At 44.3% G+C, this 268075-nt stretch overlaps 5 protein-coding genes across 15 annotated transcripts in view; 3 read left to right on the forward strand and 2 right to left on the reverse strand.

Moving 5' to 3' along the window:
• LOC120764849 (P2R1A-PPP2R2A-interacting phosphatase regulator 1-like) overlaps positions 1–18862 on the forward strand; it is a 113507-nt gene extending 94645 nt beyond the window's left edge. Inside the window, exon 11 of the mRNA XM_058423892.1 lies at positions 18538–18862. The gene's annotated coding sequence lies outside the window, so the exon portion shown is untranslated. The remainder of the gene's footprint in view (positions 1–18537) is intronic.
• Positions 18863–64069: 45207 nt separating this feature from the next.
• On the reverse strand, positions 64070–80583 carry LOC120764839 (motile sperm domain-containing protein 1-like). 3 transcript variants are annotated; one of them, XM_040088920.2, is made up of 7 exons: positions 80480–80583; positions 74120–74376; positions 73861–73936; positions 69070–69296; positions 66983–67144; positions 66296–66399; positions 64070–64614 (listed from the first exon to the last, which is right to left on the reverse strand). In XM_040088920.2, exons 2-6 carry the CDS (start codon positions 74346–74348, stop codon positions 66320–66322), a joined length of 774 nt encoding a protein of 257 aa, XP_039944854.1. In that variant the 5' UTR covers positions 74349–74376; positions 80480–80583; the 3' UTR covers positions 64070–64614; positions 66296–66319. The 3 variants fall into 3 exon arrangements, with proteins under 3 accessions (XP_039944854.1, XP_039944856.1, XP_058279932.1); XM_058423949.1 differs by lacking the exon at positions 64070–64614 and adding an exon at positions 64779–65108; XM_040088922.2 differs by lacking the exon at positions 66296–66399.
• A 48826-nt stretch (positions 80584–129409) lies between these two features.
• On the forward strand, positions 129410–184686 carry INTS6L (integrator complex subunit 6 like). 7 transcript variants are annotated; one of them, XR_005704305.2, is made up of 19 exons: positions 129416–129628; positions 129712–129789; positions 162070–162219; positions 162637–162726; positions 163038–163221; positions 164041–164169; positions 165983–166146; positions 167221–167373; positions 168952–169084; positions 175571–175665; positions 176429–176539; positions 178217–178432; positions 178911–179034; positions 179592–179734; positions 180077–180308; positions 180925–181317; positions 183163–183256; positions 183677–184050; positions 184412–184686. XR_005704305.2 is itself a non-coding variant. In XM_040088923.2 (18 exons), the coding sequence occupies exons 1-18, from the start codon at positions 129518–129520 to the stop codon at positions 183774–183776; spliced, it is 2700 nt and encodes an 899-aa protein (XP_039944857.1). In that variant the 5' UTR covers positions 129410–129517; the 3' UTR covers positions 183777–184686. The 7 variants fall into 7 exon arrangements, 5 of the variants coding, with proteins under 5 accessions (XP_039944857.1, XP_039944858.1, XP_039944859.1 ...); XR_005704306.2 differs by having other exon boundaries at positions 183677–183975; XM_040088923.2 differs by having other exon boundaries at positions 129410–129628; positions 183677–184686.
• Positions 184687–202686: 18000 nt separating this feature from the next.
• LOC120764850 (ER membrane protein complex subunit 5-like) lies at positions 202687–208260 on the reverse strand. 2 transcript variants are annotated; one of them, XM_040088965.2, is made up of 4 exons: positions 207869–208260; positions 206732–206784; positions 205772–205875; positions 202687–204756 (listed from the first exon to the last, which is right to left on the reverse strand). In XM_040088965.2, exons 1-4 carry the CDS (start codon positions 207975–207977, stop codon positions 204594–204596), a joined length of 429 nt encoding a protein of 142 aa, XP_039944899.1. In that variant the 5' UTR covers positions 207978–208260; the 3' UTR covers positions 202687–204593. The 2 variants fall into 2 exon arrangements, with proteins under 2 accessions (XP_039944899.1, XP_039944900.1); XM_040088966.1 differs by lacking the exon at positions 207869–208260 and adding an exon at positions 207175–207278.
• Positions 208261–208394: 134 nt separating this feature from the next.
• Positions 208395–236137, forward strand: LOC120764852 (sodium/hydrogen exchanger 6-like). 2 transcript variants are annotated; one of them, XM_040088967.2, is made up of 16 exons: positions 208395–208671; positions 214936–215135; positions 215506–215583; positions 216224–216300; positions 217220–217332; positions 219568–219673; positions 222254–222395; positions 222622–222727; positions 222954–223042; positions 223260–223373; positions 224947–225058; positions 225429–225582; positions 225738–225768; positions 226939–227018; positions 227625–227730; positions 232800–236137. In XM_040088967.2, exons 1-16 carry the CDS (start codon positions 208410–208412, stop codon positions 233073–233075), a joined length of 2046 nt encoding a protein of 681 aa, XP_039944901.1. In that variant the 5' UTR covers positions 208395–208409; the 3' UTR covers positions 233076–236137. The 2 variants fall into 2 exon arrangements, with proteins under 2 accessions (XP_039944901.1, XP_058279889.1); XM_058423906.1 differs by lacking the exon at positions 208395–208671 and adding an exon at positions 214498–214852.
• The last annotated feature ends 31938 nt before the right edge of the window (positions 236138–268075 follow it).

Here is a 268075-nt window from a genome sequence, read left to right on the forward strand (position 1 = left end):
GAGAAGATGAATAGAGAAATAAAGAAACACCTTTTGAAGCTAGTAATAGAAACTAAGATGCCATGGGTACGGCTCTTGCCACTAGCTTTAGCAAGGATAGGGCTAGACCCAGGGGAGATATTCAATTATCTCCCTTTGAACTGGTGTTTGGAATTCCTTACCCTTACAATTCCCAGCCTAGTGGGGGGGTAGAGATAAGTGATGTATATTTAAAACAATATGTGGCCAGGATACTGTCTCTTGTGAAATCTCTTTGACAGGAAGCTCAGCTGGCACAGACCCTGCCTTTGGACTTTGCTGTTCACAACATCCAACCGGGAGATTGGGTCCTAGTTAAGGAGTGGAAAGAAGCACCACTAGTGGCTAAGTGGCATGGACCTTTCCAAGTGTTGCTGACCACAGAAACAGCCATCAAGACAGCAGAACACGGGTGGACCCACCACACTCAGGTCAAAGTCTCTGAGGCCCCAGAGATTTGGACATCTCAGCTGGAAGAAAAGGATGGGAAGCCGCAACTGACACTCTGCAGGAGTGGACTAGAGCAGTAGCCAGTGCATCGACATCAGGGGAAGCCTCGTGTGCCTACCCACAGACTGCTTGCTGAAATAGTTTGTGTGGGCATCCCTCCTCTCGGATCTTCAGTCACTGAGGGCCAATCCTCGCTGTCACTGTTTTCTTTATGTTAAGCTGTTTCTGTGCCTTTGCTCGCCACAGGTGGTGTGGAGGACAATGTGAAAGTGAAAATTAGGTTAGGAGATTAGATTACACCATTAGAATGTTTCTCTTAATAATCTTACCTTTATATTGCCAGTTAGGTTAAAACCAAAAGTGGGAAAATAATTTTTTAACCTTAGGAGAAGAAGTAGCAAAAACCTTTAACCTTAGCAATTGTTGGGTCTGCAGAGGGTCAGGGGGATCTGAAGACTGGCCATGGGTGGCCAGCCCAGTTGAACCTAAATGGTGGGTTAGCAGCCTGAGTGAGGTCCATAATGGAACAGGATTTTGGGATGAGGAAGGAAGTCCATGGTGGCTTCATTCCTCTGAAAGAGGCATTTATTGTCTAAATAGAGCAGGAGGCATATATGTGAGAAAAAGTGTCTGCGACTGGACTTTATCTTTGGGTTTAGATTGTTGGACCCCCAACTGCCCTCCTTATGATTGTTCCAGATATTAAGGCAGATAGAATCAAACACATGTTAAGCTCACTAATGGTAGCTGGGTAAGGTGTTCCTTCCATAATCACCAAAAGGATTTTGAAGGCTGTAAAGCAGTGGGGAAGGATAGGTTTTTTGACCCTTTATTTTTAAGCTGCCCCTGAGATAATTCCACAAGTAGGACACCTGTTGTTCATGATTATCAGTGGAAGTGGCAGCACCGGAATGGATCTCAGACCCTTTTTAATAGGCTCTGGTCCGGATCCAATAAAACAGATCTGGGATGTAACTGCAAGTGGAAACCTCATGTGAGAGCTTGGAAGTGCAAATATTGTGGTACTTATGGCCGGGCAACTATTGTTGGGGGACCACTAGGCCCAAGAAGCAAGCTTTACTTTGACCCACCAATTGATGACAAAAATTGGAAAGGTCTGTTTGCCAATGGGACCTGGGCTTTAAGAGGGCATTACTGGATTTGTGGCCAATATGCTTACCACAGGTTACCCCCAGACTAGTAAGGGATATGTTATGTGGGGTATATTAGACCATTTTTCTTTCTACTACCACAAGTTCAGGAAAATCAATTAGGAATCAAAGTTTATGATGATCTAATTAGAGAAAAGCGGTCAATTGATACATCACTGGTAGGAGGGAGCACCCAAAAGTGGGGAAAGGATGAATGGCCACCTGAACGAATCATACAACACTATGGACCAGCCACATGGAATCCTAATGAATTAATATCAGGTGCCAGAGAACCCACTTATAATTAAAATCAGATAATTAGGTTACAAGCTGTCTTTGAAGTAATAATGAACCAGACAGCTACAGCTCTTGACCTTCTTGCTGATCAATCTACTCAGATGAGAAATGCAATATTCCAACATCGGATGGTATTAGATTATTTATTAGCAGAAGAAGGAGGAGTGTGTGGCAAATTAAATGACTCAAACTGCTGTTTGCAAATAGATGACAATGGAAAAGTGGTGAAACAATTAACAAAAGAAATAAGAAAGTTAGCTCATGTACTGGTCCAAACATGGAAAGGATGGGAATAGGACATGTTTTTGTGGTTACCTGGTGGACTATGGGTTAAACAAATGCTTTTCTTCCTCTTATGTGTGGTAGCAACTCTTATCTTTTTACCATGCATGATCCCTTGCTTAGTACAACTTATTCAACATGTGATCAAAGGGATGCAGGTAGTAGCCATGCCTACTGATCCAGAGATGGCAACAAAAGGACAGAAATTGATGTCACTGCAAATAATTGCAAAACCAAAAAAGACCCAAGAACAAAAAATTAAGTCAATGATAACTAAAGTTTGTAAAGACAATTATTAAAAATAAAAGAGGAAGGATTGAGAGGAATGACAAGATTTGTCATTACAAACAAGCCCTGAGTCTGCTAGTAGATAAAACTAGCACTGAGAGATAAGAGAAACAATGGGAAGGATTCTATTGATTGATGAATGGAAAAGAAGATACTTGCCTTTACAAACAAACTGTAGGTTTGTTTGTAAATGAAATTGAATATTGAAAGATGAAAGCAACAATGGGGAAAACTTATAAATCCCATAAAAATTAAAAATTAGGGGGGTTATACATTAAAAGGGGAATCTTAGGCATTTCAGGAAGTCTGTACCTCTCAAGTACCTCAGCCAATGGGGAAAGAGAGAGGGAAATGCGGCCGGGAAATTAGGATAAAAAGGAGGCTGCATCCTCCAAAAAACTGAGAGACCCCAGGGGAAATGCCCCATGGCCTCTCCCTTTATTCGAATAAAGTAAAAGGTCTCCTCTGTCTCCTTTTTGGACATAAACCTCTGGTGTTCGTGGATTAATTTTCCTAACAATTGGAAGCCTGGAATCTGGTAATCTGAGATGCTTGAAAAGTCAGTGTGTTGAGGCATCCTGATCTCAACTCTGAAATTCCCCAACGAGGAGGAAGAACTTGCAGACCCCCCTATGGGCAGCTGTCTGGGATTTTGCAGTGACACCCTCATTGGGGTTGTGCAGCTGAACTCCCCCTGCTGAGTCCCTCTTTGTATGCCTGTGCATCTGTGCTATGTGGTTTTAAACGTTCTCACCAGAGAGGTTAAGAATGAAGCAAAATGTTTTATTTTTAAATGCTAAATCTTTGTAGTGTGTCATAAAAGTATGGAAACTTCCTCAAGTAGGAGAAAAACATGCCCTGAACTCTGCTGTGAAAGATTCACATGGATGAAGCTTTGACTGACAGCAGCCATCAAAATGAGAAAGGGATGACTTGGAGTGCAAAGACCTGGTGACCTGAGGCCCGGTGACCCATTTCTGTGTGTCCTTATTGTAGAGAGAAAATAGAATGTATTTAGTAATCTGACTCTGTTCTAGTTAAGATATGACATGGTTTACTTCTGGTGTCATTCCTCTTGAATTATTGTAATAATCATCCTGCTGGTTGCAGTCCCTCCCCAAGTCCAGCTGCCCTTCGTCCCCGAGCAGATGCACACAGGAGTGCCAGGCTTTGTTTGCTCTCTCAGCTGAGGCAAAGTTTGGCTTTGCAGTTTCAGGTTTGTGCGAAAGAGTCGCTGTGCATTCACTCTTCTGTGGTGAGGGCAAGACTTTTTTTAAAAAATCTTGCTTATTTCTTAAGAATGAACCTCCTGGTGTTTCTTCCAGTCTTTGTTAGAAGACACATCAGTATAGGGGGGTTTAATAGCTGAGTGTGGGTCAGCTTGTCTGTTTTCTGTTGAATATTTATGCTATTTTTCAAAAAAGTGCCAATAAATGGAAAAATAAATGTGTTTTGCTGCCCTTTTTTAGATAATCATATTCTTATTTCCTTCTGAGATTAAATGCTTTCTTTTAAAATCAGAATATCTATTTTAATTTACTTCCACCCAGTCTAGTTAGCAAGTAAGTTTTAAAATCTGCAGCAGACTTACCTTGTTCTCCTTGTGCAATGCTGTCTTGCAGGTCTGTGACAACTCAAGGAATAAAAAAGAATAAATCAAAACATTTTTGAATACAAGTTACATGTGTCCCTAGTTTATACCTAGAGGAAGTTGTAGTAAAATAGTTTGGAAGACAGAAGCTTCTGCTGGCTGGTGGGAAGTACTGAAGGTCTTAACTCTTGGGAAGAAGTGGGGAGTCTTTGTGGTTTGCTTTAATAGGGCAGTTAATCATAGAGTCATGGAATGGGTTGGAAGGGACCTTAAAAACCATCTCTTTTCACCCCCTGCCATGGGCAGGGACACCTTCCACCAGACCAGGTGGCTCCAAGCCCCATCCAACCCAGCCTTGAACAGTTCCAGGGATGGGGAGTCCACAACCTCTTTGGGTCAATTAATGCTGTTGGAGGAGAGTGAAATAGTTCTTTATCTGTATCTGTTCCTTTCCCTGCTTTTGCAAAACAGAAGTTGCATTGCAATTGTGGGAAAGCATCTCAGTATTTTATCTCCATGTCACCAAGAAGCTGCAGTTTTGCTCCCTGGAGTCTGGTGACATATATAGGGTTTTTTTCCACTGAAATGAAAAGTTTTGGAACCAATTATGCTCCAGAATATGTATCTGGATGCAGGGAATCAGGATGTTATACAATGCTGTCTTGGTTTTGAAAAGACAGGTGTCTGCTATGGAGAGGCAGGCCTCTCTAGGAAATGAGGAATTTGAATCCTTCCCTCCGTGTTATTATAATTTGGAAGATTAAAAAATAAAACTTTTCAGTCAGAGCTATGGGGAAAAAGAATAACAGTCCTTTACTAGTAAATATAACAGGACAGACAAAAAACAACAGCAATTATAACAATAGTAGAACAGAACCAAGAACCCCGAGGGCAAACGGTGGAAGCTCCGGCGCTGATGGCTGGAAGCCGGGCACGGTGGACTGTCCTCCGCAGGCAGGGGGTGTCCTCGGCAGGCAGAGGTGGCAGTGCCAGAGAAGCCGCAGCGGCGGGACTCGGGCTCACCCAAAATCCAGCAGGACAGTGAAGAAAACTCCGAATTCCTGGATACTCCAACAGATGGTAGAATTCCCAGGACCAGACTCCTTCGTTAACCGTGGACTCCAGCAGCCAGCCGTAGCCCGATCGGTGCTCCCCGCCGGAAGAAGAAAAAAAAAACCACGAGATCCCCCCACCCTCAGCTCTCTCCGGGAGCTTTTTTCCCTCCCCCAAAACTAAGTTATCAGTTCTTTTGTCCAGGTTAAGTACTCAGCACTTAGTCTCCTAGCAACTTGGGAGGGGGAAAAAATTCTACAGGAGACTTAACCCTCAACATTATCCACCCCGAATTTTTTCCCACACCAACATATTATATTGAATTTAAACCTTTAAATAATATACATATATATACATGTGAATATAAATACAGACACAGTCACAGTGTTCACCGAAAAACAAGGTCCCCTTGAGGTATGCAGCGGGTCTCTCCATCCTTTTGCATCACCCACCATGTGCAGCCAGGTCCCTGAGCAAAAACAACCCCAGGAGTGGGACTGTCTTTGCTGGAGGCAGAATTTATCCAAACAGTTTTTCCTAGCATTCCTCTCATGTGTACTACCGGACCTTTATCTCCATCTCTTGTTCCCAGGGGCTCAGATTGGGCGGGGCCTGCTCTGTTGGTGGAACCTCGAGTGTTCACTAACCAGGTGGCCTTTGCTAAATTATTCTCCCAGTTCTTAAAAGTCCCCCCACCTAGTGCCTTCAAAGTGGTTTTAAGCAGGCCATTGCATCGTTCAACCTTCCCGGCTGCTGGCGCATGATAAGGAATATGGTACACCCACTCAATGCTATGTTCTCTAGCCCAGGTGTTTATAAGGCTGTTCTTGAAATGAGTCCCGTTGTCAGACTCAATCCTCTCAGGGGTACCATGTCTCCACAGGATTTGCTTTTCAAGGCCCAGGATGGTGTTCCGGGCAGTAGCATGGGGCACAGGGTAGGTCTCCAGCCATCCAGTGGTGGCTTCCACCATGGTCAGCACATAGCGCTTGCCTTGGCGGGTTTGGGGAAGGGTGATGTAGTCAATCTGCCAGGCTTCCCCACACTTATACTTGGACCATCGTCCGCCATACCACAGGGGCTTCACCCGCTTGGCCTGCTTGATGGCAGCACACGTCTCACAGTCATGGATAACCTGAGAAATACTGTCCATGGTTAGATCCACCCCTCGGTCTTGTGCCCACTTATAGGTGGCATCTCTACCCTGGTGACCTGAGGCATCATGGGCCCATCGAGCTAGGAACAACTCTCCCTTGTGTTGCCAATCTAAGTCTATCTTTGACACCTCTATCTTTGCAGCTTGATCTACCTGCTCGTTGTTTTGGTGCTCTTCATTAGCCCGACTCTTGGGGACATGGGCATCTACATGGCGGACTTTGACAGGTAGCTTCTCTACCCGAGTGGCAATGTCCTTCCACTCATCTGCAGCCCAGATTGGCTTTCCCCTACGCTGCCAATTGGCCTTTTTCCACCTGTCCAGCCAACCCCACAGAGCATTGGCCACCATCCACGAATCAGTGTAGAGGTAGAGCTTTGGCCACTTCTTTCTTTCAGCAATGTCCAGGGCCAGTTGAACAGCTTTGAGTTCAGCAAGTTGGCTTGACCCACCTTCTCCTTCAGTGGCTTGTGCAACCTGTCGTGTGGGGCTCCATACAGCTGCTTTCCACTTCCGGTTCATCCCTACGACGCGGCAGGAACCGTCAGTGAAAAGAGCATAGCGTGTTTCTTCTGCTGGCAGTTGGTTGTATGGTGGACCCTCTTCGGCACGTGTCACTTGTTCCTGCTCCTCTTCATCTGTGAGACCAAAGTTCTCACCCTCCGGCCAGTTTTTAATTATCTCCAAAATCCCAGGGCGATTTGGGTTTCCAATGCGGGCGCGCTGAGTGATGAGGGCAATCCATTTGCTCCACGTGGCGTCGGTGGCATGATGGGTGGAGGGAACCTTTCCTTTAAACATCCACCCCAGCACCGGTAGTCGGGGTGCCAGGAGGAGTTGTGCTTCTGTGCCAATCACCTCTGAGGCAGCTTGAACTCCTTCATAGGCGGCTAAGATTTCCTTCTCTGTGGGAGTGTAGTTGGCTTCGGACCCTCTGTAGCTTCGGCTCCAGAATCCCAGTGGTCGGCCTCGAGTCTCCCCAGGCACCTTCTGCCAAAGGCTCCAGGACAGGCCATTGTTCCCGGCTGCTGAGTAGAGCACGTTCTTCACCTCTGGTCTCGTCCTCACTGGGCCAAGGGCTACTGCATGAGCGATCTCCTGCTTGATCTGGGCAAAGGCTTGTTGCTGTTCAGGGCCCCAGTGGAAATCGTTTTTCTTGCGGGTGACCAGGTAGAGAGGGCTCGCGATCTGGCTGTACTCAGGAATGTGCATCCTCCAGAATCCTATAGTGCCTAGGAAAGCTTGTGTCTCCTTTTTGCTGGTTGGTGGGGACATTGCAGTGATCTTATTGATGACCTCAGTGGGAATCTGCCGCTGTCCATCTTGCCACTTTACTCCCCTTATCTCTAAATGCTAAACAGAACAGGCATACCAGCAACACCAGCCACTGTATGATGTCATTAACATTCAGAGATTTGAACCCTTCAAAGACTGGTGGGGTAGGCCCAAAGAGCTGGGTGAAGGGTTGTGAAAAAATTTCCCCTGGTGTCATTTCTTCACAGTAGGTACCGTTGTTAAACTCCAGAAACACACAGTTAGTGTATGATAGCCCTGAATCCATGTGCCTGCCTTCCAGAGGAAATTAAAAATCCACGATTTCCTCACTTCGTTAACCCATATAGCAAAATGGATGACAGCCACAGTAACCTTAGTTACAGGGCCCATGTTTAGAAAAGGGCCTGCAAATGGGAGAAATACGGCCACCACCACATGCCACCCAAACCAGGTTAAGCCAGACCACATGATATCCAGTACACAGCAATGTAGGCACTTAAGAACTGTTATTCCTTTTCCTCTCAATGCCCCACGATATGGGCGCCAAATTCTGTCTTGGTTTTGAAAAGACAGGTGTCTGCTATGGAGAGGCAGGCCTCTCTAGGAAAGGGGTATTTGAATCCTTCCCTCCGTGTTATTATAATTTGGAAGATTAAAAATAAAACTTTTCAGTCAGAGCTATGGGGAAGAAGAATAACAGTCCTTTACTAGTAAATATAACAGGACAGACAAAAAACAACAGCAATTATAACGATAGTAGAACAGAACCAAGAACCCCGAGGGCAAACGGTGGAAACTCCGGCGCTGATGGCTGGAAGCCGGGCACGGTGGACTGTCCTCCGCAGGCAGGGGGTGTCCTCAGCAGGCAGAGGTGGCAGTGCCAGAGAAGTCGCAGCGGCGGGACTCGGGCTCACCCAAAATCCAGCAGGACAGCGAAGAAAACTCCGAATTCCTGGATACTCCAACAGATGGTAGAATTCCCAGGACCAGACTCCTTCGTTAACCGTGGACTCCAGCAGCCAGCTGTGGCCCGATCGGTGCTCCCCCCCGGAAGAAGAAAAAAAAAAAACCGCGAGATTCCCCCCACCCTCAGCTCTCTCCGGGAGCTTTTTTCCCTCCCCCAAAACTAAGTTATCAGTTCTTTTGTCCAGGTTTAGCACTCAGCACTTAGTCTCTTAGCAACTTGGGAGGGGGAAAAAATTCTACAGGAGACTTAACCCTCAACAAATGCACATAATCAACCCTGTACTTGTCTAGGAGCTCATTCTTTTAATATTGCCTCTGCTCTCTGGGATTCTGCTACAAATGGCACCTTCCAAAAACCACACTTGGGTTTGGCACTTGCTTGGTCTGGTTGAAAATTATCCTGCAGGATTTGTTGGCAGTTAAATCAGATCTTGGGCCACTGTGTCTTCCTTGACAAGTGATGGGGGTTTTTCTTCCTTCCACCTTCTCCAGAGTGACACAGTTGCTGAGGGAACATCAGTAACTGTGCCAGTGCTCAGGGGGCTGTATTTTTGGAATGAACCCTTCAGTGGTTGCTGCATTTAGCAGAGGGATAGATACTTCCCTCTGGAAGAGAGGTACAAATACCAGGAAAAATGAGCCTCTGCCTCAGCTAGATTGACTTGCAGGATCTTCTGTGTTGCCAGCGAGGCAGGTGACCTCAATGCTCAGCTGAGCAACTGCCCAAGGTCCTCCTGAGATCAGTGTAAGAACTTAATCCTAAATTCTTACTTCTCACCTTTTTTCAGAAAACTTGAATGTAAATGATCACCAACCCATAGAAACAAAACAAGTCTCCAAAGTTTGGTGAGACTGAGATATTTCCATTTATAGATGTGTGCTGTGGCTCCAGTATCAGTGCTGTTTGTGAGTCCAGCCCTGCTGTTGTGCAATGATTTGCCAGTGGAGTGACTGGAGGGAGGGACCTCCAGCACTCCATGAGCTTGAGAACAGCTTGTGCCTCCCTTAGCAGTCGTCATTTCAGAAATGGTCACTTTATGCTGTTGTATTCTTGTATATGCTGGAGTCGTAACTCATTTACTTAAAATAGAGAGCTTCAGGAGTCAAACTGTGTGAGCTCTTCCTATCCTGTTTTAAGCAACCTTTCTCATCACCAACAGGCAGATGGAGTTTAAGTTGATCCCTCTTCTCCTGGAAGCAACAAGTTAAAATGTTTGTAAATGTAACTGAATGTTTACAGCTATGGTACAGTAACTAAAACCTTACTGACACAGAGAGGAGTGCTTGGCAAGAATCCTTTTCAGTAACTGGGTGTAAAAATTGTTACCTCAGGTTCCTTTTCTAGGGGTGATTGTTTTACCTGCATCAGTGGAGCCTTCCCATTTCTGCATATCTGATGGGAGCATCCTTGTTTGATAAACTTGAGAGCAGTTGCCAGCCAGCCCAGGCCTTGCTCAGGAGATTCTTTTCTTCTGGCATGGAGCACTTGAGGCAGACACCCTACATCCCAAAGACCCAGACCACACACACACGCTGAGACTGTTTCCACCACTGGGGCTTTGTGGTAGAAGCACAGAGAGAGGAGGCAAAAAAAATAAGCCACTGAAAGAGAATAACCTTGCTTGACTTTCAGTAGCTGGCTCAGGAGCAGAAATTTCAGAAGGGGGGAGGAGTCGGATGCATTCAAACCAAAACCAAACAGCTTCCACACACCTTCATGCTGGCTCCTCTGTGTCTCTCAAGGAACTGGTGAGACATCCCCAGTGTCATAAAGATTCCTCAGACAAATCTGGCATTTATAAAATTTAAAATTCTTCCATTAGTTTGGTTTCTTATTCTTTTATTTGCTTCATAAGAACCTTGGAAAATGCTTGCTATTTTAAGACTTCCTGCCATGACAAATAATTGTATTTAATATTTAGAATTTTGCTGGATGTTGACCCAGGTAGGAAGAGCTGCTCAAGAGGAAGCAGGTTTTGCTGCAGGGACTAATCTTTGGAAATGTAGTTCTTGAGACGTTAATTTTGAGAAACTAAGGATTTTTTTGGAAAGTTAAGATAATAAGTTGCTGAACTAGCTGAAGTAGATAGGTAATCTTTGTTCGCAGTTAACAGAAGCGGATCCTAGATAAGCTACCCTGGATCTTGTAACTTATTTCTTGTCAGGTTTATGTTTATGTAGTTGTCCTTGTCATGAAAAACAGAATGTGGTAAATAAGACATAAGATAGCTGCAGATTTCCTGCTTAAAGGATCCGTTGAACACAGGAAACTGTAAGTTCTACCAAGGAATCATTTGTCACGAATGCATTGAAAAGGTAGAAAGGTCAGGACGAGGAAGACTCATCTTACTTCCTCATTTTAGGTGACCCCTCCCCAAAATAGACCCCCGACTCATTTTAAGAAACAAAGTACGCATGCTTAATAGCCTTCTTGCCAATTAGCATACGAAGCGAGGAATGGGAGGTGACAGGGGTATGAATATGCATTTGTATTTTGGATATTCAACACTTTTGTAAATAAAAGGCTTTGTAGTTACCTGTGAATTTCACAGTGTGAATTAGGGAAATATCCCGCCGTGCTGCCCAGCCATAATAAACATACACTTTCTAACTTTAAACTGTTAGAGAGTTTTTGTCCGTCACAGTTGGGTATCGATACTAGATCAATACCCATATTTCTTTAATAAGTCATTTTGGCGAGCCAGGCAGGAGACTGCTCTCTCTGGCCGTGGGGCCAGCGGGGTCCAGGACCCCTCTGGGCGCCCACCCGGAATTTTCTGGGCAGAGGGCTCCTGCGGTCCTGCTGACCACCCGGGGAAAGACCAGAACCTGCTGGAACTACGGATAAAAGGTATGTTTATATTTGAAAAGAGGTACCTTGGTGTAGGCAGTTGGTAAGACACTGAGAGACGTCTCGTGCACAACATACGCCTCTTGGGTTTGTTTGTAACAGTTGTGACAGCTCTGCGGAGCCTGGTATCAGTGGTTTGGTAGTCCGTGTCCTGTAGTGGGGACAGCAGCAACCTGTCTTTGTTGTGTCATCTTGCAGTTTAAAGGTGCCTTGGTAGTCCGTGTCCCGTGAGGGGGCAGCGGCGGCGGCAGTAAAATAACCGGTGTTGTTGTTGTGTATTAGGAGCAGCGGTGGCTCCAGTTACAGTCTGTGGTTTAAAGGTACCTTGACAATCCATAATCCGTGTGGCGAGCCCGTTCTGGGACGCGAAGGGTCCCGTTGTGGGTCCCGGAAAATCCCGATTGCGGCCCCGAGTGCACTGGGTGTGTGTGGTGTGAACAGATCTGTGTTTTGTGGTCTCGTGGTTTTGTGTGTTTGTGTCTTCAGGTGTGGAAGAATTACTGGTGCACCGTATGTATCGTGGTCTGTGGGCGTTTGTGTAAGCGTTTTGATTTGTGTGATTTTGGAGTGTGTTAGTAACCTGTGTAAATGTTTTTAGGAGTTTTGCAAGCTTGAAGTTGTAAAAGCCTTTTGAATTCCCCGCCTGATCAGCGGAAGGATCCCTCTGTTTGAGAGATTGGAAGGATTTAAAGTGTTTGTATTGTATCCAGATTGTGTGCTGGAGGGGAATTAGACTGTGTGTGAGCTTGAACAGCGTGTGCTTTTGGCAGCAAGATTTTGCTGACGTTTTGTTAGGTGAAAAAAAGCATTTGTCTAAGTTTGAATTGTTTATTTTTTTGAGCTAAAAGGAGCAAGTGGCATAAGGAGGTTTGAAACCTGAGCCAGCCCCAGCAATTGGGAGGGGGTGATTTGTTTCCCAGGTAACCGCGGGGGAATCCAGGCTCTGCAGCCTCGGGCCGCATCTCTAAACTCCCTGTAAAACCCTAAGAAGTTCTTTTGGCGAGTGAGTGTTTTAGTTAAAGGGGGAAAAAGTTTTTTGCTTGTTTGTGAGGCTTGCAGTTGCTAGAGTGTGTGGTAATATTTTAAAGTCCTGGTGGTGTAGTCCCTAACCACAGAGGAGTGGAGAGGCAGCGTGGGATCAGGGTTACCCCCCCACCTCCTTCTCACGGAGGGATTTGTGTGTGGTGTCCCGGCCGAAATCCGTAGGATTTTTCGGCGAGACCTTGTTGAAACATCTGGTGGAGTGTGTTTGGGGTCGTGAGGGACCCCTGGCTATTTTCTTTGCGAACCTAAAACGGTTGGTGTTTGGAGTTGGGTCTCTCTAAGAAAAGGCTTTGATTGTGTCCAGAAAGCAGAGAGCCCAGAACTTATGCCCAGAGCTAGCAGAAATAGCCGAGAAATTTTTGGTGCTGAGATACGCAAATTGAAGTAGTCTACTTTGTGTTTTGTAACATCTTGGACCAAAAGGGATTCTAAACATGGGGGCAAATGAGAGCAAAGAGATTCCCAGAGGAAGCCCTTTAGGGTGTATCTTAACACACTGGAAAGAACTGGTGGGCTGTGGTGGTACCGAAACTAAGAGGGAGCTTGCTAAGCTTTGTACACAATGGTGGCCATTATATAAACTTGATGAAGGTGTGAAGTGGCCAGTAAACGGTACACTGGACTATGAGACATTATTACAATTGATGCTTTTCCTTCGGCGTGAACAAAAGTGGCAAGAAGTAGCTTATGCTGATATGTTTTTCACTCTCAGGAATCATCCCGAGTGGCAAAGGGATTGTGGAATGAGGTCACCATCTGATCCTTTAGTATTAGCCCTTGAAAAGGATAATAAAGCTACTAAAGGGAAGCCCAAACGGTGTTGTAGTACCTGCTCGATGAATCAGAGGTGCACCCATCCTGACAAAGTATACCAAGCAGAGGCTTTGGAACAAGAGACAGAAGACATACTTAAGCCACCCCCTAGGAGGCAGGAAAGGAGGAGGGTGGTGGGGGACACAAATTCAGAACTATCATTGACTCCAACCTCCCCCACTTCATCTTTAGCTTCATCTTCCTTTGGGAGGACAGCAATTGAGGTAGGGGTTTCTCCACCCACTCCTAAACCCTGGGAACCACCCAAATTTTATCCACTACTGCCTAGCAGTGACAGTGAGTGGGATGAACCTGAACCCCTCCCACCAGGTCCTAAGATTCCCTCACAAGGACCTATAGCATCAAGGACCCGAAAACAAACCAGAGAGGTCATACAAGCACCTCTAAGACAAGCAATAACCTCTGATGGGGAAACAAAACTGATTAAAGTTCCCTTTTCCTCAATTGATTTAGAAATTTGGGAAAGGATTGCTAAGGGCTATCAAAGTGATCCAATAGGGGTTGCTAAGACAATGAAGTTTATGATTAAGCAGCATTCACCTGATTGGGCAGATCTGCAACTGCTACTTGATGCCTTAACAGAAACTGAGAAACAATTAGTTTTGAAAGTAGCTGGGGATCTGGCTGAGGATGATTGTAGGACAGCACAGGAGGATGTTAAAGCTGTATTTCCCCTTCAAGACCCAGGTTGGGATCCTAATGATGATGAGGGGTTAGGACGGTTAAAGAGATACCAAGAACTGATAGTAAAAGGGTTAGAAAGAGCAATCCCCAAAACCATAAACTGGTCAGCCTTATATGCTATCAAACAGGGCCCCTCTCAAACACCTTCTGAATTTCTAGATCATCTGCGAGACGCAATGCGCCGACACACCACCCTGGATCCTGGATCTGATGAAGGAACGCAGCAATTAATAAATTTATTTTTAGGGCAATCCACAGGAGATATCAGGTGGAAACTCCAGAAGATCCGGGGTCCAAACAGCTGGAATTTAGAAACTTTATTAGATGAGGCCTGGAGAGTTTTTAGTAACCGGGAAGAAGGGTATAAACAAGGGATGAAGAAAGTAGTAGCAGTAGTAAAAGAAGGAGAAAAAGGAAGACATGGACAAGGTCCACCAAAACAAGGACCACCCTGACTAGGAAAAGATCAATGTGCATTTTGTAAGAAATTTGGTCACTGGAAAAACCAGTGCCCAGAATTAAGAAAGGGTAATGAACATAGAAAAGGTGATCAGAAAAAGGACAAAGTAGTTGCTCATGTAAAGGAGGACTGAAGGGGACCGGAGGGCCCTACCCTAGGGGACCCTCTGGTTATAGTTAAACTGGGGAACAAAGAAAAAGAAGTGAAATTTTTGATAGACACAGGGGCAACATTTTCAGTGTTGAATAAGGCCCTAATACCTGTAACCAATGACTATGTTATGGTAAAGGGGGCAACTGGCCAATCTGAAAGAGCTTATTTTTGCAAACCATTGAAGTATAAATTGGGAAAACAGTGGGGCATCCACCGATTTTTATACATGCCTAATGCTCCATCTGCACTTTTGGGCAGAGATCTGCTGGAGCAGCTGGAAGCAAGAATAATATTCAAAAATGGGGAAATTAGTTTGGAGGTAAAGGATCAACAATATGTAGAACTGTTATGCTTAATGCTAATAACCAAAGAAATTGAAGTGGCAAGTGAAAAGGAAACATTTAGGAAAATAATGGATCAAGTATTTCCAGGAGTGTGGGCCTCCAATATACCAGGAAGAGCAAAGAATGCACTCCCAGTGCAAATCAGGCTTAAAGAAGGAGGACAGCCAGTAAGGGTTAAACAATACCCCCTAAAGAAAGAAGATATAGAAGGGGTTAGCCCAATTATTGAGAACTTTCTGCAGCTAGGACTACTGAGAGAGTGTCAATCTGATTTTAATACTCCTATTCTGCCAGTAAAGAAACCTGATGGGTCATACAGATTAGTACAAGATTTAAGGGCTGTTAACAAGGTAACTGAAGACTTGTATCCAGTGGTTGCCAATCCCTACACCTTGTTAACCTGTTTAACACCTGAACTAACTTGGTTTACTGTTCTAGATCTAAAGGATGCTTTCTTTTGCCTCCCTCTCCATGAAGCCAGCCAGAAAATGTTTGCATTCGAGTGGGAAAGCCCTAAAACTGGAAGAAAAACTCAGCTCACATGGTGTGTGTTACCGCAGGGGTACAAGAACTCCCCCACTATATTTGGGGAACAGCTTGCCAAGGATTTAGAGTCCTGAGAACCTCCACCAGGAGAGGGACAGTTACTCCAGTATGTGGATGATCTCTTAATAGGCACCTGGACCCAGGAGACATGCGTGGACTGGACGGTAAGCCTCCTGAACTTTCTAGGCCTGCAAGGGTATCGAGTATCCCAGAAGAAAGCCCAAATGGTGAGGCAAAGAGTCATTTACCTGGGTTATGAAGTGAGTGCTGGACAAAGGACTCTGGGGCAGGATCGCAAGGAAGCAATATGCCAGACCCCAAAACCTCAGACAGTGAAAGAACTAAGAACCTTTTTAGGCATGACAGGGTGGTGCAGACTGTGGATTTATAACTATGAGTTGCTTGTTAAACCTCTGTATGCCTTGGTCACAGAAGGGAGCAGAGATCTTCAGCGGACAAAAGAGGCTGTCGGGGGCTTTCCCCGTTTTTCAGGTGGTTTCAGAGTCTTTTGCTCCCCTGCACAGCTCTGAGCCAAACCGAAGGAATAGACAGAGTTCTCAGGTTTAGATTTTTCAAGGTTGCATATTTAGTTTATTGTTTCTTATCTTGCAATTCTCTTAGAGTCCAACAAGATGTTCGCAGCTGCATGGACTTCTCACATCTCCCCCTGAGCTGGGCTGTCCTTATCTTTTATACTAATTGCTACATATTTCTTATTTACTACTTCTTACCAATGTCTATCACTGTTACTAAAAAGGTCATCTCTACTCTGACCCAATCCTCAGTAGCTACTTTGTGCCAATGTCACTGCAGAAATGGAGTGAGGGAAGGAGAATGAAGAAGAAGGAAACAACGCCCCAAATTCTCCATCTTGCCCCCATTCACTTCAATGTTAGGAATCTAAAATTACTGGTTTTTCACTCTCTGATAAGCTAAACTACTATTTTTCACACTCTTCTGGCCTGTAAACCCTCTCTCAGTGTAGGAAGTTTTTCCCATGGACTGAGATCAAAGCCAGTGTCTCTCTGAGCTCTGGGCTGGGGTCCCAGACCCCCCTGCCCAGGTCCCTGACCCTCCGGGGGAACCAAAGGAATGCCCTGGACTCCAACAAGATGCAACCTTCGACCAACTAAAGAAAGCCCTTATGTCAGCTCCAGCCCTGGGACTTCCAAACGTGAGTAAACCATTTTTCCTGTTTTCTCATGAGAAGCAGGGGATTGCCTTGGGAATATTAGCGCAGAACTTAGGCCCGTACTGGAGGGCAGTGGCCTATCTTTCCAAACAACTGGACACAGCAGCTAAAGGATGGCCAGGGTGCCTCAGAGCAGTTGCAGCAGTAGCAATAAACATCCAAGAAGCACGCAAATTCACCCTAGGCCAGAAGATGACTGTGCTAGTATCTCACACAATGTCTGCAGTCCTTGAGGCAAAAGGGGGACATTGGCTCTCCCCACAGAGATTTCTGAAGTACCAAGCCATACTGGTAGAACAAGATGATGTTGAAATTGTGGTAACTAACATTGTGAACCCAGCTTCCTTCCTCAGCGGGAGTATGGGAGAACCAGTGATCCACGATTGCCTGGAGACCATTGAAGCCACCTACTCGAGCCGCCCAGAGCTGAAGGACACCCCGCTTGAGGATGCTGAGACCTGGTTTACTGATGGAAGCAGCTATGTCGTCAGTGGAAGAAGGCATGCTGGGTATGCAGTTACCACAAGCAAAGAGGTAATAGAGTCTGGACCATTACCAACTAATACACCTGCACAGAAGGCTGAAATAATTGGCTTAATCTGAGCCCTAGAGCTGGCAAAAGGAAAAGAGATCAACATCTACACGGACTCAAGGTATGCATTCGGAGTAGTTCATGCTCACGGAGCCATCTGGAAGGAAAGAGGACTGCTGAATTCACAAGGCAAGAGTATTAAACACGCACAAGAGATACTGAGGCTATTAGATGCCATACAACTACCTGAGAAAGTAGCCATAATGCACATCAAGGCACACCAAAAAGTGAGCTCTGAATTGGAAGAAGGGAATATGCTGGTGGACAGAGAGGCAAAAGAAGCAGCAAAAGGTGAGGTACCTGATAAGACTGTTGAGGCAGCATTGATTCCAGATGGGAAAGTTTCTATTGAAGGTAAGCCAGTGTACAACAAGAAAGATAAGAAACTTAGCAAGGTAGAAAAGGCAAGCTAGAACCAGGAAGGATGGGCTGTAACAGAAGAAGGGAAACTTGTAGTACCCTCTTACTTGTTGTGGTCATTAGTACAGAGGGAACATGAGAAAACACACTGGGGAATAGATGCCCTGTATAACCATTTGAAAGAAAGAATCATGGCCAGGAAATTGCAGGGCACAGTGATACAAGTAACTCGTCAGTGTAGTCTTTGCCTCCGAGCTAACCCTAAAACTACCCCAAAGCCTAAAGTGGGACAAATTGGGAAAGGTTGTGGACCTGGGCAACAATGGCAAATTGATTTTACAGAAGTGCCCAGGAAGGGAGGGTATCGTTACCTATTGGTGTTAACGGATACCTTTTCAGGATGGCCAGAAGCCTTTCCTGCCAGGACAGCTAAGGCCCGAGAGGTGACCAAAGCGCTGTTGCAAGAAATAATACCACAATTTGGAGTTGCAGCCACCATATCCTCAGATAGGGGACCACACTTTATTTCGAAAATTGTGCAGCAAATAAGTCACCACCTGGGAACAGACTGGGAATTGCACACCCCATACCACCCTCAATCTAGTGGCCAGGTGGAAAAGATGAACCATTTGATTAAACAACAAATTGTGAGATTGGGGTAAGAAGCAAATTTGCCCTGGCCTCAGGCTCTCCTGTTGGCCTTGTTGCGAATTCGGACAAAACCAAGAGCAAAAGAGAAACGAAGCCCTTTTGAAATATTGTATGGAAGGCCATATGCAGTTCAAGGGGGAACAGCATCCATTCAAGTAGGGGAAGAAAGCCTACATGGATATATTGTAGCCCTAAATAAACAACTTAGAGAAATTGAGAAATATGTGGCTGGAACTCAAAACAGAGAACTAGATGGGCCAGTACATGATGTACAACCTGGGGATTATGTGTCTGTTAAGTCTTTTGCAGAAAAAACCTTAGAACCACAGTGGGAAGGGCCATTCCAGGTGCTTCTCACTACCTTCACTGCAATCAAGATCAAAGAACAAAAGGCCTGGATCCATCACTCCCGAGTGAAGAAAGCCCCAGAGGGAATTTGGAAGGCCACACCAGGCGATAACGAACTGAAGCTGAAGCTCACTCGGAACAACGAATAAATGGTCTAGGAGTTATTTTGGACATTATGTGGAAAGTTGTAACTATTGTAGTAATTACCTTAACCATAACAGGAGTCAACACAATACCACGAAGGTATAATGTGACTAGGATATACCAGTGCCAAGGAAGAGCTTATGATCCTTACTCTCGTAAGGCTTTAAACAAGATACTAAAAGTCACAAATGCAGGCTTGTGGGAGGGAAGAAATGTTTGGGGATGTAAGTATGCATTTGTACAGGATGGGTTCCACGAAGCTTACCATCCACCCATGAAACTCATCAGGGTCAGTCCTGAATGCTGTGATAAATGCTTGAGTAAATGTCTGGAGTTTAGACTCAAAATAGAGGGGTGTGCGATAAGGGGGTACGACATTGACTTGAACATCACCCAGGTATGTACTGAGTACCATAAGAACGAGACCAAGATTACTCCACCAGTGCCAAGAAAGGCTGTGATCACCAAGATGCCAGCTATTCCAGAAGTGGAGGAACAAATAACTCCTGTAGTTACCAAAATTGGGCCATATGCTATTAAGAAGACAGGAGTTCAGAAGCTGATAGTTAACCCAAAGTGGTCTTTAAAACGAGTAGAAATGGGAGTACAGGTAAATGCTTCACACGTTCGGCCAGAATGTGCCCCATTTCTCAGGAACTCCTTTATGGACTGGACTACTTGGCTTCAAAAAAGTATGCCTCCCAATTTTAGGAACAAGAGAGATCTCACTGGATTGCTAGGAACAGGACTGGGAGTGCTGAACACAGTAGATTCAGAAGTGTTACTGAATAAATTAACCACAATAGGGAGCGATTTAGTCAAACTACAACAACCTTTGCAATCCTCTCTACGAGCACTAGGTAACAATCACTGGAAATTGACCAAGATATTACCAGAATGGGAAGACACAGAGGAGCGAGATCATGAAGTAATAATTAACGCACTAGGCACAGCTAGTGAAAACATCTCGTTGGCCCTAGGGTGTACTCAGGCACAACTGTGGATGCAATCAGCGGCTGCCGCAGTTATCAGGGAAGGTGGAGAAGGAATATTCCCTGCTGAAATTCGCAAAATTGTCTGGGATAATGCCTCTGATATGGAGAGGGAACTTCAGTCCTGGTGGGTGTTGGTCAATTTCACCTAGAACCCTGTGACTAGTGTAGTGACAGCCTTTGTTTTAACTATACACGATGCCTCAGTGGACTTAATACACCCAATAGTCCCCTTAGGATAAACCATGAGGGAACTGTATTGTACCCTTCTGAACACAGAATGTGGGCACGAGAAATTAAAGGAAAGTGGCAAACTATTAATCTAGAGCCCTGTACTGTGAGGAGACAATTAGGATACATATGTGAAGGGACATTAGAGGGTGACAAAGACACTTGTTTAGACACAGACCAAAGTATTTGTCACTTTGAAACACATCCAGGCAAACAGACAACTTCACTTGTGTATATAGGACAAGGTTGTGTCTGTCTTAGGACAGCGTGCCCCATCGTAAAGATAGACAACCAAATTGTGAATGAGACTCAATTCAATTTGTGTGTTTGTAATTTTGTTAGAATTAAGGGATGTGATTTTTCCTATCAGGTACCTGTAATATCACATCAATATATAAAGGCCGACATAGCCACTGTGCAGAAGATACTGCCTGTGCCCATAGGAATGAATTTGACTTTAGTTGCTGAATTGTTGAAACATCATGAATTGAGAGAAGTCTTAAAAGAAATTAGAGATGAAGGGAAAAAGACATTAATTACTATACACCATGACACAGAGACCATCAAAGGGTTTTTAAAAGGCTTGAGGAACATTTGTCTCATCATTGGTGGGATGTGCCTTTTGGGTGGTCACCAACAGCAACCGGAATATTGAATACCTTAATCCACCTTATAGTTGTGTTGCTTATTTTGGTCAGCATAAGTTTAGTGTTATCCATTGTAATACTTGTTTGGAATTAGAGGATGCTACGACGAGTGGCAGCTTTAAACTCACTGTCAAAGGCGTATGCCTTAGTTTTGAGAGACACTAGCTGTACAGCTTGGATAGATGAAGAAGACTGTATACTGAGTAAAAGAATTTACTCATTTCAAAGAAGAAGAGGGGAATGAGACGTTAATTTTGAGGAAGTAAGGATTTTTAGGAAAGTTAAGATAATAAGTTGCTGAACTAGCTGAAGTAGATAGGTAATCGTTGTTCGCAGTTAACGGAAGCCGGATCTTAGATAAGCTACCCCGGATCTTGTAACTCATTGCTTGTCAGGTTTATGTTTATGTAGCTGTGCTTGTAATGAAAAACAAAATGTGGTAAATAGGACATAAGATAGCTGCAGATTTCCTGCTTCAAGGACCCATTGAACACAGGAAACTGTAAGTTCTACCAAGGATTCATTTGTCATGAAAGCATTGAAAAGGTAGAAAGGTCAGGATGAGGAAGACTCAACTTACTTGCTCATTTTGGGTGACCCCTCCCCAGAAGAGACCCCTGACTCATTTTAGGAAACAAAGTACGCATGCTTAATAGCCTTTTTGCCAAGTAGCATACAAAGTGGGGAATGGGAGGTGACAGGGGTATGAATATGCATTTGTATTTTGGGTATTCAACACTTTTGTAAATAAAAGGCTTTGTAATTACCTGTGAATTTCGCCGTGTGAGTTAGGGAAATATCCCGCCGTGCTGCCCGGCTGTAATAAACAGACACTTTCTAAGTTTAAAATGTTAGAGAGTTTTTGTCCGTCACAGTTGGGTATCGATACTAGATCAGTACCCACATTTCTTTAATAAGTCATTCTCCTGGTTACTTTTTGTCCTTGTGTGGAGAAAAATCAAACCCATGATGTGCATTGCACATGTCAGGTTTTGCGGCACAGAAATCAGGTACTGTGTTGTCTTTTAAGCCAGTTTAAATGCAGCTGGCACTGAAATCACTGCAAGAAGCTTCCTGCTAAAAATACATCAACATCCTTTCATTTTAAGTGCATTCACTTCAGCAGTTGGTTTGGATTGTGGAGATTCCTGGCAGATTCCTGAGGGAAAGGTGCTAATGGGTTTGGTGATGTTGATGGAACATGGGTTTCCAGAGAGCTACTGCAGTTTTGTCTCTTGATGGTGGTTTTTTTTGTTTGTCAAAGCAAATGTTCATCTAATGCCATCATGTTCATACCTCAAACCACTAAGTGTGCCGTTTTCTAGAGAAGAACAGTCTCATTTTGTCACTGTAAATCACATTTGGCTATTGAAAATTTTAGGGCTAATTATTTCTTTTTTTAAACTGGAAAGATGGATTTAAGTCCCATTACAGGGCGCCTGTTACTCAGGTAGACCTTCTTACCAGCCTTTTTCCTCACAGTGAGGAGACACCCATAGCTGTAATTGTGGTTGTACTCTTGCTTAAATTATTTCTTTGCAATCTCTGCTGTTTTGAAGACCAGTGTGGTCGCTTTACCTGCATGTAATTCCACATTATATTGTCAGCGAGGTCACACAGCTTTGCAGATTTCCTAGAGCTGATGTGCATTAGCAACATATCATTATCCAAAGTAAACAGCTCATTAGTGTTCAGTGGAGAGCTTCTAAAGAAGCCAAAAATACACACAAAAGTGAGTGAGTGCATAGCTGTGATGCTTCGAGTGTGGTCTGCCTGTGTTCATTCCTCTAGCGCTCCTTTTGGGAGGATGCACTTGTTCTCCAGGCTCCTTTCACTGAGGTCCTTATCTGTAAATGGCTCTTGCTGACTTCCTGGGGATGGTTTCCCAATCCTCACCAGCTTCGGTGAGGCAGTAACAAGTGAGTGATGGGCTGCTGGCAGCAGTGAACTTCACTCTCCTTCAATGGCTTCAGTATTAATTTCTTCAGGCAGCACATTATGCCTGCAGGAAAGAGACTCCAGCACTATTAACTTTGATTGTTTCTCCTCCAGCTCTAGTGAGAGATGGTGCCTTCCCTACACTGCAGCAAGCAGGTGAGTGCCCTGTTTCCCAGGGACACAGGAGGGAACCTGTTTTCCACGGCCACTCAGCCGATCTGCACACAGCTGGCAGGAGGGTCAATACCAGGATTGCTCAGCCCTGCATGCTTTGCAGGGCCATGTGTTCCCTTCTTTTCTCTGCCCAGAGGGGCTCATGTAAGGTCAGAGGGTAAAACACCTGAGGTGCTTGTTGCGGATTAAGTTTTCCTATAGAATTTTTCCCCCCATAAGTTTCTAAGAGACTAAATACTGATGCTTAAAGGGTACTTGACTCACACAAAAGGTAGTAGATCACTTAGTTTGAGGGGGAGGAAAAGGCTCAGGGGCTCCGGGAGCTGAGGGTGGTCTCTTCTGCCTGCGGTCTCGGAGAGGACGGTCGGGCGACTGCTGGCTGCGTGAGGAGTCCACTGTTAATGGAGGGTCCGGTCCTGGGAATTCTGTCATCTGCCAGAACGCCCAGGAATTCGGAGCCCCTCGCCTGCCCTGCTGGAGCTGGGTCAGCCCCGTCCAGCCGTCGTGGCTTCTTCAGCACTGCTCACCTTGCCTGCCAGGACACCCCGCCCCCGCCTGCCGGGACAACCCACCGTTTCCAGTCATCAGCCCTGGAGTTTTTCCATCGTTTCGGCTTGGTGCTCTCGGGGTCCCGAGGGATCAGACTGCCCGGGACTTGTCAGACAAAGCCCCTCGGGGTTCTTGGTTCTGTTTATTATTATTATTATTATTATTATTATTGCTGTTGTTGTTTGTTTGTCCTGTTATATTTACTAGTAAAGGACTGTTATTCCTTTCCCCATAGCACTGACTGAAAAGTTTTTTTTTTTAATCTTCTAAATTATAATAACTTGGAGGGAAGGGATTGGAATTCCCCGTTCCTAGAGTGATGTGCGGAGAGAAGACTCTATAACTCACAGAGTGGTTATGAGAGTAGGTATGAATTTATTCAGCGCTGAGGTGCATGGGGATAACTCCTCAAAGACATGCACACCTGGGAGCTTTGTTTCTCCCTTTTTATCTCTACAAACTAGGGTTAGACGATACGCCTAATACATATTTATTTCCTAACCCCGCCTGTCCCCGCTTCGTATTAAAATTAGTTCCACGCCTATTTGAGGCTGCGCACTGCTCCTTATTGATCACTCCAGTGGTCGTCGGGGGTCTTTGGGGATGAAGCACATAGTTGTTGGGAAGGATGAAGCCAGAAAGCCCTATAAATATGATTGCTTAGATTCTGAGAATGTGAAACCTGTAACTGAGATAGAATTGAAAGTAAGTTTTGATGTTTGAGATGTATTAGATACTGGATCTCTGGGAAAACAGTTATGTGACCATCTGAAAGTTACCTGCAGCCAGACCCAGAGGTCAAATGGAATGTTCTGTCTCACCCCTCAATGTATGGTTCATCCCACACCTGTACCCCTCCCCTGAAGTATCAGGTATCTATAACCCCATTGGCCCAAGTCCTGTTCCAGCCCACCTTGAAGACCCCTGATAAGGGGTCCCAGGGGGGCTGGACGGTCTTTTTGCTTGCACCCTTCCCTGAGGACTTTCCTCTCTTGGAATTTCCTCTCCCTACTTCTCCCTTCCCCCACCTTCCTAGGCCTTGCCACGAGCTGCAGCCTGGCAGCTCAGAGCAAGGCCTCCACATCCCTTACAATAAACCTCATCTTCTAAAACCCAACTTCAGAGATCTCTCGTCTACATTCATCTACACCGTCCTGGAGTCCTCAGCAGCAAGAGGCATATTTCTACACATAGTCATCCTCTGAGTTGAACTTTTCAACTTGTCTCCTTGCGCATGCTCTGTTGTTCCTTTGGCCATCTCCTATATCATGTTTCCCCATTTGGGGCCCAAAGAACGAGTAGATAATTAGTACCAGGTGGACATAACAGTGACCAGAGCCCTAAAGGAGGAATTTAGAAGTCCCACTGGGGCCAGAGAGAGAAGATTGATCTGCTGGGGGGACTTGAAACTAATATGTGACAGACTGGTGCTTTTAAAGAAGAGTTCTCTGTTAATATAGTGTGCTCTTGCCAGGCACCTGTCAGGGTCGGGTTACCGGAGCCGCGGGAGAAATGCCTCATGCTGTCATGGTCAGCAGATCTCACTTTATTAAGGTTGCTTTACATTTTTATACTTTTCATAATTAGCTCATACATATTGCAAAAGCCAAGCTCATCATTGGACATAACTAATTAACGCAAGCATTACTTAGCATCGACCTCAATAATTGCAAAACAGTTAAAGTCAGTACATCATATCTTTAGTTTCCCCATATTTGACTAATTTCACATCCGGCTTACATCCTGTTCTTCACATAAGCCTTCCTTCAAGGATAGCATATCCTTGAGGCCTAAATTCTTACTAGTTTAATCATGTCATGTCCCTTTTCTGCGAGCCACTGCTCTGATAAGCTCTCAACACTTCCCCCGTTTTCTTTTATGGCAAACATTGACATTTTTACATTCTCTACCATTGACATCATCATGCGTTCTATACATTGGAAAATGCATGGTCCTAAAAGTAAACAAGCATTTAAAGCTGGAAGAAGTCCAAACTGCACGTCCTCTCCAGAGTTAATCACGAACTGAGTCCCAGTCAGTCCCGGCAGGCTGTCAGCCTGTATCAGCAGTGGTTGGAGCGTCTTTCTTAAGCGATGAAGCCTCCTCCCTTCGGGGCTGTTCATTTATTGCAGCTCGCGTCCATCTAGCAGGAATCCAGGCGGGACCTGTTGGGGACGAAACACAAACATATCCTCGGCCCCAGTAAAGCACTTGTGCAGGGCCTTGCCATATTCCTGTTTTTGGGTCCCTATACTGGACAAAAATAGGCGGTGAGGGAGGGGACGCTGTCTGGAAGTGGGTAATAACAGGAGGGACTGTCCTATCTCCAAAAAGACACAAATGGTTTAACACAAATAAGCATCTCAATAACTTCTCTTTCGGCTCTGTAATGTCTGAGAATTTGAGCAAATAGCGTTTCAAGGTCCCGTTAGCCCTCTCTACTACGGCCTGTCCCGTGGATACATGCGGGATTCCCCGTGTGTGCTTAATATTCCAAAACTGCATGTATTGTTGTATGCGCTGGCTACAGTATGCCGACCCATTATCTGTTTTAATGTTCTGAGGTACACCCATTACTGCAATACAGCTGTTAAGGTGCTTTTCAACATGTTTGGCTTGTTCCCCTGTTTGTGCTGTAGCCCACAAATAGTGACTAAATGTATCGATGGTGACATGCACATACTTAAGCCTCCCAAAAGCAGGAACATGCGTGACATCCATTTGCCATAGTTCATTTGGAGACAATCCTTTCGGATTTACCCCTAATCCTAATCCCACCCCTCCATTATGATGGCTGCACACAGAACATGTTCTAATAATTGCCCTTGCTTCATTAACTGAAATATTGAATTCTCGTGCTAGCCCTTTTGCATTCTGATGAAAAATATTATGGCTCTCTTTGGCTTGTAAATAAGTCTATAACGGGAAGAGTAATGGCTCCTGAGGAGCCAAGGCATCCGGTACCGCGTGGCTCCTTGGATCGTGGCAAAATGTTCGCAGTCAATTGTGGCAGAGGTACAAATTGAGCAATCCTCTGACCCTTTAGAATTTTCACTGGTGGATGAGGAGTACTGGCAATAACAAAAATTTCTCCTTCGGAGTCAGCGTCTACAACTCCTGGTTCAATAAACAGGCCTAGCACCGATCCCGATGAGCGACCTAAAATAAGTCCTCCTGTAGGCTGTCCATTAACAATAATGGGGCCAAAAACTCCGGTAGAAATGACATGCGGGCTGTTGTTAAACAAGGTAACAGTTACTGCTGCTGCCAGGTCCAATCCGAGGCTGCCGGAGGTTGCTGGCACAAGCTGGTTGTCGGCAGAGCAGCTGGAGCTACTTGTGTCTTGGCGCGGCCCAACTTCGCGCTGGTTTTGCAGTTTCCCGATCCGGACCGGGCACAGGCGACGCTGTTATGGGTGTTAGAGCGGCATTTCTCGCACCAGATACCGGTAGCGTTGCACTCACGACGGATATGCCCCAATTTTCCGCAGCGAAAACATTTCATTCTTCCTCCTGTATTAGAGCGCTGATGTGCCGTTGCCGCTTGGAGGGGTGCGAGGGCAGCTAAAACCTGAGTATGTGCTGAGGCGGTTTGCTCCCTAAAAGCCTGCGCTTGTTGCTGCAGTCCCTCCCCTATTTTCTGAAGAGCTTCTACCATAAAAACTTGAGTGCCTGAAGGCATGGATTCAGCTTTGTCTAACAAATCCTGCACATTCCAATGACCTGGGGCTGCAGCTATAAGGGAACGGGTATTAGCATTCCCATTTTGTAAAATACATTGCTTAACTAAAGCATCCTGCATGTGATCAGCAATACCTGCCTTGCTTAATGCTTCAATTATTTTATCAACAAAAGATCCTAGGGGTTCATCTCTACCTTGTTTGATTCCCATATATATGGGGGTACCGCCTGGAGCTCTGATTTTGCCCATCGCTCTTCTTGCTACTGCCATAGCCTCTCTTAACTTCTCCTGTCCTAAAGCTACCTGTGCCTCGATTCGATGAAATGGTCCTTGCCCCATAAGTTCATTCATTGTAAGTCCTGTCAAGGGATCACCCTGAGGTCGCGGCAAGGCAGCACTCACGGCTGCCTCTTCTCGCCAGCGAGCCTCAAATAGTAGCCGCTGATGTGGCGTATAAATAAGTTTAGAGATCCCTCTAATGTCCGATGGCAAAAGGAGGTTGGCATTAAACAAAAACTCTAACATTTGTTTAGCAGGCTCACTCGTGACTCCGTAGCTGGCTACAGTAGCTCTAAGCTGAGAAAGCAGCTTCCAGTCAAGATTTACAAGCTCAGCTCTTTGGCCCCCTTGCGGATTAGGTTGAAAAATAACAGGAAAAGCGCAAGTATCAATCTGTTCTTGGGCAGCCGCCGCAAGCTCAGGGTCTTCCCTTTGCCACCCCTGTTGCGCCAGAGCCGCCCATGTCTCTCTCCTGCCCTGTGCCATAGCCTCCGCGAGGTCCGAAAGGGCTCCGGGGAACGGCTCCGTGGCGGGGGGGTCAGGAGGCGTGGGAGACAGGGGGTCGGCATTAGAGGGCAGTGGCGGGGCCGTCGGCGGCGGCTGCGGTGGGGGCAAGTCAACAAAAGCCACCCCCGGGGGATTAGGATCAGAAGGGTGACCATAATAAATCTTATTTTTCCCCTGTGCTTCCTTAGCAGCTACAACCGCCTGCTTCTCAGCCTCACATTTAAGCAGTTCATTCTGTACAATCTTCCAAAACTTGCTCATTTTCTTAGCAGATTTATCATCATCTAAAACTAATTCCCACAACTTGTCCTCATATTTACGCCATTCTGCTAATTCATGCACAGCATGAGGGTTAGCAAAGAACCCATAAGAGGCAGCATGCCTCAGGAGAGAAGGAAGATCCTTATCTAAATCAAGACCCTTCACACCCCGCCTTTTTAAAAGGGAAGCGAAGAGATCATACGCTGCTTGCCTGTCCATGCTTACCGGTACCGTCGCAACCCTCCAGGCGTCGGCAGCGCGTGTCGGCAGGGCACACCTTTATGTTCACCCCGGGTGAAAATCTCACCGTCGCAGAGGACCCGAGCCCAACGCAGCTCTGAGGAGGGAGGGGGAGAAGCCTGTTCGGGCGCCAGATGTCAGGGTCGGGTTACCGGAGCCGCGGGAGAAATGCCTCATGCTGTCATGGTCAGCAGATCTCACTTTATTAAGGTTGCTTTACATTTTTATACTTTTCATAATTAGCTCATACATATTGCAAAAGCCAAGCTCATCATTGGACATAACTAATTAACGCAAGCATTACTTAGCATCGACCTCAATAATTGCAAAACAGTTAAAGTCAGTACATCATATCTTTAGTTTCCCCATACTTGACTAATTTCACATCCGGCTTACATCCTGTTCTTCACATAAGCCTTCCTTCAAGGATAGCATATCCTTGAGGCCTAAATTCTTACTAGTTTAATCATGTCATGTCCCTTTTCTGCGAGCCACTGCTCTGATAAGCTCTCAACAGGCACCCTTGCTTAATTTTCTCTGTCTCAGTCCCCCCTTTTCTAGAAAATCAATAAATTCTTTTACTTAGCAATACTGATGCTTTTTCCTTTCCCAATCCACCTCCGCAGCCCGCCCATCTCGATATGTATCCCTCATTGCATTACCATAGGCTGCTGCTAGGGAAGTCAGTGCCGCTATCCGTTTTAACATTCTCCAATTCCAAACAAGCATTGCAATTGATAGCACCAGGCTTATACCTCCTAATGTCAGTATGACAATGATGGGGTGGCAAAGTGTGTTCAAAATCCCAGTTGCAGTCGGTGACCATCCAAAGAGTGCATCCCACCAGTGGTGATTTGTGTCTTGGTTTACCCTTTGTAATACTTTGCTTATCTCTTTTACATCATGATAGACAGTAACCAGAGTCTTTTGCTCCTTTTCTTGAATCTCTTTCAGGATTTCTGTCAGGTCTTGGTGGTTCATTAGTTGTCTTACTAATGTAAGTTTCATTCCAATGGGTGCTGGTGATAACTGATGGTACATTGTGTAATTGGATCTTATCAACTGGTGGGATGTAACCGGTGCTAAATATGAAAAATCACACCCTACAATCTTAACAAAATTACAAATACAAAAATTAGAATAGTTCCTAGTAGTCAAGGTTACATTGTCATCATCTATTTCTACAGAAACACATGCAGTTCTTAAACATACACAGCCTAGGCCAATATATACAAGCATAGTCTTTTCACTAGTATCTGGATGAATCTCAAAGTGGCAATTGTTTTGCTCAGTGTCTAGGCATATATCTTGTGCATCAATCATGTTAGTGTCACAGATGAACCCTTGTTGTTCCCGGGTAACACACGACTCCAAATTCACAGTTTGCCACTTTTCATTCATTATCCGGGCCCATGCTCTATGTTCTGAGGGGTAGAGCACTGTTTTTTCATGATTTAATCCTAATGCAATAATAGGGTGGATATTATAAATTGTGGCATTGCGTATAGTCAGTACAAAAGTAGTAGCTATTTCGGTGGTAGGGTCATAGGTAAAATTTACCAGAGTCCACCAAGACTGAAGTTTTCTTTCTAGGTTGTTTGCATTGTCCCAGACAATTTTCCGAATTTCAATTGGAAAAGTACCTTCATTTCCCTCTCTTACTACTAGAGCAACAATTGATTGTATCCATAATTGTGCCTGTATGCAGCTGAGGGCTAACGACACATTGTTTTGGGCTATATTTAGTGCGCTTATTATTAGCTTATGGTCCTGGTCCTCAGCTTCTTTCCACTTTGGTAGTATTTTGGAAATTTCCCATTGGTTAGTTCCTAGTGCTAATAAAGAGGATTGTAGGGGTTGTCTTAGCTTTATCAAATCATTTGTGGCAGTGGCTAATTTGTTCATTAATATTTCTGAGTCGATTCCATTTAAGATCCCCAATCCTGTTCCTAATATTCCGGTTAAATCTCTTCTCATTCTGCCCCTGAAGTGCACTTGCTTTTGTAACCATGTTGTCCAGCCCTCGGATGATGTCCTTAGAAAAGAGGAACAGGCTGGCTGAATCTCAGAAATGTTTGTTTGCATTAGTACTTCAATACGCTTAAGAGACCACTCTGGATTAAATAACAGTTGTTGTTGCCCCGTATTCCTTATTACATATGGGCCAATTTCATAAATTTTGTGTTCAATTTTAGGTGGTGTGGTCTGAGCTTGGGTTACAGTTGATTTGGTTGTTGCAATAGGTATAGTTGTTATTTTAAATTTAAATGAGAGCCCTTTATTACCACGACCCCAAAGGCAGAACACATTCACCGTCTGTACTAATGTAAAATTATACCAACAATCCAATTTACTTAGACGATCACAAATTTCCCGGTGATAATCTGTAGGAGAAGTTGAGACACTAATTTGAATTGCCTTTTCATAGTTAGTCCCGTTAATCATTCGGCATCCCACTCTGACTACCTCCCCTATAGTCCCTTGAAGAGTCCACAACTTTTGTTTCTGCCATTCTTGCTTTTCATATATCTGGTTTTCATGCATAACCATGGTTGATAGGTTTAAATCCTTTATATCAGAATGATTTCCCATGGATCCAGTATACTGAATGAAAGCTTGGGACCAAGGCCATTCAGCATTTTTCTGGTTAGAGACGCTTTCCAACTCTTGGGTTACACTTATAGCTACAGGCAAAACAAACAAAACAATTCTACTGATTGAATTCCTGTATGCTAAATTATGGAATATTCTCAACCACAGTGTATTCATTATGCTCGAGTGAGTTTTAATTTCAGTTCATTGTCACCCGGGATTACTTTCCAAGGAGTTTCCGGAGCCTTCTTCACTCGAGAATGGTGAATCCAGGCACTCTGTTCCTTGATTTTAACTGCAGTGAAGGTGGTGAGAAGCACCTGTGTCTTGGTTTGAAAAGACAGGTGTCTGCTAAGGAGAGGCAGGCCTCTCCAGGAAATGAGGAATTTAAATCCTTCTCTCCATGTTATTATATTTTGGAAGATTAAAAAAAAAAAAAAACAAAAAAAAAAACTTTTCAGTCAGAGCTATGGGGAAAAGGAATAACAGTCTTTTACTAGTAAATATAACAGGACAGACAAAAAAACCAACAGCAATTATAACAATAGTAGAACAGAACCAAGAACCCCGAGGGCAAACGGTGGAAGCTCCGGCGCTGATGGCTGGAAGCTGGGCGTGGCGGACTGTCCTCCGCAGGCGGGGGGGTGTCCTCGGCAGGCAGAGTTGGCAGTGCCGGATAAGCCGCAGCGGCTGGACCCGGGCTCACCCAAAATCCAGCAGGACAGCGAAGAAAACTCCGAATTCCTGGGTGCTCCAACAGATGGTAGAATTCCCAGGGCCAGACCCCTCCGTTACCTGTGGACTCCAGCAGCCAGCAATGGCCCGATCGGTGCTCCCCCTGGAAGAAGAGAGCCACGAGATCCCCCCACCCTCGGCTCTCTCCGGGAGCTTTTCTCCCTCCCCCAAAACTAAGTTATCAGTTCTTTTGTCCAGGTTAAGCACTCAGCACTTAGTCTCCTAGCAACTTGGGAGGGGGAAAAAATTCTACAGTAAACTTAACCCTCAACAACCTGGAATGGTCCTTCCCACTGTGGCTCCAAAGTTTTTTCTGTAAGAGACTTAACATACACATAATCTCCAGGCTGTATGTCATGCACTGGCCCATCCAGCCCTCTGCTCCGAGTTCCAGCCACATGCTTCTCAATTGCTTTGAGCTGTTTGCTTAAGGCTATCATATAGGCAGTCAGCCTCTCCTCCCCTACCTGGGTGGACAATCCCTTTTGCACGCCATATGGTCTCCCGTAAAGCATTTCAAAGGGACTTAATTTTTCCTTAGCTCTAGGCTTGGTTCGGATCCGCAGCAATGCCAGTGGGAAAGATTGAGGCCAGGGTAAATTAGCTTCTTGTCCCAGCCTAACAATTTGCTGTTTTATTAAATGGTTCATTTTTTCCACTTGGCCACTTGATTGGGGGCGATAAGGGGTATGGAGCTCCCAGTCTATGCCCAGGTGACCACTGATTTGCTGTACTATTTTTGAAATAAAGTGTGGCCCCCTATCTGAAGATATTGTGGCTGGAACTCCAAAGCGTGGTATTACCTCTTGTAGTAATACTTTGGTTACCTCCCGGGCTTTGGCAGTTCTGGTGGGAAAAGCCTCTGGCCACCCTGAAAAGGTATCTGTTAAAACCAGCAAGTATCGATACCCCCCTTTTCTTGGGAGTTCTGAAAAGTCAATTTGCCACTGTTGTCCAGGCCCGTGGCCTTTCCCAATTTGACCTAGTTTTGGTTTGGGAGTATTTTTGGGTTTGGTCTGGAGGCAAATATCACACTGCCGGGTTACCTGAATGACAGTAGAATATAAATTCCTGGCAGTAATCTTTTCAATTAGATAGTTATACAGGGCTTCTATTCCCCAGTGTGTTTTCTGATGCTCTTCTCTTACTAGAGACCATAACAAATGAGAAGGGATGACTATTGTCCCACCTGCAGTAATAGCCCATCCCTCTTGGTTATATTTTCCTCCTTGATCCTGAATTAATTTTCTATCTTTTCTGGTATATACTGGCTTACCTTCCAGGGAGACCTGTCCATCAGGAATTAAGGCTCCCTCGATCGTTATCTCACCTTTTGCTGCTTCTTTTGCCTCTCTGTCCGCCAGCTCTTTCCTTCCTCCAATTCAGAGCTCACCTTCTGGTGTGCCTTGATGTGCATAATTGCTACCTGCTCAGGTAGCTGGACTGCTTCCAGTAGCTGCAATATTTCCTGAGAATGTTTGATGTTTTTCCCTTGTGAGTTTAACAGTCCCCTTTCTTTCCAGATGGCTCCATGTGCGTGTTCAACCCCAAATGCATATCTCGAGTCTGTATAAATGTTTACTTTCTTTCCTTTCGCGATCTCTAGAGCACGGGTTAGAGCGATTATCTCAGCCTTTTGTGCAGAGGTATCTGTTGGCAAGGGTCCAGATTCTATTACCTTTCTGCAGGTGGTAACTGCATACCCAGCATGTCGCTTTCCACTGATGACGTAGCTGCTCCCATCAGTGAACCAGGTTTCTGCATCATCCAAAGGGGCGTCCTTCAGATCCGGGCGGCTGGAGTAGGAGGCTTCGATGGTCTCCAAGCAGTCGTGGTGTACTGGCTCCCCTTGATTCCCACTGAGGAAAGAAGCTGGGTTGATGTTAGTTACAACTATCTCTACATCGTCTTGTTCTACCATGATGGCTTGATATTTCAGGAACCTTTGTGGGGAAAGCCAGTGCCCGCCCTTTACTTCCAGGACTGCAGACACTGTGTGAGACACAAATACAGTCATTTTCTGGCCCAGAGTGAATTTGCATGCCTCTTGAATATTCAGCACCACAGCTGCAACAGCTCTGAGGCATCCCGGCCATCCCTTGGCTGTTGTGTCTAGTTGCTTGGAGAAGTAAGCAACTGCTCTCCGGTATGGACCCAGGTCCTGGGCCAGTATCCCCAGGGCGATTCCCTGCTTTTCATGGGAGAACAGGAAAAACGGTTTACTTACATTCGGGAGTCCAAGAGCCGGGGCTGACATTAGAGCATTCTTCAGTTGATGAAAGGCTTGCGTGGCCTCTTTTGTCCACTGGAGGTTTCTGTTCCCATTTGTAATGAGTGCATACAGAGGTTTCACGAGCAACCCGTAGCTGTGTATCCAGAGCCTACACCATCCTGTCATTCCTAAGAATGTTTGCAGTTCTTTTACCGTTTGAGGCCTCGGGGTTTGGCATATCGCTTCTTTGCGATCTTGCCCTAGGGTCCGCTGTCCTGCACTGATTTCATAACCCAGGTAGATTACCTTTTGCTTCACAACCTGGGCCTTTTTCTTTGATACCCTGTACCCCTGTAGTCCCAGGAAATTTAGAAGACTTACTGTCCAGGCTACACATGCCTCTTTTGTCCGGGTAGCTATGAGGATATCGTCCACGTACTTCAGTAGCTTTCCCTCTTCTGGGGGAGCCTCCCAGGATTCCAGGTCTTTGGCAAGTTGCTCCCCAAACAGAGTGGGAGAGTTCTTGAAACCTTGAGGTAGAACTGACCATGTGAGCTGGGATTTGCGCCCACTTTTGGGGTTTTCCCATTCAAATGCAAAAATTTTCTGGCTGTCCTCATGGATAGGGAGGCAAAAGAAGGCATCTTTCAAGTCTAAAACAGTAAACCAAGTTAACTCAGGTGTTAGGCATGTTAACAGAGTGTACGGATTTGCTACCACAGGATAGAGGTCCTCAGTTACTTTGTTAACAGCCCTTAAATCTTGTACTATCCGGTATGATCCATCATGTTTTCGGACTGGCAAAATGGGAGTGTTGAACTCAGACAGGCACTCTTTTAACAACCCTAATTGCAAAAAGTTTTCAATTATGGGACTAATTCCTTCCCTATCTTCCTTTTTCAGGGGGTACTGTTTAATTCTAATGGGTTGTTTCCCTTCCTTAAGTTTGATTAATATTGGAAGTGCATTTTTCGCTCTCCCTGGTACATTGGAGGCCCATACTCCAGGAAACACTTGATTTATTATTTCTTCGCTAATTTCCCCCTCTGTTTGAACGGTTGTCAACATTAAACTTAATGCCTCTATATATTGTTCATCATTTACCTCCAGAATGTCCTCCCCATTTTTAAATTTAATGGTTACTTGTAATTGTTCTAGCAAGTCTCTCCCCAAAAGGTGTCTCGGGGAGCTGGGCAGATATAGGAATTTATGAATGCCCCATTGCTTTCCAAGCTTATACTTTAATGGTTTACAAAAATATGCTTTTTCAGGTTGGCCAGTTGCTCCTATCACTGTAACATAATTCTTCCCCACAGGTGCCAAAGTCTTATTTAAGGCTGAATATGTTGCTCCTGTGTCAACCAGGAATTCTACTTCTTTCCCTTTTTCCCCCACTTCCAATTTTATAACCAGTGGATCTTCTGGGGTGAGATCTACCGGTCCTCTTCAGTCTTCTTCCACATATGCAGTCACCTTTCCTTTCTCTCAGTTTCCCTTGTCCTGAAAGCCACCCCGTCTTTATTCTGGGCATTGATTTTTCCAGTGACCATATTTCTTACAGATCGCACACTGGTCTCTGCCCAGCCGGGACGGGCCTTGCCTAGGTGGTCTCTGCCCACGTTTTCCCTTCTCTCTCTCACTTACAACAGCTACAAGCTTCCTCATTCCTTGTTTATATCCTTCTTCCTGGTTACTAAAGACTCTCCACGCCTCATCTAACAAAGTCTCTAAGTTCCTCCCATCTGTTCCTCGAAGCTTTTGAAGTTTACGCCTTATGTCACCTGTAGACTGCCCTAGGAATAAATTAACTAGCTGCTATATCCCTACTTCAGACCCAGGGTCCAGTGATGTGTGACGACGCATAGCATCTCTTAATTTCTCAAGGAATTCAGATGGCGACTCAGAGGGCCCCTGTTTGATTACATATAAGGCTGACCAATTTATTGTTTTGGGAATGGCTCTTTCCATCCCCTTTGCGATCCACTCCTGATAGCTTTCCAATTTTTTCAATTCTGCTGTTCTGTTTGGATCCCACTGTGGGTTTTGGAGTGGGAAATAATCTTTCACATCCAGCTGTTGGGTTTTATAATAATCCTCTGCCAGATCCCCTGCTGTTTTTATGATTAATTGTTTTTCTGTCTCAGTCAGTGCATCCAATAATAATTGCATATCGCTCCAATCTGGATTGTGTTGTTTTATTATATATCGCAGATGTTTGGCTGTGTTAACTGGATCACTGCGATAGTTTTTAGCGACCTTTTCCCATGCTTCCAAATCAATCGTGGAGAAGGGAACTTTAACTAATACCACTCCTCCCTCTGATCCCACTGCCTCACGCAGAGGTGCCTGTAATATGTGTGTCTGTTGTCTAGTCCGGTGTGCAATCGGGAAAGTGTCTGCACCCTCTGAGTCTACATCCTCCTCCTCATCCCTTTCTTGTCTTATGTGGGGAGGCTTAAGCAGATCATCTACCAGGTCTTGTTCCTGGGCCACAGTTTGGTAAACCTTATCTGATTTTGTACATCTTTGCCCTATGCTACATGCTGAACAACACCGTTTAAACCCTCCTCTCTTAGTCTTATTCTCTTTCTCCAGGGCTAACACCAGAGGGTCAGATGGAGCCCTGATCCCACAATCCCTCTGCCATTCGGGGTGATTTCGAAGGGAGAAAAACATATCGGCATATGACACCTCCGTCCACTTGCCTTCTCTCCTGAGAAATAGCATGAGTTGCAATAGCGTGTTATAATCCAAAGTTCCGCTAGGCGGCCACCTCGCTCCATCATCCAATTTATAGAGTGGCCACCAATCTCTGCAAAATCTAATAAGATCTCTCTTGTTCTCAGTTCCCCCACGTCCAGCAATATTTTTCCAATGTGCAATAATACAACCTAGCGGACTCGCTTTGGGGATCTCTTTGCTTTGTTCAATACCCATTATCTCCTCCTCCTTGTTCCGTCCTGTTTTCGCCCAAACTTTTCCTCGCACAATTTCAGAGTCACTTCCCAATTATCTTCACACACACAGCCCCAATCTGCAGGCACACAATGTGACTTTGTATATACAACCTCCAGAGTTTTAGGTTCAACATCAACCTGATTAAGATAATATTTCAGTTTACACAGGGGGCATATGCCCTGCTGGTTATTAGAGTAACAATACCAACATTTTTCACAATCTCTACACTGCAATAATACCCGTGCCAGATGCCAATGTCTTGATTCTCTGACAGATCTAAGTCTCCCACAAGAACAGGCTATCCCATTCACCTCCCCTGGAATACTTAGGGTCTGTACTGCAGGTTATTCCCAGTCCAAGGCCACCAATCTCCCTGCAGAAGTTCTGTATATTCTTTCTAGATAGACCTGTTCATTCCCTCTCTCTAGCCAATAATTCACTGGATCAATCGATTCCCAGGGATCAAGCCCAAACCACTGCTGAGGAGAGACTCCGTCAATTTGTCTATGCACGGTTGGAACAAATGTTAACCACTTCACACTCAAACATAACACCCCTCGTTCACATCGGGTTTGCCCCACACTGACTCCAGTCGCTTTGCCTTTCTCCGGCCGCCTCAGTCGCCCGAGGTCGGAAACGCGGATAGAGCTCCACAATCGCTCCACACCTCTGGTGCGTCTCACTCACTCACTCACTCACTCACTCACTGAACTTACTCAATGACTCAACGTGTCCGGACTTAGCATTCACACAAAATAGCAGCAAAACAAGGGTTCACTCGACTCACCCCCAGAGTCGCTAGCGGGCTGCTCTATCAGCTCAGTGAGACCCCTTCTCATCGGCCGCGCTATCGGCCGGGGATCGATCCCTCCCCCTCTGTGTCCGGCTTCTCCTTGGCCGGCTGCTTGCAAGCCCACCGGGACTGTGCTGCACGTCAGACGTCTCTGCACGACTTATCAGCTGCCCCTTTCCTGATATTTAATTCATACCTTTATCCGCAAGGCCAGCAGGTCGTTGTCTGTCCCCGCGGTGAGCGAGCCGAGGTCCGGGGTCCCTCCCGGGAAGGTCCTGGGGGCACGCCAGGGAATCCGCTCCTCGGCCGCTCCCACAGCCGGACAGAGATTCTCCTGGCTGGCTCGCCAAAATGATGTGCGGAGAGAAGACTCTATCACTCACAGAGTGGTTATGAGAGTAGGTATGAATTTATTCAGTGCTGAGGTGCATGGGGATAACTCCTCAAAGACATGCACACCTTGGAGCTTTGTTTCTCCCTTTTTATCTCTACAAACTAGGGTTAGACGATACGCCTAATACATATTTATTTCCTAACCCCGCCTGTCCCCGCTTCGTATTAAAATTAGTTCCACGCCTATTTGAGGCTGCGCACTGCTCCTTATTGATCACTCCAGTGGTCATCGGGGGTCTTTGGGGATGAAGCACATAGTCATCCTCTGAGTTGAACTTTTCAACTTGTCTCCTTGCGCATGCTCTGTTGTTCCTTTGGCCATCTCCTATATCATGTTTCCCCGTTTGGGGCCCAAAGAATGAGTAGATAATTAGTACCAGGTGGGCATAGCGGTGACCAGAGCCCTAAAGGAGGAATTTAGAAGTCCCACTGGGGCCAGAGAGAGAAGATTGATCTGCTGGGGGGACTTGAAACTAATATGTGACAGACTGGTGCTTTTAAAGAAGAGTTCTCTGTTAATATAGTGTGCTCTTGCCAGGCACCCTTGCTTTATTTTCTCTGTCTCAAGAGAGGCCCCGCCTTTCCCTAGCAGATACCTGTCTTTTCAAACCGAGATAGTGCTCCAACCCAACAACTCAAAACCCACCTGGCAGAGAAGATGATTCAAGGTTTGGGAGGCTTTTAAGGCCCCCTGTACAAGAGTTTTTTTAAGACTTGAACCTTAAATTTGATGTTGCCCTGAGTGGAAGTTTGAAGTGTGAGATTCACAGTCCTGACAAAGGAAAGGGGCAATGGAACTTGGCATTTATACAGAAAGCTGTTATAAGGAAAGCGAGATATCTTAAATGTACATTGACAAATGAGGACTAAAATACAGTGATTTATTGCCAAACCTATTTGACAGCCTCTTTCCAGTTTAGGCTTGTTGGTTATCAGATACTTGTATATATGAGCATAAGATGAAATAACATATGATTGGCTTTGACAGTTCTTAATTAGCTGATTTCAGGATTTCTCTGCTTTTTTTGTTGAAGGCACGGCTCTGTGCATGGGCTCCTCTTGGAGCTGCTGCAAACATCGCTGTGGAGCAGTTCCAAGAGGAGCAGTGACTGTTCCCATCTGACAGCAACGCTCCATTGTCTTCCTGGGGCATGTCTTGAGACATAGCAGCAGCAGCAGCTCAGCTTTTCCCTTCGCAGGGGCTGATTTGTTTCTAGGTGGTGGCTCGGCTCCCTGGGGCTCCATAATCAGCTGCAATTCCTGGTGCAATTAACTGATTCCCTGGCAGCCCTTTCTGTCCCTGGAGCTCTGCAACAGTGCACTGGGTCTCCTGAAGTTTCAAGCACTCTGTGATTCACTCCTCTAGAGAAACATGATCACCTCAGGATTTTCTGATCCAGATAAGTGCAAACACCTAGAGAAGATCGTGTACCAAGCGACTGGGAGTGATGCTCCCCAAAGTGATCTCAGCAGTGTTCTCACTTCCTGCTGCCAACACGGCTCATCTGAGTTATCGGTGCCATAGCAAGTGCTGGGTAAACACCAGGATTGTTTCTGCTGGATGATCTCAAAGCCCTCCCAACTGTCTGCTGAAAATACTTGCCCACTGCAAGGAAATGACTGTTTGTTTGTGTTAGGAGTCAGGAAATGGGAAATGACGTGAACACTTAACTGTTTTTCCTGATGTTTCTAAGAGGTATATTCAGTGTCTTGGGTCTTATTTCCAAAGGCGTTCAGTGTTTTCTGAAACTCTAGTATGTAAATACTAGAGGTGTTATAAATTGCACGACTCAAGATTTAGTCCCAATTAGAATTTTATTAATTACAGCAAGCGGGGCATAAGCAAATGCAGCGCTGGGCGACAGGAGAGTCTGCACTCCGCCCACTGCCGCACGGTTATGGTCTTCCAGTTCCATTTTATACAGTTCTTTTCTTCTGTTATCATGTCGGTGTTATCTTGTTGCTAGGAGACCATCTTCTATCTTCCGAAAACAGCCACAGTTCCCCTTCCTGGAGCTCAAAAGCCTTGTTAAGCAAAAGCATATGTGTCAAAAAAATCATGAGTCATCCTCTGTTTGCAAGTTCAAAGGTTCTCTTAAAAGTCACGAGTCATCCCGTGTTTGCAAGTTTAAAGGCTCTCTTAAAAATCATGAGTCATCCTGTGTTTGCAAGTTCAATGAACAAAGCATTAACCTGTTACAATCCCCCCTTTTTCTTTCAGCCTAAATTTGTTCATTGAATCTTTTTAATTCCTGTCTGGCCCATTCTAATTTCTCATCTTCTGAGTCTTTAGGTAGCGATTCATATTTTGCTCTAATAAGCATTAAATGTGCTGCTTCTAAGCATCCCTTCACAATTGTTACAATTTATTAAAAATACATGGTCCAAAGGTTAATCCAAGTATCAATAAAATCAGTGGTCCCGCAATCGTGGATAGCAGGGTAGTCAGCCAAGGGGAATAATCAAACCAAGATTCATACCAGTTTTGGTTTGCCTCTCTTTCTCGCTTCCTTTGCTCTAGTCGGTTTCTTAATTCTGTCATGGTATCTATTACTACTCCCGTGTGGTCAGCATATGCGCAACATTCTTCTTTTAGGGCTACACACAGGCTACCTTGTTGCAAGAACAAAAGATCTAGACCCCTGCGATTTTGTAACACTACTTCAGATAAAGATCTTACTGACTTTACTAACCCATCGATGGCTTGCTCGATTCTTAGCGGCATGGTTCTGGAGCGTGGTCTGTCTGGTAATTTCCTCATCTTCTAGGAGAGAGCTGATGGCGGTGGACGTTAAATTTGCCTGTTTGACTACCCAGCACTCTAGATGGCCCAATTCACCTAAAGCTTTGGCTGCTGCAACCCACAGAAGGAACAGGGACACAGCGACTCTTTTTGACTTGGCCCAATGAAAAATTTCTGAATTACAATTTGGATCCAATTGGTCAGCACTTCTCTTTTGAATTTTGTTTGCCAATTTGTTTTTTTTTTTTTTTTTGTGAGTCCATTCACCAATTAAAGTTTGGTTGGGTGTCAATACGGACAACCGCCCTATGGTACATGGCCCCCCTAAAAGCCGAGACGGAATTCCTGCCTAAAATGGAATTCCTACCAGACAGGTGGACATAGGATTCTCTGTTGATGCAGTGGACAAACATATGTTTTCCTGCGGAAGTGTCTGTGCCAGGGTCACCCAGACGTTTTGATGCAGCTGAGGGATGATCCATGCAGCTGCCAGACTGTTCAGCAACAATAAGATGACAACTTGTATGGGGTTCATCACAGGGTTGAGTGTGAGGTAGGCTTTCTCTAAAAAGAAAAACAAACATTTTTAAAACATGTTAAAAGTTTCTGTTTCTGCCGGTGAGATGTTAATTTTGAGGAACTAAGGATTTTTTAGGAAAGTTAAGATAATAAGTTGCTGAATTAGCTGAAGTAGATAGGTAATCTTTGTTCGCAGTTAACAGAAGCCGGATCTTAGATAAGCTACCCCGGATCTTGTAACTCATTTCTTGTCAGGTTTATGTTTATGTAGTTGTCCTTGTAATGAAAAACAAAATGTGGTAAATAGGACATAAGATAGCTGCAGATTTCCTGCTTAAAGGACCCATTGAACACAGGAAACTGTAAGTTCTACCAAGGAATCATTTGTCATGAATGCATTGAAGAGGTAGAAAGGTCAGGACGAGGAAGACTCATCTTACTTCCTCATTTTGGGTGACCCCTCCCCCAAATAGACCCCCCCGACTCATTTTAAGAAACAAAGTACGCATGCTTAATAGCCTTTTTGCCAATTAGCATATGAAGCGAGGAATGGGAGGTGACAGGGGTATGAATATGCATTTGTATTTTGGATATTCAACACTTTTGTAAATAAAAGACTTTGTAATTACCTGTGAATTTCGCAGTGCGAATTAGGGAACTATCCCGCGTGCTGCCCGGCCGTAATAAACATACACTTTCTAACTTTAAACTGTTAGAGAGTTTTTGTCTGTCACAGTTGGGTATCGATACTAGATCAATACCCATATTTCTTTAATAAGTCATTTTGGCGAGCCAGCCAGGAGACTGCTCTCTCTGGCCGTGGGGCCAGCGGGGTCCAGGACCCCTCTGGGCACCCACCCAGAATTTTCTGGGAAGAGGGCTCCTGCGGTCCCACTGACCACCCGGGGAAAGACCAGAAACTGCTGGAACTACGGACAAAAGGTATGTTTATATTTGAAAATAGGTACCTTGGTATAGGCGGTTGGTAAGACACTGAGAGACGTCTCGTGCACAACATACGCCTCTTGGGTTTGTTTGTAAAAGTTGTGACAGCTCTGCGGAGCTTGGTATCAGTGGTTTGGTACCCCGTGTCCCGTAGTGGGGACAGCGGCAACCTGTCTTTGTTGTGTCATCTTGCAGTTTAAAGGTGCCTTGGTAGTCCGTGTCCCGTAGTGGGGACAGCGGTAACTGGTTTTTTGTTATGTCATCTTGCAATTTAAAGATGACTTGGTAGTCTGTGTCCCGTGATGGGGCAGCGGCGGCAGTAAAATAACCGGTGTTGTTGTTGTGTATTAGGAGCAGCGGTGGCTCCGGTTACAGTTTGTGGTTCAAAGGTACCTTGACAATCCGTAATCCGTGTGGCGAGCCCGTGCTGGGACGCGAAGGGTCCCGTTGTGGGTCGCGGAAAATCCCGATTGCGGCCCCGAGTGCACGGAGTGTGTGTGGTGTGAACGGATCCGTGTTTTGTGGTCTCGTGGTTTTGTGTGTTTGTGTCTTCAGGTGTGGAAGAATTATTGGTGCACCGTATGTATCGTGGTCTGTGGGAGTTTGTGTAAGCGTTTTGATTTGTGTGATTTTGGAGTGTGTTAGTAACCTGTGTAAATGGTTTTAGGAGTTTTGCAAGCTTGAAGTTGTAAAAGCCTTTTCAATTCCCCGCCTGATCAGTGGAGGGATACCTCTGTTTGCAGGACGGAGGGATTTAAAGTGTTTGTGTTGTATCCAGATTGTGTGCTGGAGGGGAATTAGACTGTGTGTGAGCTTGAACAGCGTGTGCTTTTGGCAACAAGATTTTGCTGACGTTTTGTTAGGTGAGGAAAAAAAAAAAAAAAAAAAAAGCATTTGTGTTAGTTTAAATTGTTTGTTTTTGAACTAAAAGGAGCAAGCTGCGTAAAGAGGTTTGAAACCTGAGCCAGCCCCAGGAATTGGGAGGGGGTGATTTGTTTCCCTGGTAACCGCGGGGGAATCCAGGCTCTGCAGCTTCGGGCCGCGTCTCTAAACTCCCTGTAAAACCCTAAGAAGTTCTTTTGGCGAGTGAGTGTTTTAGTTAAAGGGAAAAAGGTTTTGCTTGTTTGTGAGGCTTGCAGTTGCTAGAGTGTGTGGCAATATTTTAAAGTCCTGGTGGTGTAGTCCTTAACCACAGAGTGGAGAGGCAGCGTGGGATCAGGGTTACCCCCCCACCTGCTTCTCATGGAGGGATTTGTGTGTGGTGTCCCGGCCGAAATCGGTAGGATTTTTCGGCGAGACCTTGTTGAAACTTCTGGTGGAGTGTGTTTGGGGTCGTGAGGGACCCCTGGCTATTTTCTTTGCGAGCCTAAATCGGTTGGTGTTTGGAGTTGGGTCTCTCTAAGAAAAGGCTTTGATTGTGTGCAGAAAGCAGAGAGCCCAGAACTTATGCCCAGAGCTAGCAGAAATAGCCGAGAAATTTTTGGTGCTGAGAAGCGCAACTGAAGTAGTCTACTTTGTGTTTTGTAACATCTCGGACCAAAAGGGATTCTAAACATGGGGGCAAATGAGAGCAAAGAGATTCCCAGAGGAAGCCCTTCAGGGTGTATCTTAACACACTGGAAAGAACTGGTGGGCTGTGGTGGTACTGAAACTAAGAGGGAGCTTGCTAAGCTTTGTACACAATGGTGGCCATTATATAAACTTGATGAAGGTGTGAAGTGGCCAGTAAACGGTACACTGGACTATGAGACATTATTACAATTGATGCTTTTCCTTCGGCGTGAACAAAAGTGGCAAGAAGTAGCTTATGCTGATATGTTTTTCACTCTCAGGAATCATCCCGAGTGGCAAAGGGATTGTGGAATGAGGTCACCATCTGATCCTTTAGTATTAGCCCTTGAAAAGGATAATAAAGCTACTAAAGGGAAGCCCAAACGGTGTTGTAGTACCTGCTCGATAAATCAGAGGTGCACACATCCTGACAAAGTATACCAAGCAGAGGCTTTGGAACAAGAGACAGAAGACATACTTAAGCCAGCCCCTAGGAGGCAGGAAAGGAGGAGGGTGGTGGGGGACGCAAATTCAGAACCATCATTGACTCCAACCCCCCCCACTTCATCTTTAGCTTCATCTTCCTTTGGGAGGACAGCAACTGAGGTAGGGGTTTCTCCACCCACTCCTAAACCCCGGGATCCACCACTGCCTAGCAGTGACAGTGAGTGGGATGAACCTGAACCCCTCCCACCAGGTCCTAATGTGATAAACATTAACTATTTTTTGTTCACTGGAGATCAAATAACTCAAGATAACAGGAAGTTACTATGTTACTATCTAAGCTTATAGGCAAACAGACCCTTGCCCAAGCCCAATTTCTTTTCTCTCTCTCTACTTGCTTAATCAGCTTTAAGTTTCAGGAATTCCAGCTTAGTTACCATATAAGGAAGAGGACAACTACAGCCTTCATCTCTGCGACCACCGAGGGACAGAAAGAGACCCTCCCAGCAACACGTCACACATACATCATCGGAGGAAAGAAGCAAGATAAAAGCAAGACTGAAAAACCTGCCAATTCATGGCAGTTGGTGGAGCGAGACTCCCCCTGCCGTCCAGCGCTGTATTTGCCTTTGCTTTGCCTGCTGCAATGTAATAAATTCCTATTGGAACTTTTCTTCGTGTTCATAGTCTATTGCAATTTGGTGCCGTGACTCGGATCCACCTGCAAGATAGGATTTTTGGTTCTGCCTGGGGGGCGCCCCGCCGATCAGTCGGCGGCCCTGGTAGACCCGATTCCTGTCTCGGTTGGACCGACGAACCTAAATTCAAGGCATTAGGCAAAGGAAGCCGGCAGACCCTATAAACTTTGTGCACAAAGGTCCGGACGAAGACGCAAGACGCGTGAGTATCTGTGTGGAAGATTCCGTTCGGTCTGGGTCGGATATCCTGGAGTGCTGCGAGTGTGTGTGTGTGTGAGAGGAGAACCGGCAGCTCGGATTCTCCAAGCGATTGCGGACCCTCAGTAGTGCGGTTCTCATTGTCCGAGAGGGCGTGAGCCACGAACAAGGGGAAGCGAGTGATTTCTGCACCACACTTGTGTGAGGGCACTCCAGAAGATGGGACAGGGGAAGAGCAGGCCCTCTACTCCCATAAAACTCCCCCCGGTGCCTAGAGATAGCCCACTGGGGTTCATATTAGACAATTGGAAACATTACCCTAACACAGGGGGCAAAGATAAAGCTAAAATGATCCATTATTGTGTGGTAGTATGGGGTGGAAAGGAGATTTCCCGGAATATTTTTTGGCCTATTTTTGGATCATCAGAAGATTGGGTGAGGCAAAAACTCAACTTGTGGGTAAACACTAAAATTCCTGTTAGTCAGGAAGAAAGTGAATATGCTAATGTATGGGTTACAAGACCTGGGGGTGAAGTGCTCCTGTTTCCCCTCAAAGAGGGAGGACGAAAGAAAGACAGGAGTAAAGAGGAAGAAGCCTTACTAATCCCACCTCCTTACATACCCCCTCAGAACCCCCAGATTCCGGATGCACCTCCAATGGAGCCTCAGGAAGCAGGAAGTAATCCTGAGCCCCCCGAGGAAGTGCAGGGACCCATAACCCGAGGTCGGGCTAGACAGCATAACCTATATCCCCTAAGAGAAATGCCTGGGGGGGGAGGGCCAGGGACCTCACCCAGCGATAGGGTTTGTTTCAGTACCTTTGAGTTCTGGGGATGTTCGGGAATTTAAGAGGGAGATGGGGAGCCTCCTGGAAGATCCTTTGGGGGTGGCCGAGAGACTGGACCAATTTTTGGGACCCAGTATTTATACTTGGGGCGAGTTGCAAGCCATATTGAATATTCTCTTCACGGCCAAGGAAAGAAATATGATTAGACGAGCGGGGATGCGGATATGGGATTCACAACATGCACAAGGACCTTTAGCAGACACCAAGTGGCCTTTGCAGGATCCCAATTGGAATCATCAGCAGCAGGATCACAGAATCAATATGGAGGATCTGAGGGGGATAATAGTGCAGGGGATCCGGGAAGCGGTGCCTAGGGGGCAGAACATCAACAAAGCATTTAATGAGAGACAGAAAAAGGAGGAGACACCTACGGATTGGCTAGAACGCTTGAGAAAAAACCTGCAGATGTACTCGGGCTTAGATCCTGAGGCACCGTTAGGGCAAGCACTACTAAAAACACAATTTGTGGCTAAATCGTGGGAAGATATCAGAAAGAAGTTAGAAAAAATTAGATAATTGGCAAGATAGAGACCTGGATGAGCTATTGAGGGAAGCACAGAAGGTATGTGTGAGAAGAGATGAAGAGAGTCACAAGAGACAAGTAAGAATGATGGTGGCAGCAGTAAGGGAAACTAGGAGAATTGATGCCCCTCCCAAAACAAGTCAAGTGGCCCAGAGAAATGGGGGAGGGGTTCCCCGGGTAGAGAAAAAGGATGGAGGCGTATGTTTCTACTGTGGAAATAAAGGACACTTTCGGAGAAACTGCAGGAAGCGGCTGAAGGATGAGAGAGTCTTCAAAGAGGACTGAAGGAGTCAGGGGCTTCATTTGCTGGGGACACGGAAACATCCGGAGCCCTTGATAAAATTAAAAGTAGGTCCTCAGCAGCAGGAATTTGAGTTTTTAGTAGATACTGGAGCTGAGCGATCGACAGTCCAGGTACTACCGGAGGGATGTAAGATATCAAAGGAAACTGCTCAAGTGGTAGGGGCGAAGGGGGAGCCCTTTGAAGTCCCTGTTATTAAGAATGTACTGGTGGAATCGAGGTCCAAAATGGGAATAGGGAACCTTCTGCTGGTACCAGAAGCAGATTATAATTTGTTAGGGAGAGACTTAATTATAGAAATGGGTATTAATATAGAAGTAGTAAATGAGGAAATCAAAATAAAACTCTGTCCCTTGAGGGTAGAGGATGAGGAAAAAATTAACTCAGAAGTATGGTACACTCCTGATAGTGTAGGAAGGTTGAAATATACCCCCCTTCTCGGTAATCATTAAAGATCCAGAGACACCGATAAGGGTTAAACAGTACCCCATCTCCCCAGAGGGAAAGAATGGGTTGAAGCCCGAGATTGAGAGGCTACTAAGCAAAGGACTCTTAGAATCTTGCATGTCTCCTTTTAATACCCCCATTTTGCCAATAAAAAAGGCAGATGGATCATACCGGTTAGTGCATGACCTAAGAGAAATAAACAAAAGGACAGTAGCTCGTTTTCCGGTGGTAGCCAACCCTTACACCCAGCTAAGCAGACTTGGTCCCGAAAAACAATATTATAGTGTAATTGACCTTAAAGATGCATTCTGGGCATGTCCTCTAGACGAGAAGAGTAGGGATTACTTTGCATTTGAATGGGAAGACCCAGTCACTCATAGGAGACAGCAGCTAAGGTGGACCATGCTCCCCCAGGGGTTTACGGAATCTCCTAATTTGTTTGGACAAGCTTTAGAACAGATTTTGCAAGAATATCAGACTGGGGAAGGAGTGACCCTTATCCAATATGTAGATGACCTCCTGATTGCTGGGGAAGCAGAGGACAAAGTACGGGCAGAAAGCATTAGATTACTCAACTTCCTGAGTGCTAAGGGGCTCAAAGTATCTAAGGCACCCATGCTAGCAGAATTAAAGGGCCAGTGAGCAAACCGACTCCTGAGTGGCAGGTGACAAGCAATCCTGGAGACCTGAAGTTACGGATCCAGAGGAGAGATCATCAATGAATGGACACCGTGTAGAATATGCACCAGAACCACACTACACGGAGGAAAGATTAATTTGTAACTCTGATGTTAAGATAAGGTGTAGAGACCCAGAGTGCAATTGTTATCCTTTTGTTTGTTATATTTGTAAAATCTGCGGGGACAGGTGGTGGAGTCATTGTAGGCGAGGAACCCCCCCTAGAGGAATTTGCAGCCCCTGTTGGGTACTGCAGCGGAACATAACTGATTGGATTCTAGAATATAAAGTTAAATATGAGGGATTAGTAGAAGAATCAGAAGAGTGGTGGAGGATTTTTGCATTAGGGATTGAACCAAAATATTATTGTTATCACCCTAATGAACCCATCCCGTTCATAGCTGAAATTGTTGACTGCACCTGCCGCACACGCCTAAAGGGAATCCGGTGTGATACACCCCCGGTTAAGTATCGGAACTGGGATTCCTATGTCAAGAGGCAACAGAGTCGCCCCCGGGGACCTCCTGAAGAATATCCCTGCTGCCGAGAAGATGGTACCCCCCGTGGCTCGAGGCAACCAAGTCGATGGGAAAGGCAGAGGGGTAAAAAGCTGTGGAGGAAAGAAACCCCAGGGTGGGACAACAAAACAATATTTGAGGAATTGCCTCAGGAATGGGAATAAGAGCAAGGACCCTGGGCAGAGAGACAGGTTGCAGTCTATGAAATGGAACAATCCTCAGATATACTCCCATTCCTATGCCCCCAATGATGCTCACCACGTGACCCAGCCGATTACTTTTCTTTTGCTGATGTTATACTTGAGAGGGATTAATGCCTTAGACAATCTACCACACCAACCCTTTAAATGGTCACTATGGCGATGGGATGACAATGAGATTTTGCAAACTGTAACTACTGTAGGAGCACCCAGTTTCAGAGTAGGATTGTGTGATCTGACCAACATAGATCATTGTGGAAAAGTACTGAACCTAACGGGATTTTACATGTGCCCAAGCTCAAATCACGGTAAAGGATATTGTAATTATCCTGGGGAATATTTTTGTGGATATTGGGGCTGTGAAACAATCGCCTCTGACTGGACACCCAGGGGAGGGCATGATAAATATTTGCAAGCAGACTTTGGACCAGCAGGATGCACAAAGCCATGGAGGGGTCCTTCAGGAGAAATGACCTATATAGGGGACTGCTCGTTTGTTTATCTCAATGTCACCCAACCAGAGAAACAAGAATGGCTATTAGGTAAAAATTGGGGAGTTAGACATTGGGAACCCGGGAGAGATAGGGGGAATATAATCCAAATAAAGAAGGAACCCGCTCCCCATTCGCCAGAGATGGGGGGGGGGGGGTGTAGGACCAAACCCAGTACTGGTAGTAAGGCAGAGCAGGACAAACACTACAAATAGCAGGGGATCGGGAGAATTAACAGTGCCTCAGGCTGATGCCCCTGAAGAAGCCTCTAAATATGGTACTCTGTGGAAAATAATGCAAGCTAGTTATGGCATTCTAAATAGAACAAACCCTGATTTAACAAGAGAATGCTGGCTTTGCTATAACATCCGACCTCCTTTTTATGAAGCCATTGGGGTAACGGCTAAAGCAAGAAGAATAAATGGGACTAATCCAAAAGAATGCCTTTGGAAAAAGACTAAAGAAAGTACTCAAGGAGTAACGCTCTCTCAGGCAACCGGACAGGGACGGTGTGTGGGTACTGTTCCCCCTAATAGAGAACATTTGTGTAACATCACTGTGAAAAACCCAAAGCAAAAACAAAAAGCAGATTGGTTGCTCCCAGCTCCCAATACTCGATGGGTTTGCCAGAGTATAGGAATTACTCCTTGTTTATCTTTAAAAATTTTCAATCACACCCATGACTATTGTATTCAAGTAACTATTATACCGAAAATTACTTATCATCCAAAAGATTATGTCCTTGAACAGCACACAACCCCAGAACATCACCTCATGAGAAGAGAACCTTTCACCGCCCTGACTATAGCAACTCTTCTAACTGCAGGAGGAGTAGGAGCTGGAACAGGGATAACCTCATTAGTCAACCAACAGAAAGAATTTAGAGCACTAAGAATCTCTGTAGATGAAGATTTAAGTAAAATAGAAAAAGCAATTGATGGGTTAGTAAAATCAGTGAGATCACTGTCAGAAGTAGTATTACAAAATCGAAGGGGTTTAGATCTGCTGTTTTTACAACAAGGGGGCCTTTGTGTAGCGCTAAAAGAAGAATGCTGTTTGTATGCAGATCACACAGGAGTAGTAATCAATACTATGAATGAACTAAGGAAGCAGATAGAACAGCAGAAAAGAGAAAATGAAGCCCATCAAAATTGGTATGAAAATTGGTTCAACCACTCCCCTTGGTTAACCACACTGCTTTCTACTATTGCGGGGCCAGTAATTCTAGTGGCACTCGGGCTTACCTTTGGACCATGTATATTTAATAAACTGATTACTATAGTGAAAAGCCGGCTGGAAGCGGCACATCTTATGCTTCTTAGGACTAAGTATGATCAGATACCTGAAGAAGAAAATTTAGAAACTTTAGAGTTAGCTAGACAAGAACTGCAAAGATACAGTGAACAAAAATAAGTAAGAACAAGAGAAATGGGGGAATTGTGATAAACATTAACTATTTTTTGTTCACTGGAGATCAAATAACTCAAGATAACAGGAAGTTACTATGTTACTATCTAAGCTTATAGGCAAACAGACCCTTGCCCATTCCTTCTCTACTTGCTTAATCAGCTTTAAGTTTCAGGAATTCCAGCTTAGTTATCATATAAGGAAGAGGACAACTACAGCCTTCATCTCTGCGACCACCGAGGGACAGAAAGAGACCCTCCCAGCAACACGTCACACATACATCATCGGAGGAAAGAAGCAAGATAAAAGCAAGACTGGAAAACCTGCCAATTCACGGCAGTTGGTGGAGCGAGACTCCCCTGCCGTCCAGCGCTGTATTTGCATTTGCGTTGCTTGCTGCAATGTAATAAATTCCTATTGGAACTTTTCTTCGTGTTCATAGTCTATTACAGCCCTCTCCGTTCCCGCTCCCGCTTTCGCCGTTCGCGGCCGAGCCCCCTGTCCCAGGTCCCGCTTCAGCCCCGCCCGCCCTCAGCTCGGGCTCACAGCCTCCGGCAGCCCCGCCTGCCCCGCTTCCCGTCCCGAGCGCCAGTTCGCAGCCCGCGGCAGCTGCGCCGGTCCCCGCATACACCCCAGCCCCGGCCCCGCCGGTGAATTTGTCTGCCCCAGCCGCCTAGTCTGCAGCCGCCTTGGGGGCCGTGCCGGGGGTCCCTCCTAACGCGTAGTCTAGGGCTGCAGCCCCGACCGTGCCGGGGGTCCCGTCAGTCCCAGCCGTCCTATCTCCAATCGCTTCCCCCACTGCCCGATCCCCGGCTGCCCTGCCTGAGCCGGCTGCGCTGGGCGCTGCCGCCGCTCCTTTGTCTCTGCCGGGAGTCGTTGACTCAACTGCCACCAGCCCCATGCAAGCTAGCCACGCTCCCCTCTGGCATCCCCCGGAACTGCCCCCTCCTCCTGTCCCGGCAGCAAACCTCGCCTACGCTCCGCCCTTGGAGGACCAAGCCTCGGCGCTTATGCCCTTCCCTTCCCCCCTTGCAGCCCCGAGCTCCGTTCCCTTCGTAACCACAGCAACTGCTCAGGTAGACGAAAATACCGCAGGAGTTCACGGAATCTCCAAACTTATTTGAGCAAGCTTTAGAAAAAAAAAAAAAAAAATACTGCAAGCCTTCTCCACTCCTCCTAGAATACAAATTATCCAATATGTAGATGATCTTCTACTATCTGGGGAAGTTAAAGTTAAAGTTAGAGAAGCTACAATAAAGCTTTTAAATTTTCTGGGAGATAAAGGATTAAGAGTATCAAAAGAGAAACTGCAATTTGTAGAACTAGAAGTAAAATATCTTGGACACTTGATAAGTAAGGGTAGTCGAAAGCTCACTCCAGAAAGAATTGCAGGAATTCTATCCCTTCCACCTCCCTCTTCAAAGAGGGAAATCAGAAAACTACTCGGATTGTTGGGATATTGTAGATTATGGATTGAGGGGTACACACAGGCAGTAAAATTTTTGTATGAAAAATTGACAGAGGGAGATAATATAAAATGGACCAAGGAAGATGATGATAAATTAGAAAAATTGAAGTTAAAATTAGCCTCAATACCAGCTTTAAGCTTACCTTCACTAGAAAAACCCTTTCATCTGTATGTGAATGTAGAAAAGGGGGTAGCTCATGGAGTTCTAGTCCAAGTGTGGGGAGGAGTAAAGAGACCAGTAGCTTATTTATCAAAGATGTTGGACCCAGTGAGCCACGGCTGGCCAGTATGTATTCAAGCTATAGCCGCTACTGCAATCTTAGTAGAAGAAAGTTGTAAACTTACTTTTGGAGGTAAACTAATTGTGTGCACACCTCATGCGGTTTGAAATGTGTTAAATCAGAAAGCAGAAAAATGGTTGACAGACTCTAGAATGTTAAAATATGAAGCAATCTTGATAGACAGTGATGATCTGACATTAGAAGTAAACAGAAGTTTAAATCCAGCTCAATTCTTATATGGAGAACCAGCAGATAAGCTAATACATAACTGTTTAGAAATTATCCAATACCAAACAAAAGTTTGAGGAGATCTTGAAGAACAAGCCCTTTCAGAAGGGGAAATAATCTATGTGGATGGTTCCTCCAGATGTCTACAAAGAAAAAGGATGTCAGGTTATGCAGTAGTTGATGGAAAAAACATGCAAACTATTGAAAAAGGAAAATTACCCTCAAACTGGTCAGCTCAAACTTGTGAATTATATGCTCTAAAAAAGGCACTGGAATATTTAGCACACAAGAAAGGAACTATATATACTGATTCGAGGTATGCTTTTGGAGTAGTACATACTTTTGGAAAAATTTGGGAAGAAAGAGGACTACTTAACTCAAGAGGAAAAGGATTAGTACATGAAGGACTCATTTTAGAGATTTTAGAGGCATTAAAACAGCCTGAAGAAATAGCTATAGTACACATTAAGGGACACCAAAAAGGAGTAACCCCAGAAATAAGAGGAAATAATTTAGCAGATCAGGAAGCTAAGGATGCAGCAGAAAATGGAGCTGAAAGAGTCATGTTAATATTAACTTCAAATGAGGAAAAATTGGAAATCCCAAAGTTTAGTGAAGCAGAGAAAAAAAGAATTAAACAAGATAGGAGGAGAACAGGCTGAATCAGGGAAATGGAAACTTCCTGATGGAAGACAATTTCTTAATAAAATACTGGCAAGAAAAATATTAGAAGACATGCATCAGAAAACCCATTGGGGTACTCAGGCCTTGTGTGATCATTTTTTAAGGAACTATGGATGCATTGGGATTTATGGAGTAGCAAAGCAAGTAACTGAAAAATGTATAACTTGCCAAAGGATAAACAAGAAGGTAATGAGAAAAACAACATTAGGAGGTCGTGAGTTAGCTCTTCGACCATTTCAAAGTATCCAAGTAAATTTTACTGAAACTCCTCAAGTACAAAAATGGAAGTATTTATTAGTAATAACAGACCATTTAACCCATCAGGTAGAAGCAGTTCCCACTACCAAGGCCTCAGCCAACATGGTAAGTAAGACCCTTTTAGAACAAATTATTCCCAGATACGGAATGGTTAATAGAATAAACTCAGACAGAGGAACGCATTTTACGTCAAAAGTGTTACAACAGATAATTCAGTCTTTAGGGATAAAATGGGAGCTCCATACCCCATGGCATCCACAGAGTTCTGGTCGTGTAGAAAGGATAAACCAGACTTTAAAGAGAACTTTGACCAAATTAATAGTTGAAACCCAAATGTCATGGGTACAATGCCTACCTTTGGCCTTATTGAGGATCCGAACACAACCCAGGTCAGACCTGGGATTGTCACCCTAAGAAATGATGTTTGGGTTACCCTTTTTAACCACCCAACATGAAAATGCTACCTATGAGGTAGGGGAAATGAGCGTTAAAAGATACGTTAACACCATCGCAAAAACTCTTGAAAACTTATGGTAGAAAGGAATAATCCCGCAAACCACACCTTTAGACTTTAAAATCCATAATGTTCATCCAGGGGAATGGGTGCTAGTAAAAACCTGGAAAGAACAATCTTTAACTCCTCAATGGGAAGGTCCTTTTCAGGTATTGCTGACGACCGAGGCCGCGATCCGGACCAAGGAACGAGGGTGGATCCACGCCAGCAGAATCAAAGGACCTGTGGATGAACCTAAGGAGTGGACGATAACATCTGAACCGGGTGATACAAAACTGACTCTTAAACGGGGACTGGGTGGTAATGAACTGGGAACACCCAAATGGTCCAAGAAGCATACCCAAGATCACACCTAATTGGGAGATAAGGCCAAGCTTATATCAGTGGTTTCAAGTACCGCCTAGACAAGTTTTGAGACGCCTCAGATACCCTCCTTGGGGAGGAATACTTCCACTCCAAACAGGAGGATCAGGACTGTTTCGGACAGAGAACTCTTGTATTCACGCCTTAGCCTGTGATTTATACAAGGAGGAAGAGGAGTTGCAACTTCCATCAGTGCCAGACCAAATACCCTGTTTGATCCACCCAAATACCAGACATGCTAGCTGAGTTAAATGTAAATGTTTAGATTGTGGGAAGAATTGGTATTGTAGTTCACACAAGCGACGTTCTCGTTGCAGGAAGTGTCAAGGACCAAATCGATCTCCCATCCAAATAGAATTCCAAGAAACTGAAATAATAACTTTGTTTTGTGGATGGGAATTATTAGTGCCTGTTGAATGGGAGATACCTGAAGAACAGTGGGAAATGACAGTTAAAGAGTGTCAAAAACGATTTGTCTGGAAATTAGCTAAGAGGAAGTGACAAGGAAATAGAGGGCAAGACCAGATTGGCCTCTGTGTTCGCCACCAAGAAGATCAAATACACCTGCTGTGGGTTGCAACCCCATAGGCATGGGAGGTGGGAGTATAAGCCATACTGGACCTCTGTTACTCCTTTTTCTGTCACTCAATTTTTGTCTTCTCCCTTTTGGGATATTGACAAGGCCATGTTACAGATGTTACCAAAAGCTGTACATGGAAAGACACCGAGGTTCTTTGTTCATTTCTCACACTCATGTCAACAGTCACTGTTATAACCCATCCAAATTAGGCAATTGCATACATAAAGAGAAAAAGTACTGGATTGCAGAGAACTTAGGAACAAGTAGTAGCAGGATGGGAAGTCAGTGCCCAAAAGAGGAGAGATGGATTTGTTTTACCTACATTACAGGGAAAAAAGCACCAGATTTAGTAAAAAAGCAGTTGATAAGCAAAAAGGCTAAGTCAGTACAACCACCTAAGCCTGTGCCAATTCCCATCAATGATTTGTATACAAAACTTGAACAGCAATTAGAGAAAGAAATAGATATCTCAAGGATGGGTAAAAATCAGTTTGTAGAATTAGGAGAAAGAATAAGTAAGGAACTTAACATAACCAATTGTTGGGTCTGTGGAGGGGCTTTGATGTCAGAAGAATGGCCATGGAAAGGCAGCAGCTTAGGCCCAATTGAGCTTCTAAAATGGAACCAAGCAAGTACAAGTGGAGAAAACAGACCAGAAGGGTGGATTTTAAGCTCAACAGTGATAGGGGAAGAATGTCTCTGGCACACTGGGAAAAGCTTCCTCTATGAAGTAGGAAAAACACCCTGTAAAAGATATAAGGTTAGTAATGGAACTTCTGTATGGTGGGTCCCAGAAGCACCAACCGTGTATTGGACCCAAGAAAAAGCAAAAAAAGTGAATTGTAAGTATGATAACAAAACAAACCTTTTTCAATGTAATGATACAAGTAAAAATCCTTACTATGGCATCCCAGAAGTTTCCAAATTTTGGGAGAATATAGATCAACAAAAATTTAACTATTGGAAAGCTCCAGACGGCTTATTTTGGATATGTGGAAAAGAGCATACCCAAAACTCCCCTCCCAGTGGAAAGGGAGCTGTACTCTAGGAATTATAGAGCCAGGATTTTTTCTTTTACCAGGACCTGATGGAGATCAATTAGGGATACCAGTTTATGAGGATCTAAAGAGAAACAAAAGAGAATTGATTGGAGGATTCCAAAAATGGGGAGATGAAGAATGGCCCCCTGAACGCATACTAGAAACATATGGGCCAGCCACCTGGGCACAAGATGGGAGTTGGGGATATCAAACCCCAATTTATATGCTAAATCGTATTATAAGACTTCAGGCTGCTGTAGAGATAATAACGAACAAAACTGGTCAGGCAATGGAATTAATATCAAGGCAACAAACCCAAACAAGACTGGCTGTGTATCAGAATAGGTTAGCTTTAGACTATTTGTTAGCTGAAGAAGGGGGTGTTTGTGGAAAGTTCAATACATCAGATTGTTGTTTAAAAATAGATGACAATGGAGATGCCGTCCTGGACATAGTCAATGATATCAGAAAAATTGCCCACGTACCAGTTCAAAAGTGGGAATCAATGCTAAATACTAGCTGGTGGGATAATGTGTTAGGAGCAGAATGGTAGAAAAAGTTAGGCTTCTTCCTTTTATGCACTACAGCTAGTTTAATATTTCTCCCTTGTTTGATTCCCTGTTTCATTCGGCTCATCACCAGTGTGGTACAAGGCATGCAATTAGTGAACATGGACCAAAAGTTGCCTACAACAACACCACCACAAAGGATTATGGTGTTAAAGAAACAAAATAATATAGAAGACCCCTTCAAAGAAGCGAGCTTGATTTGTGAAAAAAATGAGCGAATAATGAAAGCTAGAAAACAATGAATATTGCTCGAGCCAAATTAATTATAAAAAGAAAGAGGGAAGATTGTGAAAAGTGCATATTATATGGCTCTACGCAAGATATTTACTATATGTGTTATGTTGTGCTAATTGTTAATGTGGTATTAATATTTTGATAGTATGGTAAATGTAGTTTTGTAGTTAAAATGTAGTTTTTATGTACCAACCACAGGAAAATGTAAATCTTTCAAAGAAGAAAGAATTTACTACTTTCTTATCAGAAGAGACCAGCTCCTCCTGCTTCTCTCAGCCTGGTGGACGCCATAGAGATTAAAGGAAAAAAGTGATACTAACCAGAGACAATTCTTAGTTAGAATAGAATTTATGTATTATATATGAATTGTATGAATATTCTACAGGCTATTGCTTTTAAGAGATAGTCCTTTGTTAACAGGGGTCCTTCTTCAGAGCTTGTGGCTCGGGAGAGGCACCCAGACGTCTGTAACTTTGTTTTTATTGTCTTGTATTGTCCTAACTCTAAAACTGTTAAATTTTTTACTCTAATTCTATTTTTATAACCATCTTATTTACTATTAAACTTTTAAAATTTTAAAACAAGTGATTGGTGTTTATCACAAATAGGATTGGAGAAGTGGACATTTTTAACTGGACTTCTCTGAGGTAAACTATGGAGAAATGGACTGTTCTTTGTAGCATTTTGGTGTTGTTGAGGAGAATGCTAATTCTGATCAAAATTAAGGACTGATGTGATTGAGATTTAATTGAGAACTTTAAAGGCCCCGCTCCTGGGTTAAAAGGAGGTCTCAGCCTTTGAGACGAAGATGATTTTAGACTAGAAGTATTTGTAAACAGTACCCCAGATACACTGAAAGGCCTTGCTGATAGAACATCACAGTCTGCAAAAACTCCAGGTGGTTGTTAATGTGTGCCATTGGGAGCCACTGGACTATTTTGTCTTGTGGCAAACATCTCCATAAAAACCCTAGAGAGACTACTCCTAAAGTAATGAATGATTATGTTTAAATAGTGAAACTGACTGAAAATCACAAGTTGTGTCTTTCTATGTTTTATAAGAAAGTTAATAGTTTGTAAAAGGAGGGAAGAGGGTTTTGAAGTTTCATTCTGTTTTGGTTTAGGTTTTCTTTTTCCCAACTTTTTTTTATTATTATTATTATTCTTTTAGTGTGTGTTAATAAAACTATTTTGTTCATTTTTAAGTTTAAGCCTGCTTTGCTTTTTCTCCTAATCTCTCTCCCACAGAAAAAAGAATAAACAGTAAATTTAGCAGAAGTAAAACCACTACAGTTCTCCCTCAGTGCTGAACTGAAACAGTCCTCAGGTCTTGTTTTCCCAACTGGGATAAATCTGTGATTTTGCAGTGTGCTGCAACCTCCCTGAAGGAGAAAGAAGTCAGAATTCACACTTGTCATCCTTATTTCACCCAAGCACCATTTTTATGTGCATCTGCTGAGTTACTCTGTGCATTTAATATTTTTTTTCCTGTGTATTGCTCCTCTGTTGCCTTGACAAAGAAGTGGCCCAATGTTTTTAGTTATTTTTGTTGATGATAACTTTTTGTTCCTGATTTCTTTGGTCAAGGTGTTTTTCTAAACCAATAATTTCTTTTCAGATTCCTTGAAAATGACTGCTGGCATCTGTGTCCTGTGATCTCCCTTCTCCATGCATGTGCTGTTCTGCAGGACTGAGGCAGATGCAGGTGTCAGACCTCGTTACAGTCACTCAGTGACTCTGAGTTCCAACAGGTGAAACTGTCACATCTGCACTTCTGCAACTGCCTGGCAAAACATGATCACAGTCCATGACCAGATATAGGGGAAAAAAAAAGGTTTGTGTTGGGCTTTTATAATCAGCTTGGGCACAACAAAATGTTTAGCCTGGCTGTTGGGTGATAAGTTACCACATGGCACTTTTATCTCCCCAACTTCTGCTCCATTCCCTCGCCTTTCCCCAGGCAGCAGCAGGTGAAACCACCTGGTGAAAATCAGAGTTCACAGTGTAGGTACTGAGGAACAGTGAAGCTACATGAACAGAGCCCTGCAGTGGCAGGAAAACACTGACCCAGCCAGGAGCTCAGTGCTAGAGGGCAGTGCTGTGCCTGCAGCAGGCTCTGGCATACGGCCTACTAAACCAGCTGAGAACTGTCGCTGTAGGACACAAAAAGAACAACACTCACGCAGTCAGGTTGTCAGAGCAAAAAAGGGCACGTTTATTTCTTGACCTCGATTTATATAGATTCTGGACAATGACCAGGGATTGGAGAATGAGGTTGCCACCTCTCCAACCCCACTGGTCAAACTAGAAGTCCATCAATTGTCCCTCCTCCAGAGAGGAATGCAAAAACAATCACTTTGTTTATGTTACAATCTGTGAGAAACTCCACTACAAAAATGCAAAACATAAGAAGACTGAAAAAGATTAGGGCAACAGGGAACTTGTTTTTTCTTAGTGAATGTTAATATTTGACTTTATCATCTGATGCTGATCGATGAATGATACAATCCCAGTTTTTCTGAGAATCAAACTGAAGTACCATTATATAAGAAAAAATGTAGTGGTTAACAACTTTTTTCAACTTTTCTTTCTCCTTTTTTCTTATTTTATTTAAAGAAACACTTTTTTGCATGGTTTCTTTGTATTTCCATGCACAAGCAGAAAAGTGACCTGTAACATGCAGGGGGAAAGAAGGTTTGATTTTCAAATTTTATTATTCATATCAGAGCATACTCTACAGACTTCTTACAAACAAAGATTTGTCTGTATGAATCCAAGGCAGTAATAGCTGCCCTTTTAGAATTAACAACTCGACAATGAAAGTCAAATGAAGGGAAATACTTGTATGAAACAAGATTAATGTTCACCTCAAATATGAAACTGGCATTTAAGCAGGAGTTTCTGATAGAAAAGTCTCTGTGGTAGCTGTGGGGGAAGGGATATAGAGAAATGCTTTTGCTATTTCACTTAGTTTGGTCTCTAAAATAGAAAAATTGTGTATTTTGTATTAGTACGAGTTCAGCTTCCGTTAATGCCACTTCCATGCATCCATAAGAAATTAAGGGATCTGATTACAGAACTTGTTTTTATTGTCTAATAACTGTGGTACAAAATGGCTGTTTGTCTTGGTTTGAAAAGACAGGTGTCTGCTAAGGAGAGGCAGGCCTCTCTAGGAAATGAGGAATTCAAATCCTTCCCTCCGTGTTATTATAATTTGGAAGATTAAAAAAAAAACTTTTCAGTCAGAGCTATGGGGAAAAGGAATAACAGTCCTTTACTAGTAAATATAACAGGACAGACAAAAAACCCAACAGCAATTATAATAATAGTAAAACAGAACCAAGAACCCCGAGGGCAAACGGTGGAAGCTCCGGCGCTGATGGCTGGAAGCCGGGCGCGGTGGACTGTCCTCCACAGGCAGGGGGGTGTCCTGGCAGGCAAAGTTGGCAGTGCCGGAGAAGCCGCAGCGCCTGGACCCGGGCTGACCCAAAATCCAGCAGGACAGCGAAGAAAACTCCGAATTCCTGGGCACTCCAACAGATGGTAGAATTCCCAGGACCAGACTCCTCTGTTAACCGTGGACTCCAGGCAGCCAGCAGCCGCCCGATCCGTGCTCCCCGGAAGACGAGAGCCGTGAGACCACCACCCTCAGCTCTCTCCGGGAGCTTTTCTCCCTCCCCCAAACTAAGTGATCAACTCCCTTTTGTCCAGGTTAAGCACTCAGCATTTAGTCTCCTAGCAACTTGGGGGAGGGAAAATTCTACAGGTAACTTAACCCTCAACATTATCCACCCCGAATTTTCTCCCATACCAACATATTATATTGAATTTAAACCTTTAAATAATGTACATATATATACATGTGAATATAAATACAGACACAGTCACAGTGTTCACCGAAAAACAAGGTCCCCTTGAGGTATGCAGCGGGTCTCTCCATCCTTTTGCATCACCCACCATGTGCAGCCAGGTCCCTGAGCAAAAACAACCCCAGGAACGGGATTGTCTTTGCTGGAGGCAGAATTAATCCAAACAGTTTTTCCTAGCATTCCTCTCATGTGTACTACCGGAACTTCATCTCTTGTTCCCAGGGGCTCAGATTGGGCGGGGCCTGCTCGGTTGGTAGAACCTCGAGTGTTCACTAACCAGGTGGCCTTTGCTAAATTATTCTCCCAGTTCTTGAAAGTCCCCCTACCCAGTGCCTTCAAAGTGGTTTTAAGCAGGCCATTGCATTGTTCAACCTTCCCGGCTGCTGGCGCATGATAAGGAATATGGCACACCCACTCAATGCCATGTTCTCTAGCCCAGGTGTTTATAAGGCTGTTCTTGAAATGAGTCCCGTTGTCAGACTCAATCCTCTCAGGGGTACCATGTCTCCACAGGATTTGCTTTTCAAGGCTCAGGATGGTGTTCCGGGCAGTAGCATGGGGCACAGGGTAGGTCTCCAACCATCCAGTGGTGGCTTCCACCATGGTCAGCACATAGCGCTTGCCTTGGCGGGTTTGGGGAAGGGTGATGTAGTCAACCTGCCAGGCTTCCCCAGTCAGGCTAACCTCGGCTTCTAACAGAGTCAATTCCTGTGATCCCCCCGTCACCCCGGCAATGGAAATAGGTTCTGTCCCCACATATTCCGATGGTATCAGTGTACACTGTGAACCAGTGTCAACTAAAGCTTCATATTTCTGTGGCTCTGATGTGCCAGGCCATTGGATCCACACCGTCCAATAGACCCGGTTTTCCCGTGCCTCTCCCTGGCTAGAGGCAGGGCCCCTCTAGCACTGGTCATTATTCCCTTCCTGGGCATACATGGTAGAGGTTCCTTCACAGGGATCTGACATATCCTCACTTCTATAATACCTGGCAGCCTGGTCATGTGATGTCGAGGCTACCTTCATCTTAGTGGAACTCCCTCGGTTAGTGTTTCTCTCCTTGAGCTCACGTAACCATGCTGCCAGGGCCGAAGTGGGTTTCCCATCCCACCTTCCCATGTCTTCCCCACAGTCACGCAGAAAGTACCACAGGTCAGCTCGTGGGGTGTACCCTCTCTCTCTAGCTGGGGGCCGTTGAGCTCTGACTCTGGGGCCTGTAACTCGCACCGGTGCCACATGGGAACTGTTCTTCCTCATCTCCTCCCTCACCTCCCTTATCTCCTCTGTCACCTCCTCCATCTTCTCCTTGAGTTCTTTAGCCATGGCAGAGACCTGAGCCTGCATTGGGCCACTGATGATACTCTCGTAATTTCTAAGCTTGTTGGCTACAGAACCCACTGTCTCTCGGTTGTTATCAGGATGAATTGTTGCAATGAATGTGGCATATCGAGATGGTCCTAGAGTTGCCAGATTCCACAGCATTTGCCCTGTGCACCTGACTTTGTCGGGGTCATTATCATGCTGTCCACCCCTCCCAAAGAGTACCTCCAATACTGCCACTTCTCTCAGCTGTTGGATCCCTTCCTCAAGGGTCTTCCAGCGCATTCTATGATGGTGCTCCTGCATTCTGTCTCTGTGGACAAACCTCTCCCATACACTCATTAAAAGCCGCTCCCAAAGGGAAAGGGGCCCTGGCTCCCTTATGAATACCTGATTCACACCTGAGTCCTGGGTCAAGGGTCACAAATTCCTTGCCTCACCACTATCTAGTTGCACACCTATACCTATAAGGTCCCAGACCCGAAGTAACCAGGCTGTATAAGCCTCACGTCCCCGTCGTGCAAGATCTTTTTGCAGATTACGGAGACTTTCATATGTCAGGGACTCAGTGATGATCTCAACCTCTGACTCCTCCCCGGGTTGTGAGGGCCCTCCTTTCTTATCCTTGTTGCCTGGGTGCTCTGATTTCACCTTATACTTCTTTGTTTCCACAGGGGGCACTGCTGCTGGCTGTGGCTGCCCCTGTGGTTCAGCTGGAACCTGGACGGTTGTAACGTCTGTGGGTTCTGCTGCTGCACCATCGGACTCTCCTTAGTCAGGGCAGGGGGAGGGTTTCCCAGCAGCTGGGGCTAATGAGGCTACTACAGGGGAAAGGTACTCCCTCAGCATCTCACCTATCTCCTTCACACAATCTGGGTGGTTTATTCCTGAGGCAGGCTGTGGGGCAGGGTCAGGCTGTGGGACGGGCTCAGGCTGTGGGGCAGTATCCTTATTCTCTAGGGTAGGTATCAGGGTGGTTATCCAGGTCAGTCTCCCCTTATCTCTAAATGCTAAACAGAACAGGCATACCAGCAACACCAGCCACTGTATGATGTCATTAACATTTAGAGATTTGAACCCTTCAAAGACTGGTGGGGTAGGCCCAAAGAGCTGGGTGAAGGGTTGTGAAAAAATTTCCCCTGGTGTCATTTCTTCACAGTAGGTACCATTGTTAAAGTAACCCCAGAAACACACCGTTAGTGTATGATAGCCCTGAATCCATGTGCCTGCCTTCCAGAGGAAATTAAAAATCCACGATTTCCTCACTTCATTAACCCATATAGCAAACTGGATGACAGCCACAGTAACCTTAGTTACAGGGCCCATGTTTAGAAAAGGGCCTGCAAATGGGAGAAATATGGTCACCACCACATGGCACTCGAACCAGGTTAAGCCAGACCACATGATATCCAGTACACAACAATGTAGGCACTTAAGAACTGTTATTCCTTTTTCTCTCAATGCTCTCGTGCCCCATGTTGGGCACCAAATTCTGTCTGGGTTTGAAAAGACAGGTGTCTGCTAAGGAGAGGCAGGCCTCTCTAGGAAATGAGGAATTCAAATCCTTCCCTCCGTGTTATTATAATTTGGAAGATTAAAAAAACTTTTCAGTCAGAGCTATGGGGAAAAGGAATAACAGTCCTTTACTAGTAAATATAACAGGACAGACAAAAAAACCAACAGCAATTATAATAATAGTAAAACAGAACCAAGAACCCCGAGGGCAAACGGTGGAAGCTCCGGCGCTGATGGCTGGAAGCTGGGCGCGGTGGACTGTCCTCCGCAGGCAGGGGGGTGTCCTGGCAGGCAAAGTTGGCAGTGCCGGAGAAGCCGCAGCGCCTGGACCCGGGCTGACCCAAAATCCAGCAGGACAGCAAAGAAAACTCTGAATTCCTGGGCACTCCAACAGATGGTAGAATTCCCAGGACCAGACTCCTCTGTTAACCGTGGACTCCAGGCAGCCAGCAGCCACCCGATCCGTGCTCCCCGGAAGACGAGAGCCGTGAGACCACCACCCTCAGCTCTCTCCGGGAGCTTTTCTCCCTCCCCCAAACTAAGTGATCAACTCCCTTTTGTCCAGGTTAAGCACTCAGCATTTAGTCTCCTAGCAACTTGGGGGGGGGGAAAATTCTATGGGAAACTTAACCCTCAACACTGTTGCAAGAAATTATTTCCCCAGGTAAGAAAATGAGCACTCAACGATATATTGGTAATGATAAAATAAGAAATTTGAGAATTACTTCTTCACCTAAAATTCATGGTTTATTTCATAGTTCCACTGATGGAATTTTTTATTTTCTTCAATGATCAGTTATGACTCTCACCCCTCTGGGTATGTATATACAGAAGTGTTATGTGCCAGCCTCGGCAGGTACAACCACAAACCAAATGAGCGTTTTTACAGAAGACAGTTTGCTTTTATAGTGATCACACACTGATGTGAACATAGACTAAAAATAACAAATGTTGTTTTAATAAGGATTTTTTACAGTAGGCATAGATATAAAAGTTTTTTTCAAATTATTTTCACAGGTATCACTGAACATTTCATAGCTGTCTGTTACAGAAGCACCACAAAGTGCTTTGAGTCTTTCATTTATTATACACAGTTAAAATATATTACACTTCTGAAGGTATCTTAAATCACTGAACTGTTTTGCTAGCATCTTAATGAGCCAAATGGGAGTAAAAGGCAGTCCACATTCATGATGTGAATATACAGTAAGGTGTTTTACATCCTATGAACTCACTGCTCATGTTCTCAAAATAACCATGGTGATGAGACCTGAAAGACAAGAATTAAGAACTAAACACTTCTATTTCACTTGAAATAAACATTTAAAATAATTTACCCTGTCACAGGCCAGAAAATATGGTAAAAGTGCATAAATACATGCAGAATGCATTTATATACACACTTAAATATTAGAAGTATTGCTCCAAATTTTGATATAGTCAAAAATCAACACTGATGTGCAGTGCATGCAATAACTGAACATCAAAGAAGATAGAAATACTCCAAAACATTACTGATCTCTCTACTGGAAAATCTTAACATTGAACTTTTGACTTGGGTAAGTGTAACACTAGCACCCAAACCCCATTTCTCACGGGGGCCAGTTTTGGGCAGTGTCATTTGAATGCTGAATCATCAGTAAGGCAGATCAGTTGAAGGCTACAAGGCTTTTTTTCTGCTCTGTGAATAATAACTGATCGAAGACCAGTTAAGCTTCCTTGTCAGTCTGCAGATGGAGCTTTCAACAGACTCTTTGTTGTGACCTTTAAAGAGGGAAGAAAAAAAGGACTGCTCTGATAGAGGTTAAAAACAATTAAAACCAGATGAAAACAGGAAATAGGGGCTAATAAACCTACTCATGACACACTGAAAAGATCATTTTAATTATGTGCTGATACAGGAAAAAGTACAAATCTGCAGTTCTTAGCCATGGGTTATATTTCACAAGGTAAGGGAGGTAGATGGAAGAACATAGAGGCTCCCTGAATTCCAGCCTTATGTAACATCAAAATTACAATTTATCAGTTCTTGGGCAATCTCACTTTCTTGTAGGCTCAGATGATGTCACTGTAACAGCCTTTCACTGCAGAAAGCTCAGCTAAAGCCTACAGATCTCACTATGGATAAAGACATTTCTGAGACTATTTTATCTCCTGCCACTCCATACTGATGGAACATGGCTACTTTATGAAGATGGTGAAGGCAGAGGCACAACAGAACAGAGCTGCAACACTGCCTTCCATTAGATCAGCAATTTAGCCCTTAAAGAGGAACTACAGCTCAGCTCTTTATTAAGGTCTGTATTGGTTCAGACAATCAGTGCTCCCACAGCTGCTGGATCCTTAGCTTGGATAAATTCCATCATCGCAGAGGAACAGCAGAGGCTTCTGGAGAACAGCCTGTACCACTTGCACAGGGACTTCCAGACAATAAAGGGTTTAACTCATTTCTGTAAATCAAATACTTCTCAAATATCATATAGTCCTGTTGGTGTGGTATAACAACCCTTTCCATTAAATGCTCCATAATCCAGTAGTACTTCCTTATGAAACAGTGGTTTCAACTTCTCAAGAGCAATTGACTTTCTACATGAGTGAGAGTTGCACACAAAAGAATCTGTCCATGAACACTAAAAACGCTGCCAGCAAGGAAGTCAGAACCTGTCAAAACTTCATAGGGAATCTAGAAACAGATTCAGTTGTTGCAAATGTATAAAGTCAAAAGGCTTAGAACTCTAGCTGGCACCAGCAGAACCTGGGGTAATTTTCAAAAGCAGAGATAAAAACAAAGTGAGGATTACTGCAAAGTCCTGAACTGAGAATCCATCAGCATCAGCTTGGGCAAAGAGCCACAAGTGAGATTTCAAACCACTTCAGCAGATGGGACCTTTGTGAATCAGCAGTGTGCACAAACCATCAAGAACTCGCACCTTTCCCCATCACTACCTCACCTCTAGCTATCCGTTTGGAGCTGCCTAGCTCTTTTCCTTTAAATCCTCATTTCTGCCAGGTAGTGGGACAGGAGAATTGAGTTTAGTGTGACTGTTCTTCAAATCTGAAATAGTTATAGAGAAATAGTCATAACAAATGAAATGTTGAACTCATCTATGCTAGCTACTGCAGGAGCAAGTTACAAATCAGGAAGAACTGTGGATGGTAGTGGTCTCAGACAGGGTTTACAACAACTTACTGCTACACGTATCAACTGCTTATTAAACAGGTACAGAGAATAAAGGGTTAGAAAACAGCTCACAGGGTTTGGAGGGAGAAACACAATAATACATTCTACATCCTGCAATAGAGTAACTATTGCAATGCAAGAGTAAGAAACAGCACATTCCATTTAGGTGTGTTGGCAGATGACTGTTGTTGGCCCATCATCAAATAAAGCTGAAATTAGCATGCAGGGGCCTGTGTGCAATAGGTATCAACTCAAATCTGGTCTAAAAGACTTACAATACCTAATTTACCCTGCTGTCACCATGGCTACAAATTAAGAGCTAAGCTGAAATGCAAAACAAAATGTAACATGGTGCTTTGTCTCCATCCAATTTCCTGAGGCTGCTGGCAAAGACAGGTAAAATTTTCCAAACTCATACATGTTGCAGGAAAATATTTATAAAATCCAAAGTACTTACCTAAAACATAAGCAGCTACTAACTTTTGATTCACACTTAAGTGGAGGTAGAGAGGCACCAGGGATTCCATTTCCCCCAATGTAGGTAGCATTAGTGCTGCAACACACACCACCCCAAGGAAGACTGTGAGTAAACTAGGTCCTGACGAGGCAGTTCTGTTTTCTGAAAAAGCAAGACAGCACCAATTGTAAGGAAGATCTAAATAATATAAACATTAAATATTCTGCAAAAATGTCTGCAGTACATGGGAGCTGAAATATCCTCAGATTTTCCTTTTTGCTCTGGAGTTTACAGGGAGTGGAAGACAACTCTTAAACCCACCCTTCTGCATTCTACAGTGGAGGAGGCTGCTCCCTGTTCTGATGCTGGAACTTGTTTTCACATGACTTCCCAAACCTCTCCCTTCTGGAGGAACAGAACCTGCCAGGCCCAGTTGCTATATATACACACTCAGGACAGCTGGATGTCTCAGCAATGCTTGAGGTTTCCCTGTGCATCCTGACTCCATTCCTTGATATGTTCCTTCAGTGACCAATAATCAATCAGTTAAGAGCATCCAAAAGACCTGCACAGGCAGGTAACTGCTCACACCTCCTGAACAAAACCTGCCTGCAGCAGGAGCACAGGTTCTTGGGCCAGATGAGTTCCCCTTCATTCTTTACAGGATTCAAGGGCTACACCTGAGCCAGTCAGTGTAGATTAGTAAAATTTGAATCTTACTTTAAAAACTGAGAGAGTGAACCACTCTGACAGTCCAGTACTACCAGAATAAGGAAATGCAAATCACAAACAATAAAGAGTCCTTCACAGTCTTTATTGCCCTGCACTTTAACAGCTGGAACCTACTCAAAGGCCCACTGTCATCTTTGAAAAGAGCTGTTAACATGTCAGCTGAATACCTCTAACCAAATCCTTAAGATCCATTGGAAAATAGCCAATGTTTTTATCAACTTCTCCTATCCTCAGTGACTAGCAATATGTGCTCTATTTTAATTCCATAAATCTTATTTCCAGGTTGCAGGTTACATGCAAAACTGCAGTTTCTTTGTTTACTGCTTTTCTGTAAGTAAGCAATATAACATAGTCAACAAGGTTTTTAAGCAGAGAAACAGCATTTGGAATAAGACCAGTATCAGACTGTTCAGGATGGCTCAGGCCCTCTGTCCTGGAGCAACTATCACAGGAACATTTTGTTCTGTGAGCCCAGAGACCTTTGTAGGTTTGTCTTAACTGTGTATCCTACTAATATCTAATTATGAGGGGTTTTTTTAATAAAAAGTGTTTCACCAGCCAACAAACTCAGGATAAATAGTGAAACAGATTAATTTTAACAATATGAACACTCTCAAGGAGATTCATCTATTTTCTGGAATTGATTTTTGTTGTCCTGAAAAATATAACAGTGACAAAAACATTTCAGTATAAATCTGTAAAAGTAAGAAGAATGTAGACCATCAATAATCAGTTTAGATTCATTTCAGGTACAACTTGACACTTTATATTCTACCCCTTCAATTTAACTGCCTGGCCTAGGTTTTCAAGACTGTTGATTCACTTCCTCATTGTGTATGAAACACACAGAGTTTTCAGCCACCAACTGTGCTCTTCTGTTCTTGTGGGACAGACAAAGGACAAGGCACAAAACAAGGAGCACTTTAAATGTTCTGGCAATATTTCCTGCTCATCAGGAAATGGGGAATTAACAGTTTGGAACAAACTCAGAAGGGGCATATGTTTTGAAAGAGCCCAAGGGAAAAAATAACTACCATTCTTTCACAGATAAATTCTCATTGTCTGTATGAGAACTCCTGCTCCAGAGGAACAGTGGATGCACTCTCCAAGGTATGACATGCAAACACAGGGCAGCAAAGGGTCTTGATCGATCAAGACAGCATAAACAGAATAGGCACAGTTTGGGTTCTTGTATACTGCCATCCTCAAGTGATAAAGACAGCAGTCTTACAGGTAAGTAAAATGAATTATTTTAAATTTTATTTCTGTTTATATTTTAAAAATGTTTTAAGTCTAGTCACTTGAGCTACTCAAAACTGATTCAGAACATAGGAGGGGTAAAAGATTTCAGCTACCTGGTTGACACAAAGTCTGCTCAAAAAAGACACTTTCAGTCAGGTGTTCTTTTATTCGTTTTTCCTCCTCTTCCTTTTGTTGTTGCTGTTCCTTTGCAGATGGAAGCAGAGTAGCAATAATCTCCTTTTTCCCTAATGCTTTCCTCTGGCTCTGCTCAGACACTTGGAGACGGAATTTATCTATGACACCATAGTAAGAAGCCCGAACGTCTCTGTGACGAATCACACTGCAGAGAAAAACATTTTCAAACAGATGAACTACTAAGAATGTCTGTTGTGGAATTACATCCTATATCACAAAGTTTGCCCTCTGTCGCCCCTCCTCCAGATAAAGTGGAATAATCCAGACCTCCATTACCTCCTTCATCACTCAACATTCTTGAAGACTTGATCTTACCTCCTCTCTCCCCTTCTTATGTTTGCTTTAATTCCCAAATATAAATGCTCCTGGCCAAACAGGACAGTTAAGTCTTTATCTCAAGCCCATCTTTGCCTCAGTCTGAGGCCCAGCTGCCAATTGATGAAACATCAGTTATCTGAAAGATGCCTCCTCCTCATGTATCAAAGTTGTTTGATGCTGGCTAATGATTTTAAGAGGTATTGAGGGGACTGAAGTGGACAGGGAAGGAAAGGAGTTGGACAGGTGTTTGACAAGCAATAGTCCAGCTTCTTGAGGAAACCAGGCTCAAAGCTTTACAATTCTACTTTCTCAGAAGCAAAACTCATTCCCTCTATAGACAAGAGTCAGCTAGGGATTTTCAAAATCAGAAACCCACCACTGAGAGCATGTTTGGAACCTATAAAAAGCACAGCTTTAAAATAGCACTGATCAACAGCAAAACAGACCTCTGAGCAGTGCTGTGCTCAACTGCCTCCTCTCTGCATTTGTGATTTATCATGAGAATACATATCTAGCATTGAAAAGCTACAACATTTAGGTTTTGAAGTGGTATCAGCTCTTAGGGTATATAAGGATTTCAACTACTTTTCCAGATGGTTTTTGTGAAAGGCTGTTCTAAGTTTTCAAGATAACAGCAGCTAATCTGAAGAACATACGTACAAAGAAGAAGGTTGCCATCTCATGAGGGGAAAAGAAACGACTGTACCCTTAGTAACACAGAATAGTAGTCTTAAAACTGCTTCAAGAAACCAATCTTTGTGATACTATATACATTAAAATGCTGCAAGAAATGGATTTTTGTTTTTCAGTCTTCATTTAAAGGAACTATATCACATCAAGACATCTACAAGCATTAGCACATAGCCAGTGCTTGCAACTGGTATATAGTTTGAATAGACTAATCAACACAAAAACAGAGACCAAGTCATCCCCTCAGCAAGAGGCTGCAGTGATGTTTTAAGTCACTTCAGAGGCAGTGTGCCTATGACAGGCTTTCAGCAAGTGGAGTGTTGGCTGGGCAACTGCCTTCACTAAAACAAAAGGCTTTTTCCCCCCACAACCCTAATTCATACAGCTCTCAGCATATCAGCACAGCAGATCAACTCTGATTTCTTCCTTTAACACTTCCTTTTGAATTGGTGTCCCCACTCCTAGTACCATGATACTAACTACCAAACTAAACAGAATCTTTATATAACACTGTGCTAAGGAGAACATGTATCTGCTGCCAAGCAAGGAGAGATTTTCTGCAGACCCTTATAAACAGACACATTCTTCTGTTTCTTTTTAGAGATCATTGCATAATTGGAAGCTCTGTAGAATATCTATTTATCTGGCAAATGGCCACACTTGCATAGTACTGCTCATATCCTAGCAGTAAACACTGTCCTTAGACAGCAACCACTGGAATGGGATGGGGGGTTTTGCTGCACAAAAAAATCCCCTTGGAACATGTGTATGTCTTATTTTCCTTTATTTAATAAAACCCATTTGTTTAACCAAATGTAATCATGCTTGTGTAAATGTCTGCTAAAGAATGGAATAGCTCACTGGTACACTGGTATATTCTGACCTGTTTAGTTCCATTTTTAGCACTGTTGCCCCTGCTTACTGAAACCTTCTAGTTCCATATTCTAAACTTCCTTTCTATTTGGTGAGTCCTTGGAATTTTCAAATTGCACCTAAGGAAAACAGTCTATAGGAATAAAGAGCCATTCCCCAAGAACAGTTATTATTTATCTGACAAAAGATTTCTGTATATGGCCATTTGTTAGCCAGAGATTCCAGGTGGTGTTTTACAGTTTGGAAAATGTCTATTCAAAAAGTTCAGTCTGCTCTTTTAGGTACTTCAGATTTTCTTCAGCTGTATCTGTACATCAGCACAGAAATAATGTGGCAAATAGAAGATAAAAAGAGTTGGTCTATTTTAGCTTATACACCTACTCTGCTTCAGCAGCCTATAGACCCTGTACATTACTGTGGTCACTTAAGCAGCCTCCTCCTGTTCTGAGTTATTGGGTTGACACCTGACAGCAGAGACAAAGGGGAGATGTTGCTAGAGGACACAAAAAGAATGATACTCACACAGTAAGTCGTCAGGGCAAAAAGAAGGGAAGTCTATTTACTTGACTTCGCTTATATAGATTCTGGACAGTGACCAGGGATTAGAGGATAAGGTTTCCACCTCTCCAACCCCACTGGCCAGACTAGAAGTCCATCAATTGTCCCTCCTCAGAGAGGAATGCAAAAACAATCACTTTGTTTATTGTTACAACCTGTGAGAAGACTCCACTACAAAAATGTAAACAATCAGAAGGCTAAAACTCAGGGCAACAGGGAGACACAGAGATCTGAGACTGAGATGGGTGGTGTCATGGGTTAATACAGTTTGGTTTTTTAGTTGTAGAAGAATGTAGAATGTAGAATAATTCTCCAGGTCAGGACCTGGGAATTGCTTTGGAAGAGACAGAGACCTATCAGAGAGTTAGTTGGAATATTGGCATCTGTTCTAACCACTGAAAATTACTAGCTGCGACTTTGGGAAGTACCATATAAAACCCTGTGAATTTCCTGTAGGTGGGTCCTTTTTCTTCTTTCCTTTGGCTAGAGAGAGACAGGTAACATCGAGCTGGGCCTGCTGCTCCCCCCTTTTGGGGGGGGGAGCTGCCCTGAGGCCTGGATGGATTCCATCGGCTCCCGGGTGAAGGGGGGGGAAGGAGAGGTTGCTGTTTTGCAACAGCTACTTTCTTTAAACTTCCCTGGAACAGGGAGAGATCTCTGCTGGGCCCCTGATAAGAGCTATGGGCACCATTTGGGCCGAAGCCACCCCGATTTACACAGAGGGGTGGGCTGAGAAGGCATTTATGATCCTGCCTGTTTTTTTGTGATTTCGGACTGCCCGAGTGCTCTGATCTCTGATGTTTCTGTGAGTTCTTCCTCCCTCACCAGCATAGCCTTGAACATCTAACACCACAAGCTGCAGAGAGAGAGACAAAGACTCCGAGCAGATTTAACTCTTTCTTAGCAACATGAAGCTTCCAGAGCTTAGCCCTTCTCTGAGAGTAAGAAAAGACAGAGTAAACATAAAGAACAACAGCATGAAGTCAGTAGAGCAAGAGTGAAAAGACTATTGAGACATAGGGTTGAAGAGTTGGTTGTTCTATTCTTACTTGAGCCATGGAAATGAACTCTATATTTAGATCATTCCTTTAAATCATGGGAAAGATACGCATTTGGGGAGATGATTGTTTTAATTTGTGTGTGGATTTGAGCAAAGGTGTTTGTGAAGGACTAAGTAATATTAATCCTATAAGATGCTTGAACAGAGATAAAGATGAGAAGCCCCCTGCGCCAGTTAAGAAGTGAGAAGATATCCCCGTACCTTGAGGTGAAGAATCCTTTGCTTTAGAGTTATACATCTTTAAACGGTGACACCCCAGTATGCAAAAGTCTAAGACCCATGACCCATAAGCAGCTTAGGAAACTGCTCCTGGGAGAGGTCACAAAGGCAGGTTTCTCCGGGCGGTTGTTTTTGTGACAGTTTAAAACCCACAAGAGAACTGTTCTAAGTTGTCAGTAGGATCCATGACTCTAAAAGATACTCTTCCCCTAATGAATTGATGAAAGACTACTGTCAGATAGTGAAACTGACTGAAAATTACAAGTTTTGTCTCTTTATGTTGTTTTGTAAGAAAGTGAACAGTTTGAAAGAGAGGGAAGTGTGTTTTTGAAGTTTCATTCCATTTTAGGGGTTTTTTTCCCAACTTTCTTTTTTTCTATTCTTTTAGTTTATGTTAATAAAACTATTTGTTATTTTTAAAGTTGAGCCTGCTTTGTTTTTCTCCTAGTCTCTCTCCCACAGAAAGAGTAAGTACCAAGACCAAAATTTAGTGAACGTGAAACCACTACAGATGGTCAGGGTGAAAGGTAGGCAAAACTACCATTATTAACATGGCCCAGGAAAATGTGCTCAGTAGAACTGCATACATTTTCATTTTGCCAATATGCAAACAAGTATTTCTCACAAACAAATCTCAATACTGGGGGTTTTGCTTTTCTTGCTATTTCTAACAAAAAGGTGCTCAAAGGAGGCTCATATTACTCTCGCTCTTGGTTTACAAACTACATTACAAGATGCATTTACTGGCATTTTATTTATGCCCAAAGGCAAAATTAAAGAAGGACATATCTCCAATATTATAATACCTCTGCTCTAGAGGGAAAGAACATCAAAAATCAGAGCCACAAGTATACATGAGATTAGGAAAACATATCTTTATCCAACTTATATATTATAACATGCATGCTGTCATTTACAACCTCTTAAATAATAAAAGAAATTAAGGTAATAAAATGTATATTAGAAAAAAACCAACCCAACTTCTACTTACATATCAACACAGCACTGAGGCTTCACTGCACCAGTAGCATCCACCACCGCATATTTATTTGGAGTTGTACAAAAAACTGCAAGGAAAAGGACAGGAGTGGAAACAAATCATGACCTAATATATCACCAGCTTCATCAACAGATACACGTAGAGACAAAAGTTTGGTTTTGTCACAGATACGATTTGTTACATGAATTATAATTGGACTGGTCAAGATCATCAACTAACCCTTAAATAGAACTTAAACTAAGAAACCCACCTTTGAATTTTAAGGCAAACTCATAGGGGTTATATAGAGTCAACACCTGCTTGTGTGTTGACTGGTCATCTGCATAAAATATAAGTTCCGTAGGAAAAACAAAAACAGGAAGATTTCCTTCCACTAACTCTGGCTGTCTTTTTTGTTGCTGCATTGGCATTGAATCCTCCTTGCTGCTTCTTCTGTTCTTATGACTTTGTATCCTCAGAGACTTCAGTTTTTGAATCATTTAAGAATTCCAAAGCATTTTGGCAATTCTAAAGGAAAAAATGGAAAAAAAAAAAAAAAAAAAAAAAAGAGAAAAGGCAAGATTATTTCCATAAGTCTATACTAAACTGAGGCAGTTAACAAAGGTGCAAAAATATAAAACATGATGCTTGATTATGAATCTACCTTTACTTATGTTCCTTCAAAAATACTGAAGTAGAAAAAATATTTGCACTGGGCTTCCATCTATTTAACAAACTGCTACAAAATAAATGGATAAGCACCTCTCCAGTGTATCATGGCAGCATTTGTGGGCCCAGTCCATGACTAAGGCTGCTTATGCTGGGTCTTTGCAACACAAACCAAACAATGACAGCAAAAAGAAATCCCATCCTTGCCTCAGGACAGCAACACCTGAGAAACATGAGGGCAGACATGAGGAAATGCAACAACACTGAGGCAGCAGGAGTCACTGTTAGGAAGGAACCTTTCTGTGGGGATGACCTCCCCGGATGAGGTATAACAAGTTAGGAACCTCCTCACCTAGGCACCCAGCTGTGTAAAATCCCAGGGATTCAGAACAAAGGAATGGGGAACACCTTCATGTCTTGTTCAAATCAAATTCCCTGTTCCAACTGCGTAGTTACAGGCAATGAATGGAAAAATGACTGGGATGAGTAGCACCAAACAGATTTGGGATTTACTATTTTATTAAGAGATGACAGGTTTTCTACCACCACTACCTCTAATCGAAGTACGATCATCACAATTCTCCCTCTGCCACCCCCCACAGTTCTATTTTGAGTGACATTCCAGAACTAAAACCAGAACCCATGACTCAACCAAGAAACAATCCCAAATGTAATTCATAAAATAAAATTAAGGCCCAACTCCTCAGCACACATACCATTGACTTAACACATGACAGAGAACAGTCTTCTCCTCCCCCCAAGAATGTCATATTTTACTGCAGCTTCCATAGATTAATTATCAAACTGAAGGTGTCTTTTGAGGTCAAACTTTATAGCAAAAAAATATTAAAACAAGAAAAAGTTCCTACTGACTCATTAGATGTCATTTCTACTTCCCATAAAGCTTTTTAAAATAAGGTACATTTTACCTGTTCTCCAGCTCAATACACTGGATAGTTGCACCTTAAAGAATTTAGCTTCTGAAATTTCTAGCAGCAAATAGCCAAACATTATGGATAATCAAAACCAAATGCTTGTTTCTGCATTCTAAACATCATGATGATCACAGTTCCAAGCACCAGATACGTATTCTGTACTTAAAACATGACACACATTCAAGTGTTTACTAAAGATTTACAGGTTCTGATTCTTATTCACAAACTAAGCTTTTAATTTTATTTATTTAGTTATTAAAATAGCAAATTATACCTGAGAGGAATGACAAGATTTGTCTTTACAAACAAACCCTGGGTCTGCTGGTAGATAAAACTAGCACTGAGAGATAAGCAAAACAATGGGAAGGATTCTACTGATTGATGAATGGAAAAGAAGATACTTGCCTTTACAAACAAACCATAGGTTTGTTTATAAATGAAATTGAATATTGAAAGATGAAAGCAACAATGGGGAAAAACCCATAAATCCCATAAAAATTAAAAATTAGGGGGATTATACATTAAAAGGGGAATCTTAGGCATTTCGGGAAGTCTGTACCTCTCAAGTACCTCAGCCAACGGGGAAAGAGAGAGGGAAATGCGGCCGGGAAATTAGGATAAAAAGGAGGCCGCTTCCTCTGAAAAACTGAGAGACCCCAGGGCAAATGCCCCATGGCCTCTCCCTTTATTCGAATAAAGTAAAAGGACTCCTCTGTCTCCTTTTTGGACATAAACCTCTGGTGTTTGTGGATTAATTTTCCTAACATACCTCTAGAATTCAAATTCATGGATCTCACTGGAATGTCTTTCTTAATGATCCAGTTCCTTTTCAGAGCACAGGTTTGTTTCCACTTCACTGAAATGCTACTAATAATATTCTGAAAACAAATCCCCAATGACAGTGTTCCAAGCTGATGTTCTGCTACCTTATTAAGAAGAGTCTAGAAAAAGAAATGGCTCTCTAAGTGGCAATTTGGGTTCTGAGTACTTCTTGGAATTACAGTGAATCCCTATTGTTTCAGAAGAATCAACTAACTCTGGAATGACTTTGTACAGCAAGTGCAAGTATTAATTTGCAGTGGTCTGTGGACCATCTACAGAGGACAACTTGGAGAGTGTACAGCCCCTAGGCTGTCTCTGTAAGCAGTGATTTCCCTTTTGGGAAGTCCCCTTGAAAGATTTCCTTATAGCTCAGGGTGAGCAAAAGTGCTTCAACCCATGTGCAGCCCCTAGGCTGCCTCAGTTTGCAGGGACTCTCCTTTGGGAAGTCCCTTTGAGAGTTTTTCTTGTGGCTCAAGGTAAGAAAAAATACTTCAACTCATGAGCCTTTGCAGTTCTATGTTAATATTTCATACCCCATTGGTTATTCCCCTTGTTCCTGGTTTGTACCCCTCCTGATGGGTTCTTTTTGGATCCTTCCCCTGATTGGCCAAGTTGTAAAACCCCGCCCATGGCTACCCTATATAATCCATCTCCCCCGGGAGTACGTGGCTCTTTCCTATTGGACTTTGGGGAATAAAAAAGTGATCGGAAAGACCCCATCTCGCTGCTTTTACTCCTGCATCACCCGGGGTGGCAAATGCAGCTCTGCTGCTCAGGCGGCCACACAAAGAGCAAATCACTCTGCACTTGACAGTGCACCTAAGAGCCGATTACTTTGCACCTGAGAGTGCACAAAGAGCTAAATCACTCTCCGCCTGAGAGTGCCTGTGCCTCCATCGATCTAGGTGTTTTTTTAAAGACGCTTCTAGCAAGGAAGGTCATGGCACCTTCAACACTGGACCAGACTGCGACATTAATTCTTGAACAACTTCATGAACTATTACAAAGTGAGTTTCATTATTCCATTCAAACATATTAAGACTATATTAAAAGCTAATGTGGAAAAACTGCCAGCACGTAGGAATACAAAATACCTTTTGATGTTTGTCTTAGGCAGAAGACTTAGAATTATTTAAATTTATTTTAACAAAGTTAGCTCAATGCAGTATGCAGTAAGAATATGTTGGAATCTTTGGTTCTCATATCTATCTACACTCTGCACATCATGTGTAACAGAAATACAGGCAAATTTTGACATTAACAAAAGGGATTTTTTTCAAATAAATGTTTTAAGCTACCATAAAACCAACAGCAAGCTACTGCTATACAACTTGACTATGTTTAATAAAATTTTCAAGTATTATTTATAATAATCAGTATTATTTTGATGCTTTCATTTTTTATTTAAACACTGCACATTTCATTCCAATTCCTGGCTTCATCCCACATCTCCAGTTTCTTCAGCTCAGTCCGTGGCAAGTGTTCAGTGTCCAAAACCCCACAATTCTCAGTATCAGTGGAGGTATGGATCACTATGCCTATCAACAGGCTCATTTTTGTTACACATCTGTGGAAAACAGTGTGCAAACCTCCCAGGATTCCACAACCTGCATGTGGAAAGTCACCAATCTTTAAAAAGTATATCCCATTATTGCTTCCTTTTCCTATTTAACTTGGCTAGATGAGGAGCTACCACCCAAACTTGCAAAAGTAACGTCTGGCAAGCCTATAGTAGACACATTTGCTGACACAGCAGTGTCATTCAGGGTACAAATTTCTGGATTCCTAAGCGAGCAACCAGCATCCTTTTTGAGACAACAGTTTTAGCTTACAAGTCACCTTGCTGGGACATCTCACCAAATGACAGCAGTAAAAGCACTTTTCCCAAAGACTGATTGATAAACCACACATATGCTAGGGAGATGTGATGGTTTAGTATTGATACTCTTGATAACAGCACACGTCTCCCATCAATGAGAAACTGCAAATGCTTTTACAAAGTTTGTATCACCACAACTTCTCTGCCCAGATTAACCCCGCAGCAGCTCTAACGGTGAGAATAAGGTCACGTACCCCAGACAGTTCATGAACAGAAACTCAGCTACTGCTCTTCTGCACCTCCACTGCACCACAACCACTAAATTTTGTGGTCAACAGTCACCACGATTGCTTGCAGCACATAAAGGTAAGCACAAGCAAATCTGTCCCAACTCAGGATCTGGGGTCTCAGGTCTGTGATTTGCACTGCACAGATGGGCTTCTCCCAGCAGCGCCAATGAAATAATTCCCGCAGGAGCAGGGATCTGCCAGAGCTAACATTCGCCAAGGCCAGCGTGTAACACCTGAACAATGCCAGCTCACTTCCCAGCACCTTTTGAAGTCCTGACAAACAATTGCCACTGATATTTTTTCAGCACAATAGGGATCTTTCCTCTGTGAAGTTACTAAATATATACTGCTGGTGTCACAATAGCACAGATATGCCAGTGTTTCCTTTGAAATCCCTTTCTTCATAAATTTAACTTGACACAGAAAAACATGAAGTGAAACGTAACTTCTCTCCAGGGTCAGAAATAACATCCATTGTGATTTGTTTTTACTTAACAAGTATCTGCTGAATAAATAAATCAACTGAGGAACTTTTTTGTTCCCATTTTAACTTCCAACAGCCTCATCACCATGGCTTCCCAGTGCATTTGTTGGTTGTTTTTTCTTCATAACAACTGCAAATAACTACAGAATGTCATTGGGTAAACACTTCATTCAGAAGAAAACCTCTTTAGTCGTCTCCACACTGCTGTTTTAAAAGTTGCCTAATTACAGTGTAATCTACTTTTGTTACATCTCATGATCTACCCCCTAAATCTACACAAGTCTTTCTACACTACATACTCAGTAAAATTGATTATTTTTGAGCACATATTTACAAAATAAACCACAAGTCTTCTTCAAAATTCCCTCCTATGCCAAGCTGAGCAATCACTTTAAGCTACATGCAAATGCAGCATGGGATCTGAAGCATTCCATAAACATTTTGTTTCTCCAAAATGTTTTGAAGGCCTCAACGTGCACTTACACAAACCAATGTTTAAACTATCTGCAATTATTTGGGAGTGTCAGTCAACGATGTGAGCAGAGCCAGCAGTCAAGGATGGCTGGATTCCATTATTGTTAACTCTGTCACTGACACTCCGTGACCTTGAGCAAGTTGGTTAACCTCACCTCAGTTTACTGACCTATGAAAGCACACATTCTGCAAAGTATTTCAGTAAGCGGATGGTCCCCTTTGAACCGGCAGAACTGTTCTGATACTTTGTAAAACTGCTACTGTTTACCCCTTCACAGGATGATGAGAAAAGTCATCAGTGTCTCCAGGATGCTGTAAAATGAAAGTCTCGGAGCATTAACTATTAGCATGGATGACCACAAGCATAAATCATGCTGATACTGACAGCAAAATTTATTAGGATCACATTATTTTTTTTAAATGCTGAAAAGGTGACTAACAAAAGGAAATATTCAAATACAACTAAGAGGCATAAAAAGCAGTGAAAAATGAAGTAACAGCTGTGCATTGTTTCTGATCCATTCTGCTACAGGCTTGCAAGGATCCTAGAGAAGACATTCAAGGGCACATGCGCTTTAGTCTCTATTTCCTCACTTTAAGCTTGTTTTTAATGCACTAAACTGGCTGATTTTTAAACGTGTGTTGTGCTCATTAGCGCTGCGTGGCCCCAAATCGCCTCAGATTAACAGAGGGGAGCACTCTTCCCTGGGAGAGCGACGGGAGGAAAGGCGTTCCGAGCTGTGCCTACTGCCGGCCGGCAGGGCACGGCGGTTATTACACACTCTTAATTGATCCTCTTTGTTCTCAACGAGGAGCAGTAGCGATACGGGCTGAGGCAGCTGCGCGATAACGAACGGCACCTCCCACAGCCAGCCTGGCACCTCCGCACCGCCCCCGGCCTGGCCCCGCCACACCGCCCCCGGCCTGGCCCCGCCACACCGCCCGGACCAAGCCGCGGCCCCGCGCCGCCGCCCCGCGGCGAAGGGACACCAGGCCAGGGCCTCGGAGCGCGGCCGCCGCCCCGCTCCCCATCCCGGCCTCACCGCGCTTCCTCAGGGCCTGCGGAGGGCAGGGGCGGGAGGCCCGGCCCGTGGGGTCGCCCGCCCCGTGCCCACTATCGCCCCCCGCCCCGACTCACCCGCCAGGGACCGCTAGTGCGGACTGGTGCGGCGCCCCTTTGTCCGCCCGTCACTGCGGGCAGCGCTGGGGCTGCTGGGACCGACCGGCCGCCGCCGCGTCACCGCCCCGCCCGCCGCCCGCCCTCGCCGCCCTGTCGGGGGTGCCCTGGCACGCCGAGCTCCGGCGGCCTCGGCACCGCGGCGTTCGGCGCTGCTTCCCCCGCCCGGCAGCCCCGCGGCACCGCCGGCTCCCCGGACAGTGGGGCTTGTGCGACCGGCCCGGTGCCTCTCACCTGCGATGAGGTGGTTTTTTAATAATACTTCCCCTCATCTCACGGTTCCCAAAGTCTGACCCCGTCCCGGAGGGGTTCCTGCCCCTCTCCCGGCTCCCGCTGCGCTCGGGGCCGCCGTGTGTTCTGCCCTGCGGGGCTCAGAGCAGCTCGGGCTCACCTCGATGCCGCCTATCGCTGGCAGTCCCCCGCTGGAAGGGTCGGCGAGTGTCAGCCCCGGGCTGAATCAGAATAGAAGTATTAGCGAGCCGGACATCCAGGCGTGACCGTCTGCCCATCCAGCAGCATGGCTTAAATGGGACACACTGTCTCTGTAAACACTTCCATGCTGTTACCTTTGTTCTTTATTCCTCTTATTAATGTGCTTTCATTCAATTAGACTGTTTGTGGACTTCAGCTTGTACTATGTATTATCCACTATATTATCTTCCCTTGTTTTTTTTTTTTTTTCCCAACTTCCCCTCTGTATAATACAAACAAATCCATGTGTAATCACCACCCAGTATCATCCCAAACGTCAAGATCTTTAATGCAGAAAAATGTTTTTGTTGCAAGTCAGGTGGATAATTAAGGTTTATATTGAGCCACCCAGTACAGGATTGCAAAATCTTTTGCCCATTACCAAACTTTACCCCTCAGTGAAATGAACACACATCCGTGATGAAATAAACACAGCAGCCACGAGTGTTTCACAACATCATGAAACAACCCAGAACAGGAAGTAACATATTTAAAATCATGGAAGACGTTAAATAAATTCTAAAACGTATATTTTCCAACTTAGGTAAGGTGTGTGTATTAGCACTCACATTTTTCTGCAGATCTAATGCTTCATTAAGAAGTTCAGTCTTACAGGCACAAATTACATAATATTGTTAAATTATTATATGGAGAAATTATAATTTTGTCAGAATTTCTGAAAATGTATGCAGTGAAAACTGGCAAAATATTTTCTTTCTTGATGAGTGTAAATCAGTTCAGATTTTAACATGTTTAAAAATAAACTGGATTTCTTGTTTTTAAAAAGATTATCAGACTTCAGCCTTTCAGGATACATTCAGAAAATTATTATTATTTTACTGAGTATTAATCCAATGGAGGGTGTTCCTCATTTTGGAAACCTGTCACAGAAAAAGCAGCAAACATAAACATGCTTCAGAGATATTCAAATTAATAACAAACAGAATTATCAAATAAAAACATAATCTCAAATGGCTAGACTTAAAAACACATTAATTAGACAAATTGATATTTTCCAGTTCATCCAGTTCATTTACAAAGAAAGTTCAGACTCTCTAAAAGCAGGTGTTATGTGTGCCTCTGTAAGTTTCCCAGGATCCAACTTTTTTCTGTCACACATTTGATAAGGTTTGCATCCACCTGTTGAAAATTAGGAATCGAGCTGGTCTCCTTCCTCTCCTACCCATCGATCACTACAGCTAGTGTCCAGGTTGTTTTGTGATTTTTAAAAGCCCTGTGTTAACTCCAATTAAATGTGAAAACGTGTATGAGTGCGAGTAGGACTCGGTGGTGTTCTGTCTTTGTGCTCTCCAAGGCATCAGCACCAGCAGCAAAGCTGCATCCCTGACAATTGTGCAGTAATGTGCCCTTGGGAGACACTCTGCCCATCCCAGACATTCCCAAAGGTACGTGTGTGCCATGGCTGTTGAACCAGCACTGAAACATCCCAGAGCTGTTTGTTTTGGGGCATGCACCAAGCCTGGCTTGGCACCATCCCGCTGCTCTTGCCATACCTCGCTGCCTCTGGGGATGCAAAACGATGGAGAGGGTGAGTGTGGGGTGCTCAGTGCCGGGTGCTCCGGGAAGGCTGCTCAGCTGCACCAGGGGAGATGGAGACTGCTGCCTTGTGTGACAGTAACTGGGAGTATCTCAGATCTGTAGGAAGTTCTCTCCTTTATTATTAGGTCATTGTTTCTTCTGCTTTCTCCTTTTTGGCCTGCTTTATTCTGCCCGAATAATTATTTCTGTGATTAGAGGGAGATTGAGGTTACTTTCCTTGTTATGATGCTGGTAGAGCAGGGAAAAGATGAGAGGAAAAAATGTGGATGAAGACAACAGAAATACAAATGCAAAGGAGCAGAGACGTAAGATGCAGCAAAGAATCTTCAACAAGTTTTTCAGGTCACCTTAAATGTGAACTAAGATGTAAAAAATGCTGTTCCTGCAGCTTATAATTGGTTGTCTGATTTTTTTACCTACCTTAGAAACTGCTGTGAGTTACCTAAAAGCATTGGCTAGTCTTCTGTTACATAAAATACTGCCTCCTTATAGCATGAAACCTGACAGTGGAGTGTGCAGAGATGAAATGTTCCTGAATGACTCTGTGGTGGTTTTGGTTGCTGTGGTGATTATCCATCTGTTTAAATACTTCATATGGGAGATTCACAACTCATTTATCCTGGAAAAGATTTTCCTAACTTGTGAGAAACACAGCATTATGCCCAATTCCTGTAATTTTGTACACTTGATTAGCAAAATATTTCACTTTATCTGTCACAGCATAAGGACATGGTGTAGCATTTATAACAGAGGGTACCATGTGGTATTTCTTTATGAGACTAGACAACTGCCGATGGCAAAAGGAAAGAGTCTGCTCTCTATCACCAGGTGGGATATAACAGCTTTTATTCTCGAGTCCTGCCTTGCTTTGCTGGAGCTCTTCCCAATGGCTCACCGGTGCCAGAGAGATGAGGCCCAGCCAGTGCTCGGGCTTTTTCCCCAGGGGGCAGGGCCCAGAGGCAGGGACAAGACACTACCCAATCAGGGAGAAGTGGGAGTGGAAGAGAGTTGGGTTACAGCTGAGTAAGGACAAACCACGTGATACAGATTACAAATCCGATGAAACACAATATAAACCCAATTAATGCATTACAACAGTACCACACTTGGGTTCTGTGTTCACCACTAGCCCAGTGGGCTTGGAACATTGGCACATGTGTGCTGGCCCATGCAATTGCAGAGGCTGACTGCAAACACTTCATGAGGGGCCTCCTTTAATGAATCCTCAGTCTGAAGAAGTCACACATTAAATTGTATGTTTACAGAATCTGATATGAAAACAACAAGCAAGCAGCTAGGAGAGAGCTAAACACTTTATATATCTGAATCTTACTTATAGCTTGTAATGCATTTAATTCTTACTAATCAATATTCTTAATGTGATGTTTTGTTTTTCCTGACAGTTCCCTTCTCCATGGCACAATTTGGCAGATCCTCTTTGGCTTTAAAGTAACTCAGGAAAGAGAGTGATGTATCTGCCTTTCCATTTGCTCTCATGTTGTCTTTCTGTAGAAAATGATTGGAGTTTTCTTTCTAATTAATACCAATTTATTAAAAAGTCTTGATAACAAATTTTTTTTTCACTTTTAAAGACTAGCAGAATAAACAATACTGCATTTAAACTACCACCTTAAAGCAGCATACATGTTCTGACTTACAACAGAAGCAAGAATTGTTTAACCTAATTTGTCCAAGCTGTTCTTGTAACTTTAATTCACCAGCAAAAGTGTTGTTTTGCTTTTTTTTTTACTTGCTTATGTGGCAGGTCTTCAAATTTCCCCCCTCCAGTGGCAGCAAGCTATATTCCCATTCCCTGTCACTGGGGACTTAAATGAACTTGTGTGTATTTTTTGTGTCAGAGGTTAGACTGTTTTTATGACTAATGATGTGGACCTTGGGAACCACATATCTGAGCACCATTGAGGAAATATCTAGACTTCTGTTAAAGTGTAATCCCTTTCAGGGTATGCCTATAAAGGAGAGTTAAAGACAGCTTGAAGCTCTCTCTGCCCATGCTCCCCACTGGCTGGAGCCAAGCCAGTTCCATCTTAGGAATCTTTTAGCTCAGCTCTCTGCCTGTGCTGCTGGGTCCCTGAGATGTGCCTATGGACACATGGTGAGCATAGCATGCCAGAGAGCCACATTTACTGCAGAACAGATAAAATTATTTGAGGAAAATACATCCTAAAGTGTCACTGTCTAAAATACTAAAAGTAAACAAGGGTAGGTTTCATGCATACTCAGTGAATAAGGCTAATTATAAGATCTAAGGGAACAAGTTCCTTTCAGGACTTGTGCTGAGTGAATTTTGCCCAAAATGTGTTCCATTACACTTCAGACAGGCATCAGGGCTCACTTTGTTGTGCATTATTTGGGTTTATACTGTATTTAAATTTTATATTGGGTTTTGTAATGGTTTCTTCTGTACCCCCCTGTTCCCCTGGAAAATGTGTCATCCCGAAATTTGTCCCTGCTCCTTATCCCCGCCCATTCTCCCATACTGGAATGTAAACCAACTCTGTTCCACTCCCACCTTATCCCTGATTGGGTAGTGGTTTGTCCCCGCCTCTAGCCCCTTCCCCCTGGATAAAAGCCAGGGTAAGCACATGGATCCTTCTCTTGGCTTGGGGACAGGGATCGGGACTGGGCTCTGGACCCTGCAGGGGCAGGACCACAGGAAAAAGACTGAATAAAGCCCAGATTCCCTCTGAATCAAGTGCAGACTCTTTCCTTTTGCCATCAGCGTGGGCCTGCTCTCTCTAAAGGAAAAGGTTCACTACCGCTCTGGGATCTTTAGGGCCCTGGGAAAAATCCTTCCAACTGTGGTTTGTCTCTCAAGCTAGCTGAGGCAAAAACGGAACCGGGGCTCTGAGAGAGAGAGAGCAACACCGCAGGTGATGCCCAAGCATGGTGCCCAAAGGCACAAGGGGCTCCCAGGAGAAGGCTCGAAGAACCACACATGGAGCACGTGGCCGACGAACCTCACGCAGGCATGTGAGTCCAAAAACGTGGCCCATCCACGCAGAAAGACAGACCCATCAGGCTTGGCATTCACTGTGGCATCCCCGAAACACCGGACTCCACAGAGAGAGGCTGTGGTTTTCCTTTGGACTTAAAAAACCCTCGGATTGCTATGAAGAAGTCCCCTCGAACGGCAGGCTACTCCCAGAGAAGGCGACGACGTGTTCATGGCCAGCCAAGCCTGGGAACCGAAACTGGAAGCTCTTTTTGCACCAAAAAGGTCAGTTTCAGGCAGAGGAGCGACTGGGAAGTTTTTCGTCTCCACGCTGGATTTTGGTAAGTATTCCCAACTTGGAAATCTTAGGAAAAAATCTTTCAGAGGCTTTAAATCTCAGGGAAGGGTTTTTCCTTTGGGGGAAGGTTCTCGCCTTCAGGGCAAACCTTCAGGGTGCTTTTAAAAGCAATTCGGTTTCAGCTGCACAGCCCCTGGGTGGAAAAAGTAACAGTTTCTCCTCCCGGTTTTTTTTTTTTTTCTTCTCTCCAGTGAGGTTTCGTACGTTTTTTTTTTCTTTCAGTGTCCCAGTTGCAGTTAAAGGGGACACAGAAACTTAAAATCTGAGCCAAAAATGGGCGCTAGGCTGTCTGTGTCTCAAAAAAGGGTCTTTTACAAAATTTTAAGTGCCTTGGATGATGGTGGGACCCATTGTTCAAAGAAACAGTTGAAAAACTTTATACGTTGGTTGTTTTCTCACTTTTCACATGAATCATTAGACCAAATAAGCTTCCCGGAATTTTGGGAGGCTGTTGCAAATAAATTGGTTGAATCAGGCAGTCCTAAGGACACAAACTGCAAATTTTGCTTTTTGGAGCTTGAAAATTCGGTTAGTATTGCAAAAGCAAAATGAAAATTAAAAAAGCCAGTTCATTGTGGATTTTCCCCAGTTTCCTCAGTTTCTCCCTCTCGCAACCCCAAAATCCCTTCCCCAAGCTCGGGTATTCTGAGGAAACCAGCCCACCAGACACTGCAGGGAAGCTGCAGCTCCTCTGGCTTTCCCCAAATTCCTGAGTCCCCCTGCTCGAGTAATCCTGGCCAGATTCCTCGAGAAACCCCTAAACTGTCCCCAAACCTCCCTTCTTCCCCAGTTTGTAAATCCTGTGTTCAGTTTACTTTTGCAGACAGTTCGGGTGCCCCAAACCCCCATTTTAGTGATCCCCAAGTTAGTTTCAGTTCGGGGGGGGGGGGGTCACAAGATGGACGTGACCATGCTGCATTTTTTTTCTTTGTTCCCCAAAATGGCAGAAGCAATGAGGAGCTTCTTTCTTTATCTCTCCCTCCTTCTTCCCAGAATCCCTTTCGTAACCTGAGCAACCCTTTCCTCTCCCTAGACCCCTCCTTCCCTTCGGTGCCGCCCCCGGCACCGTCCTCTCCTCCAACTCTGCCCCCTACCCTCAAACCTCCACCCTCCAACTACACACCTTGTGACTCAAGCCTCCAGCCCCTCCCTGCTTCTGGTTCCCACGGTTTCCCCACCCACAATCCCAGTTCCCACGCTCCGCAGGGAGAGGGGGGGAGGGAGCTGGGAACCCAGAAGCAGGAACCCATCCCAGCTTTTCTCCTACCCCAGTCACATATCGACGGTCAAAAAGGGAGGGGTATTGTCCATGGTGATTGGGACCCCTTCCCCAACAAGCGATTCAGGATTTATGCAAAGCTCATAATGAATTTGGACGCAAAAGTGAATACTTTCACAACCTTTTAAAAGCAAATTTAGCAGGGAATCCTATAGATCCCTTTGACCTCCGGCAGCTTTTCTCATCCCTCCTTTCGTCCACAGAATTTAGACTTTGGGAATCAACATGGAAAAAAAAGGTTAAGGAATTTACTTCCGGAGTTTTGGCAAAATCCTGAAATGGCTGTTGATAATAACAATTTGCCAATTCGATTAGAACATCTATGTGGTGATGGTGAATGGGTCTCAGCCCTCAAGCAGGCTCTGGAAATTCCTTTAGCTGTTTTAGAACGCATTAAAGAGACTGCTTTAAAAGCATTCTTTTCAATCCAGCCCGATGGCCCTTTCCAACCATACAGTAAAATAAAGCAGCTTCCATCAGAACCTTTCATAAAATTTGTGGAGCGATTAACCCGAGCTATCGAGTAACAGGTTAAGAAAGAAGGAGCCCAGGAACAGGTCCTGGAGGAAATGGCGCTGACCAATGCTAATGAACAGTGCAAGGCAGCCATCCTCAGCCTGCCCATGGAACCAGCTCCAACCTTAGATGACATGCTCCAGGTGTGTGCCAGGAAGGTTCCCTTCATGACAGCTCACCAAAGCCACAGTTCCAGAGATGCATTCAAGCCACCGCAAAGAGCCGCTGCTGCAGACACTGTGCCTCCTGTGCCTGTGCCACGACCACCGCCCAAGAGAAGAACAACGTGTCTCCTGTGCAATCAGGCTGGACATTGGGCATCTCAATGCCCTTTAAAGAGACATTTCTGGACTTTCAGGACAATGGGGGTGGGGGGTCTTGAGTGCCCAAAGGGAATTTTTCAAAAAACTAAAAGGTGAGCACCGGCTTGTCCATCGTGCCAACATTTGTGAGTCATTGAGGAGCAAGGGGTGGAGCTTCCTGCATTGATGCTGAGTGGCTGATTATAAGAGGTCTCTGGGGAGCGCGGCAAACAGGGGCGTGGTGAGTCACTGGGGTGTGGACAAGGCAGTTTGCAAGGCAGTTCACGCAGGCAGGGCAAGCAGGCAGGGTTGCAAGTTTTCTTGCTAGTAAGGTGTCTTCTGTGTTGTTTGAGGTATTTCTGCTGCCTGGTTGCTTTTGGTGTGTCTGTTAGTAATGGTTTCTACATGGTCGAAAACTGTAGTTGGTATAAGTGTATGTGACCAAGTGGAGCTCTCCAAAAAGGATGCGACTGTACAGACCCATTCCTGCCCGGAGTGTTTGAGCTTATCGGTGGCTTCAGGGGGTGCTGTGGAGGAGGCCTGCCTATGGTGTGAACAGGTGAGTGATCTCCTTTCACTGGTGGCTGAGCTTAGGGAGGAAGTTGAAAGATTAAGAAGTATCAGGGAAAGTGAAATGGAAATAGACTGGTGGAGTTCAGCCCTTCCATCTTTAAGGGAGGCCTCTGACTGTGAGTCTGAGGACTTATATGCCTCCCACTCTCAGGCAATAGAAGGGCACCTGACAAATGAAGAGGAGTGGAAATGGGTCCCCGCTTGGGGAGATAATAACATCAACTCCTCCCCATCCCTCAGCCAGGTGCCACTTCAGAATAGATATGAGGTCCTGGATCTAGAGGGCCAACTAGATGATTTAGAAGAAAATTGTCTGCCCAGTGAGTCCCCCAATTATGATTCACCTGAAAGATGCATCACCACCTCTAACATCAAGAAGAAAAGAAGGGTAATCGTAGTAGGTGACTCCCTTCTGAGAGGAACAGAGGGCCCCATATGTCGACCAGACCCATCCCACAGGGAGGTCTGCTGCCTCCCTGGGGCCTGGGTACAAAATATCACTGAGGGACTTCCTGCGCTGATTCAGCCCTCTGATTATTACCCACTGCTGATACTCCAGGCTGGCAGTGATGAGATTGAAAAGAGGAGTGTCAAGGCAATTAAAAGAGACTTTAGGGCACTGGGTCAGGTAATTGATAGGGTAGGAGCACAGGTAGTGTTCTGCTCAGTCCCTTTGGTGGCAGAGGAAAATGATGAAAGAAACAGGAGAACCCACACCATCAACAAGTGGCTTAAGGGTCGGTGTCATTGGCAAAATTTTGGATTCTTTGATCATGGAGAAATTTTTACAGCACCTGCTCTGCTGGAACCAAATGGGATACATCTCTCTGTTAAAGGCAAAAGATTCTTAGCTCATGAACTGGCAGAACTTGTTGAGAGGGCTTTAAACTAGGTTTGAAGGGGGAAGGGGATGCAGCTGGACTGTCTGGAAGCAGGCCCAAGGGTTGCAAGGCTGAGTTAGGGGTGAAATCAGTAGCCCAGCTGAGGTGCATGTATACCAATGCACTCAGCATGGGTAACAAAAAAGAAGAGTTGGAGGCCATGGTGCAACAGCAGAGCTATGATGTAGTTGCCATCACGGAAACATAGTGGGATGACTCACATGGCTGGAGCACTGCACTCAATGGCTACAAGCTCTTCAGAAGAGACAGGAAAGGGAGGAGAGGTGGAGGGGTGGCCCTTTATATTAAGCAGACTTTTGATACCCTAGGAATTGAAACTAAGGAAGATGGAGTTGAATGCCTATGGGTAAGAATTAAGGGGAAGGCCAACAAGGCTGACATCCTGCTGGGAGTCTGTTATCGTCCACCCAACCAGGAAGAAGAGGTGGATAACTTATTCTATAAGCAGCTAGGTAATGTTTCAAGATCATCAGCCCTTGTTCTTGTGGGTGACTTCAACCTGCCAGACATCTGCTGGGAACTTAATACAGCAGAAAAGAGGCAGTCCAGGAAATTTTTAGAGTGTATGGAGGACAACTTTTTGTCGCAGCTGGTGGGTGAGCTCACCAGGGGAAGGACTATGTTAGATCTGCTGTTTGCAAATAGAGATGAACTGGTGGGAGATGTGGTGGTTGGAGGCCGATTGGGGCAGAGTGATCATGAAATAATAGAGTTCTCAATATTTGGTGAAGTCAGGAGGAGCACCAGTAAAACTCTTGCATTGGACTTCCGGAGGGCAGACTTTGGCCTGTTTAGGAGACTTATTCAGAGCATCCCTTGGGAAGCAGCCCTTAAAAACAAAGGAGTTCAGGAAAGCTGGGCATGCCTCAAAACAGAGATCTTGAGGGCACAGGAACAGACTGTCCCTGTGTGCCGAAAGGTAAGTCGACGGAGTAAACGTCCAGCCTGGATGGGCAAGGAGGTTTTGGAGGAACTTAGGAATAAAAAGAGGATGTATCAGCTTTGGAAGGGGGGTCAGGTCTCCCAGGAAGTATTTAAGGGAGCTGCTAAAGCATGCATGAAAAAAATTAAGGAGGCCAAAGCTCATTTTGAACTTAGAATGGCAACTTCTGTAAAGGATAATAAGAAATGTTTTTACAAATATATTAATGCTAAAAGGAAGGGTAAGACCAACCTTTGTTCTTTACTGGACAAGGGAGGGAACTTAATATCTGCAGATGAGGAGAAGGCAGAAGTACTTAATGACTACTTTGCCTCAGTTTTTAGTGAGGAGATGACTTGCCTTCAAGACAACTGTCCTCCTGGGCTGGTAGATGGTGTCAGGGAGCAGAATGGTCCCCTCATTATCGAAGAGGAGGCAGTCAGAGAACTGCTGAGCTGCTTGGATATCCATAAATCTATGGGACCAGATGGGATCCATCCCAGGGTGATGAGAGAGCTGGCAGATGAGCTTGCTAAGCCACTCTTCATCTACCAACAGTCTTGGCTCACTGGTGAGGTTCCGAACAACTGGAAGCTGGCCAATGTGACACCCATTCACAAAAAGGGTGCAAAGGAGGATCCTGGTAATTATAGACCAGTCAGTCTGACCTCAGTACCTGGCAAAATAATGGAACAGTTTATATTAAGTGCCACCACACAGAACTTAGAGGATGGCCAGGGTATCAGACCCAGCCAGCATGGGTTTAGGAGGGGTAGGTCATGTTTGACCAACCTGATCTCCTTTTATGACCAGGTGACCCGCCTGGTAGATGCAGGGAAGGCTGTGGATGTTGTCTACTTGGACTTCAGCAAGGCCTTTGACACTGTCTCCCACAGCATGCTCCTAGATAATCTGGAAGCTCGTGGCTTGGACAAGAGCACTCTTTCCTGGGTTAGGAATTGGCTGGATGGCCAGACCCAGAGAGTGGTGGTGAACGGTGCTGCATCCAGCTGGTGGCCAGTCACCAGTGATGTCCCTCAGGGGTCTGTGCTGGGGCCAGTTCTGTTCAATATTTTTATTGATGACATGGATGAAGGCATGGAGTCTTTCATTAGTAAATTTGCAGATGACACTAAGCTGGGAGCATGTGTCGACCTGTTGGAAGGACGAAGGGCTTTGCAGAAAGACCTGGAATGGTTGGACAGATGGGCAGAGTCCAATAGGAGGAGGTTTAATAAGTCCAAGTGCTGAGTCCTGCACTTTGGCCACAATAACCCCCTGCAATGTTATAGGCTGGGGATGGTGTGGCTGGACAGTGCCCGGGAGGAAAGGGACCTGGGGGTACTGGTTGACAGCCGGCTGAACATGAGCCAGTAGTGTGCCCTGGTGGCCAAGAAGGCCAATGGCATCCTGGCCTGTATCAGGAATGGGGTGGCCAGCAGGAGCAGGGAGGTCATTCTTCCCCTGTACTTGGCACTGGTCAGGCCACACCTTGAATATTGTGTCCACTTCTGGGCCCCTCAGTTTAGGAAGGACGTTGAGATGCTTGAGCATGTCCAGAGGAGGGCAACAAGGCTGGTGAGGGGCTTGGAGCACAAGCCGTATGAAGAATGACTGAGGGAACCGGGGTTGTTTAGCCTGGAGAAAAGGAGACTCAGAGGTGACCCTATCACTCTCTACAACTTCCTGAAGGGTAGCTGTGGTCAGCTGGGGGTTGGTCTCTTTCTTCAGGCAACAATGGACAGAACAAGAGGACACAGTCTCAAGCTGCGACAAGGGAGATATAGGCTGGATATTAGGAAAAAGTTTTTCACTGAAAGAGTGATAAAGTACTGGAATGGCTTGCCCAGGGAGGTGGTGGAGTCACCATCCCTGGATGTGTCTAAAAAAAGACTGGATGTGGCACTTAGTGTCATGGTCTACTTGAGGTATTAGAGATGGGTTGGACTCGATGATCTTGAAGGTCTCTTCCAACCTGAAAATTCTGTGTTTCTGTGATTCTGTGACATAAATGGTGCAAGTCCGAGGAGGGGGGAGAAAAAACTGGAAAATGCAAATGCTAATCTAACTAATCCTGCTTTAACCAGTTCTGCTTTTCAGCAGTCACCGGATGTGACCCTTTCAGATCATAATGTGAGCAGGCCCAATCTAACCACTGAATGTCTCTGAAAGCCTTTTAGGTTGCAGCTGACAGAGTCCTTGCACCTAAGTGACACAGACTGGCATTTAAGTTCATTGGATCTGCAGGGGCCAGGCTCTTGGCAACACGTTGGCAGTAAGTATGTCATCCTTGGGGACACCAAATACACACCGAGAGAGATCAAGATCCTTCTGGGTCTCGTCTCATCAAACCCTAAACAACTAGTTCTTTGGCTACGCTGTGTCCATCCACCCTTGTTTCTGCCTAAGGGGCAGATAATAGCTCAGGCAATTCCAACACCTGACCCATTCCCTGAGAAAGACATCACGAAGAACAAACACCCTGAGGTTTGCCCCACATGAGTTATTGGGAGGGACAAACTCTTAATAAGGTGTAAGGTCCATCATGGTGGGGTAGTCATAAACAGCAAGGGGGTTTTGGACACAGGTGTGATTGTAACGATCATACCAGAAAGGATGTGGCCCTCACATTGGGAACTACAAAACATAGCAGGGCATGTGCAAGGTGTAGGGGGAATGAAATTGGCAAAACAGTCAAAGAGTGTTGTGCAAATTAAGGGGCCAAACGGACAATTGGCTACACTACGTCTGTTTGTTTTGGATTATTTGGAGCCCGTGTGGGGGAGAGACCTGATGGCCCAGTGGGGGGTCACGATTGGCATTCCAGATGCCTCCCCGGTTTTTTAGGCTGCAGCCACTGAAGAACACCCTACCCAGAAACTCAATTGGAAAACTGATTCACCAGTCTGGGTAGAGCAGTGGCCGCTCAGTAAAGAAAACTTGAAGGTGCTTCAGGAGCTAGTGGATGAACAGCTAGCTAAAGGCCACATTGTGGAAACTACGTCTCCTTGGAATTCCCCAGTCTTTGTTTTAAAAAAGGTGAACAAAGGCAAGTGGCGGCTCCTCCACGATCTCTTTCAAATTAATAATGTCATTGAGGACATGGGTTCTCTCCAGCCAGGGATGCCATCCCCAGCGATGCTCCCCCAAAATTGGAATTTGGCAATTATTGATATCAAAGATTGTTTCTTCCAGATTCCTCTGTACCCTGACGATGCCCCATGTTTCGCCTTCTCGGTCCCCACCATCAACCGAGAAGCCCCGAGGAAATGATACCACTGGAAATACCTTCCCCAGGGGGCAAGGAACTCGCTACTCATTTGTCAGTGGTACCTCTCTTCCTTGCTGTCCCCAGTGCGCGCAGCTGCGGGAGAAGCCATCATCCTGCACTACATGGATGATGTGCTCGTGTGTGCCCCCAATGATGACTTACTGTCCCACGCGCTTGACCTGACAATTCATTCTTTGGTTGCTGCAGGGTTCGAGCTTCAGGGGGAAAAGATTCAAAGGATGCCGCCTTGGAAGTACCTGGGTCTGGAGACTGGTAAACGGACCATTGTGCTGCAAATATTGGCTGTCAAAAATAACATCAGGACCTTAGCAGATGTCCAGCAGCTGTGTGGGTCTTTAAATTGGGTAAGACCTTGGCTGGGTCTGACCACTGAGGACCTAGACTCCCTCTTTAATCTGTTAAAAGGGGGAGAGGAGCCAAGTTCTCCTAGGACCCTTACCCAAGAGGCACGAGCAGCCCTAGAAAAGGTACAGGACTGTATGGCCACCAGACAGTCCAACAGGTGCAAATCAGACTTGCCACTCAAATTCATCATTTTAGGCAAATTGCCACACCTACACGGGGTGATTTTTCAGTGGGAAAAAGTGGAAAAATCAAAAAAGGACAAAGACTGTAGGGATCCCCTCTTAATCATAGAGTGGGTTTTCCTCAGTCACCACCAGTCCAAAAGAATGACCAGGCCACAGGAACTGGTAGCAGAAGTGATCCGGAAAGCCAGGACCCGGATCAGGGAGTTGGCAGGATGTGCTTTTGAGTGTATTCACATCCCAATTGAGGTAAACTCGGGCCAAATCACAAAAGCAATGTTGGAGCACCTGCTTCATGAAAATGAAGCTTTGCAGTTTGCTCTGGATAGTTACACAGGTCAAATTTCAATTCATTGGCCTGCCCACAAATTATTCAGAGAACAAATTCAGTTCAAATTGTCATTAAAAAGTGTTCAGAGCAGGAGGCCCTTGAAGGCTCTAACCGTTTTTACAGATATGTCCGGAGCATCCCACAAGTCAGTAATAACTTGGAAAGATCCTCAAACTCAGCAGTGGGAGAAAGATATTGTTGAGGTGGAAGGATCACCTCAAGTAGCTGAGTTGGCTGCAGTTGTCAGAGCTTTTGAAAAGGTTCCTGAACCATTCAATTTGGTCACAGATTCAGCCTATGTAGCAGGTGTAGTATCCAGAGCTGAGCAGGCTGTACTGAGTGAGGTCTCCAATTCTGCACTTTTCAACTTGCTCTCAAAACAAGTAAATCTGGTCTCCCACCGAGAGCAACAATTTTATGTGATGCACATCAGATCACACACCAATTTACCGGGATTCATAGCCGAGGGCAACAGAAGGGCTGATGCTCTTGCTGCGCCTGTGGAGATGGCCCCACTCCCAGACATCTTTTGACAAGCCAAAATCAGCCATCAGCTTTTTCACCAGAATGCACCAGGCCTAGTTCGCCAGTTCCACCTAACTCAGGAACAGGCTCGGGCAATTGTGTCCCTCATGCCAGCAACACGCGCTCCCAGTCCTAAGTGCAGGAACAAACCCCAGGGGATTGAACAGCTGTGAGGTATGGCAGATGGACATGACACACATCATGTCCTTTGGTAGGCAAAGGTATGTCCATGTATCTGTAGACACCTTTTCTGGAGCTGTCTATGCCTCTGCCCACACAGGGGAGAAGTCTAGTGATGCCATGAAACACCTAATACAGGCTTTCTCCTTCCTGGGCATCCCCAAATCAATAAAAACTGATAACAGACCCACGTACACATCCAAGGAGTTCAGAAGCTTCCTGCAGCAATGGGGAGTAGAGCACAAAACAGGCATCCCCTACTCCCCGATAGGTCAGGCCATCGTGGAAAGGACCCCCCAGAATTTCAAAAGGGCCCTCAGCCAACAACATCAGTCTCTAAAAATAGAAACACCCCAAATCCAGTTATCCAAAGCCTTGTTCACTCTGAATTTTTTGTATTGCACATATGAAAATCTTAACCCACCGATTGTGCGCCATTTCAGAGAGAACTGCCAACTGCAGCTGAAAGCAAAGCCGCCAGTGATGGTAAAGGATCCAGCAACCAGGGAAACAGAGGGTCCTCATGATCTGGTCACCTGGGATCGTGGATATGCCTGCATGTCCACTCCCTCAGGTCCCAAGTGGGTGCCAGCCAAGTGGGTGAAACCTTTCATCCCTAAAAGTGCAAAGCCACCTGCAGAGGCCCCACAAGTGGCCAGTGCTGCCTGGAGAAGGAGAAAGCACAAAACCCTCTCCTTCTAATTATTATTTTTCCTTAGCAGTGTTTTTCTGAACAGTTTCTTTACACTAGATGTCATTTCTTATTTTTCAGCTTTAAAGGTACTCAAGATCCGAACTCTGAGCATCTCCCACGGACTGAGCCTTCCTCCTCTTCAATTTGGTAAGAAAGGGGGAGATGTTGTGCATTATTTGGGTTTATATTGTATTTAATTTTTATATTGGGTTTTGTAATGGTTTCTTCTGTACTCCCCTGTTTCCCTGGAAAATGTATCATCCCGAAATTTGTCCCTGCTCCTTATCCCCGCCCACACTAAAATGTAATCCAACTCTGTTCCACTCCCACCTTATCCCTGATTGGGTAGTGGCTTGTCCCCACCTCTAGCCCCTTCCCCCTGGATAAAAGCCAGGATAAGCACATGGATCCCTCTCTTGGCTTGGGGACAGGGACTGGGACTGGGCTCTGGACCCTGCAGGGGCAGGACCACAGGAGAAAGACTGAATAAAGCCCGGATTCCCCCCGAATCAAGTGCAGACTCTTTCCTTTTGCCATCAGCATGGGCCTGCTCTCTCTAAAGGAAAAGGTTCACAGCCGCTCTGGGATCTTTAGGGCCCTGGGAAAAATCCTTCCTACTGTGGTTTGTCTCTCGATCCAGCCAAGGCAAAAATGGAGCCGGGGCTCCAAGAGAGAGTGAGAGAGACCACATCACTTCCTTGTACTTGGTGTCTTATGGTTCTTCGTGTGGGAGTTCCTGACATGCTGTGCTCCTAAGCTGTATGAAAGAAGCCATTACTGAGTCTTAGACACTGTGGTATTTATAATCATTTTGACACCTCAGAGAGAACAAACATTTAGAGGCTTATAGACAGTCATCCTCTTTATGAAGTGTAGGATCTATTTCTGCATTGTCTGCAGGACCCTGCTGAGAATCTCCATGTCCTGCTCATCGGAAAGCTGCAAACCCAGCATGGGCTCTACTTTTTTCCAAGAATGTGCGCATACATCTCTTATAAATTAGCAGTTATGGTTGTTTCATTAGACCTCTAATAACCTCTCTATTTTATTTTCCTTTCAAAGATGTTTATTCAGTGTTGACACATATTTATAATATCATCTCAACAGTACTAGTCTATTCTGTCATATTTACAGCTATTATAAAATATGATGCTATCTGCATACAAATGGATGGTGGGAGCCCTACAGACACTTCCCCTATTATTACTGCCTAAGGAAGCAATAAAAATTTAACATTTACCATTGGGAAACACCTGCAGAGATTAAATTAAAACTAGATTATATGCTTATCAGTTATATGTTACAAAAGCAAACTCTTTAGAGATTAACATAAAAATAATTGTTATCAAAATCTTATTAAAAGTTTCAGTTAATATGCTCCATTTTGCACCTCCACTGCTCAAGCATTTTCTGTGTGTGACTTATTGAGTCTTTGTGCAGCTGTAGGGAGGGGAGGCAGGGCAGCCTCACTGACAGTTTTGCTATTGCCTCAGCAAATGCCTGCCCTGATATTTGGATTCGTTGTTAAAAGCAGGTACCATTTTGTCCTTCCCTCTCTGATCCTGGCCGCCCTCTGAAGGGCTCTCCATACTGCATGCTCTGTTTCTTGAGCATGATGCCAAGGCAGGCTCCCTTGTGGAGTTCTACTGGGAATTACTCTGGAGAACACTTGTCATTCCTGCTGAACTCGTTCTTTAGTATGGTCAGCAGGACCAAGATAAGGGATTTTCAAAGGCTAGAAGTTGAGGACAAGGAGCTGCTGTTGCTGCTAAGCAGATGGTCTTGTGTTTAGTTTGTGCAGCTTTTGACACGTTCCAAACATGCTGCAGAAAAGAGACAGGGAGGCAACTGGGCTGGAGTTGATCTCTGACTTGGAAATTCAAAATGCTTCTGGGCTTTGCTGCCACCAACAATTGAGAAGCTTAGAGTGCAGATAATCTACCTGCTCTGGCTCGAAGTAGACATGCAGATCCAACCTGTACCTGATTTGCACACACAGTGGTTAGGGTTTATTTCTCCATCTGGTATTACAGCGACCCCTTTGCCTCCAGGCATTAGAAGCAACCTGCCTTGGGCATATTCCAAACTGTGTATGGGAGGGTATCACTCATGAACAGTCTGAATTGCTTAGGTGAAGGCCCAGGCCAAAACCCCCTTTGTGGAGATTCTGCCAAGTTTGGTGGATCTGGAGGAGGTCACACTAAGAAGAGGTTAAGATCATTGTTTCTGTGATTTTAAAATAACCGGAGTCATGTAGTTTACCAAAGGCCAAACCCAGAGGAGCATTAGGGAGTGTTAGACCATGGTTTCCTCAAGACATTTTTTCTGAAGACAAATATGATGTAGGGAACCTTCTGGTGATTTTTTTCCAATCCCTCACCATCTCCTCTTATGTGTTGGCACAGACTGTAACATTTAGTTAAGTGAATGAGGAGTGTTGGGGGAATCCAACTTTTAAAAAAACCCAGCAACTTAGGTTTATAGAAATAGACAAAATAGTGCATAGACCTGCAGGGTGGGGAATGTAGAGCCAAAGCAGACCCAAAGAAAGGGAGCAGAAATGGCTGGAGCTTGCTTTGCATGGAAGAAAAAATGTCTGTGCAACCATGGTCTACCATTTTAAGTAATAAGGATTTTCTGGCCCAGCTGATTTTCTCTGAAATAGGTTAAGGAGTGTTCAAACAAGTATATCCAATCAGAGGGGTGGTAACCTATTGCTGGGCAATGATCACCAGCCTCTGGGCAGACTGGGGGAGGACTGTGCTGTCAACAGAGCTGGATTTGGGAGGAGACACATGTCCACAGCCTGACTTGCAGCACTGTCGCAGCCTAACCCAGGCTTGCTGTGTGCCTCCCTCTCAGAAGAGCTGGAGTGTGCACTTTTGCCTTCCTTCATGCCTGAAGGGAAAGGCTGTACATTAGCATTTTTATAACAAACTCTCCTTTGAGGGGAGGTAATGGCCAGACCCTGTCACTTCAGCACCAGCCACAGGTGCATCCCAATTCTGTGTGGAAGTCTGAGTTCTGTAATTTCATTTGGACAAATCACCATATTTAACTTGGAAAGGCCTGCTCATCCTCTCTTGCTTCACTTTCAGGCTCTGAGCATTGTGAATTATTGACAGGGGGATTTAAGGTTTAATTTTTCAAAAATGACGCACATTTTTGTATGTACATACCTATAGCCAAGATGCAGAAACTCCTTAACTGTAGTCTGAATTTTCCATCATCATGCTAAATAATTCACTTCTGCTGCCACTAGAGGTATAATATTCACTTGAACAAATACCAAAGGAAACATTTAGTTGGAAACCCTGCCCACATTTGTTGTAGTGCGTTAATTGGGTTTATATTGTATTTCATTTTTATATTGGGTTTTGTAATGTTTCTTCTGTTCCCTGGAAACTGTATCACGTGGTTTGTCCCTGCTCAGCAGTGCCCATCCTCCCACACTGGAATGTAACCCAACTCTGTTCCACTCCCACCTTGTCCCTGATTGGGTAGTGGCTTGTCCCTGCCTCTAGCCCCTGCCCCCTGGGTAAAAGCCCTGGGAGGAGGAGGGGCGGTCTCTTTTGGTTGGACTGGGGAACGGGGACGGAGCTCCGGACTCAAGAGGGACAGGACCCGAATAAAGCCATAATCCCCCCCAGACAAAGAGCAGACTCTCTTTTTGCCATCAACAGATGCCTGTTCTCTCTAAAGAACCTCAACACATATTAATATTTTCACTTTTCAAATAATGTTTTTGATCTGTGTTCTTTTGGAGGCCTCAGCCTACTTTGCCTATTCCTGTTGGGCACCTTTTCTTTTATTGAACTACAGCTGGCTACTCCTGAGATGAAATGCCACTTTGTGATGAAAAGGTACAAAATTGAGTGCTCATTTAAACTGCATAAAAAACTAAATTATAGTATCAGTCATTGTATCAATCATCTGTGACTACCTCATGTGCAGTCTTGTACCAACACATTTGTAAGTCTCCTTCCACATCAATTCTGGTGCAAATTTACATTTATTCTGAGCAGCAAATATAACAAAATTTATTTTAAATGACTCTGCTTTCCCCCCCCCCCCCCCTCCATGTAATAACCAGCTCTCAGATATAATCTCCCTCTAGAAAGTCATGAAAATGTCAGTGGGGACAAGGGTAGCAATGAATTTCCCAGATTTCCTTTGGCACTGTGTCCTAGGGTAACTTTATGATGCCTGTATCCCCAATCGTCTGTTCTGTTTGTGCTGTATATTGAGTCCTGTGCCTTTAAGACTGGTTCTAAGAGCAAGGAGAAGCGCGGAGTTTGTTTTGAGAAAACTACCTGACTCCTCCACATTCTTCTGCAGACGGGGTGTTCGGCGGAGGCTTAGAGAGACTGCAGGACAGAGATTTTTTTTTTTTCTTTGCTTTTAGTTAGTTTCAGCTAGCTAGAGCAGAGAATTTCCCTGGACTGTTTTTTTTCCTTTTTCTTGGAACTATTTAAACCTGCTCTAGACTGAAAAGCCAGGGGAGCACTAGAGGCTGCACCTGCGGCCCACCGGGGCCTGGACCTCGGCATTTTCCAGCAGCGCCGGAGGGACTGGGACTGAAGAGACGCTGAGAGAGAGAGCCGAGCTACACCCACAGCAAGAACTTTCTCAATTTGCCATCTCACTTCAGAAAAAAAAGTTTTATTGTTTCATACTATTCATTCTTTATACTTGTATGCACTTCATTTGTTTAGTAAAATAGTTTTTTCCACTTTTCTCCAAAGAGAGTTTTAGAGTTTTTTTTTTCAGACCAGTTAGAGAGAGAGGCCACGTAGGTTTGCTTCCTTAGAGAGATCCTATACAGGGGTTTTCTCCCAAATTTGTCCCAAACCAGGACACACTGGTAGGAGAATTGTTGCATAACCTGGGTTTTCACAGCAGATCTGCAGCGCCTACGTGGTCTGTGTGATCTAAGGGAAATAAATTACACCTGGCCACAACCTGGTGAGAACCTAATCTTTGTCTGTTTGAAGCTTGTAACCTTTCTTTCAAAATGTTCTGCCACGCTCAGAGCCAGGCTCTGCTCAGTGGGTGCTGGGAGCCTCAAGGAGGTTTCTGTGGGCACTGCCCACTGGGCCACCACCACCAGCTCTCCTGCTGCCTTTCACATGGCCCCCTTCACCTTCCCACTGCAGTTCCACATGCTGCTTCCCACCTCCCTCTCAGCTGTGCCCAAGCAGCCCAGCCAGACGCCAGCATCAGCTCGGGAAGGAGCATGAGGACAGAGAGCGATGCCAGCCAGAGCTACAAACCTGCATGGAGAGCAAGCCCCAAAACAGCCTTCCTGCCACGTTCTTCTTGCAAGGCTGCACCCACCTCGCCCCAGGGAGAAGTGGAAGAAAGCAGGAAACAGCATCATGAATGCTGGAGGGAGAGATCTCTTTCACCTGTTTTGTGAAGTTTAGTTTGTTGGTTTGGGTAAAATTGCAGGATTCAGAAGATAATGGTGTGATGGTTAGACTGAAATGTGGGCTTTAATTTAAAATCCCCTGCACTGCAGCACGGTGTGCCCCCTGTTCATAGGCACTGTGCTACTTGTCACAGGAAAATTATTTTGGGGAGAAAATAGTGAAACAAGATACCAGATGATCTCAGAAGTTTTCCTCTAAAATGAAATTTTGAGAAAATTATTGATTGTTTGAAGCATTTCATTACAGTAAAAGTAGGCTTTAGCTGGGAAAGGTGTTCCCAACATAAGTGAAGCACAGATCCTCATAAAACTCCTGGCATAGAGCAGTCTTTCCCCGATATAACACTAATAGCACAGTTCAGTATAGAGCACATACATATTGTATTAAGTATATTCTTATTTTTAGTTTCTTAATATTTTTGGTAGTAATACTGATAAATTCACCAAAATCTTATAATAAATATTTTACTAAGAGAAACAATGAACACTTGGGATACCTTGGATTATATTAGGATAAAAGTCGATAAAGTAATACTACTGAAATTATAGCAATGAGAGATAAAAATTAGATCCATGGAATTTAGTGAAAACAACAGCACTGCTGTCTGACCTTATTTCTGCCCTCTACACAGTCATTAGCAAGACTGTGCCACTTATTTACAGCTTACTCCTATTGCAGGCCCAATCTTAGGCAGTAAATTCAATTGCAGAAGTATTTTCACTGAAGCAGTTGTATTTAGAATAAAGTTACCAACATACTTCTTCCCAAAAATCAAGAAAATGCATGGCAACCTTGTATGCTTTGTCCGCAATTTTGGTAACTCTTCCCAATGATACAGTTTAGAGTCAAGTTGACCTTTATGGGTTTCACGGCTAAGGCAACAGATACATAAAAAGGATGAACGAGCAACAACAAAAGAGGAAGGCTGGGATCATATAATCTGAACGCCAGAACTGCCTGCACTTATACTTTACTATTTCAGTGAGTGAGGCAGCACTGGAGAGTGGTAAAGCTCATAACTTTAAGTAAAGAAATGGAAGTTCTGCTTTCATTTCTGTCTTTTATTCCCTATATTGGCCTAAGTCATTGTCTTGGTTTGGAAAGACAGGTGTCTGCCAGGGAAAGCTGAAGCTTCCCTTGGAATGGAGAATATAACCCCCTCCCTCCAAATTATTATAATTTTTCAATTAAGGGGGCTTTCAGGCAAAGATATGGGAATAGGAATAACAGTTCTTTACTAGGAATATTAAAAATACAAATGTAGTAGTACAAAAAAAAAAACAAAACACCCCCCCAAAAAAAAACCAAGCAAACAAAAAAAAAAAATCCTAGAAACACTGACAGAGTCAGAATAAGACCTAACACACTGTTGGTCACGGTGTTGGGAGCAGTACAAAATAAGTCCTCCTGGAGTAACAGATGTGGTTCTGTTGGAGTAGAGATGATCCTGTAGAAGGGTCCAGTGGTGGCAAGATGGGTCCAGCCTTGGAATCCAGTGGAAAACCTGCTGTCCTGGTGTTATGAATCTCAGGTTTTATCCAGGTAGAAATGCTTGGCTCCTCCCACTGGGCAGAGCATCTCACAATGGAATGATGTAATTTTATCAGTCACATGGTGAGCCTTAATGGCCCATTAACAGAAGATATCCCCCAGAGGGAGGATGGGTCCACCTGGTTTTAACAGCTGGCCCATTAACAGAAGGCACCCACCCCCTCCCCCCTGGAGTTATGAGGAATGGGTTATACAAGAGAGAAAGAAAAACACCTTCCCAACTGGTGTCACTAGTGGACACGAGTAAATACTCACAGATTTGACTCTACAAAATGAAGGCTGAAGAAGGAAAGACTTTATTGTATACAAAGACCTCACTTTTATAGGTTTTGAAGAATGACCAGGGATTGGAGAACAAGGCTACCACCTCTCCATCCCACTGGCCAGGCTAGAAGTCCATCAGTTAACTATCATCAGAAAGGAATGTAGAAAAACAAGATGTTTACATCAGAAAGCTGTAAGAAAATTCAGTCAGAACTATAAACATCTCACAAAAGCTCACATAATATAGCAACAAACCGGTTTCAACAGATGGCAAATAGAATACACACTTTTGGTTACATATTGCAACCCAAGACAGTCATTTAAGACCAGACTGCAAATGTTACCTGATTTAGATTAAAAAGGCAAAAAGTGTACAATTAAAAAGAACAAAAACCAAATCAAACCTGTTACCAATAGTGAAAATTCTGCTGGGTGGTGAAGAAAAGGGGGCATGCAGCAGTCAAGGTGACTGTCAATGACAAAAGTGCCTTTTGCTCCTACCGATTAGACACTGATTTCTTCTTCAGTGAATGAGAATAAAACATTGACACCATGTGAAACACGTTGGATGTGAATCAGTTTATATGATTTGACAGTTGGGACTAATATCTCTTCACTAAGCTAAAATATTGGCAACTACACCAGTAACAGGAGAGTGATGGTGTCTTGCTGGTTGGTTATGCTCCCTGCTTTAGTTTTTGCTAAGATACAAAAGGCTCCATTTTCAAACAAATAATTATTATGAGATATATGACATGCCCATAACCATGGCTGGTAGAAGTGTTTCCATTTGTTATGATCCTAGACCAGATCTGGGCTCATCTGGAGAGCTTCTTCCAGCATGGTGATACTTGTTTTTTATGGGACTTTCTTTCCTTTCTCTGAGGGATTCTGGGGCACACATCTGGGATGGCTTAAGGAACTAGATAAAGTTTGGGTCCTCTTGGGGGACCAGCAAAGAGTCCCTAGCGTTTGTGGCCAGAAATTCATACTTTCTTCACCGAGTTTGCAAAAATTGACCTGTTTGCCCCTCTCTCCCAAGATTCAAAAAGGAAGGGACTCTTGGAGAGGCAGCAGATTGGCCTCAGTGCCACTCAAGCCAACAGTTTTTGTTCAGCTGCTGTATTTGAGGCCTGCCTATTTCTGATTTTAACTGTTCTTAAAATATTTCTGCACTAACAATGCGAAATATTAGCACACAGAAATCTGCCAGGCTTGCTCAAACAGTTTGCTTATAGTTTCATTGACCTTGACAGCAATAAATAATAGTGTTTCCAGAGGGAGAACTGAGTTTTTCTGTATGTTTGTTGTGCTAGTTCTTGGTTCAGGATTTTTTTCCACTACTGTCCGTTAAAATTTGTTTAATGGCCTGTGTGACACAGTGACTAATGCTGAAATCCTCTGATGTCTTTTGGAAATGCAATAGAAGCATTTTCCAGCCCATGCCGCAGGAAATTTACATGTTCCGATGAATAAAAATTAAGATGAAAGCAGGATGTGTGGGAAGACCTGGTAGTGACAGAATGGTAGTTTGACATTGGGGAAGTAATTTTTCAGGAAGTTATAGCTAAACCAATTAGTGACTAGTTTTGAAGTGGACAGTTTGACTTACCAATTAGAAGGTGATACATCTCTGTGAATACACAGGGTTAAATATCAGAGGACCCCAGGAAACTGCCTTTTCCCTTCCAGCCACAGGAGCAGGTAACACTGGCCCCTGGGGCCCCTCTGTGGAGCGGCCCAGGCCGGCCAGGCCTCCTGCTGCTCCCCCCCCCCCGGGGGAGAGCCAGCCCTGACAATGCCGACGAGCCCCCATCGGCTGCCGGTGGGGGAGGCTGCAGCTTAACATCTAGATAACTTTTAAGCCTATTCCCCCCCCCCCCCGCCAGAAGGAGATGTCTGCTGAGCCCCTGATAGCGGCTCTGGGCTCAGCCGGGCTGGCCCCGCTCCGCCGCGGGCCCCTCCTGGGGCCTGTGCTTGGCCCGGCTGGGCTCTACTTTTGCCGCTGGCCGGGCCGGGCCCACCCCATGACACCAGGGGTGAGCAGGAGGCCCCCCTCCCCTCCAGTGACTCCCAGGCAGAGAGGAAAAGGAGGGGGAGAAGCTTGGCAGCTCTGAGATCCCTCGGCCTGAGAGGCTGCCGTCTGGCAGAGATCATGTGACCACCGCAGGCATTAGGCAAGATATTAACTTTTTTTCTTGCACAGATGAAACTTCCAAAGCCCTAACTGTAATAAATACGATTCACCAAATTCGATAAATCAAAATTTGGGAATTTTATTGAGAGACAAAATGACAGTCTCTGATAGCCACAATTAAAAGGACAGCGTCGAGCCCGGGGTCAGCACTGGGTGAACACGGATAACACACTCTGTCAGTATGTCACCCCCTAAGTTCACAATTTGGGTCTCCAAGCCGCGGATTTTTATACAGTCTCTCGCTGGGGACTGGCTGAGACCGTGAGACTCGTGCCTTGAGGTAGCTTCATTAGATATTCATGTCCGTGTCCGGGGTCCGATGAATAGTTTCTCAAAGGCAGAACAATGTCCTGATGGCCGTGTCTGGAGAAGTTTTTGGAGATGGTAACATCGGGCCAGAACAGATAAGATAGTGATCTGATACGATCAGGGGATCATCAGAGCACCCATCTCCCGTTTTTGTCCTTTTGTGTTGCCTTTGCAAGGTTCCCGGCAGCAATTTACTCGTGTCTCCCCTGTGCAGCTGTCGTCCCGGTTAACCCTGTATACACTTTTTGGTTTATAGATTTTAAACTCTATTTCAACTAAAATCTTGTTACAAGATATATTCAATTACATTATTTATTGTTCAACACGAATTAACTTTAGGACATATATTACACTAACCCTTCTCTAAGTGAGAGAAAAGGCCAAATTGGAGACCTGTAAGGGGACAATATGAAGGTATCAAAGTCAGTGAAGGAAGAGTAACCCCTTAAGTGGAAGAAATGACAAGTTGCCTTGGTCCCAGGCTGAAAATCTCCTATGAGTTGTGGTAACAGACTGTAATATGAACATGCTAGAATATTCCTTTAAATCGTGGACAGTATGAATTGGGGAAAATAATTGTTCAGATTTGTGGATTTGAGCAAAGGTATTTGTGATTGACCGAGTGAATATTGAATTAGTAGCTGTGATCTTATGATCCCATGAGATGTTTGAACAGAGAGAGATAAGAAGTCCAGTGCACCAATGAAGAAGTGAAGAGATCTCTGTCCCGTGAGATGAAGAAATTCTTTGCATTTGAACTGTTCAATTTTAAAATGACACCCCAGTAGGCATGAGTCCACAGCCCATATGTAGTCATAGGAAAGGCTACATGATATGGGAGGTCCATAACTGCAGATTTTCCCCGGGTGGCTGCTGTTGTGAAAGTTAAAAGCCACAAACAGACTGTTTTTCTTGTGGAAAGTTACCAGAACAAATTAGGAGAGACTTCTCTCTCTAAAAGGACTGATGGGGGACTGTTTTGTAAGTGGTACTGACCTAGAATTCTGAGTTTTGTCTTTATACATTGTCTGTGAAAGGGGAAAGAAGCTGGGGGAAGGGAGTTTTGAAAGTTTCATTTTGATTCTCATTTTCTTTTCTTAGTGTGTGTTAATAAACCTATCTTTATACCTTTAAGTTTGGGCCTGCTTTGCTTCTCTCCTGATTCTATCTCACAGCAGAGTTCTGGTAGATACTCAAACCACTACACTAAATTTGGTAAACAGAAACAGAGGCAAACATGAAACTATTACACATTCCCAGTTGCTTTCTTGGTTGCAGAGTAATCACAAAAATGAGGATTTTTACCAAGCTTGTTTAATCCTCATCACTGGATTTTGGAAGGATGTGGCTACTGCCAGCTGTCTTGCTGAGTTATATGCATGTTCTGTACCACTGGAAAACTCGTGATTAGGCTCTGACCAGAAAACAAACCTCAGTGAGGAAGAACTGTCACCAAACCCCTAAAGTCCACTGTCTGCAGAGTCCCATTTCTTAGATGAGCTGGCTTTGTTTTAATGGTGTTAAGGAAAAGCTCTATTTGGAGGCAGAAGGCAGAGTGTAGCCCTGGCCTCTGAAATCAGATCACACTCTTTTGCCTATCTACTGGGAAAGGAGCAGCTGAGGATAAAGCTTGCACACAGGCAGCTCTGTATAGTGTTTCAGGGAAAGCTTTGGAAAATATAAGATTATCATTTTGTCCTTTGACAAAGAGCTGCACTGACTGCAAGAGTCTCCATGTTACACTCACAGCAAGTACAGTAGTTTTCCATGGTGTTGCTGCAGCACTGCCCTACCTCATTTTATTGCCCTCCCTGTTTGCCACATCACCAGCTCCAGGGAGCTGGGGGTGCTGTGGATGTGCCAGCCCCAGAACCTGGAAGCAAAGGGTTCATGGGAGAGCTTTCTGAGTCTGTGCAAGCAATGAGAAGTTAAGAGTCCAGCAACCTTTACTGCTTTTGTTTGAAAATAGGAAACAAGTAAGAAAAATATTATGGCTGTATCTGGTATGCAGTAAGGCTTTAAATTTGAGTTTACTTACCTTTCAAGTGTTACATATAGCCCATATTTGACCAGAGGTTTGCAAACGTGGCCCTGGGAGGGTTGCAGGGGTAATTGGCTGGCAGCCTAGGACTGTATTTAATTAGCAAGGAATGCACCGGCCCTACCTGCATTCCCTGCAGGAGCCACAACCCACATGGCTACAGGTGCTGTCCTGCTTGTTGCTCAGGCCCAGGGACTACTCTTCCTCAGGCAGTAGTGCTGCATGTTGCAGCTTGTGCTGCATTTGGAAATCACTATCAAGACAGAAGTATTATTTTCTGTTTTTTACTCTGCCATGATGACAGGTGATATCATCAGATTTAGGGTCCTACTGCCCTCTTAGTACATGAACCCCTGATTGCCATAACCTTGCTGGATTCACATTTTTAATGCCTCTTTGATTAACTATTTTGGGACAGCTGAGTCTGACTGACTAGCATTAGTTGCTAATCTTCCTGGGTTCATCTGGACTTTCAAGTGATTGATACCTCAGAGAATTAAGCTCAAAGTGCACCAGGTGAGACTGCCTACTGAGACATTAAATTTGAAGAATTAGGGAGTTTTAGGAAAGTTAAGATAATAGTTGCTGAATTAGCTGAAGTAGATAGGTAAGCTTTGTTCACAGTTAACAGAAGCCGGATCTTAGATAAGCTATCCCAGATTTACTAACTCATTGCTTGTCAGCTTTATGTTTATGTAGCTGTGCTTGTAATAAAAACAAAATGTGGTAAATAGGACATAAGATAGCTGCAGATTTCCTGCTTAAAGGACCCATAGAACACAGGAAACTATAAGTTCTACCAAGGATTCATTTGTCACAAATGCATTGAAAAGGTAGAAAGGTCAGGACGAGGAAGACTCATCTTACTTCCTCATTTTGGGTGACCCCTCCCCAGAATAGACCCTAGACTCATTTTAGGAAACAAACTATGCATGCTTAATAGCCTTTTTTGCCAATTAGCATACGAAGAGAGAAATGGGAGGTGACAGGGGTATGAATATGCATTTGTATTTTGAGTATTCAACACTTTTGTAAATAAAAGGCTTTGTAATTACCTGTGAATTTCACAGTGTGAATTAGGGAACTATCCCGACAGCTGCCCGGCCGTAATAAACATACACTTTCTAACTTTAAACTGTTAGAGAGTTTGTGTCCATCACAGTTGGGTATCGATACTAGATCAATACCCATATTTCTTTAATAAGTCAACAGTAAGCTCAAAACCTCATTGTTGCATTACCACTGCAAATCACAGTTCCTCCTGGCAAGCTGTTATAAAATATGCAAGGGTGAACAGGGTAGAAGTGTCTGCAATCTTAATTACCTTTTTCCACTGTTAAAATGCAAGTCAATCAGCACTTAATGCTAATTTCTGAATTTCTTCTATTTTTATGGTGATTTTAGCTTTATCAGATGATTGTTTTCCTGAGACATAATTCAGGTAAGCTCCTGTTATGTGTATCAAAGGGTAATTTATGGTTTCAATGCAGTATGTATTTTACATAATGGTGGCTCTTCCTCAAGAACAGCAGGAACCTTGTAGAACTGTGTTTCTCTCTTTGCTTGTTTTCCTTCTGAGAGGAATGAGGACAAGATTTGTCTTTACAAACAAGCCCTGGGTCTGCTGGTAGATAAAACTAGCACTGAGAGATAAGAGAAACAATGGGAAGGATTCTATTGATTGATGAATGGAAAAGAAGATACTTGCCTTTACAAACAAACTGTAGGTTTGTTTGTAAATTAAATTGAATATTGAAAGATGAAAGCAACAATGGGGAAAAACCCATAAATCTCATAAAAATTAAAAATTAGGGGAGTTATACATTAAAAGGGGAATCTTAAGCATTTCAGGAAGTCTGTACCTCTCAAGTACCTTAGCCAATGGGGAAAGAGAGAGGGAAATGCAGCCGGGAAATTAGGATAAAAAGGAGGCTGCTTCCTCTGAAAAACTGAGAGACCCCAGGGCAAATGCCCCATGGCCTCTCCCTTTATTCGAATAAAGAAAAAGGACTCCTCTGTCTCCTTTTTGGACATAAACCTCTGGTGTTCGTGGATTAATTTTCCTAACACTTTCTCCATAGCTCTGACTGAAAAGCCCCTTTAATTTTCTAAATTATAATAACTTGGAGGGAGGGGATTGGAATTCCCCATTCCTAGAGAGGCCTCACCCCTCCCTAGCAAATACCTGTCTTTCAAACCAAGACACCTACCATGTCCTTTTCCCTTCCCCCTTGTCTGCTGCTTTCTTCTCTCTTCTGCTTTTCTGCTGGATGGTAAAATGAGGGAGCAGGATGTGTGTGCTGGGAGGAAAGGGGAGCTTACATAGAGGGTGGCAGGAGGGTGGGGCTGCTGGGGGTAAGGGACAAGCTGCCTGCCCCTGACTCGGTGGTGATGCAGAGTGTATGTTGTGCAAGGCTGCAGAAATGTTGGGGTGACCAATAAGCTTGTTGTGACATGGGAAAGGGCTGGCGCAAACTTCCAGTTCAGTTGGATTTTCCTTGCAAACACGATGAGTTTAGCTGAATAAGTGTTGGAGTCCAGGGCATTCCTTTTGTCGCCCTGGAGGGTCAGGGACCTGGACAGGGGGGTCTGGGACACCAGCCCAGAGCCCAGAGCTCTGAGAGACATTGGATTTGATTTCAGTCCATGGGAGAGGCTTCTTGCACTGCAGGAAGCATTGCAGGCCACAAGAGTGTAAAAATAGTAGTTTAGTATATCACAGGGTGAAAAAACAGTGAGTTTGGGATTCTTGGCATTGAAGTGAATGGGGCAAGATGGAGAATTTAGGGCATTGTCTCTTTCTTCTTCCTTCTTGTTCCCTCATTCCATTTCTGCAGTGACGTTGGCACAAAGTAGTTAGTGAGGATTGGGTCAGAGTAAAGATGACCTTTTTAGTAATAGTGATAGACATTGGTAATAAATAGTAAATAAAGAATACGTAGCAATTAGTATAAAAGATAAGGACAGCCCAGAGACAGGGGGAGTCACCAGATGTCCGAGCCGCGGCAAACATCTTTTGGACACTGAGAAAATTGTAAGATAAGAACTAATAAACGAAGCATGTAACCTTGAAGACTCCATCTTTTCCTGCGTTTGGCACAGAGCTTTGCAGAGGGCCAGAACTCTAAAACCACCTGAATGCCGGGGAATTTAAGCTCCTAAAAAGGAGCCCCCAACAACTGCCGTCCCTGGGATGGGCAGAAACAACTGCCATCCCTGAGATGGGACAGAAACAACTGGCACCCCAGATGGGACAGAAACAAATAAGGAATAATTGAAGTTTGAAAATGTTTGGATGAGAATTGGCATTATTACAGCCTTTTTTAAATAAAGGGTGAGCACAATCATAATTGGATTTTTTTTGTCCTTAATATGAATGTTGAATATAAAATCTTTTTATTGCAGATACTATTTTTTAAAAATTAAACTGAATGACTTAAGGGTGGAGTTTCTGGTTTTTCTTTTTGTTTGTTTGGTTTTCCTTGCTGTCTGAGGTAAATCGCTTTCACTTGGCTATGGAGACCAGTTGTTCGTTTGCTTTGTCTTTCTTTTTTTTTGTAGAACGTACTGAATTATTATTGGGGACTGACAAACATTTGGGGCAGCTAAATATGACATAAATGCTACAATTAAATGCCAGAACATAGGATTGAAATTTTCCTTGGTGTAACCTGAGCTAACGCAATATTCTCTCTCTGCACACTTATAAGTGTGGTTGCTCTAGGGAAAATGGGGGGAGGGTTGGATTGCAAAGCTCTGCCAGAAGCATCTCCTGCCCTCTCAGGGAGTCTGCTGGAAGATAGAGTCGGGCAGGAAAATGCAGAGAACGTTTGCTGCTCCTTAGTGATGTGCAACACCCGGGCTCATGGCTCAGCACGGAACAACAGGAACTACCACGCTGTTTCCAGGAACAGCCAGCAGTGCTCAGGGAGGGAGGAAAAGGCCACATACCGAATCATCTTGACTTGGTGCCTCCTCCCAGCTCTGGGTAAGGGTTTGAAAACACTAAACTTTTACCAAAGCTACAGTGTTTATTTGCTGTTGATTACACTGTCCCACATGAATTTGTTTAATGCATTTTAAAATCCATTTTCAGTCTCCACAACCTCCTGAGGCACTGACTGCCATGATGCAATTATGGATAGTAGGAAAAAGTACTTCCTTTTGGGTGTGTTTGTTTTAAACCTGCTGCTAAATGCCTTTGTTGGATGCACCCTCATCTTTTGTACTGCAAGAAAAAGTGAACAATTACTCTGCATTTACCTTCTCCATTCGGTGTGTTACAGACTGCTGTCATTTCCCTCTGCAGTCATCTTTTTTTTTCCAACCTGAAGAGCCTTCGTCTATTTCATTTCTTCTTGCAGTGAAACTGTTCTATATCTCAAAAAAGATAAATGTGGGCTTTTTATTACTCCTCTCTTTTTTTCTCCTCTCAGACAAAAGTGTCAAGGAAAGCCTATACAGGAATGCCATGGTTAAAAGGTTTTTTTTGTGTTTCTTTGTGCCAAAATAATTAGCTTTTGGCTCTTGGAAATTATCAAAAGTTTCTGAAAGGAAGAGAAAATGTTCTTGTAACCCCCTCCAGCTTGAGATTGTGTTAATATCCAAAACTAGGTAAGAGAATGCAGCAAATAAACAGCAGTGTCTGGGTTTGAAGTTTTCCTTTGTTGCCAACTGTCTTGCTTTGAAAGACAGGTATCTGCTAGGGAGGGGCGGGGCCTCTCTAGGAGTGGGGAATTCCAATCCCTTCCCTCCAAGTTATTATAATTTAGAAGATTAAAGAGGCTTTTCATTCAGAGCTATGGGGAAAGGAATAACAGTTCTTTACCAGTAAGTATAACAAGGCAAACAAACAACAACTACAGCATCAATAATAACAGAACCAGGAACCTCAAGGGGCTTTGTTTCACAAAGCCTGGGGCGATCTGATCTCTTGGGACCCTGAGAGCACCAAGCTGGAACGGTGGAAACTCCCGGGCTGGTGGATGGAATGGTGGGGGTCCCCAGCAGGCAGGGGGTGTCCCAGCAGGCAATGGGGGTGTCCCAGCAAAGTGAGCAGTACTGAAGAAGCTGTGACAGCTGGGCAGGGCTGGCCCGGCTCCAGCATGTAATAGATTATGAACACAAAGAAAAGTTCTAATAGGAATTTATTACATTACAGCAGGCAAAGCAAAGGCAAATACAGCACTGGACGGCAGGGGAGTCTCGCTCCACCAACTGCCGTGGATTGGTAGATTTTTCAGTCTTGCTTTTATCTTGCTTCTTTCCTCCGATGATGTATGTGTGACGTGTTGCTGGGAGGGTCTCTTTCTGTCCCTCGGTGGTCGCAGAGATGAAGGCTGTAGTTGTAAGCTGGAATTCCTGAAACTTAAAGCTGATTAAGCAAGTAGAGAAGGAATGAGCAAGGGTCTGTTTGCCTATCAGCTTAGATAGTGACATAGTAACTTCTTGTTATCTTGAGTTATTTGATCTTCAGTGAACAAAAAATAGTTAATGTTTATCACAATTCCCCCATTTCTCTTGTTCTTACTTATTTTTGTTCACTGTATCTTTGCAGTTCTTGTCTAGCTAACTCTAAAGTTTCTAAATTTTCTTCTTCAGGTATCTGATCATACTTAGTCCTAAGAAGCATAAGATGTGCCGCTTCTAGCCGGCTTTTCACTATAGTAATCAGTTTATTAAATATACATGGTCTAAAGTCTGCTTGCAAATATTTATCATGCCCTCCCCTGGGTGTCTAGTCAGAGGCGATTGTTTCACAGCCCTAATATCTACAAAAATATTCCCCAGGATAATTACAATATCCTTTACTGTGATTTGAGCTTGGGCACATGTAAAATCCCGTTAGGTTCAGTACTTTTTTACAATGATTTATGTTGGTCAGATCACACAATCTTACTCTGAAACTGGGTGCTCCTACAGTAGTTACAGTTTGCAAAGTCTCATTGTCATCCTATCGCCATAGTGACCATTTAAAGGGTTGGTGTGGTAGATTGTCTAAGGCATTAATCCCTCTCAAGTATAACATCAGCAAAAGAAAAGTAATCGGCTGGGTCATGTGGTGAGCATCATTGGGGGCATAGGAATGGGAGTATATCTGAGGATTGTTCTATTTTATAGACTGCAACCTGTCTCTCTGCCCAGGGTCTTTGCTCTTATTCCTATTCCTGAGGCAATTCCTCAAATATTGTTTTGTTGTCCCACCCCTGGGGTTTCTTTCCTCCACAGCTTTTTTACCCCTCTGCCTTTCCTGTCGACTCGGTTGCCTCGAGCCACAGGAGGTACCATCTTCTCGGCAGCAGGGATATTCTTCAGGAGGTCCCCGGGGGCGACTCTGTTGCCTCTTGACATAGGAATCTCAGTTCCGATACTTAACCGGGAATGTATCACACCGGATTCCCTTTAGGCGTGTGCGGCAGGTGCAGTCAACAATTTCAGCTATGAACGGGATGGGTTCATTAGGGTGATAACAATAATATTTTGGTTTAATCCCTAATGCAAAAATCCTCCACCACTCTTCTGATTTTCCTACTAATCCCTCATATTTAGCTTTATATTCTAGAATCCAATCAGTTATGTTCCGCTGCAGTACCCAACAGGGGCTGCAAATTCCTCTAGGAGGGGTTCCTCGCCTACAATGACTCCACCACCTGTCCCCGCAGATTTTACAAATATAACAAACAAAGGGATAACAATTGCACTCTGGGTCTCTACACTTTATCTTAACATCAGAGTTACAAATTAATCTTTCCTCCGTGTAGTGTGGTTCTGGTGCATATTTTACACGGTGTCCATTCATTGATGATCTCTCCTCTGGATCCGTAACTTCAGGTCTCCAGGATTGCTTGTTACCTGCTACTCAGGAGTCAGTTTGCTCACTGGCCCTTTAATTCTGCTAGCATGGGTCCCTTTCTTTTCTGCTGTTCTGACTGCAGTATCTGTAGTAAGCAATACAAGGTAAGGGCCCTCCCATTGTGGGGCCAAGGTTGCTTCTTTCTAGGACTTTATCATTACTCAATCTCCTGGTTGCACCTGGTGCAGTTTCAAATCTAGTGGGGGTCTCTGAGCTAACCTTCCCTTATTCTATAGATTTTCTCTATATTTCATTAGGCTGGTAATGTATACATTCATATTTTGATCCCTCAACTTTGGATGATCTTGCGGTTCCTCTATATTGTAGGGCATTCTATACAACATTTCAAATGGAGATATTCTCATATCCGATCTAGGTTGTGTCCGGATATTTAGCAATGCTAATGGTAGGCATTTTACCTATGACAGTTTGGTCTCAATCACGAGTTTGGTCAATTGTTTTTTTAATTTCTCCATTCATTCTTTCTACTCTTCCCGAACTTTGGGAGTACCAGGGGGTGTGATAATCTCATTGTATTCCCATTATTGCCATGGTTTCCTTAATTATTTTGGATGTAAAGTGGGGGCCTCTGTCTGAGTCAATGGTTTCTGTGACCCCATATCTGGGAATAATCTGCTCTGATAGGGTCTTGATCACTGTTTGTGCCGTTGCCCTTGCCGTAGGGAATGCCTCTACATAATGGGTTAAGTGATCCACTATTACCAATAGATATTTATACCTCCCAGTCTTTTGGTAACTCAGTAAAGTCTAGTTGGATGTTAGCAAATGGCCGGTATGCTGTAGGTTGTCCCCCCCATTAAGGTTTTTCTTAAATTGGCCTTATTTACCTTTAGGCAGGTAACGCACCCCCTCACTACCTGCTTTGCCAAGTTATCTGCCTCAATACACATACGTTTGGTGGCTAATTGATATACTAATGCTTGTGCCCCCCAATGTGTTTTGCTATGTATTCTCCTCATAATATCCATAGCTATGGATTTAGGCAGTACAGTTCTATTATCCTCTGGAAGTCGCCATTCCCCTTCTGGGTCTTCTCTCAACCCCATTCCTTTCATCTTTTCTTCTTCCTGCATAGTAAAACTATATATCTTTTGCAAATTCCCTCTGCTAGTCTCACGCTCTTTTCTTTTAGCCTTCGGATCTTTCTGGGGGGTAGATTGTAACATCTGCAAAGCAGCCCTTCTTGCTTCTTGATCTGTTGCATTATTTCCCCTGCTTTTAAAATCCAATCCCTTTTGATGCCCTTTCAGGTGAACAACAGCAATTTTCTTAGGTCCCCTCAAGGCCTTCAGCAGTTTCCTGATTAGATCCTGGTGAACTAGGTTTTTTCCCTGGGAGTTTATCAACCCCCGTTCTTCCTATATTTTCCCAAAAGTGTGTATAATCCCATAGGCATATTTTGAGTCAGTATAGATGGTACCTGATTTATCCTTCAACAACTGCAATGCCCGCAGTACAGCATAAAGTTTACAGGCCTGCGCTGACTAAGATCTACTTAGAGGGCCTGATTCGATAACTGCAAGTCCTTCTCCCCCAACTATTGCATAGCCAGAGACCTTTTATCTATTAATTACTCGCGATGAGCCATCTACAAACAACCTACCCCCCTCTGGGGAGATGGGGTACTGTTTAACCCTTATCGGTGTCTCTGGATCTTTAATGATTACCGAGAAGGGGGGTATATTCAACCTTCCTACACTATCAGGAGTGTACTATACTTCTGAGTTAATTTTTTCCTCATCCTCTACCCTCAAGAGACAGAGTTTTATTTTGATTTCCTCATTTATTACTTCTATATTAATACTCATTTCTATAATTAAGTCTCTCCCTAACAAATTATAATCTGCTTCTGGTACTAGTAGAAGGTTCCCTATTCCCATTTTGGACCTTGATTCCACTAGTACATTCTTAATAACAGGGACTTTAAAGGGCTCCCCCTTCGCCCCTACCACTTGAGCAGTTTCCTTTGATATCTTACATCCTTCCAGTAGTACTTGGACTGTCGATCGCTCAGCTCCAGTATCTACTAAAAACTCAAATTAATTCCTGCTGCTGAGGACCTATTTTTAATTTTATCAAGGGCTCCTGATGTTTCCGTGTCCCCAGCAAATGAAGCCCCTGACTCCTTCAGTCCTCTTTGAAGACTCTCTCATCCCTCAGCTGCTTCCTGCAGTTTCTCCGAAAGTGTCCTTCATTCCCACAGTAGAAACATATGCCTCCATCTTTTTTCTCTACCCGGAGAACCCCTCCCCCATTTCTCTGGGCCACTTGACTTGTTTTGCGAGGGGCATCAATTCTCCTAGTCTCCCTTACTGCTGCCACCATCATTCTTACTTGTCTCTTGTGACTCTCTTCATCTCTTCTCACACATACCTTCTGTGCTTCCTTTAATAGCTCATCTAGGTCTCTATCTTGCCAATTATCTAATTTTTCTAACTTCTTTCTGATATCTTCCCATGATTTAGCCACAAATTGTGTTTTTAGTAGTGCTTGCTCTAACGGTGTCTCAGGATCTAAGCCCGAGTACATTTGCAGGTTTTTTTTTTTCAAGCGTTCTAGCTAATCCGTAGGTGTCTCCTCCTTTTTCTGTCTCTCATTAAATGCTTTGTTGATGTTCTGCCCCCTAGGCACCGCTTCCCGGATCCCCTGTACTATTATCCCCCTCAGATCCTGCATATTGATTCTGTGATCCTGCTGCTGATGATTCCAATTGGGATCCTGCAAAGGCTACTTGGTGTCTGCTAAAGGTCTTTGTGCATGTTGTGAATCTCGTATCTGCATCCTCGCTCGTCTAATCATATTTCTTTCCTCGGCCGTGAAGAGAATATTTAATATGGCTTGCAACTCGCCCCAAGTATAACTACTGGGTCCCAAAAATTGGTCCAGTCTCTCGGCCACCCCCAAAGGATCTTCCAGGAGGCTCCCCATCTCCCTCTTAAATTCCCGAACATCCCCAGAACTCAAAGGTACCGAAACAAACCCTATCGCTGGGTGAGGTCCCTGGCCCCCCCCCACAGGCATTTCTCTTAGGGGATATAGGTTATGCTGTCTAGCCCGCCCTCGGGTTATGGGTCCCTGCACTTCCTCGGGGGGCTCGGGATTACTCCCTGCTTCATGAGGCTCCATTGGAGGTGTATCCGGAATCTGGGGGTTCTGAGGGGGTATGTAAGGAGGTGGGATTAGTAAGGCTTCTTCCTCTTTACTCCTGTCTTTCTTTCGTCCTCCCTCTTTGAGGGGAAACAGGAGCACTTCACCCCCAGGTCTTGTAACCCATACATTAGCATATTCACTTTCTTCCTGACTAACAGGAATTTTAGTGTTTACCCACAAGTTGAGTTTTTGCCTCACCCAATCTTCTGATGATCCAAAAATAGGCTAAAAAATATTCCAGGAAATCTCCTTTCCACCCCATACTACCACACAATAATGGATCATTTTAGCTTTATCTTTACCCCCTGTGTTAGGATAATGTATCCAATTGTCTAATATGAACCCCAGTGGGCTATCTGTTTTATGGGAGTAGAGGGCCTGCTCTTCCCCTGTCCCATCTTCTGGAGTGCCCTCACACAAGTGTGGTGCGGAAATCACTCGCTTCCCCTTGTTCGTGGCTCACGCCCTCTCGGGCAGTGAGAACCGCACTACTGAGGGTCCACAATCGCTTGGAAAATCCGAGCTGCCGGTTCTCCTCTCACTCACACACACACTCGCAGCACTCCAGGATACCCGACCCAGACCGAACGGAATCTTCCACACAGATACTCACGCGTCTTGCGTCTTCGTCCGGACCTTTGTGCACAAAGTTTATAGGGTCTGCCGGCCTCCTTTGCCTAATGCTTTGAATTTAGGTTCGTCGGTCCAACCGAGACAGGAATCGGGTCTACCAGGGCCGCCGACTGATCGGCGGGGCGCCCCCCAGGCAGAACTAAAAGTCCTATCTTGCAGGTGGATCCGAGTCACAGCACCAAATTGTAATAGATTATGAACACAAAGAAAAGTTCTAATAGGAATTTATTACATTACAGCAGGCAAAGCAAAGGCAAATACAGCGCTGGACGGCAGGGGAGTCTCGCTCCACCAACTGCCGTGGATTGGTAGATTTTTCAGTCTTGCTTTTATCTTGCTTCTTTCCTCCGATGATGTATGTGTGACGTGTTGCTGGGAGGGTCTCTTTCTGTCCCTCGGTGGTCGCAGAGATGAAGGCTGTAGTTGTAAGCTGGAATTCCTGAAACTTAAAGCTGATTAAGCAAGTAGAGAAGGAATGAGCAAGGGTCTGTTTGCCTATCAGCTTAGATAGTGACATAGTAACTTCTTGTTATCTTGAGTTATTTGATCTTCAGTGAACAAAAAATAGTTAATGTTTATCACAAGCAGGGCAGGCAAAGGGGGCTCTGAATTCCTGGGCACACGAGCAGATGATGGATGATGGTAGAATTCCCAGGACTGGACTTTCTGTTGACAGTGGACTCCTCCCGCAGCAAGCAGCAGCCCAACTGTCCTCTCCAATACTGAGAGCAGGAAGAGAACGCTCAGCTTCCCCCCCCCCCTTCCTTTTTCCCTCCCCCAAACTTATGTGATCTTCGTCCTCCCTCAGCCACTTCTTTTGTGTGGGTCAAGCACCCTCTAAGCATCAGTATTTAGTTTCTTAGCAACTTATGGGGGAAAAATTCTATAGGGAAAAAAAAACAAAACCAAACCTAACCCCCAACACCAACAAACTTTCCAACTTAATACACAAAAATTGAGTGAGTGCAAGAAAGTGACAAAACTGGGACCTGAGAGTTCAGGAAATTCAGTAATTCAGTCTGTACTGAGCAAGGTCGGCAGCACTAACAGGACACAGCAGCTCCAGAGAGAGTGGGGCTGTTTTATTCTACTTAGTCCAGAATAAGCACGGTATCTTCTATTATGTCTAAATCTGAAGGGACAGAGGAGTAAAAGAGAGCACATTTTTATTTTAAGCTTCTGTGTTCCTATCTGACACAAATACTCCATCTGAGAGAGGCAAATGCAAATGTCTCCAGATCTGAGCACAACCACCTGCAGGGAGCACTTTGCTGTCCTTTTAGTCTGGCAAAGTCACAAAGCTCTTCCACCTTGTGCCCTTTTTTTCCTACCTTGTCGCATTTGAGCTGACTTCAAGACTGTACACCTACTTCTTGCTTCCTGCTGTGTCTCAGTTGTTTGGATTTCCCATCTGCTGTGTGCTGCTGGCAGTGCAGTTGCCCTGCACTGTCTCCTGCCATCTCCTTTTTCTGTGCCCCTACAGAGAGCTGCCCTCACAAGATGAGGTTGTGTCCCTGCCTAAGGTCTTCCTGGAAACTTGTTTCTTCCAAACACCTACCCGATACCTCAGGAGATAGGCTTTCACTTCTTCTTCTTCATTATCTACCGAAAAAAAAAAAAAAAAAAAAAAAAAAAATTGAAGGATGGAAATATCTTTGTTTTATTTTCCCATGCACTTGCTTTTTGCTGAGTTTCCTGCTAAGTTCCCAGTGCTGCTTGGGACTTTCCCTCCTGTCCCGCCTCATTGTCTTGTTACCACCTACTCATTAGATCATGGCTGAAATTAGCTGGTGAGAACTACAGGGCAGGGTTGATTCCTCTCCCCTCTGTAGCAAGGGCTTGATATGTGTTGGGGGTTAAGTTTTCCTGTGGAATTTTTTCCCCCCATAAGTTGCTAGGAGACTAAATACTGATAGTTAAAGGGTGCTTAACCTGTACAAAAGAGGTGGATCACTTAGTTTAGCGGGAGGAAAAGGCTCCTGGGAGCTGAGGGTGGTGGTTCTTTTTCGGCTCTCGGTTTTCTGGGGAGGACCGTCGGGTGACTGGTAGCTGCGTGGAGTCCACGGTTAACGGAGGGGTTCGGTCCTGAGAATTCTATCATCTGTTGGAGCGCCCAGGAATTCGGAGTTTTTCGCCTGCCCTGCTGGATTTTGGGTCAGCCCGGGTCCAGCCACCGTGGCTTCTCCAGCACTGCTCACTTCGCCTGCCAGGACACCCCCCTGCCTGCTGGGGACAACCCACCATTTCAGTTTGGTGCTCTCGGGGTCCTGAGAGATCAGACTGCCCGGGACTTGTGAGACAAAGCCCCTTGGGGTTCTTGGTTCTGTTTTTATTATTATTATAATTGCTGTTGTCGTTTGTCTGTCCTGTTATATTTACTAGTAAAGGACTGTTATTCCTTTCCCCATAGCTCTGACTGAAAAGTTTTTTTTAATCTTCCAAATTATAATAACACGAAGGGAAGGGATTGGAATTCCCCATTCCTAGAGGGGCCCTGCCTCTCTCTAGCAGATACCTGTCTTTTCAAACCAAGACAATATGGTTTTAAGTTGTTTTCTTTTTTAAAAAAAAAAAAAGATGAAAACAACAAAATAAGCACTTCTGCAACCAGGGAAACCAAGGTAGGAAGGCCAGGTACCCATGGAAAGTGCTGGTGAAGGTCTATAACAGAACCAGGGAGAGCTCACGTGGCACCATTGTGTTCCAAGTAGATCATTCTGTCTGCTTTTGTAACTGTCTTTAATGACAAAGAGTCTTTAGGATTAAATATGGGATTCCTTTGGGGGAAAAAATATTTTGTGAAAATTGCTTATAAGTAAAATGCAATGATTTTACGGCACAGCATTTTCTATATAATTTTTGCTTGTTTTGGGAGAACTAAATAATGATAAACATACTCATAGAAGTGTTTGGTTTCAGTAAGATGATGATCTGTTGGAAATATTAATATTCATCCCCAAATGATAATAATATTTCCTGTTTGGGTCCAGTAAGTTACTTTAGGTGCCCTCAGCACAGAGTTAACATCCCATGGAGTGGTGTCCCATCAATATTTTGGAGACTGTCCCTAACTTTTTTAAGACACAAGGTGCCATGCCTGTGAGGGACAGTGGGTGTTCCCAGTACAGTGAAATGTTGGTGAGGGGTGAAAGGTGACTTGCTGAGCTGAAATTAGAGGGCTGAGGCTCGCTGAGGCTTCCAGAAAGGTCTGGTCTGCTTTGGATCAGGTACAAGCAGTATGTGGAGTGCAGTCAGGTTAGCTAAACTTTCTCTGTGGGAGATACTTTGAACTCTGCAAGGGAGAATTTCTGTTGCAGGCAAGCCATGTATATAGTAAAAAATCATAACTGCCCAGAAATGAAACAGCCAAGTGTGGCTTTTGCTTTATGATAAATCCTGTCAGTTCAGAGCAGGTCCCCAGCCCATGAGTATTCTTTGTCATAAAATAAATGCTGATAGGTAATAGATGAAACACTGAACTTCTCACTTGGTGGCACAAATCTGTGTAGCATAGCCTGGGAAAACAACTCTCCTAACCAGTCCCTGTTAGCTCCAGTCTATTTAAACATATGTATTTTCAGGTTTCAATTCTGGTAACAGTATTCTGCTTTTATGACTCTTCCTCACAGGAACCCAGGCAGGAGGATATAGTTTTCCTCAGAAGTGGCATTTTTTTAGTCTGTCTTTATATTTTACATTGTAGAATGTAATAAGATTCAAATCCTGCCACTTGCGCATTCATTTAATTCATATTGTTGCTTTCCACATTAGTAATACTCTGGATTCTTTTTTCTGTTGGTTTTTTTTGTTTTGGTTTGGTTTTTTTTTGGTTTTTTGGGTTTTTTTTTCTTTTTTAATGCCTTTCATCCAAAGATCCCAAGCTGATTTGGCCTGATTCCCAGGTACAGCTTAGGAACACAGCATAAGACCAGTAAAAGGAAGTAACAGGGAATTTCACGCAGTTCTTGGCTGGCTGTCAGTTCAAATGCACCTACAGCTGGAGCATCCCTGGCCATGAGCCCCTGCTTCCCGTGGCTGTGACTGCCTGATGCAAGGCTCCTGTCTCGGCCACAAATCCCTCTCCCTTTCTCTTACCCCTCAGAACAAGCTCTGTTGTCTCCCAGTGTTTATCAGTGAGAGATGATAAATCTTTACTAGGGGAGAACTTGGCAGGACATATGGGGGCTTGGGGCTGGGGCCATTACTCTGATGTTATTTGCTGTTGGATCACAAACATACACCAGGCTGAAGCACACACGTTTGGTTTTGTATCTCCCTGAATAGGTATGTGCACAATTTTAATTTAATTTTCTTATCTTCTGAGGTTCACAGTAACTCAATTCTCCAGTTTGCTAAACAGGAGAAGGTTTCAGTTTCTTTTTCAGCAGCCAGAATATTTTTCAAACTTTTATTCAGAATGTTGTTTCTTCTTTGGAGAGACTCTTGGACTTTGAAACCTGTTCTCATATGGAAAGCCTTTCCTGTCTGGAAATCTGTTCTGGCTTGCTTTGCTGTTCAAAGTGCTGCTTTGTGGGTTCATTTTATGTCTCCTCTGAGACCTTTTGTCAGAATTTTGCCTATCTACCAGTATTGCAAAATGATCCCCCATCTTAGGCAACCAATCACTTCCTCATCCCCTTCTCATTGCTCTTTAAAGCAAAATGGAAATTAAACTCTGCTGTTACACAGGCTGTGGATCTGGCTTTCACCTTTGGACTGTGGGCAGTATTAGCTGTGCTTGCATAAAAACTTTGCAGGAAGAAGAAACCTTGCTGAACTGTGCATAGCAAAGGGTTAACACGTCTGAGGGAGAAGGGGAGAAAATCAGGATGGCTGGACTCTGCCCCATTGCTAAGTGACTGCTTTTTCTGAAGTACATGGAAGACAGATGAAAAACCTCAGAGTTGTCCTGAATTATCTTCCTGAGCATACAGCTCTCTCTCTTTGTATTAAATATGACAGTTATAGTGCAGTATTTATGCACAGTCAATAAATCAGTAGAAAACATGCTGCAGTCAGGGCATGTATCTATAGTCTGTTATTTATATTTTAGCTGAAAATGGTGTTCCTGAATTTGCTGAAGCCTGTGAAAAGAAATTCAGGTGCACATCTCCACCGGAGACTTACAAAGTCTGATGATTCTCAGTAACCAGGGTTTGCTCCTCAGCTTCCATTACCGTCCTCCTATCTGCAAACCCAGATTCCTAAAAAGCAGTGAAAATGCAAATTTTGGATCAGGCTCTGTCCTGGTTTAGGGCAAATTTGGGAGAAAACCCCTGAATGGGGTTCCTCCGGGGAGCAAACCCAAACGGCCCCTCCCCCCAACCGGTCCAGTAAAGAACTTCCTCGGAGAAAAGTGGAAAAAACTATTTTACTTAACGAACAAAGTGCATACAAGTATAAAGAATGAATAATATGAAACAATAAAACCTCTTGTTCTGGAGTGAGATGGCAAATTGAGAAAGTTCTTGCCGTAGGTGTAGCTCGGCTCTCTCTCAGTCTCTCATCAGTCCCAGTCCCTCTGGCGCTGCTGGAAAATGCCGAGGTCCAGGCCCTGGTGGGCCGCAGGTGCAAGCCCCCGGTGCTCCCCTGGGTTTTTTTCAGTCCAGAGCAGGTTTAAACAGTCCCAAGAAAAAAGGAAAAAAAAACAGTCCAGGGAACTTCTCTGCCCTAGCTAGCTAAAACTAACTAAAAGCAAAAAAATATCTCTGTCCTGCAATCTCTCCAAGCCTCAGCCGAACACCCCGTCCGGAGAAGAATGTGTAGGAGTGTCCTAGAGTAACTTTATGATGCTTGTATCCCCAATCGTCTGTTCTGTTTGTGCTGTATATTGAGTCCTGTGCCTTTAAGACTGGTTCTAAGAGCAAGGAGAAGCACGGAGTTTGTTTTGAGAAAACTGCCTGACTCCTCCACATTCTTCTGCGGACAGCGTGTTCGGCGGAGGCTTGGAGAGACTGCAGGACAGAGATTTTTTTTTTTTTTTTTTTTTAGTTAGTTTCAGCTAGCTAGGGCAGAGAAGTTCCCTGGACTGTTTTTTTTCCTTTTTCTTGGAACTGTTTAAACCTGCTCTGGACTGAAAACCCAGGGGAGCACTGGGGGCTGCACCTGCGGCCCACCGGGGCCTGGACCTCGGCATTTTCCAGCAGCGCCGGAGAGACTGGGACTGAGGAGAGTCCGAGAGAGAGCCGAGCTACACCCACGGCAAGGACTTTCTCTATTTGCCATCTCACTTCAGAAGGAGAGGTTTTATTGTTTCATATTATTCATTCTTTATACTTGTATGCACTTCATTTGTTTAGTAAAATAGTTTTTTCCACTTTTCTCCAAAGAGGTTTTTTTTTTACCGGACCGGTTGAAAGGAGGAGCCACTTGGGCTTGCTTCCTTAGAGGGATCCTCTACAGGGGTTTTCTCCCAAATTTGTCCCAAACCAGGACAAGGAGTCAGGCAGTTTTCTCAAAGCAAACTCCGTGCTTCTCCTTGCTCTTAGAACCAGTCTTACAGGCACAGAACTCAATATATAGCACAAATAGAACAGACAATTGGGGATACAAGCATCATAAAGTCACCCTAGGACAGGCTCCCAAGCTCTCGAGTGGAATCTTTGCAGAAAGGAGACAGAGCAAGTGAAAGGGGCAGAAATCTTTAAGGGTGAGTTACAATTTTGTGGAAGTTTGTAGTGAGAGGAATGACAAGATTTGTCTCTACAAACAAGCCCTGGGTCTACTGGTAGATAAAACTAGAACTGAGAGATAAGCGAAACAATGGGAAGGATTCTACTGATTGATAAATGAAAAAGAAGATACCTGCCTTTACAAACAAACCATAGGTTTGTTTGTAAATGAAATTGGATATCGAAAGATGAAAGTAACAATGGGGAAAACCCATAAATCCCATAAGAATTAAAAATTAGGGGGGTTATACATTAAAAGGGGAATCTTGAGTCTTAGGCACTTCGGGAAGTCTGTACCTCTCAAGTATCTTAGCCAATGGGGAAAGAGAGAGGGAAATGCGGCCAGGAAATTAGGATAAAAAGGAAGCTGCGTCCTCTGAAAATTTAAGAGACCCCAGGGGAAATGTCTCCTGGCCTCTCCCTTTATTCAAATAAAGTAAAAGGACTCCTCTGTCTCCTTTTTGGACATAAACCTCTGATGTTCGTGGATTAATTTTCCTAACAGTAGCGTAGTTACAAAATAGAAAAAAGAAAAAAGGTCCTGCTGAGCAATATCCTGGAAAATACTGGTTTGGGGGTTTTGTTTGTGTTTGTTGGTTTGGGGTTTTTTTTCTGTTTTGTTTTTCCAGAAGGGGCTGTGTGACACACTGGCAGAAGCAGCCTGGCCTTTTCTAGTGTCTGGCTTAAGAGCAGCTAACTACTGACAGGGGAGAATATTTTGCCCTGATGCAGCACACAATATCACAGGACTTGAATTTGCTCAGCTTCTGCCATCTTGAATATAACTGTGAAGAAGCTATTATTTAGAACAATTTCTTACCTTCCACACCTGAGTCCAGCTGCACACAAATTCTTAAATTAACAGGGGATTTCACCTTTCTGAAAGGGACAGCACAGATCTATGGTTGCCCAAGAGCTAAACCCTTCTGAATTCTCACTGTGGTACTGAAAAATGTACCTTGTGTGGTGCCAAGCAAGTCCCTTAGCTCTGGTGGCAGCCCCTTTTTGTGTGATAGGGATCATACCTCCCAGCTCACAGCATGGATTAATCCATATTTTTATAGTGATTTAGCAGTGACCATTTCTATTCTGGCTGGAAGCATTTTAAATTAAGCAGGAAAGTCATCAGGGCAGCTGTATTACATGGCCAAGATAGGGAGCCACAGCAGCAGAGGGAGGTTTGAAGGGTTTAGCTGTTGATCCAGATTTTAAGTAGATAATTTCTGACTAATGTATCCAGTGGCTCCAATTTCAATCCAATTTCAGGTGGCTAATCGGTGCCAAAGCTGAGCACCTTCGGTGCCTAAAGTATCATGGCTTCTGTCTCACAGGTGTATTACTTGTTCAGGGCAGAAAGCAGCTAGGTGAGAAAAAAGTAAGATGAAGCAATATAAAAGTGTTAAGAAACAAACTGTTAGTGCTAAAATCCTGTTAGAGGCAACAGCTTAGATGTTAAACTGTGTTAGGACAAGAAACAGAAAAATAATACTTTATCAACACAACAGGGAAAAATACCACTGATCCATTTGGTTCAAAATTTGACTGGAAGGAATCCAGTAAATTAATATAGAATTATGTTCCTTTTTACTGTGGGATAGAATATCTACACAGAAATTATTTCAAAATATTTAATTATAGGAGAGCTTAACATGCTGTAGCTGTTGTGATTAATTTCCCCATAAAGACAATTTCTTTAACTATTGCAGTTGAAAAAATGTAGATGAGTGTATTTTCAATTAAAAACCAAGAAAAGTTTAAATTTTATAGAGGTGATGAATGGTGCCACAGCTGCCAGATAGTCAGCACTGCAAACACAAACCGTAGAGGAGGGGTAAAAGTCACTCTAGCTGCATTCATGCATGTTAGCAACCATGGTGTCTGTAATTTCAGGAATAAAATGTGTCTCATTAAACTAAATAAATGTCTTGCATTGTGACTAGAAGATTGCTAGACTTTAGCTCTTGCAGTGTCCAGCTGGAGAAGGATCTAAAAAACAAGATCCTTAAGAGAGAAAGGGAGAGTATGTGAACCTTGCCTGCTGCTGCCCTTGGAAAGGTCAACCTGTGAAATGGGAAACAAGAGTTTCATCTTGACCTTTAAATAATATATTTGGATGGGAAAGAAGTAGCTTTTAGGTATCTGGTGGTCTGGAATTTAAAAAAGAAAATTATGAGGATATGAACTTGTGATTGTTAAGCATTTCATACAGCCAGTCAAGGAGGCTGCAGGACACAGGGCTGCTGGGTTGCCAGCTGGAATTGGCTGAGATCAGCTGGAGGCAGAAGGGAATCTCTGACTTCATCTGGTTGACATGAGAGCAATGCATAGGTGGCCTCATCGAGTTCCCAGTGCCAGGACCTGGTGGTGTTAGGTGGCATCTTCTACCAATAGTTCAGTTCCCATTCAGGCCTTTGCAAATCCATTCCTGTCCAGGAGTTATCTTTCCAGATGAACATGCAGCAGTACAAAAATACAATATCTGTATTTTTATCTTAACTATTGAGATTCAAATCTCATTTGTTTCAGTCTGGCTCCATTCATGTGCACTAATCACTTGCATAAAAATATTTATCTGTTTATGCCTCCTGGCATTTCTGGTACGTTTGTTAAAATTCAGAAACTTTAATTGCAGATACACATGCACAACTTATGGAGGGCGTGGATAATGGAATGGAGTCTCCAAGTTTGACAGGATTCTTTCTCAAAATGAGCTGCTTTTCAACTATTAATTTACCTACTTTTGGTTCAATAGAATTAACTAATGAGATAATATTATTTGAAAAATATCTGCAGAAGTTTTTTTAAAAGACAAGACTTCTTTCTAAAGCCAATACAGAGACTGCAGATCCTGTGTGCAGGTGTTGGGCTTTTTCTGGTGACAAGAGGGATGAGTACATGCCTGAATTAAATGAGTTTACATCTTTGATTATTCTGATCAAAGTGGACAGTGGTATCTTTACCAACATCTGTATTTCATCATGCTTTGTAATGAGGCATTGGAATTCACCTATGATGTTGTGCAACAACAGTACTGTCCAAGTGCTTCACAACAATGGAGTGAGAACTGAAACTGATTCTATCTACTGTTGAAATGAATGGAAAAAAAAATATGTGGAAAAAGCCTCTGAATTTAAAAGCACTGGAAAAATATTATCAATTCTTTATTATTTTAAAGTAAGATTCATGTTGGCAGTGCTGCTTTTGTGTGTTTTGGATTTACTCCTGGAAGCAAACAAGCATTCTTGAGTGGACATAGTGCTAAATACTTCCTCAATCTCTTTCCCCTTATCTGGTTGCTGTCAGTGGTGGCTGCCAGGCCCATTGGAGCAGGACACCTTGAAGAGGAGGCTCAGGAAGGACCTTATTTCTCTCCAAAATTACCTGAAAGGAGGTTGTAGCTGGGTGCAAGTTTGGCTCTTCTCCCAGGCAACCAGCAGCAGGACAAGGGGATATGGCCTTGAGCTGTATGGGGAGGTTTAGGTTGGACATTAGGAGGAATTTCTTCACAGAAAGGGTGATTAGAGACTGGAACGGGGTGCCCAGGGAGGTGGTGGAGTCACCGTCCCTGGAGGTGTTTAAGGAAAGACTGAACCTGGCACTCAGTGCCCTGGTCTGGTTGACAAGGTGATGTTGGGCCATCGGTTGGACTCAATCTCAGAGAGACTTTCCAGGCTAATTGATTTTGTGATCCCTCCTTTCAGATAATACTTTATTATTTTTATCTGAGTGGTAGGAAATATTGCAGGGTTTATGTATTTTCAGTTTTGCCACAATTAATTTGTTGCCATCCTGCCTTGATCCGGGTACACTGAGGTGCCCTGGGAGTGTGTGATGCCCAGATCGAGGCATTGCCTGTGGGAGATGGCTTTCACCTGACCTGGGAAAGGGTCGCACGTGGAGGGCTGGGGATTTAGTGCTTGAGTGAAACCTCTGGAGACCGGGAATGGGGGCGATTATGTCATCGGGTGAGCAGCTGAGAGGCTTCGCTCGGCTCCCCGGGACCAGCACACAGCTCCTGCACGCTCCCCTCAGCCCCGCAGGGCTGCCCAGTCATGGAGGGTTGCGCGGGCCGAGTTGAGGCGGCGCGGTGATTCAGCCGCGGGTACTGGGAGGTACTCGGGGCACACGGCAGGATTGGGACCGGGACCGACCGCGAGGGGCCGGGCGGGGCGGCCCCTGGAGCGCGGGGCGGGCGCTGTGTGTGCGTGACAGGTGCGGCGCGCGTGTGCCCACCGTCACCACGCTCCCCCCCCTTTCCCTCACCCCCCCCCCCCCCGCGCCTTCATGAATATGCAAATGTAGCTATAATTGCCAGCCAATGGCGTGCGCGCTGGTCACATGGTGCTGGTGGAGGCTCAGGGAAGCGAAGTTGACTCCGGTCGAGCTCTAGCAGTGCCGCCAGAGTCGAGCAAGCCGCGGGCGAGCGCCGCGCCTCGCCTCGCCTCGCCTCCTCCGCAGGGAGCCCGCCGGCCGGGGCTCTGCCTGGACCATGCCGATCCTCCTCTTCCTCATAGACACGTCCGCCTCCATGAACCAGCGGGCGTACCTGGGCACCAGCTACCTGGACATCGCCAAGGGCGCCGTGGAGATCTTCATGAAGGTGAATGCGCGGCGCCGGGGGAGCCGCCGCCCCCCTTGCCCCCTTCGCCCCGCTCACGCCGCTTCTCTCTGCTCTCTCCACAGCTGCGGGCCCGAGACCCGGCCAGCCGCGGCGACAGGTACATGCTGGTTACGTTCGACGAGCCGCCCTACTGCATCAAGGTAATAACCCCCCCGGCCGCCTCGACTCCGCGGCAGGGCCGCCCTTGGCGCGGCGCGGCCTCGTCCGGCCCGGCGGCGGCAGCAGCAGCAGCCTGTGAAGATGGCGGACATTTTGCTTTTGTATTCAGGAGGGAGGCTGAGGGCGCTGCTGAGATGGAGGAGGGGGGGAGGAGACGGGCGGGCCGTGATTCACCGCCCCGGCGCAACGAGGGGCGGCCGCGCTCCGCCCCCTGCGGGGCGGTGGCTCCGGCGGGGCCATCGTCGCGCTCGGGCCCCGCGTGGCCCTGAGACCCCCCCGGGACACGTGAGCAGGGTGGGGCAGGCCGAGTTACCCCTCACGGCCCCGGGGCAGGGGCAGCGCGGAGCCTCGGCCATGGCGCGGGCTGTGGGTGTGGGACAGTACCCGCGGCTGTTTCTGCCTCTGCGATTCAAGAAGCCACAGTGTTGGGGTTGTGTGTCCCCCTGTCCCCCTCCCCCGCCCCGTTCATCTTGCTGAGCATGGTAGCCTGCACCAGTTCTGTGGAAGGTGCTTGCAGCTGCCACTCTGTGCAGAGTTGTGGTGAGCTGGTTGTGGAGCCATAGAATCATCAAGGTTGGAAGACACCTTTAAGATCACCAAGTCCAGCCATCAACCCAGTACTGCTACTATAATTCCTAAACCACGTCATCCAGTGTCAGCCTCTTAAACACCTCCGGGGACAGTGACTCCACCACTTCCCTAAACAGCCTGACCTCCTGATTCATGAAAACTTTCTTTCTAATATCTAATCTGAATTTCCTCTGTCCCAGTGTAAGGCCATTTTCTCTGGTCCTCACTGCAGGCACAGCAGAAGAGACCAGCCCCTATCTCACTACAGCCTCCTGTAAAGGAGTTGTAGAGAATGATGAGTTTTGCCCTGGGCCTCCTTGAAAGTAAAGGTCTGCCTGGCTGACTCTTGTCCCTGTTTTCTCAATCCTCGAGTTTGAGGCAAGTACGGCAATGCTGTTCTCATCACATCGGCCGTACCACGAAGTTTAGGCAAAAGTAAAAAAAAAAAAAAAAAAAAAAAAAAAAAAAAAAAAAAAAAGTGGTGCTGCATCCCTTGTGCTGTAGGCTGCAGTTTGCTGATAGAAATGTCCTAACTTAAAATACTTAGGTAAAGTGTGTCACAGAAAGCATTGCTATGGGAGTTTTAGAATCCTTCTGAATAGTACTGGATTAGGACTATATTTGCTCAGAGTAATACGCTACTTATCATAATTGTTGGGCTGTAGATCCATGCTATGAAGGCCAAAGAAGTTCATGTACAAATACATTGTTGGTCATCCTAGAGAAGAAATGAAAATATTCTCTAGATCTCCCAGCTAGAACTTCTTGAGATGTTTTAAAAGTAAGTTGGCTCACTGGTGCTGTGAGCTTATTTACATCTTTGCTAGAGGAGATGTAATTATCATGAGCTATGAATCTTGGCTCCTTTCATCAATAATAAATTTACACAACTTTCTGAAGTGACAAGTCATAGAGTATTTATTGTTTGGTATTGCACCTTTCATTTCCTCAGAAGAAGGTGTGGAAGTAATTTCTGTGAATTGAAACCATCCTTTACTTACAGAAACTTACTGTCAAGAAACCTACATCTGCTTAGGAGAGGTGTTTTTTAGACATGATGCACACACCGTTTGCCCCATCTGTGTTTGTGGCTGGATGCAAACCCCAAGTCTTTGTTATGCCAGTGTTAACTGGATTTCTTGTGTTCTAGATTTCTTTTCTCTTGGTTTTGTGTCAGATATTTTACAAGTGTATCTTGTGTTTGATAAATGAACTTGCTCCCAGCAGTGACAGCAAGCATACTGGTGATTTAATAAAAAAAGTGACTGCTGCTGGAGGTCTGTGTGGTGATGCTACAGGTTATTACCACATCTATACTTGGATTTGCTGAGGAATATCCTTGTGTTTAATGAGCATCTGTGTACATTCTGATGTGCTAATGAGCATCTGACTGTTCACAGTTTTAGTAAATAATAATTGAAATAAATGGGACTGTGATACCCATCATAGCATTCAGTCATATTTAATATACATTAAATAGCCAAGGGAAATGAAAAGTATTGTGGTTCTTGTAACTTGCTAATGTCTCTTCTTAAAAATTTATATTTCTGCTATTAGCACACTGGATTTTAAATTGGACCTTAAACAATCTTAAAATATTATTTTCAAAAATTAGTAACTTTTCTAGGAACAGGCTGCAGATTCAATAAATATCTGATTATAGTAATTATGATCACAAGTGCAGCTCAACTATTGCGTAAAGACTTCGTGGCATAAATGGGTGTTATTGGGCTGTCATCATGTCTGTTCCTTGAGCAGAGAAAGCCTCACAGCAGTGATGACTCCCTGTTTGAAGACTTGTTCTCAAGACCTGCACTGTTATTTATGATGTTCCCTCCATTGTTTTCTAACAACCACAGTTGTGCCAGGAAAACTTCCTGGCCTAGGCCAGATTCTCTATGTCTTACAGAACATGCTTGTAAAAGATATAAAATCTAGTTTCTTTGCTAATGCTGCCGCAGTTAAATACTTTATTTCTCTTGATTTAGAGAAGGTGAGAACAAACTTGGCAAGTGAATATATTTTGCAGGCTTGCTTTCCAAGTATGTGCAGCAGTGGCTGCTTTATCCTCTTGTTTTCTTTCTGATTTATACTAATTAAATTAAATAGTCTCTCAGATAGTTTATCTGAAGCATTTGAGGGAAATAATCTGGTGGCGGAGTTGAGACCACCTAGGAGGCAGAGGAATTACAGGAACTTGAGCTTTGGAGCAGGAGTACCTGAGATATGTGCTTTAGGTTGGTTTGTTTCAGAATTTGTTTGCCTGTAGCATTAAAGTATTTCAAACCAACAGCACTGGTTCACTTTTGATGGACAAAAATATATCAAGAAAGTATTATGCATATGTATTGTATTGTGCTAAGTGGAAGGTTCATGCTATTGCACAAATTATTTGCCAAAATCTGTGAAAGTAAGGTGATGTTTTTGAAACTGTCTAGTTGTCATAGGTTGGCACAGTTTGGTTTTTAGTTAGGGAGGAATGTGGAGTGTTTTTCCCTGTCAGAACATTGGAATTGTTTTAGAAAGGACAGGGACCTATCAGAAGGCTAGTTTGGGATATTGGCATCTGTTTTGACCACTGAGAATGTAAAATGCGACTTTGGGAAGTACCCATATAAACCCTGATTTTGTGCAGGTCAAGCCCTTTTCCTCCTGGTCAGCTGAACAGGTAACACTGAGTTAGGCCTGCTGCTGCTGCCCCCCCCCCCCCCCCACACACACAGACTTTGGGGCAGGAAGCTGACCCTGAGGCCTAGCTGGACTCCTGGCTGGCTGGGGGAGGAGAGGTTGCAGCTTAACATCAACTACTTTTAAAAAAACCTCGGAGCAGAGAAGGATCTCTGCTGGGCCCCTGATAACAGCTATGGGCCCTGGTTAGGCCAAGGCCACCCCGATTGTCAGGGAGGGGTGGGCAGAGCTCCCCCCCTCTCCTCCCCTCCCCCTCCTCTGGTGATTCCAGATGGAGAAAGAACAAAGTAGAGAGAAGAAACCCAGGCTGATTGTGGGGGGGAGAAACTGCTGCCTGAGGCAGAAATTACAGGGCCACTGCTGGCCTGAGCAGATTTAACCCTTTCCTAGCAACGTAAAGCTTCCAAGGCCTAACCCTTCCCTGAGAGAAAAAAGACAGAGTGGATGTGAAAAAGGCACTGCAGGAAGTCAGTGGAGCAAGAGTGAAAGAACTGATAAAGATTATTGGAAGAAGGATTGAGGATGTGGACATTTTTTAACTGGACTTCTCTGGGGTAAACTATGGAGAAATGGACTGTTTCTTGTAATATCTTAGTGTTGTTGGGGGGAATGCTGGTTCTAATCAAAATTGGGGACTGATATGATTGAGATTTAAGTGAGAATCTCAAAGCCCCTTGCTCCTGGGATAAAAGGAGGTCTCAGCCTTTGAAGTGAAGATGATTTTAGAGAGAAAGTGATTTGAGGCCCTCAGCTCCTGGGGTAAAAGGATGTCTTTATTTCTTTTGAGATAGAGACCATTTTAGAGATAGAAGAAGAGAATCCTTGTTTTGTACTAGAAGAAGCATTCTTAAACAGTACCCCAAATACACTGAGAGGCCCATAAGTACCCAGGGGAAAGGCTGCTAATGGGTGGAACATCACAATCTGCAAAAATTCCAGGCAGTTGCAGATTTGTAACATTGGGAACCACTAGACTGTTGTAGTTTTCTGGCAAATGTCTCCATAAGACTCTAGAGAGACTCCTCTCCTAAAGTGATGAAAAATTATGTTTAAATAGTGAAACTGACTGAAAATCACAAGTTGTGTCTCTCTATGTTGTTTGTAAGAAAGTTAAGTTTGTTAAGGGAAGGGAAGAGTGTTTTGAAGTTTCATTTGTTTGGGGTTTTTTTTTGGTTTTTTTTTTTTTTTTTTTTCAACTTTTCCATTTTTTTTAGCCTGTGTTAATAAAACTGTTTATCTTTAAGCTTGAGCCTGCTTTGCTTTCTCCTGATCTTCTCCCACAAAAAGAGAATAAACACTAAGACCACTACACTAAATTTGGCAACCAGAATTTAGCAAATGTGAAACCACTACACTAGTATAGATGGTTTGAAATTATTTACAGGACCTGTTGCTTCTGTTTGACTGCTTATAGTTCTTTGTGCCATTTTTTAGAAATGGAATTATTTAGTCCCTCATTTTGCAGTGGGGCTCTGCAAAGAGCTGTGATGACAAGTGTCTAAAGAGGATTCAGGGTACTGTCCTGGAAAGGTGGGGACAGGAAGATGGGGATGGCAGGAATCTCATCCCCACTCTGGCAGCAGATGCCTCTGGAACCTCATCAGCTATTTGGCTCCTATTTTTTATATAATGTATAGGTGGTGATTTGTGACAGCAGTTATAGTGCAACCATTTATAACTCTTACTTTGTTTCCAAAATACTCTACAGTAAGAGACAAATATTTAATATTTTTAAAGCATATTATGAAATGTATTAACCTTGTAATTGTCAAGTGATGTGATCCTGTATAGGTCAGTGGAAAAATACCTGTACATTCCATTGGATGTTGGGTCCAACTCATTTTATTAACTAGGAGGGAAAATTAGTATGTTATTTCATGAAGTAAGAAAGCCTAATGTATTTAGTATATTTTTTAGATTAAAATTGAGATAGGGTGCTATCAAGTGCATCTGTCTTAGTGGCATGTTAACATGGAAGTGAGCCAGTCTGTTCTGGTATTTGGGTATCGGATTTTGGGTATTTGGCATGCACGGGAAGGTAATAATATGTATAGTAAAGCACCTTTGTAAAAGATGTCTATTACTATTAAAACACTAGTGCTTAAATTTAGGTATGGAAGGAATTTATTTCCAGTGTGTATCCAGTTGGGCAAGAAAAATGGGTTCAAGAACAGCCTTGCTGCCTGGCAGGGTATTTGATGTTCCTGGCCTTCTGGCTAAGAGAAATGCATTGTCCTATTAGGGAATACAGTTCCTGATGTGTACTTGTTTTGAGGACTTTTTGTCTGTGGATTGCTAGAACCCAGATCTTGCTCCATCCCATCCATGTTGTGACCTGGTGCTGCAGCACCTCTGAGCCTTGTGTGCCAGCCCCACCCTTCTCATCCCTTCCTGCACAACATGGCTGATCTGGAATGCCTGGGCATGAAGGTTGGGAACAGGCTAGGTGTGTTACTGACTGACAGTTCTGCACAGTGCTTCCCGAACTCCCACAGTTTGTGGGTCAGGGGCCTGTGATGAGCTGTTGGTATGGCCCTCGTGGTCTTCTGTAGCTTTTTTCATATATTTACCCAGTTGATTTTTTTTTTTTTTTTAAATCACATAAATTTCAGCATCCTCTGTCAAATATAGATGTTTCTCTGTATGTAAGCACATGCTGTGGTATAAGTGGGCAGAATCTTAAGCCATTTTGTTTATTTTTTTTTGTGAAGTAATGGTGCTAGAGTAAAAGTATGGGGAAAAGAGAACAGTCTTCTCACCTGGTGTTTTCCCCCAAGCTCTTCCTATTTTCCAGTGATGATGTTTCAGCAAGATCTATCTAGATTTGTCTGAAAATGGAGCTCATGCCAAAATCTTAACCTAAAGAATTTTTGAAAAGGAAAGCAAGGCTTAACTCTTCATTTATTTTTTCCATTCTTGATTTTTTCCACCTCACATCCTGCAGTTTGTGGTTTGCTTGTGGATTTGGGCTGCAAATGGTGAGTTCAGGCTCAGACCAAAAACACAATGGTGGCCTTATGTGAAGTTATTGATTAACTGGACTGCCCTGTTCCCTTGTGATTGATATCTGGCTGCTGGCAGTAATACGGCCTTTCCTCAGGGCTCGAGGAATATTATTTATGATCTGGTCTCAGAAATATGACTTCTGTTTTACGTTCTTGTGAGACTCTATCCTCTGACCTTTGTAAATGATCTGGCCACAAGTCAGAGGACTGAGAGAACATAACTTATAGTCTGAAATACATATTTTCCTCCTTCTGTTGTGTTATGCTGAATTCAAGTCAACTGTGACTGCACTGCAGAAATAAGCTCCATGAATTTGAGTGCAGAAATGTCTATGTAGCTGTCTAAGAAGTTGTTGAGGGTTAAGTTTCCTGTAGAATTTTTCCCCCCCCCATAAGTTGCTAGGAGACTAAATACTGATAGTTAAAGGGTGCTCAACCCGGACAAAGGAAGTGGATCACTTAGTTTTGGGGGAGGGAAAAAGCTCCCGGGAGCAGAGGGTGGAGGGCTCGCTGCTCTCGGTTTTCCAGGGAGGACGGTCGGGCTACTGGTAGCTGTGTGGAGTCCACGGTTAACAGAGGAGTCTGGTCCTGGGAATTCTATCATCTGTTGGAGCGCCCAGGAATTCGGAGTTTCTTCGCTGCCCTGCTGGATTTTGGGTCAGCCCGGGTCCAGCCGCTGCGGGTTCTCCGGCACTGCTCACTTTGCCTGCCAGGACACCCCCCTGCCTGCCGAGGACAATCCACTGCTTCCAGCCATCAGCGCCGGAGCTTCCACCGTTTGCCCCTCAGGGTTCTTAGTTCTGTTTTACTATTATTATAATTGCTGTTGTTGTTTGTCTGTCCTGTTATAGTTACTAGTAAAGGACTGTTATTCCTTTCCCCATAGCTCTGACTGAAAAGTTTTTTTCTTAATCTTCCAAATTATAATAACACGGAGGGAAGGATTTTAATTCCTCATTCCTAGAGAGGCCTCCCTCTCCTTAGCAGACACCTGTCTTTTAAAACCGAGACAGAAGTACTTTATACAGTGTGTGTGAAACACCGCACTGTTTGAGATGTGCAAATTGGGACTGATGGATAGGATGCCTTCCAGTTCCGCTGCTGTTCCCTGCTAGCCTGAACATATGTTTCAGTGGTAAAGAGCTCCCTTGTGGAAGCAGCTCTTTGTGATGGACTCTGAGCAACCTCTTTTTTCCCCTGAAATTCTGGAGTTGGATTGGGATATCTTAGAGGCTGGAGCAGGAATTTGTAGAAGGCTTTTTTAAACATCTGTCAAAGAGTACTTATTGTATGTAAATAACCTGTTTATTTATGATATTGAAATAGTACTTCAAAACTGGGAGTTCATAAGGTCACACTCGAGGAGACTAACTTTGCTGTCTTTTATTTCAGTGGCACAGAAGCTTCTGCCAGCATTTTTAAATTTTGCTTTCATGGAGAACTTGTGCTGCTGCAGAATTGAACCAATTACCACTCACTCTGCACAGGGCAGAGGCAAGTGAATAGGCTGGGCTGCAGAAAGAGATATCTAGGATCTGTTTGTCTGTTTCTGGAAGAAATTAGATCAGAGCACCTGACCCTGAGCTGCAGGGAGAAAGAGAAACCCAACTGTGAAACCTGTTGGGTTTGAAGCAAAGATCTGCAGGAATGCTGCCTGAGGCGGTAGGAAATGCATTAGTGTGTTTTTTTTCACTTTTGTGAAGGAAGAAAACCAGAGGAATACCTAATAATCTTAATTGTAGCAGATCCACAGAATAAGCTTAAGTCAATTAAGTTTTTACAGGAACCTTGAGACACTGCAAATCATTGGGTTTTATATGTAAAAGGTCTGACTTGGCAAGCATGAGTACTTGGTGGTCTGGCCTGTGCTGTGGAAGGAGTGGTGTGAACAGCTGGGAATACACTTGGAGGTTTGCAAGCTGGCAGTGGGGTATGCAGGCAGAATTTTTGGTGCAAGACAGATAGCAGCTGCAGGGGCAAGAGGGAAGCTGCTATCCGAGAGGTGCAAAAGGGAAAGAAAGCTGAGGTCAGTGGGAGAGGCCTGTCTTTCTCTCCAGATATGCTGTTAATGATGTACATGCTTAGTGAACCCACTAGCCAGGCATTGTTGGAAAGGGGGGAAAAAAGGTGCTGAATGTAGTACTGAGGGACTGGATGAAATGTAAGCAGTACACACAGTGTCTGTTCTTGATAACTAATTCAGGAGACTGTTTTGTACCTGTTCAGTGGCGAGAGATAACCATTCCTGTTCTACCACTATACACTTTTTGGGTCAGTTACAGAAGTATTTTTATTTCTGAGCACCAACATCTTCCATTGCCTGGGAAGTACTACACACACACCTCACCTCTCCTCCACGTCTTCCACGGTGCTTGTTTGAGGCTTTGTTGTGAAATTTGTGTGTTTTCAGAAGGCTGTCTTCAAGCAGAAATGACTGGCAGGTTAAAGCCAACAATTGATTTTCCTCTGTTAAACACAATGACTTGAGGAAGAGAAACAGAAGTTAGTTGTTTAAGGAACACTCATGCAAATCCTGATTGTCTAGTTTTGTTTGAAGGCAAAGAAAAATCAACTTGATACTGTTTGGGAATAACCATCAAACAGTTTTTACATGCTCCTTTTGATTTAACTGCTTTCACTTAAATCTGACTGTAAATCTGACTGAAGAATGTGTACAATTTTTTTTTTTTTTTTTTTTTTTTTAATTAGGCATCTATTTTGAAATTGGAAAGTAAGGCCATAGCAGAAGGTTCTTGGTGCAGGTGGTAGGTTTGTATTTTACACACTGCAGTGCATGTCTCTCAGAATCTGAAAACATCTAAAAATCTATTTTACTAAAATCATAGGAATCATCACTTGGCATCCCTGCAGCAAGCAAGGAAGTACTGTAGCCCCTTTTAGCTTATAGAGGTACTAAATTGATTCCTATAGTGTCCTTTAAAAAACACATTCCCGCTCCTGAGAAACATCATATTGGATATTGTAAAACATGCTAAAATGCTTTTAAACACGCATAAGTGTTGTTGTGCATTATTTGGGTTTATATTGTATTTCATTTTTATATTGGGTTTTGTAATGGTTTCTTCTGTACCCCCCTGTTCCCCTGGAAAATGTATCATCATGAGGTTTGTCCCTGCTCCTTTTCCCTACCCATTCTCCCACACTGGAATGTAATCCAACTCTGTTCCATTCCCACCTTACCCCTGATTGGGTAGTGGCTTATCCCCCCCTTTAGCCCCTTCCCCCTGGATAAAAGCCAGGATAAGCACATGGATCCCTCTCTTGGCTTGGGGACAGGGACTGGGACGGGGCTCTGGACCCTGCGGGGGCAGGACCGCAGGAGAAAGACTGAATAAAGCCTGGATTCCCCCCGAATCAAGTGCAGACTCTTTCCTTTTGCCATCGACGGATGCCTGCTCTCTCTAAAGGAAAAGGTTCACAGCCGCTCTGGGATCTTTAGGGCCCTGGGAAAAATCTTTCCAACTGTGGTTTGTCTCTCAAGCTAGCCGAGGCAAAAACAGAGCTGGGGCTCCAAGAGAGAGACACCGCACATAAGCATGCTGTCTTACTTCTTCGTGTCCTGGTTGTGAGTTGTAGTGAGCATCCTCTTCCAGGAAGTGGTGTAATGAGGACAGAACATTATAATGAGGAATTTTGTGAAAAGTAATGTACCTTTTGCTTTAAAAGAACCCAAAAAACAACAAAGCAGTAATAATCAGGATGATTCATTCTTCTAAAAGGGATAGTTTTGTGCCTACTGAAATTGAGGTATTTTGTAAAAAATCAAATTCATACAAGAACTTAAAGGTGGTGATTAAATTTTTGAAAGGAATTAATTTAAATGGAGGAACAGTTCAGAAATTAACTTCTTGATAGATATGAGGGACTAAACTCTGCTTTGCTGTCCTTTTTATTATTATAATTTTGAAGTAGTAAAGTACTTGTGCTTTTACCTGCTGCTTTTCTTCATGGAAGGGCGAGTGTGTGTAGCTAGGTTAATTCTTAATGAAAATATTTTAACTGGTTCTGCTCCTACAGGAATCTGCAAAATAAAAACTTGCTTTTTAACGTGAGGTGGGTTTCTGCTTTGTACTGTACAAAAGATGAGATGCCAGAGGCCTTGAATGGAAACCATCATCTGTTGTTCATAGCGACTATAGCAGTTTATATTTTCATCTTTTTATTTGGTTCTTTGTTTGGGCTTGGACACATTGAAAGATGTAAGCCCTTAAGACTACAGGATAAACTAAACAAAAGTAGAGATGTGTCTTGGTTTTGAAAGACAGTTGTCTGCCAGGGAAAGCTAGAGCCTCCTTTGGAATGGAGAATGTAAACCCCCTTCCCTCCAAATTATTATAATTTTGCAATTAGAGGCTTTCAGGCAAAAATATGGGAATAGGAGTAACAGTTCTTTACTAGGAATATTAAAAAAAAAAAAAAAATCAAGCAAGGAAGCAAACAAAAAATCCTGGAAAAACCCTGACAGTCAGGGATACAACCTGGCACCTTGTTGGTCAGGGTGTTGGAAGCAGTCCAAATAAGTCCTCCTGGGGTAACAGATGTGGTTCTGTGGAGTAGAGATGGTCCTGTAGAAAGTCCAGTGGTGACAAGATGGGTCCCATCTTTTCTCCGGGAGTCCAGTGGAAAAACCAGATACCTTGTGTCCTTCAGTCCCAGTTTTTATCTAGTTAGGAACAGCTGGCTCCTCCCCCACTGTGTAGAGCATCTCACAATGGGATGATGGAATGTGTCATATCATTGGTGGGCCCTAATGGCCCATTATCAGAACATGTTCCCCTGGAGGATGGAGGAATGGTGAAAGAGATAAGAAACACTGCCCCACCTGGTTTTAATGGCTGGGCCATTGTCAGAAGGCATCTGCCCTGCTCCCCCCTGGAGTTAAAAGAGAAGGATAAAACATCTCCCAAAAAACACCTTTCAGCAGATGAAATAGAATACACATTTTTAGGTTACATAATCCAATACAGTATGTTTGCATTAAGAGGCTTAACTCATCCTCAGTGCAAAGGTCACTTTTATTTTAAAAACAGAAGCTTAAAATGTGGACTCAAACAGTTGAGTTGGATCTCCTTCTTTATATTTTTGTAGGGAGATGTTCTGTAAGGAGGAAGGTGCTCTGTGAAGTTGGTGGTTCCTGCTACATGGAATCTTTATGGTCTGCCTCTTCCTTTTTTGTGCTGTTATTGAGTTTCACTTAGGAGGTTTTTAAAAGATGTCTTTTTTGTTGGTATATAGATGTAAGAGGGCCTGGGCATTGTACCCTGGCTGTGTGGTGTGGCTAAAAATATGCACAAAGTACATCTGTGATACCTTAAGAATGGGCATTCATTCTTTTTAAATTTGATGAGAACTAGTATAGCATTAAGTGCTGATTGGCTTGCATTTTAACAGTGGAAAAAGGTAATTAAGATTGCAGACACTTCTACCCTGTTCACCCTTGCATATTTTATAACAGCTTGCCAGGAGGAACTGTGATTTGCAGTGGTAATGCAACAATGAGGTTTTGAGCTTACTGTTGACTTATTAAAGAAATATGGGTATTGATCTAGTATCGATACCCAACTGTGATGGACAAAACCTCTCTAACAATTTAAAGTTAGAAAGTGTATGTTTATTACGGCCGGGCAGCCATCGGAATAGTTCCCTAATTCGCACTGCGAAATTCACAGGTAATTACAAAGCCTTTTATTTACAAAAGTGTTGAATACCAAAAATACGAATACATGTTCATACCCCTGTCACCTCCCATTCCCTGCTTTGTATGCTAATTGGCAAAAAAGGCTATTAAGCATGCGTAGTTTGTTTCCTAAAATGAGTTGGGGGTCTCTTCTGGGGAGGGGTCACCCAAAATGAGGAAGTAAGATGAGTCTTCCTCGTCCTGACCTTTCTACCTTTTCAATGCATTCGTGACAAATGAATCCTTGGTAGAACTTATAGTTTCCTGTGTTCAATGGGTCCTTTAAGCAGGAAATCTGCAGCTATCTTATGTCCTATTGACCACATTTTGGTTTTCATTACAAGCACAGCTACACAAACATAAAGCTGACAAGCAATGAGTTACTAAATCTGGGATATCTTATCTAAGATCTGGCTTCTGTTAACTGTGAACAAAGCTTACCTATCTACTTCAGCTAGTTCAGCAACTTATTATCTTAACTTTCCTAAAAATCCCTAATTCTTCAAATTTAATGTCTCATTCCCGCTTCTTCTTTGAAATGAGTAAATTCTTTTACTCAGTATACAGAGTCTTCCTCATCTATCCAAGCTGTACAGCTAGTGTCTCTCAAGACCAAGCCATACACTTTTGACAGTGATGTTAAAGCTGCCACTCATCGTAGCATCCTCTAAGTCTAAACAAGTATTACAACAGACAACACTAAATCTATGCTGACTAAAATAAGCAGCACAACTACAGGGTGGATTAAGGCATTCAGTATACCGGTTGCTGTCGGTGACCACCCAAAAAGCACATCCCACCAATGATGAGACAAATGTTCTTCAAGCCTTTTAAAAACCCCTTTGATGGTCTCAGTGTCATGGTGTATAATTTCTCTTAAGATTTCTCTCAATTTGTGATGTTTCCACAATTGAGCAACTAAAGTCAAATTCATTCCTATGGGCACAGGCAGTATCTTCTGCACAGTGGCTAGGTTGGCCTTTATATATTGATGTGATATTACAGGTACCTGAAAGAAAAAATCACATCCCTTAATTCTAACAAAATTGCAAACACACAAATTGAATTGAGTCTCATTCACAATTTGGTTGTCTATCTTTATGATGGGGCATGCTGTCCTAAGACAGACATACCTTGTCCTTTATCCACAAGTGAAGCTGTCTGTTTGCCTGGATGCATTTACTACAATAGTTACAACTTTCCACATAATGTCCAAAATAACTCTTAGTCCATTTATTTGTTGTTCTGAGTGAGCTTCAGCTTCAGTTCATTATTGCCTAGTGTGGCCTTCCAAATTCCCTCTGGGGCTTTCTTCACTTGGGAGTGATGGATCCAGGCCTTCGGTTCTTTGATCTTGATTGCAGTGAAGGTAGTGAGGAGCACCTGGAATGGTCCTTCCCACTGTGGTTCTAAGGTTTTTTCTGCAAAAGACTTAACATACACCTAATCCCCAGGTTGTACATTATGTACTGGCCCATCTAGTTCTCCGTTTTGAGTCCCAGCCACATATTTCTCAATTTCTCTAAGCTGTTTATTTAGGGCCACCATATATCCATGTAGGGTTTCTTCCCCTACTTGAATGGATGCTGTTCCCCCTTGAACTGCATATGGCCTTCCATACAATATTTCAAAAGGGCTTAGTTTCTCTTTTGCCCTTGGTTTTGTCCGAATTCGCAACAAGGCCAATGGGAAAGCCTGAGGCCAGGGCAAATTTGCTTCTTGCCCCAATCTCACAATTTGTTGTTTAATCAAATGGTTCATCTTTTCCACCTGGCCACTAGATTGAGGGTGGTATGGGGTGTGCAAATCCCAGTCTATTCCCAGGTGGAGACTTATTTGCTGCACAATTTTTGAAATAAAGTGTGGTCCCCTATCTGAGGATATGGTGGCTGGAACTCCAAATTGTGGTATTATTTCTTGCAACAGCGCTTTGGTCACCTCTCGGGCCTTAGCTGTCCTGGCAGGAAAGGCTTCTGGCCATCCTGAAAAGGTATCAGTTAACACCAATAGGTTACAATACCCTCCTTTCCTGGGTAGTTCTGTAAAATCAATTTGCCATTGTTGCCCAGGTTCACAACCTTTCTTAATTTGTCCCACTTTAGGCTTTGGGGTATTTTTAGGGTTAGTTTGGAGGCAAAGACTACACTGATGAGTTACTTGTATCACTGTGCCCTGCAATTTCCTGGCCATGATTCTTTCTTTCAAATGGTTATACAGGGCATCTATTCTCCAGTGTGTTTTCTCATGTTCCCTCTGTACTAATGACCACAACAAATAGGAGGGTACTACAAGTTTCCCTTCTTCTGTTACAGCCCATCCCTCCTGATTATAACTTGCCTTTTCTACCTTGATAAGTTTCTTATCTTTCTTATTGTACATTGGCTTACCTTCAATAGAAATTTTTCCATCTGGAATCAATGCTGCCTCAACAGCCTTGTCAGGTACCTCACCTTTTGCCGCATCTTTTGCCTCTCTGTCCACCAGCATATTCCCTTCTTCCAATTCAGAGCTCACTTTTTGGTGTGCCTTTATGTGCACAACGGCTACTCTCTCAGGTAGCTGTACAGCATCTAATAGCCTCAGTATCTCTTGTGCATGTTTAATACTCTTGCCTTGTGAATTCAGCAGTCCTCTTTCTTTCCAGATGGCTCTGTGAGCATGAACCACTCTGAATGCATACCTTGAGTCCATGTAGATGTTAATGGTCCAGACTCTATTACCTCCTTTCTTGTGGTAACTGCATACCCAGCATGTCTTCTTCCACTGATGACATAGCTGCTTCCATCAGTAAACCAGGTCTCAGCATCCTCAAGTGGGGTGTCCTTCAGATCTGGGTGGCTGGAGTAGGTGGCTTCAATGGTCTCCAGGCAATCATGGATCACTGGTTCTCCCATACTCCCGCTGAGGAAGAAAGCTGGGTTCACAATGTTAGCTACCACAATTTCAACATCATCTTGTTCAGAAACCTCTGTGGGGAGAGCCAATGTCCCCCTTTTGCCTCAAGGACTGTAGACATTGTGTGAGATACTAGCACGGTCATCTTCTGGCCTAGGGTGAATTTGTGTGCCTCTTGGATGTTCACTGCTGCAACTGCTCTGAGGCACCCTGGCCATCCTTTAGCTGCTGTGTCCAGTTGCTTGGAAAGATAGGCCACTGCCCTCCGGTACGGGCCTAAGTTCTGTGCTAATATTCCCAAGGCAATCCCTTGCTTCTCATGAGAAAACAGGAAAAATGGTTTACTCACGTCTGGAAGTCCCAGGGCTGGAGCTGACATAAGGGCTTTCTTTAGTTGGTCGAAGGCTCGAGTTGCATCTTTTGTCCACTGAAGATCTCTGCTCCCTTCCGTGATCAAGGCATACAGAGGTTTAACAAGCAACCCATAGTTATAAATCTACAGTCTGCACCACCCTGTCATGCCTAAAAGGGTTCTTAGTTCTTTCACTGTCTGAGGTTTTGGGGTCTGGCATATTGCTTCCTTGCAATCCTGCCCCAGAGTCCTTTGTCCAGCACTTACTTCGTAACCTAGGTAAATAACTGTTTGCCTCACCATTTGGGCTTTCTTCTGGGATACTTGATACCCTTGCAGGCCTAGAAAGTTTAGGAGGCTTACCGTCCAGTCCACGCATGTCTCCTGGGTCTGGGTGGCTATTAAGAGATCATCCACATACTGGAGTAACTGTCCTTCTCCTGGTGGAGGTTCCTAGGACTCTAAATCCTTTGCAAGCTGCTCCCCAAATATAGTGGGGGAGTTCTTGTACCCCTGCAGTAACACACACCATGTGAGCTGAGTTTTTCTTCCAGTTTTAGGGCTTTCCCACTTAAATGCAAACATTTTCTGGCTGGCTTCATGGAGAGGGAGGCAAAAGAAAGCATCCTTTAGATCTAGAACAGTAAACCAAGTTAGTTCAGGTGTTAAACGGGTTAACAAGGTGTAGGGATTGGCAACCACTGGATACAAGTCTTCAGTTACCTTGTTAACAGCCCTTAAATCTTGTACTCATCTGTATGACCCATCAGGTTTCTTTACTGGCAGAATAGGAGAATTAAAATCAGATTGACACTCTCTCAGTAGTCCTAGCTGCAGAAAGTTCTCAATAATTGGGCTAACCCCTTCTATATCTTCTTTCTTTAGGGGGTATCGTTTAACCCTTACTGGCTGTCCTCCTTCTTTAAGCCTGATTTGCACTGGGAGTGCATTCTTTGCTCTTCCTGGTATATTGGAGGCCCACACTCCTGGAAATACTTGATCCATTATTTTCCTAAAATTTTCCTTTTCACTTGCCACTTCAATTTCTTTGGTTATTAGCATTAAGCTTAACAGTTCTACATATTGTTGATCCTTTACCTCCAAACTAATTTCCCCATTTCTGAATATTTTTGCTTCCAGTTGCTCTAGCAAATCTCTGCCCAAAAGTGCAGATGGAGCATTAGGCATGTATAAAAATCGATGGACGCCCTACTGTTTTCCCAATTTATACTTCAATGGTTTGCAAAAATAAGCTCTTTCAGATTGGCCAGTTGCCCCCTTTACCATAACATAGTCATTGGTTATAGGTATTAGGGCCTTATTCAACACTGAAAATGTTGCCCCTGTGTCTATCAAAAATTTCACTTCTTTTTCTTTGTTCTCAAGTTGGACTATAACCAGAGGGTCCCCTAGGGTAGGGCCCTCTGGTCCCCCTCAGTCCTCCTTTACATGAGCAACTACTTTTTCCTTTTTCTGATCATCTTTTCTATGTTCATTACCCTTTCTTAATTCTGGGCACTGGTTTTTCCAGTGACGAAATTTCTTGCAAAATGCACATTGATCTTTTCCTAGTCGGGGTGGTCCTTGTTTTGGTGGACCTTGTCCACGTTTTCCTTTTTTTCCTTCTTTTACTACTGCTACTAGTTTCTTCATCCCTTGTTTATACCCTTCTTCCCGGTTACTAAAACCTCTCCAGGCCTCATCTAATAAAGTTTCTAAATTCCGGCTGTTTGGACCCCGGATCTTCTGGAGTTTCCGCCTGATATCTCCTGTGGATTGTCCTAAAAATAAATTTATTAATTGCTACGTTCCTTCATCAGATCCAGGATCCAGGGTGGTGTGTTGGCGCATTGTGTCTCGCAGGTGATCTAGAAATTCAGAAGGTGTTTGAGAGGGGCCCTGTTTGATAGCATATAAGGCTGACCAGTTTATGGTTTTGGGGATTGCTCTTTCTAGCCCTTTTACTATCAGTTCTTGGTATCTCTTTAACCGTCCTAACTCCTCATCATCATTAGGATCCCAACCTGGGTCTTGAAGGGGAAATACATCTTTAACATCCTTCTGTGTTGTCCTACAATCATCCTCAGCCAGATCTCCAGCCACTTTCAAAACTAATTGTTTCTCAGTTTCTGTTAAGGCATCAAGTAGCAGTTGCAGATCTGCCCAATCAGGTGAATGCTGCTTAATCATAAACTTCATTTTCTTAGCAACCCCTATTGGATCACTTCGATAGCCCTTAGCAATCCTTTCCCAAATTTCTAAATCAATTGAGGAAAAGGGAACCTTAATCAGTTTTGTTTCCCCATCAGAGGTTATTGCTTGTCTTAGAGGTGCTTGTATGACCTCTCTGGTTTGTATTCGGGTCCTTGATGCTATAGGTCCTTGTGAGGGAATCTTAGGACCTGGTGGGAGGGGTTCAGGTTCATCCCACTCACTGTCACTGCTAGGCAGTGGTGGATCCCGGGGTTTAGGAGTGGGTGGAGAACCCCCTACCTCAATTGCTGTCCTCCCAAAGGAAGATGAAGCTAAAGATGAAGTGGGGGAGGTTGGAGTCAATGATGGTTCTGAATTTGCGTCCCCCACCACCCTCCTCCTTTCCTGCCTCCTAGGGGCTGGCTTAAGTATGTCTTCTGTCTCTTGTTCCAAAGCCTCTGCTTGGTATACTTTGTCAGGATGTGTGCACCTCTGATTTATCGAGCAGGTACTACAACAGCGTTTGGGCTTCCCTTTAGTAGCTTTATTATCCTTTTCAAGGGCCAGTACTAAAGGATCAGATGGTGACCTCATTCCACAATCCCTTTGCCACTCGGGATGATTCCTGAGAGTGAAAAACATATCAGCATAAGCTACTTCTTGCCACTTTTGTTCATGCCGAAGGAAAAGCATCAATTGTAATAATGTCTCATAGTCCAGTGTACCATTTACTGGCCACTTCACACCTTCATCAAGTTTATATAATGGCCACCATTGTGTACAAAGCTCAGCAAGCTCCCTCTTAGTTTCAGTACCACCACAGCCCACCAGTTCTTTCCAGTGTGTTAAGATACACCCTAAAGGGCTTCCTCTGGGAATCTCTTTGCTCTCATTTGCCCCCATGTTTAGAATCCCTTTTGGTCCAAGATGTTACAAAACACAAAGTAGACTACTTCAATTGCGCTTCTCAGCACCAAAAATTTCTCGGCTATTTCTGCTAGCTCTGGGCATAAGTTCTGGGCTCTCTGCTTTCTGCACACAATCAAAGCCTTTTCTTAGAGAGACCCAACTCCAAACACCAACCGTTTTAGGCTCGCAAAGAAAATAGCCAGGGGTCCCTCACGACCCCAAACACACTCCACCAGAAGTTTCAACAAGGTCTCGCCAAAAAATCCTACGGATTTCGGCCGGGACACCCCACACAAATCCCTCCATGAGAAGGAGGTGGGGGGTAACCCTGATCCCACGCTGCCTCTCCACTCCTCTGTGGTTAGGGACTACACCACCAGGATTTTAAAATATTACCACACACTCTAGCAACTGCAAGCCTCTCAAACAAGCAAAAACTTTTATTTTTTTTCTTTAACTAAAACAGTCACTCGCCAAAAAAATTTCTTAGGGTTTTACAGGGAGTTTTACAGGGAGTTTAGAGACGCGGCCTGAGGCTGCAGAGCCTGGATTCCCCTGCGGTTACCAGGGAAACAAATCACCCCCCCACGATTGCTGGGGCTGGCTCGGGTTTCAAACCTCCTCATGCTGCTGCTCACTCCTTTTAGCTCAAAAAATAAACAATTTTAACTTACACAAATGCTTTTTACACCTAACAAAACGTCAGCAAAATCTTGTTGCCAAATGCACACACTGTTCAAGCTCACACACAGTCTAATTCCCCTACAGCACACAATCTGGATACAAAACTAACACTTTAAATCTTTCCGCTCTTGCAAACAGAGGGATCCCTCCGCTGATCAGGCGGGGAATTCAAAAGGCTTTTACAACTTCAAGCTTGCAAAACTCCTAAAAACATTTACACAGGTTACTAACACACTCCAAAATCACACAAATCAAAACGCTTACAACACAAACTCTCACAGACCACGATACATACGGTGCACCAATAATTCTTCCACACCTGAAGACACAAACACACAAAACCACAAGACCACAAAACACGGATCCGTTCACACCACACACACCCGGCGCACGTGGGGCCGCAATCGGGATTTTCCGGGACCAACAACGGGACCCTTCGCGTCCCAGAACGGGCTCGCCACTCGGATTATGGATTGTCAAGGTACCTTTGACTTATTAAAGAAAATATGGGTATTGATCTAATATCGACACCCAACTATGACGGACAAAAACTCTCTAACAGTTTAAAGTTAGAAAGTGTATGTTTATTACGGCGCCGGACAGTGTGCGGGATAGCTCCCAAATTCACACCGTAATTTACAGGTGATCACAGAGTCCTTTTATTTACAAAAGCATTGACTACCCAAAATACAAATGCATATTCATAACCCTGGTACCTCCCATTCCCCGCTTCATATGGTAATTAGCTCAAAAGCTATTAAGCATGCGTAGTTTGTTCCTTGAAATGGGTCGGTGGTCCTTTTCATGGGGAGGGGTCCCCAAAATGAGGAAGTAAAGAAGTCTTCCTCGCTCTGACCTTTCTACCTTTTCAATGCAAATGTGATAAATGAACCTTTGGTAGGACTCCCACTTCATGTCTTCATGACCGTTCAATGAGTTTCTGGGTAGAGGAGGCCTACAATTGTCTTGTGTTCCTAAAAGCTATTCATCAGTTTCAATATTCTTCATTATAAACCCAGCTAACCAAACAAAGTTGACAAGTAATCAGTTATTCTAATATGGAAGAGTGATCCCAAACTCAATTTCTCTTAGTTAATTACTAACTTTTAATTTCAGCAAAGCCTACTTACCTACTATAGTTAATTTCAGCAAAGCTTACCTCTAACTAAAATCTTAACCCCTCTAAAAATCCTTAATTCTCTAAAGTTTATGTCTCACCTTAAAACTACAAACTGTAACCGGAGCTACCACTGCTCTTGATACACGACAACAAAACCGGTTATTTCACTGCCGCTGCTGCCCCTTCACGGGACACGGACTACCAAGGCATCTTTAAACTGCAAGATGACACAACAAAAAACTGGTTACCGCTGTCCCCACTACGGGACACGGACTACCAAACCCCTGACACCAGGCTCTGCAGAGCTGTCACAACTTTTACAAACAAACCCAAGAGGCGTATGTTGTGCACGAGACGTCTCTCAGTGTCTTACCAACTGCCTATACCAAGGTACTTCTTTTCAAATATAAACATACCTTTTGTCTGTAGTTCCAGCAGGTTCTGGTCTTTCCCCGTGTAGTCAGTGGGACCGCAGGAGCCCTCTTCCCAGAAAATTCCGGATGGGCACCCAGAGGGGTCCTGGACCCCACTGGCCCCACGGCCAGAGAGAGCAGTCTCCTGCCTGGCTCGCCAAAATGACTTATTAAAGAAATATGGGTATTGATCTAGTATCGATACCCAACTGTGATGGACACAAACTCTCTAAGAGTTTAAAGTTAGAAAGTGTATGTTTATTACGGCCGGGCAGCTGTCGGGATAGTTCCCTAATTCGCACTGTGAAATTCACAGGTAATTACAAAGCCTTTTATTTACAAAAGTGTTGAATACCCAAAATACAAGTACATATTCATACCCCTGTCACCTCCCATTCCCTGCTTTGTATGCTAATTGGCAAAAAAGGCTATTAAGCATGCATAGTTTGTTTCCTAAAATGAGTCTAGGGTCTATTCTGGGGAGGGGTCACCCAAAATGAGGAAGTAAGATGAGTCTTCCTCGTCCTGACCTTTCTACCTTTTCAATGCATTTGTGACAAATGAATCCTTGGTAGAACTTGTAGTTTCTTGTGTTCAATGGGTCCTTTAAGCAGGAAATCTGCAGCTATCTTATGTCCTATTGACCACATTTTGTTTTTATTACAAGCACAGCTACACAAACATAAAGCTGACAAGCAATGAGTTACTAAATCTGGGATATCTTATCTAAGATCTGGCTTCTGTTAACTGAGAACAAAGCTTACCTATCTACTTCAGCTAATTCAGCAACTTATTATCTTAACTTTCCTAAAAATCCCTAATTCTTCAAATTTAATGTCACACTGTGATCTAGAAAAGATATGACTTAGTGCTCTCGCTTACAGTGTTCTCATACCTCAGGCAGCTGGGATCTAGTGGGAAAAAGCCCGTTCTGTTACCATGTGACCTGTGATCTGGGGCTGAGTGCTTATGGAGGGGGGAGTAGTGAAATTCCAAGGGCCCTGTCAGAAGGTTCCAGATGGCTTCAGCCTTAGTGATTCTCTTCACTGTCTGTATTTTGAATGCCTGTATCCTTGATTTTATTTCATAATATATGCTACCAACCCCCACCCCCAAAAAAAACCCACAAAAAAACAAAACAAAAAACCCCCACCAACCAAAAAAACAACAAAGAAAAAACACCCCCCAAAAAACAACAAAAAAGAACCCCACCAAAAAAAAACAACCAACTAAAAAAAACCCAAAAAAACAATGGAAAGAACAGCTGGTGCTGTTCTGAATTTTAAATGCAGATTGCCACTTAAGTAATTCACTCTTGTAGATTGAGTCTTGGAATTTTTTTCTTCTTTCTTAAACTTTATTCTTACAGTGCACCTCTTAATAATGTAACTACTGTGCTTTTACACCCCCTGAAAATATAGCAGGCAATAATTGAAAGGAATTTTTTTGCTTTGTATTTTTTCTGGCTAATTTCGGAATACAGAATACAGAAATCACGTAGCAATCAATTTCAGCTGTAAGCAGCATGTTCTAGGATCGAGGTTTTAGGAATGTGCCAAGAAAAAAGTACATTCTTGTAAAGAAACTGTTATTGTACAGATCAGAATCTGTATTTTTCCATAAACTTGTATTGATCTGTATATTCACTCATCAGAGCATTGGAAAAACAAAATCTCTTTTAGTGTAAGAACTGAGATTGACAAGGATCTCTGAAACTTCAACTGCTTATTGTCAGATAAGTAAACAAGTCTTGTTTTATTTTAAAATAGCTATTATTACTTTTATTGTTATAATTTTCTATCTCACAATTTACCCAGTTATGATTCTTTCCTTGTGTATCTATGCAAATTTCAGGATAAGCAGCACTAGATGTAATTCTAGACTAAAAAAACTAACAGTTCAGAACTCCTTAATTTTACATTTTAAAGATAAGGCAATTGTTGATTTGTCTGTGTTCTCACAGATGCTTTTAAAATCTTAAACGTGTGAAATAATATTTAAAAAAGTAAGAATCTTGGTAAGATGGATGTTGAGCAATTAATTGGACAGAAAACAAAGATCTACAGTATGGTTAAGCTGGTATTGCCATGCACTTCTAAGTGAGTATAATGCATTAGCACTGGTCTTCATAGCTTGTTAATGGTTCAGCCAGTGAGTTTTAATTAAAAAAAAAGTTAAGCTCTGCTTTGTGGGAGAATGTGCATCTGTTGAGGCAGAACACTTGGTGCCTTTAGCTGCTGCCAGGCCTCCCAATGGTGCTCCCAGGCTGGGATGTGGTGGGACCAGAGCTCTGGATCGGGACGATGTACCCTGCACTCAGAGGGCCTGGCTTGGGGGAGCCTTCTCTAATCAAAAGAACTTAAGCTCAGGTAGTTACTTTTGGTCCAAGTGACTCTTGCATTAAAAAGAAATCTAACCTTGTCATCATCTGAAATAAAAATCTGACCAATAGTAATGTTCCCAGGGCCACCAGTGTATTTTTGGCTGTATCAGGGTGAAGTTATTTGCTAGGCTGGCTAGTTGATATTTTAGTGAGTATATGAATTTAATGGTCATCTAAAGTATTTCTTTTCCTCAGCAGTGCCTTGAACAGCATTTCAGACATGAATTGAGGAAAGCTGGTGATAACATGACTCCTTCTAGATTTACTTTGAGTTTTGAAGTAAATTTGCAATACCTGTAGCACTTTGGTGTGCTGCTCTAGTTCTGTGATGTGCTTTTGGAAGGAAGGAGGAAGGACTGTGGCAGTTTGCAAAATAAACATGAATCATATTGTGTTGTTTCAGCTCTGGGCTGTAAAGCTAGAGTATTATCAGTAATGCTCTTCCACTTGATTTCCAAAAATGTGCAGTGAGGAATCCCTTGTGTTGATAGCACCTACTCTGTAACCTCTTAGTTATTGTCTTTATTCCTTGTGACTTCTCCAGCCATGCTGAGTGTAGGAAGGGACCAGAAGGACAGAGCTGGGGCTGTCTGGTATTGAAAGTGTATTTGATAGTCTGAAAGAGTAACAGGCACTGAGTAGCTGAAAATCTTTGATTGAAACCTCCACATTTCAGCAGTTGCCCTCTCTACAGTGTTTGGATAAGATACACCTATAATGTTATTTCTGAAATAAGTGCTATGCTGCTGAACAGGAGCATGGAGCCTGTTGTTATGCTTACTGTGCTAAGGCTGCAAACTGATTACTTCTGTGTTCCCTCTCCATTAAGCTGTTGTGTGAAATGTAGCTTGTTCTGGTTCAGCTCTGTTTTGAAATATCCTGGCTTCTCGAGTGTTCCTCAGAAATAGGTGCTTTTTTAACTGGATAGTGTTTTTCTATTTAAATAAGAATGCTTTTTGGAACAGGGTGATACCATGATCTCTCGGGTATTTATACTTTTCTTTCTTTGCATGTTTCCTTTTATCCTTGTACAGGAAAAAGTGCATTGAGAGTAACTGTCAAAATACATTAAATACTGTTGACCAAAAAGGTAATTCCAGAGATGGGTTGAAGCAGGAGCAGCAGGTAATAAATAAAAAGGTAGCGTAGGCTTTTTTCTTTCTGCTCGGCATTGATTATTATTTCTTGGTTCCAAGCAGTTTCCAGCTTTGAGTTGTTCATACAGCATCTGCGTTTGGCATTCCTATAGAAGAAGGTGCTGCTTCTCTCTAAATGCTGTTATTAACAAAAGACCCCAGTACTTGTTTTGTAACTGGAGCTTAAGAACCTCTCTGCAAGTGTTTTGCAGGGGTGCTGTGCTTAAAGATTATTTGAGTGGTTCTTAACATAAACATCTTGAATTCTTCTTGAAGGAAAAGCATTTGTGTCTTATTTAAAGGTGAAGTTGTCTTGAAAGGACAGTGAACCACATGGTGTAGTTTGACTGAGCTTTCTTTGAGTTTTTTTATTTTAAGGTTTCATGGAGAAATACTTCTTTCTATACAAGATGAAATAGTTTTCTGTATATCTGACTGCCTGTAATAAAAACGGGTACTCACATACTGTGCTAGAATGCAGTTCACATTCACTAATGTGCTTTAGAAAACCAACTGGTTTGATCTGTCTTTAGAAATTATTTCGTCTGATGGGTGCAAGTACAGGAGAGTTCAACTTAGAAATGTGCAATTGAAGGGGATCTTCTGGGCATCTCAGTTCACACTGCAGCCCTTCCTTGGAGTGCAAGGCCTGGATTGCTTTGAGGGGAAGTGAAACTGGAGGATGCTCCCCAGGCAGGCACTGAGTGGTGAGTGTCCAGGAGGGGCCATAGTGTGGCTGTTGTGTCCCAAGGGACAGCTGCCTTGTCTGTGTGCACTGCCCACGGGCCTGAAGGTGCATGACACCTTCCCTGCACTGTTTCCAGCTGTGTAGGGAAAAATAGTGTGGGTGAGGGGAGGAGAGATTCTGTGTTATCAAGGTACATAGTGTGTCCCAGAGAAAATGAAGAATTGTGCCTGGAGCTGGATGGAGATAGAGGGGTGTGCAAAGTGACAGCTTTCTGCTAAAAATCTTGTGTCAGAGTGTATCAGCTGTGTGGGATCAAAGGAATCATCTACTCCAGTGTCTTCTTTTTTTAAGATGTGTTTTTTTCTAAAGATGTTTTAAAGCAGTTTATGCATCTCTGGTCTCTTGGAGACATTTTATGCATATTAAGCATTTGTGATGTTTTATTTGACTAGAATTTAAGGGCTTTTTAAAAAAATAAATTTCCAAAAAGTCCCCACTGGATTTAAAGAAGCACTTTTGATGGATAGTGTCCTAAACCAGGACAGATAGTTTTCAGTTTGAGTGTCCTACAAAAGCAGCAGAAGTAACTTTACAGACAGAAACAATTAACTTAGTATTCACAATACTTAGCCTAAACACTCTGACCTGGTGCTCACTAGCTCTGATGTAGAGGACCAAGTGATGCTTCTGTAGACTCTTCACTGTACTTGACTGCTCTGTGGGATTATTGAGGGAGTAGTTTAAACCTGTGAATTGGTTACCTGCTAAAATACTCCTCAGATTAGAACTGAGAAGGAGGGTCTTTGGCAGGTCTCACAGCAGACAGCAGTGTGCACCTCCTGGAGCAACCAGTGAGTCCTGGCTGCACCCTGCGTTCAGCACCCCTCAGTGATAAGCTGATTTCAGACCTGTGTGCCAGTATCGTTCTGTGCTGGAGCTGTGCTGATCTCAGATACGAGAGGTGGGTGCTGTGCTGCTCTCCTGTGCCAAGAACAAAAAAGAATTGATCTTGGGAGTTTCTTTGCTATGGGCTGTTTAATGCTGTGCAGTGACAGGACTGGTGTGTTGCACAGAACAAACTAGAGAGTAGAAGTGCTGAAATGAGAGAAGAGTTTTGCAGCCAAAGGTACAGAAAACCTGAGAGCTCTGTTGCCTTGAAAATGGCATTCATAAGTATTTGGAGGGTAGTCAATGTCTGTGTCTCTTAGAGCTGTTTTCCTGCCCCATTTGCACAGACCACATTTGTGAGGATGAAATTAGTAGGTGATTAGTAGGTCATATGATTTTGAATTATTTTAGGACATGAAAAATCTTAGATAAAAATGTATTTGGTGTTCATAGTGTAGTCAGTGCCTTTCTTCTCCTGTGTGCTATTTTTAGCTAGCAAATCTTTAGGCAACAAATCAAACACGTGGGAGTAGCGTGGGCGTTGGCTGCTCTGTACTGACAAGCGGCCTTACCTAACTGTCCTTCATGAGCAGGGGGACACATGATGCCAGCACCTCTCCCTCTCCCTGTTTGCTGAGTTTTATTGTGGCAGAACTGGGGTGACCAAGACAGTCTTGGCTTGCTAAAACTCCTATCCCAAAGTTGCCGGTGCTCAGGCAGGGAAGCTCAAGGCTACATAGGAGGTTATTCCCTGCTGCAGAACCCACTGAGCAGTGCTGGGGCTGAGTTCTGGAGATTACAAAGAGGTGAAGATACTTTGGCAGGGGGAAGCAGCCCCTTGCATTGTAGGGTGTCCAAAAGAATAATTCACTTCTGTACAAAAGAAACACTTGCTTGACTTTGGGTCAGACATGAGTAGGTCTGAGTTGTGATCGTGTATACAGTCACTAGTGAAGAGAAAGGTAATTTAAAAATGAATCATTCTAGTGATTTGGGATGCAAAATGATCTGCTGGTTTCACTGTCTTCCTATGGTACTTGGAAATTCCATAGCAGGAGTGGTTTCAGATTTCAACAGCTGGATTTTTCTTCTTACCTTATTTTTTCCAAATGATTGCCACTGACAAGCTAGGATGCTGTGACGGGTTTTGCTTCTTTTCTTCTCTGCCAAGGTCAGGATGAATAACATGGGAAACGAAAATGTCGAGTTCGGACTTGGAATGTTTATTATATCTTATCTATTTACAATATTTACAGGCTCACGAGCCATGAGCTTAACTAGCAAGCTAGGGAAACGAGGTAAAATGGAGTGCTTCTAACTCTTTCCAAGGTTATTTAAGCAATAATTACCCAATACCAAGGTGACACCTATATTATTTATGGTTTTGACTCAATAATGACCACCCAAGGCCTGCAATGTGGACCTTTTTCACCCTATTACAGAAAACCACCCAAACTCATGAAGAAGAAGGACGAAGGTGAAGTCTCGGTTTTTGTTCCGAGATTCAGGTGGTTTTAGAGTCTTTTCGCCTTCTGCAAAGCCCTGAGCCAGACGTAACAAAGAGATGGAGTCTTCAGGTTCTGATTTTTCAAGGTTGCATGCTTCGTTTATTTTTTCTTATCTTATAATTTTCTCAGTGCCCAACTAAGGTGCAGCTGCTCGGGCATCTGTCGACTCCTCCTGCACTGGGCTGTCGCTATCTTTTATACTAATTGTTACATGTTCTTTATTTATCATTATTTGCCAATACCTATCACTTATACTAAACAGGTCATCCCTACTTTGACCCAATCTCTTTAAACTACTTTGTGCCACCGTCACTGCAGAAAATGGAGTGAGGGAAGAAGAAAGAAGAAGCAGGAGACAACGCCCAAAATCCTCCTTCTTGCTCCCATTCACTTCCATACTAAAAACCCAAACCTACTGTTTTTTCACCCTGTGATAAGCTAAACTACTATCTTTCACACTCCCGTGGCTTGCAATCCATCCCACAGTGCAGGAAGCCTTTCCCATGGACTGGGATCAAAGCCAGTGTCCCTCTGGGCTCTGTGCCAGGGTCCCAGACCCCCCTGTCCAGGTCTCTGACCCTCCAGGGCAGCCAAAGGAATGTCCTGGACTCCAACAGTGAAGAAGAAGAACAAAGACAACACCCAAAATCCTCCATCTTGACTCATATGTATTATTATACACTAAAACCCCAAACTCTTAAGTTTCTAGGACTCCAACAGGATGCCACAGGCATGTTGTCTTAAGCTAGTCTGTTTTCCTAAGATGGGTGCATTTAATAATAGCTTGAATTACTGAGAAACTTAAATACTTCAAACAAGTGGTAGTATCTGAAATGCAGTTGTTCTTTCTAGGGAAACGTTAGCAGAATTCTTAAAAATCTGTATATTTGACTAAATATTGTGTACTTACTGTAACACAGGCTGTTGTGATTGGCATGCAGGATTGCAAATTGTCTTGAAAGATTGATTGGCATGCAGGATTGCAAATTGTCTTCTTGAAAGATTATTTTTAGTAATGTTGCAGTTTTTGAATTAGATCTGAAAGCAATCCAGTGAACAATAAGCTATGTAGTTCAGTCTTACAGCATTGCTTATTAAAAGCCCTAAAGATGAAGACTTGCAGCCTCCAAAGCACCACATCCCTGGACTTCCTGAAGCTGGTGAAACTGGGAACAGCTTTGGACCTGGAATTCTTGTGCTCTAATGCTCAGCCTTTGGCTCTGCCCCTTTTTTTACCCGCTGACCAAACTGCGCCAAGAAATAGTTGGAAAGAATAAAAGAAAAAATCACATCACCAATCAAAGCCAGAACAAACCAACAATGAACCAATAAAAAAACTACAATAAGACCAGTAAACCTGACAGATAAGCCAGTGTAGCTGAGATTTCAAGATCTGTGTGTTGCATGTGTTCAAAACTTGGTACTGTTTTACTTGTATGTCGATATTGCCCCCTTTTATATGATAAAGGTGGGCTGGAGTGTTTTTTGTTTTTTTTTTAACTCCTGCTTCAACATTTTATAAGATTTTCTTTCTAGTCTCTTGCAACTAAAATCTTATGTTTTTCCTGAGTCTTGAAGGTCTTTTTAAGCTACTGACTCTGACCAAGATTTTCTTTTGCTGCTTAACTCTGTTCTTTTGATGTTCAGTTAGTCCTGATTCTGCTTGGTCTAAATAAAGCCTCCTTTTCTTCACTGGATTTTTCACCTCGGTGTTTGAATTCTCGTTAATCTGGGCCTTTGTCCTGCCGAAATAAGCTGTTTTGACCTTATCTGCTTCTTGGAGCAGCTGAAATACTTCTGTAGCTGTGTGGTGAAATACAGAGCAGGGCATGGATTTGTCTGAAAACTAAGTCACCAGTGAAAAATGTTACTTTTGAAATATGTTATTTCTTGTCAGCATGATTTGCTCGCAAAGGCCGAAGCCAGGAGCTGGAAGGTGGTGTGATGCTTCCAAATCTGAGTGGTTTGTAGGATGGTATCCAGAGCTTGCAGAAGGCCAAATGACAGTGCATTTTTGCCTGTTGTTGGCATAAGCAGAGGGTGAGATTTTCTATTTTAGTACTTGTTTTTTCCTATCTTTGAAAGTATTTTGGTATGTATTTAGTGTCTAAAATTATTTGTTCATATAAATTATCAAAGGAAAGGCCAGTAACATACTGGCAAGGTAAAGGATGCTCAGATTGCTATTAATAAATTCTGAGCATAAAAGTGACTAAGTCGAAATGTAATATCGAAGATTAGAAGAAACTATTCTGTTCAAATTGATTCATAAACATCTGAAATAACTAATATTCAGTTCTGACTTCTTAGTTACTGACCTGTAGAGGATACATAGTTTTGTAGAATATGTTTGTGTTTGGTCCTTTAAGGTTGTGGGGTTTTGGCTGGGATTTTTTGGTCATTAATGTTTCTCATGGCAAATAGAGCCAGTGGTTTCTTTTTTGTATGCAGCATTAATGGCAGTATTTTGAATTTAGGAAGGATTATTATTTAATCACTTTAACGTGAACTCATTGTGCATCTGCTTGGTGTTGGGTACTTGACTCTGTTTTGCCCTAAGAATGTTCCTACTGTATATATGGAAAGGAGAATGTACAGGCTTCTTTGGGGCTAGAGTTTCTGTCCCTGAAATACGTTTCATTGTATACATTGGCTTGAGTCTTTCTGAAGAAAAACATTTTACAGAAATACACTTTCTTGTCATTGATTTAAATGTTTTTGATTCAAGATTTTTTTTTTTTTTTTTTTTTTTTTTGAGGATAAGGTAGAGAATGCAGTACATTAACTAATCAGACTTTTATTTAGAGCTGGATATGGAAATCTTGCATTTGCTGCTCTTGTTCTCATTATGAGAACTTCTTCCATTTTACTCTGTTTATTTCAAAGGTACAGTTCTCCTTGGCTTTATCTTTAAAGATCCTGTGAGAGCTGTAAAATGAAAAATATTTTTCTTGGACAGCCAACCATTGGTGATCAGCTGTTCCTTGTACCTTCAGCTTCCCTACTTCTGCCCCGGGAAATGGTACATGTTTTATTTTGCAGGCAGTTGACCACACTGCAGTGAGATCAAACAGAGAGCTGGAAGCTGAGCAAACATTTTCACAACAGGAAGATAGCAGAATCTCCAAATATCACTGAAGATTCTTACTGTTTATTTTATAAAGAATACTCTTAAATTCATTGGAGTTCAAATCAAGAAATGTAGACTGGGAATAGTGTTTCCTTTGTAAATTATTTGTTCCCCTATGCGCTTTTGTAACTAACACAAATGGTCTTTGCTGGAAAACACTTTGAACTCCAGCCTGGCTGTTCCCAAGAACATTGATGGACTCATTGATGGGTGATTTTACCAGACAAAAGGGAGCAGTCTCACCTACATTTATGGGTCCATAGAATTCAGACAAATCAGTTTTGGTAACTGTTCGTTTAAAATTGTTTAAGAAAAACTTTTTTAGGATAAGACAAAGCATCTTGTTGGGATTTGGTGCTATTTAACTGAAAAAATACCATTAACTGAGTCACTTTTACTCCACCTATGCTTGCACTTAATTTTTGCTTTGAGCTGAGCACAGGTGTGGGAGGTTGCTGTGGCTCTACTGATTAGATGCTATATTTTAAGTTGTAGTTGTGTGTCAATGTTGATGGTGTTTTATTGAGAATTACCTGGTTCTTTTGAGCTTCCAGGGCAGTTTAATCATAAAGCTGAACCAATCTTGGTGAAAGCCTGTTCTTTCTTTGTCCCACTGCAGAGTTTTCTCTCTTGTATCCCTTGCATTAATCTCAAGCTTGAAGAACTGGTTAAGGGAGCTAAACTTGATGAAAATGCTTTTGTTGTATCATCTTATGATAATTCTCCATTCTGATAAGAAACCCACCCAGCTTAGGCTTGTCAACTCAACAGAAGTATTGATCATCACATGTCCTTTCTACTTGATTCTTACATTTTTATGGTTCTGAACATGTCTATCCTAAGACCATTTACAGAGCCCTCAGTGTGTACTAAAGGTTGGCAATGGGATAGAGGTGCTTAAAAAAGCACAGGAAAATCCTGTCCTCCTGTGTTCTTGCACAGCTCGGCACAGGCAGCAGGTGGTTGCTGCTGAGCCCAGTGCACAGGGGGAACCTGCTTCACCTGGAGGATGTGTTGCTCAGAGGTTGTCCCAGCAAAAGTCAGGCTGTCTGAAATGATCCTCTCCATGTCTGCATAGCTGGGATTCCTGGTGGAATACGGGAATGTCTCTGGTGCCAGATGATAGTGAGCCTGGGGGAATAAATGGTTGCTTGCTGCAGGAGTGGCTTGGAGAGTATGGTATAATAGCAAGGCTGAGAGTTATGGGAATATCCAGGACTTTCAAGCTTTGGTTGTTTTAGATGAGGCATCTTTAAATCTTGTACCAATTCCCTGTGAGCTGGTCTTTTCTAAAATAGTTTCCCAACTGTGCAGCAAACCACTTTTAAGGGAAGGGTATGAGAATCACACCTGTTGGGCCTGCTTACTAGAGGGTCCAGAGTGCTTGCTTGGACTGATCTATCCACATAACATGCTGTTCCTTTGATCCCTAGGCTTTGTCAGCAATAACTTTTTTAAAGACCTCCAAAATTTTAAGCTGTTACACTGAGACACTAAACAGTGATTTGATTCTTACATAGGGTGTTTGCAGCTGCTTTCTTTCCTTCCAGGCTTAATTTATGGAAGAAAGGACAAAAAGGGAATGGGTATATGCCAGAAGAGGCAGCGACATTATGCTGCTTTTATCTTGGTTTTACCTTTGCTGTTACTTTGGCAGCTGCATTTCTGATTTCCAAACTTTGCAGTTTCTCCTAAAAAATATTCACATGCTGAACCCAAATACTTCTATTAACAGCATCATCTCTACAGCAATTTTCATGGTAATGCAAAGTTTTTCCATTGCTTAGCAGCGTGTGTTTCTTGAGTCTCCCATTGTAGGTGTAACCATGTTTCACATCAAGTTGTGCATACCTGGATTCGGTGTGTGCAGCATATAAATGGTGCAGTGCATCTGTTAATCAGGAATATAATTAATTTTTGTTGGGAAGAGAGATAAATGCCAACTTGCAGTTGATTGCAGTTTGCTGCTAGAATAATAAGCTTTTTTGTTTTATGTAACAGGCTGGATGGAAGGAAAACCATGCAACATTCATGAATGAACTGAAAAACCTTCAGGCTTCAGGACTAACAACCCTTGGTCAGGCACTCAGGTCATCGTTTGACTTGTTAAATCTCAATAGATTAGTGTCTGGAATAGACAATTATGGACAGGTAACAAATCTATATAGTCTTCTGTCTTTTATATTTCTAGGGTCTTTTAAATTATAGTTGGTGAGGGATTTTGGTGGTTCAAGTTCATTTTTGCATTTATCTTTTTTTTTTAATGTTGGATAGCTCTGTGTAAGAGCTTGAACTGGGAATTTTTTTTCTTATTATGGCTACTGAAAAGACCCTGGGAAATGCTGGCATTTTTTTTCCTTACTGAAGTACAAAGAAGCAGAGTATAAATGCCCCAACTGTAGACACACAGGAGTAGCCCATCTTGTGTGGTTCCACACCTATTTAAAAAATTACAGGATTATTTTGAAAGATTGCTTATCTTACTGTTTATTTTATAATGACCAAAGTACAAGCCTCTGAGCCTGTGTGTTAAGGTTGCTCTTAGCATTCTTGTGCTTTTGTCTGTAGGGAAGGAATCCGTTCTTTTTGGAGCCATCTATTTTGATTACCATCACAGATGGAAACAAACTGACAAATACAGCTGGAGTCCAAGAGGAGGTAAACTTGAATCAAGTTATTTCAGGTTATGATTGTGCAAATTGATGCTATGCTGAGATGACTATTAATTGTTTTTTTCCTGCTAATTGTACTTCTTCATTGTTGACCTGTTTTTATAGAGAATAGAAACCAGCTATCCTGTCACAGTCCAGCCCCTAAATTCATAGTCTGTAAAGGTTTTGAGATGAGAACTTCAGAAAAATTAATGGGTTGGAGAGAAATGGGGTCTTTTACAGATGAATGAATTTGGATATGATGTTTTTAGCTGTTTGTCAAATACTGCAAAATGTTCTTAAATCTTTTTTTACCAGCTTCATCTTCCATTGAATTCTCCTTTGCCTGGAAGTGAACTCACCAAAGAACCATTCCGTTGGGATCAAAGGCTGTTTGCTCTGGTACTGCGTTTGCCAGGAGCTGCATCTGCTGAACCAGAGCAGCTTGGGAGTGTGCCTACTGATGAATCTGCTATCACACAGATGTGTGAGGTTACAGGAGGTAACTGGATGCTTTTTTGCTTTGCTTCACATTTGGTATTTGCCTTGAAATATTTATTTTCCTTTAATTCACCTTCACCTCTTCTTGTTTTCTCTGTCTGAATTATTCTGTGTCCATGTGAATCCATGAAGTGCTTTCTTGGATTCCAGTAGCACAGGCGAACTTTAAAATAAAGCAATATTCCTATTTCAGATCTAGATGTGAGAGCATTTTCTAAATGCAGTAGGAGGTTTTGGAAAATTTCTTTGGTTATTCTGGAGGTTGGTTTTCTCATCATGAAGGGTTTTTTAATTTTTTTTTTAAGTGTTGAATTGAGCAGGACTGCTATTAGTGAGATGTTAATTCTGCTGCAGGGCTGATAAGCTAAATTTAATCTTTAAAAAAATAATTCTGGAGCCTATTGCATGATATGTTGATTAGAATTTTTTTTTTTTTTAATTGGAGCTTGGAGAAATTGTTGTGTGGGAGGAAGAGGTTTGGGTAGACAAAAGCAGATAGATTACATAGTCTTGGTGAAATCAGGCCTTCCTAAGGGCCTCTATAAACTTGGCCTTGGTCCAGCCTGATAGAGCCTTAATGGCCTCTTTTTAGTAACAAGTAAAATCTCAGCAGATTGTGGGGGTTTGGTGCTTTTTCTTGGTTGTATTGCATTTGCAAAGTACTTTGCCTTTTACATAAACTTGTACAGAGTTTGTTGCTGTTCTTTTGGATAAAATTGCAAGCCCTGGCAGTGTGACTTAGGTAATAAAACATCTTCCTTAAATAAGATTACTCAAAATTTGCTTTTCTGTTTCCCCATGTAACTTCTCTCTTGCATAGGTCGTTCGTACTGTGTTCGGACACAAAGAATGTTGAATCAATGTTTAGAATCTTTAGTTCAAAAAGTCCAAAGTGGAGTTGTTATTAACTTTGAGAAGTCAGGACCAGACCCAGCTCCTATTGGAGAAGGTACAGTGATTGTTGGGTTTTTTTTCCCTGCTCCTGATGTTTAAAACAAAATGCTTTGTTTGTATGTAGATGTCCTTAAGTGTCTTCCATGTCCTTCCTGCCAGCTTTTCCCTGTAGTGTACAGGATGCATCTTTTACAAGTGTTAGTTTGATCCTTGCTAAGTTAAATGATGCCATGTGTCTGCACATGCTTGTATAGATCATCTACTGCTGGCTGGCTCTGTGTCACTCCTTCTACCTTTTTTTGGATGGCTGAGGAAAGCGAATGTTTGCAGGAAGCATTTAAGTTTGAATTACAGTGTTGTCAAGACTGTACTTAAAATAATTAAATCTAGCAGTAGTGTATTTAAACACTTAAACACCTTTAAAACAATCTCAATGCTTAATTTTCTGTACATTTTCATTCTGCTAATTGATCACAGAACAGTAAGTTTCAGGTGAATGTTCTTAGCTGCGAGTGAAAAACTGAAAAGAACAAGGAATTACTTTGCTCTCTGTGAATCAAGGGCAAAAGAGGAAGGTGCACTCCAAATATGAAGCAGTTCTTCAGATTTGCTGAAGTTCATGGCTTAAAGGAAGAGGAAAGGGCTGGCCAGTTCCAGTTTAGAAAGTTAGGATCCTGGAATATCAGAAAACATAATAGCTTTTAGCATCACCTGAACATTCTAGCAAGGCCAGCTTTATTCCTGCTTTCATTCTGGAATCAGCTTTTTCTATGTTTGTTTTCTCCTTTTGCTTATTTAAAGAAGGCTTTCCTATAACACAGTGCTGGGCAGCACAGCAGCAAATTCCTATGTCTCTTGTGACCCAAATATTCTCTCCTATGTGGCAAAATGACTGGTGAAATTTGGGTGGGTTTTTTTGTTTATTTTGTGAATGGTGATGTACTGTGGCTATGAATGTATAAAAATGTCAAGACTTTTCATCTCTATGGGAATTGAGAAAGTCCTAAACTAGAGAGAAATATGATTGGATTTACCCAAGCTGTAAAAATCACTGCTTTTATAATGCAGAGAAACCAGACTGATGTGTCACTGAAACATGGTTTCCACAGTGTTACTGGCCAATTGTGTAAAGCAAGGAAAACTAGTAATGTAAAATCTTTTTAAAACAAGGAAGATTGGTTAACTGGGTGATCTCTGCTGTGCTGTTTGCTTTGAAGAGCAGTCTTTGAAAACTACTGGTTACATCTGTAGTGCTACAAAGTTCTTTGTCCTCAGTGTGCAGGGTTGTTTGTGCTGGTGCACTGCAGTGGACTGGCAGGGAATGCTGGCCTTTGCAGCAGGCTGTGAGGTTAAGGAATCTGTGAATTGTTGTAATTAAAAATATGGCAAAAGTTGCTTCCTGCAAGATGGATTCAACTTCTCCAAGAAACTTTGCTCCTCTTTGAGTTTCCACTAGTAGTAGCATGAGTCTGAGTGTTGCAGCCCTTGTAAAAATGAAATTGCCAATTCTCAGCCTTTCCAGGTACAGCAGAACCAGCAGCAGTAGCTTGGTGCTGCTTGTGGGAGCTGTCAGCAAATACATTTTCCATAATATATGAGTATGCCTTGCTGCACTCACTGTGTAATGGCTGTGCCACAGGAGCAGAAGGGAGATCAGGGCAAATATTGTAATTGTTTCTCAGATGGTTCTGTGATACACATGGATGTGTAGGTTATTTCTACCTCTGATGTAAAGATCTGTGTCTTTGGAACAAGAGTAGTGAAATGCCTTATTGGCTGCTAATACAGAAATTTTGCTAGCAGACAAATGCATGCATGTAGCTTTTCATTTTATTTTTGTTTGTTATTTTGCTTTGTTTAAATTTTAGATGGACTTGTTGATTCATCCAGGCCCATCAATTCATTTACTTCTCAGCCGTGGCATAGTTGTCATAAACTCATTTATGTACGGCCTAACCCTAAAACGGGTGTTCCTGTGGGGCATTGGCCAATCCCAGAATCTTTTTGGCCTGATCAGAATTCACCAACACTGGTAAGTAAAATAAGAACTGAAAAAAGGATTCTACACTAATAGTTAAACAGACTGAAAATAGATAATGGATGGAGTAGTTTTTACTTTATTTATAATATGATGTGACTTTGCTTTAAAAGGTCAAAACTGTTTTTAACAGAGTGGTATCATCTAATGTGGTTACTGTAACCTGTGACATTTCTTGTATCCAGAAAATTCACTTCCATGTATACGGTTAGTTAATTTGCTGAATGGTTTTTAAAGGTTATAAAATTGAACTGTAAGTTACTTCAAGTACCACAAATCATAGTGAGCCTATTAAATTTTAATCAAAGCTTTATAAAATTCATTTACATGGAAAAAGGAGTATTTGTTTTTGAAAGATCAACTATGGGTTTTTTTCCTTAGTATTACTTTATGTGTGGACTCTTCTTTCACTAGCAGGAAGAATTAAAACTGAAACAAAAGAGCTACTGCAGAAAATGAGGAGAAAACAGTATTAATTTCTCCTTTTCTTACTGAAATGATCATACATTTGGCATGCCTCATTAGCCTTTCTAAACATCTCTCTTGTTAGGCGTGTTCTGTTCCTGCACTTTGCAAGTGCACAAGGTACTGTCTGTCCATTCCCCTTGCTCCCACCTCCTGATTGAAGAGGAAAAAAAAAAAGAAAGAGATTTGTAAAGAATTCTTTGAGAGATTCTTTGTGAATTGAGCACCGTCTCATATCTGTTTTTCTGTGAACTTCAAGTTGGGAAGAAGAGTTGAAATTTCCCTTAAACCTGTCTGTGTTGTTGTAGTTGTTTGACATGAAGGCTTTTAAATATAAAGATAAATAGTGGCATATTAACCATGTTTTTCTCTTAGTGGGAAGAATATATCAGTGTGTGAGCATTTTTTTTTTCAGTTAGAGAAATAGTTAATCTATATTCTGTTATGGGAGCTTGTGTTTTATTCTCTTTGAAGGAATATTGTGGAAACTGAATGTTTTAAGAATTATAGGATGGTGAAAAACCTGCTTATGGATGTTTTTAACAGAATTGGTTTGTTTACCATAAATATGTGAAAATTGATACCCTTTTCCCTCCCTTTCAGCCTCCACGCACAGCTCACCCCGTGGTGAGGTTCTCCTGTGTGGATTGCGAACCCATGGTCATAGACAAGCTTCCTTTTGACAAGTATGAGCTTGAGCCTTCACCTCTCACCCAGTACATCTTGGAACGGAAGTCTCCCCATACCTGCTGGCAGGTACTTGCCCTTTATTTGATTCTAAAAATGTAATGGGTAATCTGAGGTACTTCAGTCTTTGCAAGCCTGGAGAATTGGGGTCTAGTTTAAACTCTGCAGCAGATGAGAAGAAACATGTCAAGGTTTCACTTACCTCCTTTCTAAGAGAAGTATCAGGAGTCAGAATTGAGTGTTCCCTCCACAGGCTTTGTAATCTCATTTAATTCTCTTTCTAGGTCCATCTCATTTTGCTAAGAAATATGCCCCCCAGGTTCCATTTCTGGCTAAATTGAAATTCTCTGCAGGCTTCCATTTGCTTACAGGGAAAACCCAGCACTAGTTTCCATCATGTCACCTAATGAACAGCTGCAAATCATTTTTACTTGATGGTTGAAGCTGCTAATGGGAATTTAATGGAAGCTGTTGATCCTGTTGGCTAGATTGGCCTTGAAGAGGTCGAAGTTCTGTTGCTGAAATCCTTTGTCACATGCTCCTTTTGTAATTTTTTTATAAGTTTCTGTGTCCTCTGTAAAATCAGGCTTCCTTCTTGGTGGTGTTCTTTTAAATATTAGCCTAATGTGTACACCGGGAATGTGCTTAGTATGCTACTTCAGCTGGAAAGGTGAATTTGGTGTCTCTGTTTTTGTATCCCTAAAAAATACTACAACTTAGTTGAAAATATGACATGCATATTCAGAAGAAAAATTAAGTTACTTGAAAAAAACCTAATTTCAAAAATGTCCTTTAAACATTCATAGGTACATTATTTGCCTGTTACTAAAATTACTGTGCTGTTTTTCAAAAATTGCTTTTCTTCTCCTAGCTACACATCAGACTTTTACAAATCAGAGAAATAGGCTCATTGTCATAGAAACCATGTGAAAAACCCAGTTGTTCTTTATGCCCTGAAAAAACAGAGGAAAACCACTTGCTATTTGCTGCAAGGTTGTTTTTTTTTCCCTAGGAAAACTATTTTTGACTTAGATGTGGGTTATTTTGCTTGCCTCAGTCAAGAACATCTACCATTTTTATCCTGTTCAAATACTGTTTACATGTATTGCTTTTCAGGGTTAAGACCCTCATATATGTGCACTTAAAAAAATAAAGTCAATTTTAAGAATGTTGGCACTGGGCATAATCAAGATATTTCTTGAGTGGTTGTTTTAATTTCTATGCTTAAAAACACTTTGAATTTATTTTTATCAGTGTTGTAAATATTACTTGTGCTATTTTTTGAGTCAGAAGACTGATTTCAAATAGCTTGTTTATTTTAACATTCCTTCAACAGATGTCCCCTAACCTATTTTAAATAATTTCAAAAACTTCAGGGCATCACTTCACAGTAGTTTCACTAAAGCAGTAAAGATTACTCTGTGAAGAGCATTTCCACACTTACTGGGTGTACACTAAATGCTACATGTCTCAGTTTTGTGACTGGGGAATATAAGTCCATACTCACCCTGATGTGTTCAGATTTGTCTGTGCTTGATAATTTACTGTCTTAATGCAGTTGGATTCAGATTGATTTGAATTTTTAAATGCCCCATGCTTAATATTCTTCACATTCTTCATTCTAATACAGCAATCTCTCTTTGTCAGGTATTTGTGAGTAGCAGTGGAAAATACAGTGAACTTGGCCACCCGTTTGGATATTTAAAAGCAAGCACTACTTTAACCTGTGTAAACCTCTTTGTGATGCCTTACAACTACCCTGTTTTACTTCCATTGTTAGGTAGGTAACACATCTGCATTGGACTGCCAGTGCAGCTGCTCCAGAGTAAAAGCAAAACAGTAATGGTTGGTGTTCTGCCTTAGTTTGAGACATTATAAAATAATGGAGATCAGAGAGTAGAGAATGTTGCAAACTCTTTTAACGTATTTTGGGAAGAGAGGATTTTCATACCCCCTCTCCCTTTTTTTCTCTCCAGCAGAGGAGGAGAGCTACCTGCTTCCAGTGCATGTTTGATGCTGTTCACCTCCTAGACACATAGCCTCTTCCTTAACCTGGAGTAAGCTTCAACCTCCATTCTTTTCCCTCATTTAGGATGTGGTGTATCCAGGTTTTGCAGTTGCTCTTGTAGCAGCTTATTTTTTACTGGAAGATGAGATGCAGTGTTTGTCATGGGTGTTGGGAAGAGGGAATTCCCTAATGCAGTTTAGAGCAGTAAGAAGGAATTGAGCGGTGAAACAGTCTGCATTTCTTTCCTGCCCAAAGGACCAGGTTTTGGGTTTGTTTTTTTATTCCCACAATGAAATTATTTTCTAAGGAAAGATGAGATGAAAAGGTGCTTTGTGAGTAACTGCCACAGTAATTGTGGTTGGTAGGGATCTGGCATAAAGATAATGGCAGAGAGGAGTTTCCAGGGTGCCACTAACCGTTTCAGTTGCAGATGCTGTAAGGCTTTTTTGTTCTAGTTTTTGTGGGTGGGTTTAGTGATACAGAAGAAGTGACCAAGAGAATTGAGTCTTACTGTCTTACACAGGATTTTTCTATTCATTTCTAGGAAAAAAAAAAAAAAATCAGAACACAATTCAGGAATGCTTTTTTATAATCCTGGTCATAACCAAAAAAAGAAGAAACTTGTGCTTGCTGATTATGTGTCTTTTATAGTTATCTACATAGCCTGATAATTATCCCAAAGTGTGCAAGGAGCATGAGGGTTTCAGTGACTTTGTGGTTCCTGAAATACTGCAGCAGATCCACTAGCTGAAAAGCCATCACTGATCATAAATTAACTTCCCTGTTCATTTTGATGTTGACATTTACAGTTCTGCTGTCTTCTCTGGCAGCTCTTGTCTTCCCCCTGGCTTTTTTTTTACAGGGGTGTAAAGCTCTTCCTTCTCTTTGAGGAAAGGCACTTTTCAGTGTGTGTAGTGCTATTCTGCAGTTTACTCACCTGGTAATTGATTCCTTACATTTCTGAAGGATCTTCAAAGGAAAATGCAGAGCTTCCACATTGCCTGAGTTGTAAAGCAGATGTTTTCTTGAGGGCATGAATCCCATGCATTCCATATTGTTCATACAAACACACACAGTTACCTTCAGATCTCCTTCCAGGACTTTGTTTATCCTTGGTCTCTAAGGCATGGTAGAATTAAGTTCTGTGGAATATACCTTCAACACAAAAGTAGATCTGGGCCCTTTTCTATTTAGCAGTATAGAAAATGACTGAGATGATAAGCAGCATACCTGGTAAATTATTTGTAGATGTTTTTAGCAATAATGACTCTTGTCCCGGTTTGAAAAGACAGGTGTCTGCTAGGGAGAGACAGGCCTCTCTAGGAATGAGGAATTCAAATCCTTCCTTCCATGTTATTATAATTTGGAAGATTAAAAAAAACTTTTCAGTCAGAGCTTTGGGGAAAGGAATAACAGTCCTTTACTAGTAACTATAACAGGACAGACAAACAACAACAGCAATTATAATAATAATGAAACAGAACCAAGAACCCCGGGGGCAAACGGTGGAAGCTCCGGCGCTGATGGCTGGAAGCAGTGGATTGTCCTTGGCAGGCAGGGGGTGCCCTAGCAGGCAAAGTGGGCAGTGCCAGAGAACCCGCAGCGGCTGGACCCGGGCTGACCCAAAATCCAGCAGGGCAGCGAAGAAACTCCGAATTCCTGGGCGCTCCAACAGATGATAGAATTCCCAGGACCAGACTCCTCTGTTAACCGTGGACTCCACACAGCTACCAGTAGCCCGACCGTCCTCCCCGGAAAACCGAGAGCAGATGAGTCCACCACCCTCAGCTCTCGGAAGCCTTTTTCCTCCCCCACAACTAAGTGATCAACTTCCTTTGTCCGGGTTGAGCACCCTTTAACTATCAGTATTTAGTCTCCTAGCAACTTATGGGGGGGAAAAATTCTACAGGAAACTTAACCCTCAACAACTCTGTATTTGGCTCTGTAGGTAGGTAGGAACACTCCCCGTGTCTCGCTTCATACACGCTAGTAGTGGATACTGATGGTTCAGCAGAGGACTGATTTGAGTGTGTAAAACCAATTTTTCATTACTCTCACCCAGATTTAAAAGGATGTGAGAACTCCCAAGACCAGGAGAAGTCTGCTCCATTCAGCCACTACCTCCCATACTGTTGCCTCAGTGTGATTCTAGTGGCTCCTGCCCTACTGGTAGAATATTGTGTTGGAGGACTGGTTGGGATGGTACCATGGATAATCTGCCTCTGTTCCTTCTGGTGACTCTTTCAAAGACAAAACCACTTTACAGCTGTATATTTGTGCTGTATTATCAAATGTATTCAACCTTATAAACAGATAGTAAGATGCTTAAGGATTTTTTTGCTTGCATTTTTGTTTTTCTCCTGCATTCCTAAGCAGACAAAGTTTTAGTTCTCATTTTGGAAAATAGTGTAAGACAGCCCTAAAAACAGGTAAGATAGGTAGGCATGAGGCAGCTTGCAGGTGATACTCAAGCAAACTGAAACAAGTTGTAATGGTCTGTGGCTGAAGGAGGTAAATTGTACCACATCTTATAGCTTTGGTGATTTTATGTCTTGGTTTCTGCAGGAGTGGATTTGGGAATGCTGTAGCTTCTCCTGGCTTTTAACTTTCAGAGCCTGCATTCAGAAGCTTTGTAAGGGAAAGGAGCCAATTAATAGGACTTGATAAAACAGTGGAGCCGCACAGTCCGTGTGTTAATGGACTCATGCACTGTGTTTGGTTGTCTGACAAAAACACGGGTCTCTGGTCCATTTCCAGTGGTGATGGATAATGTGGGATGAGCAGCTCCAGTTTGCCTTCAGAAAGCTACAGAGGAGTCCTGACTAGCTTGGTGGTGGTTTGCTCTCAGAACTGAGGAGGTGGGGTGCAGTTCTTTCTGTTCAGTGGGAGGCTACTGAAGGCAGAGCTTTTTGCAGACAGATGCTGATGTGTTTCAATGATGAATGGTTGGCCCACAGATGATAGAAATTTCCTCTTGAAGGATTGTTGCAAAGCTGTTGTACTTCAGGTGCTGTTCTGTTTAAAAACATTTGTACAGCCAAGTTCATGAAGCAGAAGGTGAAGGAGGGGTTTTAGGGAGAGCTAAGTAAAGATGAGATATAGTTCTTAATGCTTCTGCCTTGCCTAAGATGTTTCCTTGGCTCCTTTTAGCTGCATGGGTGGGAGGGCAAGCACTTCTGGGCAGTAGGAGTGACTGTTCATTGGGAGTGTCAATAGAAGCAGCAGTGAAACAGCCATGCAGGAAATGACTTGAGAAGGTGGTTAAATACCCTTTTTCTGTGAATCTAAATATGCAATAGTATGAGCACTTAGAAAATGTCTGCCTGTGAAGGACTGCAGCATGGTCAGTTTCCTTTGATGCAAGTAATGATTTTACATTTTGGAAACTAAGGGCTATGTTCTCACCAGTGTGAACACAGCATGCTGTGGCTCTGGGAGGGACAGCCAAATACATTTTGATACATTTTGTATCAATGGGGAAACAGTGACACAATACCTTTCTTAGGTAATGATGGATGCTGTTTTCCATTGCAGTGCCTTATTTTTGGCTAGATGGTTTGCAGGGAAGGAAACTGTTTTCTGTGAATGTAAAATCATGAATCTACTACCTAGAATAGTGTCTCTATTAGTGCATAATTAGAGGAATTACAGGAGTCAACAGGGAATGGTGGTGTATTTGCTCAGGTGGAATTTAATGTGAGTGGTGATTTTAAAAAAAGCAAAAAGTTTTAAGTTTTACTTTGGGTTACATAGTGCATGAACTGTTGTAATTTAGGCTCCAGCTGAACTACCTAAATTACCTGCTGACTCTCCTCTCTCTCATGTTCTTTTTTTTTAACTGTTCACTGATCTTAAAAGGTGCATCCAGCCCCCTTCTATAGTACTGAGTGTTAAAAGTGTGTATTGTTGTCCTGTTTGTCACAATTTGGTTTGTTTTGTACATTAATCTGAAATGGATAAAGACTTTGCAATACAGTTTTCAGTTAACTGGTCTGTGTGGTTTTACCTGATTCCTTGAGTTGTTGCAACTTGCAGCCTGTTCCTAATGGTTTTTAATACCATGTTCCCAATTATACAGTGCTTTTAACTCCCTCTGAGTTCAGAAGTAAAAAGAATTCTGCATTAAGTGGACTATACAGAAATAACTATCTGAAAATAATTAGGTAGAAGTAAAACTAAATTATGTAAGGATTTTTTCAAGATTTTTTGATTTTTAGCTGCAAAAGTTTGGGGTTTAATCTATGAAAGACATAGTTAACTGCATTATTGTTAGTTTGCTTATTTGTATAAATCACCATGTACAACCCAGTGCACAGGGGAGAAAGTGCCTTTCAAGTGCCTGTGTTGCAATCTGCTAACAGTGTGTGTCTCAAACTCTCAAGGTAGAGGCAGGTAAGATGCTGATGGTGAAGTTCTCTTTGAAACTTGTGGCTGTGTTTACCACCCTTTGGAGAGGGCGGCAGTTCCTGCAATGAGTTTGTGCTGTGGGGAGACTCTGATTTTTAAAAAGCTAAAGCTCTGCATAGGTTTGAGAAGTTTTTCCTAGGATAGCAGAGATCAGGGAGGTGCTTTTGCATTTGATGTCTAGGAGTAGAACTGTGCTGTGGATCAGGATCCCAGCTGGCTGAGCTGAGGAGTGGCTGTGCCATGTCATAGTGCTGTGCTCTTACTGGTACAACCTCACAGTGCAGCAAGTGAGACACTAATCGAGTGCTGATAAGGGGTTTAAGGTTCAAGCTGTACTCAACCAGCTCATAGACTGTAAAATATTAGGACATACTATAATATTGAACATATTGCTTTTTAAGGTTTTTTTTTTTTTTTTATGTTGAATTTTGAGAGGGGTGTAGTTTAACTTGCATTTTGCTGCAAAAAGGTAATAGGTCTATGAGATAAGAATGGATGTTATATTTGCCATATGTCATGATATCATCCCAGGTTCTTTTGTATAATAGTGCTAAGCTTGAAGTATATTGAGATTTTAAATGGAATTTTGATTTGTCCTCTCCAACTCCAGCCCACTTTCTTCAGGCCAGAGAAGAAAAGAAGTATCATCTGTAGTATGGTTTTTATATGTACTCCAGAATTCATTTAGATTGGAAAATACTTGTAATTGAGTGTGGGTTGTCTATGAAAACTTGGGAAGTAGTATCATAATATCTGTTCAATTTGTGCAGAGTACTATGCAAGTCAAATTTTTTTCTCCAGATATATCTTCCTGAAAACTCAATGTGGAGAAAACAATTTCCTTGCTGCATCTGTCTTTTGCACACCCTCTTCTCTGTATCTCTGTCTCCTGCAGCTCTCCCCAGCTAATTTTTGGACATCCCTTTCTCCAGACCTGCATATCCTTCCATTAGCCTCACTTTGCCAGCATGCTACAGTCCTACTAAGAACCTTTATTTCAGTGGGTAATTCATAATTGCAAATGGTAAATTGCAGGATGCTATTTGGTGTAGAGACCACAGTCACAGTTCATAGTGTGCACAGCAAATAGGCCCATGCTTCACCTCAGCCATTCCTAAATGGCCAGATGCACACCTGGAATGAGCAAAGTGCCCAAAGGAAAGAAATGTCTGGTTGCCCCTCTCTTAAAGGACAGCAGTTTTTGTAGCTAATTTCTGTCTCTTATCTATACCTGTGGGAGACTTTGCTGCCCTGGCATGAGGCAGGTGGTGTAGCTGTGTAGCTGGAGGTAACCCCTTGTCTGCTGGGTGCAGCCGCTACTGTTGGCAGCAAGTCCAGCAAAGCTGGCCAAAAGGATTCCCTGATTGGACTTTTTTAATTCTTTCCCTTTGATGCCAAAGAATATTTTTACTGAAGACCAGAATTCATCATACAGGTTGAACAGAAGAAAGCTGGTTTGAAAATGGAAATTGAACCAAATTAATGTTATTTGATTCAATCAGATACAGGGACTCCCTGATGTGCAAGAGAGAGGCAAGGGAGGTAAAACTCTTTAACAGGTGGATCTGTTGCACCTTCCATGCTGCTGGTAGTTGTGTGCAGTGTTTAAGTCTGGTGTATGTTGTAAGTTTGCTTGTAATGGGGACTTGCTCTGGATTGCCTACTGCAGCTAGGACTGGGGATTCCCAATCCTTCACACCTCAGGTTAAGAGCAGTTTTTGGAGGGAAGCCCCATTGGGAGATGGGTGGGGGGAGAAAACTGGGGGAAAGCTGGCAGGTATTATTTTGGACAAAGCTAAAGGTCTGGGACTGTATAAATTATACCTTCTTTTGTTGTTTTCCTTGTTGCAGATGACTTGTTTAAGGTTCACAAACTTAAGCCAAATCTGAAGTGGCGACAGGCTTTTGACAACTACTTAAAAACAATGCCTCCTTACTACTTACTGGTATGTTCCTCTTCGCATCTCATCCTGTGGGGTATAATGGCTGGTGTGACCAGAGTCCTTTGCATCATACCTCTTCATAGTAAATTTTTTTTACATAATTATGATGGCATTTTAGGTAGTTAACATTCTGCCTTTCAGAGGTATGTAGATTAGAGCAAATGTTTTTAAGAATTTAAAAAAAAAAAAATTGTAGAAGTTTTGTAGTAGTAGTAGTAGCTATGTTAATATCTTAAGTGTTTCATAATTGTGTTTTCTAATCATTAAATATTAAATGAATTTTGATCAAAAGTACTTCAGAACGTTCAGAGAAGCCAAATTTGGCATTATTTTTGTAACTGGATAAAGAAAATGCAGATTAGGTTGTTTGTTAATGTGGGTGAAGTGCCAGAACTTGGGAAGGTGATATTGACTGGGCCAAATAAAGGGTGGAGGCAGGCACTGTGTCACCTTTTACGTGTAGCTTGGACAATGCACCTCAATATGGACTTGCATCATCCCGGCTATTCTGGACCTGAGCCTTTGAGTGGAAATTACCAGTGGCACCACGCTGTGTGGTGTCTTGGTGATGTGGCATAATGTCCATTGTGAGCTAGTTAAGACACCAAACTCATTTCACGTTATCTGAATAGACTTGAATTTTAGTGGCCAAAAGTGGAAAAGCTAGAGCACTAATCTATGTGCCTTAGCTTCCTATAATTGAGCTTATAAATTTCTTTTTTAAATACTTATTCTCTTACTATTGTGTATTTTGTTTTCCTTATAGCCATTAAAGAAAGCCCTAAGGATGATGGGAGCTCCAAATCTGATATCAGATAATTTAGATTGTGGACTTAGTTACAGTGTTATCTCTTACCTTAAAAAACTCAGCCAACAGGTAGTATTGATGAAACCTTTGCAATTAGAAGTGTGTTGATTATTTAGTTTGTGGTAATCTCATTATAAAGCAGTTAATCCCTGTGGGAGTTCATATGGGTGTGCAGCATATATTATAATTGAAGATTGGTGAGCATTTCCACTGTAAATATGGATGAATCCAGTATGGTTCTGTAGCCAGTGATTGTGCCTTCTGTAAGTGGTGGAGAGGAATGCAAATGAAATCTCTTCAGCTATACTTTAAATATCTGCTAGACTTTAAACTCCAAATATAATCACTAATTTGATTTATGGCTGCTCTTGCCATTGTTTTTCACAGCTGAAGTCAGAGGCTTGCTTTCAGTCTTATGTTTATTTCCATGTGTCCCTTGGCAATGTGTATTTTCAAAAAGAAAAAAAAACCAAAATGTGTGTTCTTGTCTGTGGGGAGTAAAATCACAGTTCAAACTTTATAACTGAGCTTCCTGTTTCCTTCAGGTCAAAGTCTTTCTATGTGTTAAGTGTGACCTGGTGGGAAATAGGCCTATGTATCTTCTTCTCTTTGCCAAGACTGCCATTCCAGGTGTAAGGGCCTGGAATTCTTCCTCCTTAGCATGAGGGACTCTTAAAACAGCAGTTCAATACCTAGAAGACAGTGGGGAAGCAGTGCAGCCTTAAAATTAAAAAGAAAAAATCCTCTGCCTTAAAGAATGCACAAAATACATTCCAGAGCCTCTGAATGACTGAGCATCTACTAGCAATAAAACTTCCTGTGGTATTTTGGTAATCTAATGATATGCAAATTCATATGATTTATCTACACTGTGGAGTTGGAATGACTCAAGATGGCTGCTGTGGCTTTCACAGACATTCTCAGCACATGGAACAGTTTGAATGTGTGGAATGCATTATAAGCTCCTGTATAGGCACAGGCAGTTCCAGAATTCTGCTGTGTTCCTGCTGTCCTTAAATTCCGTTTCCCACAGATAATAAAGCAAACACTGCAGAGGAGATCTGGGGGAAGTGGATCTTGCAATCAGAGTAGGTTTTTGGGTTTTGGTTGGTTGGGTGCTTTTTTTTTTTTTTCCCTTTGGAGGTATTGCTAGTGGGTAAAAAAAACCTTAACTCTGAATACAGTTAGAGCTTAATACAGTAAAATTCTCTGTAGCTGTAGTAAGAAATCTGTGCTAATTGGAGAAGTGATACATTTTTAGAAATGTACTCATAAAACAGATTTCTTTTGCAACTTTTCTCCCTTATATTGTTACAAACATGCAGGGCAAACCTTAGTTCATAGGTTGCTTCAAAATTAAACTGAAATTATATTATTATATCTGAATAATACTGTTGTTTTAGATGCAACTTTATTGTAACCTAAGGCATTCTACCTTCCATTTTGGTTTTTCTTTCCCTTTAAAGATGGTTCTTCAGGGACACAAGAGAGTCACAGACTTGCAGCAAAATCAGGGATATTCACAGACCTCCTACTGGCATATAAATTTAGATACACTGGCTAAATATTTTTTGATATGCTAGCACATTAGGATTTCTTTATGCTTGAAATCTAATCTATGTAATCCAATATATCCCTGGGTAGGTAGTAGGGAACTAAATTTGTAGCTTTATTCTGCTATATGTACTGTATGTTTTGTACTGAGAATGTGCTGATTCTTTAACTCATGGTGTGATTCCATTTTAGACAAAAATAGAATCGGAACGGATAATAGGTTCAGTGGGTAAGAAAGTTCCACAAGAAATTGGAATAAAAGTGAAAAATCATTCTAGTGGCCTCTCCTTGGTACACAGTAGGGATTTTAAACAACTGCTGCATGGGATCACTGGGGAATCTCCTCTGAGACTGTCAGAAATGAATGTTAAAGAATTTACTGGATTCCACATAGGACTTTTAAACAAGGTAAACAGCACTGTGATCTTGCATGACTAAGCAGTTAATCTCATCTGTTTTAAATGGGTAACTTTTATGGACTTAGTGTAGAAAGAAGTACCTTGGCTGAACTGTGATGAGTACAGCATAGACACAAGGAGGGAGAAGAATAAATGCAATATTTTTGCACTTGATTTTGGGACACTTTGAAAACTCCATGGTAGTAAATGAAAATTACTGTGTTTTAAGTGCCAGCCTCTGCAAAAGACAGCTATTGTTGTTCATCCACTAATTAATGTGCTTACTCTTAATGGAGCTGAAAGCATTAATGTTGAACAAGCTGGTGTTGAAAAGATAGCCACTGAGCTGCTTGTAGCCAGTTATGAAGCTCTAAAGTTACTTAAGAATATTTTTTAAAAGTTAATGGTATTACAGTTCATAGTGGAATTTCTCCATGTATGTGAACTGATGGATTAACTGAAAGTTACTTATTTTGTTACAAAACTAGGATTTGAAGCCACAGGCATTCAGAAATGCATATGATATTCCTCGTCGCAGTCTTCTAGACCAGCTAACTAGAATGAGAACCAATCTTCTGAAAACACACAGGCTTATCTTGGGGCAGGATGAAGGTAAGGAGTCACAGTTCTTCATCAATAGTTTGAAGAGAAGACAGCTATTTTTGTTATTTTCTTACGGTAATGGTTTTTGTCTCTGGTGTGGGAGCAGAAGTGGCCATTGCATCTCTTGCTGAGTCAGACAATGTCCTTTTCTTGACTCTGAAGGGGAAGGAAGGAAATCTTTGCCTTCTGTCATGCAAGATGTCATCCTTGCTTTGAAATTTAAAATAAGTTTCATGCAAGAGCTTTCACATTCATCAGGGTTCAGTAGACGTGTTATAAAGTGATGGGGGCTTACGGCAGAGAGGAGCTCTCTGTTTTTTGTGAGGTGCTGGTGGTCTAAAGATGCAGTTTCAGGATAGAAATTAAACTTGCTTATTTTTTATTCTTCTGCCAATTAAGCTCAGCTCTTGCCAGGCTTAGTTCCACAATTGTAGTCTTTCAGCTCATCCTCTGTAGTCAAAAGAAATAATCAGTTCTAGTTCTTAAATGCTAACACTTGAAATTGAGGTGTGAAGTTTGTATTGCCTGAATTTTAAGACTAAATTAAGATCTCTTTTCTGTTGCAGACTGCCTTCATAGTGTTCCTGTTGCTCAGATGGGAAATTACCAGGAATACCTGAAAATGATGCCTTCACCTCTTCGGGAAATTGATCCAGATCAACCAAAAAGACTCCATACATTTGGCAATCCATTTAAACAGGACAAGAAGGTAGGAGGGGCCTTGCTGCCTGCTGTGCCTTTATATTTAACGCAACTTGAAATAATTTGTGAGTAGAATTTCTCCCCCACAACTACAATATATTGCTAACCTGTGCAGCTTGTGGAAAGGAGGGATGTCTCCCATGTGGTCCAAGAGGAATGTGTGTGGAATTGTGCTGGTTTACAGAGTGGCACTGGGCTCTCTCTGGTTACGTTGGGTATCTCTGTTCTGAGAGCTGTCAAGTGTTCTGAAAGCCATTTGAGTCTGAACACAAAGGGACTCGACTCATCAGTGGATTGGTGAAACAGTTGCTGTTTTGTACTGCTACTTCAATTATTACTTTTTTTTCAGGGTATGATGATAGATGAAGCCGATGAGTTTGTGGCTGGGCCCCAGAACAAGATCAAGCGTCCCGGGGAGCCCAACACGCCGGCGTCGCTGAAGAGGCGGCGCAGCATGTCCCCTCTGCTGCGGCGGCCGCAGTCACCGCCCGTCGTCACCAACCACGTGGGTGGCAAGGGGCCACCCGCTGCTCCTGGCTTCCCCTCCTACCTGATCCTCAAGGGTGTCCCAGCAAATAAAGGTATACTGAGCTGTGGTACAGCAGCTTGGGTGGCGGGGGGTTTGGGGAGGAAGGGAAAAGGTTCTGCCAGCGTGTCTGTGCTTCGCTGTTATGTAGGAGTGGGTTTCTTTTGTTGGCTTAGATAAACAGGCTGCTGCTACAGCTGATGAAATCTGAAATAAAAAAAAAAAGCTGTTTGGAGATAGAAAGTATCTCAGATCAGCTTTTAGTTTTTCTTTGTGTATTCTGTGGCAAAGAAGGCAAGTTAAAATACAGTTGTTTAGTTTCCCACAAACAGGAATTTTCATACCCACCTGTTTCAGCAAATGGAGTCAGAAGAAAACTCTGTTAGCTGGGTTTTGGGAAGAGAAGGAAGACATGAGTTTACTTAGGAGTCATGACATTGCACTAGGAATACAGAACATGGAGACTTCACAATAGTGATAGGAGATGTAACAGTCCAAAGGGGAAGTATTCCCTTGGTTACATCCACAGTTGAATAAAAGTATTAGAGTGTTGTCCAGTGCTGTCAGATTGCTACACAGCACTTCAGACAAAAAGGATACAGAGCTACTTCTGTTTAGTTCTTTTGATGCTGCACTTATGCACCAGTAAGATATGTATTTTTCACTTGTAGATACCAGTAACAGTGTTGTCCAAGATGGCAATGGAGAGAAGAAAGCAGAAAATTGTCAGTCAATGGAGAAGCAAATTGATGGCTTACCTGTGCAAATGGCTCCTGTGGTTCCAGCTGCTGTGGGAGAGAATGAGATGTTACCCAACGACTTAGACTCCTTACCTGTTGAATTCAATTGTTTAAGTGAAGATGGGTTGGATCATAAACCTGGTACCAATGCACTTGTTCGAGGGCCTCTGAATTACAGTGTGAGTGGAGATGACCAAAAGCAGGCCATAGAGTCTACTTCTGAATCTGTGCCAAATTCCTTTAAAATAACACCTACCATGTTGGAAGGAAACAATGCTGACATCAAAATCAAAGTGATGAAAGAGGTTCGCAAGCCTGGAAGAAGTAAGTTATTTGGGTTTCTTTATTTTAGTAGTATGTATTATATGTGGTGTGAGAAAAGTTTTCCTGGAAGAAAGGAGCTATTTTCAGTATACACACAACTTCAGATTTTGAGTGATTTCTGGTTGCTCATAAATGAGCAATGGAGGGGCAAAAAAGGAGCAAATGCTGTGCAGGTGAGTTGAAGTTTAGACTTGTGCTTGGGAGGTTGAGTGCCAAGTCACCCTGTTTGCCCTCGAAGACAAGTTAACTGGTATAAGAGGTACCCTGTGAAAGCAGCACCTTTCAGAGGTTTTGGTTTTGTTACCAGTGATCTAATGAGGCTGAATGCTCTGGCTTAGGCTGCACTGCTCCTGTGTACACAGTGTGTTTGTTGCTCTGTGTCCATCAAAACTCCCTTTGCAGGGCAAAGGCACATTTCTGTAAGGGTGCATCTCTGAATATGCTTGAAAGGGAGTAGTAACAGTTTCTAGCAGAGTGATTTTTTTTTTTTTTAATTTTGTGAGACTAATTAGTGATGAAACACTAAGAGTTGCAAACTTGTAAGAACTGAAGACTAAAAGTGACATTCTGCAAAGTGGGCTTGTCCAATTTTATTCCAAATTCATGCCTAGTAAATGGTGATGTAGAGTAAAACAGTGTGTTCAGTGTGAGTCACCTGTCTTGCTGCAGAATTCAGTCATCAACAAAAGAAGCTAAATTGTAGTGGCTTGAATATGTACATCTGTTCAGAGGTCTGACCATTTATCCTCCCTCTGTCTACTGCATCACTCAGAGCAGACTGAAACTCCCTGGAGTCTGAGTCCAGATGATCAGGCCCCTTTGAGTTTCCTCGGGACTCAGCCCAATGGCAACTTAATGGAGAGAGAGACAGCTTTGATCCCGTTGTCCAAAAAGTAAATTTAATAATACTAAAATAAGAAACCGAACTGGATCAAGGCAGTAACAAGGGGCAAAAGGCAAAATGCCAAAGGCGGGGTCTTTGGTCAGACAAGAGGTACTTATGCACCCTGATGTGGGTGGGGAGTTAAGGTGGGGTCTGAGGGAAGGGTCCAATGGGGGACAACGATTAAGAATATTAAAATTCTTGCACCAAAAATCAACCTATGATAACACAGAGAACTAAGAACTTTCTAGTAACAATTTGCATAGAAAGCATGTGAATAAGCCTTTTGCTTATGGCACTGAAAATGGAGTTTCCCAAGGCATTTTTCCAGGGTTCTCTTCTTCCCCAAGGAAACTGCCCTCTACAGCAGATTCTTGGTCACAGCACCATAAATGTATTCATACTGGGGTCAGTTATGGAAAGTAGTGAAACAGTGCTGGTTTTAAATTTGTTTCCAATTTAATATGTCTAGTTTATTCTTTTGCAGTGGATATATTTACCTTGTACCAATGGGACAGTTGTGTTGTGCTCACACTAAGGGTTGATAATTTGTCTTTCTAGAGATCTAATGGCAACCTCTGCTTTCAGAAACGATGGCTCCAGGCTAGATCAGGGTTTGGTGGCCCCGTGCATGTTAACTGTGATCATGGAAATGGGAGGCTTCTCTCTACCCAGCCTCCATTTTCTGAGGATAAATGTTCCTAGCTGCTGCTCTTTAATGAGAACCTTAATCTTTGGTGCCACATTTGAATTCCCAGATCATCACTATTACTTTAAATTATTCTATCACCCGTGTTCTGCTCTTAAAGCTAATGCATGTGTTTTTCTTGCCTTATGTGTTTTATCATACAGAGATACATGAAATTGGGCTTCGCTTTTCCTTTTTGGCTCTTGAGCTTTTCTGAAATTGCATCTGCAACATTCATTTTTAATACATGGTTGAATTTTCATCTCTTTTTTAGATTATGAAAAAATATTTTCTCTTCTTGAGGAGGTGCAAGGACCTATGGAAATTCAGAAGTATTTCATTGAATTTGCTATCAAGGAAGCAGCAAGGTTTGTATAGATAGAAATGACTCAGAGTCATAAATTAAATATTAATTTAGATCATGGTAGTAAATAATAAACTTTATCAGTGCTAGTATTTTTGATTTTCTGTTTTGACAGAATTATAATTTTTTTAGTGGTCAAACTACCGTTACATTTTTATGTAGTAAATGGTCCTTACTTAAAGTTTAAATATGAATTAGAGAGATAATAGGTTGTTATTAAAGACCAACTCAAAATATGAGTGGGTTGGGGAGGGGCAGATGTATTAAATTTTCTAGCCATTCTAATGCCACAAATAAAGAAAGCTCTTCCCTACTGGCAACAAGGAGCCTCTGGTAATATGATTTATCATGGCTGAATATTCTTGAGTTGTTCAACTGTATTTTTGGAAAAAGAAATTTATATTGCTCTCCCTCTCTTCTGTAGGTTTAAAAAACGGGTCTTAATACAACACTTAGAGAGAATACTAGAGGAACTAGATTTCACCAGCCCACCCAACAGAGTTAATCATGTCAACAGTAGATAATAATGTTCCGGACAGACGAATGTGGACCAGGAATGAGTTTGCTGTGCCACAGAAGAGTGGAAGAGGATGTAGCTGCTGCCCTTACCATCTCGGCAGTCAAGTGATTTTACTGTCACAGTCTGAGAAGAAGCAGTGGAGCTTTAACTTTAAGAGCCTGATTCGGCAGCTGGGCTATAACCTTAAGGATTTGCTATGAAAGGTGTGGCTTTTTCCTGTGGAGGGTGCTCTTTGCTCAACAGGCGGAAGAAAATAACCATTGCTGCCCCTCCTGCAGGTGATGAGAATTTACTCATTTGAACGCTGTCATTAGACATTTACGTGCTATAGGCAGCAGGTTGCACTAAAATGGGGCACTGTCAAATGCACACACAGTCTGCATCGTGGAGAGAGCCCGTGTGTTCCCAAAAAAACCCTCCCAGAAACACCTGCACTGGTAAAATTGCATGTTGCCACCACAGAGACAAGGGTCTTGTTCCCAAGAACTGCTAGCCATGCCTTTAAACTTGAGATTCAGTGTAGATTGAGAGTAAAGAAACTGCTATTGTGTTAATGAAAGCTAAAGACAGCCCTGTGACTGTTACCACCTGATGGTCACTAAACAATCTACCTCAGACTCTCTTCTGTTTTGTCTGCAGACATTATGAAAGTGCACCTGAGGCTTCCCAGGTCCCCGACTTCAGTTCTCTTTCATCCTGTGAGGAGGACGGAGATTCTTCAGGTGGCCTTGGCACACGCTGTGCTTTGGAAGCACTAAAAGGAAACGCTTTTCAAAATGTGTATTTTAATGTTCATACAAAAGAGATTATTTTGAACAGTATTGTTACCAGATCACTAATTTGATATTTTAACTGTATAATTTTTTTGGAACATATGTATATATAAAATAAACCATTTTATTAATTTTTAAGAAGTGCTAATCTGAGGAGTCTGTAGCGGGCAGCACTGAGTTCCTCCAGTTGTCTGTTACCAGCAGACTGAGGATATTTTTGTAAAACCAGCTGAACCTGTTCTTTCACACCTCAGCTTGTGGTGTTAGCTGCAGAATGTGTTTGTACCCTGGAGCACTTGCCCAGGTGTCACTCAGCTTGGCCTCTGGAGTGCATATTTTTACTCAGTTTTGAGGGCCATAAATTCCAGTTTACCAAACCCTTGGTTACCTGAGCTGGTATCCTCTCCTCTGTTCTTAACTATTTTGTCCAAAGGCTATTCCATATATGACAGAACATACAAAGAAGACTGAAGCCACCTGCATGTAATTTTTTTTCTCTCTAAAGCAATACTAATAATGTGCCAGTATTAAGTGGCTCCTAGGATGAGTGTGTATTTTCAGTTGTTTGCTCATAACCTCCTCTGAACCTCTAACAACTTTCTTTAAAAGACAGGTTAAAGTTGTGCTCATGCTGACTTGTGCTCTTGGCCTTGTATGGGAAATATCCCAGGGATTCCAGTGGACTGGCCAGGCAGGGAAACAGATTCTCATGGTGAGCCTGTACTTCTCTGTTCCTGCTGGTATTTTTAGTACAAACCAGCCTGTGAGACCTCTTTTCCATCTGCTCTGAAGCAGTGGCCTTGGTTTCCTTGGAAGATGCAGTTTGACCATTGGAATGACACCAGTGAAATCCAAGAAGGAAATGAAATTCAAGAAGGAAATGAAATACAGCAACAGCAAATCTCTGTCACGGTGTATATGAATGAAGTGACATAGGGGAAGGCATTACTATAAATGTTCCCTGATTCTTAGAAGTAACTTTTATTCATCTGTGCAGATGAATAAAATTGAATTTTTTTTTTTTAAACCCCACAAATACCTTGAAATGATACAATGGGGGATTTACTCCTTCAACTTTCACATGGCAGCTGTTTGTCACTGTGGTGGACCTCCCATGCCAAATGTTGGACTCCTTATAAGGGATTTTATTTACAGAGGGTCAGATATGCTGTGCATACCTCGTTATAAAATGGCCTGGTTAAATGCATCAAGTTGCATGTAATGTGCTATTCTTGAAATAGTAGGTGATAAGAGGAGACAGCTTTCTTCCATGTAGTTAATGGCTGTTTAATTTTCATCACTGATTCCAGAGACACTTGATCATTGTGTGTCTGAGCAGGGGCCATATTTTTAACTAGTGACCTTGTTAGTGTGTAAATCTGCTCTTTGGTGGGATGCAGTTGGCTGCCAAATCAGCTGCAGGGAGCTGGTATCTTCCATTCACTCATTTGGAATCTTGCACCTCAGAAGCTACAAAATATTCAAGTGCAAGCAGTGAGAATTTTCCCTTACCTCACCATTATTTTATCTGAATAGATTGAATTTGGGTTAGAGTTTTAGAGCAGCAGAAACCATATAGTGAACTGGACATGAGTCTTAATAATAAGGAAGGAAGGAAGATGTCCTCAGGGGTTGTATCAGTGCAGAGATGAAAACAAAGGAGCAACACCAGTTGATGAAGAGCACATACAGCCCTGAATTTCACATGGGAATGGCTCATTTAGGAAGCAGAAAATGCTCCACAACTGGTTTAAGATTCTTAATGGAGAGAATTCCTTGTGAGCCAGACCCCAGTGCTGGATGTGGGTGGGACATGCCTTGAACAAACACAGTCCCAAGCTGTGCTGGCACTTCAGGGACAGCCAGGAGGGCCACACTGATGTCAGGCATTGCTTTTCCTGGTACAGACCATGGCCCAGCAGCACGAGCTGTATCACCAGGGCTGTGACCTGTGTGATAGGTGAACCTCTTGCAGAAGGAGTACCTCAGCAAGGGCTCAGGAGAGAGGATGGGTCCACTGATGCCTCCTGGAATTGGAAGTCATTTGTGCTTTGCACAAACTTATATTTTTGACCCCTTGTTTATGTAAGGTTGAAATAATGTGGCACAGTTGAATGTTGGGAAGTAGGGAAGAAATACAGCTCTGTGTTTCCTGTAAGGAGCACTGTTTAACAATCTGAATTAGCAAATTTAGCGCTTGCCTTCCTTGGGTGAAAGGGTTGTGAGGTGCTTTGGAGTCTGGATATCTGTGTGAGTTCTGCTGCATCTGCTTTCTGACCCTCTCTTAACTAGGCCTCCTCAGTGCGTTACCTTTATTTTTTCCCTTGTAGACATGAAGGGTTTTTCCTCCTAAGCCATGCAGCTCCCAGGCTGGTCACTATGGCAAGTGTCAATTGGGTGCTGCTGTTCCCAGTTTGGGGGTGCAGTGCATTTATGGTGGGCACATGTATTCTTGCCCAGGTTTAACCAGCATCAGAGAGTGATTGTCATCTTCCAAAATAGCAGCTGCAGAGGCTGTTACTCTGCTGTGTTTGATTGCTGTGGTCAAGCAATTGTATGTCTCCCTTTGCAGGAAACTAAAAAAAAAACCTCAAACCTATTTTTGTTTTTTGTTTTTGGGTTTTTTTTCATCTGGTAATTTTCTCCTGGTTCTTCCTCTAAACTGCCTGGCTGAAATAGCAGCAGTGTAGGCTGTTGAGTTTGATTTCTTTTGGTCTGTTCTTTAGTATCTACTAAGAAACTTCTGATGGAAAAATGCAAGAAATGCATTACCTAACAGAAACAAACAGTTAAAAAACCTATAAAGCTCAATTACAGTGTTTCACACCAGCAACATTGCAACATCACACCTTTAGCAAAAGGACTTAAGAGTGCTTGTCTTGAGAATGTGCAACCTAGTTAAGCAGAAAACAAGGCCAAAGACACTTCAGATCTGGCAGACAGGTTTGGCAGTGATCTGAAGGAGGAATACTAGTCACTGGAATTAAAAGGAGCTGCTGCTTGCAGGTCTGCAAAAACAAGTTGAAGTCTATCCTAAGTGGAAAAGGAAGGAACTGGAGAAGAAGAATGCCTTGGGATTTAGCAAAAATCTTCTGGCCTGCAGGAATTGTTAAGCTGTATTCTAAATCTGAATCTTGAGATTATTTCAAGGAGGATGGACTAAACAAAAAATGTCGAACTTTGCTGAAATTATCCATTCAGTTGAGCTGCAACCTGGCTTGTTCATCACTGAAAGACTGTTGGCTTGGCTTTGGCATTGGTGTTTTTCTTCTCTGTCTGTGATGTGGTGTTGCCTCTTGGTAGTGGCTAAAGCAGTGTGGCAGGGGAGCCCTGTGGTTGTCCATGGAGCTGGGTGCACAGACAGGGGCTGTGGGAAGAGTTGGTGGAAAAGGGAGTTGCTGCTTGTGTGCTGTGGGAGGTGGTTCAGCTTCACCTCTTCCATGTAGAGCCTTCATTTTAAAAGTGCACAAGATGCTTCTCAGGGCTGGGAGCACAGATCTGGTGCCTTGAGCAGCTGATTACTCAGAGTTGAGAGGATGGATGCACCAAGGAAGGAGTTAAATTGTTGTACAGACTTGTGCAGCCTCGTGGTAAATGCTGGAGGATATTTCCATAGGCAGTGGAAGAACTGAGCTGCACATGCCTTCAGCCACATGGCTTTGCCAGGAATGGGGACTGGTGATACCATGTAAGGAAAATTGCTCTTTTGCAGGAGCTTGGAAGTGCTCAAAACAGCTGCATATTTCTTCAGATTTCTTGAGATTTTTGGGATGAAGCTCTCAAACAATTTATATTGAAGTCCAGAAGAATAGTTTAGCCTGGGAAAGGTGGTGGAATGGAAACCTCAGATGAGATTTTTGCTGGAGATCTGATGTTTTTCAGAGCCTGGGGAAGTTTTCTCTTTACATCTGCAGTGGGAATTTCACAGCTATTTCCTAGTCCTGGACCAGCTCCAGCTGCAATGGAAGTAGCTGGATCCTTGGTATTTCTATATGCTTGCTGTCATCTCAATCACTGTCACTCCTAATGCAAAGTCTTGTATAATGTCCCTTAAAATATTGGACACCTCTGGCAATTTTCTGTATCCCAGTGCTCCACTTGCCACTGCTGAGCAGCTGGTAGGATGGACAGAGCTTTTTGGGAATGATCTCCATGGTGTGTGCTCATTTTAAAAGTACTTAGAGCCCTGCAGGATGTTGAACAGGAGGAGAGGGTTATAAAGCATTTTGGTATATAAAGTATTACTAGGGCAAAGCTCTTTTTGCATGGTCAGCCTGTTTCTTGTCATTTACTCCAGAGCAGGTGTATATTTTAATGTTAAATTGTATTTGTAACTGTTTAATATGTGGAATATATCAAAGAGGGATTCAGCCTTTTGTAAAGGATTGAGTTGGGAGACTTCCCCCCTTGCTTCATCTTGCAGCTGTGACCCATGTGCTTGTGCAGAGGCGGCTCTTGCAGAGAAGGATGCTGGGCTGTGCTCAGGTTTTCCACAGGGAAGGACTACTCTGGAACCATCCCGGGTCTCAGATCAGTGACAAAAGGCAACTGGAGCTGATTTTTGCTGGGTTTGTGGAAATGCACTTACTGTTTCTTGAGGTGGTGGTAGCAGTGTGAGCAGTTCTTGTCTGGGCACAACTTTCAGAGCTGAGGAGGCTGTCGAGGTATTTGGGGTTTGAGCAGCCACAGGTCTGGTCAGGGCACGCTGCTGTAGTGGCTGCCTGATCCCTTGGCAGTGGGTGTCTCAGGGATCAAGGGTGCTTTCCTAAGTAGGACAGAAGTAAAAATGAGCCCTGTTACCCAAGACTAGAAAGTGATTTAAAAAAAACAGGTATTTTGCTGATTGTAGATGATTATAATACAGCTGCTTGACAGTGACATCCCAGCCATGGAAAAATAACATCGATTCTTTGAGCTGTTTTCCAGTCTGCACAGCATATTAAAACCCTTCATGCACAGCTGGCACATTTAACTTTGATTATGTTGTTGAAGTGACTGATCTGAGAGCAGCCTGGATCCCAGTTGCTTGCAGATTTTGAAAATAAAATTGTTCCAATTCATCCGCAGTTGGTTATTTTGGAAGAGAGACAAACTATCTCAAGCACTTTTAGGGCTGCTAATTAAAGTCTTGTGGCCCTCCTCTGAGGGAGTCTTTAAAGATGGATGGAGGGACTTACCCAAGGTCATATAGTGTATCACTAACAAAGATGATTATAAAATCTGTGCCCTAATTTGGTCTTGCACACTTGAATTATTTCCCTGGTGTGGGAAATCCCACCACAAACCAACACACTGGCTGCTGGGCTCTTGTACATGTCAGTGGGTTCCTTTTTCACTGTGCTCTCCCACCTGCCAGCTGGGTCTGGCATGGGAGCAGTGTGAGGTGGAGGCAGGACAGGCTCCCTACTGCTTCCTCACAGAGTTGGCTGCAGTGGGTGCCTTTTGGCTGGCAGTATGCTTCTGGGGCTGGAAAAAAGCAGGAGCTTGGAAAGGAAGGTAGGAGGGCTGCAGAGAAGCTGCCCAAGCTTGTAGGCACTTGTGGTGGTACTGCCTATTCATTAGTTTGGCTTCTGACCTGAGCTGCTCCAGCACCTTTCCTTTCCCAGCTCAGTGAAAGCACATTTTGAAATTCCGCTGGCATCTTGGGTTCAGGGCTCCTCTCTCTGCACACACAGAACTTAGAAGCCACTATCCAAAATGATCATTAGTGGAAAAGGAGACAGTGGGAGACTCAGGAGCTCTGGAAGAGGCTTTTAAGTGTATTGCATCCATCAAACCCCCCCACAGGAGTTCTGGCAGAGAACAGGATTGCCAGTGTGCGGTGGCAGCATTTGGCTTGCTGGGAGCTGGATGTAGGCAGGACATGACGAGGCTCAGTGAGCTGGGAAGACTCACCGAGCTGCTGCGGCGGCAGCCCCTGTGGCTTCCAGCAGGTGAAACCAGGTCAGAGCGACTCCTGGGAACTGTGTGAATTCCCTGCAGGAAAGGCAGTTACTGGTGAGTCACAGCCCAGGCTGTGATGGGAAATGGTTGCTGGATAATAGGTTGAGCAATGGTGGTGGCTTTTCTTCACGCATCAGGACCCTGAGGAGGCTCTGACCTCGTAGGACAGCTGAAAACTGTTTTGTGTTTGGGTTCCAGGTGGCCAAAGCTGAATTCCTGCAAATGTGGATACAACAGGCTCTCCTTCCCAGGGTCTGCCTTGCACCCCTGGACTTGGTGTACCCATTGTTGAAGGGAGAAGGGGTTGTGAAGGTAAGGAGATGAAAGGGACAGCTCTTGCTATGATAAGAAACCAGAAAGAGGTTGAAAACCTTTCCCTGTTCATGGTCAGGCAGAGGTGGGAGCTCCTCTGAGGGACTGACCAGTGGTGAATTTAGAAGGTTGGTGCTGTGTTCAGTGCGAGGCTGGCGTGGGGCCCTGCGAGGGGGTTTCATGCTGATGGAGTGCTCTGCTCTGTCTGGAGTTCATCTGTCGTGACTCACTCATTTCACTGCTCTTGTTTTAACTTGCACTTCATCTCTGTGGAGCATCCCATTGCTCTGCTCCTGGAATGTGGTGGGGTTGAGCCTCAGGTCTGCCCCTTTCAAGCTCTGCAGTTGCTGCCTGAGCACAAGAAGCAAAGACAGAGAAGAAAGTGCCTTGCAGAGCTCCCCTGCCCACTGCTCCCATGCTGGGAGACAGCTCAGGCTATTTCCAAGGTTGTCTTCCCTGCCAGCCCAGGACAACCCAAGGCAGCAGCATGGCTGTGGCTGTGCTTGACCACCAGCAGACCTAGGTTTTTAACCAGCCCTGTTGCATCCTGTAGGATATGTGGGTCCCTCCCATGGGAGATGAACATGGGCCTCGCTCTGCTGTGGCTTTTCCTTTGTGATCTGAAGCTGCTGTATTTAAACAAGTATGGAAGGAGCAGCCAGCTCCAGCTTCAGAGTGGTGGTGGTGACTTTAAAATGTTGCCACCATCCCCAAGGTCCCTCAGCAGAGATCTGTGTGTGACAGGAGGCTGTAGAGCAGCATGGTGGCCTTGGGCAAGGAGAGGGCATTATTTGACCCCTTCCCTCCATGTGCTTTGCATTGTGCTGGGGAGGTGGTGCCTCACTGGGGTTGTCCTCACTGAGGGCTCACCCAGACCTGTGGGTGCCTTGGAGGCTTCAGTAATGGCCCAGGGAGTGACAGCCTGGTGTGGATGTGGGGAAGAAGAGGCCCTCTTTGGACTGCCTGCCAAACTGGCTGCTCCGAAACTGCTTTGGGCTGTGTCCTGTTTTGTGCACTTCTGCATCCGGGATGGGGAATAAATCACTGCTTCAGCCTTTGCTGTGCACACAGGACACTCCTCCTGCATCCTGCACTGGAGCAGAGACATCCTGGGGCAGAGGCAAGGGATTCTGGAGCAGCCTGGGGCTCTGGGGACATCAGCGCTGGCCTTTTGTGGCTGGCCCTGAACTGCTCTAAAATATACAGGAGAAATACCTTGGGGGGAGGAGGGGACTATTTTCTTTCCTTCTATTTTTTTTTTTTTCCCTGAAATCCAAAGTGAAGTGCCCCTGCAGCACAGCCTGCCTCCAGCAGATCTCGGGGAAACTGGTTCAGCCAGCACCAGTCTGGGCAGGGAGAACACTGCGAGTGCTGGGTGCTCTGCTGGCAGCACTGGGATATGAACTGGGAATAGAGCCACATCTTTCTGTGTGGGGGGGCTGTGGGTTCCCCGGGACCACTGGCATAGGGTGAGCCATTGATAATCCAAATGCCACCTTTTATTTTTTTTTTCATCTCCCTATTAAAATGTCCTCGGAAGCTTTGACACCACACAGCCTGGGCCCCTGCCAAGGAGCCCTGGGGCTTGTGTTCCTGTTCATGCTGCCAGGCTCCTGGCTGCCTTGCTGCTCTGTGAACTCCCATTTGCCTTTCTTGGCTGGAAAAAGTATTAGGTTAGCAGGACAGGAAAATTAATTAGCTGCCATTTTAAGGATGTAGCTTTTGTCGCAGTCCAAAGTGTTTTGAAATGGCATTATGTCACTGAGACCAACCTGGGGTTGATTAAAAGGCTTTTACCTGCTGGAATATCAGATTTATTTCCGCTGGGGTTCTGCCCCTGGTGATTATGGCTTCAAGATGAACCTCAAGGCCAAATCCAAGGAGTGTTTTGCCTTCGCTGTTAGTGCTGGCTGTGGAAAGCTGGTACCAAAGTCTTTTCTGCTTGCTTAACATTCAAAATAGCCTTGCTTTGCCCTTCCCCTCTGCAGGCAGCCTGCCAGTCTGGCACAGCATGGCTGGGACAGCAGGGAACTGCAGAGCTGCAGCTTCCCTGCCCGGCTGGGGGGCTTCCCACAGGGAGCCTGGGGGCAGCACTGTGGCCTCAGATGCTGTGGGGTGAGCCTTAGCCTTCCTGAATTGTCTGGTGGAAAATTGCTGCTGTTTGGTGCAGGTGGCAAAAGGGAGCAGAAATGGTGCCACTCTTGGGGGCTGTATCCAGCTGGAGGATGTCCCCACAGTAATGCCCTTGCTGAAGGTGTCAGAGATGGAGAAGGGCAGATCTGCTGCAGTGTGGTGAAGTGTGAGAGAACCCAAGCCATGGGAAGCAAGTGATAAGGAAGCCAAAAATCATTTTAGGGTTAGAAAGTAATTGTCATTCCCTACTTTCTTCAGCAAGGGGGACTGTGTGGGTGCTCCAGAGCACCTGGAAGGGGCCATTAGCTTCCAGCTTTCCCGAGAAAGCTATGCTCCAGCTTTGGGCAGCAGTGGGGCATGGAGCACGTGGGTCCTGAACCAGACTTGCAGTGATGACTCCATCTGGAACATGCAGAGGGGACACATCAGATGTGTGACCAGGAGGGACTTTCACACATGGTGCTGCAGTTCAGCCCTCACTGACCTCTAGAATAAGTGCTTCTGCCAGCTGCACTCCCATTCCAGCCTCATGCAGAAGGGCTGCACGAGTGACCAGTCTCTGACACAAACCATAGTCCTCATCCCCTCACCTGCAAGGGTGTAAATGACTCCTGCCCTCCTTAGCAATTCCCCACTGAGCTCTGGCTGGAAAAGCTCAAAAACCCAACAAAATTAATGCAGATTAAACCTGCTACTTCAGCAATGAATGGAAATTACCAACATATTTTTATTTAACTATTTAATGTAGTAGAAATATCATGGCTTGTAGCCAAAGCTGGCTGTGCATTGGGCAAGGCTGGAAACTCTCCAGTCTAATTCAAGAAACTCTTGGCTGAACTCTTGCTTTGCTTTTCAAGAAGAAGCTCATCTGTGAAGAACCCCATGCTGCAAGGTAAGCACAAGGTGGCCTTGGGATCTAGTTAAGGTACCCCTTCCCAAAACACCGGTTTTATTGGTGTTTTCCCCTTGTATTCTGTGCTGCAGCAGAGAAAGCAGATGAGAGGTGTGTGGCTTGAGGAGTAGACACACAGGCATACCCATGACCCCAGGTGACCAGATCATGAGGATCCTCTGTTTCCCTGGTTGCTGGATCCTTGACCATCACTGGCGGCTTTGCTTTCAGCTGCAGTTGGCAGATCTCTCTGAAATGGAGCACAATCGGTGGGTTAAGATTTTCATATGTGCAATACAAAAAATTCAGAGTGAGCAAGGCTTTGGATAACTGGATTTGGGGTGTTTCTATTTTTAGAGACTGATGTTGTTGGCTGAGGGCCCTTTTGAAATTCTGGGGGGTCCTTTCCACGATGGCCTGACCTATCGGGGAGTAGGGGATGCCTGTTTTGTGCTCTACTCCCCATTGCTGCAGGAAGCTTCTGAACTCCTTGGATGTGTACGTGGGTCTGTTATCAGTTTTTATTGATTTGGGGATGCCCAGGAAGGAGAAAGCCAGTATTAGGTGTTTCATGGCATCACTAGACTTCTCCCCTGTGTGAGCAGAGGCACAGACAGCTCCAGAAAAGGTGTCCACAGATACATGAACATACCTTTGCCTACCAAAGGACATGATGTGGGTCACATCTGTCTGCCATACCTCACAGCTGTTCAATCCCCTGGCATTCGCTCCTGCACTCAAGGCTGGGAGTACGTGTTGTTGGCACAAGGGGCACATTGCTACAATTGCCCGAGCCTGTTCCCAAATTAGGTGGAACTGGTGCATTCTGGTGAAAAAGCTGATGGCTGATTTTGGCTTGTCCAAAGATGTCTGGGAGTGGGGCCATCTCCACAGGCGCAGCAAGAGCATCAGCCCTTCTGTTGCCCTCGGCTATGAATCACGGTAAATTGGTGTGTGATCTGATGTGCATCACATAAAATTGTTGCTCTCGGTGGGAGATCAGATTTACTAGTTTGAGAGCAAGTTGAAAAGTGCAGTGTTGGAGACCTCACTCAGTACAGCCTGCTCAGCTCTGGATACTACACCTGCTACATAGGCTGAATCTGTGACCAAATTGAATGGTTCAGGAAACGTCTCAAAAGCTCTAACAACTGCAGCCAACTCAGCTACCTGAGGTGATCCTTCCACCTCGAATACATCTTTCTCCCACTGCGGGGTCTGAGGATCTTTCCAAGTTATTAGTGACTTGTGGGATGCTCTGGATGCATCTGTAAAAATAGTTAGAGCCTTTAAGGGCCTTCTGCTCTGAACACTTTTTAATGACAATTTGAACTGAATTTGTTCTCTGAAAAATTTGTAAGCAGGCCGATGAATTGAAATTTGACCTGTGTAGCTATCCAGAGCAAACTGCAAAGCTTCATTTTCATGAAGCAGGTGCTCCAACATTGCTTTTGTGATCTGGCCCAAGTTTACCTCAATTGGGATGTGAATGCACTCAAAATCACATCCTGCCAACTCCCTGATCTGGGTCCTGGCTTTCCGGATCAATTCTGCTGCCAGTTCCTGTGGCCTGGTCATTCTTTTGGACCAGTGGTGACTGAGGAAAACCCACTCTATGATTAAGAGGGGATCCCTACAGTCTTTGTCCTATTTTGATTGGTACACTTTTTCCCACTGAAAAATCATCCCGTGTAAGTGTGGCAGTTTGCCTAAAATGATGAATTTGAATGGCGAGTCTGATTTGCACCTGTTGGCCTGTCTGGTGGCCATACAGACCTGTACCTTTCCTAGGGCTGCTCGTGCCTCTTGGGTGAGGGTCCTAGGAGAACTTAGCTCCTCTCCCCCTTTCAACAGATTAAAGAGGGGATCTAGGTCCTCAGTGGTCAGACCTAGCCAAGGTCTCACCCAATTTAAAGATCCACACAGCTGCTGGACATCTGCTAAGGTCCTGATGTTAGTTTTGACATCCAATTTTTGTGGTACACTGGTCCGCTTACCAATCTCCAGACCCAGGTACTTCCAAGGCGGCATCCTTTGAATCTTTTCCTCCTGAAGCTCGAACCCTGCAGCAACCAAAGAATCAATTGTCAGGTCAAGTGCGTGGGACAGTAAGTCATCATTGGGGGCACACACGAGCACATCATCCATGTAGTGCAGGATGATGGCTTCTCCCGCAGCTGCGCGCACTGGGGACAGCAAGGAAGAGAGGTACCACTGACGAATAAATCGCGAGTTTTTCATCCCTTGGGGAAGGTATTTCCAGTGGTATCATTTCCTCGGGGCTTCTTGGTTGACGGTGGGGACCGAGAAGGCGAAACATGGGGCATTGTCAGAGTGCAGAGGAATCTGGAAGAAACAATCTTTGATATCAATAATTGCCAAATTCCAATTTTGGGGGAGCATCGCTGGGGATGGCATCCCTGGTTGGAGAGAACCCATGTCCTCAATGACATTATTAATTTGACAGAGATCGTGGAGGAGCCGCCACTTGCCTTTGTTTGCCTTTTTTATAACAAAGACTGGGGAATTCCACGGAGACGTGGTTTCCACAATGTGGCCTTTAGCTAGCTGTTCATCCACTAGCTCCTGAAGTGCCTTCAATTTTTCTTTACTGAGTGGCCACTGCTCTACCCAGACTGGTGAATCAGTTTTCCAATTGAGTTTCTGGGTAGGGCGCTCTTCAGTGGCCACAGCCTGAAAAACCGGGGGGGCATCTGGAATGCCAATCGTGACCCCCCACTGGGCCATCAGGTCTCTCCCCCACAAGGGCTCTGAATAATCTAAAACACATGGATGCAGTGTAGCAAATTGTCCATTTGGCCCCTTAATTTGCACAACACTTTTTAAGTGTTTTGCCAATTTCATCCCCCCTACACCTTCTACGTGCCCAGCCACATTTTGCAGTTCCCAACGTGAGGGCCACATCCTTTCTGGTATGATCGTTACATCCGCGCCTCTGTCCAAAACCCCCTTGATGTTTATGGCTACCCCCACCGTGACGGACCTCACACCATATTATGAGTTTGTCCCTCCCAATAGCTTGTGTGGGGTAAACTTCTGGGTGTCTGTTCCTCGTGATGTCTTTCTCAGGGAACAGGTCAGGTGCTGGAATTGCCTGAGCTATTACCTGCCCCTTAGGCAGAAACAAGGGTGAATGGACACAGCGCAGCCAGAGAACTAGTTGTTCAGGGTTTGATGAGATGCGACCTGGGAGGATCTCGATCTCTCTTGGTGTGTATTTGGTGTCCCCAAGGATGACATACTTACTGCCAGCGTGTTGCCAGGAGCCTGGCACCTGCAGATCCAAGGAACCTAAATGCCAGTCTGTGTCACCTAGGTGCAAGGACTCTGTCAGCTGCAACCTAAAAGGCTTTCAGAAACATTCAGTGGTTAGATTGGGTCTGCTCACATCATGATCTGAAAGGATCACATCTGGTGACTTCTGCTGAAAAGCAGAACTGATTATAGCAGGATTAGTTAATTTAACATTTGCATTTTCTAGTTTTTCATCCCGCCTCCTCGGACTTGCCCCGTTTACGTCAGCACGCTGGGCAAGGCGGCGCTCACCTTTTAGTTTTTTGAAAAATTCCCTTTGGACCCTCGAGACCCCCACCCCCATTGTCCTGAAAGTCCAAAAATTGTCTCTTTAAAGGACATTGAGATGCCCAATGTCCAGCCTGATCACACAGGATCTCTTGGGCGGTGGTCACACTCTTCTTCTCTTGGGCGGTGGTCATGGCACAGGCACAGGAGGCACGGTGTCTGCAGCAGCGGCTCTTTGAGGTGGCTTGAATGCATCTCTGGAACTGTGGCTTTGGTGAGCTGTCATGAAGGGAACCTTCCTGGCACACACCTGGAGCATGTCATCTAAGGTTGGAGCCGGTTCCATGGGCAGGCTGAGGATGGCTGCCTTGCACTGTTCGTTTGCATTGGTCAGCACCATTTCCTCCAGGACCTGTTCTTGGGCTCCTTCTTTCTTAACCTGTAACTCAATAGCTCTGGTTAATTGCTCCACAGATTTTACAAAAGGTTCTGATGGAAGCTGCTTTATTTTACTGTAAGCTTGGAAAGGCCCATTGGGCTGGATTGAAAAAGAATGCTTTGGAAGCAGCATCTTTCATGCACTCCAAAACAGCTAAAGGAATTTCCTGAGCCTGCTTGAGGGCTGAGACCCATTCACCATCACCACATAGATGTTCTAATCGAATTGGCAAATTGTTATTATCAACAGCCATTTCAGGATTTTGCCACAGCTTGGGAAGTAAATCTCTTAACAGCTTTTTCCATGCTGCCTCCCAGAGTCTAAATTCTGTGGAGGATGATAAGACACGAAAAAAGTTTTCGCAAGTTGAATGGGAGAATTACATTGCCTGCTAAATTTGCTTTTAAAAGGTTGTGAAAGTATTCACTTTCACGTCCAAATTCATTATGAACTTTGCATAAATCCCAAATCACTTGTTAGGGGAAGGGGTCCCAATCTCCATGGTCAACACACCCTCTTTTTTGACCGTCGATATGTGACAGGGGTAGCAGAAAAACTGGGATCGGTTCCTGCTTCTGGGTTCCCGGCTTCCCCCCCCCCCGCCCCGGGTGTGGGACTAGAATTGTGGGTGGGGAAACCGTGGGAATCAGAGTCAGGGAGGGGATGGAGGCTTGAGTCACAAGGGGCGGAGTTGGAGGGCAGAGGTTTGAGGGTAGGGGGCAGAGTTGGAGGAGAGGGTGGTGCCGGGGGAGGCACTGAGGGGAAGGAGGGGTCTGGGAAGAGGAAGGGGTTGCTCAGGTTATGAAAGGGATTCTGGGAAGAAGGAGGGTTAGACAAAGAAAGAGGCTCCATGTGTTTTGGGAGCACATGGCAGCCACCATCTTGGGGAACAAAGGAGAAGAATGCTGCATGGTCCCGTCCATCTTGTGACCCCCCCTACAAACCCAAAACTAACTTGGGGATCACTAAAATGAGGATTTTGGGCACCCAAACTGTCTGCAAAGGTAAACTGAACACAGGATTTACAAACTGGGAAAGAAGGGAGGCTTGGGGATGGTTTAGGGGTTTCTCGAGCAGTCTGGCCTGGATCACTTGGGCAGGGGGAATCGGGAATTCAGGGAAAGCCAAGGGGACTGCAGCTTCCCTGTGCTTGTTCGTGGGCTGCTTTCCTCAGAATACCCGAGCTTAGGGAAGGGATTTTGGGGTCAGGAGAGGCGGAAACTGGGGAAACTGGGGAAAATTCACTAGGAACTGGCTGTTTCTTCATTTTGCTTTTGCAATGCAAGCCAAATTTGCAAACTCCAGGGAGCAAAATTTGCGGTTTCTGGGTCCTTAGAGGTGCCTGATTCAGCCAATTTATTTGCAACAGCCTCCCAAAATTGTGGGCTGCTTATTTGTTCTAAGGACACGTGGGGAAAGTGAAAAAACAACCAGCAAATAAATTTTTTCAACTGTTTTTTTGAACAATGGGTCCCCCCATCATTCAAGGCACCTAAAACTTGGCAAAAGACCTTTTTCTGGGACACAGACAGCCTAGCACCCATTTTTTGGCTCAGATTTTAAGATTCTGTGTCCCCCTTGTCTGCAACTAGGAAACCGAGAGAAAAAAAAAATGCTGAAGGAAAAAAAAAAAACAAACCTGTCATAGTTTTAATTTCAAACTGGGCAGAAACACCAATTAATGTAGTGGTTTCACGTTCACTAAATTTTGGTCTTGGTACTTACTCTTTTTGTGAGAGAGAGACTAGGAGAAAAACAAAGCAGGCACAACCTTAAAATTAACAAATAGTTTATTAACATACACTAAAAGAATAGAAAAACAGAAAGTTGGAAAAAACCTAAAATGGAATGAAACTTCAAAAACACTTTTCCCTCCCCTTACAAACTGTTCACTTTCTTACAAAACAACATAAAGAGACAAAACTTGTAATTTTCAGTCAGTTTCACTATCTGACAATAGTCTTTCATCAATTCATTAGGGGAAGAGTCTCTCTTAGAGTCATGGATCCCACTGACAACTTAGAACAGTTCTCTTGTGGGTTTTAAACTGTCACAAAAACAACCTCCCGGAGAAACCTGCCTTTGTGACCTCTCCCAGGAGCAGTTTCCCAAGCTGCTTATGGGTCATGGGTCTTAGACTTTTGCATACTGGGGTGTCACCTTTTAAAGATGAATAACTCCAAAAGCAAAGGATTCTTCACTTCAAGGTACAGAGATATCTTCTCACTTCTTCACTGGCGCAGGGGGCTTCTCATTTTTATCTCTTTTCAAGCATCTTATAGGATATTACTTAGTTCATCACAAACACCTTTGCTTAAATCCACACACAAATTAAAACAACCATCTCCCCAAATGCATATCTTTCCCATGATTTAAAGGAATGACCTAAATATAGAGTTCATTTCCATGGCTTAAGTAAGAATAGAACAACCAACTCTTCAACCTTCTGTCTTAATAGTCTTTTCACTCTTGCTCTACTGACTTCATGATGTTTTTTTCTTTATGTTCACTCTGTCCTTTCTTACTCTCTCAGAGAAGAGCCAAGCTCTGGAAGCTTCATGTTGCTAAGAAAGAGTTAAATCTGCTCGGAGTCTTTGTCTCTCTCTCTCTGTAGCTTGTGGTGTTAGATGTTCAAGGCCGAGCTGATGAGGGAAGAAAAACTCACGCAGAAACATTAGAGATTGGAGCACTCAGGCAGTCCAGAATCACAAAAAAACTAAGCAAGATCATAAATGCCTTCTCAGCCACCCCTCAATGTAAATTGGGGTGGCTTCAGCCCAAATGGTGCCCATAGCTCTTATCAGGGCCCAGCAGAGATCTCTCCCTGCTCCAGGGAAGTTTAAAGAAAGTAGCTGTTGTAAAACAGCAACCTCTCCTTCTCCCCCCTTCACCTGGGAGCCGATGGAATCCGGCCAGGCCTCAGGCCAGCTCCCCTCTCAAAAGGGGGGAGCAGCAGGCCCAGCTCGATGTTACCTATCTCTCTCTGGCCAAAAGAAGAAGAAAAAGGACCCACCTACAGGAAATTCACAGGGTTTTATATGGTACTTCCCAAAGTCGCAGCTAACAATTTCAGTGGTCAGAATAGATGTCAATATTCTAACTCTCTGATAGGTCCCTATCTCTTCTAAAGCAATTCCCAGGTCCTGACCTGGAGAATTATTTTACATTTTTCTATAACTAAAAAAACAAACTGTACTAATCCATGACAAAACCAAAAACCTGTGAGGAGAAAAGTACCTCCAGAACCCAGGAGCTGCGCAGCCTAAACCGATTTGCTTTTAAAAGCAACCCTGAAGGTCTGCCCTGAAGGCGAGAACTTTCCCCAAAGGAAAATCCTTTCCCTGAAGTTTTAAGCCTCTGAAAGATTTTTTTTCCTAAGATTCCTGAGTGGGAATACTTACCAAACTCTGGCATGGTGACAAAAAATTTCCCAGTCGCTCCCTCTGCCTGAAACTGACCCTTTGGTGCAAAAAGATCTTCCAGTTTCGGTTCCCAGGGTCAGCTAGCCACACACGTGGTCGCTTTCTTCTGGGAGCAGCCTGCCGTTCGGGGGGCTTCTTCGCAGCAGTCCGATGGGCTTTTTAAGTCCACAGGAAAAGTGCAGCCTCGCTCTGTGGAGTCTGGTGTTCCAGGGACTCCACAGCGAACGCCAAGCCTGACGGGTCTGTCTCTTTGTGTGGATTTGCCACGTTTTTGGACTCACGTGCCTGCATGAATTCCTTTGGCCACGTGCTCCATGCTGGTTCTTTGGGCCTCACTCCTGGGAGCTACGCCAGTGGCTTTGGGCACCACGTTGCAGGTGCCACTTGTGGTTTGCCTCTCTCTTGGAGCCCCGGCTCCATTTTCGCTCCAGCTAGCTCGAGAGACAAACCGCAGTTGGAAGGATTTTTCCTCAGGGACCCAAAGCCTAGGAGCGGCCAAGAACTTTTCCCTTAGGAGAGAGAGCAAATCCCCATTGAGGGCAAAGGAAGGTCTGCACTTGATCTGAGTGTGAAACCAGGGCTTCATTCAGTCTTTCTTCTGTGATCCTGCCCCAGCCTGGGTCAGGAGCCCCTTCCCACCCCTGGAGCCAAGAGGGCTTGGCCACATGTTGCTTTGGCTTATATCCAGGGAAGGGGCTAAAGGCAGGGACAAGCCACCACCCAATCAGGGATAAGGTGGGAGTGAAACAGGGTTGGATTACATTCCAGGAAGGGAACAATGTGGGAGATGGGTAGGGACAAACTTTGGGATGTTACATTTTCCAGGGGAACAGGGGGATACAGAAGAAACCATTACGAAACCCAATATAAAAATGAAATGCAATATGAAACCAAATAATACACAGCAACAGAGGTGAGTTTGCTGCTCTCTCTGGTGCAATCCTCATGGATGCTGTAGTTGAGCAACCTCCTCCAGTGGAAAAGCAGAGCAAGGAGTGAAAAGTGATCTTGCTCAAGTCCAGGATTTTAACTATCGTCAGCCCTGGGAGCAGCTGGAATATTTCCCCCAGTGACTGTTGCAACATGAGACCTTGCAGGAGCCTGTCCCATGGGCTGGCAGGGGATTAGCACATGGTAGAAAAGCCTTTACTGTGGTTAAATTGAAGACAGAAAATGTGTCAGCTTTGGCAGAGAGAATGACAAGGAGCCTCAAAGGCAAGCAGATCCCCAGGCTGGCAAGATTTCCCTCCTGTTTTACTCAGCTACTTACAGCTATTTTGATTCCATCTTCTGATCTTATCTCCCAGTAATGAACACCAAGCCAGACAGCACTTTCCCACAGAGCTGCCATAATTAAGGCAATCACTTCATGTCAGTGCTGGGCAGTCACTTTTAAATAGTCACTCACCAAGGATTTGCTGCAGCAGACTCCAGGATGCTCAGAAATAAACAAACACTTTAAGGATATCAATTTTTATTTGACATTGTGAGATCAATAAGAAAAAATAATTTGTACAGCTTTGATAGAACCGTTGCTGCTGCAGAGTGAGGCTACTTCTCACAAGAAGGGCCCTGACACAGTCACAGGGTGCTCCAAGCAGCAGGTCCCTGTAGCCTTCCAGCAGCACAAGCGGGGCTTCTCAGACATTTTGTGCGAGCAGCTCTGCTCTAAGACCCTCTGCAAAGGGCTCAGTGCAACCATGGCATCTACTACAATGGTTACTGAGCTCCTGCTATGCTTCTCCCTCCCTCTGCTAATTCTGTCTCTCCTCTGCCCTACAAGGTCACCTAGCCCATGTTCAACCTCCCCTCTGTGCAGCAGCTGCTACACAGCAGCCCTGTTCCCCAAGGGAACAGCTCTGTCCACAATGGAGAGATGACCCAATACTATTTTCGAGGCCTTTGGTGCTGGCAGGAGCTGATTTGTGACACCAGCAAGAGGGGGACCAGGACACTTCAGGAACTAATCCTGCAGCTCAGATGCTTTCAGCTGGCAGAGTAACCCTTTCTAATCAAACCCAGATGCTTAAGAGTGATTGCAGAGCAGCAGCCACAGATATTGCTTGAGCACTGGGGCACCCACTCCATAGGATGGGCAGAGCTAGAAAAAGAGGCTTTGGTTTACACAGTAATTTTGCCAAGCTTTTTGCCTTTGACAGTTCTTAACAGTTTAAAAAAATACCAAACACAACTCAACCAATGCCAGGACAAAAGGCTGAGTTTCCACTGTGCCAGTGAAACATCCTCCAACCAGGCCAAATTCTCGCTGGCCCCACTAGTATCTTGACCTACCCTCCCTCTGCTGTGTCAGGGAGGTGAAAAGCCAGACCAAGAGAGATTTTAGCATTGATTCAGCCCCTGAGGGGAGATAAGAATTTAGACATAAGTAAGAGTTAAGGACAGTATGATCAGCTCTAATACATGAAATCAAGACAGTAATCTTAAATCAACAAAGGGCTCAGTTGGCAGAAAAGGGGTAGCTGTCCTGGATTAGTGCCAGCAAACAGAGCAAGCTGCTGGACCCTACCCCTGGATCACTCACAGAAGGGACAGTTCTTACTGATACTTGAATATGAAGATGACCTGGAGATTGTACCTGGTGCCAACACCATTTTCGGCATGTACACAATGTTCAGCATTCCCCAGTTCACAGCCAGAGAACATGGAGTGTGGCAGATGATCTACGTGAGCTGCCTCCCCCACACAAGCACCAATGCACAGCCACAGCCCAGCCAACCTGGGGCAACTTACATGAAATGAAGGAGGGCAACAAGGAAATAACGTAGTAGTGAAAAAACAGGAAAAAAAGAATAACCCTTCACACAACTGTTTTTCAGCATCGTAAAAAAATAAAAATTAAAGCAATCTCTTTGACTTCCCCTGCCACACCGTGCTAGTGTCCCACAGGCATTCGAGGATCAGATACTGCCCTTTTTCCTGCTGTTCAGTGATGCAGTGCACACAGCATTTGAGGGGGTCCATAGACTGTAGTGGAGGCAAACTGAGAAAATAAATACACTCAAACATTCCCTCCTGTTAAAGAACATTAATTGCAGGAAAAACTAGTTTGCTTTTTGTTTTAACTGAAGTTAAGTTAGCTGCAACTCATTTTAATATCTGAAACTTTGAAGATGTGTTTCACAGCATAACTGTAGAATTTACACTGCATTGCCAATCCACAATTTGGTCATTCTCATTAACAGTGTACAAAGAAGATCCTTAGTTTATATATATATTTATATATATATAATAAAGTCTGGAAGATCAATATAAATACTGCTCCAGAAATTAAAAAAGTGTTTACATCCCCAACTTGAATATTACATCTCAGTGTCCTGGGTTATTGGTATCATCTGTAAAAGTCTTAGTGGTGCAGAGGTTCAAATTTTCGAAATTTCAGTGCCGAGCTGGATGACAAAGCATCTTGGTTTGAAGAAGAATTCACTGTGTCTGGGGACTGGAACAATACTCTACCACGATGATTAAATACATAAAAAGACGGATGGTTCCTTAATGTATCAAATGTCCTTCAAAATAAATGTAAAAAGCCAAGGTTAATACCCTCTCAGGGCAGGGAGTTTTGAACAGTCAATCTGGGGTGTATTGACTTGAACACAGAAATACAAGTTTTCAATACAAAACTCTTACTTGCTTTTAAGTTTCCCAAACTAAAACACTGAAGAAATACACAGCCAGTTGTGAAAAAGACCACAAGATGTCCACATCAAAAACTTCCCCTTCCTCTCTGGAGCTCAGGGGCAGCCTGTGGATGCTGCCTGCAGACACACCACATGCCAACCTTTGTTCAGCTGTCGCTTGTGTTAACACCCTCATGATGCTCAGCTTTCCATGGGAGCCTCATGCTAAAGGCTTTAGGTAAACACTCTGAAATACAATTATGTCAACTTTTTCACTTCCCATACTCCCCTGTGGTTTTGGAAATGGCCAGAGGCAATGTCTGCCCATCCAATTTCCTGTCAGAATCACAGACTATTCTGAGTTGGAAGGGACCCACAAGGATCATTGAGTCCAACTCTGAAGTGAACAGCTCATAAAGCAGTTGAACCTACGACTTTGGCATGCTCTAACCAACTATCCTCTTTAAAATCTTGATCCAAAATTCCTTATTTTCTTAATGTCTTTCAGCTGTCCTGCCTTGAACATACTGTGTGAGACTCAAGTGACTCAGACTCTCATGAGGAAGCAAACACAAGCAGGGTGAGAGCCAGACCCTGCAGTCTGAGACCATGTCATGACAGCAGGTGGTGATTCCTGAGCTCTACTTCCCACCTGCACATTTCATTCCTCTACCAAGTCTGCACAGCAGGATTTCAGATGAGGAAAAGCAAGAAGTTTATTTGATTTCTGCCTGTTATCTAACTCTCCCTAAAACTCAAGACACTGTTGGCTTTCGCAAGCGTGGCTGCTCCCCTCAGGTCACTGCCTACAGCATGCACTGAAGGACTGAGCTAAAGATAAGTGATTTCAGTTTGTACAGAGAAGCAGATACCGGTGCATACAAAAAGAAGAAATAAAACATACTTATTCTTGAGTTCTGAAGTGGCATCCATGTCTTTAAACTCTCCTGCAATATGTGCTATCCCATAGCAGGTGACTGCAAAGGCCATCAGAGTCTGCAGGACTATCTGCAACAGAGGGAGCACAGTGCAACACACACATTACTGAGTGTTCTGCAAGTTTACCAAAAAAATCTCAGCTTTCACACAGTATCTCTTGTGCTTTTCATCCAGTGAAAGCAAACAGAGGTGGGCAATCCAGCAGTGGGGAAACTGAGGTACAGGAGAATTAAAATTCCCTCCTATTTGCACAGCAGAATTCTAGCAGAGCTCCAGCTGCCCCAGCACAGGTCAGGGTTGCACCAACTGAATCAACTCACATGGCTCCTCAGCAAGAGCCTGAGGCCAAACACTGGGTTCTGTGCACTCCAGGATCCAAACTCCTGCCAGGAACAAGCCTGGAGTCCCAGGCCAGGCACCATGCTTGGCTCTCCTTGGCACCTAATCTCCCTGCCCTTCTGATTAAGGAGAGAGGGAACAGATAACTGAAGTGGAAATTTGAAAAGCAAGCAAATAAAGTAAATAAAAGCCCCCTTCCTGAAGCAGGTTGTGCTGGGATCAAACAGTCACACTGGATAAACACCTGTCAGCCAACCAGAGCCAGAGGGTGCAGGATGTTTATGCTGCAAAGGAGGTGATGGATGCAAAAGCTCTCTGAGCTACATTCAGGGAATCCTGGACAAGATGCTCCAGGGTAGTTCTAAAAGAGAGGGAGGTCTGGATCTAGGGTTTGGTTTCACTGATAACTACAACACACTCAGGAAGTTGGGATGAAAAGTGTGGTTCTTTTCAACAGTGGGAGCACTGATGAAAGTGCAGCTTAAAAGCTACTTTACTCATTATGCTTGCCTAGCACATTAAAAGGAAGCAATTTAGAGACTAAACCACCCCACAGTTACACCTTTCACACATTGTAAAAACTTACATCTATGGGCAACGTTTCATCTTCCTTTTCTGTCAACCTCATGTAAGAACGATCTACAAAACAGAAACACACGCACGCGTCAAACACTCTATGTATACAAATAAACAGCCCGGTAACACAAACCCCCAGAGAAGTGGCTGCAGAGACAAGTATCAGCCTCCCCGGGCAGCTGGACCGCCCCTAGTGCCACTGAAGCTCCGCTGCTCCGGAGCACGGCTGGCCCTACCCCAAGCAGCCGGCAGGGAGGCGGGCCGTGGGGAGGCAGGCAGCGGGACGGCAGAAGCCAGGCTAAAGCCGAGACCCGGCGGGCGGCAGCTCTCCCTTCCCAGCCTTCTTTTTTCCCTCCTTTCCCGGCTGCTGCGGCGCCCACACGAGGCTCGCCCCGCGCTCCTCCTGAAACCTCCGCTCTCCCCGCAGCTCGGCCCCCAAGGGCAGTGACTCACGCTGCGCCGCCGAGAAAGCTGCGTGTGCCAGGGCGAACAGGCCGAGCCCCACCAACCCCTTCCACACCGACCCCACCGCCATAGCCACCCGCCAGCACCAGGACGCCCCGGCGCACGATTATGGCGTCACCGGGGGGGTGGGACCAGACCGCGCCCGGGGAGTGTGGTGTACAAAGAGGGCGTGGCTTCAGCGGCAGGGGGCGGAGCTATCGATAAAATGCGAGAGGGTGAGTAGACCCCAGGAGAGTGGTTCTGGGGGGTGGCTGAAGGAGAAGGGGCTTATACTCCCTTCCCCCCAACAGGCCCTTTCTTTCCACCGGGCCAGGCCGGATCCCTTCCAGCCAAAAACAGAGCGTAGAGCCAGTGGTGCTCGAGTTAATTCTCATTTTCCATGTATTTAACCTCAAAGCTTGAGAAACCGGTGCATGAAAAAACGAGGCAAAGGGATGCACACAGTACGTGCAGGAGGGACGTCCCTGGCCGAGCCAGGTTTGGGGCAAAGCACGGAAACAGCAGGGTCCCACACAGTCAAGCATCCTGGGTCTTCCATGCCCCCAAGGCACAAAGGCAATTGAGGACGTTTCCTACAAGTCACCTAAATTTAAGCTGATCATTGGCATTTATTGCAACCCTTGACCCACCGGCTCCACCCATCCCCCTCTATTTCTTGGTATAAAAAAGGTGGGAAGTTTACCCCGATCCCACTTCGGGGCTGACGGCGGCTCTTGGCACCATCCACATGCCTTGGCACGGTGTGAAGGCATGACCAGCCTCCAGGATCCACCTGGACCCCGTCTCCCCATGAGCCGGGGCCGGGGTGTGTCCTGCAGGATATCCCTCCAAAGCACCCTGCGCACAAACAACACTTGCTCCTGTGCGTGACTACGCTAAACTACCTTGCACCAAGTCTGTCTGGGGATTTCTTTTCCCTCTTACAAACCCCTTCGAACTCTGATCACCTTCCCCCTTCTCGCACCCTTCGTCGTTCCTCGCATCCCGTTCCCTAGGACTGACTCGTCTCAGCCTCCCCAGGGCTCATAGCAGCCCCAGGCATCCCTTTCCCTCCCAAACCTCGCCTTACGAACTCCCCAGCACCTCCCTCGTCCCCGTCGCCCCTCTCCTGCTCCGTCGCTGCCGTCCCATCCCTATCCGGGCTCCCGGCGCTGTTCCCGCCCCCGGCGCCTGCGCCCAGAGCCGCTTCCTGGTGTCGGCGGGGCCGGGCCGGTGCCGGGGCGATGGCGGGGCCGGGGCCGGTGCTGGCGGCGGCCGCGGGGCTGTGGGCGCGGGGGGCGGGGGGCGCCGAGGTGGCGGCGGCGCGTCCCGGAGCGCTGGACGAGGAGATCGTGTCCGAGAAGGCGGCGGAGGAGAGTCACCGTCAGGACAGCGCCAACCTGCTCGTTTTCATCCTGCTGCTCACCCTCACCATCCTCACCATCTGGCTCTTCAAGCACCGCCGCGCTCGCTTCCTCCACGAGACCGGGCTGGCCATGATCTACGGTGAGCGCCGCCCGCCCCACGCGTGCATTCCCCGCCACCTCTTCCCTGCGAAACCCGTGCAGGAGCTGCTCCGAGCGCTGGGAGCCCCATCCCGAACAGTCCCGGCTCTGCGCTGGGCCAGCTGCGGTGCTGGGTGCTTGCCCAACCGCCCACTCCATGGCAGCACGAGTGGGGAACAGCAGCGCATCGTTCTCTGGGTCAGTGCCTGGTGGCCCCCTGGCCGAGGATCTGTTTGGTGGGCGAAGGGGTGCAGGTGGGCACGACACATTCTCTCGTGGGTGCAGCTGGACACTGCTGTGTCACCGGGACAGCCCCGTCCTGCTGTGTCCCGTGCTGAGCTCTATCTGGGTGTTGCTGGAGGAAGGGGTAGTTGTTTTCCATACCCTAGATATGGAGGGCTCTCAAGGGCAATTACTCCCAAATCTCTGGCAGTGAGGAACTGGTTGGGTTTTTCCAGACAGCCTCACAGGGTGAAGCTGGCAGGGTCATGGGCTACCATGTCACCAAACACTGGCAGGTCCCACTTACCTGCTCCAGGGTTGAGAGTGGGGACTTGGGGCAGAACAGACCAGTTGTTGCACTGGTCAGGAGCCTTGCATCCCAGGTTGGATGGGGCTCTGAGCAATCTGGTCTCGTGGAAGGTGTCCCTGCCCATGGCAGGGGGGTTGGAACTGGATGATCATCAAGGTCCCCCTCTGACCCAAACCATTCTGTGATTCTGTGATCTCACATGCTGGGGCCAGAGGCTGTGTTTAGAGCATCCAGATTTCCAGAAGCTGCCCAAGAAGAGTGGAGAGGCCATTTGGGGGATTCTCCCACCCTTTGCCATGCTCAGGGGCCTGCAGAGCCAGCAGCCTTCTATCCTGCTGCCTGGGGACCTGTGTGCACAAGCCCCTACCTTTAGAGTTCCTCCTCCACTGTGACAGGACCTCTCGGAGAGGAGCCCCATGTGTATTCCCACAGGAAGTGGAGCAAGGCTGTGGGTCAGTGGAGTGGAGCTGTAGACATTTGGGTTTTAATGGTGGCCTGTGATTTACTGAGTTGACATGGCCTCGTGAAGTGGCCTGAACCAGGGTATGGAGGGGCCATATATGGCTCTCCCTGGGTTATCTGGCATGACTTTGAATTCAACCAAAGTAGGACTGGGAGGTGTGCTGGGGAAGTGATTAACGTGGCCATGGATTCACATCTAGAGAAGATTTGTTGCATTTAGGATTGAGAAGACATCTGCTGCGTGCTGTAGTTAGTGTCCGTCCTCTGTGTGGCCCTTGCTGACTGGGGGTGACGTGTGACCACACAGTCAGATGTGGCCAAACCTCCCACCCAGCAGAGAGCTTTGATCTGAAGGCTGTGACTTGACCTATTTGGGCCACTGGCTTTTGTGATCCCAAGTTTCAGTTAATTAGAAGTGTCCTTCCAGATGAAGGGGTGGAGACACTTGCATCAGCCAACAGGCACAAAATACTGGTCTGCTTTTTCAGGGGCACAAAATACTGCTCTGCATTTTCAGATTCCTTCCAACCACCGCTCAGGGGGGTTCAGATGTTTCTGGCTTCCTGCCCAGGGTGGGGATGGTCACCTAGTGGGACAGGAGCTGTGCTGTCAGAGGACATGCTTCCAGCATAGAAGGTCTCTCTCCTGCTGCCCCAGAGCTCCCAACATGCAACTTTCTATTCCTTTCATGCTTTCACACTTGCCCTTAACCTTGTTCTTCTTCTCCTGGACATTTCTTCCTCTTGATTATCCTCTCTCCCTTACCTACCTGAGTGCTCACTTTATTCTCAGAGCACAACTTGGGTTGTTTCAGTCTCCTGCTGATCCATAAAATGCACTTTTTCTGTCTGCTCTTCTGCAGACTGTGCTTAGAGAATTGCTGGTGAAATCGGTAATGTCACCTGTCTGATCATGCAGAAAATCCCAAGTTTTCCCTGGTATCAAGGCTTTTGGCATTTGCTTCTCAGGTAGTGGCAGGTGCCATAGGAAAAGGGATGTGTAATTCCCAAGGAGTGGTGCAATGCTGTTGTTTTACTATGACAACTTAAAATCTGCAGGGAAGAAAGGAGGAAGTTCACTGAAAACGTGGAAGAGGCTGCAAAACAGACCCTGAAATCTGAACAAGAGAAGCAATTTGCAAAAGCTTGTCTTTTTCTGTTTAAAAACCCCAACAACAACTAAGCCAAAACTTTCGCATATATCTCTTTTGGCAAAACACATCAGTTTCCTTGTCTTTGTTTTTACTGGAAGTTATAAGCTCTTGTTCCAGGTGGATTTCTATTGTGCAAATCACACTGTCAGCTCAGAGCTGATGTTCAAGAGCTGGACACCGGCTGGAGTAATTTCACAGTGATAGACAATAGGTGCTTAGTAGCCCTTAAGCTTAATTTCAGTGTTTAAAATGAGGTTCCCACATCTGAGGTGCTCAGCATTTAGGATGATTAATTGAACAATTTTATTTCAGTTCTTCTCAGTCTGATGGTGGATGTGCAGGAGCTTCTCTAGAAGTTTAGTTTTCTTGTACTTGTTCCCACTTGGCCCCTGGATTGTGTGTGTCCAAACTGCTTGTTGTCAGGATGTCTTCAGTTGTTACATTTTTCTTTCCTTTTGGTGTCCAGATTAATGCTCGCCTGGGGATCCTGTCTGCTTTCATTGTTGTTAAGTGCTGGGTTTGGTAATATGTTTTCATTTAAAACATTATCTCGGAAATGTTCAACAACACCTTAAAAAAAAGGCCCATGGGCTTTTGTTCTTTTTAATGAAGTCAGGAGAAATGCAATGAAAATAATCTCTTGCACTTTGTATAAAAGAACTCAATTAATTTGCCAGCTTTGCCTTCAGCTTCTCAACTCCTTGCAGCTTTCAGCTGGCAGCTTCCTCGGTGTTGGGTTCCCTCTGCTCAGCTCAGCTCCCTCCTAGGGCTCAGTTTTGCAAAACTTCTGGCAGCAAAAGCATGTTGATACTGGCTCACAGGTTGCTGTTGGGGCTCTGTGAGTGCCAGGAGAGTCTGAACCATTTCCTAAGAGCCTGTCAGAACCAGGAGCACCTACAGGGTCCCCTGGGCTTGGTCCAGGGAGCCTGAGCTCAGGACTGGGCTTGGTGTCTGGAAAACCATGTTAAGTTTGTCCCAAGTGCCTCCCATGAGCATCATTGGATAAGGAGGGTTGATCAGATCCACCAGGGGCAGGAGGGGCTGCTGGTGGGGCCATTTGATGTTGGTGGAATAATTGGTTTCCAGCAGAGCATCAGGATGCTTTCCCTGCAGGTAACTGACAGTGTCTCTGTGTCAGGGCCGCTGGCAGGGTCACACTCAATGCCCAGGAGCAATTTGTGCATTTGTGTATTTGCACATGGGTATCTTTCCCCACCTGGCAGCCTCCCAGGCAGCCTATTACTGAGCAAGACAAAAAGTCTGATTTTGGGGCTCCCAAACAGGGGTCCTTGGCAGATATTGTAGGTTTATCTGTCCCTTTTCCCTTACCCCATTCCTGGCCAGAATGGGAATTTGGCCCTGTCTGGAGCTTGGCTGGCATGCGGGGCCAGGAACAGCTGCCTGGATAAGATGGCAGAGGAACAGGGGTGCTATCAGATGTAGCACTGCTTTAGGACAGGGATTAAGAGTGGAGAGGTGGGTGAGTCAGGATCCCTTCTGAATTCACAGCTGTGACTCCTTCTGTCTGTCCCTCCTTCCTCCTGTGGGGCCTCTCATCTTACAGTGCTGAGCCCTGCTGTTAAGGGGTTGCTGGGTGGGTTTCCTTCCATCTGAGCAAGGGCAGGCAGCTGCTGCTTTCTGATTCATGCATGAACCTCTGAAACAGTTTTTTTTTAAGATGAAACTTTTTAGAAGTCACCCCAGGTAGTTCTCGAGGGCTGCAAAGTGTGGTGTACCTTAATAGCCATAAGCAGATGTAAATAACCCTTTGAAACTACTTTTATCCCAGTAAAGGGTTTTAGTTGTTTCCTGTGGTACCTCTAGGATTGTCATCTGGGTGAAAGGAAAATGGGGTATTTTGTCCCACTGCTGTGGTGCCATGCAGCCACTCCCACATGCTCCTGTAAATACATGCTGTGGTATCATGATGTGCTTGACATACTTGCTTTCATTCTACACTTATTTCTGGAGCACTGGAAGATCACAGGAGCAGAGCCTGGCAGAATAAGTAAGTTAAAGAATTACTTATGGTGTCCCCTCTAAGTGATGATGGTGTAAAAGCAGCCCTCAGCTGCTCTGCACAGTGTGACATGCCCTGAACTCTCCTTGCTGGAGCTGACGGTGCCTGGCTGTGCCCAGAGGGAACTGTTCTGTGACTCTTGGGGTGATTCAGGGTAGGATAAAGCCCAGTGGTGAGCACCTGGTTGATGGTGCATGGCTTAAAAGCATCTGTAGCCTTTTAGCTCACCTGTGCTGCAAAGTGCTGTATTAGACCAGGGTTTTGGATCTGTCCAGTCCCTGAGCTGAGCTGTTCTAGGTCAGCAATGGCGACTTCGTGTGCAGCCACCTCCTCTGCCTGTGCTTGTGGCCTGGGTGCTCTGGTGTCCCTGTTGTGTATGGCACCCCCTGAGATGGGAGGTGGGGGCTTTTCTTTTTGCCATCGAGAAAAATAACAAATCTTGTCCTGGAAAAATTGTGGCCAAGGGAGGAGAAGTCAAAAAGTGGGTGGCAGATCAGGAACTGGCTGCAGGAGATGCTGAATGATCTGTGGCCCTACAGTGTCCTGCCCAGGCTCTGCTCCCCAAGAGGTGGTGGCACAGGAAGCATTGGGTGTTCCTGTCAGTCAGGGTTGTGCCCTGCCTGTAGGAAAGCACGGAGCACGGCCTTAATTGAGGCAGCAGTAAGGAACAGGAGCGTCCTGGGAGGCAAATGGAGAAGCCTTCAGAGTGTTGTGGTCTGTGTTTAGTGTCTGAAAGCTTTTCAGAAATGTGTGGTTCAGAGATGGGGTTAAGATCCCAGATTTCTGTGGCAGCTTGGGGCCGCCATAATCAAGGAGTTTCCAAACCCTTTTGTGCTGAAGGCTATGTGGAAAGGTGTCTTGTGGGACACCCCTCTTCCCCAGCCTGCAGATGTCAAAATACTCTGCCAGGAGAGTGCTCAACACACTTGAATCTGGATTTGAGACCTCAGACAACAAAATAAAAATGCCTTATAAATTGCTGACTTGCAAATTAACCCCAAAATGCCCCTACTTAGCAGCTGAGCTGGAGGCAGAGTTGCCTCACAGGACTGCCCTGGGGCTGCTGCTTGTGGTGCAGAGCTGAAGTTTGCAGGGGCAAGGACTAGATCTGGGTGGTCTGCCTGGATTGGGAAACAGTTTTATATGTTTATATGTTTATATTTCAAAATGTGGTTTTATAAAAACAGGGAGGGCTGGGAGGAGGCTGTATGGTGCTGCAGCACCTTAGGAAAGATGCTTGCCAGCCTCAGAGTGTTCAGAGTGGTTGCTGGGTATGATCTTTAATCCCTGCCAAAATGAAGAGTTTAATGTATCAATGTCAGGTTTCAAGGTGCAAAGGGCACAGTTTAGGCACGTGAGCAGCACCTGGCCCAGCAGTGTGATGTGCTTACCTTAAAAAACCCAGTGTGCCCTCGATGTTGGCTGTTTGCTGCCCTGGAGTGAGGGTCTGACTGATGGCTGTGTGGTTCAAATCCTTCAGGACTTGTCCATGACTGTGTTAGAAACTCCCCATGAGCATGGAGCATTTGCCTGGCTCACGGGGGATGAGGATGGTTCAATTCACACGGGCAGTTATTGGATTGTGGTTGTGCTCAGCAGCTGAGTAGGGGGGTCAGGATCCTGTGTTACCCTGGGTTTTCTGAGTTTCTTTATTAGCCTTTTGATTTTCATAAATGGAGTCAGATCTTTTAGTTACTGTAGAATATTAGAGCAGTTTTTCTACCTTTCCCACAGAAGTAATATAAACAAATCCTTTGTTTTTCATTCTTTGTCCTTTGTTTGCATATTTCTAACCTGAAAACAATTGTAACTGACAATTCGTCTGGCCACTGAGGCTGAGGGGTGGAAACCCCAAAAAGCCAATCTTCTGCTAGACCCACAAATGTATAAAAGTAAAAGAATAAACAAAGGGGTCTCTTCTCTCCGCCCTTTCAGCTGGAAGCTGGATCAGAAGAACCTCTGCAGAAATCTCTTGTCTTCGTGTGATTTCTTTGTGTTTCACGGTGACAATCCTGGTGCTGTACCCATGATGTACCCTCAGAGGGATCATTCTGGGGGTTTGCTGTGGTTTGTCTCACAGACCTGTGTCCCTCCCCAGGTGTCCTGGTTGGTGTGGTCCTGCGCTACGGCATCCATGTCCCCAGCAATGTCAACAATGTCACCCTGAGCTGCCAAGTGCAGACCAGCCCGGCCACGCTGCTGGTGAACGTCAGCGGGAAGTTCTACGAGTACACCCTGAAGGGGGAAATCAGTGCCCAGGAGCTCAACAATGTCCAGGATAATGAGATGCTGAGAAAGGTAAGGGAGATAGTGACTGGAGAGGTGAGCGGTGCTTCCCACTCCCTCCATGGGGATGGGTCCTGGATCTGCTAGATTAAGTGTTTTTATTTTGGTTTTTTAACTTGTGATTGTGATGAGCAGTAATTTATATGTTGAACACAATGTAATTAAACTCTATTTTTAGCTCATCTTAATTTAAGCTGTTTAGACTCTGGGATTTGTCTCCAGAAGATCCCAGACACATCCTCATCATTGACCCAACAGGATTCACATGGTGGGGGTACAGGGCTTCCTCCATATATTTTCTTATTTGTGTTTTATCTTGCAAAATTTTAACAAATCATTTTACTGTTGGTTTTGTTTTTTTGTTTTTTTTCTTTCTTAATAGGTGACTTTTGATCCTGAAGTATTCTTCAACATTTTGCTTCCTCCCATTATATTTTATGCAGGTTACAGCTTGAAAAGGGTATGTGCCTTTACAATGCTGATGGTTTTAGTTCCTCTGCCTCCAGAGAATTTTTAATACTTGCGAGTGCTTTAATGCTTGCTCAGCAGACCGAGGCTGTGGGGGTGGGTATGGTTTTACCCTACAAATGTGGGATTGTGGGAAGCAGAGCTAAGTGCCCCCATCCTTCTTGTCTGCCCCTCTGTCCTGGGAAGGGTCAGTGACTTCAACCGTTTCCAGCAGGGGTTTTTGGGGTCAGCCAGGCCATTTCAGCCATCCCAGCTTTCCAAGCACATGGGAGTGTGGGAAGGTTTTAGAAAGCAGCAGCTCTCTGAAATGCTGACTTGGAAGGAGAGGAGAATGATGCAGTTTAGCTTGCGGGCAAAGGAAGGAGGAGTGCTGCTGGGTTAGGAAATCAGTTCCCAGGACTTGGAATAGCACCTTATTAAATGCCCAGTTAAGAGAAAATGGTACATTCATGTTTATTAATGCTGCATTAACTGCTGGTCTGGCACTGGGCTGTGCTGGGCACCCTGTGCCTGTCCAGCTCATGGTGTCTGAGCTGGGTCCAAGTTGCTGTGGACACTATGGGTGCCTGTGCAGGCTTGAAATAAATTGTTAGCAAAATATAATTCAGTTTTTGGGTTTTTTCTCCTGCTAGAGGCACTTCTTCAGAAACTTGGGATCCATCCTGGCATATGCTTTCCTCGGCACTGCCATTTCCTGCCTGGTAATTGGGTGAGTAGATGGAACTGGTCTGGTTCTTCCACAGAGGTTTGAGCTGTGCTTGGGAGAAGTGCTCTGAGCCTGGAACTGAAGCTGCTAATCCCAGCCTGGAAAGGTCACACAGGCTCTACTACTGCTGCTCAGCAGCAGTAAATAATACTATTTACTGTGCAAACTTCTGCTGCATGGACAGGGTAGTTGCTGTCTAATTGTGAAGTGCTCTCTCAGCATCTGAGCATCCCATGAGAATAGTTATTCATGGTAAGGAAAGTTTCACACTTCAGAGAAAATCGTCTTGATAAATCAGCAACTTCAAATTATTGAAAGCATAAGCCCTCATAATCTTGAGGCACAAGAGTAGAGGGCAGGACCATAAAGGCAGGTGTCTAGTGAGCACAGATGTGTTTCAAGTTGTTTATCCCTCAGTGCAGAGGCTGCTGGATGGTTCCCACTCTGGATAGTAGCACACAGGCTGACATAGGGTGTTTTCCACTGTAGTCCAGTGGATTCAAGCAAACTCAGCATCTGCGTTATCTGCTCCTCACTGAAAGTTTTGACCATTTCAGAGTCCATCCAAGCTGACTTCACTGAACTGTGTTAATGTGCAGCACTGCAAAGTGATTGTTCGACCCCATAAGCCTGGCTGCTGCTTTTCTTTAGCCATGTTGTGCTCCTGGAGGAGTTCTGGTCCCAGTTCCCTGTTGGCACCATGTTTGTGCTCCAGTTCAGAGGGTGCTTTGGTGTGCGTGGTCCAGCATTCACCTCCAAGGTCATGGCCCTGGGGTTTCACCAGTCTCAGTGTATCCCATGCAGTTTGTTGGTGTTCTGGCATTTGGATAGCTTTATTCTGGTAAATTCAGGGAAACCAAGCCCATATGAATGTTGTTTTAATGCATTGCAGAGATGTGTAACTGCCTCTTCTGATCCCCAGCTCTGTTGTGTATGGCTGCGTGGTGCTGATGAAAGTCACTGGGCAGCTTGGGGGAGATTTCTACTTCACTGACTGCCTCCTGTTCGGGGCCATCGTGTCGGCCACTGACCCAGGTATGTTATATGCTTTCCCTACATTTTGGCCTGGTTTGAGCTGTGGGGCACAGGGGAAGAAAGTCTGAAACCCCTGTGAGTTCCCTCCTTCTGAATTTTGGAGCTTAATTTATTTGGGACATTCTTAGAGGTCAGATTATCTCTGTGCCTTTTAATTTTCTTCAGTTATGTGCAATACAGCTTCAAAACCTCCGCTTTCCTGAATCCTTGTTTGCAGTGAAGTCCTAGGCAGCCTTTCTCTTGACTTTGCTGGAGTTTGGCATTGTGTCTCTGCCACCCTGTGCCAGCAGCTGTTGCAGAACAGGATGTGTAATGTGGGGAGGGTTCAGTTATAGTTTTAGTTAGTTTAGCTATTTTCTCTTGCTTCCAGTTTGGTTGGATTTTGGCAGGGACTAATCTAATTGAAATTAAATTAATGAGACACCTTAATGAGCAGTACTGAGGACAGTAGTGACACCTTGGTTTACTGATGCACTTTGTAAATCAAAACTATGAAAAACATGCCTTGTCCAACTAAATTAAAGTTAGTTCATGATAGCTTGTATGTGGTAGCTGTTTACTTGCATGGTCTCATGTAAAAACACAGGGCCACAAAAAGGCCTCTCTGTTCCTGCCCTTTGCTGGGCAGGGCTGGAAATCTAATGCTTAGAAATGCTGCAGATGAGCTGTTGGTGTGGCATCCCTTCTTTGGGCTTGAAATAGGAACAAGATTATTTCACAGGTAGAAATGGAGCATTTCCCTGTGCATAAATGGGTTAAACCCCCCTCAGTGTGCCCTGAGTGCTGTTTGAAACGACTCACAGAAGTTGGTTGGAATTGGCTCAGCCCTCAGCCTGAATTGTGCCCGACGTACCATGTGTTACATCTTGCTTGCTTTGGATGTTGTGATGTTTCTGCGAGGTTGATGTGCAAAACCTGCTGCTTTCCATTATCCTCTTGGAGCTGCTGGATCACAGAATAGCTTGAGGGAACGCTGATCTCTGCCATGTGGCCGTAAATCACAGAAACCCCCACATGGGGTTTGAGCCAATGCCTGTTTATTTCCAGTCAGGTCTGAAACGTTGGGTGTCTCTGCTGGCACTTAGAATGTGTTGAATCCAAGGATTTCTCTCAAGAGTATCAGGAATGGAAAGAAAAGGCAGTCATCATCCTGGACAAGCCTGATTCTTCTGGTCTTCTGCAGGTGGAGGAAGGCTCTCCCTGATGCTCCAAGCTAGCAGCATCCCTACAGCTGGGTGGCTCATGCCAGCCTGGTACTGTGGCCCAGCCCATGAGCTCAGACCCTGGGAAGCTCAGAGCAGAGTTTGTTTATGTATGCCTGTGTCCTGGTTTGGGACAAATTTGGGAGAAAACCCCTGTATAGGATCCCTCTAAGGAAGCAAACCCAAGTGGCCCCTCCCTCCAACCGGTCCGGAAAAGAAAAACCAAAACCTTCTTTGGAGAAAAGTGGAAAAAACTATTTTACTAAACAAATGAAGTGCATACAAGTATAAAGAATGAATAGTATGAAACAATAAAACCTCTCCTTCTGAAGTGAGATGGCAAATTGAGAAAGTCCTTGCCGTGGGTGTAGCTCGGCTCGCTCTCTCAGTGCCTCTCCTCAGTCCCAGTCCCTCCGGCGCTGCTGGAAAATGCCGAGGTCCAGGCCCCGGTGGGCCGCAGGTGCAGCCCCCAGTGCTCCCCTGGGTTTTTAGTCCAGAGCAGGTTTAAACAGTTCCAAGAAAAAGGAAAAAAAAAACAGTCCAGGGAACCTCTCTGCCCTAGCTGGCTGAAACTAACTAAAAGCAAAAAAAAGTCTCTGTCCCGCAGTCTCCAAGCCTCCGCCGAACACGCTGTCCGCAGCAGAATGTGGAGGAGTCAGGCAGTTTTCTCAAAACAAACTCCGCGCTTCTCCTTGCTCTTAGAACTAGTCTTAAAGGCACAGGGCTTAATATACAGCACAAACAGAACAGACGATTGGGGATACAAGCATCATAAAGTTACCCTAGGACAGCCTGCAAAAGATTCAATAGGCTGAGATGTGTTTTAGTAAAAGGAGGAGGGAAATGATGAATCAAATCCAAATCTGAAAGAGTAGAAGGAAGACTATCAAAGAGAGCACGGGGGGCAGCTGGCACCATCACAGCAGTGGCACAGATGTGCAGGAAGGCAGCTTTCTAAAAAGGACATTTGATCTTTGATTACATCAAAATAACAGCACCTTTTTGAATGTCTCTCTATTTTTCTATTTGTCAGTGACTGTCCTTGCCATATTCCATGAACTCCAGGTCGATGTTGAGCTGTATGCCCTTCTCTTTGGTGAAAGCGTCCTCAACGATGCCGTTGCCATAGTGCTGTCTTCGTAAGTGTCTTCTGTTTTTATTTAGAATTGTTATGTGTGTTACATGCCAGGAGTTAGGGGGAGTCACTCGGCCTTGCCCCTGTAAAATAGGAACATGGGTGCTTGCAAGAGCATTTTAAGTGTCCCAGAAAGCTGTAGTGACATTTTGATGCATGTCCTCATTGCTTACCACTGCTTGGGATTACAGATTACCCTTACAGCTTCCCCCTGCATGATGGATGGTTTTGTTTTGCTTCTGTGGTCAGTTGACCCATCCATAGGGAAGTTTTTATGTCCTTCTGAAACAGGAAAAGCACCACGTCTGCTTTTCAGCTACAAGATCCCACTGAAACCCCTTGCTGATGGCTTTGCTCCTTCCTGCATTGCTTCCCACCCACAAATCCCTGCTTTTGTTTAGGTGGAAATAGTTGGTGAAGCAGCTGTTTCCTTTCTCTCCCCACTTCGAGGAGTTAATGTTCTTACAGCTGGAGTTAATGCCCTTGACTGAACACATGGGAAACTTGCTGCCTTTCTAAAGAATGTTTTATATTCTTTAATATTTTATGTCCTTTGCATGCAGGACATATTTTATCTGTGTTTTCACTGTGTTGTCATCATGGGAATTTGTTTGGTAATATATAATACCTACAATGGTGACAGCTTAACATATAGCTAAGACTAATGGAGAAAATATTTCTGGAGTACTTGTCACTCCAGCGTGCTGGTTGTGTGGGTTTCACTGGAGGCAGCAAGTAACACACTGTGAGCTGTGTGTTGTATTTACTGAATTGAGTGTTTCTGTTGAGGTTTCTGGAACTCTTTCTATTGTTCACTCTGGCTTTTTTGCTGGTTGTGTCACTGCTGGTGTGAGAGAAAATGCTGCACAGTCAGATTTTGTTTCAGAAGTGATCATGAGTGAGAAGGGGATGGGGTCTTCCAGCCTGTGTTGGTAGGTTCTGGGTGGGAGTGGGTGGATTCAGCTTCAGAGTAATGGAATTCGTGGTGGATCTCTGCATATGTGGGTGACGGCACCACCCAGTGATTTGCCTCTTGCTCTGCTTCAGTGCCAGCTCTATAGCTGTTGCTCTGATTTCCTGCTTTCCTCTCTCCACAAGCTGAGCTCAGTCCACTCCCTCCCCAAAACAGGATAATTTGCACCAAGGCAGCAGCACCAAGTTCACTCAGCAGTTATTTTATTTTATTTTGCCTCAGCACTGCAGGCTGGGGAGGATGCAGAGCTGGGCTCTTCAGTAGCTTTTTCCCAGTCTGGGTGCCCCAAGGCTCCTCTCCTGCCTGCTTTCAGCCCTGGGCAAATGTCTGTTCCTGTGCTTAAGGAGCAGGATCTGTGCCTTTCTGTTTCTGTCTTGGCCTGCCGTGGCTTGGCAGCTGGAACTTGTTGTAAGATGAAGAGGAATTGAACCCAGAGCCAAAAGCTGGTGGGCAGTGAAGTGCCAGAGCTGCAGTTTGGGAGCAGAGGGGTAAATGCAGCTGCAGGATCTCTACCTGCTTCTTCCAAAGGGAGGATTCACAGCGATTAAACACCATGAGAAGCCCCATGGGCAGCAACAGGGGAAATAAAGAGCTGTAAAATGAGCTGTATTAAAAGCAGGGAAGTTTAGCAAGGGAAATTACTTGCGATGTGTTGGAAAGGGGAGGTTTGTAATTTGTGTTGCAGAAAATGGTGTATAGTTAGGGGAGAAAGCTGCAAGATGTGTGTGCAAGGCAGTGTCTGTTCTCAGCAGATTAAACAGCAAACATTTAAAGTTCACATCCAGGAGTTTTAACAGAGTGAGCCAAGGGATTTCTAACTAGGAAGTTAATGTTTTTGATAAGTTTACATCAAGGAAAGTGATGTGAGGAGTTGATAAATGGGATTTAGGAGCTGGATAAGGGCCCCCCTGTATCTCAGCCTTTCCAGGTAGAACAATGGAATGGCTAATGCAAGGCTCAGCTCATCAGGAGTTAGGAGGGAGCAGATTGAGAGATGGGATCAGCACTGCAGACCTGTTTGCCATCTCATCACAAAGGTCTGTTGAGGTCTGGTGGATGCAGAGAATGGTGTTGCTTCTGCGCATGGCACTGTCTGACTTGGCTACCCTGTGGTATTGCACTTTGGAGCTCAGAGCAGAACAAACTAAATGTAGCACATGTTAAATGTGGCAGAACGGGAGCAGTTACAGCTCTTCGAGAGACGTTCACATCAGCCGCCTCGGTGGAGGAATGGAGGTTTCCCGCTTGAATACCTTGTGGTACCACAGCACCTGACATTACAGAGAGCTGGTGCCAAACCCCTCCAAATACCACCATAAATATCACACATCACATGAGACACAGGCTTTGGTTCCCTGCTCTCTAATGTCCAGGAACAACTGCACATCCAGGCTTAGGTGGGGTGGCTGATCCCAAACTTCCCAAGACAGGGAGGGTGTGCAGCCACTACACACTGTGATCCCAGGGGATTGCAGTGTGTTGTGTCTCCCTGGTTCCTCAGGCTCAGTGTTTGCAGCAGTTGTAGCACTTTGCAAGGCTCCTGTAGCACAGTGAGGTGCCTCTCCCTCCAGACTAAGCAGTTTTGTTCTTGTGCTTTCCCTCCTCTTCTAGCTCAATAGTTGCGTATCAGCCAGCGGGTGACAACAGCCACACGTTTGATGTGACAGCAATGTTCAAGTCCATCGGGATCTTCCTGGGGATATTCAGTGGATCTTTTGCAATGGGAGCAGCTACTGGAGTTGTGACAGCTTTAATATCCTTTTCATGCTTTGATTTTTTTTCCAAGTGTTTGCATAACAGCTTATTTATTTTTTGCTGCACTGCATTTCACCCAGAAGTTTTATTTTTTTTCCCCTAAATTAATGAAGGACAGTGCCATAGCCTTTTTAGGGGCGGACTGTGTAGCTGTGATACACAATTGGATTTGATATGCTGTTAGCCTGCAGTGTCTCTCCAAATTGTCCTTAACCATCTGCAACGTCACCAAGTTCACCAAACTTCAGGAGTTCCCGTTGCTGGAGACCGGCTTGTTCTTCTTGATGTCCTGGAGCACATTCCTGCTGGCTGAAGCGTGTGGCTTTACAGGCAAGCTCCAGCACAGCCCTGCCTCTGGGATGGAGATCTGCAGGGGTGGTGGGGCCACTGAGTTTTGCTTCTCTCAGGATCAATTGTAGCTGGGGATCTCCCTCTGTTTGCAGAAGTGTAATGATTCTGGGTTCTGGGGTTACTGCATTAAGTTCCCTACAGGCCTGAGGTGCAGCTCAGCTCCCTTTTCCTGACCAGGAGTCTTATGTGATGCTCTGCTCCCCAGGTGTGGTGGCTGTGCTCTTCTGTGGGATCACACAGGCCCATTATACCTATAACAACTTATCTACAGAGTCCCAATACAGAACTAAGCAGGTGAGAATTCCTCAGACCCCTTCAGCCTCTCTGAATTTCAAATTCAATATTTTTTCCTTCCCTCTAGCCAGAATTAGGTGCATCTGTCTTCTTACAGCTGCATTTCACTAGGGTTGCTTCTGCAGAAGTATTTATTGCATGACAGATGGGCTAACATGCTTTTCTTGTTAAATCTATATTATGTCTAACTCACTTTTAATTTGTTTTTCTCTTTCAGTTGTTTGAGCTTCTCAATTTCTTGGCAGAAAACTTCATCTTCTCCTACATGGGACTTGCACTGTTCACCTTCCAGAACCATGTCTTTAACCCTACCTTTGTGGTGGGGGCCTTTGTATCCTCTGGAGGCCAATTTATAAGACAGAAAGAAAGGGAGAGGTGCCTCATTCCCAATTTGTGTTTTTCACTCAAATGAGTGGGTTTGTATTTTTTCAATCAGTCTAGCTTTATTTTTAAAAGGGGATTTCTGCCATGTAGTGATGCCTTTGCTGGCTATTTTAAGAAGACAGAGATTCTTTTTCCAGCTTTTCTGTTGTTTTTCTTTTCCCTGTCTTCTCTCCTCTTGTGGGCGTCTGAATCAGCTGCTGCAGGGACTCATCATTCAATGTGACCATGATGCCAATGCCAGGCATTGTTATGGGGCACCAGGAGGGGCTTTGCAAAGGAGGGCTGCCTGGTTTAGCTGTTTATTTCCTCTTTTCTCTGCTAGTGCACTTGGTTAACCCTGAAAAAAAGCCTTTTTTTGGTCAAACAGCACAGTTACAGCTACAGTAGATGCCTCTGAATGATGTAATGAGAAAGGATTTCCTGTTCTGCAGGCTGATGCTAACAGGAACAAGGGCCCTGGTATGTCTCATAAAAACAAGAATTTTAAAGGAATTTTTTTCACATCACAGGAAAGCCAGTTAAATGTACAGAATTATTTTCACCCTTTTCCAGCACTGATGCAAATTTATACTGGTAAACAAAACGTTTTTACCAGTGCTGGTCCATGGGTTTGCAGCAGGCTCAGCTGAATTTCCCTGATCAGCTTTTGTGGGGTTGCAGTAGGGCAGAAGGGGTGGAGAACAGAGAAATGCCATTTGGGCTGTTATATTGGAATTTTGTGCTGTGCCTCTTCAGTGGGAACTGGCTAACTCACTGATGAAATAGCTCATTCATGAGAGACATCATGAAATACATCTCTTATGCAAATTGTGATGTTCAGGAAAGAACATAAAAGCTAGAAGCATTTTCCATATTATTCAAGGATGTGTTGAATACTGGCTCCAAGATTATTTTTGCCATCTGGGTGCTGGTATTAAAAGACACAACTTCAAAGATAAAAAGCAATATGAAGGGGCCAGTGATTCTTGTATCTTGCAGGCTATGAAAATGGAAAGAGTATTAGATTTTCTCTTTTTTCCTTCTCAACGGCTGCTACTTTCATTTTGCTGAATAATCTTTGGGAATGGGACTTGACTTAAAGCTTCAAACCCATCTTTGAAGTGTGGCATGCTGGGGAATGTCAGAGGGGTTGTCATAGCTGTGATAACTTGAGCTTCACGGAAGACAAATAATTCTTGGGATGCAAAATGGACCTGGCAGCAGAGAGTGTACTGTGGGAAATGGTGGTTTTTCCCTCCTCTCACTTGTCTAACATGTCCTTTCATCATTACCTTTGTTTATTTGTGCTTGTCTCTGTATGATATTCCTGAATTGCAGTGTGTGCTGTGTTTCAGCAGGACAGTAGCCTGCTCTTCTCACAGTGCTGTAGTACTCAGAGCTGGGTTATTTTCTTTGCAGCCAGAGCACCAGCATTTCTGCGGCTCCCAGTTTCCTTTGGGCAGTAGAAACTGGCTCTGTGTGCAGGTGGGATGTGATGGGAGATATAGGAAGAGCAATTTCCTTAACATGTGCAAATACAGCTTGCTATCTTCCTAGGAAGAGCTGCCAATATTTACCCATTGTCATTTTTACTGAATTTGGGGAGAAGAAATAAGATTGGAATGAATTTGCAGCACATGATGATGTTTGCTGGTACGTTACTGCATCCTTCCTCTGACCATGTGGCCCATTGGCAGTTCCTTGCCCCTGAGAACCTGGAAATATTCCTTATTCAACTCTAAATCTCTTATGGGCAATGTCTGGAGGGGAGGCTGGGCAGGAAGGGACTCAGTGGTTTGAGATGTAGGAATGAGCTCCTCCTGTCCTGCTTCAAGTGCATGGCACGAGGCAGGAGGAGGGTTTGCCTTTCTGGTCTTGGAAAGAGGGGTGACAAAATCATCACTATTCTCCCCTGGTGGTCCCAGCAGAGGGGCAGCAAGATGTAAACCCCAGGTGGGAAGCTGGCCATGGGGGTGGCCTGTGCTGGGGGCTGACACAGCTCCCATGCTCTCTCTTCCTGCAGGGCTGCGTGGAGCCATGGCCTTCGCCCTGGCCATCCGTGACACAGCCACATATGCCCGGCAGATGATGTTCAGCACCACCCTGCTCATCGTCTTCTTCACGGTGTGGGTGTTCGGTGGGGGCACCACAGCCATGCTGTCCTGCCTCAACATCTGGTCAGTGCGGGGCTCCCCTGGCTCAGCACGGCCTCCCCCTCGGCCTGCTCTCACCTCAGGCTGCTTGGGTTTCAGAGACCAGAGGCAAATCCCGTCCTTCCCCCTGGATCGCAACCCTGGCATTGTGTGTGACACTGCTTGTTCTCTCCTTACAGGGTCGGTGTGGATGCGGATCAGGAGAATGTGGTGAGTGTGCTCTGCTGGGCACCTCTGCATCCTGACCCTGTGAATGCCTGTCTGTACTCTGCTTCCTTCCAGCTGCAGGAGTTTTTAGCTCCCCCTGTGAAAGAGTTTGCAGTCAGTGGGAGTCACAGCTTTTCTGTGCTCTCTAGTTTTTGTGAGCCTTGTTTTGACTCAGCTGGAAAGAAGGGGACAGAAGCAATGCTGGACTGTTTAGTCAGTCCATGTTGCTGCTGCAATAGATTCAGTCTCTTCCTTGCTGGGTTTGAAATAAAACCCAAAATGAGCATGACATGGAAGCTCTGCCTCGTCCCAGTGTCCAGGGCAGTACAGAAACACCATTTACTGACTTATTTTATGTAGCATCTTCTGCCCCACTTTTACCCATGGGTACCCTCAGCCCCTGCTTACCCCCTTTTCCTGTGGGTAGTTATGTGGCAGCCCCAGAACCACTGACCACACTGAGATCAATGCTGGAGCCCCACAGCCCTAGGAGTTTTCCTGCCTGGTAGTTCCAGCTGTCTCATTCATGTGTCTGCAGCCTGGTCATGCTGTGGCTGCAGCTCTCCTTGGTTTCAGTGTGGATTCCGCACCTTGGCAATTCATTTTATTCAGAGCTATTTATTGAGCTGTTCACCTCCTGGAGAGAAAGCATCAAATGCAACAGGCAGCCCAGGGCCATAAATCTGTAAGCCAGATTTCTATGAAATGTGTAATTGTATTCACAGTCTCCTCCACACAGTTTTATTTTTTTTCTCTGACTAAAAGGAAGCCTGGAGTTCCCATAACACACAATTACTTGCATGTAGCAATGTCAGGCGAGATCTGATGGAGGTTGGATCTGTCAGTGACTATTAAATGTGATGTCTGGGTGCAGCTGCTGGCTCTGAGGCACTTTAAACCTCGGGGCCAGACACTGGAAGGTTCTAGCAGCAAAATGGTCACTCTGTGCCTTGATACCACCTCCCTGAGGCAGTTGAATGCTGCTAAATGCAGCCTGTTGTGGTGTGAACGTCCTTATACACACGACAACCCAAAGGCTTCTTCTCAAGAAACAGTGGGAAAGTCTGTCTCTGTGTCCCCTGGGGATAATCCAGTGTCCCATGGGGTCTCCTGACCCTGATCCAGGTCATGGCATGTTGTCCTGCCCCTCTTTACTGTTTTGCTCTCCCACAGGGTGTTCCAGAGAATGAGAGGAGGAGCACGAAGGCTGAAAGCGCTTGGGTTTTCCGCATGTGGTACAACTTCGACCACAAGTATCCTTGGGCAGCAGTGTATGCCATGGCAGATCCCACTGCCCAGACACCTCTTACTGGGACCATGACTTGCTCCCTGCTTAGCAGAGGAGCCAGTATTTGCTTTCCCATGACATTGCTGTGTTTTGGTTTGCACCTATTCATGTCTGTGGCTGCGAGAAATGACAATTTCCACCCTCTGTCAGTGAGAATTCAGTAGCAGTTCCATTCAAAGCTGGGCTCTCCATGATTGGAATCCTGAGGCTCCTTAATCCCAGGGGCAGGTGGGCAGGAAGGGGTGAGGGGTTTCTTACTTGCAGTCCCTCTTGGTAGATCCGTGCCTCTCCTCCCTTTCAGATGCTGTGCTGTGAATTAGTGGAGGAGCGATGCTAGGCTGAGGGGCACAGGATGATGGGACAAGCGATGCTGCTGAGCATCTTACCAGGACTGTGCCTGCTGTGTTTGGTTGCATTCTCGTTGCACACCATTACAACTTCTGTGCTTCCATGCATTTGTGTTTTTCTTTCTGTGATTTCCTTGCAATGCCAAGTCCTTCAGTGCTACCCTCCCAGCCTTTGACTCACCGACATGGCCCCATTCCTCTTTTTTTCTTAACCCTCTCTGTAGCTATCTAAAGCCTCTCTTGACACACAGTGGTCCCCCGCTGACCACCACACTCCCAGGGTGCTGTGGGCCTGTTGCCCGGTGCCTGACGAGCCCGCAGGCGTATGAGGTGAGACCTTTAGTTTTCTTTCTGTCACAGTGTTGTGGGTTTGATGTGTTTTTGTTTCTCTTTAGGATGCTGCTCTGCAGCATCAAGCTGGGAGCATGAGGGAAATCAGATATTGGGGCTGATGGATGAACTAATTCCCATGGGTATTTTGCTTTTCCAGCCTGCTGTTAGGTCATGAAGGGGTTTGTGGTGTATTCATGGTGGTTCCTCAGTGACTGGTTCAATGAAGTTGTCACAGCTGTCCTTCCCCAGGCCCAGTTGGGAGGACACACAATTTCCTATCCCCTGCTTGCTTCCAGCCTTACAGCTGAGCCATTCCTGCAGCCCTTTCAGCTGCATCACTCACAACCAGAAAGGTAGCCAGCATTGCCATGCCCAGGGCCCCTTGCAGTGGCAGCTATCCATGCCAGGAGTCTTCTTACCCTGTCTGCACAGTATCAGCATCAGGTTTCCTGACAAATTAGAAATGGCTGTGATGGGTCAGAAATGCAATTCCTGTGCTCATGAGTATTTGATCCAGTCAAAGCCACAAATGCTGCATTCCCCGAGTACTTGGCTATGGCACCAGAAAGAAGAGAGCCGGGAGAGCCCTTTTAGGCAGTCTGCAGAGAAATTCTGCATGGCATGAGCCACCTGAGCTCTGAGATGTGTGTGTGTCATGTCTGGTTCTGGTCACGGTGCAGGAGAGCCTGTGACTCAGTGCCTCTGTCTCTGCTCAGTCACCATCACCATGTGATTGTAAATAGCCATTGTGGAAGAGTTTAACAGCACTTTCACACAGAATGTCTAGGTTGGAAGAGACCTTCAAGATCATCGAGTCCAACCCATGCCCTAACACCTCAACTAGATCACGACATTGAGTGCCACATCCAGTCTTTTTTTAAACACATCCAGGGATGGTGATTCCACCACCTCCCCGGGTGGACTATTCCAGTACTTTATCACTCTTTCAGTGAAAAACTTTTTCCTAATATCCAGCCTAGATCTCCCTTGTCGCAGCTTGAGACTGTGTCCTCTTGTTCTGTCCATTGTTGCCTGAAGAAAGAGACCAACCCCCAGCTGACCACAGCTACCCTTCAGGAAGTTGTAGAGAGTGATAAGGTCACCTCTGAGTCTCCTTTTCTCCAGACTAAACAACCCCAGCTCCCTCAGTCGTTCTTCATATAGGTTGTTTTCCAAGTCCTTCACCAGCCTTGTTGCCCTCCTCTGGACATGCTCAAGCATTTCAATGTCTTTCCTAAACTGAGGGGCCCAGAAGTGGACACAGTACTCAAGGTGTGGCCTGACCAGTGCTGAGTACAGGGGAAGTATGACCTCCCTACTCCTGCTGGCCACACTATTCCTGATACAGGCCAGGATGCCATTGGTCTTCTTGGCCATAAGGGCACACTGCTGGGCTTATGTTCAACCGGCTGTCGACCAGTACCCCCAGGTCCCTTTCCTCCTGGGCACTGTCCAGCCACACCGTCCCCAGCCTATAATGCTGAAGGGGGTTATTGTGGCCAAAGTGCAGGACTTGGCACTTGGACTTATTAAACTTCATCTTGTTAGACTCTGCCCATCCATACAACCATTCCAGATCTCTCTGCAGAGCCATCCTACCTTCCAACAGATCGACACACGCTCCCAGCTTAGTGTCATCCACAAATTTACTAATGAAAGATTCAATACCCTCATCCATGTCATCAATAAAAATATTGAACAGAACTGGCCCCAGCACAGACCCCTGAGGGACACCACTGGTGACTGGCCACCAGCTGGATGCAGCACTGTTCACCACCACTCTCTGGGCCCAGCCGTCCAGTCAGTTCCTAACCCAGCAAAGAGTGCTCCTGTCCAAGCCATGGGCTGCCAGCTTATCCAGGAGTATGCTGTGGGAGACAGTATCAAAGGCCTTGCTGAAATCCAAATAGACAACATCCACAGCCCTTCCTGCATCCACCAGGCGGGTCACCTGGTCATAAAAGGAGATCTGGTTGGTCAAACATGACCTACCTCTCCTAAACTCGTGCTGGCTGGGCCTGAGACCCTGGCCATCCGATAAATTCTGTGTGATGACACTCAATATAAACTGTTCCATTATCTTGCCAGGTACTGAGGTCAGGCTGACTGGTCCATAATTACTAGGATCTTCCCTCCCACCCTTTTTGTGAATGGGTGTCACACTGGCCAGGTGACAGTCATCTGGAACCTCACCAGTGAGCCAAGACTGATGGTAGATGATGGAGAGTGGCTTAGCAAGCTCATCTGCCAGCTCCCTCATTACCCTGGGATGGATCCCATCTGGGCCCATAGATTTATGAGTATCCAAGCATCTCAGCAGTTCTCTGACTGCCTCCTCTTCGATAATGGGAAGACCATTCTGTTCCCTGACACCACCAACCAACCCAAGAGAACAGTTGTCTTGAAGGCAAGTCATCTCCCCACTGAAAATGGAGGCAAAGAAAGCATTAAGCACTTCTGCCTTCTGCTCATCTGCAGTTACTAAGTTCCCTCCCTCATCCAATAGAGAACAAAGGATGGCCTTACCTTTCCTTTTACCATTAATATATTTGTAGAAACATTTTTTATTATCCTTTACAGAAGTTGCCAATATAAGTTCGAACTGAGCTTTGGCCTCCCTAATTTTTTTCCTACATGCTCTAGCGGCCCCCTTAAATATTTCCTGGGAGACCTGACCCTCCTTCCAAAAGTGATACATCCTCCTTTTATTCCTAAGTTCCTCCAAAACCTCCTTGCCCATCCAGGCTGGATGTTTACCTTGTCGGCTCCTCTTTCGGCACACAGGGACAGTCTGTTCCTGTGCCCTCAAAATTTCTGTTGTGAAGCACGCCCAGCTTTCCAGAACTCCTTTGTTTTTAAGGGCTGCTTCCCAAGGAAATCTCTGAATAAGCATCCTAAACAGGCCAAAGTATGCCCTCCAGAAGTCCAGTGTAAGAGTCTTATTGGTGTTCCTCCTGATTTCACCAAATATCAAGAACTCTATAATTTCATGATCACTCTGCCCCAATTGGTGTCCAACCACCACATCTCCCACCAGCCCATCTCTATTTGCAAACAGCAGATCTAACATAGTCCTTCCCCTGGTGGGCTCACTCACCAGCTGCGACAAAAAGTTGTCCTCCATTCACTCTAAAAATTTCCTGGACTGCCTCTTTTCTGCTGTATTAAGTTCCCAGCAGATGTCTGGCAGGTTGAAGTCACCCACAAGAACAAGGGCTGATGATCCTGAAACATTCTCCAGCTGCTTATAGAATAAGTTGTCCACCTCTTCCTCCTGGTTGGGTGGACAATTACAGACTCCCAGTAGGATGTCAGCCTTGTTGGCTTTCCCCTTAATTCTTACCCATAGGCATTCAACTCCATCTTCATTAGTTTCAATACTTATGGTGTCAAAAGCCTTCATAATATAAAGGGCCACCCTTCCACCTCTTCTTCCTTTCCTGTCTCTTCTGAAGAGCTTGTAGCCATTGAGTGCAGTGCTCCAGCTATGTGACTGATCCCACCACGTTTCTTTGATGGCAACTACATCATAGCTTTGCTGTTGCACCAAGGCCTCCAGCTCTTCCTGTTTGTTACCCATGCTGCATGCATTGGTATACATGCACCTCAGCTGGGCTACTGATTTCACCCCTAACTCAGGCTTACCGCCTTTGGGCCTGCTTCCAGGCAGCCCAGCTGCATCCCCTTCCCCCTTCAAACCTAGTTTAAAGCCCTCTCAATGAGGTCTGCCAGTTCATGAGCTAAGAACCTTCTGCCCTTAACAGAGAGATATATCCTATCTGGTTCCAACAGAGCAGGTGCCGTAAAAGTTGCCTCATGATCAAAGAATCTGAAATTTTATAGATGACACCAACCCTTAAGCCACTTGTTAATGATATGAGTTCTCCTATTTCTTTCATCATTTTTCTCTGCTATCAAAGGGACTGAGCAGAACACTACCTGGGCCCCTGTCTTATCAAACACTTGACCCAGTGCCCTAAAGACCCTTTTAATCACCTTGACACTCCTCTTTTCAATCTCATCACTGCCCAGCCTGGAGTATCAGCAGTGGGTAATAATCAGAGGGCTGAATCAGCCCAGGAAGTCTCTCAGTGATATTTTGTACCCAGGCCCCAGGGAGGCAGCAGACCTCCCTGTGGGATGGATCTGGTCGACATATGGGGCCCTCTGTTCCTCTCAGAAGGGAGTCACCTACTACGATTACCCTTCTTTTCTTCTTGATGTTAGAGGTAGAGATTCATCTTACAGATGAATCATATTTGGGAGGCTCACTGGGCAGATAATTTCCCTCTAAATCATCTGGCTGGCTCTCTAGATACAAGGGCCTCATACCTATTCTGAAGTGGCACCTGGCTAGGGAATGGGGCTCGGGAGGAGTTTTTATTATTACCTCCCTGAGCAGGGACCAATTTTCACTCCCCTTCATCTACCAGGTGCCCTTCTATTGCCTGGGAGTGGGAGGCATATGAGTCCTCTGAATCTTGATGGGCCTCCCTTAAAGATGGAAGGGCTGAACTCCACCAGTCTATTTCCCTTTCACTTTCCCTGATACTCCTTAACCTTTCAACTTCCTCCCTAAGTTCAGCCACCAGAGTGAAAGGAGGTCGTTCACCTGTTCACATCTCAGGCACGCCTCCTCCACAACACCCCCTGAAACCACCAATAAGCTCAAACACTCCAGGCCAGAATGGGTCTGTACAGATGCATCCTTTTTGGAGGGCTCCACTTGGTCACATACACTTGTACCAACCAGTTTTCGACCATGTTGAAACCATTACTGACAGAAACCCCAAGACCAACCAGCCAGCAGAAACACCTCAAACAACACACAGCACACCTTACTAGCAAGAGAACTTGCAACCCTGCCTGCTTGCCCTGCCTGTGTGAACTGCCATGCAAACTGCTGTGGTCACGCCCCAGAGATGTGCCACACCCCTGTTCCCCGTGCTCCAGGTCACTGCGCTCCCTGGAGGCCTCTTATAAACAGTCACTCAGCAACTAGGGAAGCTCCATCCTTCATTCCTGAATGACTCACAAATGCAAGCAACCTCCTGTTTCTTCCCCAGAATCAAGAGCAGCTGAAGGACGATGACTCCGACCTCATTCTGAATGATGGGGACATCAGCCTGACGTACGGGGACTCCACGGTGAACACTGACTCGGTGGCATCCAGTGGCACGTCCCAGCGGTTCATGGGGAACAGCTTGGAGGATGCCCTGGACCGGGAGCTGGCTTTTGGGGACCATGAACTTGTGATCCGGGGAACACGCCTGGTCCTGCCCATGGATGATTCGGAGCCCCCGTCAAACGTCCTGGATAACGCAAGACATGGTCCAGCATAAGGTTGCTCGGTTTTATTGACAGTAATATTTGCATATATGATCAAGAAGTATGTACTACCTAAAGTCTAATGCATGTCTCAAAATGTCTAAGCTGTATAAATATTATTTATATGGTGTCAAAAGAATATAAATATTCTCTGCCAAGCACTTCTAAAGAGCAAGCTGCAAATTTAAGTTAAAAACTGTTGATTGCACTATGTAGGGTGGAATTGTTTTAGCATAAGTCTTTTGCACATAGTGAGCTTTGTTAATGTGATTTGATGAAGGGTTTAGTTCCCAGCGGGTGAGTAAAGGAGCTGTGACTCCCTGTTCATCCTTTGAACCTGGGAGAGGAGGGTAGGGAGTTGCTGGTGAACAGTGGAAATTGCTTTCTAGTCCGATGAGGATTGTTGAGTTTCTTTTGGTCTTTGATCTTTGGATAGTCACATTTGAAATATCAGCAGAAAATCTGCCCACAGACCCTCTCACCAGGCAGTGGATGGTGATAAACTTGTTTCACTGTGGGAACCTGGAGACTTTCTGCTTTTTAGTGACCCTCTGCCCAAGCCCTGCTTTAGTAGACTCATGGCAGACCCCAGCCAAAGCTGACAGCAAGGGCTGCGAGTGTCCGGCTGCTTGGATGGGAGCAGGAGAGAAAGATGGTTGGTGTCTGTAGTTGTGTTCAGGAGAAGGAGGCAATCCTACAGAAACTACACCAGGCATGCACAGATTTTAGGTCTGAGTCCATCTTTCAGCTGTGGCTCGAGCAGCTTTCTAGAACCAGACATCAAATTCTCTTTTGGCAACTAAATTTCACATTTGGGAAGTGGCCGTGTCTTTGCGTGGGTGAATCCCTGTCCTGCAGTCACAGATGTAGCCAAGGTATGCAGAGCTGCTGCAGCTGCACATGGGGTTGTGGAGCCCAGCCAACCTCAAACTCGAGCTTTAGGGCTGCAGATCCACACGGTACCTCCGGAGCTCTCCAGAGGCATCAAGCTGGTACTGAAGGGGAGCTGTCTGTCCGTTCTCCTACAGAGTCAGAAACCATTGCACTTTGGTCATTCCTTAGCATGCTGTGTGTCTGCAGTCCCCACCCGACCTTTCTTGTGTCTCATCATATAATGAGAAATGTTTGCGAGTTGATTTTTGGTTTTAATTTACGTTTTTATTTTTCAAGGAAGAGAACAGAACAATTTGCGATTTCACAGTACTGTTAAAGGATTTATTCTGTAGTTATGGGAATGGCTAAAGGTGCAGTGAAACTGTTAACCCTGATATCTTTTTTCTCCTGGAAAGAGGGAATCGTGGAAATTTACTGTACGTAATTTTATTGTCTATTTTATCTACAGTTTTGCTATACAAACCTTTCAGGGTTACTGGTGCACTAAAGGTCCATTCTGGAGTTAACCCTCCCCAGAGGGCTTAAATAGAGGTATTTAAAATGAAAATACATGAAAAAGAGCCAGGTGAGTCTGAGCACTCACAGCTCCCATTAGCTGTCTTTGGAACAAACTCTGCATCTCTCAGGATCTGACCCTGAGACCTCAGAGCAGTGTCCCCACAGCTGTTTTCCCCAGCACCACCTGAGAGTTGGAGGAGACAGAAAATCCTGACGTTTCAAGTGTATATGTATAGTTGAGAAAATAAATCCACATGGTTGTTTTTTGTTTTTTTTTTAATTTTCTCAGGTCTAAGTAATATTGCCTTAAATTTATGGATGTGAAACGATAATTATTTTGGCAGTTTATCCCCAAGAAAATGCTTTTTTTTCCTTCTGAACAAAATGTGTAAGTGTTGCCATAGGACTTCCCTAGAAAGGGGGGGTAATGATCTGTTTATATTTGGGTATATTTGGGGCATCGTCCTTGCACCTGTAAATGGCATCCTGCTGTTAACAAAGTTGGATTAGCAATGGCCTTTGTTTCCTACTATGCAGGAATTCCATAAAGTGAGTGTGCATTTTTTATGTCTGTAACTTAACTTCATGTGTTTAAAAAAACAAAAACAAAAAAAAAAAAAAGGAGGAAAAAAAAAAAGTAGGAACCTGTTGATTTTAGGTTTACTGCATCACTTCTGCATCCTGGTTTTTGTTCGTTCTGCCTTTTTGAAGAGGTATGATAAATAACTACCTCTTGTTTTTTCTTGTATAGCCTGACTATGAATTCAATTTACAGAGTTGGTGCAGCTGGAGGTGCAGGACAGTTCTGCTACCCCAGGGCTCCCTCCCAGGCATTCCCAGCTGAGATGCAAATTTGCTGCTAGGTGGCTACCAGCTGATGTTTTCCTATGGCTGTGGTAGCATTCCTCTCTTCCTCTGACCCTTTGACTTCAGTAATTTATCCACTCACTGTAAACTTGCCAACGCATTACTCATAAGCCTCAACTTTTACACCAATAACAGTTCAGTTAGTACATGAAAGGAAAAAAAGTTAACCAATGATGATTTTATGGGTTACGTTATGATCCATATATAATATAATATAACCAGGACTGTTTCAAATAGCCTTAGTCAATTAATTAATCTAAGCTTAAATTCATGAGTGATTTCATAAATGAATGGGATTTGTCCTCAGCTGATTATTTTCTGTGCTGGGCTGCAGCAGAGCACACAGGAATGCCTGATGTGCAGAGGCAGAGCCCTGATGCTTTGTGCTGCAGATGGAGTTAAGGGTACCTTGGAGAATCAGGGCCTGAGACCTTTGCCAAATAGATAAGACAGCCCTGAGGAGGCACTTTACAGTCCCCACAAAGATTTAGAGAAGGTGCTCTTCTTCTGTAAATTGAATTTTCATGGTTTTTGCACATGAAAAAGCATTGTAGGTAAAGTTATGATTTGTACTGGTACTGTCGATTTGTGTGGCAATGGCATTAACCCCATAGCTATGGTGTTTGTGCAGCTGATCTGTGATAGCTGATGATCACTATTGGACCTTCTGTTTACACTGACTAAATCCTTTACTGTTGCATTGTACTGTGAAAGAAGGATTATGGGCCTATAAAAGTTTTTTTTTTTTTTTTTGGAATTGTGTGTACTGTTTCATTAATTCACATGGAAATAAATCTGTAGCAAAGTGACAACGTGCCGCTTGACCTTTTGAGACCAGTTTGTTTATGGCCTTTGGCAGCAGCCACAGATGCTGGACCCCGAGGACTGGAGGGCAGCTGGGCTGGGTTGCACACACTGCCTTCAGCCCAGCTCCTGGGACACACCTTCCTTGCAGGAACAGCGCTGGGGAGCCAAGCCGTGCTGGTTGCCAAATGCTCCTCCAGGAGCAGCAAATCCAGCTGGGATGGTGCTGCTCATTCCCAGCCCTGGGGCAGTGAGTGGACCTGCATAGGGGCATCACCATAGGGTGTTTGCAAAATCAAGGTTCCTGAGCTTTCCCAGGCTTTTATATCCCCGGGACTGTTGAATTTGCACTTGGGCTCCTGGCTGGTGATTCTGCCCTCTGACTCCCGCCACACCATTTTTTTTTTGGTGCTTGCTGAAAAAGCAAGTTGTTCCAATGCTTTACAATCCTTCAGTGCAGAGAGCACCTCAGAAACTTCAGGAATCTTTTTCTGAGGGCTCTGGTTCACAAAGGACAGTTTTCATCCCTTGGGTGGTGTAAAACCACATTGTTACAGCTCTGCCTGGCTGCAGGAGGGTAGCCCTGATACCTATGTACCACACTTATCTCCCACCCATAGCAGCGGGCAGCTGAGGCGGTGTCTATGCTGCTTTCCAAAGGGACTGTGGCCTTTGTGTAGGGTGGTAAATCCTAAGCTGTCCTCCTGGGCTGTTCCAAAACAGACTGCAGCTCACAAAAACTGAGCGAAAGGGGCTTGCCTGGAATCACGCTGATTGTGGGTGGCCTGTGCTACTGGAAGTCACAGCAATGGGACAGGAAACAAAGGTGTTATATTATTTTCTTGATATGAAATGATGCCAATTCCGCTGTACACTCCCAACTCAACATCTCAACAGTTGGAATAAACACCACTAATCCCACTGGATACGTGCTGTCCAGCCCAGCTTGGGTTGGACTTGGGCATGTAATTAAAACACACAAGGACATAATTTAGCAATTGAACAAATGCCTTTTGGCAACCCTTCACCTTCCCAAATCCTCAGAAGAATTGCAGCAGACGCCTTCGAATGTATTGTTTCCTTGAAACAAGGTGTAATTCAGGCCCCTCACCATTGGTGAGTGGTATCCCCAGCACCCAAAATGTAGCTGGGATCCTCTGCTCTGTATCCACCCTCCCCAGCACAGGCAGCTACAGCTGGGCACCCACTGGTCCAGGAGCTGGCATCTCATATCAGCCAAGCAAACATATTTTGGATAGGTGCTGTTCAGAAGAACAGCAAGCAGGGACGAGGCAGTTCCCTGCATGGTCTGGGGGGGAGGAACTTCCCCTGCAGGCAGGTGCACAGAGCTGTCATTTGCTGATTAGTCCCTGTTTTATTAGTTCTGTTCAGTTTGAGCTGATGAGGGGCAGCTTTCAGTCAGTACCAGCTGTCCACCTTCATGTGGGGATCAGTAAAGCACTGGGAAATGGGCCAACACTGGGTATCTACAGCCTCAAAAAAATCACAGGGCTGTTTTTAGAGCAATCCTGTATTGCCATGCCCAAAGCCACAGACAGTTCTGCACCCTTGGCTCTGCATCTTCACATCACGCTGGGGTAGCATTTATATGAGGTAAAATTTTAAAAAAGCAAGGCTTTGATTCTTCTTCCTTATCTCATCATGGCCTGCAAGGAGCTCTGGTCCTTGCTGGGTCCTCTAGATGGCAATATTGGAAAGGACAGCAATTGCTCATCACCACTGTGTCCCTGCAGATCCAGGCTATGCAGAGCCCAGCCCACCCCAGCTCCAGAGACCCTCCTCATGCCCTGCCGGGTTCACCACACCTCATGCACCATCCAGCTGAGTCCTTATTAGCACAAAGGAGAGGAGACCCTATTGCAACACCAACTGCTCTGACACCCTGAGCCCCCTCGCAGGAGCCACCACCTTCTCAAACACCTGGGAGTATGGAGATGCTCACAGACATCTGCCCTGTGCTTTGTTTTCCCCTTTAAGCCCAGCTGCTTGTTGGCCATTTTTTCCTATTAAGCTTTCAGCATGAGGAGTTTAAGGCCAGTGGCCATAAGTTGACTTCAGGATGAGTTTTGGTTAGAGATGAGCTGCAGCCCTTGCTGGAACTGCTGATGCATCTCAGAGCTGGTTCAAACCCTCCCCACCAGCACTGAGCCCGCAAGGGCACCTTCCCTTACAAACTCCCCATGCCTCATGAGTGTGTCTCACATCCCCCAGGCATTAGGCCATTCCTAGCACTAGGCTTTGCTGACATCTGCAGCCAATTTGTGGTCATCATGGCTGTTTGCGGTGTTGTGAGAGGACTTTCTCTTGTCACAACTCCAAAAAAGTATTTCTCACCAGATGTGGGGAGTTTTATGGAGGAAACTTCTTGGTGAGGTGAAGAGAGGAGGTGGGGGTGGAAGTGCCTCTCAGATCCCAGTGGGCCCAAATATAATCTCACAACAGTAAATTGCAAAAAACTCTTTTGGCCACATGTGTCTGTGACTGGAGAATAATTGGAAGACAAGACAAGTAATATGGAAATGGAGAAATTGTGTCTTTGTTGACAACTCTAACAAAATCTGCCAAGCTGATGAGGGAACCCAGGGACTGGGAGTGTTTGTGTACTCTCTGTGTCCAGTGCAGACATAGCAACGCTGCCCAGCACAAACACTGTGTGTGCCCCCTACTTTCCACCGCCCCCACTCAGCTGGGAGCCATGTGTGTCTCATTTATCCCAAAGACACTTGCAACACACCTGGTGCCTTTGGCCACGTTAACATCAGAGGCTGCTTTGCACCTTGGTGGCAGGGGCAGCACTGGAGACTATAGTAATGCACCCCCCACTCCCGAGTGAGCATTTCTCTATAAGGAAAAGGGTTTCAGCTTATCCGAAACATAAGGAAACCAAACTAGAAAGTTCTGTGTATTTCTCTTTGTAATTGGCTCAATGCCAAGAGAGAAGCACCTGTTGGACCTTGTCACTGTCCTTCAAAGTCTGTACCTCTCCTTATTGGCAATTTGCCAGTGGAACCCACCTAGACTATTAAGTACTAAAGGGATTACACAAAAGAACCAAAGAGCTTTTCAGGAGTGCCTTACCAGTGTCAGAATGCTCTCTGCACTGTGTTCGACCTGCAATTTCTTTGTCTGTTTATATTTATTATTTTCCTTGTTAGTAAAAGCTTTTATTTTACAAAGCATGTCCGGGGAAGTTGTCTCGCTATGTGATTTAAGCCATTTATCTGAACAGGGCTGGACCCTGGGAGGTATTAGAAACCAATATAAATGGCTGCCCAAGCAGGGACCTGTCATATTGACAGGACCCGTTCAGGTTTTTTTTGTTTTGTAGACGTGCCCTCAGTCTATATCGGCCTTTTCGTCTTGGTCATGTTTTTAAAGCGAGCTCGTGGTGGTTTTTGGGCGTGAAAAAAACACATGGTGGGTCTAGGAGCCAGGGGGGATTCCCCGACCAGACGCCTGCCCGGTGGAAGGGGGTCGTTAGCCGGGAGAAACCGATCCTGGAACGCCGAGCGGAAAAAGTCCCGAAGGAACCTGTAAGGCTGGCAGAGCCGGAGCCAAGGCAGACCGCTGCGTGTCCGAAGAGGATCGGGGGAATCGACCAAGGGGGGCTGGAACGCCACAAGAAGCCTGTGATAAACATTAACTATTTTTTTGTTCACTGGAGATCAAATAACTCAAGATAACAGGAAGTTACTATGTCACTATCTAAGCTTATAGGCAAACAGACCCTTGCCCATTCCTTCTCTACTTGCTTAATCAGCTTTAAGTTTCAGGAATTCCAGCTTACAACTACAGCCTTCATCTCTGCAACCATCGAGGGACAGAAAGAGACCCTCCTAGCAACACGTCACACATACATCATCGGAGGAAAGAAGCAAGATAAAAGCAAGACTGAAAAACCTGCCAATTCACGGCAGTTGGTGGAGCGAGACTCCCCTGCCGTCCAGCGCTGTATTTGCCTTTGCTTTGCCTGCTGCAATGTAATAAATTCCTATTGGAACTTTTCTTTGTGTTCATAATCTATTACAATTTGGTGCCGTGACTCGGATCCACCTGCAAGATAGGACTTTTGGTTCTGCCTGGGGGGCGCCCCGCCGATCAGTCGGCGGCCCTGGTAGACCCGATTCCTGTCTCGGTTGGACCGACGAACCTAAATTCAAAGCATTAGGCAAAGGAAGCCGGCAGACCCTATAAACTTTGTGCACAAAGGTCCGGACGAAGACGCAAGACGCGTGAGTATCTGTGTGGAAGATTCCGTTCGGTCTGGGTCGGGTATCCTGGAGTGCTGCGAGTGTGTGTGTGTGTGAGAGGAGAACCGGCAGCTCGGATTTTCCAAGCGATTGTGGACCCTCAGTAGTGCGGTTCTCATTGTCCGAGAGGGCGTGAGCCACGAACAAGGGGAAGCGAGTGATTTCTGCACCACACTTGTGTGAGGGCACTCCAGAAGATGGGACAGGGGAAGAGCAGGCCCTCTACTCCCATAAAACAGATAGCCCACTGGGGTTCATATTAGACAATTGGAAACATTACCCTAACACAGGGGGTAAAGATAAAGCTAAAATGATCCATTATTGTGTGGTAGTATGGGGTGGAAAGGAGATTTCCAGGAATATTTTTTAGCCTATTTTTGGATCATCAGAAGATTGGGTGAGGCAAAAACTCAACTTGTGGGTAAACACTAAAATTCCTTTTAGTCTGGAAGAAAGTGAATATGCTAATGTATGGGTTACAAGACCTGGGGGTGAAGTGCTCCTGTTTCCCCTCAAAGAGGGAGGACGAAAGAAAGACAGGAGTAAAGAGGAAGAAGCCTTACTAATCCCACCTCCTTACATACCCCCTCAGAACCCCCAGATTCCGGATGCACCTCCAATGGAGCCTCAGGAAGCAGGAAGTAATCCCGAGCCCCCCGAGGAAGTGCAGGGACCCATAACCCGAGGTCGGGCTAGACAGCATAACCTATATCCCCTAAGAGAAATGCCTGGGGGGGGGGGGCCAGGGACCTCACCCAGTGATAGGGTTTGTTTCAGTACCTTTGAGTTCTGGGAATGTTCGGGAATTTAAGAGGGAGATGGGGAGCCTCCTGGAAGATCCTTTGGGGGTGGCCGAGAGACTGGACCAATTTTTGGGACCCAGTATTTATACTTGGGGCGAGTTGCAAGCCATATTGAATATTCTCTTCACGGCCGAGGAAAGAAATATGATTAGACGAGCGAGGATGCAGATACGAGATTCACAACATACACAAGGACCTTTAGCAGACACCAAGTGGCCTTTGCAGGATCCCAATTGGAATCAGCAGCAGCAGGATCACAGAATCAATATGCAGGATCTGAGGGGGATAATAGTACAGGGGATCCGGGAAGCGGTGCCTAGGGGGCAGAACATCAACAAAGCATTTAATGAGAGACAGAAAAAGGAGGAGACACCTACGGATTGGCTAGAACGCTTGAGAAAAAACCTGCAGATGTACTTGGGCTTAGATCCTGAGACACCGTTAGAGCAAGCACTACTAAAAACACAATTTGTGGCTAAATCGTGGGAAGATATCAGAAAGAGGTTAGAAAAATTAGATAATTGGCAAGATAGAAACCTGGATGAGCTATTGAGGGAAGCACAGGAGGTATGTGTGAGAAGAGATGAAGAGAGTCACAAGAGACAAGTAAGAATGATGGTGGCAGCAGTAAGGGAAACTAGGAGAATTGATGCCCCTCCCAAAACAAGTCAAGTGGCCCAGAGAAATGGGGGAGGGGTTCCCCGGGTAGAGAAAAAGGATGGAGGCGTATGTTTCTACTGTGGAAATAAAGGACACTTTCGGAGAAACTGCAGGAAGCGGCTGAGGGATGAGAGAGTCTTCAAAGAGGACTGACGGAGTCAGGGGCTTCATTTGCTGGGGACACGGAAACATCAGGAGCCCTTGATAAAATTAAAAATAGGTCCTCAGCAGCAGGAATTTGAGTTTTTAGTAGATACTGGAGCTGAGCGATCGACAGTCCAGGTACTACCGGAGGGATGTAAGATATCAAAGGAAACTGCTCAAGTGGTAGGGGCGAAGGGGGAGCCCTTTGAAGTCCCTGTTATTAAGAATGTACTGGTGGAATCGAGGTCCAAAATGGGAATAGGGAACCTTCTGCTAGTACCAGAAGGAGATTATAATTTGTTAGGGAGAGACTTAATTATAGAAATGGGTATTAATATAGAAGTAGTAAATGAGGAAATCAAAATAAAACTCTGTCCCTTGAGGGTAGAGGATGAGGAAAAAAATAACTCAGAAGTATGGTACACTCCTGATAGTGTAGGAAGGTTGAATATACCCCCCTTCTCGGTAATCATTAAAGATCCAGAGACACCGATAAGGGTTAAACAGTACCCCATCTCCCCAGAGGGGGATAGGTTGTTTGTAGATGGCTCATCATGAGTAATTAATGGAAAAAGGGTCTCTGGCTATGCAATAGTTGGGGGAGAAGGACTTGCAGTTATCGAATCAGGCCCTCTAAGTGGATCTTGGTCGGCGCAGGCCTGTGAACTTTATGCTGTACTGCGAGCATTGCAGTTGTTGAAGGATAAATCAAGTACCATCTATACTGACTCAAAATATGCCTATGGGATTATACACACTTTTGGGAAAATATGGGAAGAACAGGGGTTAATAAACTCCCAGGGAAAAAAAACCTAGTTCACCAGGATCTAATCAGGAAACTGCTGAAGGCCTTGGGGGGACCTAGGAAAATTGCTGTTGTTCACCTGAAAGGGCATCAAAAGGGATTGGATTTTAAAAGCAGGGGAAATAATGCAGCAGATCAAGAAGCAAGAAGGGCTGCTTTGCAGACGTCACAATCTACCCCCCAGGAAAATCCGAAGGCTGAAAGAAAAGAGCGTGAGACTAGCAGAGGGAATTTGCAAAAGATATATAGTTTTACTATGCAGGAAGAAGAAAAGATGAAAGGAATGGGGTTGAGAGAAGACCCAGAAGGAGAATGGCGACTTCCAGAGGATAATAGAACTGTACTGCCTAAATCCATAGCTATGGATATTATGAGGAGAATACATAGCAAAACACATTGGGGGGCACAAGCATTAGTAGATCAATTTGCCACCAAACATATGTGTATTGGGGCAGATGACTTGGCAAAGCAGGTAGTGAGGGGGTGCGTTACCTGCCTGAAGGTAAATAAGGCCAATTTAAGAAAAACCTTAATGGGGAGACGACCTACAGCATACCGGCCATTTGCTAACATCCAACTAGACTTTACTGAGTTACCAAAGACTGGGAGGTATAAATATCTATTGGTAATAGTGGATCACCTAACCCATTATGTAGAGGCATTCCCTACGGCAAAGGCAACGGCATAAACAGTGATCAAGACCCTATTAGAGCAGATTATTCCCAGATATGGGGTCACGGAAACCATTGACTCGGACAGAGGCCCCCACTTTACATCCAAAATAATTAAGGAAACCATGGCAATAATGGGAATACAATGGGATTATCACACCCCCTGGCACCCCCAAAGTTCGGGAAGAGTAGAAAGAATGAATGGAGAAATTAAAAAACAATTGACCAAACTCGTGATTGAGACCAAACTGTCATGGGTAAAATGCCTACCATTAGCATTGCTAAATATCCGGACACAACCTAGATCGGATATGGGAATATCTCCATTTGAAATGTTGTATGGAATGCCCTACAATAGAGAGGAACCGCAAGATCATCCAAAGTTGAGGGATCAAAATATGAATGTATACATTACCAGCCTAATGAAATATAGGGAAAATCTATAGAATAAGGGAAGGTTAGCTCAGAGACCCCCACTAGATTTGAAACTGCACCAGGTGCAACCAGGAGATTGGGTAATGATAAAGTCCTGGAAAGAAGCAACCTTGGCCCCACAATGGGAGGGCCCTTACCTTGTATTGCTTACTACAGATACTGCAGTCAGAACAGCAGAAAAGGGAGGGACCCATGCTAGCAGAATTAAAGGGCCAGTGAGCAAACCGACTCCTGAGTAGCAGGTGACAAGCAATCCTGGAGACCTGAAGTTACGGATCCAGAGGAGAGATCATCAATGAATGGACACCGTGTAAAATATGCACCAGAACCACACTACACGGAGGAAAGATTAATTTGTAACTCTGATGTTAAGATAAAGTGTAGAGACCCAGAGTGCAATTGTTATCCCTTTGTTTGTTATATTTGTAAAATCTGCGGGGACAGGTGGTGGAGTCATTGTAGGCGAGGAACCCCCCCTAGAGGAATTTGTAGCCCCTGTTGGGTACTGCAGCGGAACATAACTGATTGGATTCTAGAATATAAAGTTAAATATGAGGGATTAGTAGGAGAATCAGAAGAGTGGTGGAGGATTTTTGCATTAGGGATTAAACCAAAATATTATTGTTATCACCCTAATGAACCCATCCCGTTCATAGCTGAAATTGTTGACTGCACCTGCCGCACACGCCTACAGGGAATCCGGTGTAATACACCCCCGGTTAAGTATCGGAACTGGGATTCCTATGTCAAGAGGCAACAGAGTCGCCCCCGGGGACCTCCTGAAGAATATCCCTGCTGCCGAGAAGATGGTACCCCCCCGTGGCTTGAGGCAACCGAGTCGACGGGAAAGGCAGAGGGGTAAAAAGCTGTGGAGGAAAGAAACCCCAGGGGTGGGACAACAAAACAATATTTGAGGAATTGCCTCAGGAATAGGAATAAGAGCAAGGACCCTGGGCAGAGAGACAGGTTGCAGTCTATGAAATGGAACAATCCTCAAATATACTCCCATTCCTATGCCCCCAATGATGCTCACCACGTGACCCAGCCGATTACTTTTCTTTTGCTGATGTTATACTTAAGAGGGATTAATGCCTTAGACAATCTACCACACCAACCCTTTAAATGGTCACTATGGCGATGGGATGACAATGAGATTTTGCAAACTGTAACTACTGTAGGAGCACCCAGTTTCAGAGTAGGATTGTGTGATCTGACCAACATAAATCATTGTAGAAAAGTACTGAACCTAACGGGATTTTACATGTGCCCAAGCTCAAATCACAGTAAAGGATATTGTAATTATCCTGGGGAATATTTTTGTGGATATTGGGGCTGTGAAACAATCGCCTCTGACTGGACACCCAGGGGAGGGCATGATAAATATTTGCAAGCAGACTTTAGACCATGTATATTTAATAAACTGATTACTATAGTGAAAAGCCGGCTGGAAGCGGCACATCTTATGCTTCTTAGGACTAAGTATGATCAGATACCTGAAGAAGAAAATTTAGAAACTTTAGAGTTAGCTAGACAAGAACTGCAAAGATACAGTGAACAAAAATAAGTAAGAACAAGAGAAATGGGGGAATTGTGATAAACATTAACTATTTTTTTGTTCACTGGAGATCAAATAACTCAAGATAACAGGAAGTTACTATGTCACTATCTAAGCTTATAGGCAAACAGACCCTTGCCCATTCCTTCTCTACTTGCTTAATCAGCTTTAAGTTTCAGGAATTCCAGCTTACAACTACAGCCTTCATCTCTGCGACCACCGAGGGACAGAAAGAGACCCTCCTAGCAACACGTCACACATACATCATCGGAGGAAAGAAGCAAGATAAAAGCAAGACTGAAAAACCTGCCAATTCACGGCAGTTGGTGGAGCGAGACTCCCCTGCCGTCCAGCGCTGTATTTGCCTTTGCTTTGCCTGCTGCAATGTAATAAATTCCTATTGGAACTTTTCTTTGTGTTCATAATCTATTACAAAGCCGATTCGATGAGTGGAACCAGCCATTAGAAGCAGAGCGAGACATTGTTATTTTGATTATAATTTAACAATTTAAGACTTTAATTTGAGAAGAAACACCTTGAAAAACTTGTTAAAATGAGTCTATAAAAAAAAGAAAACCCGAGAGTAGAAACAGGACTTTTAAGACAGAGTGGGGTGAAGGACATGCAGTCTGGAGAAAAAATAAATACTTTGTAACGTCAGAGAGAGAGAGGAACCCCGTAGGGGGAATTGTAACATACCTTCAATAACAGCAAGAAAAAAATCGGAGCAAAGCAAATTAAAAAGAAAAAAAAACGCAGCTCCAAGTGAAAGAAAAAAGCATGCTTTGAATCTGTAATCCTGAAAAGCAGTCTATTCCTTAAACTGCCCCTGAAAGGCATGAGTGAAGCCGTCCGGAAAACTTCACCCTGCCTCCCCACCTCCCTCCCCCACGCAGAAAGAGAACAAGCACTGGCCATGCAAGTTAACTTTCTAAATCCTATATCCCTTTATCCTTCTGTTTCTGTTGTTCCCCTTGTACCAATAATGCTAAAAAGAGAGGCAAATTCAAAGAATGCCGCGCAGAAAATTAAAAACCGCGCAGAAAAAAATAATCCGTTGTGAGTAGCCACATAGCTTCCGCAGCCATCCTTACTGTGTGGTAGAAAACAGCCTTTGTGGGTGGAGCCATCTGTGCCTATAGCACGCCCACTCCCACACGTCACCGAGTCCTTCCAATCAGCGGCAAGTCACACCCCTTTCATGGGCGGTGCTCACAGTCTCAGCTTTTGTCACCATCCCCATAACAGGCAGGGACACCCCCAGCTCGGATGACCGTGGGAACTCAGAAAACTATCATCCCCCCCCCCAGCATGGCAGCTGCCATTCAAACAAGTGAAACAAAGCCCGAGTCCAAGTTACTGCAGTTTTCACAAATGCTACAACTTCTCTGTTGCCTCGGACAGGCAGAACACTAAAAATCACTAGCAAAGAGCGAGGGAGAGAGGCAGGGCAAAGCTGCGAATCCCCGGAGGTACCTATGGAAGCCAGAACGGAGAGCGGCGAGGCTTCCCTTCCCCCGAAACCTCCTGTGCCCTGCAGGAGTGAGCCGTGAAACAGCAACTCCAGCCCCAGCACCGAGAAGAAACGGCGAGAGGCACAAACGGAACCTCTACCCCAGTCCGGTGCCAGTTCCAAGAAAGCAAAGCTGACAGTAATAGCAAAGAAGAAAAGAAGTTTAAAGACAGCCAGACCGGTTTACTAAGTATATGATGTGAGACAGAAGTAGCTTCATTAACATACGAATCACGAAAGCTGCAGCAGAGAAACAACCTTCCAAGAGAACGAAAACAGACAGCAGCGAGAGGAAAAGAGAAAAAAAAGAAGCAACCAACCATCCGTGCCTTCTCAGCAGCAACCAAGATGCAAAATAGACTTTATCCAAAAGGACTGACATTAAAATCATCACAAGAAATTCACCAAAAGAAGAAGCCCAAAATACCTTAAAACCCTAACCTTATTTTTTTTTTACAGCTTTAAGAGAAAGTCACACTTTATAAATTAATATTTCATTGAAATTTCAAGAAAAAAAATCTAGTGATTTTAAAATAAGTTTTCCTATTTTGTTAATTATAACTTGCCAAAAAAATCTATAAAACTAATTATAAAAGCTAATTCCTAAATAATTTTTCCTTTATAGGAAAAGATTTTGCAAAAATAATTTGCTTGCCCATATATTTAATTAAAATAGTTAATTCAAAATTCAAAAAGTTTTTGCAAACTACCCCTATAAATTCTACAAGAAAATTTTCTATTCATTTTCTTAAACATAAATTATTAAATTCATCTTTGAAATTAATTTAGAAACTTCAAAATATTACACCTCTAAAAATAAATTGTTTTTATAAATAACTCAAAGAAATCTAAGAAAGTCTAAAAGCCATATCTCAAAATAAAACTAACAGCTATCTGCATGTTTTTTTAAAGTTTATATTTCATATTAATAAGTTCTTTATATGTTACAGGTTTAGTAAGGAGAGCAAAGACATCTTTACTCAAGAAAAAGTTCTACTCAGTTGTAAAATTTACTTAAAAATGCTAATCTTTTTCCTTTTTCTCAACAGCAGCCGTATTGTGTCACATATATTAGAACCATGCATCTTACATCAGAATACATCAACACTTGTAAAAAGTGTCTCACATATCTCAAAATCAGGCAAAAACAATTGTGCAATTGTTGCAGTGCTTTAAACGTGGTCTCCACGCTCGCCTGGGCTAGCTCAGGCACCATGGTGTGGAAAGGTACGGATAGCTGGCAGCGCCAGCTCATCCAATCCTGTGGGGTCTTGGCTCCCACGCGACCTCGGCAGTAGGTACAGGTGGTGCAAGGCAACGATGGTGGAGATAGAAAGGCAGACTCTGCTGAGCGGGTCAGAAAAGTTTATTGGAGACCCGTCATGGGACCTCCTGACCTCCAGGTAGCTGCCCAGGCAGAGCCTCCCAGGCTGCTTGCCAGCACCTTTTATTTGGGGGTGGAACAAGGAGAAGAGGCAGTGGGTGAGCAAATCAGGGATCACCAGGGAGGGGTCACACTGATGAATGATATTTTCATAAACCAAACATAAATGATGGGGAGGGACCCCCTCTGGATCTGACCTATCACTCGATGCCCTTGGAAGAACTTTCTAGCTCCAGGGGAAGGCCCCAAGATGACAGGCAGACCCCAGAGGAGGGAGGGAGCAGGGGATTGACATATAACCATTGGAGGGGAGAAAAACAGGGAAAGACCATTAGGGGGAACAAACAGGGGTACATAGAACGAACCATAAATTAACAGCACATACAATAAAACCAAAACAAATCCCACACCACTATATGCAATCATACCCAAACTACCAAACACTAGTTATGCCATTAATGACAGCAGAAGACAAAAAATAAGCATTTCTCATCCCTAAGCATACAATTCTCAGAATAACACAAGTTTTTCAACATATCAAATCACAATATAGCTAATTCATTTTAAAACCAGTCTTGGTGCTTTTCCTGTCTCCAGCCTTTACAGTCCCTGCATTTAGAACCTGGGTCAGAGGCTACAAATCTCTGAATGAGTGCAGGAGCCCTGTAAGGTTCAGGATTCTGGGGTAGCAAAGCCTTGAATCTGTTGTCCAATATTTAGACGTGTATATACAAAAGAATTTGGTCTTTATTAATTGTTCTTTTGTAGGAAATTCCACCAGCTGTCCTCCTCCCAGGGGTGCCAGGGATGCTCCAGCCCTAAAGAGCCTATATATGGTTGCAATCTCCTAAGCCTGCATGTTCCACAATAGTGTGGTCATGGTTACTTTTAAGGATATGTGTGAACATTGCTCCCTTTCCTGTGTGCATAAACTCCCAGGAACGTGGAAAAAGATTAAAAATGTGCATAAATTAAAGCTATCAGCTCTGTACAGCCTGTCAGCCCTTCCACCTGCAGCAGCCAGGGTAGTTATACTAGCCTACCCACAACAAGTGCTGTGCTGAGCAGGGCAGGCACTACAGGGCAAAGGATGCTTTGAGAATAGGAAAACGCCAACTGGCTGAGCATGGAAACACTTGGCCATGTAAATGTGCCTGGGCTGAGAGAGCAGCAAAGATTTGCTCTTGCCTTTCACTGGTTCACTGGTCTGAACCAAAATGCACCTTTTCTGGGTAATGGCTTGTCTTGGGTTGTAATATATAACCAAAAGCATGTATTCTATTCCCAATCTGTTGAAACCAGTTGAAGAGGTGTTTTTTTTCTTTTTACTCCAGGGGAGAGGGGGCAGGTTGCCTTCTGTTAATGGGCCAGCTGTTAAAACCAGGTGGAGCAATGTTCCTTATCTCTTCCACAACCCATCCTCCCTTGGGTGATATCTTCTGTTAATGGGCCATTAAGGCTCAGCACAACATTACATCATCCCATTGTGAGATGTTCCACCCAGTGGGAGGAGCCAAGGATTCCTACCTAGATAAAAGCTGAAATTCAGCACAGCAGGAGAGCCTGTTTTCCACTGGATTCCTAGAGGAAAGACCTGACCCATCTCACCACCACTGTACCCTTCTACATGATCATTTCTACTCCAACAGAACCACATCTATTACTCCAGGAGGACTTATTGGGACTACTCTCAACACCCTGACCAGGATGTCAGGTTGTATTCTGACTCTGTCAGTGTTTCTAGGGTTTTTTTTATTGTTTGTTTACTTTACTACATTTGTAACTTTTAATATTCCTAGTAAAGAACTGTTATTCCTATTCCAAAATCTTTGCCTGAAGGCCCTTAATTGCAAAATTATAATAATTTGGAGGGAGGGGGTTTACAGTCTCCATTCCAAAGGAAGCTCCAGCTTTCCCTGGCAGATACCTGTATTTTCCAAACCAAGATATAGCTCCAAGGGTATGACCTTAAAGACAGCTAAGGACAGCAGGTCTCCACATCCTCACAGCATCTTCATTCTCTGCAGTGCCTTGAAGTATCTTGTCTGCACCCTTTGATGATGGATGGCTGAATCTGCTCTTCTGTGATATGGCTCATTCTTAGAATTCCCAGAGGTACAAGAGGAAAGAGAACAAGAGATGCAGCATTGGTTGCTTTTCCCTTTTCTCAGGTAGTTATTATTAATCACTGGTGCTTTGGGTATGTTATGCGAATTCTCCCAGGTTCTGAAGCTTTTGAGATCTGCAATAAGAGAGAATTGGAAATGTCTGTGTATCTTAGTGACAGATGGGCCAGGTTTAATACGAATTTCTTCCCTTCTCCATGTACTCCACCATTAATTTTTAGCTTTGAAATAGCCCTGAACATCCTAAAGCTGTTTAGCTAAATGATGTCTGAGTGGTCTGAGGTCACTATTTGCATTGGTGCCCACCTCTCAAAGTGCAAAATCAAGGATTCCTCTGATGAGGCAGCTCAAGTGACACAGTTCTTAAACTGCACAAAGTATGTCTGGGATATGTTTTCCACCCTGGGACCCCAGACCTGTGGCTGCTGCTCACACAAAAATGTCCAAATTCTTACAAAAGGCAAACAAATTTCCCTTGTGATTAGTTTCTACTCTGCACGGACCGGAGCTTTGTTGCTGAGATATTTGCTGTCGATAAAATACCTCAGTTCTGGTCAGATGCCTAAGAGGGCTCAGGGCTATTGTCCTGCTAGAGAGAAGACAGGCCAGTGGTACTGTGATATTCCTAAACTCAGCTCCATCAGAGACTTGTTGCTTCAGCTGAAATCTGTGCTCCGATGACAGAACTGATAATAGACTGATGGTGCTCATAACAAGGGTGTAGGGGTTGAGTAAAAAAACCCCCTGGAAAAAATGGATCATCCTGGCTTTACAGATATTTAGTTTGAGATTCCATAGATAGCACTTGGCCTTGGCAGTGCTGGCAAGACTGAATTCCATTGTTCTAGGGAGAAGAGCCCAGCTGGGGGCCAGGCAGTCCTGCCCAGATGGCACTGGAGCAGTTCTGTTTGCAGAGCTGGCTGGGCTGTCATGGGAGCAGGGGCAAAGCTTCTGCTGTGGATACACCACCGTCAGAAAAGGATGTATTGGCTCCTCAGGCTGGGAAAACGAGCATCCACTTGCCTCTCCAGGAGTGGATCTGCCTCAGGACACTGAGTGGAGATTATGGTGTTGCTGGAAGTCCTGGAGCACGACAAGCAGGACAGTTAATACCTGGACTCCGTGGCCACTGAGTAAAGCAGTGTGTAAATATTTATAGCCAGTCACTGTCACTAGTGGACACGAGTAAATACTCACAGATTTGACTCCACAAAATGAAGGCTGAAGAAGGAAAGACTTTATTGTTTATAAAGACCTTGCTTTTATAGGTTTTGAAGAATGACCAGGGATTGGAGAACAAGGCTACCACCTCTCCATCCCACTGGCCAGGCTAGAAGTCCATCAGTTAACTATCATCAGAAAGGAATGTGGAAAAACAAGATGTTTACATCAGGAAGCTGTGGGAAAATTCAGTCAGAGCTGTAAACATCTCACAGAAGCTCACATAATATGGCAACAAGTTACCAGGTTTCATATTTGGCCAATCCCTCTGTCCCTCCTGGCTCCTACCACTTGATGCTTGTGGCTCTGAGTTGCCGAGGTCACTGGCAGGGGCAGGATCCTCTCTACAGGGAGCCAGGGGCAATGCTGTGGCACTTGGAGGCAGCGGCGCCGTCCGGCAGTGCCCAGGGCTCTGATTGACTCTTCCTGCAGCCAGAGCTGGGTCTGGCTCTGCTGCCACATCGCAGCAGCACCCACTGCACCCACCAGCACCTGTACATCAGCCAGCAGCTTTGGGAAGGGGGACACAAGGCACTGACCAGCCCCCCAAATGGCAGCATTTTTCACTGACCTGCTCAGGTTTGCATGAGGGAGGTGGAAAGGGAATGTGCATCACCCAGAGCCCTTTTTGTCTTGGGACATGCCTCTGTCACCCCTCATGGTAGAGAGCTGCCCTCCTGAGGGGCTGTTTCATCAAAATCTAAGCAGTCTGTGCACGATTTTCATGTTCTTCCTCAGATCCAGAGTATCTAATGCCAAATATTTTTCCTGCTGTTGATTTAGTTTCTTCTTCTGTTCTGAACTCTCACTTGAGCTGCTGACGGGAAAAAAAAAAATCCCAATCTGCTTTTACTGAAGAGATTTATTTCAGTTTGGAAGTGGCAGGAAGACAGCTTCTCAGTAGCTATGCATATATCTGAGATCTTTCTCTTGGGTCTCTCAGTTTGACTTCAAATCATCATTAAATCACTTTTCTTCAGCAGAACTCAGCAAAGAAGTGAGTTCTGTCATTTTTACTTAAGAGATAATTCCCAGAAAATTTGATTTAAACCAAAGGCAACACACCCATGCTCCCTTTGTGCCAGCCAAATGAAGCCAATTGAAAATCCCATCTGACTGGAAGGAGAACAAAAATCCAGCACAGACAAATCTCCTTCACAGCTGGGTATCAAGTCTAAAATCTTTTGTTTGAGAAAGCTGCCTGACAGCTATTTACTGCAGCTCCTTCAGCACACTGAGCTCAGGAAATTGCATTCATAATTTCCTTAATGCCAAATGGTTTGTAATTTTCCCATGACTATTTCTTTTTTTGTTTGTGAAACAAAGCCTCTGGAAATCTTGCACAAATTTACTTTTTGCCTGTGTGAAGCTGACATGAAGTATATAGTTTAATGGGATACCATTCCCTTGATTTGTTTGGCATAGAGACTAAAAACCCCAGCCTCATTTGTGACTAAGTTTTCCATCAGTAGTCTTATAATTTTAATACAATCTCCTTTTTTTAGCAAAGGAAAATTGATCTGATATAGAAATTCAAAATGCTCATGTAGCCAGTGCTGTTGGACACAAGGAGAAAGCAGAAAAGGTGGAAAGGTGTGACCTGGCTGTAATGGTTTTAATTCAATAACCAGGCAGAAACACCAATTAATGTAGTGGTTTCAAGTTCGCCAAATTCTGGTTACCAAATTTAGTGTAGTGGTCCTAGTATTTATTCTCTTTTTGTGGAAGAAAGATTAGGAGAAAAGCAAAGCAGGCTCAAGCTTAAAAATGAACAAATAGTTTTATTAACACACACTAAAAGAATGGAAAAAGAAAGTTGGAAAAAACTAAAACAAAACAGAATGAAACTCAAAAAAACTCTTCCCTCCTCTTACAAACTGTTAACTTTCCTACAAAGCAACATAAAGAGACAAAACCTGTAATTTTCAGTCAGTTTCACCATTTGAAAATAGTTTTTCACCAATCTTTAGGAGAGGAGTCTCTCTTAGAGTCATAGATCCCACTGACAACTGAGAACAGTTCTCTTGTGAGTTTAACTGTCACAAAAACAGCCGCCCGGGGAAACCTGCTTTTGTGACCCCTCCCATTAGCAGTTTCCCAAGCTGCTTATGGGTCATGGGTCTTAGACTCTTGCATACTGGGGTGTCACCTTTTAAAGATGAATAACTCTAAAGCAAAGGATTCTTCATCTCAAGGTACAGAGATATCTTCTCACTTCTTCACTGGCACAGAGGGCTTCCCATCTCTATCTCTGTTCAAGCATCTTATGGGATTAATATCACTTAGTCCATCACAAACACCTTTGCTCAAATCCACGCACAAATCTAAACAACCATCTCCCCAAATGCATATCTTTCCCATGATTTAAAGGGATAATCTACATATAAAGTTAATTTCCATGGCTCAATAAGGATGGAATGACAAACTCCTCAACCCCCTGTCCCAGTAGTCTTTTCACTCTCACTCCACTGACTTCATGCTGTGTCTTCTCTATGTTCACTCTGTCCCTTTCTTTTCTCTCTCGGGGAAGGGTTAAGCCTTGGAAGCTTCATGTTGCCAGGAAAGGGTTAAATCTGCCCAGAATCTTTTTCTCTCTCGCTGCAGCTCATGGTGTTAGATTTTCAAGGCTTTGCTGGGGTGGGGGGGAAGAACTCATGCAGAAAGATCAGAGATCAGAGCACCTGGGCAGTCTGGAATCAAAAGAAACCCAAAACAGGCAGGATCAGAAAACACCTTTTTTGCCCACTCCTCAGTTTAAATCAGGGCGGGTCCCAGCCCAGACAGGCCTGTAACTGGTACCAGGGTCCCCAGGGTCCCGGCCGGCAGGCCTGCCCGGCCCCCCTTGCTGGCAGCAGATGGGGCCCGGAGGCACAGCCCAGCCCAGGCCACTTCTCTGAGCCCAGGTAAGCCCAGCTCCGGCTGCCCGGCCAGGGCGGTGGGGCCTGGCCGACCCCTGGCTGCCGTACGATGTTACCTTTCTCCCTCTGGCCAAAGGGAAAAGGACTAACCTGCAGGAAATCAGGGTTTTATATGGGTACTTCCCAAAGTCACATTTGACATTCTCAGTGGTCAAAACAGATGCCAGTATCCCAAACTAGCCCTCTGGTAGGTCCCTGTCCTTTCTAAAGCAATTCCCATGTCCTGACCAGGAAATACATTCCATATTTCTCCATAACTAAAAACCAAACTGTGCCAACCCATGACACTGACTTTTCCACATCACCATCAGTGCAAGTCTGAGCAGTATGATTCCCAGTGCCTTTATGTAAAAGAAAAAAGACTTTGATTTATGCAGAGGCACTTGGGTGTGGTGAGCTGGGCTGGTGTTCAGTTCCAGACCTGGGACAGAGCTCATCCACAGCCTTGGACAAGTGGCTGCTTTCTCCACTTTGCTCCTGGTGTAACCCTGGGCACCATATATGTTGTTTAGGTTGGTACCTTGGAGCACACCAAATTTAAACCTCTGCACAGATTCAGATGCCATTAACTATGACACTAAATATGCTTTTCACTGGCATTAATTGTGAGTCACAGAAAATCACTATATAGGAGCCAGCAGAGCATTTATTAAGACTCTCCAGCTCAAGGCTTTGCATCCAGAGAGACAAGGACATGCTGGCGGCAAGTGCTGGAGGGGGCTGGGGTGTGACTCTGCATCCCATCCCATGGACTGCAAGATGCTGTGGCAGCAGAGGAGATTCGTGAGAGTCTATTGCAGTGGTTCCATGTCTCCAGCTCTGTTCTGGAACCAGAATCTTTTCCATGGGGTAAGCTTGTCCTCTTACTACCTGTCTGTTGTTGCAAAGCCTGTATTTTAAACCTTCACGTATCTGCCTCCCTAGGAGGAGAGCAAAACATGCTATTATGTCTTTGTGTACACACAGGAACCTGAGGAGCGTTCAGCGAATCCCTCCATTGTGGTCATGCTGACAGGTGACCAAACAATGGACTGCAGGCACTGAGCACTACTGGTCCTTTCTGGAGTGTGTCCACAGCATTCCCAGCAGCCCTGGAGCTAGGCAGGTATTGCCTGAGGGGCTGATGTTGACTCAGCCCAAGTCAAGCAAGCAGTTCCCCGTGATGGGGAATTTAATTTTGGTGCCCTGAGCTGCAGCAAACACTGTGAGCCACAGCCCATTCTATGCCTGTTGTCTCTCATGTTCATGGAATGATCTAACCCAGTTGTATGTATTTCTTCATGGTCCTCAGCTTTCTAATTGATTTGATTTTAGCTGAAGACTCAAGCAAAATGAAATTTGTCATGCTTTGAAAATTTCCTCTGCTATTAAAACATGTATTTTACTTATGTTAGTCTGTGGGTACCTTGAATGATTTTTTTCCTAGACTAAAATCTAAAGCTAAAATTAATAAAGAAGCTTTATTTTGGTCTGATGCCTGGAAGCCATCTTTTCAAATCTGGAACATGAAACTGTTAGGAAAATTAATCCACGAACACCAGAGGTTTATGTCCAAAAACAGAGACAGAGGAGTCCTTTTACTTTATTCGAATAAAGGGAGAGGCCATGGGGCATTACCCCTGGGGGTCTCTCAGTTTTTTGGAGAACGCAGCCTCCTTTTTATCCTAATTTCCGGGCCACATTTCCCTCTCTCTTTCCCCATTGGCTGAGGTACTTGAGAGGTACAGACTTCCTGAAATGCCTAAGATTCCTCTTTTAATGTATAACCCCCCCCCCCCTAATTTTTAATTTTTATAGGATTTATGGGTTTTCCCAATTGTTGCTTTCATCTTTCAATATTCAATTTAATTTACAAACCTATGGTTTGTTTGTAAAGGCAAGTATCTTCTTTTCCATTCATCAATCAGTAGAATCCTTCCCATTGTTTCTCTTATCTCTCAGTGCTAGTTTTATCTACTAGGAGACCCAGAGCTTGTTTGTAAAGACAAATCTCATTCCTCTCAAAACTCCTGGTGAGTCTTGCACCACGGAGAAAGACCAACGTTAGGGTAATTATGTATAGTAAGATAAAGATATTGTCTTGGTTTTGTGATATATGTCCTAAAGTTAATTCGTGTTAAAAAGATGTAAAATGTAATTCAACCCCTATAAGTTTTGTTTCTAATCCAGTATGCTAAGAGTTAACTCAGACGAAAACGGCCCGGAGAAGGGTACAGGAATTTCTTTTGCCTGAAAAGACATAGGAGGGACACGAAGAAACCATGATTGGAATTACCAGAAAAAGAGATATGAGGATGCCTCTGCCGGGAATCATTAAGGGGAGAACAAAGACAATGGAAAGAGGAGATGAGAGCCTGGAGAACCAGATGATTACATCAGATCGATATCTCATCCATCTCCTCCTGAAATTAACATTTTCACGCCACACCTGGATTCGACCATTAAAGGCATTGTCTTCTCAAGCAACCCTATTCAGAATCACCAGAACTGGAACATGAATGTCTAATGAGGCTGCCTCAGAAGGAGGGAACCTCGAAGTCCCGAGTTTCTCTCAGCGATCCAGTGTATAAAAAGAGACTGCTCAAGCCAGAAATGTGAACTTGGGGGGTAACATACTGGCTAAGTGTGTTACTGTGTTCACCCAGCGCCGATCCTGGGCTCGACGCTGTCCTTTTAATTGTGGCTGTCCGAGACTGTCATTTTGTCTCTCAATAAAATTCCAAAATTTTGATTTATCGAATTTGGTGAATCGTATTTATTATAGTTTGTAAGACAGGTATCTGCTAGGGAGAGGCGGGGCCTCTCTAGGAATGGGGAATTCCAATCCCCTCCCTCCAAGTTATTATAATTTCAAAGATTAAAGAGGCTTTTCAGTCAGAGCTATGGGGAAAGGAATAACAGTTCTTTACTAGTAAGTATAATAAGGCAAACAAGCAACAACAACTACAACATCAATGTGAAAAATGCCATTCACTTGTTTTTGAAATTTTAAAAGTTTAATAGTAAATAAGATGGTTATAAAAATAGAATTAAAGTAAAAAAATTGAACAATTAGAGTTAGGACAATACGAGACAATAAAAAACAAAGTTACAGACGTCTGGGTGCCTCCCCGAGCAAAAAAGCTCCGAAGAAGGACCCCTGCTAACAAAGGGCCATCTCTTAAAAGCAATAGCTTGTTGAATATTCATATATTTCATACATGATGCATAAACTCTATTTAAACAAAGAACCGTCTCTGGTTAGTATCACTTTTTTTTCCCTTTAATTTCTGTGGCATTCTCAAGGCTGAGAGAGGCAGGAGGAGTTGGTTTCTTCTGATAAGGAAGTAGGAAATTCTTTTTTTCTCTGAAAGATTTACGTTTTCCTGTGGTTGGCATACAAAAACTATACTTTAATTACAAAACTATATTTACTATACTATCAAAACATTAATACAACATTAACAATTAATACAACATAATACATATAGTAAATATCTTGCGTAGAGCCATATAATATATATTTTTCACAATCAATAATAAACAGAACCAGGAATCTGGAGGGGCTTTGTTTCACAAAGCCCGGGACAATCTGATCTCTTGGGACCCTGAGAGCACCAAGCTGGAACAGTGGAAACTCTCAGGCTGGTGGCTGGGATGGCAGGATGTCCTTGGCAGGCGGGGAGGGGGGGAATGTCCCGACAAAATGAGCAGTGCTGAAGGAGCTGCGATGGCTGGACAGGGCTGGCCCAGCTCCAGCAGGGGAGGCAAAGGGGCTCCGAATTCCTGGGCACACGAGCAGATGACGGTAGATTTCCCAGGACCGGACTTTCTGTTGACAGTGGACTCCTCCTGCAGCAAACAGCAGCCTGACCGTCCTCTCCGATGCTGAGAGCAGGAAAAACCCTCAGTTCCCCCAGCCCTGTCCTTTTCCTTCCCCCAAAACTCATGTGATTTTCCCCCTCCTGACTTTTGTGTGGGTCAAGCACCCTCTAAGCATCAGTACTTAGTCTCTTAGCAACTTATGGGGAAAAATTCTATAGGAAAAAAAAGGAACAAACCTAACCCCCAACAGATATACATGTACCTATAATATGTCATCGCAAATCCCTTTGCTGTGTGTGATAAACGCCAATCACTTGTTTTAAAATTTTAAAAATTTAATAGTAAATAAGATGGTTATAAAAATAGAATTAGAGTAAAAAAATGGAACAGTTTTAGAGTTAGGACAATACAAGACAATAAAAACAAAGTTACAGACGTCTGGGTGCCTCTCCCGAGCCACAAGCTCTGAAGAAGGACCCCTGTTAACAAAGAATTATCTCTTAAAAGCAATAGCCTGTAGAATATTCATACAATTCATACATAATGCATAAATTCCATTCTAACTAAGAATTGTCTCTGGTTAGTATCACTTTTTTCCTTTAATCTCTATGGCGTCCACCAGGCTGAGAGAAGCAGGAGGAGCTGGTCTCTTCTGATAAGAAAGTAGTAAATTCTTTCTTCTTTGAAAGATTTACATTTTCCTGTGGTTGGTACATAAAAACTACATTTTAACTACAAAACTACATTTACCATTCTATCAAAATATTAATACCACATTAACAATTAGCACAACATAACATATATAGTAAATATCTTGTGTAGAGCCATATAATATGCACTTTTCACACTGTGTTTGAAGGAAAACTTTAAATTATATTCCTTTTTCTTAACCTCATTGCTATTAGAAACCTTTGTTAAATCTCTCTCAATAAGTATTCACCCAGGAACTGATAACTGATAAGGGCCAAGAACCAAACCTCTTCTCAAATTTTATCTGTTTGGCCTGTGCAAATACTCAAATATTTGATGGATTCCTGTTATTGTTTAATGTCTGGCAAAGGTGTTTCCTGGAAGGGCCAAAGTCTGGAGACACTTAAGCAAACTGTGTCCCAGCAGTTGTTGAAGTCAATGGAAATTTACTTGACTTAGGCAGAGGGTGGCTGAAAAGTTCTAGAAAGAGCAGTAATTGTGCAGGAGCAAAACTATATTTTTGGCCAGGCTGTTCCCCACACTTCAGCTTGTGGGCTCTGCTCAGGGTTAGACAGGGTTTGCACAGCCCATGAGGTCGGTGTGTGGGGATGCAGGGTGTTGGGGGTTAAGTTTAGTTTTGGTTTTTTTCTTTCCCTATAGAATTTCCCCCCCCCCCCCCCCCCCCCATAAGTTGCTAAGAGACTAAATACTGATGCTTAAAGGGTACTTGACCCACACAAAAGAAGTGGTGAGGGCAGTAGATCACTTAGTTTGGGGGGAGGGAAAAGGCTCGGGGGCTCCGGGAGCTGAGGGTGGTTTTCTTCAGCTCTCGGATACGGAGAGGACGGTTGGATGACGGCTAGCTGCGTGAATAGTCCACTGTTAACGGAGGGTCTGGTCCTGGGAATTTTATCATCTGCTGGAGCGCCCAGGAATTCGGAGCTCCTCGCCTGCTCTGCGGGAGCTGGGTCAGCCCCTGTCCAGCCATCGCGGCTTCTTCAGCACTGCTCACTTTGCCTGCTGGGAAAATCCACCGTTTCCAGTCATCAGCCCCGGAGTTTCCACCATTTCGGCTTGGTGCTCTCGGGGTCCCAAGAGATCAGACTGCCCGGGACTTGTGAGACAGAGCCCCTCGGGGTTCTTGGTTCTGTTTATTATTATTATTATTGCTGTAGTTGTTGTGATAAACATTAACTATTTTTTGTTCACTGGAGATCAAATAACTCAAGATAACAGGAAGTTACTATGTCACTATCTAAGCTTATAGGCAAACAGACCCTTGCCCATTCCTTCTCTACTTGCTTAATCAGCTTTAAGTTTCAGGAATTCCAGCTTACAACTACAGCCTTCATCTCTGCGACCACCGAGGGACAGAAAGAGACCCTCCTAGCAACACGTCACACATACATCATCGGAGGAAAGAAGCAAGATAAAAGCAAGACTGAAAAACCTGCCAAGGCACGGCAGTTGGTGGAGCGAGACTCCCCTGCCGTCCAGCGCTGTATTTGCCTTTGCTTTGCCTGCTGCAATGTAATAAATTCCTATTGGAACTTTTCTTCGTGTTCATAGTCTATTACAATTTGGTGCCGTGACTCGGATCCACCTGCAAGATAGGATTTTTGGTTCTGCCTGGGGGGCGCCCCGCCGATCTGTCGGCGGCCCTGGTAGACCCGATTCCTGTCTCGGTTGGACCGACGAACCTAAATTCAAAGCATTAGGCAAAGGAAGCCGGCAGACCCTATAAACTTTGTGCACAAAGGTCCAGATGAAGACGCAAGACGCGTGAGTATCTGTGTGGAAGATTCCGTTCGGTCTGGGTCGGGTATCCTGGAGTGCTGCGAGTGTGTGTGTGAGTGAGAGGAGAACCGGCAGCTCGGATTTTCCAAGCGATTGTGGACCCTCAGTAGTGCGGTTCTCATTGTCCAAGAGGGCGTGAGCCACGAACAAGGGGAAGCGAGTGATTTCTGCACCACACTTGTGTGAGGGCACTCCAGAAGATGGGACAGGGGAAGAGCAGGCCCTCTACTCCCATAAAACAGATAGCCCACTGGGGTTCATATTAGACAATTGGAAACATTACCCTAACACAGGGGGTAAAGATAAAGCTAAAATGATCCATTATTGTGTGGTAGTATGGGGTGGAAAGGAGATTTCCCGGAATATTTTTTAGCCTATTTTTGGATCATCAGAAGATTGGGTGAGGCAAAAACTCAACTTGTGGGTAAACACTAAAATTCCTTTTAGTCTGGAAGAAAGTGAATATGCTAATGTATGAGTTACAAGACCTGGGGGTGAAGTGCTCCTGTTTCCCCTCAAAGAGGGAGGATGAAAGAAAGACAGGAGTAAAGAGGAAGAAGCCTTACTAATCCCACCTCCTTACATACCCCCTCAGAACCCCCAGATTCCGGATGCACCTCCAATGGAGCCTCAGGAAGCAGGAAGTAATCCCGAGCCCCCCGAGGAAGTGCAGGGACCCATAACCCGAGGTCGGGCTAGACAGCATAACCTATATCCCCTAAGAGAAATGCCTGTGGGGGGGAGGGGGCAGGGACCTCACCCAGCGATAGGGTTTGTTTCAGTACCTTTGAGTTCTGGGGATGTTCGGGAATTTAAGAGGGAGATGGGGAGCCTCCTGGAAGATCCTTTGGGGGTGGCCGAGAGACTGGACCAATTTTTGGGACCCAGTATTTATACTTGGGGCGAGTTGCAAGCCATATTGAATATTCTCTTCACGGCCAAGGAAAGAAATATGATTAGACGAGCGGGGATGCAGATATGGGATTCGCAACATGCACAAGGACCTTTAGCAGACACCAAGTGGCCTTTTCAGGATCCCAATTGGAATCAGCAGCAGCAGGATCACAGAATCAATATGCAGGATCTGAGGGGGATAATAGTACAGGGGATCCGGGAAGCGGTGCCTAGGGGGCAGAACATCAACAAAGCATTTAATGAGAGACAGAAAAAGGAGGAGACACCTACGGATTGGCTAGAACGCTTGAAAAAAAAAAAAAAAACAACAAAAAACCTGCAGATGTACTCGGGCTTAGATCCTGAGACACCGTTAGAGCAAGCGCTACTAAAAACACAATTTGTGGCTAAATCGTGGGAAGATATCAGAAAGAAGTTAGAAAAATTAGATAATTGGCAAGATAGAGACCTGGATGAGCTATTGAGGGAAGCACAGAAGGTATGTGTGAGAAGAGATGAAGAGAGTCACAAGAGACAAGTAAGAATGATAGTGGCAGCAGTAAGGGAGACTAGGAAAATTGATGCCCCTCCCAAAACAAGTCAAGTGGCCCAGAGAAATGGGGGAGGGGTTCTCTGGGTAGAGAAAAAGGATGGAGGCGTATGTTTCTACTGTGGGAATGAAGGACACTTTCGGAGAAACTGCAGGAAGCAGCTGAGGGATGAGAGAGTCTTCAAAGAGGACTGAAGGAGTCAGGAGCTTCATTTGCTGGGGACACGGAAACATCAGGAGCCCTTGATAAAATTAAAAATAGGTCCTCAGCAGCAGGAATTTGAGTTTTTAGTAGATACTGGAGCTGAGCGATCGACAGTCCAGGTACTACCGGAGGGATGTAAGATATCAAAGGAAACTGCTCAAGTGGTAGGGGCGAAGGGGGAGCCCTTTGAAGTCCCTGTTATTAAGAATGTACTGGTGGAATCGAGGTCCAAAATAGGAATAGGGAACCTTCTGCTAGTACCAGAAGCAGATTATAATTTGTTAGGGAGAGACTTAATTATAGAAATGGGTATTAATATAGAAGTAGTAAATGAGGAAATCAAAATAAAACTCTGTCCCTTGAGGGTAGAGGATGAGGAAAAAAATAACTCAGAAGTATGGTACACTCCTGATAGTGTAGGAAGGTTGAATATACCCCCCTTCTCGGTAATCATTAAAGATCCAGAGACACCGATAAGGGTTAAACAGTACCCCATCTCCCCAGAGGGGGATAGGTTGTTTGTAGATGGCTCATCGTGAGTAATTAATGGAAAAAGGGTCTCTGGCTATGCAATAGTTGGGGGAGAAGGACTTGCAGTTATCGAATCAGGCCCTCTAAGTGGATCTTGGTCGGCGCAGGCCTGTGAACTTTATGCTGTACTGCGGGCATTGCAGTTGTTGAAGGATAAATCAGGTACCATCTATACTGACTCAAAATATGCCTATGGGATTATACACACTTTTAGGAAAATATGGGAAGAACAGGGGTTAATAAACTCCCAGGGAAAAAACCTGGTTCACCAGGATCTAATCAGGAAACTGCTGAAGGCCTTGAGGGGACCTAGGAAAATTGCTGTTGTTCACCTGAAAGGGCATCAAAAGGGATTGGATTTTAAAAGCAGGGGAAATAATGCAGCAGATCAGGAAGCAAGAAGGGCTGCTTTGCAGACGTCACAATCTACCCCCCAGAAAGATCCGAAGGCTGAAAGAAAAGAGCGTGAGACTAGCAGAGGGAATTTGCAAAAGATATATAGTTTTACTATGCAGGAAGAAGAAAAGATGAAAGGAATGGGGTTGAGAGAAGACCCAGAAGGGGAATGGCGACTTCCAGAGGATAATAGAACTGTACTGCCTAAATCCATAGCTATGGATATTATGAGGAGAATACATAGCAAAACACATTAGGGGGCACAAGCATTAGTAGATCAATTCGCCACCAAACATATGTGTATTGGGGCAGATGACTTGGCAAAGCAGGTAGTGAGGGGGTGCGTTACCTGCCTAAAGGTAAATAGGGCCAATTTAAGAAAAACCTTAATGAGGGGACGACCTACAGCATACCGGCCATTTGCTAACATCCAACTAGACTTTACTGAGTTACCAAAGACTGGGAGGTATAAATATCTATTGGTAATAGTGGATCACCTAACCCATTATGTAGAGGCATTCCCTACGGCAAGAGCAACGGCACAAACAGTGATCAAGACCCTATTAGAGCAGATTATTCCCAGATATGGGGTCACGGAAACCATTGACTCGGACAGAGGCCCCCACTTTACATCCAAAATAATTAAGGAAACCATGGCAATAATGGGAATACAATGGGATTATCACACCCCCTGGCACCCCCAAAGTTCGGGAAGAGTAGAAAGAATGAATGGAGAAATTAAAAAACAATTGACCAAACTCGTGATTGAGACCAAACTGTCATAGGTAAAATGCCTACCATTAGCATTGCTAATATCCAGACACAACCTAGATCGGATATGGGAATATCTCCATTTGAAATGTTGTATGGAATGCCCTACAATATAGAGGAACCGCAAGATCATCCAAAATTGTGGGATCAAAATATGAATGTATACATTACCAGCCTAATGAAATATAGGGAAAATCTATGGAAAAAGGGAAGGTTAGCTCAGAGACCCCCACTAGATTTGAAACTGCACCAGGTGCAACCAGGAGATTGGGTAATGATAAAGTCCTGGAAAGAAGCAACCTTGGCCCCACAATGGGAGGGCCCTTACCTTGTATTGCTTACTACAGATACTGCAGTCAGAACAGCAGAAAAGGGAGGGACCCATGCTAGCAGAATTAAAGGGCCAGTGAGCAAACTGACTCCTGAGTAGCAGGTAACAAGCAATCCTGGAGACCTGAAGTTACGGATCCAGAGGAGAGATCATCAATGAATGGACACCGTGTAGAATATGCACCAGAACCACACTACACGGAGGAAAGATTAATTTGTAACTCTGATGTTAAGATAAAGTGTAGAGACCCAGAGTGCAATTGTTATCCCTTTGTTTGTTATATTTGTAAAATCTGCGGGGACAGGTGGTGGAGTCATTGTAGGCGAGGAACCCCCCCTAGAGGAATTTGCAGCCCCTGTTGGGTACTGCAGCGGAACATAACTGATTGGATTCTAGAATATAAAGTTAAATATGAGGGATTAGTAGGAGAATCAGAAGAGTGGTGGAGGATTTTTGCATTAGGGATTGTCTTGGTTTTGAAAAGACAGGTGTCTGCTAAGGAGAGGCAGGCCTCTCTAGGAAATGAGGAATTTGAATCCTTCCCTCCGTGTTATTATAATTTGGAAGATTAAAAATAAAACTTTTCAGTCAGAGCTATGGGGAAAAGGAATAACAGTCCTTTACTAGTAAATATAACAGGACAGACAAAAAACCAACAGCAATTATAACAATAGTAGAACAGAACCAAGAACCCCGAGGGCAAACGGTGGAAGCTCCGGCGCTGATGGCTGGAAGCCGGGCGCGGTGGACTGTCCTCCGCAGGCACGGGGTGTCCTCGGCAGGCAGAGGTGGCAGTGCCAGAGAAGCCGCAGCGGCGGGACCCGGGCTCACCCAAAATCCAGCAGGACAGCGAAGAAACTCCGAATTCCTGGATACTCCAACAGATGATAGAATTCCCAGGACCAGACTCCTTCGTTAACTGTGGACTCCAACAACCGTGGCCCGCTCGGTGCTCCCCCCCGGAAGAAGAAAAAGAAAAAAACCGCGAGATCCCCCCACTCTCCGCTCTCTCCGGGAGCTTTTTTCCCTCCCCCAAAACTAAGTTATCAGTTCTTTTGTCCACGTTAAGCACTCAGCACTTAGTCTCCTAGCAACTTGGGAGGGGGGGGAAAAATTCTACGGAGACTCAAACCCCAACAGGATTAAACCAAAATATTATTGTTATCACCCTAATGAACCCATCCCGTTCATAGCTGAAATTGTTGACTGCACCTGCCGCACACGCCTAAAGGGAATCCGGTGTGATACACCCCCAGTTAAGTATCAGAACTGGGATTCCTATGTCAAGACGCAACAGAGTCGCCCCCGGGGACCTCCTGAAGAATATCCCTGCTGCTGAGAAGATGGTACCCCCCCGTGGCTCGAGGCAACCGAGTCGACGGGAAAGGCAGAGGGGTAAAAAGCTGTGGAGGAAAGAAACCCCAGGGGTGGGACAACAAAACAATATTTGAGGAATTGCCTCAGGAATAGGAATTAGAGCAAGGACCCTGGGCAGAGAGACAGGTTGCGGTCTATGAAATGGAACAATCCTCAAATATACTCCCATTCCTATGCCCCCAATGATGCTCACCACGTGATCCAGCCGATTACTTTTCTTTTGCTGATGTTATACTTGAGAGGGATTAATGCCTTAGACAATCTACCACACCAACCCTTTAAATGGTCACTATGGCGATGGGATGACAATGAGATTTTGCAAACTGTAACTACTGTAGGAGCACCCAGTTTCAGAGTAGGATTGTGTGATCTGACCAACATAGATCATTGTGGAAAAGTACTGAACCTAACGGGATTTTGCATGTGCCCAAGCTCAAATCACGGTAAAGGATATTGTAATTATCCTGGGGAATATTTTTGTGGATATTAGGGCTGTAAAACGATCGCCTCTGACTGGACACCCAGGGGAGGGCATGATAAATATTTGCAAGCAGACTTTAGACCATGTATATTTAATAAACTGATTACTATAGTGAAAAGCCGGTTGGAAGCGGCACATCTTATGCTTCTTAGGACTAAGTATGATCAGATACCTGAAGAAGAAAATTTAGAAACTTTAGAGTTAGCTAGACAAGAACTGCAAAGATACAGTGAACAAAAATAAGTAAGAACAAGAGAAATGGGGGAATTGTGATAAACATTAACTATTTTTTGTTCACTGGAGATCAAATAACTCAAGATAACAGGAAGTTACTATGTCACTATCTAAGCTTATAGGCAAACAGACCCTTGCCCATTCCTTCTCTACTTGCTTAATCAGCTTTAAGTTTCAGGAATTCCAGCTTACAACTACAGCCTTCATCTCTGCGACCACTGAGGGACAGAAAGAGACCCTCCTAGCAACACGTCACACATACATCATCGGAGGAAAGAAGCAAGATAAAAGCAAGACTGAAAAACCTGCCAAGGCACGGCAGTTGGTGGAGCAAGACTCCCCTGCCGTCCAGCGCTGTATTTGCCTTTGCTTTGCCTGCTGCAATGTAATAAATTCCTATTGGAACTTTTCTTCGTGTTCATAGTCTATTACATTGTTGTTTGTTTGTCCGGTTATATTTACTAGTAAAGCACTGTTATTCCTTTCCCCATAGCTCAGACTGAAAAGTTTTTTTTTTTAAATCTTCTAAATTATAATAACTTGGAGGGAAGGGATTGGAATTCCCCATTCCTAGAGAGGCCCCGCCTCTCCCGAGCAGATACCTGTCTTTCAAACCTAGACACAGGGGCAGAGCTGTGCACTCACAGAGCTGCCCTGTCCGAGGGATGTGGGCCCAGGTGGGGCGATGCCCGTGGCCACAAGCTGCCTGCTGCTCCCACATCCCTACTTGTGATCCAGCAGGAAAAAACACCAGGCCTCAGCACATGAATGTGGATAGAAATGCTGAATTTCAAATGACCATAGAGCAGAAAACCTCAAGCCCTACCCTTGGCATAAAACCTGGTGTGTTTGAATAGCCCCTTGCAGGCTGCAGATATGTAGCTGTGACTGCTGCCAATATTCCTTGAAAACTTTAATTGTTGCTTGTAAAAAGTGCATATTATATGGCTCTACACAAGATATTTACTATATGTATTATGTTGTCTTGATTGTTAATGTTGTATTAATATTTTGATAGTATGGTAAATGTAGTTTTGTAGTTAAAATGTAGTCTTTATATACCAACCACAGGAAAACGTAAATCTTTCAGAGAAAAAAGAATTTACTACTTCCTTATCAGAAGAGACCAACTTCTCCTGCCTTGCTCAGCCCTGAAGACGCCATAGAGATTAAAGGAAAAAAGTGATACTAACCAGAGACAATTCTTTGTTTGAATGGAATTTATACATCATGTATGAAATGTATGAATATTCAACAGGCTATTGCTTTTAAGAGATAATCCTTTGTTAACGGGGGTCCTTCTCCGGAGCTTTTTTGCTCGGGAAGGCACCCAGACATCTGTAACTTTGTTTTTATTGTCTCGTATTGTCCTAACCCTAATTGT

This window comes from Hirundo rustica, chromosome W, assembly GCF_015227805.2.
Source record: "Hirundo rustica isolate bHirRus1 chromosome W, bHirRus1.pri.v3, whole genome shotgun sequence".
Classification (NCBI taxonomy): domain Eukaryota; kingdom Metazoa; phylum Chordata; class Aves; order Passeriformes; family Hirundinidae; genus Hirundo; species Hirundo rustica.

What these genes read in the sequence shown, in the direction of transcription:
- INTS6L (XM_040088923.2), top strand. Translation starts at nt 129,518, where the DNA reads ATGCCGATCCTCCTCTTCCTCATAGACACGTCCGCCTCCATGAACCAG. An exon ending in GATGTGTGAGGTTACAGGAG is followed by an intron (nt 163,222 to 164,040) that starts GTAACTGGATGC and finishes TCTCTTGCATAG; the next exon opens with GTCGTTCGTACTGTGTTCGG. An exon ending in ACATAGGACTTTTAAACAAG is followed by an intron (nt 178,433 to 178,910) that starts GTAAACAGCACT and finishes TTACAAAACTAG; the next exon opens with GATTTGAAGCCACAGGCATT.
- LOC120764839 (XM_040088920.2), bottom strand. Translation starts at nt 74,348, where the DNA reads ATGATTCAAAAACTGAAGTCTCTGAGGATACAAAGTCATAAGAACAGA. An exon ending in GTTTGCCTTAAAATTCAAAG is followed by an intron (nt 73,937 to 74,119) that starts GTGGGTTTCTTA and finishes TTTTCCTTGCAG; the next exon opens with TTTTTTGTACAACTCCAAAT. An exon ending in AGTAGCTGCTTATGTTTTAG is followed by an intron (nt 66,400 to 66,982) that starts GTAAGTACTTTG and finishes TAACTATTTCAG; the next exon opens with ATTTGAAGAACAGTCACACT.
- LOC120764852 (XM_040088967.2), top strand. Translation starts at nt 208,410, where the DNA reads ATGGCGGGGCCGGGGCCGGTGCTGGCGGCGGCCGCGGGGCTGTGGGCG. An exon ending in CTGGAGTTGTGACAGCTTTA is followed by an intron (nt 222,396 to 222,621) that starts ATATCCTTTTCA and finishes ACCATCTGCAAC; the next exon opens with GTCACCAAGTTCACCAAACT. An exon ending in CGAGCCCGCAGGCGTATGAG is followed by an intron (nt 227,731 to 232,799) that starts GTGAGACCTTTA and finishes TTTCTTCCCCAG; the next exon opens with AATCAAGAGCAGCTGAAGGA.
- LOC120764850 (XM_040088965.2), bottom strand. Translation starts at nt 207,977, where the DNA reads ATGGGGAGACGGGGTCCAGGTGGATCCTGGAGGCTGGTCATGCCTTCA. An exon ending in AGCCCCGAAGTGGGATCGGG is followed by an intron (nt 206,785 to 207,868) that starts GTAAACTTCCCA and finishes TCTGTTTTGTAG; the next exon opens with ATCGTTCTTACATGAGGTTG. An exon ending in ATGAAACGTTGCCCATAGAT is followed by an intron (nt 205,876 to 206,731) that starts GTAAGTTTTTAC and finishes CCTCTGTTGCAG; the next exon opens with ATAGTCCTGCAGACTCTGAT.